General features: G+C 39.1%; 2 protein-coding genes across 3 annotated transcripts; both read left to right on the forward strand.

Moving 5' to 3' along the window:
* The first annotated feature begins 423 nt into the window (after positions 1-423).
* On the forward strand, positions 424-169,394 carry LOC120573270 (phospholipid-transporting ATPase ABCA1-like). The gene is made up of 50 exons (XM_039822907.1): positions 424-556; positions 10,125-10,254; positions 14,512-14,605; positions 14,884-15,025; positions 16,347-16,474; positions 19,294-19,421; positions 20,382-20,579; positions 24,188-24,274; positions 24,391-24,565; positions 38,039-38,178; positions 38,930-39,046; positions 42,867-43,064; positions 46,299-46,504; positions 48,001-48,177; positions 58,350-58,572; positions 59,287-59,508; positions 64,070-64,274; positions 64,589-64,705; positions 65,358-65,529; positions 66,628-66,759; positions 67,468-67,607; positions 68,369-68,506; positions 73,142-73,356; positions 74,456-74,534; positions 76,354-76,556; positions 80,515-80,563; positions 81,109-81,216; positions 81,395-81,427; positions 82,060-82,199; positions 87,801-87,928; positions 93,101-93,199; positions 93,875-94,073; positions 106,263-106,357; positions 106,674-106,779; positions 111,081-111,155; positions 113,618-113,787; positions 118,728-118,905; positions 119,971-120,086; positions 121,203-121,347; positions 128,717-128,840; positions 130,087-130,216; positions 130,644-130,764; positions 136,026-136,088; positions 137,545-137,651; positions 147,250-147,391; positions 148,435-148,569; positions 150,362-150,465; positions 151,938-152,030; positions 161,717-161,960; positions 167,274-169,394. Exons 2-50 carry the CDS (start codon positions 10,189-10,191, stop codon positions 167,400-167,402), a joined length of 6,735 nt encoding a protein of 2,244 aa, XP_039678841.1. The 5' UTR covers positions 424-556; positions 10,125-10,188; the 3' UTR covers positions 167,403-169,394.
* A 37,572-nt stretch (positions 169,395-206,966) lies between these two features.
* Positions 206,967-210,868, forward strand: LOC120573711 (caspase activity and apoptosis inhibitor 1). 2 transcript variants are annotated; one of them, XM_039823626.1, is made up of 6 exons: positions 206,967-207,229; positions 208,480-208,674; positions 209,542-209,626; positions 209,730-209,787; positions 209,911-209,978; positions 210,106-210,868. In XM_039823626.1, exons 1-6 carry the CDS (start codon positions 207,125-207,127, stop codon positions 210,597-210,599), a joined length of 1,005 nt encoding a protein of 334 aa, XP_039679560.1. In that variant the 5' UTR covers positions 206,967-207,124; the 3' UTR covers positions 210,600-210,868. The 2 variants fall into 2 exon arrangements, with proteins under 2 accessions (XP_039679560.1, XP_039679561.1); XM_039823627.1 differs by having other exon boundaries at positions 206,969-207,229; positions 208,483-208,674.
* The last annotated feature ends 77,490 nt before the right edge of the window (positions 210,869-288,358 follow it).

Consider the following 288,358-nt stretch of genomic DNA (forward strand, 5'->3'; position numbering starts at 1 on the left):
CAACTGACGCTTCGCTTATATAAAAGAAAAAGGACTAATTAGCTCATGAATAATTTGTACTAAGTCAACAGGTGACTCAATTTCGAAGTTTAATGTAAGAGACCCTGGGAGACAAACTTACACGGCCCATGAATGCAAAAACAAGGCCTGCGAAATGTAGAGCAATGCTCCTGTTCACCCTCCTCGTCTCATCAGGTGACTCAGACAAGACTACCAGAAGCAGACATATGTGCTCTGCTACAGGGCTAAGCTTAAGGGAACATGCCGTGCAATGCACACCACCTGTGTGCTTCTTGGCTGTGGTATTACTGTGGCGACAACTCAGCAGAGGTCATTTGCATACTTTATGACTCTAGGGTAAAAGAGGGTAGCAACATGAGAGGTAGACAGGGTGTGGATGTGTGTGAGGGGGAGAGAGAGCGAGAGAGAGAGAGAGGAAAAGAGATGATAAAAGTGTGGCTTTTTGCGTGACTCATAAGAGCCAGCAGTTAAAACTGGTCAAATCCATTTTTAGTCCCTAAGATGTGCTGATGGGTGAGATCCAAACTGCTTGGAGGTAGGTTGTTTTTGACAGTTTGTTTTCTCTAACAGGACACATGTTTTGTGTTGAAACCTCCTGTGATGCTGCCTCGCTTCTGTTGTTGTTGTTGTTGTTATCGGAGCTTGCTCTCTACTCCTGAGGCTAGCTAAGGCTCAGGCCCGGGTCTCTATACACTTGTCTCTGTTTTCCTCCGTCTGTCTTGTCAGTAGTGGATCAAATATAGTGCCGTGAGAACTGCTTATCTTATTTGAAGTTAAACTGGCCTCCAGGCCGTCTGCTTTTGAAATAGAAATAAAGAAGGTAAGACGGAATTAAATGATTCCAGTGGATACCTTTCACGATAATAAGGAGAACACAGAGTTCCCAATTGTTATTGTTTTGTAATAGTTGACTACATATCATGAATTTTGTACATGCTCATATTCTACCAGCTGCGTCAGTTTGCTGAGTCACAAGGGGAAGGATGGTGGACTTTAGCCCATGCTGAGCAACATTACGCCAATGCTAATGATTTACACTGAGCCTTGACTGATATAAAAAGTTGTAAAGAGGTAGAGCCACCTTTGTACCGTATACTGTGTGTGCAAGATGATTTCTTCTTGAATGACATGTCTTAATGATTCATTAAGTGCTAACATGTATCCTATAATTTTTTTATTTCTCATTTTCATTTGTTTCTAATGAATGAGTAATTAGCTGCTAAAAGTGATTGACAGGTTGCCACATGAAACACAGTTGCCAGAGCTTAGGTATATTACTTCTCTTAAAACTAATTACCTGTACTGACTGACTTAATATCAGCAATATCATTTTGACAGACTCCAATATCACAGCTTAAAGTCTCTGTGATTAAAGGGATTTGGTGCAAAAAGGTTGAATTAGTGACAGAAGTCGAAACACACTTGTTTTTGCTTTAACAAGCTACATTTTAGCGATGCTAATTCTAGATACTGGTTGCCACTACCTGAATTTAACCACAGTTATGTTTTTTTGGTTTGTGCTTCAATACAGTATGTGGCATACACATACTTGACTCATTATGTACTTACAGCGGGGAAAATAAGTATTGAACGCGTCAACGTTTTTCCCAGTAAATATTTTTCCGATGGGGCTATTGGAATGAAATCAAAACATGTATGTCCATGACAAAAGTTATCTGTATTAAAGTGGAATGATAATGGGAATACATATTGAACACATGAAGAAAAAAGGGGTGTAATAAGACATTGGAAGCCAATAAACCAGCTGAAATCTGTCAGTATTTAGGAAGCAATCCTGCCCCCTATTAGTGCAAATTAATATCAACTGGATTAGTCTTAATTGATGGCCTATAAAAAGGATTCCCATTACCAAGGTGTCACTCAAGAAGCATTTCATGATGGGTAAAAGCAAAGAGCTGTCCCAAGACCTTTGCAAGCTTATTGTAGAAAAGCATACGGATGGCATTGGTTACAGACGAATATCTAAACTTCTGAAAGTTCCAGTGAGCACTGTTGGGGCCATTATCCGGAAGTGGAAAGAACATCATTTCACCATTAACTGGCCACGACCGGGTGCTCCTCGCTAGATTTCTGACAGATGAGTCCATAGAATACTTAGAAGAGTTGTCGAAGAACCAAGGACCACTCGCGGAGATCTTCAGAAAGACCTGGAAGAAGCAGGTACAGTTGTTTTAAAGAAAATAATTAGTAATGCACTCAACCGCCATGGCCTCTATGCACACACACCACGCAAGACCCCACTGCTCAAGAAAAGGCATGTGGAAGCTCGCTTAAAGTTTGCTGCACAACATCTGGACAAGCCAATGACATACTGGGAGAACATAATCTGGTCAGATGAGACTCTTTGGCTGTCATGGCATACACCATGTTTGGAGGAGAAATGGCACTGCACATCACCCTAAAAACACCATATCAACAGTTAAGTTTGGAGGTGGGAGCATCGTGGTGTGGGGCTGTTTTTCAGCATCTGGCACTGGCAGACTTCATATAATTGAAGGAAGGATGAATGGAGAAATGTGCCATGACATTCTTGATAAGAATCTGCTGCCATCCACCAGGATGCTGAAGATGAAACGAGGGTGGACATTTCAGCAAGACAATGATCCCAAACACACGGCCAAGGAAACTCGATTGGTTTCAGAGAAAGAAAAATAGAATAGCCCAGTCAATCACCAGACTTAAAATCCAATTGAAAACCTCTGGAAAGAACTGAAGATTAGAGTTCATAGAATATGCCCCCGAAACCTTCAAGATTTAAAGACAGTTTGTTTGGAAGAATGGGCAAAAATCTGAGCAATGTGTGCGACTAGTTTCGTCATACAGGAGGCGTCTTGAAGCTGTCATTGCCAACAAAGGCTTTTCTACTTGAAGCGTTCAATACTTATTTTCCCTGCTGTATGTCTTTCACTCAAGGTAAACAAAACGATACATATTTTTAAAGGGCTGTTAAAAGAAAGTGTTTAGGAAGTGAATCACAAACTAGCTGTTATCAACCAACCTGATTAGTCTACTCATTAAAGTGGCTGTGATATATTTAATAAGGAAGCAATTAAACAGTTTTTAAGGAAAACGGCATACTCACTTTTCACTCATGCTCTGAAAAAAACATGGATAAAGATCCTTCATTGAATAATTTATTTGTTATCCTTAAAACTAACACAAGTGCACCAAGTGTCAGGGATTCTAACACCAGTGTGCAGCAGCATATTCCCCACAGTGTTCTCTTAAAGCTATAGTGCGCAACTATTTCGTGAACGTCCATTACATTCAAGTAGGGCTGGGATGATTCCGTAATCGATTACGTAAATGTGTCGACACAAATTGTTCTGCTCACCTTATTGTCCCTTTCCCTCCCAAGTAGAGTTTTTAGATTCTCTGCCCGAGCCTGAACTTGACCCACTTGAACAGTGCAGTGTTAAACAATTTTAATAAATAGAGATTTGAACCTTTTGTGTAAATTGTTAATAATTGAGCAATTGGAAAATAATCGCTAATTGAAAAATGAATCGTTAGATTAGTCGACTAATCGAAAAAATAAACGCTAGATTAATCAGTCCTTCCAGAAAAATGCAGAGTTTTTTTTGTGATTGTTGCGGGCAAAAATCCTTGATTATGCGGCACGTTTTCTTAAAAAATGCGATGGAATATGCGGGATATTTATGCAACTTTATGCGATGAAATTGCGGGAACTTGCAAAAAATAAGGGAACTTGCAAAAATTGTGGGAACTTGCAAAAACTGCGGTTTGATGAAAAAGAGAAGAAAAAGTGATACCCCCAACACCCTGCTTTTTAAAAACTTAATTTCCAAAAATAATTTACAGATATTCAGTCATTGCAATAAGTAAACAAATAAGATACAAAAATATATACAAATAATATAATATTGAAGTAAAAATAAAAGTAATAGTCTAAACAGAGGGAAATAAAAGATACAAAAGAGACAGACTTTTAAAAATCGTTAATAATATAGACAGTAGGAGCACTTAAACAAAGAGATTTGAGTAGACATCAGATATTAAGATAGCTTTCTTATTGGATACCAACTTAAGAGACTCAAAGTACATGTCAAATTCAACCTCCAACACCTGATGATGTTCACGTCGCCTAATTACGTCACTTCATAACGTTCCCATGGCAACAGGGGAAAATGGCTGCTCTTGTGTGAAGTAAGTACGCAACATTTTTTTCAATTTTCTGCTAAGATATATGTGACTTTTTTGCAACGAAAATGCAGGGATTATGAAATCATGCAAGCACCGCATATTTTGCACGTAAATCGGCAATTTATGCGGCGAAAGTGCGGTATATTTGAAAAAATGTGGCCCCCGCATGAAAATGCGGACTTTGGCTGATTATGCATTGAATTATGCAATCGCATAATCGCGTTTTTCTGGAGGGACTGATTAATTGTTTAAAAAATAATCGTTTGGGACAGCCCTACATTCAAGTCATTGCCAAATGAGTTGATACAAAGGTAGTTAAGCCTATCTGCTCCACAAAACTCTCTCTGTATTTCTCAGTATGGCTATGTTTACAAAATGGTGCCGTCTGGTGACTTTCACGCGCAGAAGCTTGAGTGATGCGTTATACGTCACCGCTGAGAAAGGACAACCACAGCGTTCAGCTTTGGAGACAAAGAGGACATAACAATTACAAGATAATTACCTCTTCTGAAGAATCCATCATGTTTTTTAATCCTCCGTATCGTCCTTGGCTACTAGCAACTGTGCGGAGAAGGGGTGGGGGTGGTGCATGATCACTGAAGGCTTGCATCATGTGGATGCACCCACAGAGTTGTTGTCAATACTTAGGTCTATGTGTCAGTGTACGTAAGTAAATAAATAGGTGTGTAATATTTGTTTTCACAATGCACAACACTAAACTGCTTTTAATGTGCGTTTGTTTATTTGTTGATGTGGACACTGATGAGTTTAAAATGTGCAATAAAAAAACATTTTAAAATAATAAATATTTAAGTTGGGCACAATTGAGAAATACTACACCACAATCTCTAATTATTGTAAGATCTCAATATGCTCTCCCATGAGGAAGTTCAGCATAAGAGCAAAGGTCTGGAGGGGATTTTTATTTACGTCTGATGTCAGCTCATTAGATAATTCATCATATTTAACATTGTGTAAGCAGACTGGCCATTTTAAATGCTTGCATTGCTGCTGTGTAAGCCTGTGGATAGTGGGAATAAGGCTGAGATATGAGATGAACTTCCTCCAAAACAAAGTACTGTATTCCAGAAGGACTTCACAGTTTATTGCTAAGAATTCATTGTCAGGGTCTAAAAGGTGACCAAGATCCATCTGTGGGTCAGTAAACTCTTCCCTGTCAGCTTGGCAGAGCTGGCACAGGGCCAGGGAAGAGAGATGCCCCAGAGAGAACAACGTGCTGATAGACAATATAAGTAAGTTTTAGTCGCAGTCACGTAAAGTCATATAGAGCTGCAAAGGAGATTAGTGCAGCTACTACTGGCTGTTGATAGTGCAGATTAGGACTGGGCGATATGGCAAAAATGTGATCACGATATATTTTTCCATTTCGATCGATATTTATCACAATATAAATTTTGTTGTTGATACTGCCCGTTCGAAGTGCATCCTGACTAAAGACGGAAGAAACCAGAGGTTTAATCACACTTTAGAATATAGTTTATTACCATATAAAAAAACATTCCTTTACAATATTCAGCACAATGTTTTTGTTGAAGACTCGCATTCACATTATGAGATGTCCCACTAGTTAACATTGCAGGTAGAGTTACATCACCATTCTTGAACTAGAGACGTCAGTACTGGAGAAATGTGCAGCTTGGGTATCCAGGGCCAATGGGTCTGTGATTCTCATACTCTCAATGCAATAAACGGAAGCTGTGCACTTAGCCACATTTTTCTTGTATACATTTTTTTAAAAAGATAATTTAAAGGCTTTTATGGCCTTTAATCGACAGGATAGCTTGAAGACAGGAAAGGGGAGAGAGAGGAGGGACGACACGCAGCAAAGGGCCACAGGTCGAATCCCGTGGCCGCTGCCAAGGCCTCAGCCTACAGGGGGCGCACACTCTACTAGGTGAGGTAGAGGTCGCCCCAGCCACATTCTTTTAAGAATCGATGGAGAGAGAGAAGTGGATTTAAACATTTCTATAGATGTTTAGATATTTGATTTAGCCATGAAACTGGGTTAGAATTGATTGTAACCGCCTTGAATTTATTCATGTAGCCTTCCTATATCAATCAAAAATATTTTCATTATATCTTTGTGTTCTATATTTATATAATTTCTGTTGCTATTAAAAGTGAACTGACAGTGGGCTATAGTGAGCTGCTGTGTTTCATACGATAGCTACAGAAAATCAATTTTTATCATTGAAACAATGTTGTAGACATTGTTTTTCTCTTTGTTTCCTCTGCACACCAAATTTTCTTGAAAGTTATAAATTTTTTTGCGATTTTCTAATTTAAACCAACTAAAGGTATCAGTTTTAAGGCTCGTTTGCACGCTATTATATAATTCACAATACCTCAGTTAAGGCTAATTATTCTTTTTTGAAAATGTAATTAGTTCTGATTATTGTTGAACAATGAACTAAAGCTGCATGATCAGCTCATGGTGATGATTAAGTTGCCAAAAAAAAACAAGTGCTCACTTGTAAAACAATAACTTCATCATAACGTTTTACCTGTAATTAAAACTAGAGATGTTCCGATACCGATACCAGTATCGGTATCGGCTCCGATACTGCCTAAAACGCTGGTATCGGTATCGGGAAGTACTGGAGTTTATGCACCGATCCGATACCACGTAATGAAGCCCTAAAGAAAATCTACGTTAAAGTAGTTTATTTATGTTCTTTTTCATTATAACTATAAAAGAAAGTTCTGGGGCATTCCTTGTTTGCGTTTGTTCATGTTTCACAAAGAGTTTAACCTGAGCCAGACCGACAACAAAGAAAGAAATCATATCACATCCATACAGAGATAGTAGTATACAGATGTTAAAACATAATGAAATATATGACTCACTGGTATCGGATCGGTACTCGGTATCGGCCGATACGCAAGTTCAGGTATCGGAATCGGTATCGGGAAGCAAAAAAGTGGTATCGGACCATCTCTAATTAAAACAAATACCATAAGTATCTCCTTGACCCTACTTTCTCACAGAGTACAGTATGACTTCCTGGTGTTGTGTGGTTGTACAGCAGTGTGTGGTAGAGAATAGATGGAGAAAAAAAGACAGATTAAATGAAGGAGCACAGGGACAGTTATACACTTCAGAAGGCTATAGCTGCCCCCTTGTAACTGATGTCTCAGACACACTCTGCCGTCCTCTGCTCTCATGCTGTATGACAAATATCTGTGTGCTCTTTCGATCATCCTAGGGGCTGAAATAATGCACTTTGCTGCCCCTGGTCCCCAAACGCCAGGCATGCATTAGCACTTATATCCTCTCAATTCTTTGCTTTCCTTTTTTTGTATCACTACAATCCCTCCCTTTCTCCCTTCCATGCTCCTATTTTGGGGCTTTCTTTGGAACTAATGATATCGTGAAAAGCTGATGCCAGCGCCTGATGGCCACACTCTTGTGGAAAACAAGTCCAAAAAGTGGCGAAATGAACCTACTTCAATTGTTCTTTGTGCTCCTAGTTGTAGATTAAAATGATGATCTGGAAAGCACTCTTCACAGGTATGGTTTTTATTCTCTGGAGTATTGTGTTCATTGTGTTATGTTGTAATACTGCGGCTGCAATTCAAATTCCAATCATACCCTCTCTTGTTACTTGTTATCTGTTCTTTAGATGTGGAATTGAAAAAGCCCCACACACACACACACACACACACACACACACACACACACACACACACACACACACACACACACACACACACACACACACACACACACACACACACACACACACACACACACCTCTTTTTTCCCCTTACCAACACAACTCATGCACACACATTTTTGACGTATGGGTTGAGTATATCCTTAGAGATGTTGTTTACCCTTCATGCTTGACGTGATTTCAGAGTGGAGGTGGTACCAAGCAGTCCGTCTCTTGCGCATTACATGTTTCAAAAGACAAGCCTTGAAAGCTGTGCAAAGCAATGCAGCACATACTCAATTATACAAGCATTTCATGGAGTTGAGTGTTCATGCATTTACTAGTGTATAGTACACTACAAGAAAAACTACTGTGTTGGAGGTGGTGTATTCACAGTACATTCAACCTACAGCAATTTCTGGTAAATGTCAAAAACGTGGAATTTGATATCTTGACATCATATTTGATGAACAGTAAATTAGCATTGCCAATAAAAAAAGATGTATTCAGCAAAGTCTATGTTTCAGCAGTTACATCTCAACATTCTGTAATAGATTATTGAATTGCCTTGAGCATCCATTAGAGCGCTTATTTTGCCATTTGTAGGTGAGGTAGCCTCAACTTTCCCATGACAGTAAATAAAACCTCCATGAAGTAGCAGTAAATAATGTAAACACACAGAGGGAAGATGGAACCTGTACAGAAAGAGGAAATGGAGCGTTAAAAGGTAGCACATTTGTCAGGACTACCCTTGGGCTAAAAAGCCCATCCCCACCTGACCCCCCTAGTACACATCCTCTAATCTTAAAAGTCTCCACAGAGAATCGGCTGAAGTGCTCTGCAACATGAAACACAGTTAGGTAATAATAACAATAACTATTCTTTGAATGTTTTTAAGAATTAAAAGCCCTCCTTGCATTTGTAATTGTTTATAATCAAACTTGTGTTCATACACGTGCTCTCACAATGTAACTTTCACTCCACAACAAGCAAGGAAAAAAAGAATATATATATATATATATATATTTCAATATCAAGATACATTAAATAACATATTTTAAGTTAATGATATAATGTAGCAAATTACATATTTGCTTGCAAGTTAGTAACAATTGATATATCCTGAACTAGTGTATGTTGTTAGGCGTTACCATACCATATATAATTGTTTCCATATGCTTAAAAAATCAGTCAAGTCCTCCCTTACATTACATACATACATAGATACAAGTGTATCTTTTTACATATTACACATTTATATTTGCATATAGAGTATTATATTCAGTGTAAGTTATGTATGTCAAACTGCAACTACCCCCAACTATCTGTACTAATTTAACAAAATGTAACATTTTATCAATTACTAACACATTTTTTGAAAATGCACTTACATTACGTTATATACAGTAGATTATTTGGCGTTGAGTTAAATACATGGACTTAACATAGAATACATCACATGCATGTATGGATGGTCCTAACCATGGATACAACTTTTATTTACAGAGAGGATATTTTTACTGGAGCGCATTTTAAATGGAAACTATAAATTGGTAAAACTCTTAATTGGATAATTGGACTTAAAAGCAACTAACATTGTTGTAGTAATAAAAGGGACCTCCCGGCGGTCCATTGAATGAACTGTAGTCAAAGCAGAGACTGTCAGTTGTGGAGGTTTAAATAAAGGTCATACTTGATGTAGCAGCGTAAAAATGCCACGGCAGATCTATTTGTTTATTATCTGTGTAATCAGTGTTCAGTGGCTTGTAAAACCTGCAGTGAAATATTTAACAGCAATCTTTTGTCCACATGAAAAGTGAGGCAGTTTTCCATGACGTTTTTTGTCTTTTATTTTGCTCTGGTCACCAAAAAAAGACTAATTGACAGAATTTGTAGCACAGTGGTGTTTAATGAGACACAGTTTACATAGCCTCATCCCCCTTTGGGGAGACTTTTTCTTTGGGTGGGGGGGTTTTGACCTAATAGTTTTATAGGCAGTACATTACTATAACAACCACATGGTCTTTAATAAAGATTCTTATACTGTAGATGCAAACTGCACAACCTCCACGTGAGACATTGCCCCGTCCTGAGATTTGCTGAGTGTAGGTGATAATAATTCTTCGAACAGGTGCTGCACCATAAGCCCCAAGGCCTGGGGAAGTGAATGATTAGTGGCACTCCCCCAAGATGCATTGCTCCTCTGTATTAAAACCAAACTCTGCCTTTTATTCCCTCCAGGGTTTATTAAGTGGGCCAGTTGCCATAGCGACGCTTTGGCAGGATATTGCCAGGATAAGCCGTAATGGGTCTCCTGACACAGTTCACTCTGCTCCTGTGGAAGAACTTCACTCTCCGGAAGAGACAAAAGGTACACTTCTGCTCACCAACCCCCTTTACAAATCAACACATACTTGCTAAAATTGGTCAGCAATGGAGGGAAAGTGGGGATATGGTCCCAGGCTTGTGTTATCAAGGGCAACTAAGTTATTCAGGAGAGGGGAAGGTAATAGGAGGGATTTACTGTGAAAATTGTCTCCTATAGAAGTAAGCCGCCTTTAACTCTCCCACTAGAGAACAAGAACAATCTTACCTTAATGACGACCAATTCAAAGTGTCACCTTCAATTTTTGGAGATCTATCTCTTGTGCACATTATGTCACATTGCCTGTGTGTTCTAACAAAGCCAGTTTTTGGCCTAATAGAACGGGATAGGGAGTGACGAATGTTAAATGCTTTGTTTGAAGGGCAAACACTCTTTTAGGCTCTTCTTACAAACCCACTGTCACAGCCTGTCCTCAGCAATGTGTTCCAAAGGTATAGTGTCATTGCAGTTTACAAAACTGTTACCAGCAATTAAAGGTTATTAATGTTTGCTCTTCAACTGCAAATTATGCAACTGAGATTCCAACAGCTGTCACTCCTTGCATACCAACACACACTTTAACTTTTTACAGTGTGCTTAAAGTATCTCTGCCAATTTTACCTAGTTTCATCGTTCACAGTTCAACTGCTTTAGGGCAAACAATTAAGATTTCTAGATATTTTATTAAACTATTTGCAGTGTTTGCACCTGTGATTTTCAGCGTAAGCAAGTAGGACTGGGACGGTATGGATTTTTTTCTTACCGCTGTTGAAAAGCAAGAAATTCCTGCGGTATCACGGTATACCACAACCCCCTTAGGAGAGTAGCGTAACTTAGAGCGAGAATGGCAGGGTGCCTTAAGTCAGCGCCCGTGTGGTCGCGCAAGGAGAGCAAGCGGGAACGGAGAGTAGCTCAAGACACGGTGGCTTTATCTGTTGTCAATACTGCCGGTAAAGTGGCGTTACCCCCGAAAAAACATCTGCTTAAACCTTACAACATATGTTGCAGCCATAGACTGTGTAAAAGATTGCAGCACAGTGTTTCCATTTCAGCTCAAGGTGAGAGTCTTTACTGAGTTGTCATTTAGGGCCACAATGGTTTCTCTCCTCTCCGTTGATCCATTCCACAGACAGTTCAGAAAGCTCTTTTGTCAATAACGTAAAATATAAATAAAATAGTTTGCCGACAATGCCGAGGGCAGCCCGTCTAGCAGCTGAGCAGACAGAGAGCAGAGAGGGCGACTCAACAGTTTGCTAACCTGTTGCTCTCTCTACCAATATAAGCCGCTCTGTTTTAGGCTACAAAACGTGCATGTAGGCTGAAATTCAACCATGCCGTTTTATCGGGATAAAGCTATAAACAGAAGGAAACTCTGCTAGCTGCTAGGCTAATGTGCAATGGTTAACAATGCAACTGTAACGTCAATGTGTCCACCTCAGCTGAGAACGGAGAAATGTCCATTACACAGGTGCTCTCGCATATAGGCCTAATAGTCAACACGAATGGAATGTTATTATGTGTCATGGAACAATATTGTGCTCCCCAACTCGTGAAAGGTCGGATTTGCTCCATCTTTTGATGATAAGTTCAGAAAGCCTTAAATCCAATGTAAGACACAATTTCATCAGACACAATCCATGTCATTAGAATCAATGAATCCATGTCATTAGATGCAACGTGCACACGTGCAGGCCAATGTTTCTTTGCGGTGATGACGGTGACAAGCTCAGACCCGCAGTAGGCGTCACGTGACCGCGGTAATGCGGTAACCGTCCCAGCACTATAAGCAAGCGCATTTATATTTTCTTAAGATAGCCTTTTATGGTTTCTACTATGGTCTCATCTCTAGATTATGTGAAACTCTTTTGATTTGTGTACACTAAACATGGAGATAGGTCTAACGAAATACAAATGCTTGCTGAATATAAAAGATTCACAGGTAATTCTCCAAACTATGTCAATTTAAATCTAGATTTTTGAACATAAATATTGGCTATTGCCTTTATATGAATGCAAGCCTGTGCAAAGCTCATATATATATATATATATATATATATATATATATATATAACCTTGCTGTTGAGGCATTCCCTTTGCCCTGGCTCGTTCCCTTAACCCAAGTCGTTACTTCCTCATTCTTGTAACAGACACTAGCCTACACATGATCAGCCAGTGATATATGGTGGATTTTATTGCCTCTGATGTCTCCCACACTGCCCAAGAGGTCACATGCTGCAGGAAGATAACTGTTACAATGTGTCGCAACTGCATTTCAAGGGTCAGAGAACAAGTTGCCATGGAATCTAGTTAGCATTATGAGTAATTTTGAAGCACATATAGCTGTTACAAAGAGCTGCAGTGTGTTCTTTGATTTATACCCTTGCACTGATGATAGGAGTCACATCCACCCACTTGTTTTGTCAGGGGTTCGAGCACAGCGGTGTGCCTGTTGCCAGAGTAGAACAAAAGAAATCTTCACAAAAAAAAATCTGCTTTCATCAAAGTTCATACTTTCTTAGAATAACTCAAGGCAAAGTCATTTGCAATTTTATAACTTTGTATCTGGGAAACATTCCCCTTGTTAATTTTATCAATGAGCAGAAAGAACAGGGTGGTATCCTTTTGTACCAGGGAGAAATATGCGCCTACTTTTCTCCTATAACATGTAAGGCGACAGTGGTGATTTTGTGCGTGGAATGCAGGATATTTGGCCAATGTCAACGTGAAATATTGGTATTAGACAAAACCAGTGGGAGTTAGCAAGGACAATGGTGCTTCTGGAGGGCTTGTGGAGGTTAATGACCAATTATATGAATGCCTCACCAAGCATTTTAAGATTTTATAACAGGCATGAAACTGATTTTATGGTCCAGTATTTCACATAATTTCATAGGACGAGATTATCTTTTCACAAAGACGCTGGTGTCCGATGGCAAATGCCTGGGGAGCCAGACATTGAGAAAGTCCCCATGATCTCTGTGTTCCCTCTCCATGCCTTTTCTTTGGAATACATTATGATAATTCACCCTCTCAGCAGAACTACATCCTCTCTGACACGCAGACTGGTGGGAATTAAAAGACTGAATTTAAAAATTCTATCTTGTGAATATGTGATATTCTGCAGTTTTCTCATCTGTAATTCATTGACAAAAATATAAACAGATTCACCATATGCCTATATACCTAACTGAACAAAATAAAATGTGTTCAGGCCCCCCCCCCCGACTCATACCTATTCTACTGCAGAAACCTTATTTTAATATACTGTATAAGGTTACCATGGCGCTGGGCATTACAGGCAATATTTATTATTGTATTTTCCTCACCTCTGCCTGCCCTGCAGTTTAATTATGAAGACACCAACCTCAATATAGATGTCTTCTGTTATTATTTGTGCTAATGTGCGTCATCAGATACAATGTCAGAACAGGTTACCAATAGCAGGAGCAGGGGCTTGGTTGAGTGGAGCTTTTCAGCTGATTACTCTAAGCAGGTCACTCCAGCAGAGATGTTGAGAGGACTGAGCGTGCAGGCAGACCAGGTCAGCTGAGGTGAGAAGAGAGGGCTCAGTGGGTGAGTGCACGGCTGGGTGGGTGGGGGTTGTTGAGCAATGGTGTGTCTAGGGACACGTAAAAGCCTAGAAGATGGCAGAAGGTGTGGGGTTGAAGAGTCAAAAAAAGGATGACCTGCAGCATTGTAATATCTAATTGGAAGTCATCTGCTGTTGGATATTACTTCCTGCTGAATTACGAAATACAATCCACCGTAACTTGGCCACCAGCTTTCAGAGGTGCGCGTTACATTAACTTATGTACAAAGAAACTTTAAAAGTGTGGTTGAATTAAAGCAAGGAAGTGGTTTGTACTCTTCATCCAGAAGAGGATTAAATGTGTCGTGGAGATGATAGGGAGCGGGTGATGGCTTCGGCGAGGAGGAATCACAAGCAGAGGTTTCTTTATCAATCCAGGAAGTGCTTAGAGTAAAAGCAAGACTAACCGCAAAACAAATGGACTATGGAATGTGCAGCCACATTGTAAGCTCAATCACATCAATACACAGCCTCATGAGGTCATTTTAGTCGCTCATAAACAGTATAATTAATAGTCCAGGCACCTTTGCTTTGAGATTTGCTTTTACGAGTGATCATAAGTCACATTTTTAACTTATGAGAAAACAATGCAAATGATGTGAGCCATAATATGTTCCGAAGATGTATTTCATAAACAAATTATGAAAATAAGACCACTTTATCCTTTTGTGCAGGTGCGGCTGGTCGTTGAAGTGATATGGCCTCTGTTTCTCTTCTTCATACTGGTGTGGGTGCGGTCCACCACTCAGCCACTTTATAAAGGAGAATGTAAGTACAAGCCCAGCTGTAATGTTGAACTCTATTTCGCAAGTCATTTAAAACTGCAGAACAACTCCTCAGGTTTAAACGGGGGTTTCAAAAATTAACTAAGAAATCAAAGCTTATGTATATTTCAAAATCTTGAGGAAAATTTGATGATCTAGAAAGAACAAAAAAAATACTTACCCATGTTACTTACTGCATCTATACAGTTTATCCAAACAACGATTTGTTAGCAATGCAGCTGAGTTCATGGATACTGTACGTATTCACCTGTATTCCTGTAGGCCACTACCCAAACAAAGCCATGCCATCGGCTGGCGTGCTGCCCTGGCTTCAAGGTATGATCTGTAACGTCAACAATCCCTGTTTAAACTATTCAACACCGGGGGAGACACCAGGCCAAGTCAACAACTTCAACAACTCCATGTACGTACTGGGATGTGCCCTTCTCTTCTCTGTCTTCTAAGACCAAGGTGTGGTGTGGACTCGAGTCACATGATTGGACTCGAGTCAGACTCGAGACACAAATTTGATGACTTTAACACCAATGACTCGTGACTTCACTTGGACTTGAGCCTTTTGGCTTAAAAAGACGTGATACCTTTCCCCAAACTCAAAGATTAAAAAGTATGTTATTTAAAACATGTTTTTTTACAGATAAATTCATTTCCGCTCATTTTCGGAGTCAACTAATGCTAGTAATTCCCCAGCAAGTCTACAGTATACTTCATGAATGCATCATTTCCCAGATCCACTTTAACTAATCTGAAAAACCGTGGACCGGAGAGCATGAACAAGTGAAGTTATGTCTCTGAGTGCAAGTTGGAAATGATGACACTAAAGATATTTTTGCGTATAAAGACTATGTGGTGGTCAACAAAAAAAACAGATTGCAATATGCAAAACATGTGGGTTGAAAATTACTTATGGAGATGTAACAACTTCCAACATTGTTGGACATTTGAAGCTGCACAAAGAACGATAACGTACAGTCGAGGCTAAATCATTTCATTAACAGAGGCGCCGTGTCGGCCAAGTGTGGGTTCCCTCCCTAACTAGTATTTTTATGTTTACCTGAAACAAGATGACAAATCGGCTAAAAAAGTAAAAGGCTACGCGCTGCAATCTGCTAACGTTAAAGCAGCGAAAATGTGGGGTGACCCTGAGTAACAGAAAAAACACAACCTTGTGGGAAAGCTGTTAATGTGTATGTTTTTGTTTTATGCAAACTGTGACGTTCTCTCTCTCACACACATGCACACACAGATTATTTATCCATTAAGTGAGTTTATTTCTTTTTGTCTTTTTATTTCATTTAGACCTAAAACACTGTGAAAGTGTAGTGTCAGTGTTATTAAGTTCAGTAGCACTTGATAAAACTATATATATATATATATATATATATATATATATATACACACACACATTTGAAAAGGCAGTCGTGATTTGTGTAAATGTAATTTATTACTCTGTTTTGGTGAATATTGCATTATGACTTGTTTAGGACTCGAAAAACAAAGTTTAGGACTTTGGACATGAGTTGGGACTTGTTTGTCTTGACTTGGGACTTGATTTTGGACTTCAGTGCAATGATTTGAGACTTACTTGTGACTTGCAAAGCAGTTTCTTGGTCCCACCTCTGTCTAAGACATTATACATCAGGATAAAACAGAATCTTTTTGGTTATAATTTCAGATTATATCTAAGACAACAGTTAATGATCTTTCTTATCTTTCTGGTAAACCAGAATTGCTGGGATGTTGATAGAGCTGCAAACCCTCCTGGTCAACAGATCTATTCTCAGCAAGGCACAGTTGCTGGCAGATGACCTCGAACAGTGGGATTCAGTCCTCTCACAGTCTAACCTTGGTAATGGTAAGAGAATTTGAATGGAAATTATTGATGCACTGACCTTAAAACAATAGCACTATGCATTCAAAGGACCTTGTTTTAAGGTTATTATCAAACACAATCTTCAAAATTGGTGAAAAGCAACAGAGTCAAAGTGCAGATAGTTTTTTCTTGATATACACGTTTTATTGCTAATGAGTAATTGTTTAAAAAGTAATAAGTAGAGAAGATTCACAGCAACAATCACTCTCCTATGTCTTTGTTAAGTACTCTCCATCAAGGAAAGTATCCCCTTCATGTGGATGACAAGTTGGAGGATTTGTTATTCCCCTTTATCCCTTAAAAACAATGGCGCGTGATTATTTATGATGCAATTTGCTGTGCAGACTGACAGATCGTTTGTCTTGATAAGTTGCTGCTTTGCATTAGGCTCATTTAGCCTGATGATATTCAGATTTTCATACGGCACCTAATTTGCAAAGAGACAAAGGGGGAGGGGGGGGGTGTACTGCTGTTCAACAAACGGCTCGTTGGCCATTTGCATTTTGGGGTCGCTGGCTTGTAATATACAAGATTAAATCCATCAAAGATCTAAGCCTGGGCATAATTAATGGGATTCACTGTCGGAGGCGAGCGCACAAAAGGTCATTAACAAGAAGGGGGAATGGAGTACTATCAAAAGACTATGATGGCAAAGGTGATTGTGTTGTCCTTTTTTTGTTTTTACCAAAGGTTGATTAAAAGACTCGGGTGGTCACTTCAATCAGAAATGCAACCGTGTTCAGGAAGAGCCCAGAGCATGTTCTTTTTCCCCATAATCGAACCCTTTCCATCCCCCTGATGCTCCTGCAGTCATGCGGGGCATAATAATGTGTTTAGTAGGAATCAGGAAGTGTTGTATAGAGTGTGCTGCAAACAGCATAATTAATTCCGGACAATACAGAATGATGTTATTTTTACCCAACATTTATCTTAATTGAACCTTGAATAACCCAGTATAACTCACTTCCTCCCCTCATCTTGATAATTGACTGACTTGCATGTATTACACTTGCAAAAGGGCTAATCTAATTAAATTATGTAACCCCTTTATCATCTCAACAGCACATGCTGGAGTCCCAGAGAGAAGAAAACGCATGTTGAATAGATACCGTATGTGCATGGGTGTGTGTATATACTTCAGTAGGATGCCTGCTATTCGGCATTGTGAGGGGGTACGAGTGAACAGTCGATTGGTTGTGAAGCTGTCTGTCTTAAATCCTGGCTATCTGTGGGGAGCTAATCAGGGGGAAATGGCTGATTAACAGTCTGGTACATGTTTAGCAACAAATCGCTCCTCTCCCACACTCATTCAACTCAAGTGTTCAACGTATACTTACGCCAATGAAGGATTTAATTGCAACTGTCATCTAGAAAGCATAATTTAAAGTCAAATTCATCAGACTGTAAAGCCACTCCAAGCAACATGTAAAACAAAACCAAATCAGAATGCTTTGAAGAATTTGGAATTCTTGATTGTTTTTACAGTAACATGCACACATTAAAAGTAAATTATTTAGTTTCACTGTAGGTTTTATTTTCACGAGTTTGCCAATTGTTTTTTATCAGTTAGGATAATATTATTCTCAGCAGCTGCACTGCAGTGATTTTAAAGTCATGGACTGTAGCTTTAACCTTTTCATTTCAACAACAGAATCCTCTAGTGCTTTGGTTAGACGAATGGAAAGGCTGCTGTCCTATTAGTTACACAACAGGCTCCCCTCCATGGTTGGCATAGTTGTCAATTAGGGCAAATGACACAAGTCACACATGTCTCTTCATGCACCCATATTTGTCAAAGGTAGTGTGGAAATTAGGGCTGCAGCTATCAATTATTTTAGTAATTGATTAGTAATAATTCTACTGATTATTCCATTAATTACTTGAGTCGGATGAGAAATACTTTTGTTTTATTGAAGAGCAATACTATACAATAGTTTGTTTTAATTTTTGGGAAAAAGCAAGATTTTTATTGCATACATTGCTTACAATATCATCTCTCAGGAACAAAATCAAGTGTTTAATCAGTTTATTCTGTGAAGTTGTATTTTTTTTTTTTTTTTTTTGGTGTAGTTTCATCGTCCATACAACTCTGTCATTTACTTTTGTCGGGTCTGTTTCGTGGAATGGATGATTAAGTTAGACTCAGTGTTTTCTTATTGTGGTAAGCTAGTTTGATTTAGCAGTAGACACTACACACTGTACAGAGTTTTCGTTTTAATTACGTTTGAACTGATTCCAAACTTTGGACACTTTCTGTCGTGTTCTCCAGCCTGTCTCTTCTCTTAGCCCCTCACTATTTACGCTCTTTCTTCATTTTGTAATCTGCACTGTCAGTCTTCATGGCATGTGTCGCCAGCAACGTGTGCAACAGTAATAATCATCTGTGCGGAAACACCGTGAGCGATACAACGTTGGTAACATTGATTAAATGAAGCTTTGAGGCAAAATTATTTTTTAGTAATCGAATTATTCGAGTTACTCGAGGAATCATTTAGCCCTAGTGGAAATCAAATGCAGGATTTCAGATAGACAACGAAGGGAGGCTGAGACAGAAATGCTGTAAAATATCTGCAGTGCAGATGGCAAGTAAGGAAGATTTATGGCTAAAACTATGAAAATAAGACTCTGCTTAAAAACAAGCACATATATTTCACTTTAAGTTTCCCATATCTGAACAGTTGTCAGCATCACACATGTAAACATCAACTACACTACTGCACACGGTATTTCAGATTGTGTGTCCCTGCTGTGTATAAACTGCTGTTCTGCAAAAGTAATGATTCTCAATCTTTATGTTTAAGCTCAACCAGTGATCCTAAGGAGTATTCTCAGAGACAATGAAACTTTCTCCACTTACCTGAAAGGGAATTTGTCGGTTCCACCATCGGTGGTCCAAAGTCTCATGAATGCTGGGATTAAACTCAATCCAGTGAGTATCCTTTTGCTACTCTGCTTGCATGTTGAAAACAGTCTCCAGTAAGAATCCCAGCTGCTTCGAAACATGGTTTTCCACCTCTTTCTGTAAATAAAAGAATTGAAATTTTATCAAAATGTTCAAAAGACCGAATGTGCCAAGAGCGTTGTGCTTGAGTATTTGAAATGTACAAATGTCCTGGCTGTAAACTGCCTCTGGGATCCCTTCTCTTTACAGTCATAATCACATCAAACTCTAGCATTTGCTTGATTTAAAAAAAAAAAGTAGTTTGAAGCTGTCTAAAGTAGGTAATTTGGAGTGAAATGAACTTGCAACAGCAATAAGGATGTCTTAGTCTCTAAATGCTTCCCAATTGATACCATGGTACTGTATGTTATGTACCAAGTAATAGTAGATGAGCTGCAATAAGTTAATTATCTTTCACTGACATTGGCAAAGGTGCTTAAATACAATGTGCACGGATTAAAATATCCCTACTGTGTATGAGGCATTCTCAAGAAAGTGCAGTTCATGAGCCATTCTCTGTCTTGTGGCCATCTATCCTGTCTTGCTTCTTAGTGTCACTGTGTAATGTCTGGTATAATAAAACACTTTCTGTGTGTATGGATCTGGTATGTGTGGGTGTTGATGTTAATGTGTCTGTCACATTTCTACTGTTATTTTAAGTTTAAAGTTTTTTATTATCAGATGCAACAATTTTTTTGCATCTGATTTTTTTTTTTGTGAGTGTGCACACACACACAGAATGTCAGTGTTTATTTGAGGGTGATCGAAGAAAAATAGACCTTAAATAAAATGAAAACGCTAAGTCACACTTTATTTTGAAACGGGATATAGCATACTATATGCCTGCACAACAACCCAAAGGACACAACACATGTATAAATAAAATATGGTCCGATGCAAAGTTCTTTTCTTTGTCAACTTCTACCAAAGTCTGTATTTATTTTTCAGATGATGGGCATCTCGAGTCCGGACAACCTGAAGAGCATCTTGTGTGAGGGGACAAATCTGGATGAATATATCCAATTTAACAGCAGAGCTGAAAAGGTGGCTTTTCAAAATGTCAGCTGCTCCCGCACTCCACAGCAGCTGATTAACGGCCAACAAGTACTTCTGCAAAACCTGGATGCGAGTAAAGTGCTTTCTAAGGTAAGCTTTTCTTGCTGTCGCCCCCGCACCACAAAACAAATCTCACAAATCGTCTGATTTGAGAATGGTGAGACCTGTATAGTACCTTGGACCCAATTTTCCCATTTTTACAAAAGTTGGAGAGTGAATGCATTTGGAAGCTGTGTTTATATTAATTGGCCTGACGGGGACACTGTACTGTAATAACACAGGCCATAATGTCTCATTCCTGCTAGGCAAGGTCACCCACATCTAGCATCCTTACAAATTACACTGTCTGGGCTAATGAAGGTGGTATTAAAATGTAAATTTGAAACTCTTGTGATGTCTCAGCCTCCACATTTCCCATGACTTACATTTGGAGTAGAGCATGTCAGTTGAACTGGAGCATGTCCTAGCCCTGTATAGCCTCCGAACATTGAATTATTTAACATAGCTGTAGTTATGTACCGATTTAAACTGTTTTAACGATTTTAAACCATTTGCTATGACCCATTGTACAGTTACAATTCTATTCCACTAGGAAAGTGGAACCCAGCAAGCTAGGCTAATGAGCCTCCACTATGAGTAAGTGGAAGCCTAGCTTTCTAATATTTGCACTGACTCGTCAGTGTTAGATCTCCTACCTGAACAGCTCAGTGCTGTGCTTGTTCCACACTATACAAAAGAGTTGGTCTCGCTAGCGTTGACGGTCTCTCATTCATGGGTCCACATGTGGTGATGGTAAATGACCAGACTGTTAAAACTCACATCAACAAGTACTCCTGTAACTTTAGCACTCTGTACTTTACCTAGTGATTGATGATGATTTTTTTGGTGCAAAAATGGTTTTTAATTTCAGTTTGGATTTAACTTGGCTTAAAAAACAATCAAATCATTTGCATTAAAAACATTTACCACACATTGTTCAAATCTAACAGTGATAGAAAAATGTATTTTGTTTTGCAAAACCTTGTATACCTTAACATCATTATTACACTATTTGCAGAGACAATGTGATTTCTAAACTACTGAGTGTAGTTGAGGTTGTTGATAGAAATGTGTTGTTTTTTTTAATGCCAAAATTGTTGAGCCTTCTTGTGGCATTTCATAGTTACGGGAGTTATGATAGATTCAACCTAAATTGAGAGATAAATAAGAAAAAGCAAACATGGCTGCTCAAGTTAATTTTCTGCATGGATATTCTATCAATCACGTACTGTTAGATGAAACTCCACAGCTTAATACAGTTTAAAAGTAGTTGGGGAACATTGTCTGTTCTATCTATAATTCTCGCATGGCTTGCAGTAAATTGAATTCAAAGACAATGAATTTCGGTCCCAGACAATTGAGTAACCAATTTAAAAGTTAAACTTTATGCTTTCTGGCTCTGTGACTTAGAGAGATGAAGAAATAGCTTTTCAAGTTAAAACTTGCTAATGCATCCACTTTATGGCAAAACCTATCGGCAGCATGCTGTTACTGCACCATTATCTTAAAGTGCTCATATTATGCTCATTTTCAGGTTCATAATTGTATTTAGAGGTTGTACCAGAATAGGTATATGTAGTTTAATTTTCAGAAAACACCATATATTTGTTGTCCTGCACATTGCTGTAGCTCCTCTTTTCACCCTGTGTGTTGAGCTCTCTGTTTTAGCTACAGAGTGAGACATCTCACTTCTGTTCCATCTTTGTTCGGAATCACACATGCGCAGTAAGTACTGCTAGCTAGTCTGAGGGCGTGCCATGTTATGTTAGCAGCTAGGCGAGCATTATAACGTGTGTTACAAAGTGACGCACGTTCGTCACAGAAGTAAAGGCTGGACTACAATAGAGCTGTTTGGAGCAGTTTGTGAACAGTGTTTTCTGTTGGAGATGGTAAGTCCCTTTGGGGTGGACTTTGGGCTTTTTCACTTTGTAAACCTATAACGTGCACAAAAAAGATATATAACACAATAAAGGAAAGGGGAAAAGCCAAAAAGCATAATATGAGCACTTTGATGTATTTGAATTTCTTCCATTTTGAGTGAGAAAACAGTTCATGTCCCGTGTCTAAGCTTTTAACATTACCATTGTCATATGCACCTCTCTGTCTTCTGGTGATTTGACTAGAATACATGCAGTCAGGTGGGAATTATTTATTAGAACCAATGTTTTGTTGAATTATTTTAAATCTCTGACTTCCCTTTGGGATGCTAGAAGCCTGCACTTTCCTTTTGATTTTATCTTTGAGAGAAAATATATGGGACAGCAAATCCAATAAATAAGTAATAAGGCAGGAAGTTCGTAGGAGAGAGCATTTGAACATTTTAAGCCCACAGGCATTTTGAGACACAGGAAGAAGAGAAAGCCTAGACAAGATATAGTGGAAAGGCTCTTCAGTGCCGCAAGCAAATAGATGGAAAAGAACATCAAGCCTTCACAATTAAAGCTTGACATTGCTGAATGATTGTGATAGCAACAACAACATAAAGAAAAGGACAAGGGAAGAAGTCAGGGTTTATTACTTAGCAGTAGGGGTGATTTAGACAGTGGCTCCACAAGTTTGTTTGGGTTTCTGGAAATAGTTTCAGAACACAAGGAATAGGGAAGAGTGGTCTTTTAAATGTCAAAGTTTGTCTTTATTTAGTCTATCTTTGATAGCATAATGCCCTTTGAAAGTTAATTAACTCAGCAAATCTTAACTTTTTGTACCATTCAAAAATATGTATGGTTATATCATTCTTGTAGCATTATATTTCTAATCAGCGTACCTGGTTACCATTGAAGTCTTCAAGTGGAACAAAGTGCAGTAAAAATTGAGTTTAACAAATGAGCTTGAGAAATCGTTTTTGTGCCATGGTTCACGTTATCTCCCTCCTTAATGTGACATTGCTGAAATCTCTCCTTCCATTGATTGGTGATTTTCAGCTGTTTTGCTCAAAATTGTATGAGACTTCTGTGCTTTTTGACTAAGTCTCCTCCTTAGTGTCTGAGAGTAAAGTGATCCTAAATGAATGTATGCACGACTCAATCAATAGCCAGGCTGTTGTCCCAAATGTGCTTGAATGGGCTTCTAATTGTGAATACTAATGCAGGATTACCCTTCTTTATACATCTCTCAGCCTTCTGATCTGCCCACTCTTAGTCTTTCTCGACCTATGTCTTGCATATGTCTCTAAGCTTTGTAATTGTATTTGCTGAAAGATAATACAGACACTCCTAGTACAGCTTTTACTTGACACTTGATGCATGAAAATGACAATGGTTAAAAGGGCATGCAATTTTGTTCTTGTAATTGGATTCATACTGTGTACCTTCAGAATGTTACTGTAACACACAGTAACACTTGTCATTTTAATGCAACTTTTATTAACCAGTGCCAGGGAGGATGATTTTAGGATACAATTTACAGGTCGAGATGTACAAATGAGTGAGTTTATATAGTATCTTGAGTGGAAAGGCTGATATGGAACTGGTATTTTCAGCGCAGATGTGGACACATAATTGTAGCTACTGGCTTTGCAGTACAATAACATACATATTATATTTCTTTTAGGACATAGTAACACATAAGGCATAATAATACGTTGGATTGTTTCCTTGTTTGCCATTCATGTAGTAGCTACAGTATTGTTCTGTAAATCATCTGTTCATGCCCAACTTTAGGTACCTTCAGCTTTGAATCTAAATGCAGCAGACACAGTGACACTGATGGGGAAAACCACTCAAGATGCGTTACCAGTGATTGAGGAGGTTAGTGTTGCCACTGTGTCATGTACACTAGACAGGAATCCATAATTATACTCTATGATGATATGGCTTTTTTTCAGTTTTTTCTAAATTCCTGACTTTTACATTGTTGTATCCAGATGACCAGGTTGCAGAACTCCATGATCCTTAAAGCTGCTAGTTCATTGGATTTCCAAAAGAACATGATTGGCAGTATCAATATGCTACTGTGTGAAAAGCAGCCCAACATCAATTTAAGCTTACAAGGACAGATGGGTAACAACACGTCAGTCTTCATTACGGGCAACAGTTCCGGTAAGTGCTGTAGCAAACTCCTTATTAAGCAAAGTTGTCACTCAGTACTTATGTCTTCGTCATTTATCTACATTTTAGCTTGTACAGTATGTAGCCAGCAAATAGACAAAATTGGGTTCCTTTTTTTTTCTTCTTTTTTGCAACCAGTGATTTACAGTATCACAGGTAACATATTTATGTTAATTTCGCAGCCAGAGGCATATAGCATAACTTTGTTGCATTTGGAAAAATGGGAAGGACTGGGAATTATGCTTGGTCAGTAGGTTGCAGAGGATGGCATGAATCATGAACAAATTAAAGTCAATTTAAAGTTTTTTTTTCTGCTTTAAAAACTGTATCTTGTCAGACTTTATGGAGCAAACAGTGTGGCGCTACTGTAGACTTGGTAGTGCAGCACATAAATGTCAGTCCATCAAGATATCTTTGGTCCAGCAAGGCTCAGTAGGCATATTTGGGGGTTAGATGTGTTTCTTATGGACAAAGAATGAAAGTATTTTTATAAGGTCAAGTATTCTGCAAAGACAGATTCAAAGCAAACCCCAGTGTTCTCTGTTATCAAAATATGCATGCAGGGGTGAAAAAAAAACCAATTGTTCCTATTTTGATGAATTAGTGGTGCATGGTACACAGTGCAGTCAACTGTGCAGGGTGCACAGGATGTGACTATTTGTGCACATGCAGGAACAGGCACCTGTGGCACAGTTGGCACCTGTGCCAGAGCTGGAAACTGGGTTTGATTAGGAATACATTATCGGTGACTGTGTCGGGTGCTGGCATCAATCGTAGCCAATCAAATCAGCTCTTCTCATTCCATTTAAAAGCTCTGCACTCACTTTCCACCCTGACATAATGATGTTTTCTTAATGAAGAGGAAAGTCCAGAGCAACTTATCACTAGTGGAAATTGATGTTGTTGTCTGGGTGGTGCAGAGTCACAAGGCCCAAATGTGTAACATCCTAAATAAGAACATATGGCAACTCAAACTTCCCACAGAGGACAGATGGTGTCATTAAAATGCTTTTTTGAGTTCTAAATTGGTATTTTGTACTATCTTAGCCAGGGAATACAACCAAGGCAGCCATAATGTCAGCATGTGTACTCATATCCCCCAGTGCTGTATTGATCTCACTAAAACCTTGCTCACTTTGTAAAGATTTTTGACCAGAGGCCCTGATAGAGTTCAGTAATGCCTTTAAAATGTCCTGAAGCTGTCTTCAGTCCATCTTCAGGATGTCATTGTCCCCCATACTTCTGATCTCATGCAGGGTATAAACATAGAGTTTTGTGCTTAATAAAGATATATGCCAGGTAGTAGGCCTGCACGTTTTGAGGAAAAATATGAATCACGATTTTTTAGCTTAGAATTTGATATCACGATTCTCTGCCACGATTTTTTTCTCACGAAGTGTAATGTTTATTACAAACGTGAACCATGAAAAACAAAACAAATTGGCAGTACAAAACATAGATTTTTTTTGGGACCTATCGCACACAAACTTGTAAACATAGAGGCTTCAATGAATAAAGAAAAAAAAGTACATACTGGCCATTTAAGTACAGTAGGCTACCAAAAATAGTTACATATAACACATTGAACTAAATATGGCCCTGATACAGGCTCTATATGTACTCCTTGAACATTTATTTACATAATTTTAACATGTCAATCAACATGCTTCAGCTACAGCTTCAGTCTCTAGAGAAATGGAGTTTGTCACTTGCCAGTTTAAGTACAGTATCAAAAACCTAATTATTCGGGGGCCTGGGTAGCTCAGTTGGTAGAGCGGGCGCCCATATATAGAGGTTTACTCCTCGACGCAGCGGGCCCGGGTTCGACTCCGACCTGCGGCCCTTTGCTGCATGTCATTCCTCCTCTCTCTCTCCACTTTCATGTCTTCTGCTGTCCTATCAAAATAAAGGCTGAAAAATGCCCCCAAAAAATTATTTCTTAGCACACTCTTCAACTGGCAATTCAAGTAGGTTACCAAAAATAGAAGTTTAATGCACTGCGCTGAATATGACCCTGAACATGGCTGTAAATAGGCTAATTGAAATGTATTTCGGACCTCTTGCCTCTTACGGCTTCATCGTATTGCACTTTATGGTGACATTTGAGGTGCTGGTAAAGATTGGTGGTGTTACCTTGCGGTGCTGCAACGAGGGCAAAGCATGCCTTGCAAATCACATCAGACTGACCCTTGTCATCTTGCTTGAATCCAAAATACTTCCACACCACCGAATGCGAGCCTTTTTACGGAACGAGTTTGGTTTGAGACTGAGTGGTTGGCTGATTCTCGTCACTAGTACCTTGGTTTTCATCTATATCCATTTGGTTTATTTCCGAACTACAGCGCTCGCTCGACGAGTGAAACACTCCAATGACAGGCGCTTTGTCATTGGCTGACGCTGAAGCCCTGAACTTTGTGAGAGCTGTCCTACCAAAATAAATTAGAATAATCTCACACTGTATTCACACTGCTTTGAAAATCTGGACTGCACCACCAACCTTCAGTAAGGTTGTAAGTGAATGAGCTTTTTCATGGCTGCAAGGATTCAATTAATAAAACCGAGAAGATTAATTCTTCATTCAAGCATTTGTGGATGGCAGATCGTCGAGTACTGATATGAGTCACCCTTTGATCTAATACAGTACACACTTAGATGCAGTAATGCCAGCAAAGCAAAGTGTTTTTCTGATGTGTAAATTTGTCCAGTGGTTAAAGGTGGGGTCTGCTATTCTGGAAAAAGATAGTTGATTTTTTGTTGTTTGTCTTGGTTCGAGCCACTTTTGGCGCTTACCCACTGCTAGTACCAGCTCTACTCGGCTCGGCCTCGACTTGGCTGCGGTGCCCCGTCTTCCATTTTCCATAGCGGATTTAGTACCGCTTCATGCAGGATGCTGCCGTGACCTAACGCGACACACACAGAGACCGTCGAAGGTGTGTTGTTTTTGATTCTCGGCATGTGGCTGTTTGCCAGAAGACAAATTTAGTTTCAAAAGAAGCTGGAGGCAGCAAAAAAAACCACAGCTGGCTAAACTATTAAAAAATGGCGGGTTTGTTCAGCCCCGCCCACAAAATTCGAGGTCGGGAAGTTTGGTCTGGAGTCGCTCCGTTGAGAAGCAATTATTGCCAGACCAGGATCTGTTCGGACCAATCAGATTGTCGGACAGATGATCAACAGAAACAGAATCAACCACGTCACCAAAGAACGCTTGGGTTGAATTTGTTGAGATGTGTAGATTCCACCATCGCGTCTGTTACAGAAGATATCGACAGCGCATTCATTTTAAAATCCTCAGCGGAGGAGCCTCAACAACTGCCCGAAAGCATGGTAGCGTTATATGGTGGAGCGAGATAGAGAGAGACTGAAGAGAGAGAGAGCATTATATGGTGGAGAGAGATAGAGAGAGACTGAAGAGAGAGAGCATTATATGGTGGAGCGAGATAGAGAGAGACTGAAGAGAGAGAGAGCATTATATGGTGGAGAGAGATAGAGAGAGACTGAAGAGAGAGAGAGCGTTATATGGTGGAGAGAGATAGAGAGAGACTGAAGAGAGAGAGAGCGTTATATGGTGGAGAGAGATAGAGAGAGACTGAAGAGAGAGAGCGTTATATGGTGGAGAGACATAGAGAGAGACTGAAGAGAGGGACAGCGTTATATGGTGGAGAGAGATAGAGAGAGACTGAAGAGAGAGAGCGTTATATGGTGGAGAGACGTAGAGAGAGACTGAAGAGAGGGACAGCCGGCGCTAGAACAAAGCCGTGAATCAGAGAAAACGTGTTTTCGCCAATTCATCTCTAGAAATGCGACTGTAGCGAGCATGTCACTATCATTAACGTTATCCACATTTATATTTACAAGAAACAAATGATATATCCTGCTTCAAAAAAGTCTAAAAGTCGGAAGTTAGAACGAATGCATTGTGCAAAGAGTGGTTGCTATGGAGACGATATACAGTGTTGAGTTCTGTTGACGGTTGAGTTGAGTTCTGTTGCTCTGATTGGTTGGAGGTCTATCCAATGAATGCAGAGGCATTTTTTTTTCCTGGTTCGGTTGGAACACGCCCCATAATCACAGCCCAATGGAGCGGTTTCAGACTCACATTCTGACTAGAATCTGAGTATGACCATGTCAGGCTAGACACCCACGTCTGTCGCTAGCAACCAATCAGACCAATCCGTAGTCTGAAGGTTTTCACGTCACCTTTTGGTATCGCCTCAGCTCGCTTGGAACCTCGACGGAGGTGATACTAAAAAAAGTACCTGGGACCAGGGACTTTTTTTCATAATGGAAAACCAACAAAGTAGAGTAGAGTAGAGTCGAGTCGAGGCGAGGCGAGTCGAGCCGGTACCATGTAATGGAAAAACGCCATTTGTTTCTTTCCTATTTACAGAGCCAGGGCTGTGTTTTTCATAGCACACACACACAGCAGACCGTGAGTAGATATTTGCTGAATTTGACAAAAAGTGTATTGGATTAGAACCACAGAGTCCACCTTTTAAGGACTTTCAAGTAGATCAAAGTAGAACAGGCACACTGTACATACATTAAAGATTTATGTGACTCAGTTCTGTAACAGACAAAAGGTTACTTGTTGACCATGTTGCTTGTAGTGTAAACTCATGGTAAGGGTCAGGTACAGTATACTGGATACGTTGATGCTTACTACTTTTTTCCATCAAAATTAGAAACTATAATGCTTCAGAAATGATTAAGCCTGATCTTTTCAAAGGCAATGTTTTGGTTTACTAAACACCTGACTTAGTACAGAATGCGTTGTTATAGTAGTGTTGTTCTTCACCTAGGCAAACCTTCCTGAGCTACCATGTGGATCGAATGTGTGTTATAGTTGGTACTTTGACAGTAACTGTGGATAGAGGTACCTGTCCATCATTAAGTGTTACTCTGGTTTTCCTAGAACTTGTTGAAGCATTTTAAAACGGGTTGAGATTGTGAGTTTGACCTCTTCTAAACACACTGGCAGCAGCCTGAGATTCTCTATATCTGTGAATATCTGTTTTTTTGTTAGATTTTTAGCTCTGTGACGAGCTGACAGGATTATAACAAACCTGAACGTTTAAAACGAGTCGTGACCATATCTCTGATCTTGATATACAGGTGGACCTTCTAGACTAAAACACTTTTTATCATTTGCACCTTCAGAGTGCACCTGATTCTATTTTTAGTCATTAAAGGGATGGCCACTTTTTGCACATGGGGATCAACTTTTTTGTTTGTTTTACTACATAAATAACTAATGCTCAAGTAAAGTTCTCTGCTATAATTCCTCAAATTTAATAATCTATTGTTAAAATAAAGGTTAATTTAGTAACACATTGTATTAAAAAAGGAACCCTGATAGAACAATCATTTATTATACCTATATATATTTAAATATATTGAAAGATTGTCCAATACATGTTAATGCCATACTTGATGCACATAATAAGTAATTGGGAAATACATAGTCAAGCAAAAAGAATTGAGGAAAATACATTTTCCAAAAATGATTATATGCACTTTTTCTTGCTGGGGCTGTGCCACTCACTATTAAAAAGGAAAAATAAACAAAATTAGCACAACCATTTAGGTGCTGGTGGGGACAGTTCCATAAAATCCTTGAAAATTAAATCTTCAGTGTAACTTCTTGCAGCCTCATGCTCATTAGAGACCATGCATTCTTGTTTCATTAAATGCCTGTTCTTTGGAGACAACTGCACAAAATTAGATTTTAATAAGAAGCCTCCATTCCTTGGGAATAAAATTATGCTGCAAGTGGAATTGCATGCTTGTGCCAGCGCAAATTAGCGAAAAAACATTGTATCATCCATATAACATAAGCCCTAACATCTCTTAGCATGCTAATGGCTGTTTTGGATTTGCTTTGGCATTTTTTTCTTTTGGTCTATGTACATTAAATGAATCTGGAATATGCAGCGTGTCTGCATAATGGCCAATTACAACTCCTTTATACCTGTAAAAGTACACTCAAAGGAATAGTAAAATGGCAACAATAAAGGCTAACACTGAGCTTTTGTTAATGGCTTAGCAACATTTTCTTCCCAATTAATCGTTGACAGCAAAGAAAAACATCTGAGTCATTATACAGAATAGTTGTGGCGGTAACTGTTCTTCCACAACAGTAATTTTAAGTTGTTATTATTTTCCAAATTTGCTCAGTAGATTACTGTACATGGCTCTGCAATGGCATATACTTAAATTTATACGTTTGTTGGAGAAATTTGTTAAAATATACTTTGCATTTGTAAGCTCTTTGTATGGCTCATTTTAGAGGTTTCCTTGCTGTTGTTAAATTGGACATTATTTGGTATCATATGGAGCATTAGAATTGGTTTCTGTGCAAATGGAAATAGGCAAAAACTGTTAAAGCACTATAGCCATGCCTGTAAAATTGGTGATTTGACTTGACCTTAACTGTTACTTTAACTGTTTGCTACAGAGTTCTTGATTTGAATGTGTGTGTTTTTGTACCCAAACATCAACCTTTCAAATGAACGCATCTCTGTTGATCCGTCATAATAAGCTTTTTCTCTTTTCTGGTGTGATTTTTTTTTTCTGACATTGTTCATAACATTTCCTAATTATCTCGAGACTCATACTGTCATCCTTTGAGTATTTTGCCCATGTGCGTTTTTTTGAATTATTAGTAATTGTTACCCTTTAATTCCCGTTTTAAGCACTTCCCTTTAATATATACTGGAGTGAGAGAGGCTCTTCTACTGAATGTCAAAGCGGCCTCTTTCTGTCTCTTGTGAGAGAGTGACTTCAATGACATTTGTTCAACCTGATTTAACTTTCTGTTGGAATGCTTCAAGACAGCACTTAATTTGCACTGCTTGTAAAACATATAGTAGGTGCTAGTTCACTGATGCACGGGGTAGGTCACTTTAGACTGACATGTCATGTTCAGGTGCATATATGTGTACCTGCTTGTGTGCTTCTGATTGGGCATTGCATGAACTACCTGAAATATGAGTATTGTGAACCTAGAGTCATATCATTCTCTCTTGTTTTCTGTTTTCATCCATGTGATTGCATATGCGAAGCACAAGCATTTGTAGTGTGTCTATTGCACTGTCTCGCCGTAGTGCTAAATCAAGCCCATCTCCAGGGTGCAACTGAAATTGATTAAATTTGCCAGGTAAGTTGAGGCGCTGTCTTGAGGCTCAATGCAATTATTTGACTTTGGCTAAACCTGGTGTAAAGAACAGATTCTCTTTTTCCTTTTTTTCACAAAACAGCAGTTTAAAAGAAGAACAGTAAAGATCTGTTGTCAAAAAGAATGTATAACCTCTGTATTCTGATGCTCCCTTTAGCACACAAAATATCTGATCAATCTTTCCCATGATACAAATGTTTGACTGTTATGCATTTGTCACTGCTACCTATATCCATGCTCAATTGTTGACTAGAATTCTTTGTGTATTGTAATTGGCCCGAACAAGTTTGGTCAAGGTCCCTTTGCATTGCTGTCTATTCTCATAGTCCCATTCATAATCAGAACCTATTTTTAAATTAAAGTAGATGACTGCCTTCTCTCCCAGTATAATGGAACTAGGATTCAGTTTAACATTCTAAAGCTTACAGTACATACAGAGCATTGCACAGTCAGACTCCTGCATATTTGGCTGAGCTACACAGGTGGACAAAGTACTAAAATATTGTACTTAAGTAAAAGTACCAATACTTTGATGAAATATTACTCAAATCAAGTAAAAATACCTATCTGAAAAATTACTCAAGTAAAAGTAATAAGTAGTTAATTTAAAATGTACTTACATTTTCTTACGTTACATTTAAAAAAAACTGTAAAACAGGGCGTGGGTATCTCTCCCATGTAGTGAAAATAGGACAAGTGGTCATAAATCCAAAACTATTTTGTTTTTAATTAAAGAAAAATGGCTTACTGTTTTTGGCAATTTTGTGGGATATCACAAAGCTGGTCTTGACGCTTGGTAAAAAAGTCTTTTAACTTGTAACTAGCAAAGCTTCAGATGTCAAGTTGATCAGTCAAGTTGTATTTCTCTGCGTGTTTAGTGTAGTGGCGATTCAAATTATAATCCTTTACACAGCGATCTGTTCTCCGCAAACTAAGCACACGGCTTTACCTTTGACGTCAGTAAATAAATACTTAGAAGTCCATGTTTGGTTAAAAACTCGGCACTCTGTATCAACCTTTCTTTCTTTCCCATGAGCTGACATTTTTGAGGGATAACCGCTTATTCACGTCTCCCGCTCAGTTCGCGGCTCGCGGACACAGGGGTCCGACCGGACCATGGATGTATAAAAGATGTATGAAAATGTCACTTTATGAGGTTTTTTAACATTAATATTAGTTCCCCCAGCCTGCCTATGGTCCCCCAGTGGCTAGAAATGGCGATAGGTGTAAACCGAGCCCTGGGTATCCTGCTCTGCCTTTGAGAAAATGAAAGCTCAAATGGACCGATCTGGAATCTTCTCCTTACGAGGTCATAAGGAGCAAGGTTACCTCCCCTTTCTCTGCTTTGCCCGCCCAGAGAATTTGGCCCACCCATGAGAGAGAAACATCATGTCTTTCAAACGAGCAAAGTGTCAGTTGGTCAAGGCCACACCCCCATCCTCCACCTTGCCCCGCCCTCTCTCCTCCTCAATAGCTACAGACACAGAAATGGCACATACTAAGGAAAGCTCATTGTGGGACTGGCTCTAGTGGCTGTAATTCTGCACCAAGGCTGAATTTCGGGAAAGAGACTTCAGATACAGTATTAGGGGACCACTAAGGTCTATATAAAAGCATCCGAAGAGCACCATGTCATGGGACCCTTAAGAGAACGGGTCCGACACATTGCAGTTCTTCTACTTCTTTTTAATTGAGACTTGCAACCAGAGAAGAAGAAGCTGCATACATTCACACAAAAAAAATAAGAATGCCCAGGTCTGGTGTAGTGGTTCTGGGAGCAACTTTTTTTTTTTTTCTTCCTTTCTGTTTTCGTTAGTCAACGTTTTTTTTTTTTTTTTACTCAGTAACGGATAGGATTTGTAATGTAGTGAAATACAATACTTCACTCAAAACGTAATCAAGTACATTTTAAAATACGATTTTAAAAACTACTTGAAAAATACAAAATACACAATACAGTAACGTGAGTAAATGTATTTCGTTGCTGAGCTACTTCACACATATTTGTCAGCTTGTTCACTTGGGTCTAATATACTAAATTTACTGTCTGATCACTTTCCGCTGCCTCAAGATAGCAATACGCCAAGAATGCACCTGAACACACCTCCCTGTGAGACCAGCACGCCCATGGGCGCAAAGATGGGCGCAGGTGTATTTGCTATTTAAACGACGTGGTTAGCTGGTCCTGTGTCTTTTTGCATGTTACCGCCAATTGCCAATCAGTGGAATAAGAATGAAACTGGCATCAGGAATAGACCCACTCCCTAGCACCACTAGTGGTCAAAAACTTGTCAGGCTACCTGCCTATGTGAATGTGAGTTATAAGCAATTTTAACCAAGAGGGATTTTTTTTTTTTTTTTTTTTTTAGATTGTTTCAAGGATTTGTAGATAACAGTGTCCTGTATTACACCTGCAAAAGAGCAAAAAATTCAGAGAAGCTGTAAAAAAAACCACATCATTTTGTAACATAAATATATAAATGGTTCTTTCTTAGCTATTTATTTATTTTGTGGCCCCTCAGATTTGTTTGGGTACCCCATCACGGGTCCAGACCTCCAGAATGGGAACTACTGCTTTAAGATCATCAGTCTACTCTGCCCTCTCGTGTTCATTGTCTCTCAGTCCCTTGATAAGTTTATTTTGGCATTTTATTCCATTAAAAATCAAAGCCCTTTCCTTCCTTACTTTTATTGACATGCACAATATAAAATGATCTACAGTATAATTAACTATAAGTATACTTTTTTTTCTCTTAAATACAAAATGTTTTATAGTTTGGAGTGACAAGAAGCTCCTAACAGCAAAGTGCTACTGAGCTGTGTCACACTCATTTTCTTTCAAGTGTTTGCAGGAAGTGGCATCTGTGCAGTCCGTGGAGAGAACAGCTGGCCAGACTCAGACTAAGGGTTGGCCATTAGCTGCCCGCACACAGAGCTCCCAGGAGCACCTGGGGAAGATGGCCGGGAGGCAGAAAGGCTAACATTTAATTGCATTGAAAATGGCTTCTAAAATCTCCCTGATGGGGGAAATGGTCACCCTGGTGAGATGAGAAGAAGTGGAGGATTGAGATTGTGGTCGTGACGGGGGACGTGAAAAAGGACAGATTACATGACAGGTGTCTGAACAAAAGGGACACTTAACAACAGATCAAGAAGAAGACAGTTGTATTGACTGGCAGACGAAAAACCGGATTGATCATTTGTCTGATGAACTACTGCACTGCAAGAATCCCATATATTCTGTCACAACAAGGGGCAGGCGTAAGCTAAGCACAAGCTACTTCAGTCTCCATTCCTTGCAGTGCAGGTCCTTATGTAACCTATTCAGCACTCTCCAAACCTGGCAATATTCACGTTGGCAGATAAGTTAAATTAGTAATGATTGTACTGCTGCTGAGCATATTGACTTTTCCCCTGTGCTCCACAGAAGATTTTCCTTATGTACTCAGGTCTAAACTTTTGGGTTTTGTTTTCCTCTGCCTGTTTGTGTGTTCCAAAACGTCTAGTATATATGTCCACTTTGGAACTCTCTGGTTGTTGATATATAAAAAAACAGTAACAGACACAATGTCTACCTAATGGGAGTTTTTTTATTTCAGTAACTCAGGTAGGTAATACCCAGAAAAAAAAATCTTGCTAGTGTTTGTAAGACACACCAATTGTGTGTTTTAACAGATATAATTAGATTGTAGTCTGGATTCACGTCTAAACAATGATAATATTTAACTTTATTTATATAGTTAACATATTCCAAAATAAGGGAATAATAACAAAAGGCAAAGTAAAACAACAAAAATTGAAACAATAAAAACACAGGACACCCAGAGGACAAACAAAATGTATAGAAGTAAAATAAAGCCTTAGAAAGCCTTTGTGAATAGTTAATGCATAACTATTTACAAAGGCTTTCCATAAGTTTAAGAAGAAAAACAAGTCTAGATGTTGGGTGTCAGAATTCATCATGTCAGTTTGTCAGTACTCTAACTTAAAGTGATGGTTCAGAGTAATTTCACCCTAGGGTCCTTTGCACCATGACCTCGAGCCAAACACCCCCCCAGAAGCTTTTTTCACCTGGGTCTAACATTGGGAGAGTTAGCGTAGAGTAGCGTTATCAGCTGAATAGCTTAGCGCAGGGGCTAATGGATCCGAAGTGTCTCTTAACATTACCCCACTAATAATGCCCGAAATGATACCAAACATCTACAGTAGTACAAATAGGTTATGCACTCATAAAACGATGGATTGTAAAGTTTGTAAGTACACCAGAAGTGTATGTAAATAAAACTTGCCTGCTGGTTTCTGCTCTCTGCTGCTGCTGCTGCTGCTGCTGTTACTACCGGGCAGTAAGAGTGCTTAGGGCCATCTACAAATTACAACACAGAAAAGAGATGCAACAAAAATATTTATTAATTTAATGATTAAATAAGGTAATGTCTCCAAACTTACCTCAATTATTACTTGTCTCCTGCTAGTTATTCTACAGCACTTACTTTAAAAAATAAGTTAAATTAAAAAATATTTTTGTTGCATCTCTTTTCGGTGTTGTAATTTGAACAGCAGAGAGCAGAAGCCAGCAGGCAAGTGTTATTTACATAAACTTCTGGTGTACTTACAAAGTTTACAATCCATCGTTTTATGAGAGCATAACCTATATGTACTACTGTAGACGTTTGGTATCATTTCGGGCATTATTAGTGGGGTCATTTTAAGAGACACTTCGGATCCATTAGCCCCTGCGCTAAGCTATTCAGCTGATAACGCTACTCTACGCTAACTCTCCCAATGTTAGACCCAGGTGAAAAAAGCTTCTGGGGGGGTGTTTGGCTCGAGGTCATGGGGCAAAGGACCCTAGGGTGAAATTACTCCGAACCATCACTTTAAGAAATACAAAAACTAGTAATTACATGGCTTTCCTAACAATATGTTGCAATAAACACTTTTAACAAACAATTCTACTCCTAAACCTTGTATCAGAGCGACAGGAGCTGCTGCCTGTCCTGTTGGGACAGAGTACTTCTTCAAAGTACAAATGAGTGTACAAAAGAAGTCATTAGTAGCAGTTATAAATAATAGCTATCTGTTCTGAAGTAATCAGACATTAGCGTCATGGAATTATGGCAGTGCGCTACTCACCGGCCCGTTATGAGAGCTAATCAGCACATATCTGCGTTGTAAAGCGTTCTGCATGTGGTGTCTGCGTGTGATGTGCAAGCCCCGAAACACGGACACACATACATACAGATATGTCTCGGTTTATTAGATAGATGATATTTCTTTTTTAAGATTATTTTTGGGTAGGCCTTTATTTGGATAGGACAGCTTAGACTTGAAAGGGAAGAGAGAAGGGGAATGACCTGCAGCAAAGGACCGTAGGTCGGAGTTGAACCTGCGGCTGCTGCATCGAGGAGTAAACCTCTATATATGGGCACCCGCTCTACCAGGTGAGCTAAGCAGGGGCCTAGATAAATGATATTTCTAAGACCGATATATCTGTCGAAAGATATAGGTTTTCTAAATTATAAAAAAATAGGAATGAATGAATGAACTTTATTTATTAAGCACCTTTCATGTGCAGAATGCAGCACAAAGTGCTTTACAATTCAGCAGCAAAAACAAAAGCACTGAAAACGTAAGTTTAAAGCCATATACATATACAAGGAGGAAGGGAGGAAATGAATGTTACTATTATCTTAAAATTAGAGAAAATCATAAAAGATTATAACAGACAGCTGCTAGCTATAGGCTATATGAAAAAGATAAGTTTTGAGGTTTTGTTTAAAAGTAGCATCCCCAAAAGTTTTTGTGGCGACCTTGGGAAGAGTTAATAGAGCAGCTGTGGAGGATCTTAGGGTTCGTGGAGGATCATAAAATGATATGGAGTCCGTGATATAAAAGGGGCATAGGCCATTTAGTGCCTGGAAAACTAAGAGAAAGACTTTAAAATAAATTCTAAAAGATAGGAAAGATGTCTGGTTAAGTGATAAAAATGCAATTAAATAGTTAAGCTGTATGCCTAATTGCATACTGTGTTCATATTTGCTCACTCTGGATTGAGAAAAAGTATTGTGAGGATTGTTATGGTAGCCACAAATGAATTTCAAGCTCATGTGCAGTATTTATCATGTTTGCTTCTTGGGTGCTGCAAATTCGATGATTTCGTATAGATGAAACGGCTTGTTTCTACTCTTGGAGCATACGTACATTAGCACGGGATTCTGAAATTTAAAAGTATTTTCTTGTTCTTGGCTTGACTTTCCCTCTCTTCTCTCCTCTTTTCTTCTCTTATATAGATGGTTTTTGTCAGACTCTTGTCGACACCCTGGAGGGCACACCTGGTCTGAGCCTTATTTGGAGCACCTTGAAGCCGTTATTGCGAGGCAAAGTCCTCTACACACCTGATACACCCGCTGTTCGCCTCATTGTGAAAGAGGTAAGAGAAATGAAAAACATTTACATGGACACTGACTTTTTCTGAACTTAAAAAGTAGCTGAATATCTTGCTAATATCAGTGTATGGTATGAGCAAGTTTAGTGAAAGCCAAAAACACCCATTGTCTTTGTTTTGTTGACATACAGTATTTGAATATATTCCATGCACAGGATCAGGCCAGTTGCATGTATCAGTATTGTGGAGTAGTGAAGAAGCCTCCAGTGGGGGAATGAAAAACACTGCATGTGACACAAAGTTACCACCTGGGGAATAAAAACAAAAATAATACAATAGTTAGTCAGGAGGCTGAATGAAATGCATTTTCATGACATGACATTTCTCCAAGATATTAGCATCATTTTGATAACTGCGTGAGCAAAACAAACAACAGGCAGGCAGTGTGGATTTTGCATTGAGAATACATAATGAGAATGAGCAAAATCTGCCGACTTCACAGCAAGCGGCCCGGTGCTGAAGCAGGGGGCCCTTTTCACACCAGACATAGTCAGATTGTTTACAAGTCAATGTTCAGGGGTAAATAACCCCATTTACATTTGTCACCGTGGGGGGTGGCAGTGTTACAATGTGATGAGTTCCTCTAGGGATTAGCTGAAATGTGCAGATGTGGAGTACTTTCATATCTGGATTGGCTCACAGCGAGTAGAAAAGTCTCTCAGTCACGGAAAGGTGTGATAACTATATACTGTACATATGTTTTTTTTTTAAATATTGTTCTTCTTTTTTGTTTCAGGCAAATAGCACATTCAATGCCTTGGCTATGCTTAAAGAGCTCGCTGATTCGTGGGATGAACTCGGGCCACGTGTCTGGAATTTCCTTCAAAATAGCCGTCAAGTCAATTCATTACGGGTAAGACTCTGCACTGAGAAGCACTACAACAAAAAGACTGGAGCCCACATTATTTATTTTTTCTTAGGTATTCAGAAAAGTTTAGTATCTAGTTTCTCAACAGATAACAAGTGACAAGTTTCAGAGAATACTGAAAAATAATATTTTTGCAGAAATCTTAAGAAGTCACACTTCAAATTCAACATGTCAAATTTCACCTGCAGTCCTTTTGGCTTCAGTTGGATAGTCTCAAAAAGCAGCTTTTGTATGATACCGTTTCACATTTAACCTGTACAGTACAAACTTGTGCCAAAAGAATTGTCTAACATGTTGTGAAATATGCTTTTGTTGCTTTCTTGCCCAGAGTTGCATTGATACCACTCTCATATCTATACAATAAATGGGAAGAAACATCCAGGAGACCATTAGCTTAGCATAAAAACTAGAAACAGGGAAACAGCTAGTCACCCACCTGTACCCCTAAAGCTCACTAATTAACTATAATGTATTCCTTAGTGTGTCGTTTCTTTTGTTAATAAAAAAATACAGAACAACTATGTGGTTTTCCGGAGGGTTATGTGCTGGACAGCTTATCTACTGGTTGCCTGAAAACATTACGGTGATGGCAAAACTCATCCTTTTCAGTTTCTTTTCTTTTTTAATTACTTAGACGGTCTCTGGCACATGATCAGTGGCTCATTTACACATTTTTTCTTCATTTAACTGCATTTTTATCAAGCTGGACTAGCTGTAGAAAAAAACCTCGCTGTGTGTTTTTTCAGCAGAAAATGCAACCACTTGTAAATAAAAATGTATGTTACTTATTTTAAATATGTTTAAAATCCTGGAATTTCTCTATAAAAATCATTAAAAACTGAAATGATGAGCCTTATATATACTGCAGGTGAGAATATACATGTCGTGTATATCAATTTGTTGCACCTTCTGCTAGATATGGAAACCAAGGGAGGAAAGTAATTATGGATAAGTGCAGGATAATTTTCATACTGGCTGAAAGGATTATCTATAGAAGTAGAGGACATGGACTCTTTGCCACCACTTCTCTCCCTCCCTTTTTCTCTCCTTCCCTCTCTCTTTGCCTCTCGCCGTATTTCCTTGACACTGACATTACTCCAGTGTCACTCCAAATGAGCTTATAGGCAGCTAGAGGGGAGCAGACATTGGGAGCTCCATATAGCCAGGGTATTCATTACCCTAGCCCTAACCTTTACACAAATGGGCCGGCACTCGTCCTTTGTCTTCATTTTCTCCCAGCCTGGCTCTCTCTCCCCGTCTCCACATCGCGCTCCGGAGCCGGTGGCTTCGGAGGTTTGTCATCTTCAGAGGTTCTTCAAGGTCGCAGACACGTTTTTACGTTGATGGACCAATTACCATCACCACCACAACTACACATGAGATAGACGATCTAGCGTGCAGAGCCGGATTGAAGGACATACAGAGACATACAGGACTGTACAGAGATGGCTTACGGATAAAAGTGGTCGAAAAGAATGTTTGACATAACTACCCATGGCTTTACATAGTGTTTACACATTAAAGTTGTAATCCTTAAATTGATTTGGCGACACCCATGGTTACCGTGGTAACAGCAAGTGCAGTTTAATTCTGCGGATCCCAGAATTCTGGAGCAGCTTCTTCGTCAAAAATTCAATACAGTGCAGCCAAACAGACTCACTTTGTTTTAATAAAGAAGTCAGCGATCGGCCTTTTTCCATGATGCCATGAGCAACTGCCATCTGATTTCGTGCTGCACTTGGCACAAGTAGTTTTCCACACAACAGAGCACAGAACTTGAAGAACTTGAAGAACTCTTTATCAAACAGTTCACTGTAGCTGGTCCTTTTTTATTTCATTCCCCCCTGTAATATTTAACAGTGATCTGCTGTCCAGACATGCAGAAAATGTCTTCAATGTCACATTTTTGGTGAACGATTAGGCTAACTGCAATGACAAATACACTGCTTTAATGCTTGTGAAGCATTCAGCAGCACTAGGACGTTCCTTTGCATTAGATGTAACTTAATACAGTTCTGACATGGTGTAAAGAAAGCAAAGTGTAAACAGCCAAGCTGTTATCAAGAAGATACAATTACACTGGTTACATGCATGCCATTTCCTGTGAATCATTTGTGTGTTAGAAGGCAACTTGAATCCGGTGTGGGAATGGCAGACGCCACCGCTAACAATCAAAACTACTATATAGAGAGGTAATAACTTAATATAACAGGACCAATAGTCTTTGTAGAAAACAACTTTTGTATTCTGGAAATTTAAATTAAACACTTGTGCACTATCATGTAACTGTCACCTATGTAAACATTTTTAAAACATAGTATGCATTTCAGTGAGTTCTCATTGGCCATTTGCCACAAGGTTCTGACTATTTATAAAGGCAAGCAAATACATTTCACTTCCTCGCTAGGAGCTCCAAAAATTATTCATGACCAACAAGTTTAAACAGCATATCTGCAAATGCCACATGGGACTACTATTTTAAAATGACTCACAGACTTTAAAATACACTAATTCTTGATGGCTTATGTCATTAATGTAGCACCCACTAAGATGGATGTACTGATTTTTAAAAGGTCACATGCAGCATAGAGATTACTTAATTTGACACGTTGTCCTAAGGTTAAGCAGAATATCATCAAAAGTGTTGACACTGAAATGCCACAGAGCACACTGGCCAGAATATATATAAATCTCAACTCAGAATTTCTTTTCTTTTTTAGAAGCCCAATTCTCGGCAGACGTACGGTGCCCTTTCCTCTCCAAAAGTCAGAGTCCACATTTTCCACTTTCAAATAAGAACCATACACAATCAACTACTGGAATGAGTGGTTTAGAAAGAGTAGTTGTGTTTTTTTCCCTTAAAATTATAAGTGCTTGGGTCAGCGGGTTTATGTTCCTTTTCAGTTTTCCCTGTGTACAATATGGCAGGTAAATTATCACTGTTATGTTTAGTTTGTGTAGTAACACTGTCATTACAGGAACAGTTTCATATTAATAATTGAGCGTTAATTTTACAGCAGGCTAAAACTATGACCACACTGGGTGGGAGTGAGGGGAATGGTTATGGCTACTAAATAGAGGGCAACACATTAAAACTAATAGGTGGGAGTAAAAATATCTTATTATGCGAGAGCTATTTGAGGAGCTCATAACCATTTCTTTCTCACAACAAAAATACGTATACATATTCATGTATTGTATTCACAGTGTGTAGGGTTTAAGTACTTGTAGCAAGGTTAGGTTTGCTCCCAGATCAGCATATTGCTTTTATTAATTCATTGCATGATAAGAGCAATTACAGCTTGATCCATGACCTAAAGAGGCTTCATATACATTTTATCATTTTAGTGAAGGATTCAGAGGAGGGGGAATTAGCATTAACCCTTACCTCTGTTTTGTGTACTTGATTTTTGTTTGTGTGTACATATGATGTATGTATGTTTGTGCATAGTTTTAGTTTGCATTTATTTACACTGCTTATAATGTGTGTCCATTCAAATGTGCATATGCTACTGTATGTGTATGTATACTTTGGGCTGTATATGAGCACTTCTTGGCCAGGAGAATATTTGATGTGTATCCCAGAGTCTGAAGTACAATAGTGCCATCTATCTTAACGCTCCTAATTAATGCTGCAGAAAAATGAATGTCACTGCCACCAAAGCACAAAGCTGACCTCCCATGCTTTCCCTTCTAAAATAATACACTGTGGTCTAAAATGCTTTGGTCCTCATTCAAATTCCATTCCAATCTCTAGTAACCAGAGTAACTATAATTAAACCTATATCCTTGCCTTTGAAATCAGGCTTTGCTGGCGAATCCAGTGTTTGCTGCTCTCCTCAACCAGCGTCTCAACGGCACACAATGGACAGCCGACCTGCTGGCCAACTTCCTGTACAACGGGCCGCCAGAGTATCGTCCACCAGGCATGCCACCCTATGACTGGCGAGGTGCTTACAACTCCACTACAGGGATCCTGAAGCTTCTCTCCAACTTTCTCGGTGTATGTAATTCTTTTGTCTGTGCTTTTATGAAACATGTGGCAACTCACAAACCCGACTTTGAGCTCACTCATGCACCGGAGGTTTGTGTGACCTCTTCAGTAAAGTGAGAGATTTGATTTAAAAACATGGGCTGTTCTCTGACATTTAAGATTTTCTAAAGTATAATTCTCACTGTTGAGGAAATTGGCAATACATATTTCTTCTGCCTTCCACTTTCTCTTTTAGCCTCTCCTTTCTGTGTTATTTATCCAGTTCACCCAATATTACCTATGTGATTTCCTTGGTTGGAGTTAGCGTTAAAGCCAAGTGCTATATGACCTTTAAAGTGCTTAAACAAAACTGTCTTTCAGTAAAAAATAAGTTGTTAAATTCTAATGTATAAGCTTTCTTTTCTGGGTTGTTTGTTTGCTAAAAACATGATCCAGATGAGCTATCTTAAGCCATGCCAAGCAAATGCAGCAGCATCTTACTATCCACATTAAATATAGGTTACTTTATTTTACAGTGTCAATGGTCATTTTCCAGGGGATATGTAAACAATTTCCAGTGCCAGCTATTCAATTACCACACATGCTTTTACTTACATACATAAGACAGTGATCTGTAAACAGTCCTGTATCCTTGACGTAATTGCTGCACTTTAATTTACCCTTGTAAATTTCTGTTCACAACTGTAACAGAGCTCTGGCACAACAGCAGGGGTGCTACAGTGCGTAAGCATGGCGCTAAGCATCTAGCACACAATGTGGGCATGTTTAGCACAGTGATTTATGTGTCTCAGCTGTTTTGTTGCAAATTTTCAAACCAAAATCAAGGCTTTTAAAATGACATGTAGTTTATTTTATTTTTTTATCTTGCGCACTCTGTCACCTTTTGTGTGTTTTGGAGAACAAGGAAAAAAGACTTTGGTCTTTTGTTCATTAAAGTGTAATGTCCTTGACTTAGCAAACTGTAAAACACACAGGAAGATCTGTCACGACATTGCCTCCATGATAATCATAAAAAACATTGTTATTGGCCTGACTATAGTGAATCTGTTTTGGCATCAAACAAAGTGGTGTCTCTTAGTAGGAACATACACGCAGTTGACAGTAATATATCGATCCGTGGCACACTGTGCAGCAAAACCCTTCTTTCACTGTGTGTGATCAAACACACATACTAAGCCTCCCCCCACACCCCCTACCGCACTCATACACAAACATAATATAAATCCACAGGCAGGTAAGATGGCAGGTTGGGCCCTTGGGCTTAGCCATACGTGGGCAATGAAATTCCAACATAATGCAATCTATTTTCTGCCCTAATGGTAATTGCATTGCTCAAAATTTATCCCAGGATAGGGACAGTTATTGGACAACCTTTACTGTGGTGTCCTCTTGTCTGAGTGAATACATCTGTAGGAAAGTAGAGAGATCCTTTAGTATACAGCTGAATAGTATATTTTTTCAGCATTGACAATGCAGTGGCCAGGTGCAATAGCCATAAGGCAAATACATTAAAATAGTAACGCAAATTAGGCTAACAATGACACTACAGTATATATAATCTAATTTACTGCTGGAAAAGGAAAAGTCGGAATGTTTGCATCATGACCAATCAGACAGAAATCCCTCTTAAGTGTAAACTGATTTCTTTAACCTGGAGAGAAAATGTGCTGTATCTGTATCTGCACATTTCTTCCACTTGTGAGCTTGTTGATAATATGTGCTCACAAATTAATAATGTGTATCTTTGAAATAATAATCTGTTCGAGCAAATGTATAACTGAAGATCAATTCCCAACAATTTGTGGTCAATGTATAATTGGCATGTCTCTCTCACTATGTTGCCACCACCAGCATAAACACTGAGGAATCAGGCTGCATCTCTTTAATAGCACCAGCCCAAATTAGGGCCACTAATATCTGCTGCCCTGTGTCTTTATGAACTGCCCGACAATTTAATAGGATCAAGATACTAATGGTGGAATTTATTTAAAAAAGAATAATGAGAGCAATAGTCATGTAAACTGCATAACAGGTCATTATGAAGGTGTTCCTGGCAGCAGTAACAGTGATAAACATCACCATTGCATCATCTTCATAATCCTGGGAATAACACTTCATTACTAGCTTCAGACGGCACTGGTCTGTTGCTTATTGAAAATGTTGCATTGCTGTATAGTAATGTTTGGCTTAAACATTAAGGATGCATACTTTAACTCATTTAGTCTTTTTTTTTGTTTGTGTAGTAGATATTCTACAAGCATGATGCAACCAGAACAACTCATCGTGTTGCCCTGCATGTTCCTCTGAATTAGGCCAGGATGGGATTGGCGAGCTATCAGCGGGGCCAGTTTCTCAGTCCATAGCTGGAGTCAGATTGTTGATAACAGACAGCGTAGCCTTAGCTGCTGGCCCAGCGGTCAAAGACGAAAGATAACCCAAAATGCATAAACAATCTTGCTCTATCTCTTATGGAAACATCATGGTTGGTAAGGCTTGTCGTGACAGAGAATAGTACTGATATTTAAAGATTAAATAGAGATAAGAAAAGGCTCTAAAGGCCATTTGTAAATGCAGTAGACTGTGATATGTTTAGTTAATTTAAATATACATGCAAGAACAGCAATCTTCTGATTTAATGCAAATCTGATTTAATGTAGAAGTTAACATAGGTCCTATCAATTTCTTCCATATGTTAAACTCAGCACTTAAGTCCAAACTTAACCATTCAACTGCTGTGATATCCTCGCCAGTAAATACTGAACAAATGCTGTTGCTGTGACATTTTGTTTACCACCATAGCTTGATATAGAATACAGAATAGAGAATCCTGGGCGAGAAATGATAAAACTATTGCAGCACCAGGATGTGTGGACAGCTGTCAGGTGTGACTGCCTCCCAGGATGCCTAGCTCATTATCGTTTCATGAAACAGGGGGACAAGGCTACAGAACAGGGAGTGCTAGTGAGGCTGTATCTCATTTGCTTGTCTCTGCTGAAGCCCAAAACATTTCCCACCCCCTGGCAGCTCCAGATAATTTGGAACTACACTGCACGGTTTAGTCAATAGCTGAGTGATACTTTTCGCTGAATATCCATCTGCCATTCTGTCAGTGAGTTCATGCCTGTCTCTCTTTTATTCCCTATTTTGTGGATACTAATGATTCATATGCAACAGGAATGATTTACTGTAAGAAGATTATGTAGAAATAAGACATTTTTGTTATACCTCTGTATTTGTTGACAGTGTTTAGACCTGAATAAGTTTGAGGCAGCCCCCACTGAAAGCCATCTGGTGGACCGAGCACTGGAGCTTCTGAACAATGGTACATACTGGGCTGGTGTTGTCTTTCTAAACCTCCAGCCAAACTCCAGCCAACCCCCTCCTTATGTCAAATACAAAATACGCATGGCGATTGATGATGTTGAGGTTACCAACAAAGTGAAAAGCAGGTGAGACCTATTAAAATACTACATATACTTTCTTAAAAACTGCAACCTTTTTTTCCTTATGACTTTTTTATGTAACAGGTTGCTTGGATTAAAAGAATAAGTACATTTTGGGAAATGTACTTATTTGCTTTCGCCAAGTTGGATGAGAAGATTGATATAAGACTTATATTCGTATGCTTCGTAAAGAGCCAAGAGATGGTTAGCTTGGCTTAGCATAAATACTGGTAACGGGGAAACCGCTAGCCTGGCTTGTCCAAAGGTAAATGTTGGTAACTAAACTAGAGATGGTCCGATACCGATACTGGTATCGGTATCGATACTGCCTAAAACGCTGGTATCGGGAAGTACTGGAGTTTATGCACCGATCCGATACCACGTAATAAAGCCCTAAAGAAAATCTACGTTAAAGTAGTTTATTTATGTTCTTTTTCCGTTATAACTGACTGTCAAACTGGATAATAAAAGAAAGTTCTGTGGCATTCATTGTTTGTGTTTGTTCATGTTTCACAAAGAGTTTAACCTGAGCCAGACAGACAACAAAGATATAAATAATATCACATCCATACAGGGATAGTAGTATACCGTTGTTAAAACATAATATATGATAATAAAATATATGACACACTGGTATCGGATCGGTACTCGGTATCGGCTGATACGCAAGTTCAGGTATCGGAATCGGTATCGGGAAGCAAAAAATGGTATCGGGCCATATCTAAACTTAACTAACAAGAAATTATTTGTTCATTAGTCAGCTTTACAGGTGCTGGTATGCAGATTGTGGGTACCATTGGACATTGCTAGGGACGTTTCCCCTTCTACCAGTATTTATGCTCAATTAAGCTTAAGCTAAACTGTCTCCTTGCTCTTCCTTGAAGACCAAGCTCTGTCCAAAGGTAAAAAGACAATTTGCCTGCCAGTACTACCAACCTAACCATTAGACAGAACCAGGCTAGCTGTTTCCCCCCTGCTTTCAGTTTTCAGTATTCTTGCTAAGGAGGTAGAGAGGGTGTCTTTCAAAATCAAGGTCGGCGGTTCGATCCCCAACTCCTCTCTTCCGCATGTCGCAGTGTCCTTGACAAACACTGAACCCCGAGTTGCTGCCCAGGTGCTTTTTAGCAGCCCACTGCGTCTTAGGATGGGTTAAATGCGGACATCAAATTTCACTACGTTGTGCTAATGATTGTATTTGACCATTGACCAATACGTTTTCCTGCTGGCGTCTTCGCTTCTAACTCTCTGCAAGAGAGCTAAAAAACATAATTTCCAAAAATGTCAAAGTATTCCTTTAAGCCCAAAGATGAAGAACATGCTGGATTTTATTGTCTTTTCTGTTTACTGTGTTTTATTTTTTTTGTCTTTCAAAGTTTACTGTCAAAACATACTGTATAACCTCTATAAACAGTCATGATACTTTGACAGTATTTCTGACCATTCTGGTTGTAGTTTACTTGCCCTTTGCTAAGACGGATCATGATGTGTCTGCTTTTAATAAGGTTATGGTCTCCCGGAGCTCGAGACAACTCCTTTAACAACCTGCGCTATATATGGGGAGGCTTCGCCTACCTGCAGGATATGATGGACCATGGCATTATACAAGCGCAAACGTCAAAGACACAACCCCTGGGTGTTTTTGTCCAGCAAATGCCATACCCTTGCTACGTGAATGACTCGTGAGTACAAAAGCTTTTATCTGTCAGCATGTGATTAGTGGAAGAGGAAGGAGGTATAACACCAATAAAATTTGGCTCACTCTGGGGAGTTGCCACTCACTACCACAACATAGTTGAGTTATGGTCTTAGCAGTCACTTAGGCCTTCCAGATTACCCTTTGGAAACTTCAAGATGTTCCGTTATTTGTCTAACTTACCCTTTTTTTCTGTCCGTGTTGCTCGTCTGCTGCTGTCTTATGCTATCGCTGCTCACAGGTGAAGGGACAAAGGTTGGGAACTCCTCTAATAATGTCAATGTAAAAAGTCAACCTAGCATCCTTAAGGATGAATTTAATCATGAATCAAGGGTCAGCAATGTAAAATAAATGAATGAAGGCAGCAAGAGGGAATGAGTGGGCCAAAACTATTGATTTTAGTCAAACCACAGGAAATTCCTGAATAGTTTATGGATGCTAAATTATTTAAGCAACCACCATGACTCCCTTACTTGTATTTCCGAGGCATTTAATTCTCAGCAAAGTGAGTGTAACGTACTTTACGTCTCACATACGTAGCTTCATCATGAGCAACGATTGATAACAGGACTCCATCTGTGTTGTGTATGTTTCCATTGATAGCACTGGCTTCTACCATGTTAAATCATTCACCTAGGGACAGAAATGATGTGGTATCACTCTTAATCTTCCACAGCAAAGATTTCCTCAGAGTCTGGGAAATAACTCCCATCCACAAAACATTATGATCTTCATTAATAAAGGAAAAGCCCAGCGATGCCATCAAGAGAAAAGATAATTACCAGGGAGATTTAAGTCCAACAACACAATACGCCCCTTTCAGTAGACACTCCTCGTGGGAAAACGCAGTTCCACAGATTAGGGATCTAATTTTAAAATTGTATGTGCTTTGGATAGCACAGCATTTACAGTCAAGCAACCGTCAGAGAGTGTTTGGATCAACATATTTAAAGAAGCCAAAGCAAGAAGAAGCATGACAATTCTGACTTCATATTGAAGATGCATTTGGGCTGCTAATGTTTACATGTTTTGAGTAATAATAAGTAAGTAATAATGCCCCATTCTGTACCACATGTTTGTCTTGGAGACATTGGAAACAAAGAAGACCTAGTGCTATGAAATCCATATTCAAAGTAATTGCTTTATTGATATGGCTTTCATCATTTGGGGTTTCTATTGGTTCTTTATTAAGTGCTTTCCTTCAGATTTATATTCTCATTGTAGCTTTAACATTAACTGGAGCTTCACTGCTTTGCACTTTATTTTGTAGCTGCTTTAGTAAAGTTGGTTGAAGAGACACATTTCATATTTGTTTTAACTGCCTGAGTGGATGCACTTGGTTTGGCATGCCAGACAATAGGAAAGTTTCAGAAGAACTAATTGGAGGGATGTTGAACTAAATATTGCACCCAGTGGAGATAATCTTTTGCATTTTGAATTAACTAAAGCGCAAAATCAAACCCCTCTATACATTAGCGAGGACACACACTGCAGTTGGAAGAAGAGTGACATCCCCACTGTTGCCTTGTTGTGCATTTTCTTCCTTTACCTGTTTATTCCTGTACAATAACAACCAAAACGTAGCACCAGATTCCTCCATTTTCTAGTAATACACAGCACTATCAGAGGTTGAATGCTAAATATGGAGCATTTCTGACAGGTTTTCAAATAAAAACCAGCAATTTTTGCCTCATCATTTGCAGCTCATTGTTGTGATAATGATCTGTCATGGTACAGTATTTGCTAATGCAGATGCTATTGCCTCAGTTTCATCTTCCTAACACAAAGGATTAATAATAACAGGAAATTGGAGCCATAAAGCACTGCAATAGTCCCTCCTTCATTTACTCTTTTGCCTGCCTAGCCATTTGACCATTTCTATAAATTATTAACACTTGAAAACTGCTATTTCATTCATAAATAATTGAGAGTGAAATAACACAAAGAAGGACACTCAGGAAACTGTTGCAAACTGCATCATTAGTTTCTGTAAGGTATATAATCACTTTGTTTTTTTTAAATCTTTCTTTCAATTAAGATTTATTGATCCCGCAAGGAGAAATTACATTTTTCACTCTGTTGTTAGTTATAACACACATTACACACAGGCCCGAAATAACACACACATGCCAGGACCTTCATATGCACTAATGGAGAGATGTCAGAGTGAGGGATGTTGCCCACGTACCTCGAAAAAACAACATTTCTACTTCACTGATAAACTTCAACTAGCAAGGTAGTATTATCTGCACTGACCTCAACACTGCTCAACACTCCTAACATCAGACCTGCCTTTGAAATAATATAATTTTTCCGTTCTTCATTTCCTCACTATAATGCACCCAATCAACTACCAGCAATCCGGGCTACCATAGCTGACCCTGTTGGCATTTCAAACTTGAGATAACCAAACCATATTAGCCTCCACTGTCTTCGTATTCACATTGTGCACAGGCCTGATGACGGTGTGGGATAAAGCCTGACCCTTGCAGGGCCTGATAGCACATAAACTGGCCCTTTATCAGCGACCTGTGCTCCATTGCACGCTGCTGAATCAGAGGCATCTCTTGTTTGGATAATGATTATGGCTGTGCTCCCCATCAGTAGGTCTTTCACATTCACAAGGGCTTGATGTGAGATCTAAGGCTGCTTTCAGCAATACAGAACAGGGCCGCAGTAGGTGTGAGGACTATTCAACTTAAGGATGTGAGAGGAATGTGGTCTTGTCCATTTACACCAGCTAATTAACCTAATGTGGGCACTGTTTGTACTGAGAGTGGGCGAACAAGTTGAGCATATTTGGGACATCTGAAGCTCATAACAAGGGAAATAAGCTGTCAATGTTTTGTTTCATGTTTATAGTGCCTCTGCTCTCTGCAAAAGAGACATGCTGTAGTGAAAATATTCCCTGTATGACTGGCCACACGTTGAAAGACCCCTTTGTAGCCATGGCCGAAAAAAGGGCTTATAATATATTGTAGATACTGTATTTTATTTATGCTACATGGATGCTAAATGGTCACAATACAAAGCCTGACTGTGTAGCAAATCAGTATGATTTGTGCTAAAGCAGAGTGCACATTTAAATAGTTTCACAATTGTTTTTTTTTTTCCCTTTTCAAACTGAATGGCCTTCAAGAATCATTTGGATGTATATAAGACATTCAGTTTGCCTTTTCATTTTAATTTAATTTAAAAAAAATTTAATTTACATTTTTAAACTTGGGGTTGCGGTTACTGAAAAACAAATGCACACTGTAGGCACTTATGTCGGGCCATTTTTTTAGGCTAATCTTAAAAACAATATTTTTGTTAAATGTAAAGAAATAAAATGTCTTAGCTTGCTGAAGGATAGCTGAAAGTCTACACATCTTCTTCTGACTTCACCTTAGCTAAGAAGATGATGGTACAAAACACAAACAAATTTGCACTCACATGTTGCACTTAAATGTGGCTCTTTGTAGTTGCCTTATTTGAAGCTAATGTACTTGTACATGATTCTTGCTGTTTGGAGTTTGTAACTTCATGGTTGAATGCACTTGTTGGTCGCTTTGGATAAAAGCGTCAGCTAAATGAAATGTAATGTAATGCTTGTTTTCATCTCTCACAGGTCTTGACCCCATTTTGGTATAACTCCATGAACAAATAATGTGTTCAATTTCTTAATATGTATCCGGTTATTAATATTTATAGAATTATTTAAAGAAAGGACTAATGGAAGCAGTGCATCACTATCAATGGTTAACAGTTATTATGTTTCACTTCTTGTAAATATATAGCTGAGATATGAATTTTGCAATTGTTTCTCAAAATGTTGCTACACTGTTGGTTCATGGAATCATACTTCTTTGTATGGATGTGATCTTGCTGTTCCAAAAAAAAAAAAACACAGAATATGGGTTCCTAGGTACTCTTTATGTCATAACCGCAGGCACATTTTTCCTGAAGCAATAATTTGTACCAGCAATGAGAGGATCCACATTGAATAATAGCGTCTGTTCCCTTCAATGAAATGCTCATTTTTAGCCAGCTAAGGAACTCAACGATATATTTGCTCAGTATGACACAAGAAGTATAAAATAGTAACTTCTTTCCCTAAAATTTAGGTCTTTCAGGCTGCCAATGTAACTGGAGCTCCGTAACAGAGACCTGCCGGGAGTTTTATTACTTAAGCACCCTTGATCGATCAGCGAATGTATAATTCAAGAGCATCTGGTGGCAAGGTTGTCAGTGTCAGACACGGTGTGCATGACTGATCTCTCCCCCTCCAGGGCTAGAAGTCACAGAAGGAGTTAACTCACACAGGCTGTCAGCTGTTACAGAGATGTAAGGGTAGAATCGGGAGCAGATAATACCAGAATTAGTATTCAACCTGATGCTCTTGCAACTTGAGGCTGCTTACCTCCCTAAAAAAAGGTGCTAATGTAGGAGTTAGCTTTATTTGTTGAAGTGTATCGATTTCAAGCTCTTAAAGTTTGAATTCCGAGTCTCAAAGAGGTTTTGTTTATTTATGTAATCTTGTAAAAGATTTAGGTTGCTCTCGTTCTGAGCTTTTAGAAACTCTGTGTCATCCAATCCTTTCTTGCTGGTTATCAAGGCCTCGTTAGAAAGTGATCCATCCCACGAGGACAGGGGAAGTGTCCTCGAAAACAAGTATGTCCCCCTCTCATTCAAGTTCTCATATAACTGAAGTCCCTCTAAGGTCTCACTGGAACTAACTTAATCTGTTTGTTGTGTTTGCAAGACCATCCACTACTTTCATCCTCAGTTGATTTATTGACAAAACTCTTCATGCTAAACATTATTTTGCATACACTGAAACTTAAAATGAACGCACTTGGTACCATTCAAGTCATTCACTTAGATGAAAGCTGTCACAGTTCGATAATGGGAAGAAATTTGAAAGAAAATGCGTTTGAAAAGAAGTAAGATTAATAAAAAACAACTTACCGATTTAAAATCACCTTCTGATAAAAGCACTTATGCAAGCCTAGCTAGCAATTAAGGAAAGTAGATGTTTGAATGAACTGTTCTCATTTGGCAGGGATTTAAAAAGGGCTTTATTTCCAGAATTAAAGGACCAATTAATTTTATGAAAATGTGCTGGCAGTGTAATTTGGTCAGTTGTGTATGTTAAATACCTTGAAAGAAAAGCATCATTCCAATTACTGCAAGTTCACTTAACTTTATACGTCCGTGCTGAACAGTGCTTTGCTTGCAATATATCCACGGTATTTATGGAATGCACGCATATGTGGTATGTGAAATCTATACTTTGTCAAAATCCTTTTGATATCTCTCCTTCACTGTCTAATAAAGCAAAGGAAGCACTTTGTTATATTGGCGGAGGAGAAGATATTGACATGGCATTTTGGTGGCATTATGAAGCCAGTTTAATATCTCCTTATTGTGTTGTAACAGCGTCACATCATACATCATCTGTGGCATGAGGTGGAGCACTAAATGGCTTGTTTGAGCTGATGCACCAGGTTTAAGAAGGTTAGCTGCATGTGAAAATAAAAAACTCCTCAGTGGCATTGAGTCCATGAATATAACTCAGATTGTCTTGATTGTCCCTCGTGCTTATAACGTTTTCAGTATCTGCAAAACGGTTTCCATTTTCTTTTACTTCGCTGGAGCAAGTGTAAGTAGAGATTGCAAAAGGCAACCTTTAAAATAGAGTAGGCATGTAAAAAGCTCATGCTCTGTTTGTCTCTTTATTATCAATTAATCTTCATTTCTCTCACAAGTCAAAATAAAGTGAAAAATGTTCATCGCACTCTCCAGAAGCCCAAGGTGATGTCAGCAATTTGACAGTTTTGTTCGAACCGCAGTCCCAAAGCCAAAGATTTTCAATTTACTGTCACATAAGACTCACACTGAATGTCTTTCGAAAAATGACTTAAATGTAATAACCTCTTACCAAAATAGTATTATTTTTTATTTTTGTACAATCATGTGAAGAAGAGAGGGACATACTGCAAACTCTTCAACAGTTGTTGGAGCATACTGGAAAAATCCAGGGGGAAAAAATGGTAGAATCCACACAGTTTCTTTGCTCCCACATTGTTCTTATTCACAGTGCAACATTTTGAGCAGTCGTACAGTAGATCTTCATGACGCACCTCAAGTCATTCTACAATAATGAAATATCTTAAAACATACATATATAGACCTTAATCACAGAATACCCAACATCTATATACACATATACACATGAGGAGTACGCAGCAGATTAAAAGCACACCCATCTGGCAGTGTTAACTTCGTATCAAAGACAGCCATGTCCATATATTCTCCCTTTGTCAATGTGCAATCCTGACATCTTGTGATTGTTTTTTTTTTTTTTTTTTTTTTTACAACCAGTTTCATTCAGAGTATTGGAAACATCCTCCCCATGTTCCTGGTGCTGGCCTTTATGTACACTGTGTGCATGACCATCAAAAGCCTTGTGCTGGAGAAGGAACTCCGGCTCAAGGAAGTGCTGCGTGTTGTTGGCATTCAAAACGGTGCGCTTTGGTCTGCAAGGTTCACAGAGAACATTGTTCTGCTCGCAGTTCCCTGTGTGCTCATAAGTGTCATGCTTAAGGTCAGTGGAAAAAAAAGTCACTCAATGGAAAGTATCAAAACACAAAGCATACAATATGAATATAATGCGTGTATGAAATGCTTTTTCAGTCATATTTTGTCCCCAAATAGGATTTATTTTGCATAAAAAGTTGTGGTTAAAGTCCACTTTTTTGTTTGGTTTTCCATCGGTGTGGGAGAATTGCAGCATCCTCAATGTGGCTGCATCTTCTTGTATTAAAATAATTTTAATTTAAACTCTAGCCCTAGTTTCAGCTTAAAAAAAAAAAGATAAACATGACAAAGATTACATTACCGCTCATCAAATACAGCAGGTCATACAGGTCAGAGAATTGTTCATGCTTTGTGTTTTGGTATTTTTGCCTTCTATTAATTATCACCCAATTAATGAGCACAGAACCAAATTATTATCCGTGATTCTTCATCTAATTAATTGAGCATGCAACCAAATCTGCAATTTAGTCAAATTAAAATCATGGCAGTAGTATTGGCCCTTTATTTCCTGTTATTGCATCACCTCTTCTTTTGTGTCTTAACAATAAGGAAGGCTTCTGTTATGTAATTTGAGAAGTGAATTATTGATACTGTATATTTCCATGATTGCAATGAACATGTATTATCTTTGGCCACTCTGCACTTTGTTGCAGTATTTTAAAACGAATTTGCTGAGCGATTCAAATTAATAACCGTAAGTGGGAGAAATAGTGGTACACCAAAGACCTCAGGTTAAGAGAGGGGCACTAGTGTGTGGGCTGAACTGCCTTTTGCAGCCCTGCAGTTTTTTTAATCCACGGCTCTGATTTGTATGAAAAAGTACGATAATTTAACTTGTGTGTTATGTAAGACAAATATCACAAAACAAGATCAATATATGGCTTGTTTTTTCCTGTGCTGACTAAAACAAAAGTTAACCCTTCATGAGTAATTCAAAGCACCATGTTTCGATTTATCGTATCCGAAATGTCACCTGACTTTGAACTCATGCATAATGTACACAGGTTAGAACAGTAAGAACAATACTTTAGACAAGCAAAGCCTATACCTTCCCATCACGCTCATGATGTATAACGCACTGTAAGTACAATCGTCTAAGCTGGTTTTATTCCCAGATAAGAGGTCAAAGAAAATGTGAACAACATTTGTTGTGTGCAGTGTGTGTTTTTTTTTTTTCTTTTTTAGCAGATGTCTACATACTGGAAATATCGCATAGGTTGTGAATGTTTTTTAGTTGTTTATATACTGATCCCTCTGTTAAATCAATGATTTGGTGGGATATTATGGACTTGCTTATCTGTTGGAATGATCCTGCTGAAGGATCAATGAGAAAAGATGCACAAAGCTCTGCTTTCACAAATGGGAGACCCGTACAAGATGTAGCATCATTTTTATTGGTGTCCTTTGAGTAGACCACATCTTTCAACAGTCCCTTGTTTTGTAGGCGATGTTAATGAAATAAAAAGGATGGTTATTTTAGATCTGCCTAATCAATTTTTGCAGTTTAATTGGGAAATGCGGCTGGTAAATAAAAACTGATAATTGAACACCTGGGTGAAATGTAATTTCCCATCAGCCTAATATGTTTACAATTTGTTGATAGCTTGCAAACATTAATAACAATAAATTGAGTTAGTTGAGTGCCTTGGAGGAGCAACTGCAAACACAATGTGTATTCAGATCACAGGCCCATTCTAAATGATAATTTCACAGCCATTTTCAGCAGATTAATAATAATAATAATAATAATAGCAAATCAAATGGTAATTATCATAAGGCTGTATCTGGATTAGGTTTGACAAAAAACAGTTGTGTCATCTGCACCCGAGTCCTCCATCATTTTACATGTGTCTTCTATTCCATTATGGAGGAGGTAATGCATTTATTATTGGGCATCCAGATTGATGACATTTCACTGTTCCCACATTTGGTTCCAGTCTCAAACCAGCTCAATCAAGGTGTTTGTTTTTATGAAAACAACACAAATCAGCGATGATCGATACACATTTGCTCTCCCAAACAGTATGTCCTTGTTTTGAGAACGTGAGACCACCTCAAATGCTTTGTCAATCTGATTAATTTGTTGTGCAAATGACCGCGTCAGAGACCACCTTCACAGTTAGAAGACAGCTATTGACATGTCATCAATCACTCACGTACACAGGACTAAAATAAATTAGACACTATTGATCCATAAATGGATAGTGGTGAAACGTTACAATTACCTTAGTACTAAAGTCTGATTTTGAAGTACTTGTACTACACTTTATAGTTCAACATTTATTTGGCAGCTATAGCTAATTGTGTAAAATATGATACATTGTTCATTGTAATTAAGACCGCCCTCATTAGATACATTAAAATGCTGCTTACGTTTACATATTAAACGTAAGCAGCTTAAATACTTTCATTGAAGTAAAATTTTGAGGCAGGACTTTTATATGTAGATTTACATTCTGAAATTACTACTTTTACTGTTATTTCTTTCTCTGAGTGCTTCTTCCACCACTGACAGTGGTTCACACAGTGCTGTTGAGAATGTTCAACAGCACTGTCACGTGCAAGTGCTTTTTTTTTTTTTTTTTTTTTTATCACCATTATAATGAGAAGTCTGACAGTTACCGACAGACTTATCCCCATTTACTCCTGGTAATAACAAGAAATATGTATCCGAAAGTCTCCTCTGGAAAAAGAAAAAGGCACGATAATCAAAGTGTAAATGCATGCAGAGAGCATTGCAATCAGAATGCTTATAGATTGCAGTGTGATAAGATCTCAGCCAGGTGTAAATGCATTCTGCACAGTTTGGTTACATTTTGAAATAAAAAAAATGATATTAACTGGCCCTGTGTATGGGAAAAAAGGTTGCTTATACCTGTAGTGATGAACCCACAAATAGTCATCAGCCTTCCCTCAGCTCTACAGAGCGCTCGAGCATCTTCCAACTCATTATTTGGGTTTATGGCCCACAACGTTACTGTTTAGGTTCAGTCTCACCGCTGCCATCAGCGCCGTCTCCAGCAGCAGGCAGCTGTTTTTAGTAAGAAAGCTCTGAAAACCCACTGTATGCTACCTGCTTGGAACCAAACAGCAGACAGACAAAGTTAGCAACTAGCTGGTGATCACAGTAACAAAGGTCAAATGAATGCTGACGTTGCTCCGTATATGTTAGCAAACGTTGGCTAACATATCAACTTTATAAGTTGATAATATGTCAGTGTTGTTTTTACAACTTTTTCCACTGCCCCCATTTGGCTAAATGATTAGGTAAAGCTAAGCTTAGAAGTCACCCAATCTTGCCTAGTCCTGCTACCTAAAAGGAAAAGTAAGTAGACCCCATGTAGCAACATAGTTTTCATTGACCTGATATGTTTGATGACAAGATTGCCCACCTAGTTTGCATATTGAGATCTAATCATAATGCTGGCAGAATTGCGTTATCAGTAATTCTGATTAAAATCGGTATAAATGTAAAGGTCTGTGATCAGATGTTATTATCCAGATACAGATTGTATGTTACTACCAGATGTATGTGGGGTTATTGTCTTGTCTGGTCTGGGCTCCTCCACCTTTCAGGTTCCTCCAGTCTCTGGCCAGCTCCCTCCCCTTATTCATGACTTTAGCCTGGATCTACTCAGTGGCCATGATCGTTAAGGGCATCGTCGCAGAGAAAGAGGCGAGGCTTAAGGAGACAGTGAGGATTATGGGCCTGAGAAGTTCCATCTATTGGCTGAGCTGGGCAGTATCAAGTGTGCTGCCGCTGGCCATCAGCGCCCTCCTCCTTGCCCTTTTACTGAAGGTGATTTAAAAAATGATTTAACAATGATTCAAGGAGGACCCAGCACTACTTTTGGAGAGTTTGGACTATCAAGTCTCATGGAGTAATGAGACTTTTGTTTAAAATAATGAAGATGTTAATCTGAGGAGAAAGCAAAGCACTAGAAGGAGATAATTGTACTTGGTGCTAGCACAGTTGTACTTGAGAGTTCATTTAGTCTGTGGAAATTTGGAAGAATTTCTAAAATGAACATTCATACAGCTCCATGTAACAGTGCCCTCTATAAGGTTTTTAATCATAATTGTATCCAGTACAATAGCACCATTATCCCAACTGTTCAAGTACCTCTTTGAATTTGGCTCAGAGAAGACATCATGGTGTAATGGATGGATTCACGAGTAGCTCACTAAAATTAGAGAAGGGTCCTCCTTCAAACTGGCAGTAAAAGAGTGACATATTTAACGACTTTCAGATTATGTAATAGAATATCAATCAACTGGAAAATGTTCAGGTGTCTCAGAAATATTGATACACTAGATATTTGAACCCTTTCAAAACTTTTACTCTGGCTACTGTGTTGTAAAAAAAATCTGCTATAATAATCATGCTTTCTGAATCTCTTTGTTTTCCTGATAAATAATCTGCAAGATAACCTCCTCTACCAAAACTCACATTTTTAACATAAAATTCACATTTCTGTTTTTCTCCCGTCTTTTATTTGTTCTTCTGACACAGTATGGCAAGGTGCTACAATACAGCGACCCATCAGTAATCTTTGTCTTCCTGCTGGTGTTCTGCCTGGCCACCATCAGCCAGTGCTTCCTCATTAGCGTCTTCTTCTCTAAGGCCAATTTAGCAGCGGCGTGCGGCGGCCTCCTCTACTTTGTCCTCTACCTGCCGTACATCCTCTGCAACGCCTGGAGCGACGTCATAGGTTTTCAGGCCAAGGTTGTCGTGGTAAGTCTGTCTTTAGCTCTGACATGGTTTTTAATATCTTCCCCTGCTGTTATCATACATGAGGGCTGACCGTATTTTGAGTTTAATTCTTGTTATGTTTTTGCCACTATAATCACCCTTTGGCAATCCAAATTTCCATTTATATCCAAACAGGCACAAGTCTGATTTGATTTGGTGCTGGTTGTTATGAAAGCAAATAAATTGACTCCCAGAGTCAACAATACCTGTGAGAGGTTTGCCTTTATTGTACCTGCATAATTCCCCTGATAATGAGGTGTGTCTGCATGATGAATTTAGAGGTACCGTGAAATTTAAACTCAAAATCATTTAGGAATTGTTTTAAATATTAATACTGCTACTACGCATTGGTTCCCATTTGTTCTGACGTATTTGTACACAACCCTGCGTCTGTCTAGTCTCTTTTTTTTATGTAAATAAAAGTAAGGAAGTTGGGGATTTTCTCCTATCCTCTAAGGAATAAAGATAAATTGTACACCATTGCTCAAGTTTCAGTGTAGCCTTTTTACGTGACCTTTATGCCGGTGCCGGTATCATTTGTCCTCAAGCTGTCCTTTCTGCAGACATAGACACACAAAATCTTGGATCTTCATTGCCGTGTGTGCGAGTGCATTTTCCCAGAATTTCAATCGGGTCGGGTTTTCTTATTTGTATATTCCAACAATGCGGTATCAGGTGTGGGTGGCCAAGGCGAACAGTCTTATGTGTCTTATTTAACAAATTGAACTATTGACAGTCAATAATACACCTAACAGAAGTAACTACTGCTTTCATCTGCGGACACTTGGTAAACCTTGCTTTTGCCAACAAGCAGTGCCGACAAACCAGGTAAAATTGCTTGTCTTTGAGTTTGTCCTTAAAAACTATGTCATTCTTTTCCTTTGAAAAACTTTTTTCAGTCCATTTCCTTTTACAGACTGCATGCAGGTTAGGTAGGCATTTTACATATAAAGCACTGCAAACCTTATTTAATCTCTACACAAAGTGCCATTGCTCGATCCTCCCCCAGAGCTGAGATTTTTCTCCCCTGCTCCAACTAGATGGATAGCCCTCTAATTAGCATGAGCAATGATTCTCTGACCAAACCACTATCGTGTTCATCCTTACACGTGTGTGTGTGTGTGTGTGTGTGTGTGAGTGTGCGCCAACTCCAATGAAACTACATCGTGCCAAGGCATACAAATTCTCCCCCACATTGTCCTTGATAATGAAGTCTTTAATCGGAACAGAATTTCAAAAGATCACCTGAACAGTTTTTGATTGCAGCCGTGTGCCAAAGGAGACCTAAAGGTTTATCAGAGGGCCACTAGAAGATGGGTCCTAGTCACAATCCAACTACCTATCTACTCTATTTTGACTATTTTCTCCCTCTTTTACATCCCATTTCTAATGAGGTAGAAACAAGAAAGAGCCCAGAGTTTCTTTATGTTTTGGAAAACCTGAAATATTTTCAATTAACCTTAAGTACTGGAAAAATCCTGAGTCAAATGGTAATTCCTGCAAACTCATTTCAAACTTCTCAGATTTTCCTTTGCTGAAATCAATTAATTGATCTGTGATTTTGATTTTTGGCAGCTCACTTGAGCATATGGCTTTTGTTTGAACTTTTTTTTGCAGTAATGGGACTCTTCTGACATTTCTAATATATAACATATTGTGTATATATACACTCCCCTAAAGGATTATTAGGAACACCATACTAATACTGTGTTTGACCCTATCCTATCAATATGGGCCAACATTTCTAAAGAATGCTTCCAGCACCTTGTTGAATCAATGACACAAAGAATTAAGGCAGTTCTGAAGGCGAAAGGGATCCCCCACACCATTACACCACCAGCACCACCAGCCTGCCCAGTGGTAACAAGGCATGACGGATCCCTGTTCTCATTCGGTTTACGCCAAATTCTGACTACCATCTGAATGGCTCAACAGAAATTTAGACTCATCAGACCAGGCAACATTTTTCCAGTCTTCAACTGTCCAATTTTGGTGACCTCGTGCAAATTGTTGCTTTTTCAGACCATTCTTTGTAAACCCTAGAAATGGTTGTGGGTGAAAATCCCAGTAATTGAGCAGATTGTGAAATACTCAGACCGGCCCGTCTGGCACCAACAACAATGTGACGCTCAAAGTTGCTTAGATCACCTTTCTTTCCCATTCTGACATTCAGTTTGGAGTTCAGGAGATTGTCTAGACCTGGATCACACCCCTTAATGCATTGAAGCAGCTGCTATGTGATTGTTTGATTAGATAATTGCATTAGAAATGAAATTTAACAGGTGTTCCTAATAATCCTTTAGGTGAGTGTATATATATACACTACATTTATTCAACTGCAGACAGAAAAGAAGGGAAATGAATAGCAACAAAGGCCCACAGCTGGAATCGAACCCAGGGGCTTTGAAGTTATATAGTATCAGCCTTGACCAATCAGATATCTCAATGCCCTACTAATTATTCTCTGAATTAATTGATGAATTCTTTGGTCTGTAAAATGAAAAGAATGGTCATAAAATTGTGAAAAATGCCTGTGCAGTTTCTTAAAGTCAAGATGATGTTTTCAAATTGCTTGATTTGTCTGACCATCAGGCCAAACCCCAAAGATATTTAAGGTGCTAATCATCACGTTGGAGAAGCTAAAACAGGATCATCTTAAAAAATTACTTAAACAATTACACGCTTATTAAGATTGCCAATTTTCCCTCACTTTACTAATTGATTAATGGCATGATTATTGCAGCTCTTGCCCCCTCTTTGTCTTTAAAAATCAAATTAATTCTGAGAAACGCTTAAAACACACGCACGTTGTATTCTGACATTTTCATGTACGACAAAGAACAGATTATTACAGCTTTTAATGGACGCTTCTTCAGACACAAACTCAATTGTCTCTGTTGTGATCCCATCCCTCATCCCAGATTTAGTTGTCATAAATGTCCTGGAAAATGACTTCCTAGAAAGAGCTGGAACGCTGATTTCTATTCCTCTCAACAATGCTCCTTGTCTGCAGCGAGCTGAATGGTGGCTGAATCTGCAGTGTCGACATGTGTTCAATAGAGGGGGCTTGTTTTGTCTGCTTCCCAACTCCTGCCCATTTCTCAAGAGCCAAATAAGTGGCTCCTGTGGTTTTGTCAGCCGTTCATACAGAGGTCAAGGATGGATGCCCCCTAGCCCTGCTGTCACCCCTCATCTACTGACTCTCTGTTGATTGCTTGTCAGTAGATGGGCACAGGAGGTTGCCAGCAGTGTTAGCAGCCAGGATAGAGGTTTGGGTGTCACTGCAGGGCTTTCCAGATTCTCTGCCTGGTAATGTAACGTCGGGTAGACAGTATCCATGATTGTTTGTCTCTGAAGCTTCAGCAAATGCTGCTGCTTCTGCCGGAGTGAAAATGCTGTGAGCAAATGAGGCGTGGTAAAACAGCTGGCGGGCAACATGGCAATGCAGAGTGATAGGCCATGGCAGATGATGTCTCACGGGCAAAGTATCATTTGCAATTTCCTACAGTATGAAGGCTCCAACAAATCTTTCATTTTCAGCACACTTTTTTTAGCCTCCATCTTTGTTCTTGTCTAAAATGAAGTCCTTTTAAGATGTTCACAAAGGCAAAAACAGTGTAGAAATGTTTGCCATAACAGTTTATTGATCAATTTATTGTGACCTTGGGTGGTAAGATTAAGTCATCACCTGAATGATTTAATAAAACATTCTGTGACTGGGTCAACCTCTAGCTCCCCCAGTAAGAGCGTGCGCCCCATGTAGGGTGAGTCCTTTGCAGCTTCCCGGGTTCGAACCAGCCCTTTGCTGTGTGTCCTTTACTGTGTGTCGGCCCCCATCTCTCTTCCACCTTTCTTGTATATCCCATGTCACCTTCAAATAAAGGGAAAAAGCCCTAAAAAACAATCTAAACGTTCTCTGACGGGGTTTACTCTACCTCACCTGGTAGAATTTGCACAGGTCCTTGGCACTGACCCAGGTTCAAATCTGACCCATGGCCCTTTGCTGCGTTTTATCCCCTCTCTTTCCTGCCTGTCTGTACTAACTAATAAAAAAATTATAACAGAACTTTATAGATTTTGAATTACATTTTGGAAAATACACATATCTGGTTTCTACTAAGAATTAGATGAGAGAGAGAGAGAGACACCATTCTCATGTCAGTATGTTAAATATGTAACTAACTTAGCTTAGCATGAAGACTGGAAACAGGGCAACAGCAAGCACATGTTATATTTCGTTTGTTAAATCCGTACAAAAACTGGAATGTAAAAATGACAATTCACTGTTACACAGGGGGTTATGTGACTGACTGCGGTGCACCAGGTTCTGGACGAAAACAGTGCTTAGATTCCACGCAAGTTGGACAGTGCCACGCTAGCTTGATTACCGCCGCTGGTCCTACATCTGCACATGACAAAGGAAGTGGTGTAATTCCAAGAGAAATCTATCTCTCAGCGTAAAAGAAAATGAGCATATTTCCCAAAATGTCTAACTGCTCCTTTAACTATGGATGTTTTTATTTGCACATCTTTTATTCTCCAGAGTTTGTTGTCATGTGTGGCCTTTGGCTATGGCTGTGACAACTTTGCCAAGTATGAGCAGCAAGGGATCGGTATTCAGTGGTACAACATCAGAAAGAGTCCAGAGGATGGAGAACGCTACAGCTTCATCGTGTCCATCATCATCATGCTCTTTGATGCTGCTTTTTACTGGGTGCTCACCTGGTACATTGAAAATGTCTTTCCAGGTATTCATTTTTAAGCAGATTTATTAAAGTATTTTGTTATTTGTAACACTGCCATATCTAAAAAAAGATGGAAAAATGCAAAGATTTGGTGTTATACAGAATTTTCCCCTTTTGCATAAGATGCCTTCCCTTAGCCCAGCTTAAATCAATAGGCCATGTAGTCCTCCTAACAGGCTAGTCTTAATGCTTTTCTCATCAACCGTAATTAAAAGAGGGATTTGTGCCAGGCTGTCAAGAGGAAACATACACTGTTAAGTGCAATATTTCCTCAAGCAAAGCTGTTGAATGTGATTGTTCTCCACGCTTGATCCCAGGACAATATGGAATCCCGAAGCCATGGTACTTCCCTTTTACTGCATCTTACTGGTGTGGGACAGCCTCGGTGACTGGCGTTGACCACAGCTTGCTGAAGGACTCCCCTGTACATAACGGTAAACGGCCAAATCATTTTCAATTTTCAGCTGTGGTGTGTATCCGTAGTGTAATCTACGCAGTTATTATGTATGTGTCACATTCTCAACAGCTCAGCCATGTACAGTACTAGAGGGAACATAGTTCTAATAAGAAGTGTTAAGAAGTTAATTGGGATGGGTCGCAAACAAACATTAGCACCTTATTTGTCACTTAGGGTGATAATGGAGCTTGACGCTTTGTGTGGAGTTTCAAGTCTGGAACTTAATAAAAAAACTATTTCCAATTAACATCCAGGGGAGTGAGCTACGGTTGTTGTTTTTTTTGTCTTTTAGTGCTCAGCAGTGTTTTCTTTTTACCCTTGCCTAATCAGTAGTGTTGACAATAAGAATTAAATGAATAATAACATACTTAATTTTAAAAAGGCACGTTTTTTTCAGTGTGTACAAATGTTACCAATGTAAACAAACATTTTGGGGCATTAATAAATATTACTTAGTTTAATTGTGTTATTATCTTGTGTTGGTCTTTAAATTTCTGGAAGAAGGGCTACTTTGTTTACATTAGGATAATTGTTTGTGTCTTTAAAAGTCCTATCTTTAACGGATTTTACCTGCTTTTATGCTTGTTTTCTTTATGTATATGTGCATGTTTATGAATGTGTTTCTAAAGAGTATCTGGAGAAACCACCACCTGGTATAAAAGCAGGGGTCTCAATCCGCAATCTTGTTAAAATCTACAAGACTGGAAAGAAGCTCGCTGTGGATGGACTGAGTATGGACTTCTTCGAGAATCAGATCACATCTTTTCTTGGCCACAATGGAGCCGGAAAAACAACCACAATGTGAGTTGCATTATCTATTAGTCCCGTGCTTTGCCACTTGGCTCAATGTTCATGTATTTTCACAGGGTGCAACTAATCTAACTTGTACACAATGCCGACTGTGCTTTTGCTACATTAATTCAGTGGTTGCTGCTTGCAAAAAGTGACATCTTCTGAGAGGACATTTATCACACAGACTGATGTTGTGTTGATAGCGGGACTTATCTAATTGCTGTTAAAAAAAAAGTGTGGAAAGGTTGGAAGGGCTTTAGGATGACAGGAAATAACTGAAACCCAGTAGCCCAGAAAGAATGAGCGAGGGAGAGAGCAATTGATGCAAGACTAAGGGCTGAAGAGAAGACATCCGCTCTGAGCATCTGTGACGAAACATAACAGAGAGGACAGAGGAAGGACTCTGTCAGACACCGAAGCTCTGTGTGGATGCATCTCCACAGCAAAGTTTCTATTTATGTATGAGATGCAGTGTTAGAATTGAGTTTGTGCTCATATAAAAATAAGACATCAAGTAGAGTTTTTGGAGATATGCAAAACCAACCAAAACACTCAATATTGAATATTGTTGAAGTGTTTGTTTTGTCTAAATTGTTAATATTATACTTTCACTATTTTATGATCTTTTGTTTGGTGTTTGGAAATTGTCTTCCCAGGCTATAATTAATTATACATAATTAATGGCCTGAGACCGAATACAAGTTAATGGTGATGATACTGTATGGATAGTCATTGCTCCAAATGCTCTGACAGCAATACAGCACTGGTTCCATTATTCTGTACTTATTTTTTTGTAAAAGTATCTTTTATTTTCCTTTACCTTTCCTCTTTCTCTTTATGAACATTCCATTAGAATATGTCGATAATTTAGGATATGATGACTATTGACATGTCTATTGTTTAAATGGAGCTGGGAATAAATCTAATTTACCATTATAATAACCAGCTGCTTCTAAGTTGAAGTAACTCTCCTTTTGAGTGCTTTGGCAGCTCTATAATTATAAATGAGTTATCATGAGGTTAAAATCAACAGCCTTGATTAATCTCTAAGCTTTGTAATAAGGATATTTGTGTCTTATTTATGTCTTTTTTTTATTGTCTCTGTAGGTCAATTCTGACAGGACTGTTCCCACCGACATCAGGAACAGCGCTCATCAACGGATATGACATCCACACGGACATGGACAGCATCCGAAAGTACTTGGGAATGTGCCCACAGCACAATGTCTTATTCAATGAGTGAGTAAATTTAGCAGATCCATCCATGTTCTCCCCTGGTTATTGGTATAATCATCTTGTTTAGCTTCTGGTGTATTTTTAAAAAAAAAAAGGAAGAAAGGGAGAAAAGGTCATTACGCTGCAATTTAATAATATGGATAACGAGGGCTCAGTCTTGGCTTATGTTTCACATCTACAATTATCCCTTTCCATTTTTCTCTTTAAAAATGAAATGAACTTTGCTCAATCCGTCCACTAAATTTCTTCTAATGGCTTCATTCCCAACCATTATTCAGTTTTTTATTTCACCTTTAGAGTCCCCCTCTATTTCTCTCTCCACACAAACTGATTACCTGCAACTCGACACAAGTCCTACATCATAATTATGGCTAAGCACCTGCAAATTACTTTCATTAATATTAATCCCAGACAGTCAAAGCATCTATATTAAGTAGGGTAAAATATTCATGCAAACATAGAGATAGATATTGCGTCATATTATTATCCCACCTGTGAGGCAGTTATGATGAAGCTCAAGACTTTTCTTCACGTCGGTTCACAAAAATGCACTTAGAGTGGAGCCAGATCATCTCGCAAGATGCATAAATGTGACATTTTGTACATTCCAAACACTTACATGTGAATAAGTGGCAGCTGATGGCTTCTATTGTCACCCGTGCCGCCTGACATGTCAGTCAAATGGGCGTTATATTATTTTCACCTTTACAGGTTGACAGTGGAGGAGCATATCTACTTCTACGCCAGGCTGAAAGGATGCAGCCACGATGAGGTGAAACATGAGATGGACCAGATGATAGAGGACGTCGGTTTACCACATAAGCGGAAGGATCTTGCTAAGAACTTGTCAGGTGTGTCTGTATGTGTGACGTGTTTTGGATGTGTGTATTTCTGTGTCTGAATGAAATTATGCAGAGATCTAAATTTCGTTTTTTTATGTATTCATCAGTTCCTGTGCTCGGTGCATTAATTTCCCCTGAGGAGGAATATCATCTGTAGATTATCCTTTTTATTCAGGATAAAGCTGCCCTGTTATGCCCTTCCACTGCCAGCACGTGTGCATGCAGCTGTCTCAACGTACACATGCACTGTACCTGTGTGTCACAGCTTGTAATTCATTGTCTGGGGGGCATGAGCAAGTCCTGCTTGATAAATTGTCCTCAGTCACGGATTGCTTGTGAGCAAAATCACTGAAATATGACTGTCAAGGTTGATCTATGCTGACATTTCCACTACATTAGCACTACATTGGATGCATTTTGAAGAGCTCACTATGAGAGTGGAGACTGGAATAACCTGAGGAAGGTGTATCTACCTCACTGCCATCAATCATTTTACACCATGCAAAAGACAATAAAACCTGAAGAAGTCTATCTTGACACATTTAGTCCATAATCAGTTCCCAATATTGTGTCCATTTTACATCTGAAACCTAACATTGACAGATATTTGTGTAGGATTTGTCACTGATTATAGGCAGAATTCCCAGGACAAAGATGAGGATCCATTTCATGTCAGCTGCAGTTTTCTAAAAATAACAAAATAAAAAAAATAAAAATCACAAAGACAATATATATTACTAGGATAACTTACTTATTGTTCTGTGTTCTAGGTGGGATGCAGAGGAAGCTGTCTGTGGCTATAGCATTTGTCGGCGGCTCAAAAATCGTCATCTTAGATGAACCTACAGCGGGAGTGGACCCCTATGCACGCAGGGGTATCTGGGAACTGCTGTTAAAATACAAACAAGGTATGGAATTAGTAGTAAGAACCAAATCTCCACTAAAGGCTTTAAAATCCTTCATGTTTGTAATTGACAGAGCTTGACGTGTTTGACCTGTTTCAAACTGAGAAAGTTTCCAAAACTGAGCTGAGCTCAAGGTTAACTTGTAACTGTAATGTCTCAAATGAATCCACTATTAAAGCTGTTAAGGTAATTAACCATCTAGAGTAGCCAGCAGAAGTTATTTTCTTTGTTTGCCTTGCTCTCTGTGACACTCAACTGTGGGTGGTGAGAAATTGTAATTTGTACTGGAACAAATGGAAATAGAAGTGAAGACAAGTGAATCCAAGAAGCTTTAATTGGCATTGCTATTTAACAGTGTCCCTAATTGTCTGCCCTATCAATCAGCTTGTCACACTTCGGCCTTATATACTTTGTGGTTGCTAGTGGCTTTAAGCAGGACATGGACATTATCGTAACGCATAACTCTCAACAGAAGTCTAAATGTTTAATGTGCATTGAGTGACATTCCGCCCTCACTGTGTCATTAGCTTCTCTAATCATGTCCTTTCACTCGAATTGGGAGGCGGAGATAAGTCTGTTATAGTCTGTTATAATGAGAACACCCACATCCTGGCTGGTTGAATGAGTCCTGTTTTGTGCCTCTCCAGTCTTATTTGCACTTCAGTGTTACTAAGGTTTGTCATTAAGGAAAAGCTGCAGGCAGTCTATTTATATGAAAAAGCTGAAGGCTATAATGGGGCTTAATATTGTGCTTCTTCATAGCTAATTAAGTTTGCAGGTTTTTTCACACTGGCTGGATGACCATATTGCTCTAAGTGTGTATTGTTTTCATTCAATTCAGGCTTATTTGCTACGAGGAACATGGGCATTGGGTACTCTGTTAAATGAAACTCTCAATGTACATTTAAGATGTTTACGATTTAAAAAAGAATGCTTAATCTGTCTTGTAATAAATAAGGAATGTTATTTAAGCTAATATGGTGGCATGTTGGTATTTTATTCTTCCTTAGATCTTTGCATTTAAGGTGGCTTTAATGTATCTTCTGTCGTGTGTCTTTAGATTTAAAGTACAAATTTTAAAAAGCAAATACAATTTTTTTTTTTGCCATTACTGTAAATCGGTTACATTTAAATTACCCTACACATTATGTTATAAAATGGGCCTTTAGGATGATATTTATATTATGGAATTTATACATGCTGCGACTGCATCATTTAATATCACCTGATTTATTGGTTGTAATTGATAACTTTACAAATTTACAAGCCTTTTCTGGTGCCTTAAAATGCCTGGTGCCTTTCCCTTATATAGCTCTTTACTGCCACATAAATATGACATTTTATTTTACAGAGATGCACATGATACACAACCTAACATTTTAGATTACATAGCTAATAAACTTGTTATCCAAGGATTTCTCCCACTGACTTTCTCATTTTAACAGCTTGTCTCAGCAGCCATGTAATCACTGGAAGTTAATACAATAGCACCCCTGAAGTTAAGTTAAGATTGAATTAGTAGTGCAGTGAAATAACAAAGCAGCTCCTTTCAAAATACCATAAACAGTATATTACAGTAGTATATTACAGCATTGAGCATCTTAAATCCCACATTGAATACTGACAGCATGAATGTTGTATGTAGTCTGAGATTAGACCTGACACATATAGGAAGGTGATTTCATTTGTGAGAAACTAGGGGTGCAAGAAAATGTGGGAAACAGTTCATATTTTCCGAGCACTCAAACTTAATATAGTTTGTAGCGATTCTATTTACTGTAGACTCTGTTTGCACTTGCACGCATTTTTACAGTTTTATCTGGCATTTGTGAAAAGTTGAAATACCATGCATGATGCATTTATTTTAGGATTACAAATTAATGTGGGGTTGAAGCCAATGTTGCAGTGCAAAACTATTTTTTTTCTTGTATGTGATCTTACTTAAGTCGTTTTCAGGATATAGAAAAAAAGTGGTTCTGAAAATGTGTTGTGTTAAAATCTTCAATAAAATATGTTGCAGAGGGTGGAGGGGAAGACTGGAGTGGGCTATAAACTTTTAACCATAGTATTCAGAACATCATGTAACATTTAACACACTATTCACACAAAATATGCTTTCAACCTGTGTAACCTTCAGCAAATACTCACAGATTCCTTGCATTAACCACAATCTCTGAGTTTCAATTTTTAAATTCTAACAGTGAATAAAACATATTGAGCATGCAGCTGCATTTCTACCAGTCAGTTTTTATTATATTTGACTGGTTTTAATTGAAACAACAGGCCCATCTGTTTCTTTGAACTCCATGAGTGTTTAGGTCATTTTTAAATATATTGACCTAAATTGATTGCCTTCCCCACACCTGGGTAGCTTTTGCTCGGATTTCCTCCCACAGTTTAAAAACATGCAGGTTAGGTTAAAAGGCAACTTTAGATTGGCCGAATGTGAGCGTGACTGATTGTCTGTTGGCACCTTGGACAGGTTGTACCCACCTCTCGCCCAATGCCAGCTCGGATCGCCTCCAGCCCCCCGCTAACTTTCAAAGTATAAGCCGATATGGCTAATGGATGGATGATTGCCACAAACAGCAGTTAATACAGTTTTGTCCAATAATTCATCTTACTGCCGATGTACATAATATCTGTCCAGGCTTACTCACCCACTGTGAAATCCATTTCTATCAACTTGATTTAGTGGGAAGGAAGCTAAATAACAGAAACCAGATGTCCAGGCTCACTTTACTGTACGTAGTGCGAGTACTACCAATTTACCTGAACACAGAACTCTATTTGATATATCACTTTGTGCTGTAATGCACCACAACACACTATAAATCAGAATACCTTTGTGGGCCATCTGCAGTCCAAACACATTTATATTACTCCCAACTCACACATTTTTTTTTTTACCTTGTAAAGCACAGCAAATCTCCAGGAAAATTGTCTGAGTTCGAGCATCCCATGCAAAATGAGCTAGCTCAGTCAAACTAAAACTCAAGCAATCTCCTCAACCCACCCCCTTTATAAGAATAGATTCCCCTCCCCCTTATCTTAAATTGACTGGATTGTGGGCATTCATTCAAGTTGGCGTTTTGTTGGAGTTTGTATGTAGAGGGATCCAGACTTGCTTGGCATAGCATGAGGCAGCAATACTTATTGAGAAGGGATGGATTTAACAGCTCAGCTGGTGGCAGGGCACACAAAGTGGGGGAGATAGGAGGAGGGGAGACGCAGTGGATATAGTTGGCCAAGCAAAATGGCTGCATTGGGCTGCAGATAATGACCTCTGAGTGTGTCCTTGTCCCTGGGATAATGTGACCTGTGAGGATACACATTTAACTAGCTCAGTGCAAAAAAAAAAGCCGCCAAGCTCAGCTGAGCACCTGACCTTTTGCTTTAACACCAAATTCACTAAAGAAAGTATTAAAGAAAACCTCCATCCAGTCAGCTACTTACTGTGAGTGCATCTCTTTGCCATGTTTTGAGATTTATATTCTTGATATGGCACACCTGTTGATGTGATCTCAAACTTGCTTTTAAAATGATGTCTTAACAAGAGTCTACAGCTATGCTATTGACACTGTGAGGCTGAGCCTAAGCACAGCAGTGATTTGAGCTAAATGCTAATGTCAGCATGCTCGTAATGACACTGTTAACATGCTGATGCTTAAGCCTCATATTAGCCTCACTTTTTTTTTTACATATCTTTGCGCAAAACGAGGGCTGTAAATTTTGCCCATGAAAGTACATTAAGAAGGAATATTTTAATGGCCAGTATGAACAGAAAGTTGTTTGCTGTAGCCGTTAAAAAAACACTGTTTTTTCAAAGTTACCGACTTCTAAGCAGGTTTCTTTCTTTTCCAGTTAATGATAAAGGTATCGGGTTACATGTTTTCTCATTAAAAATGACTGGATCAAAGGTTACCAAGTACTCTGTGATTCTGCTTTCATGCCGACTGCAGAGACATGACGATGCTGTGACTTAATCACAGATCTAGTCCTTTTTTCTGATTTCTGGGGTATGTGATAGTTAATGTGTTATCTGATACAGCATGATATTAGAGGATTACAACACCTGTGAATAACCTTGCAATGCATGCTGTAGCTGTCATTGCGATTGTGCTCAGTTTGATGCCTCTCAAATCGCAGAACCAAAGAAGAGAGAGCTGAAATAAAATGTGGTATGATAGAAATGCTGGAAAGTAGGCTTAGGGTGGCCTTTATCATAATTTTAATTTTGTCCCAGATTCACGCCCACACACTCTTCTGGAGTTTGCTTTGTTGCCATGTGGAGAAGCATGGGTAAAACACACTGTGGAACTGGCAATAAAGAGATAAGTGACTACCATGCAGAGACAGATTGAGATATTGGCTTGATTTGAACACTTTTGATCTGTGGCATCTTTTCTTGTCAGGCTTCTTTTTCATAACAAAAGTTGTCAAAACAAACAAGCTCTAGAGAGAAAAGTGCTTCAGAAATGCTTTTTTTTTCAGTCAGTGACTTAACTTTTTTTTTTTTATATTTGCAATCCACAGTTTTTATTCTTCACTCCATGACTGTGACTCACACAGAAACCTAGACACCAAGCACTTTGCCATTCAGGTGACGATTGAGTCTCTCTTTCCGTCTCTTTTCAGGTCGCACCATCATTTTGTCTACACACCACATGGATGAGGCAGACATCTTAGGTGATCGCATTGCTATCATCTCCCACGGCAAGATGCGTTGCTGTGGCTCCTCACTCTTTCTAAAGAAATATTTTGGCAGCGGCTACTACCTCACTCTGGTCCGAGACGAGGCTGAAAAGATGACGGTTCAGCGTAATGGTATCAAACACAGTCAGGACAAAGAGGTACTAAAAGAAAGCATATGTGGTTTTTGGTTACGGATTAGCTTTTAAATCTGGAACCTAAATTAAAACAAAAGGTTGAAAATGTTAATATTCGCTCATGGCTTGCGACAGTCACAACATTGGCTGTGTGATCCTATTATGTTCAGATAACCACAAATGTGGTGATTAGGGCCCTTGCCTAACCATGCAATTACCCTTTTGTTTTATCGTAATTCAAATAATTTTACATAAAACTGCTGTAATTGAAGGGGGTTACTATTTTTGACTTCATGTATCGAGAAAAGAACTTCAGCTGCAAGCCCCTTTGACACAACAGTAACCTCTATCTAGTCAGTTATTGAACATGGCTCCCTCTGACTTTCCTGCATGTTCTCTTTCTCTCTTGCCACCCTCCCCCTATAATGATCTGTGTTTAGTTGCTCCCAGCATGAGAATTGGCAAACGCCTACGTGCTGGATGATACTTATTGTCACCGGGGAGAGGGGTGAATCTCGCTTTTGCTCGCCAATGGTGCCTCGCACACTTACTTTTAATCAATAGGAGCAAATGAACAAGATGCACTCATGCCAGCAGGGCTAGAGCAATTACCATTACTCTGCAGGCTCTTTGAGGTGAGCAGAGGCATTTGTTTGAAATAAATAAACATGCTAACACCTTTGTGGGCAAGGTAGAGGCGTAACCCCTCTCCGAGATGACGACTTTGTAATTCAGTGGAAGATTTTGCAATTACACAGCCAATATAGCTTGGAAACCGAGCTGGACTAAGTTTGATTGTGCTGATCTCATTTAGTGTTATTAAACTCCATTTAATACATGTCATAAAGTTCTTGCTGTGAAGTTTATTCAACCTTTGTTGGAATTAAAAATGTAATTTTCGTTTGTGTGTATTGTCTTCGGCTGAAATATTGTGACTTGATGTTACATTACAGGTCGCCCACATTGTCTCATGCATACATTTTGTTTAGAGCAATTAAATAGAAATGTGTGGATAGCATTGATTATTACATTAATGTAAGACAAGAGTTGTCAAGGAGGCACTGTTTATCATTCTAAGTGGCAATGCATGTTAAGGCCTTTCTAATCCAATTCTGATTAACAGGACAAAGAGTGTCCTTCCAGGGACAGCAGCCCGGATGATGGCATCGGCAGCCAAAGCTGGGGCAACTCTGATCTTTCAGGTAGAAACTGCATCTCTGTTACTACCAGTCGTATATTAGGATTAGCATCTAACCTAACCTGTAAGCCTATGCTATATCAAAATGTTAAATAGTTGGTACAGCATACATTTGAACAACAAACTGTGTGAATATTTGTGTAAACATTTAATCCAAAACTGAAAATGTTGTATCTATTCAGACCCCATATTAAACCTCAAGTAAAATGTGTAAGTTACTACAACACACACCGAGTTAGGTACTATAGCTCAACCCCATGTCAGCCATCATCCCAAAACAGGCAAACAATAACCATAAAACGTCTCAAAATAGCATCGTCCAATGGTGCTGAAGATCCATTTGCTGGTAGATTTTTTCACCTTTTCCATACCAAAACCAACAGACACCGCAGGAAAAAAAGTAAAGTAGTTTGCGCCTTTACTGTAGATGCTGTTGAAATGTTCTAAATACTGGTAGAGTGCACTTTAATGTCCCAGTAAAATGGATCACATTTTATTTTATTTTAGTCTCTCCTTTTTGAAATAAAGTTTTATTTTAATTTCCCAAATATATATTGACCCACGCCATACATGTATATACACTTCTGCTATAAAAAACAAAAACGCCACTCATTTACCAATCACACAACACGACTCTTACCCTAATAATACAACACTATTATCTTAATATTGTATTAGCTTAATTGATGTACATGAAACAATGTTGTATTTTTTTCTCCTTTAGCTGTCTTTTCCACATTCAAATATTGACACTTTTCCTTTGTTCCAGTGTTGTACAGTAATGTTGAATGGTAAATATAATTTTTACTGTTGAGGATGTTGCATACCATTTCAAAACTGTCACTAGCCAAAATCCTCGTACAAGATATCAACCAATTATTCATTGAGCTTACAGTAGAGTGTGTTAGACAAATGATCAAATCTTATTTTCTCTGACCTTACTTTTTACTTTTTTTGCATTTTCTGAATGGAATTATATTAGAATAAAGAAATGCAGAGACACTGCAGAAGCAGAAAAGATCGCACAACTAAATGGCATGTGATGGTGGCGATTTGATTTGTTTTGATCATTCCCAGCCTTGATCAGGTAAACAAAAGTATTCATGCAAGACAATATCAGAAGAAAAATCTTAGGTAGGCTCCAGTTTATTATGCATGTAAAATCAATCAATGCTCACACCTTCAAAATGATTATACACATGATGGTTAAATATAAGATAGAAAATGACATAAAAGTAATCATATTTCCACAAGTGACAGCACATTTCTCTTTATTACCACACACACCAGCAAACAGACAGAAACACACACATTTTCACAAATAATTCAGTCTGATGTGTGAGGCAGATCCATTTACTTCTTCATAAAGCACCAAGCCGTTGGTTGTTAAGCTGCAGTAATTATGTATGAGAGGTTCGGGATCAATAATGGATGCAATGCGTTCTGCAACACTGTCCTGATTGATTCTCACTAAGACCCAGCTTCAGAATGGATGAGGCAGGAGAATTATGTCCACTGATCTGTTTCAGTATGTTTAAAGGTCACAGCATCAGGTATGTTGTAATCTCCGTGCATTACACAATGGTTTTTCATTGTTTACTTCAAAATATAGTTGGTTAAATTTTTCTTTTCTTCTTTACTGTATTATTTTGCAGCCAATAGTGGTGGTTGCTCTTGAATCCTCTGTCCGTTACGTCACTCTAACTTACAACTTCATCAAAAAGGAGACATGAAAGGACATAAAGAAATTTCTGTTTGTGCATGCAATTTTACTATTCTTTGGTTTTGTGTTCTGAGTTCTTTTGCGGCTATTCATCCAACAGAATTGACAGCTGTGGGTCAAATTGTGCAGCGCCACGTCCCTGAGGCAGTCTTCTTGGAGAGCATTGGTCAAGAGATCACTTACATACTGCCTTATGGTGGAGCCAGAGATGGGACCTTTGCACTGCTGTTCCAAGAGCTTGACCTAGCCATGGCTGACCTTGGTCTGACTAGCTACGGCATCTCTGACACCACGCTGGAGGAGGTATACTAAGCGTTGGATTGACAACCTAGCTGAAGATACAAGCATGCACACATATTAAGGCATGGATATGGTTTGGACAGATATTTAGAAATTATGGTCTGGTTCGGGTCGGGCTCGGTCACATCAGCTCGATAAGGCATTTGTTGTAAAATGGTGCTGCGGCTCCTTTAAGAGAGCTCAGTGTGTGTGTGTGTGTGTGTGTGTGTGTGTGTGTGTGTGTGTGTGTGTGTGTGTGTGTGTGTGTGTGTGTGTGTGTGTGTGTGTGTGTGTGTGTGTGTGGGGTAGGTGGGCAGAAGAGAGATAGAGAAAGAGGAAGCGGACGTGTAGATGCGAACGGAGCAGAGTTGGTGGAATAAGTTTAAGTTTTGTACACAGTGTGTGGTGTCCGAAATAAACCCCAGACTGAAAGCCAAGTTCATTCATTTGCTCACCAGAAACGGCATTTTAACCCCAACGTTATTCATTTTATAACGTCGGCCCTGGAGGTAACGAGTCTCCCCTGGTTTTCTGATCACGGGCGGAAACGAAGCAATCAGGAAAGGTTAACACGTTGAACATTTTAAATTAAGCAGCTTATTAACGTGCGCTCGTTGCCCCGTGTGTGTTGATGCGCTCATCTGTTGACATTTCCGAATGCCTTCCTACAGTTGCTTAATAAAAGCGGGCTTTAGCCTACTTGTTTGTTAGTATGAGAAAAAATTTGTCGGGCTCGGGCCGGGTTCGGTCACGGCTCTGTTGAATGCAGGCCGGGCTCGGACAAAAAAAATTGGCCCGATCCGGACTCATATACAGTAGAGAGACTGCCTACATACACACAGGAACAGAAAAGTACACATACTGACAATGTTGCCCTTGTTTTACTTTTTTTCCCCTTCTTTTTTTTTTATTGCTGCAATTACACTTTATACCATACTATTTTTTTCTTCTCCTTCCCCCATTATTCTTTCTTTTTTTTCTTTCTGCTCAGAGTCTTTAAATTAGCAATCAAAATTTTGATTGACCGTTTTCAAATCCCTCCTGCAGAGTGACAAGCAACTTTACATTTAAGCCAATAACTTCACAAACAATCAAGTCTGGGATATTTCTTTTGATTCAGTCTAAGTGCCAAGTAATTGCAAGTATTGTTGAAGCAGGTTTTTCTGCGTAATGTTCAGCAGCATACAGGTAAATCAGGTGCCTCTCAGCTCAAGGACAGCAAACTTCCAAAGGAAAAGAAGGGACTGGAGAACACTGATTCATTTGCAGCCTTTAATTGTGCAAACAGACTAATGTTTCAACATCCCTGTGTCTTCATCAGAGTCAAAATGGACAAAGACAAAATGGCAAACACATCTTGGGCCCTATTTTAACGATCTGAAACGCAAGAATCAAACGCCAAACGCAAGTAGCTTTGTGGGCGGATCTCGGGAGCTGTTGCTAGTATACCGGCGGGATAAATGACTCTTGCGTCCGACGCAAATCTAAAATGGGTTGGTCTGAAGTAGCTACATTACTCATAGGTGTGGTTTGGGTGTAACGTGCAATAAACCAATCAGAGCGTTATCTCACATTCCCTTTAAAAGCAGGCACGCTTGTTCCATGGCGGATAGCTATTATAATGGCGGATTTGCTAGGTGCACGCTCTTAATACATCCATGGGCGCACGCCAGGAGCGCTTCACAGCCGAGGAGACTGACGTTTGCTATTGATTTTTATTTTTTTTATTTTTACAAAATGTAAATAAATAAATGTCACAAAAACATACTTTCCGATGTTTTGGGCTCACTCTCACTGAATTACGAGGTTATGAATGCATGGTGATATTTTTGCAATGTAGTCTAACATTAGACTGGGATTACCTCACTATAGACGAATCAGCTCTTCTGTCTCTCCTCTCCCGTGCTGCTGCTGGGGCATTTGGGTCAAGTGGCATCGGCACATGCAGTTCAACATCACATCTCCTTAAGTCCTCTTAATATTTCCTCATTTATGTCATCAACACATCCATTATTCATGGAAATGTTGTGTAAAACAAGGTCATATTTGTCCTTGTATTTATGTATTGTTTGCAAAAATGGGAACTGCTGGGTCCGTGAGATGAGAGAAGCAAAGTGTATGCGCGGTGTGCACACTCTACATTACGGCCAAGCATGCGCCCTTAAAATAGCATCTGAATAATGCTCCACTGACTTTAGACTAGCGCCACTAACTTTAGACTAGGTTTTTTAGGTCAGTGGTGGAATTGTTTTCTGAAACTGCAAAATAGCACCAGGGAACGTTTGCGCCGGAACTTGCAGCCTCTTTTTGCTGAACCGCCCCCGGGAGCGCAAGTTCATTCCCTAATTTACCGACGTGAGTCTGTACAAAGTCAATTGCGCTGGGTGCAAGATAGGGCCCATATAGTCAACCTACACAGGTGTGCAATTTGCATTAGAAAATTGGTTGAACAAGATTTCAAATCTATTGGATAGTGGATCCAAAGGTGGCAGTTGCCATAGTCGATGTCCAAGTGCCATACCCCATGCACCACAATCCCATCAGGAACAAAAAACACAGATAGCTCTTAAAGTTACAAAGATAAAAATACAAAATGTAAAAGTACTGAATCTATCACCTGTAACACATTAACAAGTTCAGTTCGTCTTTCAGGACAAAGGGCTCAACTGTGTTAGGAGTATGATTCCAATATGCCTCTCTGCAGAGCAGTGAGTTGATTATTGATCATAATCATGCTCAAAGAGTATTGGTTTTCATTCCAATTTAAAATAGAAATTTGAATGTTTGGTTTTTTCTTAAAAGTTGTTTCACTTTCAAATGAATGTTACAAACAGCATCTACAGGCTTTACAAATATGATGCACATCTTGAAAATCCACATTCCTTGCCATTGTACACAACTTGTGTTGAAAGGTTTATAGCTAGAGCATCCAAACGTACGTACACACGTTTTTAAAGTTCCTCAGTCTGTTTAAGACCATACTTGGTCATACACACAGAATAGCGTTAGCATGACATATTTTTGAAAAAGGCACAAGTCAAGTAGCATTTTACTTGTGGTCTCATAATCATTTACCCAATGTAATGTAACTTGATATCATTACACATACAGTTCACAGTCATATATCTTCTGAACAAATGACTAACGCAGTATTTGACATCCGGACTGGTTTTGGATCATAAAGCTGAGTGACTGTTGGTTAATACTCTTCGTGTAACTCAGACATGGATCAGATACTCATGGCCTGCAGGCAATGTAAATTATTCCTTTTGAATTTCTCAAATTCAGACACGACAAGGTTATTTCATCTTTCCATTCGTTTTTCTTTTCAAGTCAGACTACACTTCAATTGAAATATGCAGTGATTTTCAATATACGGCACTAATAAACAAGGTCTGATAGATGGGATGTCATCGAAGTTGGTCATATAATAACATTTACCCTGTTTATTGTCATGAATGGCCCTGTTATGTACTTTCTGACTGTTTTATGATTTCAGTAGTTCTATTTTATGTTTTTGGCTGATATAATTTACCACATAAAATCACATTCAGTCCAAAGTATGAATTTTGTAGGCTTTGCCAGAAGTGTGCAGAGACTTTTTAGAGGGCAGATGTCGAAACAGGGCTTAACATGCACAGGAGACTGAAATTAAGGAAGGTCACTTGGAAATTTATCGCAAATATGGAGATATATTTATTTAGACATGTGGCCTGAATTAATAAATGAAGCAAAGGAGGGCCAATTGGCATGTACTCAAGTAAAGGTTAGGGTCTCTGTGGATGCACAACACTGATCTTATTCTAAGCAAAACTTGACAGGGATAACTGGTATCTGCCAAAAAATGCTATAACCGCTTAGTATACCCTCCTCCATTGTTAGTTTGCATTTATCCTGTTTTGTGCATGCTTATACGGTGACATGAAACATACTGTGGCTCCTGTAAGATACTATATTAATAGATAATTTGTTCATTTCACAGATATTTCTTAAAGTGGCAGAAGATACCGGAGTGGATGCAGAAATACCAAGTAAGGTGGCAATATGTATGCTAACACATGTTAGGGGGATGAAAAGTATAATGCATAATATCTCTTAGGAGAACGGAACACTGTTAATATTCATAACTGTATAAAACATTGTACCTTATTTCTGTCATGAGAAAATACATTTATATAACTTTTACAGAAGAAGGGTGGACCGCCACAGCTGAGTGTACAGTAATAGACTAAGATGCACAAAGTTAACACATCTACAAGCTAATTCCACCTTAAGCCTTTACCATCTTCTTCAACAATGTTGCCACCATTGCTGACATAACTATCGACATCCTTACTGTATTGCAGCTATTGCTCATTGATCACTTTCAGTGGATAAATCTTCCATCCATCAACTAGCAACTTCACTTATCAGTTTAATCTGAGTATCCCATTACCTCACTTTCCTAAACCACCTGGGTTTGTGCTTTTACAGGGAATAGTAAAGTGTTTTGCAGGGCAGGTAGCGATTCTGATTGTTATTTATAACCCTAAATTGGGTCAGGCCAAAACAACATATCTTATTTGTATTCCCACAGCAACAAAGGAGGTGTTGGTGAGAGACTGCAAAAGAGGCTCCCGCACATCCAAGCGGAACAGCATTGCCAGCGTCCACTTGAAAACAGAGCAAGTCTCTGGAATGAGAGGCAAGTCTCTCTGTATTTATTTATCATATGAAGGCAGCTCAATTAAACATTTGTGAATCTATATCTAATGCAGAAAGTTGACTGATTGCTGATATTTAAGGGTGTTGTTTCAAATAGAAACTGATAGATTGAACTGTAATTCCTGCTTGAAGCTTATTTCTTTTGGTTTCTCATGCAGAATTGAAGGAAAAGTTCAAAAGTAAAGTGGAAGGTATGTACTGTCTTTTGTCCTTCCTACAGACGATCCTGGTTTTATTATACCAGCATATGTCTGTTTTTCCACACACGTTCATTCTTCAATTATTCCCTTGATTTAGTTTGGCTTTAATTTGACTGTTTCACCTCAGTGGCCATTTTCAAAAGAGGGCATAAACAAGAGCTCTATCTTCAGAATAAGTCATTTTCCGACAGAATTTCCCTCCAGTCCATACGGCATTATCTAACCTGTCTCTTCAGCTTTTCAATTTTGCCCTAATGAAAAACAATTCACTTTTCATCATGAAAATGTTTTTCCATCAGAAAATGCTTTATTCTCTTAATGGCTGCTGTGACTTCATTTTTTAGTAAAGATATTCTTGGCAAGTGTGAGACATAAAACAAAGTAATATACAAAGCCCTTGTTTACCACCTTTTCCTTTCTGAGTCACACCCAAATACTATTTCAAAATGAATGATATAATAATTAAAATGGTTGCTACACTGTGGAATGAGTTAGTGCAGCTGGCAGGTTCAACACTTAAGTTATATTTGATCAGCCCATTAGCTACGCTGGAAAGTGTGCTCAGCAGGTCTTTTACATATGCATAGATGATAAATAACACGGTGGGTTAATGTCCACTCCAGACTCAAAGATGATTGCTAGTGTCAGTGGGAAGGGATCCACGGTCATCACTGGATGGGAGCTGATCAGGAGGCAGTTCCTTGCGCTTTTCATCAAGCGCTTCCACCACGCCCGAAGGAGCCGCAAGGGACTCATTGCCCAGGTAATGGCCTCAGTCTGTCATATTGATGAATTGAAGGGTTATACAAGGAGGGCTGCATGGGAGGATCAAGGTGGGATTGTATGAAATACATGTTGGCTTTCAAAATCAGTTAATGACAAATATGATCGAGTAAGCTAATTTAAAATCTGGAGGGAAAAGTCATGTCATCCATCTTGATTTAGTCAGTAGTTGTAGAATTTAAGTTGTTGGAGAATAAATTGACACAGAGGGTAGTGTATATATATAAAAGGAAAAAGTTTGAAAAATATGAAGAGCAGCACCACAAGTAGTAAACTGCATGTACAATAATCATTATTACTCCCAAAGGAATACTGGAGGGACTACAGAGGCTGAAGATGTCATGAACAGAGTGGTTTTTGCTGCTGTGGAGGAGATTTCCCTCTTTAGTTTTGATAAATCACTTTCTGTGAGCAGAAAAGTGTCGATACCTGGTAGCAAAGTTGTTTCAAAGTAAATAGGGCTGATTTCTTAGGTCTCGCCTTTGTATTTTGATACAAAATCATGCCTAGTGTGGCCAGGAAGCTGTTAATACATTTGTGACTGTGGGCAAAGTGAGTCGATGGAAGGTGTTTTTGCTGGCTTCAGTTAGAGTAACATCAGCGTCACCTGATTGCTTTGATTGTCACTAGAAAGGCAAAGTGACACCCATGATTTGTTTTTCCTCCATTTTACTGTATGCTAATCATGTGTTTTCGTTAGCTATGTATTAAAAGTGATCGCATAACAATTACAGAGATGACAGACTGCTATTAGCCTATTAAGGGTATGTCTATATCATTTTGTTTCTCATAAACACAATTTCAAAAGTCAAACCCAATGAACAGGTGTAATTTAAACAAGTCAAAACCAATTTCGCAATTTCCGAGGTACTTCTAAAAAGTGCGTTGTGACTTAAATTGTATTGACACACCGCTCATCTAGATTCATAGTGTGCTTGGGAATATCATGTAATGCCGTCAGTTACGACAGCTGCCATGATGCTGAAATTATCACAACTGAAAAAGCTCATGCAGCTTACTCCTTTGTGCGTCCGCCCGTGCGTGTGTGCGAGCAAGCGAGTGAGATAAAGAGAGAGAGAGCGAGAGAGAGAACGGTATTTCACCTTTGTGAGGTGTACGGGTTCTTGTAATTTGCTACAGTACCAATCCCCATTAGTCACTGTCAATCTTGGGCGTCCCTCTTTAGTGAGGACGCAGCGCAGGATGGAAGAATAGGTGTGTGAGTGTGTGTGTGTACAAAGGTGCACGTTGTCTGCAAGGGCATACCTCTCCTCCCTTTTTATTCATTTGGCTAAAGGTTTATTCCCCCATCATGTCAACGGCTCCCATTGTCAGCAGATATGATTGTGTGGTGAGGTAATCTCCTCGAATACAAGCGGTTAGGGGAATATAAAGGAGATCATGGCATGTAACACAAAAGCAGTGATTTATGGGGATGAAAGTTGGGGACAGGCGAGTGTTGGCAATGTCAGAATCAGGGAGAAGCAGTTAGTGTGTATGGTGGATGAGTTGAAGGGTTCTGGTGTTTGGAGCTCAAACTGAACTGGCTACAACAAGCCTTTCCAGCTGCAGCAACCTTGCTGTTCAGCAGGAGATGATTTACGTTGTGTCATTTAGAATCTTTCTGTTGGTTTTTAATTTAATTATCGCTACAGCATGGTACACGAGGTGTGCTCATTTGTTGCATAGATGTTTCTGTGTTCCTTTTGTTTACCATTGTGGACAGAACACAATCAGTTTACTTATTGTTATGTTTTGTCTGAACGCTGTGAAAAAGAAAAGACCACATTACCACATCAGTAAAAAATATCCGAGGTGATGCTATTATCCACTTTAACGCAAGCTGCAGCAATAAATTCACAAATGATATAGGCTAGACATAAGTGTATGTTGAGGAAACAAACTCAATCTAATGAGCCATTTAGCTTTGCAGGAAATAAAACACATCGTAATTGTGTTTTGGTGTTTATACCCAGTTTGCTTATAATCTCGTCCTCCTCTTTAAATCCCCACTAAACCTGAGAATGCGCTTAACTTATGCATTGTTCATGGGAGTGCCTTGGCTTTGTGAGCATAATGACTTCTCCCCATTTTTTTGCAGATCTCTCTCAATGGAAGAAGTACAAGCTGTCACCTGCAATTACTGTTGAGAGCGAGCGAGAGAGAGAGAGCGAGAACAGAAAAAGAATAGTTCTTTCTTTTGCGGTCTGCCATTAAGCTTTTCAGTCTCATTGCTGCTGTTTATCTTTCTTCCAAGCACATTTCCACAGCCATAACTCCATGCAGTAAATTTAGGATTTTCAATTGTAGCATCTTGAATTGGCCTGGCAAATTGCATGCCCTGCAATTAATCAAGTGTATGCAAACCTCCCCCTGCTGCCGAGTGCGCTCCAACCTACGAGTGATTAAACATTAAAGATAGCATGCATTTTTCCCACTGACCTTTTTGTCAGCTCTAACAATGAAATGAAAAGAGAATTACATGATGGAGAAAAGAGGATTGGATGGGGGTGGGCGGGTGGGGGTGGGATATGGGAAGTGTGGCAGTGTCTGGTTTTAAAAACATAACACAAAAGACAAGAGAATGTTGAGAAACTAATTATATCTGAGTGGCCAGATGATGGTGGCAGTGTTGGAAGTGTTTAATCAAACTCATAAAGCATGCAGAACAGCCCAAACAAGTTGGTGGGGTGCATATTAATGTTGCCACGTTATCGCTGCGGTCCCGCATTATTGTTGATTGCATCAGTCATTTTGTGTCACGTAATGACAGTAAGGGGGCATGGGGAGGGGAATGATGAAATAGATCTTGTATTGAATCATGTGCTGTTGTTCAGTAGAGGGCACCTATAATTTTAGAATTGTGTCATTTTTTTGTTGTACAGTTATTACATAGGTCATAGGACAACCTGTTCTCACATTTAAAATGACATAGATACTGGTGTCGCAGTGTTTCCTTTAGGATTTTTTTTAGCAGTGGGTGCAGGTCTGTCCTAACAGCAAGACCCCCCCGCTGTGTTTGTGTAAACAGCGTGGTAGATGAGAGTGGACTGCCAGACAGATCAGATTGAAATATATTGCTTCCTGATTGGATACGTATTTACTTTTAGGTTTTATTGTTGCCTACTTACAGTAACGAGCGTAGCGGTATCTTTCCCAGTCTTGTGTGTGTTTGTGTGTGTGTGTGTGTGTGTGTGTGTCTGTGTGTGTCTGTGTGTGTGTGTGTGTGTGTGTGTGTGTGCGCGCGCGCGCGTGCGTGGGCATTGCTGTTCAGAATTCCGTCTATCTTCCAAAATGTAACGCTTGTATCCAAACAAATTGTGCTGGAAGCTGCAGGCCATCCAATTGTAATGACCTCATCCACATTGTCGAAATCATATAGATATTGAGCCATTACATTGAAATTCTTTTAGATACCAGGAGCCTATATGATTTACTGTAGCCATCCTACCAACACACTACCTTAACGCTTTTTTCTAGTCTCCCGTTTCACTCTCTACAACGCTGTCTTCGGCCAAAAAGTCACGTCATGAGATCGATAACAGTTAGCTAGCTAGCCTGTTTATGTTTCTTGTAATGTTAGCCTTAGTTATTTATTTCTTACCTTGATTTTGGTGTCTGCGTTTCAAAGCCATTTCCCGTGGTGACATTTTTGGTGGAGCCGTTCGTTTAATAGTCGACTCGGAAGAAAGCGAACGTTTTGTCAATAAACTACATCAACACAACAGTATGTGGAGTTAAACTAGACGGGCCCAATAACCTCTGAATAGTTCTACTTGTTGTTAAATTGCAATGTGAGCGGCAGCCAACGGGGAGTGCATTATGTCGGCAGGATAATTTAAAAGGCAACTGCCCTATTTCTGCGTGGCAGAAATCTTTTTGCCGTGATGGAAGAAATTTTGCCATGGCGCACTGCTACAATAAAATCAACATAGAGGAAACACTGGGGGCCTGATTTACTAACACTAGCGCAGTTTGCGCTGCGTCTGTTTATGCGAGTTCGGTAATAGCGCACGCTATGCTTCCACAGTTTGCGTAGTATTTATCAACCCTGACACCCATCAGGCAATCAGCGTCTTTCTCCGCCCACTAGACCGTAAATTGCGCTGTAGCAAAGCGGTACTGGTGCTATGATACGGCTGAGTGCAGACTGCGATATTCCCACTGCTGATGCTATGACTGTTTGAAATGATCCTGATGCCAATATTTGTAATGTAGCGAGGAGTTTAACAACTGCTGGAATGGGATGTGAACGCTGAGTGGGAGATTCAATTTCATCTTTGATTTCTTCCAGTATTGCATGGCTGCTTGATCTGTAACGCTAAATGATGTTGTGTTCACTGACAAAGTGCGATTCTCGTGTTAAAAATATTTTCAGCCTCGCCTATGTCTTCGTCTTGCTCAAATTGCTGTTGCCATTTCACCAGCGGCATAAAGGTCTACGAGGAAACTCGATTGCGGCTGGTTTAAAGAGGCGGAGAATTTCCCCCACAGAATAGAGGCGCGCTCTTACTGACAGTCTTTATAAATACCACGGAATATATAATTAGGGGCACTTTGCGCTTATCCTCCCACCTTTTGGGTGGAACTCCCACTTTCCCCACGACCCTCCCACGAACGCATATTGAAAGCGCAACTCGTCTCTTCTCGCTCATGTGGCAGACAATCTGCGATTTTACCCAAGTGCGCTTTGTTTGTAAATAGCCCGCATCGGTTACGTCCGTTTTTGCGACCAATTAGCGCCTGGAAACAGGCGCAAACGGCTTGATAAATCTAGCCCTGGGTGTCTTGTGAACGGTACAATGATTAAAGGTCCTATGACATGCTGCTTTTTGAATGCTTTTATATAGGCCTTAGTGGTCCCCTAATACTGTATCTGAAGTCTCTTTCCCGAAATTCAGCCTTGGTGCAGAATTACAGCCACTAGAGCCAGTTCCACAATGAGCTTTCCTTAGTATGTGTCATTTCTGTGTCTGTAGCTATTGAGGAGGAGAGAGGGCGGGGCAAGGTGGAGGGTGGGGGTGTGGCCTTGACCAACTGCCACTTTTCTCGTTTGAAAGCCATGATGTCTCTCTCTCATGGGTGGGCCAAATTCTCTGGGCGGGCAAAGCAGAGAAAGGGGAGGTAACCTCGCTCCTTATGACCTCATAAGGAGCAAGATTCCAGATCGGTCCATCTGAGCTTTCATTTTCTCAAAGGCAGAGCAGGATACCCAGGGCTTGGTTTACATCTATCGCCATTTCTAGCCACTGGGGGACCATTAGGCAGGCTGGAGGAACTTATATTAATATTAAAAACCTCATAAAGTGAAATTTTCATGCCATGGGACCTTTAAATGAAGCTTTCAGGCAGAGGCTTTCAAGGATTCCTCGAGTAGTCGTTGTAGCTGTAGTGGCAGATAGCACATCATTAAACTGAAAGTATTTCATTTGAAATCGACCTGTCTGCGAATTACTTGAAAAATACACATGATATTATTTTGTCTTGCGTGTTTAATGATTTCACATTTTACTTCAAGTGAGTTCCGATGTAGCAGGATAAATGTCTTAAGTGGGTTTTGACTTTGTCAACATCCTCCTAGGTGGTCTTGCCTGCTGCGTTTGTGTGCCTGTCTCTGATCTTCTCCCTCATCGTTCCACCATTCACTGAATATCCGAGTCTGGAGCTGCATCCCTGGATGTATGGTCTGCCTCAATACACCTTTTACAGGTAACCACATAATGATATAGCACAGAAAGAATTGTCAGTTTTGTTTTTTAGTAGTTATTATGGCATTTTAACCCAGTTCACCACACATTTACATTTTTTATTTTGAATGGTAACCGTCTGTGATGAGTTCCTTTTAAGTTTAATAACTACCCTAAATGATGTAATGCATCCAATAATATAATTACGGTGAGGAAACCAGATTTTTCCAGGGAATAATCATCTACCAAATGATGTTCACTGTTATCCGAGGCAGAGTGTGTGTGAATAGTTCGAAAAGAACTGGTAGAAGAAAGACTTAGGGGGACGTATTTGGCAGGGGGTTTAGGGGTCCTCCCTCAAGAAACTGTTACCATTTTTAAATTTTAAAAAAATCACAATTTTGAACCATTATTATTACTATACTGTATCTATGTCTAAAACGTTGGAAAAGCTAGAGCAGATCATGAATAAATAACACTCAAAAAGCTTAAAGGTGCCTTGCCACACGTATTTCATTACTCTGTGGTGATGTCTGAAGTTCTACCATGGACTCTGTAAAATTTTTTGTGGAAAAAATGCCTTGGTTACCTTGTTTCAAGCCATTCTAGTTTGGTATAGAAAGCCTGCAGGAAGCCTCAGCTCAATTTCTGCCAGTTAGTGTTAATTTTGTCACCTATTTTTAATTTAGTCTTAGTCTCGTGCCAAATGTCCTTGTTAGTTTTAGTCATATTTAGTCATTCACATATCTTTTTTTGTTAGTCAAGTTTTAGTCGACTAAAAGTCTCGTCATTTTAGTCAAGTTTTAGTCAAAACATTTTAGTCTTTTTTAAATAAATTATTTCTGAGATTATTTCTGATAACCATTTCAGTCAAATAGTTATATAAAAATAAATTATATAATATTATATAAATATCGAGCCTCTTCCTTATTTCACCAGTAAATTCCTGTTAAACGACAAAAACAATCACTGCATGGGAAAAGGATATTTTACAATAACTTTGAATGCAGCATGAAGCTGGCGAGGCGTATTTCAAGTGAACGCAACATATGTGTTGTTTTTCAGACAACGGCAGCTGCAGACTGTCGTACGTCCCCCTGTTGGAATCCTACACGGTGAAATACAGACAAACCTTTACACCGTTTAGCTGTCAGCATTTTATCCGTGTTTACTCCAGCTGCTAGCTAACGGTAGGCTAACGTTACCTGCTGCCAAGTATAGTGTTAACTAGCGTCCCGTGCAGCGATGTTTCGGTTGCCTCTAACGTCCGTTTAGGAGCATCAGAGAGAAGCTCAGGCATTTAAGTGGCACCGAAATCCGCGTTGCTATTCAGTCCGGTGGATAACGGTTGTTAAGGCACCTGTCGGTGCCGTAGCACCAGGTCTCGGTACCCAACCCTAGTAACAGCTGAATATTCTATCTCATGATGAAAAAGTAGAGACGATTATAGACGAAAATGAAGAGAGATTTTATCTTAGTTTTTATTTTATGCAAAACATTTTAGTCTCGTCTTTTTTCGTCAACAATAATGCATGTTAATTTAGTCTTAGTCAGCGTTTTTGGACATTGGCGCAGTCTCGTCATGGAAAAAAAAGGTTGTTGACGCACATATTTAGTCTCGTCCCGTCTGACAAAATTAACACTACTGCCAGTTCTCATTAATATTCAACAAGCTAAGCTGTTTGAATCTGATTGGCTAACAGCTAGCCAATGAGCGCCTGGCTGTCAGCATCCTTTACCAAGCTTTGTGAGCTAATGAATAGTAATGAGCTCAGGCAATATGATGTCAGACTGACCAGCTTTTGTAATTGGCCTGGTTTGTCTGCTTATTTCTTTTCAGTGGCTAGAGCTGACAGAGGAGGTAGCAGTTAATTTTCACATTCACCACATAACACAAACACATATGGACCTAACATATTTAAAAAAAATACAAGGAAAAACGGTTTTGTGTGGCAGGGCACCTTTAAAGACACAACTTTCTAAAGAAGTCCACTGGACCAACTACAATCATTAGGTCTGAGAAAAGTTTATTTAGTTAGTTTTGATGCTCACATTGATTTTACATTAATTTGGCTTAGGTGGTTTTTAAGAATCTCAACTTATGAAGCATAGTTCTTAATAATAAACACCTAAAAAACATATATGCTTATATTCATGTGAACACTTACTGTACAGGATATAGTATGATCTTTAAGTTCCAATAAGGTTTCTCTTCCACTGTCTTTTAATTGCTACATATTCACACCAGTGAGCTCAAAACTGCTGCAACATGATCCTTTTCTGTAACAACAAAAGTGCTGTAAAGGTTTAAATCTAATATGCATCACTGGTTACAGCATCTGTCCAAACCATCTAACTAATCTTGTCACTGTATTCATACTGTGTTCCTTTGACATGAAGCTGTTGTTGCTTATCTATCCTGCAGGTGTTTCATTTCCCCTGGCAGCATTTTGTATAGAATTCACTTTGAAGATGTCAAGACACAATTAAGTGCAACTTAATTAAGTGCATACCATGATAGTATCATAAATAGACAAGTGGTTTATTTATGATACTATCTTAACACTTGGTCAGAGTGAGATGCTGCTCTTTTTTTCTTTTTGTTGACGTATTTATACACTTTTGCCTTTAACATAGTGGTAAATATTTTTTGTACTTTGCTTTGTTTGACCGTAGAATTGTCGAGTCATGATAGTTAATGCAAATGATAAACACTTCTTGAATATTTAATTCATGTGTTTGGTTATATCCACATAGTATCAGTGCTCTACATTAATAACTGACAGTGTGCTTGCTGGGTGACTCACACTACTACTACTGGCATATTTTTTGTATGCTACTTCTTTCGCTTGTCATCTCTCAGTTTTGGCATCACATATACATACCAACAACACTTACAACACATATCAACATGCAGCTAACTGAGTACACTGGCACTATTACCTTTGGTAGTGATCCATTCACAAAAAAATTATTAAAGCATTACTCTTTTGAAGTTGAAACTAGAATCTTGGAACTTAATTCGACAAAGAAACTTTTCAGTACCTTTTTCTTCTTGAAAATGTACATAGTTTCACTTTTTGCTTTTCTTTCTGACTATTACTTATGCCAAAAATGCAACTGAAACATTTAATTGCAATTATTTGTCACCGTCTACAGTGCTAAAACATTTAAAATTGTCTTTTTATCCCTCCATGGTGCTGAAACAGTCAAACCCAGTTTATTTACTGTTAATACTTCTACCACTATTATTACTTCCTCTATGACCACTGCATAGTGTACATGGAGTTGTCGTTAGCACTTAGACACTTACACAACATCCATACACTACCAAAAACCCAGAAAACCACTAGCAACACTCCGAGATACTAAGTTTTCTTTAGCAACACCTTGGAAAACCCACATCTATCCATAAAAGATAATTTCTTTGTAGTGTCACAAGGTTGCTGGGTGTTTTTTATAAGACGGACAAGACCTTTACATGATATGGTGATAATATGTCTCAGTGTACGTTCAACAGCACGTGACAAGTGGGAATACAATCCTGGCTCACATCATTCGTGGGATTTCAGAGCCTGCTTCGCCTTATCTGTCACATAGTCTCTTGTGACGAAACTTGGAACTGCACATTCAGTTTTTTGGGGAATTCCTGGTAGCAGTTTTTGTATATGACATTATAAAGCTGGAGTTGTTCTTAATTTTTCTGGCCAATTCCTAAATATTGTCATGATCTCTTAAGTGACTTTAAAACATCCTGCCTGATGATGACAGTGTGAATAAAAGTATTGTGTCTTTTCAGATCATTATCAACAGTTGATAATGATTTATCTAATTTAGAAATTGAAGGGGCTTTGAATCCTGCTCACTAGTGAACACTGTATACCTGTGGCAATAAGTGGATTTATTATGCTCTGTATTTCTAGTTTTTGGTTACTGAGTGTTCTATCCGAATATGGAAAGTAATATTTACACTCAACAACACTCTTTGGTTTATCATCCGAAACGGTTATTCCTCTTATATAATGGCCTTCATTTGACTTTCTTCTAATATTGTCTTAGTTTTTACTTCTATGATGTTTCATTTTGACTAGATGAACTATTCATTAGTTCCGCTGTTTCTGTGTATATGCACAAGTCTTCATTTTGGAACTGTCCAATAGTTTTATTATCTCGAATAACGTGGTAACCCAGCCATTGTTAATTGCAAAACAGATGGCTGCACATAATCCATTTTAACAATCGGATCACTTCAATTGCGCTCGCTGGTGGCCAAGGAAATGACCGAATGACCTTCATGGAGACGCCTCTAAATGAGACAATGAACACTGTATTAATCCAAATGGTTGGCTGGGCTGTGGCCACTGCTGGCAGAAAGCCATCACGATGGTCTTTATGAAACACTGTGTTTTAACTCCCACGATACCCATAAGATAAAGGGCAGAGTGTGTGTGGTTAGTAATGAGAATGAAATTGGAATGGGAAGATTGTTTAACTGAGACACGGCGTAGATATGCACAGGACACTTAGATAAAAATGCAAGGCTGTGAAGAGCCTAAACTGTACACAGAATCTGGAACAGGCTCATATCAATATGTGCTTGCACAAACATCAGGACGGAACTATACTTTAGAGAAAAAGTATGCAACACAATGGTGTTTGGGGAATTTATGTTTTGACTCTTTGGCCCAAACAAATGAGTTTGTGACCTCAATGATTTCTCTCTATCTCTTGATTAAGATAGCCCCAGTTGCATGCAGCATGCTGTCAAGTATTTACTTAAAATGCACCACATCTGATTCCCTGGTGTACATGTCTCATTTCCTTGCAGGCCTTCTTTGATGTCAAGATACGTTCAAGATTAATGATGATCTAAACTCCTGTGCTTTGCCAATGTGGAAGACCGATTAGATGATTTGTGAAATCTTAATCAATTGTGACGGAAGACAGATTATAAAATGTGTAAAATCCTAACCACTTGTAATGACAGTGAGCACAGTTATACCATGGCTCCACCAAAAGGGACGCTTACGACTTTGACATAAAACCTAAATTACTTGTTGGTCTGTTTTATTGACATTGTGACTCGTGGATTTAAGTGACATGGACCTGCTGTGAGATATACAATTGAAAACCTTATTGCACACTGAAACAATTGAATGTGTATATGTATTGATTATATTCCCAATATTCGCAGCAAAGATGTGCCTGACAATGTGGAGGTGTCTAACGTGGTGGAAACCTTGGTAAACAATCCTGGCTTTGGAACTCGCTGCATGAATGGAAACCCAATACCGTAAGTGTTAATGCACAAGAAGCCAAAATAATAGCATTAGTGTGTGCACATGCATTAATGACAAATGGTACTTATAAAGTGTTGTGCTTTGAAAGCTGTGTATGTGTCATGCATGTCCGAGCATGTGTCTCTGCCTCCTTCAAGAAATTCTGCTGCAGAAATAGAGCAAGCTGAAACAAAGCCAAGTTACCAAGAGCATTGGAAAGGAATTATCTGCATGATTTTGAAGATCAGTTCCTAAGAATAAATTTGATCAATAAATAATTTGCTTTGCACACGCTCTTCTTGTCATCCTGATCAGAATAACTTCACAGTTCACAGTTCAAGTGCTTGTGCATCTTACTCAGCTGAAGTTCTTCAAACACAAACCACACATGTTTTAATTCAGAGGTATTATTCTGCAGTCTAAAATATATATTACTTTTGACTCATTTAACAAGTATTCCATCCATCTGATGGCATACAATATGCAGTGAATGTAATGTAATATCTCAATTCACTCTCCTTATTCTGATTCTCCTCACCCTCTCATTTCCTTCACTATTTTTTTTTTTTTTTGACCATACATATCAGTTACAATTATGGTTAAAATAAGAAAGCATATTGTGTATGTTTTTCAGCAGATGCATTTGGCATTATTACACTCCTATTTCCACCATTTTTTTTTTCTCTTAGGAAGTTACCATGTTCAGCTAGTGGCTCTGAATGGTTCACTCCATCTGTGGATCAGTCCGTCACTGACATCTTCCTCAACGGTAATTGGAACATGTCCAACCCTTCCCCCTCCTGTCAGTGCAGCACGCCTAAACGGACGATCATGTTACCTGACTGTCCACCTGGTGCAGGAGGGGGGGGGGGGGGCCCCCCGGGGTTTGTTTTTTTTGGGTGGTTGTTGTTTTTTTTTTTTGGGGTGTGGTGTTTGTTGAACCCCCCCTTTTTTTTTTTTTTTTTTTTTTTTTTTTTATTTTTTTTTTATAATAAAAAAAAAACAAGAGTTATCTCGAGATACTTTACAGATAGAGTAGGTCTAGACCACACTCTGTAATTTCCAAAGCCCCAACAATTCCAGTAATTCCCCCAAGAGCAAGCAATAGCAGTGGCTATTGCGACAGTGGCGAGGAAAAACTCCCTTTTAGGAAGAAACCTCGGCAGACCCAGACTCTTGGTAGGTGGTGTCTGACGGTGCCGGTTGGGGGTGTGATGAACAGTGGCAATAATAGTCACATTAAAGATAATGGAACAGTGACTACAATGGTAGTCGTAGTAGTTCATGTCATAGCAGGGCACGGCAGGGCGTTATGGGATGTAGCGCGGCACAGCAGAGCATGGGTGGATGCAGTGGACGCGGCAGGACGCAGCAGGACTTTAGGGGCATACATTAGATGCCCTGCAACAGCCAGTGTGTCGGTCTCTCTCGCTGAGGTGCCTCGAGCAAGCCAGTTAAACCCTGCCTGAAACAGTAGCATGCTCATGGCTTTCTGTGCACTTCCTGTGCAAGCTGAACTCTGTATCTATGTCACAGTGGGATATACTGCAGCAAGCGAGCAAAACGGACTAAGTGTAAAAAATAAAAAATAAATCAATGACACAACAGTACAATAAAAATGCTTATCATGGAAGCTTTTGCCTTGCAGTCTGAAAGTCGCAGTCAGCATCATTTTTGATTTGAAATGTAAAGGTACTTACTAACAAGGAATTTGTTTGCATTGCAATATGTAAATCAGCCTTTTGTGCTGCCTCCCTTTTGTGAGCTACCATGCATGCATGAAAGTAGGGCCAAAATTGATTTAACTAAAAAATATATCCATAGTGTGTCCTTTTACTCCTTCAGCTATATGCCAACCTTTCACCTTGTTGCACCTTTTAGGACATTGTATTGCATGCGCTGCCAGTACAGACTTTGCAAAGGACCTCACATTTTCTGCTCACATCACGAGTCCTGGGAGGTTTGCGTGTGTCATCCTCCAGATGTCAATACCAATCCTATATAGGCCATTACTTTACCAATATATACATGGCCAAATGCAGCTAAGGTAAATGTTGCACGGTCTGATGTGAAGGGACTTGATCCAGGCCTGGATTAATGGGCAAGTTAGTGACCCTGCATACCTGCCTATCAACCACCACCTACTGACTAAACCAATCACAATACAGAGAAGGAAGAAGAGAAAGAAGCTCATTTGGAGCTAAATGGTTTGCACTGCTGTCTCCCAATGATAATGAGAAATCTAAGCTTGAGAGAGAATAAAGGGAGAAGCTGCCACCTCCACTGCGATGTCATTTTATTAGAGATGGCTTGTCTGTTTACTCAGGCTTTTTTGTTGTTGCATGCATTTTAGGAGATTTTAATTTAAATGTCTCATTTCTAACCCCACGTAAATCTGCCAATATTTTTATCCTTGTCTTGTCATCTTATGATGGTTGAGAATTTGTTTGTGGTAGTTTACCCCAGAGGAAGGGATGAAAGGAACGGGGGAGTTCTGGTGTCTGATACCAGAGATTTGGCTGCCAAACGGCATTGCATTTACAAGATAGCTAATCATTCATTTTCATACAAACTAGCTGTCTCTGCCGGTTGGTCCTGTAGGACCTCCAGCTGATGTTGGTGGCATGCGGGAGCATAGGTCGTCCTGTGATAATTCACATGTCATGTCATGGTGCAGGTTGGATAGATTTCTGTTCACATGGAATAGCATTCCAAACAAAATGCTATTTTGCAACAGTTTGCAAATCATAAATAGCATTTTTGAATTATTATGGTAACACTTTACTTGAAGGTATCGACACAATCGTGACATGACACTGTCATAACTATGACATGACACTGTCATGGACGTGTCATAAACGTTATATACAAGTCAAACGTTTATGACTTCTGTCATTAAGTGTCATTCGGTTTTTGTCATGACAAATTGACATTGTTTGGGTTGTCTTGATTATGACAACTTGACATTAAATAAAAGTGACATTACCAGAAGTTGTCTTGGTCATGATAAGTTTACATTAAATTTGTTTGGGATGTCTTTGTAATGACAACTTGACATTAACCAGGATGACATTACCAGAAGATGTCTTTGTCATGACAACTTGACATTACATTTCTTTGGAGTGTCCTTATTAAGACAACTGACATTAAAGTGATGGTTCAGAGTAATTTCACCCTAGGGTCCTTTGCACCATGACCTCGAGCCAAACAACCCCCCAGAAGCTTTTTTCACCTGGGTCTAACATTGGGAGAGTTAGTTTAGAGTAGCGTTATCAGCTGAATAGCTTAGCTCAGGGGCTGATGGATCCAGTGATGTATCTTGTAAATGATCCCACTAATAATGCCCGAAATGATACCAAACTTCTACACTAGTACAAATAGGTTATGTACTCATAAAACAATGGATTGGAAAGTTTGTAAGTACACCAGAAGTGTATGTAAATAACTGTTGGCTTCTCTTCTCTGCTGCTGCTGCTAGAGTGCTTAGGGCCGTCTACAAATTACAACACCGAAAAGAGATGCAACAAAAATATTTATTAATTTAATGATTAAATAAGGTAATGTCTCCAAACTTACCTCAGTAATTACTTGTCTACTGCTAGTTATACTACAGCACTTACTTTAAAAAAAAGTTAAATTAAATATTTTTGTTGCATCTCTTTTTGGTGTTGTCATTTGTAGACGGCCCTAAGCACTCGTCTAACTGCCGGCAGCAGCAACAACAACAGCAGCAGAGAGCAGAAGCCAGCAGACAAGTGTTATTTACATAAACTTCTGGTGTAGTTACAAACTTTACAATCCATCGTTTTATGAGTAAATAACCTATTTGTACTAGTGTAGAAGTTTGGTATCATTCGGGCATTATTAGTGGGGTCATTTACGAGATACATCACTGGATCCATTTGCCCCTGCGCTAAGCTATTCAGCTGATAACACTACTCTACGCTAACTCTCCCAATGTTCGACCCAGGTGAAAAAAGCTTCTGGGGGGGGTGTTTGGCTCGAGGTCATGGTGCAATAGGGTGAAATTACTCCGAACCATCACTTTAAACAGGATGACATTATGTCAAGTTGTCATGACAAAGACATTCCAAACAAATTTAATGTAATCTTGTCATGACCAAGACAACTTCTGGTAATGTCACTTTGATTAATGTCAAGTTGTCATAATCAAGACAAAAACCGAATGACACTTAATGACAGAACTCATAAATATTTATGACTTGTTTATAACATTTATGACACATTCATGACAGTGTCATGTCATAGTTATGACAGTGTCATGTCACGGTTATGTTGATACCTTCAAGTAAAGTTTTACCATTATTATAAGAAATTTCAATCATCACGCATTTGGGGGACATGAGGCGATAACTTAAACAGACTGGATTGGACGGCTTTGCTGTGTGTACAACCCTGGTACAGTATAATCAGAATGCAGAAGTGGGAAGGTTTGACAGCAAGTGTGTGCAGGTAGGTGTAAAACCGAAACAAAATATGAGAAACAGTGTATGATGCCATAAACTTGTTGGTATTGTTTAATAGCATGGGTGAAAAGAGTAATGTCTGTAGCTCCTTTGTCCCCATATCTACCCGTAGCCAATGTCCATGTCTTCCTTATCAAGCCCATGCCCTCACCTAGCGAGCCAACCCGAAAGACTACATAGAATGTACACATACACAAACAGTCATTTCCACACAGAGTTGCAATGTTAAAGTAAATGTACAATAGCCACACACACAAATATCAACTGAAACATTACATGCCATGTATCTCCAGATATAATACAACAGATCTGTTTTATGTGTGTATACATGCGCTCAGACAAGGGTGTATGTAGAAACCAAAATTTTACTTCGATATGTTAGAAATGTTCACAGTTGGATCTTCATTAGGTCAAAGTCTTATCATCAAGGCTGCTTTTCACTAGCATCGCCCCTACATGTAGAGCTGTAACACTTCCAAATGTTGCTGTACAATTGATTGTCTCAGAAATAATTGCGATTAACAATATAATTGTCTCATTCGTATATTTACAAATATTTTTTTTTTTTAACATACAGAACAGACTTAACCAAATATTTACAAAAAAAAAAAAAAAAAAAAAAAACCCCCCCCCGGGGAAAAAAAATATTTTTATTTTTTAAACAAATGAAACTTTTGAATGAATCCCAGGATCTTTTGGTTATATCACTGGTATGTGACCCAGATAATGTAACAACAAAGCCTATGAATTAAAACATGCCTCTTTATTATCATAAAACATTGCATATTTTCTTAAACTAACTTAAAGTAGAACATTTATCATCATCAATAAGAAACAAAGCACCAATAATCACTTATATAATAACAATTTGGCATATCTACACAAAATCAATTACCAACAACAGTCACCCTGAGGACTACGCTAATGTTAGCAATTAATTGCAATTAAACAAAGAAATGGCGAATACATAAACAAAATTGCGATTAGACAATTATGTAATTGTTACAGGCATGCCTACATGTCATATGCGGCATAACTACGCTCTTTCTAGTGTGTTGTAACGTGCCCATTCACAGAAGTGCTTGATATGTATTCATCAACTTTTGAAAGGCTATTATTTCCTATAATTAGAAAAAGAAAAATGGCATACATCTTCCACTTTTAAATCCAAATACAACTATCACAGTAGTTACCTTTTATTTTGAGAAAAATATAAATTCCTGTTGTCCGATTATGGTTTGCTCTACAGCTTGCAGTTGTCATCCTGAGCACTTAGTATAGTATATTCATGAAGTTGAACATTTATCACTCAATCGCAAATCAAGAGCAGACTGCCTTATCAACGCTTGCTACTCCCATTTAACCTACACATAATGCCACTGCTTAGTACATCTGCTTCACATCTAACATCATAATAATATGATTCACACAAATTACAGCCTTTATTGCACACTTGCATTTCTTATATAGTAGCTATTATATACGTTGCAGCCTGCCTTTCTTGTGACTGTAGCTCTTCACTCTCTTGAGCTACTTTAGATTATACAGTAAAATTTGCACTTGAACACGCACACTCACACATCTAAGAGCAGGGGGAAATGTGTTAGTTAGTTAGTTAATAAGTCTGAACCACACAAGGGTAGGAAAGTGCTTTACATTTCCCAGTAAGGGTAATTAATTCAACATAATTAAAATTATAATACAGCAGGATGACCTAAAGCCTTTTGAGTTATTATAGTTTGTTTTAGTTATAAAATGCCATATATCAATTGAATGTGCCACTTAATGGAATAAAGACAAAACGTTATGGGTGAAATCTAATGACACAATAGACAGTTGTAAAAATGTGCTTTGCTGTAGTATATATATATATATATATATATATATATATATATATATATATATATATATATATATATATATATATATATATAATGTTAAAGGTGCAATATGTAATATTGTGTGTAATACTGGCAGCTAGTGGTTAAAATAGTTACTGCAGTACAAATTCAAAATACTGGAGAGTCGTTTCCCCCGCCCCCTCCTGCCCAGACTCGAAGTTCACGGGGGTTGCCAGGCTGAGACCGCAGCATTCACAACAATGTTGCTAGACGCTTTTCTCACATAGCCAGACATTACTCCACAGCACAGCAGAGTAGCTAACGTTAGATGCTAGTCTCACATAGCCAGACATTACTCCACAGCACAGCGTAGCTAACGTTAGATTCTGGCTATATTGACAGTCATAAAAGCCCGTGCTCATTCGGGGCTCTGTAACCAACTGACAGACACACTTTTTCGGTTTAAAATTACAGTATGAACCGCTTAAAACACAACAACCTCACGTCCGCTCACACCGCCAGTCAGGCACACTTCCTCGGCTTAGAATTACAATACGAACGCTAAATATACCACTACCTTGCCGACGGAACACACTTCATTGGCTTAGAATTACGCGGCAACAATCGCTAAACACACTGCAAACTCACAGTCCTCTCTTTCGCATTTACAGCCCCCCCTCCGTGGTTTAAAATAACTCACCGTTGTCGGCTCCAGCCGCTGAAGAGGCTACATGCTGTAAACAGCCATGGGCTTGCCTGGTCCCCCGGGTAACGTTAGCAGTAAGCAGGGTTAGCAAGGCAGCGTTAGCCAGGACCAGTCGGGATCACTTTACTGGCTGTGTCTCAATTGTTGCGCAAGTAACCAACTCGGGAACTCTAGCTATATAATTCAATGTGAGTACACAAATGTTGAAATGACAAAAATGCCCCTAGTAGCTGTGATAAATTAGCCTGAAGCTAATGCTTACCGGTTCAGGAGGAAATAAGCCAATTCTGCGTCCTTTTGCGGCTAGCTAAGCTGTCTCCATCTTTCAAATACATCTCCAATATTTACCAGGGGTTGTTACGTCTCTTGTCACGCAACTGTTAGAAAAATGCTGTTTTCTTTTTTTAGGTCGGGTAGAATCTATCTCTGTTGATCCTGTTCGTTTGTTTGCTGCTTTCGTGGCTGTACTACCACGTATAGCTGTAGCGTGCTGGGTTTACGTTTTTACAGGTATATCTGGCAACCCAGCCTGGCTGTCAAACTGGGCCGTTGATAACAACACACAGATCAAAACATAAACATAAATTCCGTCACGGAATGTAAATTTCAAAAAGAAAAATACTGAAATTAGCATTGTTGTCAGAAAAGATAGTATTTCAGTTTAACATGTTTCCTTAATATCTGATGAGGCATTGGTGTCATTTTTGGATTTATTACAGTACAAATATTACATATTGGACCTTTAAGAAATGTTAAAAATAGATATTCTGGCCCAGTTAAGAAAACATTCACAGTCACTTACAGATATATTATATCTAAAATGATTTTGTCTCATAATGTCCATCACATTTTCCCCCTCAATATTTGGCCTACTCGGGAGATGTCATCTTGGAAGGACAAATGAGACCATCCATTAATAAGAGAGATTCTGCAATGTCATTGCCTTCCAACAAGCACAACATGAAATGACAGTTTGAAACCGCTCTGCTCATCTGCCAATCCTTTATTTTCCTTTCAACCCCCTATACCTCCCTATATAATATCCCACGCTATGTGATGTGCCATTTCACACTCTCCACAGATTTGTAATGCCTCGTTGAACTTGTGTGAGTCTTGCTGTGTGCTCCTTCCTGTGACAAGGCCATCCAGGGCCACTTTAAAGGAGCAACTGTCCAGGTATCATGTTATAGGATGATTGTTGAGACAGTCAAACAAGAGAAGTGCCCTTTGTGTAACCTTTTCTTTTCCCTGACGTCCGGCCCTAGCTCATGACAGCACTGTCAAGGAGTCCCCCATTTGTTGAGGCCCTATTTGTATCTTTGTGTCTTCCTGGTACCCTCTTCGGCCATCAAGGTCTTTCTTTCCAATCCTCTTTTTTTATTTTGCTCTCTTCTCTCCACCTGCTTCTCCACTTTAGCCTCACTCATTCTTTAATTTAGGTGCTTCTCAGCCCTCTGAATATATATACATAAATATATTTCTGTTATTTTATGAATTGCTACTATTTTGCCATGTATCTGGATTTGAACTAAAGAAGATGTTGTAAATAAAGGAGAAATCCAGTAGATTTCTGCTTTATTGTGTCATTTTGTATGTAGCTGGTACTTTTAGTACACATGGCTCTAATAAAAAGACCATTTCAAAAGGCTAATTCTTGCTTACATCATTGTACATTCACTTCATCATTTATCGTTTATTTACAACATCTTATTTAGTTCCAATCAAGATCCTGTAAAAGGTTATTAAATGTACTCTCATTTTTGCATGGAAACAACCTTGAGGACATTGGGTTATTACCAGTCATCTCCCACTGTGCGCTAAAGGAACTTTAAATTTAGAATAAAAGAGATTTACAAGAGGAGAATTTGACAGAGGAAAGCATTTGTACGCGATACATGTGCTGTTAACAGTCACGTTTCTCTGTTCATCACCTTCTTCGTGTATAATGAAACACTTTATTTATTTGGCAGGGATCAGTCTTTGTAACACAGTAAGCCAGCAAGATCTGCAGCCTTTATTTCATCATCTGAAAGATTTATACCGATGGGGTATTGTGTGAGTTCATGTGGTAGAAAGATACAGTGCGATTATGGGGTGTATGTTCATTGTGGTCTTTTTTTCAATGTTAGTGAAAAGACCCCAGTGTTCTAGACTAGTTAATAACTGACAAAGTGTGTAATTTTATACTACAACTCTCCACCCTTCTCCAACTTTCTTTGCCTTCCTGCTTTTAACTGCAATCCACCAGTGGGCCATAACCCATAGTTTACAGTTTGACATATAGTGCATAAGGTCATTAGATAGAAACTGTCATCTTAAATACACAGTATGGAGTCTGTGAGGTAGGATGAATATGGTGACAGATATGAATACATGAATGTGACATGCTGCTAAACATACATATGCACTATGTGTATGTATGTACATGTGCATGGGAACATATGCACTTCATCATTTCTGCTTTGCTTACCTGTAGACTGTGGTTCTTCGCAGGGGCTCATAAATGAATTCAAGTCCAAAGCAGAGACCACCCACAGTAGCTGAGCACATTGTGAGGATGTATTCCCTTTGACCTGAAAGCTTCGCCTGCTGAATAAATCATGACAAAGTGTACCAGCTTCACTCTAGTTTTCTTTTTTTATCTTTTATCCTGCCCATCCTCCCAATATGCCCTTGAGAAACTACAGAAAAGAGAGAGAGAGAGAACAAACATGGACACACCACCACAGGAGGTAGTGTGAAATCATTGTTTATTTAACCTTCATAGATGAATAGGCCGCCATGCGTGCAGAGGAATTGATAATGGCGCCACGTTCACCGAATTACGATTTATGTCTTTATCATTTGGAGACCGGCCTAACTACAGCCTGCTTGCAAATTACTCTGCTTGGTCTCATCTATCAGGGTATTGAAGTTGGGCATTGGCTTACCATTTGTGTGCAAAAAAAAAGAGAAGTTCTGCACTTTGGTTTGAGAAAAAAAAATTGCCTTAAAAGTGATTCTTTTCAGTAAGAGTATTTGTTGTACTTTTAGAAAAGAAAGGTATGATTGTATACTGCAGCATAATCCCAAAGCTGTTTTATGCATCTCTGTGTGGCCAATTTATTTAAATTCAAAACATAAAATCAGCAGGCCTGACATTTTATTGCTATTTTATGTAATCATTTATACATTTAAACCATAACGAATCTGTAAACTTTACATCTGAGGGCAGTTTTTTTCTTCAATAACAGCTGTGGCAAAGAAAAAACCCAACTAACCGCAGATTAGCTCCAAACCTCTGCCAAAACCTCCGCCAGCCCATACTCACACACATCTTTTCTCTGCTGGGCCCTGTTTATTTGTCACTTTGACTCCCAACACCCGCAGATCCATTTTAGTGTAAACCTGTCCAGAGCCACCCTCTCAACAGAAGGCAAGAGATGCTTGAAAACAAAAGAAGAATTGTCATTGAATTGTGAGGTGAGGCAAATGATGAGGCAGCGCTTTGCCTTTGTTGTAGCTAAACAGAACAGAAGGGAGTCTGGATGAAAATCTGTCATCGGGCGTGGATGTGTGCAACTCAATCTCTCATGATCTGGGACAGAATAGCCAGAGCAGCTTTCTGTTGTGGTTAATAACTGCATGCTTGTGACCGAGCAAGTGCCTCCCAAACTACTGAAGCTATGTATTGTTTGGCTCACTCTACAAAATGGTAGTTGTGATGTGATCATATTTGGCATGATCGCACAACACAATGGAATGCGCTGACCTGAAGAGCAGATCCTGAAATACACGTGGTGACAAACATACAGCCAATTACACAATGGGCCACCTGTCACTTCCACGACAAACACATCATGTTATAATGAGTTAAAATGCAGTCACAACTTCACATATACAGAAACGTATTGCTTTGCGTGAAAAAACCAATTAACCAGATTCATCACTTGCAAAACTTCAAGACAGAGGACAAGTGACCATACGCATTGACATAACATGTTTAATTATAGAAGATTGTGCTTTCCTATGATTGCTTTTTTTTGTGCACACCGAATGAAGGTAAAGTACAATATAAACAGTGCCAATATGAACACAGCACAGTCTCTTATCTTCCCAGTGCTCAAGTATGCCAGCTCATTCAACAGACATTACTCCTTAGTTTACATTTCCCTCAACCGTGTTTGCTTCCCCAGCTATCAAGCTACCACTGTGTTGTGGAGAGCTGATGTTATGTACAGAATGCCAAGCACTCTGAAGCTGTTCCCAGGTAATGAACAAGAGATGCAGGCCCAGGTATTGCACAATCACGTAATTTTCCCATTTTAGTCTTTTTGATGGGGGATATGGACCAAGGCCAAAGTAATTAGACCCACACTGACTGTATGCTCGTGTATAAACTCATTGTACACACAGTGGAGTTGAGAAGCTCTTATTTTTGGTTTTGTTTGTTTCCTAGTTCCTGTGGCTTTTTGAAAGAGAAGCATGTTTGTTCAGAGATAAGCCAAGGTTGCCATGCAGTTCGTCCTCCTTATCTGTGATTCGTAAGCCAGATGGGTCTTTTCCTCATTTGCTTTTTCCTATTTTTTGTTCTTTGCCTTGTGATTCAGGTATCTCCTCCTTTTCTTTACACTTCCCTCCTGCGTTAACTTGTGTTTCTATCCTCTATCCATTCCTGCTCTGCTTTCTTATTTATCCTATTTGTTTTTAACTTGGCTTCTAATTTCTCTTTACTCATCACTTCCTTCTTGTTTTGCCCCCCATGTATCCTCATCTCCTCTTTATTTTAATGCTACTTCTATACCCCATGGAACAGTACTGCCATGTGAAACCCAACCAAATAGTGATTTATCTCTAAAGGAAGTTTTGGACCCAGGAATAGAATGATGATGCAGATGCACAAAAACAGTCCTTCCGACTGATACCCTGTCATCTACTCCTTTTAATAGACATCTACTGTAAGTGATAAAGAATGGATATACACACAAAGGTTACCGTTTAATCAACAAACCAAAAGCTTGCACATCAAGCTGTTTGCACAGAAGGATAGATAACCACCGTAACTGTGGGGTACGTTGGTAAATTGTGTTGCAGTCGGGGGTCTCAATTGCACTTTTATCAAGGATCACTCTGCTAATTAACATAGTGTTACCTCTCTAAATAAGCAAGGCTAAAGCAGCTTGGTGTCGGCGGGAGTGTGTGTGTGTGTGTGTGTGTGTGTGTGTGTGTGTGTGTGTGTGTGTGTGTGTGTGTGTGTGTGTGTGTGTGTGTGTGTGTGTGTGTGTGTGTGTGTGTGTGTGTGTGTGTGTGTGTGTGTGTGTGCTACGGGAAGTATCAGTCTACGCTTCGTGGAGTGCATTCATGGTGGTGTGTCGCACCCTCCCTTAATTGGATGTTTGAATGTACCCATTTATCCACAGAAGGGCATCTAATTAGGGTTCTTTGACATTAGACACAGCTTTCGCAGATTTGGCAGGGGGCTAGATTTTAGCCAGGCTTCCCATAGCCAGGCTTAATTGACTATTATGATTAGGGTTGAGAGACTGTGTTCCACGGTGCTGTAAACAGATATCACCTGCAAAATGTTTTTGCTCTTAAGTTTTGTTGATTTTGCATCTACTTGACGAGTTTTTATGGGTGGCTGAGCAGTTGCGCCTGCAAGGGTCTGGCTGCGGTCAGCCTTTCTGCTCATGATGCTACAATACACACAGTTAAGTGCTAAATGCAAAAGTTGTATATCCTTTCATAAGTAAAAGAAAAAGTGCTGCACCTCTTTTGTATCTCCAAACATTATCTGCAGATTGGCCTTGTATTTTGAGAATTACTGAAAAAAAATTTGAAAAAAGTATGAATATGTCAGCCCATGCTGACATATTCACTTTATCAACTTAAGAAGGTGATAATATGTGTTTACAGCATGTTGTGCTTCACCCAAGTACCCCCAAAAAACCTGTTATGCAGGTTTAAGCTCAACGTCACTCTAACAACATAACAAATGGCGAACTAATAATGTATATTTATGTTTCGAGTTCTAACATTTCAACTCTTTTGTTTTTTTCAACAGAGGATCCAGAACACAACAGACACCTTGTTGGATTTAACTGGACGTAACATGACAGACTTTTTGATCAAGACTTTTGGAAGCTCGGGTAAAACAAGGTAATGCATGTCAATGTTGAATATTGATGTTTCTCTAGAGATTTTAGAATATGCTGCAGAATTGAAGGGTTATTTGAATCAGGGTAGTTCAAGTGATATTTTTTTAAACAAAGAGAGCCAAAGTACTACCCAATCATGTTTGTTCATGTCCATATTTCCACTGTAATATCTGCTTTTCTTGAATGTCTGTATCTCATGTGTCTTAATCTATATACAGAGCGAAGTGTGAGAATCCACTGGTGTATTTATCCTTGATATGACTCACATGCTCTTACCACCACTTGAACCTCTCTCTGCTTTTTTTCTGCCACTCCAGGTACGGGGGCATCTCTGTCGGAGCGGTCAACTCTCAAGTCCTTCTGACTGAGGCAGCAATCGAAGCTTCATTCATGGATCTAAAAAACCTATTCAGTTCATTTCAGGTATGTAAGAAATATTGACATTCACAAAGTCAAACCTGTTGATACCACTAGAGGTGTGACGAGACTTCTCGTTGAGGAGTGATATCGGTCACAAGTTTATTTTTTATTTTTTATTTTTTTATTTACTTTCGCTTACTTTTTTTTTTTTACATCTTTATTTAGATCACAAATTAAGATTATTACAGTGTGTGGCCCAGGTTAGCTCAGCTGGTAGAGCAGGCGCACACACACACACACACACAGACACACACACACACACACACACACACACACACACACACACACACACACACACACACACACACACACACACATTCAATTCTTTCACAAATACAGTCACACCTCCTAAACAGAATATTTTCATTTTAACCATATTCATTCAAGTATCAACTATAGGAAATAGCATGTCAGCTGCACCCGACACACGGACTGCAGCATGCAGTTCAGTGGGGCGCTGACTCGCACAGATCGCTCTCTTTCTCTGTCTTTTTTTAAATGAGTCAGAAGCATAAAGCAAAACCTAACTTCACTTTTAATGATATGAAACAAAGACAAATGTTCTCCTCTCGTCTTAAAATGGTCATAAATCAATACAGAGAGCAGCCTACCTCCTTGTTTTCTGCTGCAATGAAACGCTTGGTTCTCTGAGTAAAGGGGCAGGACCTAATTCTGCTTGCTCCTTCTCGAACTTTTCTCGAAATTCTTTTTGGTCTTTGGTAAATTCAGTTTTAATTTGTTTAGTTTTCTTTTGCAACATTGTTGATTGTTCCAGATCAATAATAAATCAAATCAAATCAGTCATATTTGTGTGACGGTGTCATCCTTATTAAAGCAAAAAGGCTGCATTCTCTGCCAATGCCTGGCCTGTTGGGCTACGAATATGGACATTGCCTCTGTAGAACTTGAATGGAAATAGTGTTAAAAGCTTGTCTTTTCAGGCGGCCCGTAGCTCACCCATTAAGAGCGTTTGCTCCATGTTGGCTGAGTCCTGCAGTGGTGCAGGGTTTGAATCTGACCTGCTGCCCTTTGCTGCGTGTCATCCTCCATCTCTCTCCCCCTTTCATGTCTATCCTCTTTCAAATAAAGGGAAAAGCCCCCAAAAATTATAATAAATTTCTCATCTTGTTCTTGTGAACCCAATCTCGTGTCTCGTCTCGTCTTGTGAGCTGAGTGTCTCGTCACACCCCTAGATAGCACAGCGTAGAACTTGTTTACCTGCAACACGGGACAAAAACACATCCTTCGAATCACCATCTAGAAATGTGGCCTTTTTTTTTTAAAAGTGTGGTCAAATCTAAAAATCAAAAAGTTCTTGAGTGTCATATATTAAAAATAAATCCACATTTTAACCAATTGTTATTTCTCAAACAAGATAATACTTTTTAAGTATCAAGTTTTTTTAAAATTTGTATTTAGATTTTAGTATCTCAGCCATTCTAGCAGCATCTAGGGATGGCAATGTCGGTTAGTCGTGCTGTTACGTTGTAACTCTTTCTCCAACTAAATGCTTGAGACTAGTTTTGTGACTGAAGAAGTGGTTCAGAAACTGATTTTCTCCTCCACGGCTGCAGTTTGCCAGGGGCCTTGTGAGGGAGCCGCTCCTAATTGGAGCATGGTGTTCTTTGTCTAGTTAGCTCTGTATCTTGGGTACAGGTCATGTTATTTGTAGTGGACTTTTGGATCGCGCTGTATATTTGAACGACTGAGAAAGAAGAATAACGGCAAAGAAGAGTGGAGGTTTGGATTCTTGAAATCCATTCTGTTGAGTGTCCATGGCAACAAGCTATGATTGTCTGTGCATTGCTTTGAATAAATCAAGGAATCTGGGTCTTCACTGCACGAAAACACACACATTCACACACAATCCTGCAAACCTTTTTCCTCTCACATTTATTTAACTATACCGACTTTCACTATACATTCACATACTTTTTCTTGTTTTTCTTGTTTCTTGAACTAAATACCAACTCACTTGTCCCCTTGTATCTATCTCTCCGCCTCTGTCTTGCATACACACAGTCTCTCATTAACATTTCAAATTTTTGGATGTTCAAACTACTTTGAGAGCAGCACATTGCTTTGCCCTCAGGCGTCTCCGGTCTCAGCCCTACCCAGGCTCCCTTCTCTGTCTCCCGGATCTCAACGCTAATGTGACTTTAATTCGTGCAGCAGCGATGATGTAACCTTAATGGCTGGGCATTAGCCATCCCAGCTCTGCATTCCGTGTTATTAAAGTGCTACACTGTCCTTGGGAAATGTCTGGCTCTCTTCTGCTCGGCAGGCATTGTGATACGAGACGCTAACGGGAAGTAGCATGTTTTGGCACTCTAAGCCACCTGCGCAGGCTGGGAAGTGGGCTCTGAACTTTCAGTTTAATTGCATTTCCTGTGTCTAGCAGGTAGAAATAGGGTTAGGTATCACACGTGGTGAACGTGGAGAACAAGAAAGCCTGTGTGCTGGGAATTGTATAATTAAGCCCAAAAAAATGGCACAGTGTGTTACGTAGATAGTATTAATGTTACTACTTTCCCTGAAATGTATTAACTTCTCCAACTATTTTTTTTTATCATTTATATTCAGAGAAATAAGGCCCTAATTTAACAAACCATGAACTCCTTCCTGGCAAGTTGTCAATACACACACATCGCAGACACATATTAGCACACTGTCCCACAGACCATATGACCACTCTGTCACACAGAGCACTTGACCACTGAACTGTGCAGGCCGTTTTGGAATACAAGCCAAGAAAGTCAGCGCACACTCGAGTGGCTTTATTGCTGCGTCGTTAGCTGTGGCACGGGCAGGTCCGCTGGCCAAAGCCGGGCTTGTCATTGTCCTTGACTGGGGAGGAGTTTGTCAAGGATTAGGCCCAGGCAGCTGCTGGCCCACTTCTCATCTGGTTTAAGCCACCGCTAATCCTCAGCAAGGCCGCCTAATGGCGCTGCCCGTTGCTGCTTGGCACAATGCAAACCTGAGCAAAGTAAAAATACAAAATGTTTTGAAGATGTTTTTGCTTTTGCTGGAGGAAGCATTTCAAACAAGAGTAAGAGGCTTATTCTGTGCCCGGTGTATAAATAGGTAATGTCCTGTATGCTCCTGATGGGGGCATTTTTATTTTTTTTCTTCCTTCCGATATGGAAAGAGATGAAGAGTTCATGCTGCGTTACTGAAACGTGTAAACATTTTGTTATGCCAAAAGAGCAGATTTATTAGATGGATTTATGGCAGGGCAGAAAACAAAAAATGTTCTGAATACATTCTTGAAATGTTTCAACATTTTTGAGTTTGTCAAAGATGTGGTATAGGATTGGCTGAGTGAAGGATAGGAAAAGTGAGAACAGAAGTGGTATGATCTCCTTTGTCACTTGGCCTTGGGTAACTGTCTTGGGAGCTTGAGTTATCATTTGTGTCTATTCCTTTCCACTATATCTCTTTCATAGCAGACAAGCACTTGCACCTGAGCACACTCCTGCATTCTTACAATGTCTTTCTTGATTTTTCTCCTCTTATTTTGTCTACCCCCCACCTCTTTCCCCAGTTGTCACCTGCACTTTTCTTCCACCGACCTCTCTTCACTCCATGCCACATCCACTCTCCCCCTTTTTCCCTCCTATCCTCTGCAATAGCCCGATGAAGGCAGGGTCCAACAGGAGGTCTATTTGCATTTATATCACACATGTAATGTGCTCAGTGCTCTTATGGTCAGGCTGAACAGCATGGTATCAACATGACACTTTGGGAATCCGCGTGCCTGTCATCTCAAGCTCTCATTCCAAGGCTCATTTCACATGAAACATGAGTGGAGTAGAGCATATTTTTTATGCAACTTGTCCATTCTACCATCTCTCTGCCATTTTCATCTCTTCACCACCTAGCAGACACTTTGTACTCTGTGGAAAATACTGTTTTGCTGTTATATTGTATATGAACACTTGGGGACTTAGAATCCAGCCATAGTACTTAAATATGATTGGTATATTAGGTAGTGAGGCAATTGCTGTTACTTGTGAACCTTTGTTTCATGTTCTCTTTCTCCTCATGATTTTAATTATTTCACCCTATTTAATAAAACAGAAATGTTAAAAGAGGAAAGAACTCGCAGGCAGCCAAAATAACGGGGGACACATTTTTTTCCAAGACTGTGGGAAATAAGTGTCTCAGCTCCCCGGAAGTCTTAATTCTTGTCTCCCTCTGCCTTATGTTTTGCATTTCAAAGAGCAGTGGTGGTTTTCCAAGTGTATCCAATTAAGTCTCCAACTAAATTTTTTTTTTTGTCTTGTTTTCCTCATCGTCATTAGGATAATTTGACTGATCAGATCTTCCAGAACGCTGAGACGCTACTAAAGAAGCTGGGAACCAGGGACAACGTAAAGGTATTTTATTAATTGCTGTGTGCCCCTTTGCTCTACTGTTCAATTTGATCCAATGAGATAAAAGTTTAATGATCTCTGAGGTAAAATTATGCAGGTGCAGTTTACATTTTTGGGGAGGAATGCTGGTGATCAAGAGAAACAGGACGTGAGCAGAGACAGTGAAGGGGCAAACCCACCTAAAACTGGTCTACTCACCTTTTTACTTGTGCAATTTACTTAATTATAAATTAAGATGCCTATATAATTACTTTCCCATAAAAGTCAGGAGAGAGAGAGAGGTTAATATTGACACCTTGGATTATGAGTAGATTGCTATAAAGTTAGGATATTGCATGATGGTTCAGTATATTAATGCGAATACTCTTTACTGTACCTTTTGCAGGTATTGCAAAAGGGTGTGCAGTGACTTAAAATGCAGTGTCAAGCTTACGATATAATTAACGTTGACTACATCAGTGGTGGAAGAAGTGCACAGATCCTTTATAGTACTTAAGTAAAGGTACCAGTACAATAATCTAAAAATATTCCATTACAAGTAGAAGTCCTGTGTTTAGTAAAAATACAGAAATATTTTCAGCAATATTGTTAATACTGACACAGTTATTTTAAAAGAGCATTTTACTGTTGTAGCTGCTCAAGCTGACTCTAACAAGGCAGACATCTGAAACGAGGCACAGGGCCCCAACGAGACACTGTTTTTTGTAAGGTTGGGAACCACTGGTTTAATCTTTAACAATGGGTTATTATAATCACTTTTTTTATTTTTATAAAATCTTTATCTGAGGAGTAACTAACGCTAACGAGTAACTATAGCTGTTGAATAAAAATAGTGGGCACCTCAGAATTATATTTAAGTATATAACGTGTAATTGTATTTAGTTACTTTCCTCCATTTGTATTAAATGTTAAAGTTAATATCAATACAAATATCTCAGGCTCATATATCTCATATTGAGAATAGAGTTCTGCTCCTCCCCAAAACAAGTTGATGTTTAAAGTAGTTTCCAAAGTGGAAATGCAAATGTTGCTTGCCATCATAGCTACTCATTTTTTGTTCCCTCTATACCACCCCCTTATGCATTTAGCAGCCAACCTTGTGCTCTTTATTCTCTACCTATCTTGAATACATCCAAGGATATTTTAGCTGAAGACCTTACAGAAACTACGGGCTGAAGAAAAAATAAGAGGGAAAATCATATCAATTTTGGTCGATCTGTCTATCTGAGATACAGCGAGAACAGAAAGAGAAAGAGACAAATGTATCTCTGTGTGTGTGTGCACATCTGTCTGTGTACTTGAGTTTCTCCATATCCTTCTCGTTGATGCAGTGTTGTGTTAGCCTGACACTCAAACGCCATCCACTCTTAATTAGCGCTGCACTATCAGCGGGGAGTCCTCTCTCACTCCCACTCTCTTTCATCCATTATTTTTCTTTTACACCCTAGCAGCCACAGACTCAGAGAGTCTCTTGCATTAAAAGTCTTTGCAGCTCACGTGCTACGCCACATAGGGATTTGGCATTCATTGTAGGCCTTCTTCTGTTAAATGAAAAAGCAATGTTGGTCGGCTCTATCTACAAAATGTTTGAGAGATTATTTGACCCCTCTCTCTTCAGAGCGCCTTTTGTGCACTAGGTGGACAAAAATCAATAGTATCTTTCACTCTAATCATCACAAGACAGAGACACACACACACACACACACACACAAAAATACAGAATAAAAAAATTAATGGGACCATGCACAGTAGCCCAACAGTAGTCCATCTCCTCTTGGTGTCTCGACTATCGGTGCTTGGCGCCGCCCAGGACAGTTGTGATTGGTTTAAAAAAAAATACAAACAAGTCAGTGTTTTTTTCTCCAATCCCAAAATAGATAGGTGCTGTAGCCAGACCATACTCCTACACTGACACAGTGCTGTAGAGATAGGTCTGGCAATGCAAGACTAGCCCAACAGTTACACTGTATGTGCGTCTTCAAATGGCAACAGCATTTCATCACTGCCCAAGCTTTCTCCATTTCTTCAGCTGTGGAAAAAACAAGGTTTTATAAGTGATTTGACTACTTTTTGGTGGCCTTATTGGTGGTACACAGCTCTTAAGAGCTCTTCGCAACAGCTGTTTGTAACAACCCAGCTGTTAGAACTAGCGTACAGATTCTGTCCAATCATTCTTTTTTACCTTTCTGTGCTTCTTTTCCTGTGATATAGATGCGAACAAAGCCAGAAAAACTCAGTAGTTCAGGTCCAACTGTCTTGGTTAACCTTATGAAAAAAGACATTCATCTCAGAATTTATCTTTTTGAAAAGTGTTTTCTTTCATAACCTGCATGTTAAATCTTTCTCCATTATCTGTCCACAGCCAACTGAATCAGTGACAGATGTAGTTGCTACGTGACATCTAAAGCAAACGCAAAGCCCCTAAATGCTGTTCTCAGTGTTGATGCTTTTCTCAACCTTTGCAGGTGTGGTTCTACAACCAGGCATGGCACGGCATGGTGTCCTTCCTTAGTGTGGCCAACAACGCCATCCTGAGGGGAAATCTGCCGGCAGGACAGGATCCCCGGCAGTATGGCATCTCTGTGTCCAATCACCCCCTCAACCTCACCAAGGAGCAGCTCACCTCTATAGCCATGTGAGTCATCAGACCAAAAAAAAGGGGTTAAAGGGAAGATGCTGCTGTGCTTTAGCTTTGTGGAGCAAAGGAGCAACTTGAAAATTCCTTGCTGTTAGTCATTATTACTGTATATCCCATGTGCCTCATAATGGTCCAGGTCAGAGAAAACAGGGTAGGAACACAGACTTTAAATGTCACATATAATGCTATTTATAAATGTTACCAAGATAGTTAGCGTAAAATGCTGACAACATGCAGTATGGTGTTAGCATAAAATGCTGACTACATTCAGTATTTTGTATAACACCTGTACGGTAAAAGAAATGTTCTATAGTGGTTACACTAAAAAGTATATTATGCTGCAATTATTTCAGAAAACTGCATCTCCACTTTCCTCCTCCTCTACTTTCTGGAATACGACATTACATTTTTCTCTTGCTTGCTGATTTTCTGACCATGCATCATGAGATGCAGAGGAGAGAGACTGATGTTGACTGGGGAACTGAGATAATTAAAGCAGAGTGAGAGGGACAGAGCAATGGAGTGGGAGAAAGAAAAGCAGAGACAGCAAAGACAAAGGGAGAACAGATGAGTAAGAGACAATACAATGGAAAGCGTAAGACAGATAGATAGATGAGGGATTTGTATGAGTATGCACAGATTCATAGACCCATGGGAGCCCCTTATGAGGCTATACCATTTTTTCTCTCATGCTTTATCCCAGGGCTAGCAGAGAGCAGCTCCCCATGAGAGTCAGAGATTAATCACGTGCTAAATCACAACATACGGATCTAACTGCTCTGTGTGTACTGTGTACTGTTTTGTTTTTTGTGATTATGTGGTTATTTTGAGCTGGTGTGTACTCCCCAACAGTATCTGTTGTTGATGGCGTGCATTTAGTCTGTTCAGAGATTGTCATCAGCCGGGATCAACACTTTTAATGGAAGAAGTTGAAATACATCCCACTGCAGCAAATTGCGTTACAGCGTCATAACCACAACTCAACAGTGGCTGCTACCAATCCTCACATAGTAGCGGTTTACTTCCATATTCTACAGTTGCTCCGATCCTCAGTCAGGTATTTATGTAGTGACCAGGTGCTGAAGACAGCCCTGAGTTAGAGAGGGAGACTGCACCAGGGTTAGGAGATAATTACGATGGCCTTCCTATGGTAGATTCAGGATGAGCCTATTGTGTGACTACTTTAATTTATGAACTCTGATTTCCAGATTAGCTTGCACGCTTCTTCATTGTTGAATAAGTCTGCAGGTTGGAGACAAGAATGGGGGAAAAAAATGGGCGGCAGAGACTTCTTGAGCAGATGGAATAAGGTTGCTTAAAGAGGCTGTACTCGAAACACGGAAAAAAAGGGGGCTGGGATATCCTTCACACGGCTCTACAGACCGTTCCCCAATTTGTGAGATATCAAAGATATAAAGAAGCTTGGATTACAACACACAGAGGGAGTGTGTCTTCATTCTCTGCTCAGGGCGCCATTACTCCACTATATCTTTACGTAGCAAATATTTGTTTGCTGCTATATTAATGTCCTGAATTGAGTACAAAATCTTTTAAAGCGCCACAATATTTTTCATATGAACAATGAATCAAATGACAATGTGTAAGATGAAAAATGTTAAGCACATAAAGAATTGTCACAAACTCTGCCCTTCCTCTCAGCCTTTTAGCTTATTGTTTTGGTTTAAGACCTGCAAATTATATACCTATCAACACATCTGTCAGCAGTAGTATCAGTCAGCTTTTTTTCTTGTGAAAAACCTCTGATAAAACACTTCTATGCTACTTGTCCAGCTCCTACAGATGAAGTTAATGACCAGCTAGTGAATAAAGTCAAACATCAAGCAGCTAAAGACCCAGATCTTTTTAACAGAAGTTTGTGAAGATTCCTATGTATCTCTGGAACTGCTAGATGTGCAATTAGGACAATTTTTGCTAACAAGTTTGCTATAACAATGTTATAAAGCGATTACATGATGCTGTTTTTTCACTTGTTCTGCTTCCCCCAGGTGGCCAACAAAACTCCAGTGCTATTTTAAGTAGTTTGCATAATTCATGAATTGTTGTTTGAAGGGGATAATTTGCTTGCCAACATCCCAAGTAAAGTCCCTGAATTACAGAGAGCGAAGGAAGCCACTGACTTCCACCAATTCCAAAAAGTGTCTCCCTGTCCTGCAGAAATCGAAAATCTAAAATATTAAGGGAAAATCTGCCTTAAAAATTAATTTATATTTCTGAATTGATACTTCCTTCACGTCATGGAGAGACACTTGCCGTTCTATGAATAATAACTCATCACCAATGACTTGTTCCCTCACCAGATTTTTGACACCAAAATTGCACTGCACCATCTAATTTGAAGTGACACTCCCCTCTAGTGCTCTTCACAACTAATTTCAATGCAAGTGATGTCATGAGCCACAAAATTGTGAAAGTATGCCGATGAAAAGAAAGGTGATGCATACACCCATCGAAATTACCCCTTCACTCCTGCGAGGTCTCTGTGCTTCATCTGCATTAAAAAGAGGGCCTTCCAATTTTCTCTATCATCTTCAGAAATGTCAGACTATATGTATATTTTGTTAATTGCTCAGGGATATCAATTTGGCAACTGACAAAATACTTCTGCTCTTCCACCCTGTTGAATGTGATGTGTAATTTGGTTACAATCAGCAAATTAATATTGTTTCCGATTTGTGCACGCTATCTGTAAAAATATCCCATTTAAAAGTCATATACGGTTGAGCTATTAAATTAATTGCAACAAGCTTCTATCCTAATTGAAATGGTTCTCTACTTTATCTACATAATACAAATGACAACCCGAATGTTGTGCCAGGAGCTTCAGATTCGATAATTATCTCCTGCTTTCAGCCCCCCTACACTTCAACATTTAAGGCTGTGCCCTGCAGCCCTCGTCATTAAAAAAACTTAAAGGAAAGCAATACATCCTGTAAAGCTGTACTCCCACTGCTCAGCTTTCTTGCTCTTTCATTATTAGTTAATTAGCAGATTGCTTGTCCTCTTCTTCACAGCAATTAGCCAGCTTCAAGCATTCAGGGTTAGATCATTCACAGCTTTGTCCCCTACATTATCTTTCCACCCAACAGAGCACACAGCCCTTTAAAACCTGTTGAAATGTAAGCTAACACCCACTGCGGTAAATTATTTTATATTTATGTGTTCTAATTGCATCTGGTTGGCGATGATAAATACAGCCTTGTAGCCACGCAGGGTAACTTATTTAATATGCTAATTACACAGCAGGAAGTCATGTGAGAGATTATCGTGGGCTGAGGGTGAGGATGATGGTGGGGGTTAAAAGAATACACCCCAGTTTTATCCAATGCTAATTGAGCAGACACGGCGGAGGGCATTTTCAGTGCTAGGATGGCATAAAATGAAGATATACGACAGTGAAACGAAGGTCAGCATGTCGGAGGAGAAAGGGACAATTTGTTTCTAACATAAATTAAGGAGACTTATAGTTATAAATGAGAAATCTGGTCAAGATTTTAAAATGTTCTCCTCTAATTCGTCACTACCTGTTGACTGTTGACTCTGTTAGTTATACAGATAATTTTTGTAGGTGTAACAAAATTAGTTTAAATGCTTCCTTACATTGCAAAGGAATACATGTAGTGTGTTTGTTGCAGTACTAGAAATTAGCCAAATACCTTAGAACACGTGTCAAACTCGAGGCCCGTGGCCCCCTCACAAGTTTTTATCCGGCTCGCATATCAATTTAGGTTCACAATAAATGTTGACCTGCCTAGTTGTGCGCCAAACCAAAAAAGACGGGAAACAGTTTTTTCAAACTGTAATCACACTCAGAGCAGAATTTGGCAGATTTGCTGACTTTGAGACCTGTTGTTGTGAGTCGGCTGTGTGGTAGCCTGCTTTTAAAAAATATTTTATAATTATTTTGCTTGATTTGCTAAACTCTGTGTTGGCTAAGTAACTTTTTTGCTGACTTTTTTAGGGCTTTATGTCGACAAAATGTCGGGGAAAGCAAAAAAAAAAAAGGCAAAAACTTTGGAGAAAGCCACAAAAAAGTTGTAAAAATCAACAAAAATGTTAAAAAATGCGACAAAAATTCCGAAAAATTTCACACAAAAAAAGCAACATGCAGTAATACAGACAAAAATATTTTACTTTTTCAGTGAAATAAAAGCATCTCAATAAACCATTTATTATTTGGCCCTTGATGTGATTCTTATTTTCCAGTTTGGCCCTTAGCGAAACTGAGTTTGACACACCTGCCTTAGAATCTCTTCACATTTATTTAGTCAACACTTTTTCCACAGCGCATTGTTCAGTCTGCCATCTCCAAACTTTTCTATTGTTCTCATGGACGCCGGTGTGATGATTATTAATACCTTTTGGCCTTGTGAATGTTGGCGAAGGAAGTAAATGTAAATACTGTGGTATACTGTACAGTGATAACTAGTGCCCTCTGAAATTGAAAATGAAGTGAGCCAGTATTACATTCAAATGCAGTGAATATCACATTCCAGCTTTAATCAACTTCATTTGAAGCATTAGACCATGTAATTTAGATTTCATTTTAGTTCTGTATTTCATAAAGATATCTCATATTCCAATTCATGTTCACAGTTTGATCCAAAGCACCTTACAGTACCCTGAGGTAAGGGCTTACATTTAGCTTATGTAAACGTAGTGGAAACGGTAAAATAATCCAAATTAACTGTGTTTTAATTAAAGAATTTCCTTCTTTGTGGCAATGTTTTGTTCAAATATAATCAATAAGGATATTTTGAAACCCAAAATGCATCATCTACATCTGAGTCTTAAACATTTTGTACAGAGTTTCATGGAAACTCCTATTTTCACATATCCGTGTTTCTTTTTCAATATCCTCGTACACACTAATAGCTCTCCAGTCAACTTCCTGTTTGCTGTGCTCCATTCAATCATAGGGCCACAACCTCCACCGACTTGGTGGTGTCCATCTGCGTTATCTTTGCCATGTCCTTCATCCCTGCCAGTTTTGTCCTCTTCCTCATCCAAGAGAGGGTAAACAAAGCCAAGCATCTACAATTTGTCAGTGGAGTTAACCCAACGGTCTACTGGTTGGCCAATTTTGCCTGGGACATGGTAAGTACCTGCTTCATCAGGATGCTGCATCACCTCATAATTGGTCATAATTTCTTACAATTTAGCATGGCCACTTATTTGCATGCTGAATAAAATCTAGGTAAAAACTATAAGACATGTATTATAATGTGACTCCTCCAACTCAACTTTCAGTGCCAAAGGCCTCATTTTAACCTACTTTGATGATCTTCTCCTGTGCTATCCTGAATATTTTTTCCCACCTAAGGCTGTATGTAAAAAAAAAAACATCCACTGTAATTGATAATGTAGCTTTGACACTGCTGGCTTCTGGGAAAAAGCTTCACCGGAGCAATGGTTATTTTCTGAGGCGTAATTATTGACACCGGCTGCCCCCCCTGGTTACACTCAACAGGCTTACCGGCAGTTTCCCTGAGGCAGAATGGAAGTAAACATTTTATCAGGAAGCTTTTGTAAAGACAAGGCATCAGGACGCTCATCATTATGGTGCTGTGTGAGTGGAAGACAAATGTACCTAAGGAGCCACTCTAATGATTCTAGCCTGAAGCTCTCTGCATTAGTATACATGCCCTATCAACAGTAGATATTAAAAGGAATCCAGGTTGAAAAAAACCTTAATATTTCAGTGTCAACTTTGTATTTTAATATATTATATTAATTTGATCTATAGTATATCTTTTATTCACCCGTTGGAAAGCAGTGGATTTGTTTTTAAAGAGCTCTGCAGCCAAAGGGAATATTACACCTACAAGTAAAAAAAATGTTCAGCCTTCTTTTGATATTGGCTGGATTTAAACAAATATTAAATAATCATTGCTCAATTCAATGTATCATTGAGCGACCACTTGCCTCAAACACAAGAAACTCAGTTGTGTCTGTTATTCACCGAATTAATTTGAACATTAAAGAGGGATGTATCTGAGTGCTAATTATGTTACAGATTTCATCGTTTTACGTCCTTTCAGTCTGAAAAAAAATGACAAAATTATGCCTTGAAGTATTAATTTCTTAATCATACACTGACCATTTACTTTTAATGGAGATAGCTGCTTATTTTTGTCTTGCATGTTTTGTTTTTTCTGACAGTGTAACTACATCATCCCATGCTTGATTGTGATTGTGATCTTCCTCTGCTTCCAACAAAAAGCTTATGTTTCACCTCCTAACCTGCCTGCTTTGATTCTGCTGCTTATTTTGTATGGGTAAGTACATTCTCAATACTTCCAATAGCACCTTAACTATCTTCTTCAAAGTATAATTTTCAGTCAGTTTAGGAATTATAGCAGGTTCCTATTCTTTGGTTTTAGTTGTTGGGTTACCCTTTTTGACACTTGGATCATGAATTGTTCCTTTTTAGATACTATTTAGATTGTCCTTTTTTCCACACTGTTCAACATCATCACATAATATACTGTATAATGTATTCTGCATTTGCTAGTTTTAGCACTGAATATAGGCTACAGTCCGACCACACTTACAGTATATTTAATGAAAAATGTAAATGCAGATAGGAAGAAATGATCATACTTTACCAGACATAAGTTCTAAGTTGAGAAAATTAGATCTTCATGGTACATCATCTATAGTAGATAAAATAAAATGTATGGGTATCTGCTACTGTGCACTATTCCAAGCAAAATGTGCAGCACATTCATTGAAGCTGATTCATTTTAAGTAGGTAGCGTGCCATGGTGGTGATCAGAGCATGAGTGCAATGTACTGGCTGTGTGCATCATTATCTGTCTAAGTTAATGATGTGTATGAAGTAGATAGTTATGGGTCGCACAATGTCAAAAAAGTAAAAGAATATATTTATAATATAAAATATTTTTATTTTTTGCCTGCATGCCAAATGATTATACTGAACTAATATATAAAATGTTATTTGAGGTTGTTTTACTGCTTCAGTGACACTTAGAGCAGGACCTTGCTTCTACTACCTCTAATACAGAACTTGAACTACTGCAGGCCAAAGCGTAGGTGGTATTTATTGTTCAGCAGTGTTTTATGGGTCACTTACTGAGCATTCAAATGATCAGAAGAGTCTGGTGGGTGATGCCATGAAACAGTACAACTGACTTGGTAATCTGCATTTATGAATTGAAAACGGCATTCATTCTCCTAACGTTAAATTGGCCACAGATTTCACATAAACCCTGGTGTTGAGTGTAATGAGTGATTGTCCTCACGCTGTGTTTTTCTAAGTACTTTTGTTTTATTTTGGACTTTGTCTATTTCAGTGGTATTGCTAAATGTGGTCAGGGGATCCTTGTTTGCCCTCCCGCACTGTTCGTGTGACAGTGTCTTGTTTTCTGTAGGTGGTCCATCACCCCCATGATGTACCCCGCCTCCTTTATCTTCAGCGTGCCCAGCACAGCCTACGTAGTGCTGACCTGCATCAACCTCTTCATTGGTATTAACGGCAGCATAGCCACCTTTGTTATGGAGCTCATTAATGATGATGTAAGTGGCAGACACACACACACACACACACACATATACTGTACATGTATTCTGGAATGGATGAGAAAAACAAATGACTCAAATACATGTATGCACAATTCTAACACCGTGGAAGACACACTTCCTTTGAAACAGCAGACACAGACATTCACGCTCCCATAGAGTAGCTTTATAAAAAATATATTTGGACGCTATAGCAGTGGATGGCTAATTGACTTGAATCCTTGATAAATGCTCTATTTTTCGAAGCAAAGGCTTCCTTATGCATGTGAGTGGAGTGTGTACCCACCTGGTATAAATGTTAATGTATTTTCTTTATCCTCTCAAGGATTTTTCAAAGAAGCTATTTTCACTATTCTCTTTTAATGTTTAAACGATTGGTGAGTATTGAGTATTCTGAGGACTTTCCTCATCAATCTTTCAGCATGTGTTCATTTTCACTGCAAGCTGCTACAGACTCGGTGGAATCATAAGACAAACACACCAAAAAAGACCTGTATAAGAAATGGAAAGCGAAGGATGTTGACTGTCAGTCATTTCACTTTTGATTAGAATTTAAATTACATTTCATTAAAAGAAAAAGAAGAGAGAAATAGGCCTTTTCTGACTGTACAATTTATGTCACAGCCAGAGCTCTCAACAGGACCTTGGTGCCTTAGAGGTGGTGGTGATTGAGAAAAGTATCTACTGTACTTTACTTGTCTTGGTGTCTTTTTCATTTGTTCTCTGAACTAAACGTGTCTAATTTCACTTGTCGACTTAATTTTTATTTGCATGATTAGCATTAATCACCTACTTTGGGATATTTTTTCATTTTATATTTTTAGCCTTGTGCCGATCAGTCATTCCTCGTCGACAGATGCAATGTCCTTTCGCTCTATGACGAGTTGCTCATCCATCTGATGCTTCGTCAGAATGTCTCCCACAGCTCTGAGCCGACACTTCAGATGGAGCGTAATGTTGTCTGAAAGACTTTGCCTCTGCGCACTCTGTCCTCTCCGACGTGCCTGTTTCTGATTTGATGTTTCCTCTGGCGCCGCTCGGCTATGGCATGGGATGTTTCCGGTCTCCTAACGAGGTTGCCTCATTTGCATTGTGATTCCATTATCTACAACATTCATTATTAGTTTGTATTTCTCGGCTGGCGAGTCTACTCTCAAACAATGTCATTGTTGCCATTTAGTTGTCTCTGCATTCACTTTATTTATAGACACAGTGTTAGAGCAGCATATTACTCATAAATGGTGCCATTGGTAATAATTTAATGAATAGCATGGTGCCCACTGGCAGTGTAAAGGGACGGATTTATTGCGCTCTTCTCTTCTCCAAAGCATTAGGGAGAGAGATAGTGTTTCTCTGAGACTTGACAGGCTAAGAGGTCCATGGTAATTCTGCTAATCTGACTTGATTTAACAGCTGATAAGGGGACCTGATGGGTCGACATCAATCAACAAATGTTACAACTCTCTAGGTTTCCATGTGTCCCCAGTTCAGAGCAGATATCTCTAGGGAACAGACTCTTCACAAAATAGCTAGCGTAGATACAACAGTGCCCCAGTGTGCCCCACTTAGGCAGAAAGGGTAGATCTCACACATGACAGCTCAATCCAGTCTTCCCCTATTGCGACTTCTACAGTTTCAAAGCTTTGTCTCATCATTTGTAGACTCGTCAGCGGTGGCATTACTTAAACAATGGCGCTCAAAAGTAAAGCTACAGGCTTCAATCTGTTCTCTGTTTTCAAGCACGGGGTGAACCTAGATCCCTTTTGGGCATAGTACTATTTTTCCAAGAGTGGAAACAGAGCTGCAGTGTTACAGGCTCGGTGCCCCAGTTTTGTCTCGAGACCAATGGGAGATTTTCTTCCCCTCAGGACTGTCCAGCTCCCTGTGGATTGCATCAATCCCAGCCTGCCTTGTATGCTTGAAGCAGTGTCTGAGTCAATGCCTCCACCACGTGCCACTCAGAGATAACCACGGGCACAGATAGATTTTTCAGGATAAACATAGTGTGGCCAGGTCCTACCTACCTCATGTAGTGTAATTGGAGTGAACTGTGTGAAGTCCAGCATCCTTTATTGGCAGGGTGTTTAAGACAGGACACTAAAGGTGAATACGGTACACACACACACATATATATATATATATATATATATATATATAAATGTGCAAATGAGGTATTATCTAATTAAATATGCACTCATTTGCAATGCATACATTTCCAGAACAGAACATTAGATAAAGCCAGGTTCATATATCAGAAAATATTTTCAACAGCCATAGAAAAATCCATTTTCACCATGTTTTTTAGGAATAAGATGTTCTTTAAATCTAGCTATGAATGATATATGAATATACCCCTCTGTACAAACCATCAGAATACAGATAGAATGGAGGAAGACAAGATTTGGAAGCCAAATAGTCCAAAATCTCAAAATTGGCCAGTGCATTTAAAAAACAATGTTCTTGCCTGCCGTGTTTGGCCTTAAAATAGCCATTAAAGACACATACATACATAACAGAAGCATCGGGTCCTGCTGACTCAGTCTAGTTTTTTTTCCACCCTTTTTTTTAAAATAACAAATTTAGCTAGTGTTGTCCCAGACGAAGAATTTACATTGTCGAATCAGATTCATCAAGTCTTGCCTATCGAACACTGCTGTGCTCCTGTGTCTTACTTTGGATCATCCTTTACTATTTCAAAGTGCACCCACATTGAAAAGATTTTCTTTTCCCAGATATTTTCAGTTAAAGGTTTGAATCCCTGCCGCCAAGATTCTCCTCCATGGGTCACGGATCATAGAGAGTGAAACTTAAATCAGTCATGGGGCGGTTGGATTTTTTCACGCACAAAGATTTATTAAAAGCTTCTTTCTTTGCACATAGTTATTTACAGCATTATATGTTGATATTTATATCATAAAAAACCTTAATCTCTCACATTTGGTTGTGATAATGTTATAGGTAATGTTCCTGATAAATAAACAATAAATAAATAATATGCTGTATATTAACTTATTGGGTAGTTAAACATATGTAAAATCCGACATTGAGCACCCCCATTTAGCCAACATGGCATGATCCTCATTTCATACCGCCTCTGCAAAGATTCGACTGTGAGATTGGCAGTTGAATCAGGCTCCTTCGATCGAAGCATCAAATATTCGACTATTCAGGGTCACCCCTAAATTTAGCTGCAACTTCCATAACAATTCTTGAACTTGGTGGTTGAAAGCGCTCCTGCCTTTTCACAAGAACTATGTAAAGTAGCTTAAAAAAACATGAGTATCGTCTGCAAAAAAAAAATCTAACTCGACTGTTTGAGCCATATATTGTCTCTGTCTGCTCTCATTGTGATTCCCAGCATTATGAATGAAGCCGCGCTGTGGGAATAAGCACAAGTAGCCATATGGGTCAGATATGCGCCTCGCAGACTGTACCACCTTCAAAACAATTAGAAAATGATTTATGGGCATATAGCACAAACTTAAGGAGGAAAATTGTCCAGCTTTTCATCATCTCCGACTAGGAGCCTCTTAGACCTTCTTGATGAAGACCCAGTCAGAAGGAGATGTGTGATTTCATGTATTGATCTCAAATTAGGTCTCTTTCTTCACACTCCTTTGCTAGATAGATGGGCAGCATTCAGCCAAGGTCATAGCTGTTTGTTTATTCAACTTTCTTTATCTCATTCAAAAAATCCCAAGATGTGTGTATGTATGTGTGTGTGTGTGTGTGTGTGTGTGTGTGTGTGTGTGTGTGTGTGTATTATTATTATTGTTATTATTTTTTTTATGTGTGTGTGTGTGTGAGTGTGTGTGTGTGTGTGAATGTGTTGTAGAAATACAATTAAAACTGTTACTGGAGCTGTAAATTAATGTTCCTAAACACATCTCAGCTCCCCTTAGTATGAGCTGTTATAATAATTGGACATAATAAATTGCATGATCTGAAACAAATTATTCTGATTTGATGAATGGAATACATTTTTTAAATGCTCTCCCTTATTTCATTCTTAGCTATGAATTGTGATTGCAGTTCTTTTTATCCTTTATCTTAAAGCAAACATGTAAATATAGATTAAAAGGAGTGATGAATTATTGTTGGAGATATTGGCGAACATCAAGTTTGATTAGACATTATGATCTATAAGGCCTTTTCATCACGCTCTGATATCTGCCATAGAAAAACTAGGCCAGTGACTACCTACTCATTTAAAGAAAATCATCTCACCATATGCATGTGCTTACTTTTGATCTTGAACAATACTGTATGTTGATTGCTTTCTTCTTTATGACATAGAAGCACTCGTATGATGTCTTTCTCCCACATAAAACTGATTGCATTATGAATGAAGCCGCGCTGTGGGAATAAGCACAAGTAGCCATATGGGTCAGATATGCGCCTCGCAGACTGTACCACCTTCAAAACAATTAGAAAATGATTTATGGGCATATAGCACAAACTTAAGGAGGAAAATTGTCCAGCTTTTCATCATCTCCGACTAAGAGCCTCTTAGACCTTCTTGATGAAGACCCAGTCAGAAGGAGATGTGTGATTTCATGTATTGATCTCAAATTAGGTCTCTTTCTTCACACTCCTTTGCTAGATAGATGGGCAGCATTCAGCCAAGGTCATAGCTGTTTGTTTATTCTACTTTCTTTATCTCATTCAACAAATCCCAAGGTGTGTGTGTGTGTGTGTGTGTGTGTGTGTGTGTGTGTGTGTGTGTGTGTGTGTGTGTGTGTGTGTGTGTGTGTGTGTGTGTGTGTGTGTGTGTGTGTGTGTAGACATTTACATATGGGTTAATGTCATGCTCTTGTTTCAAAAAAATCTTTTTTTTAATCTAGCTAGCTTACTGTAATGGCAAACACATCAGGCAGAAGTCAACCTAATAAACTGGTTCTAGAAATACAATTAAAACTGTTACTGGAGCTGTAAATTAATGTTCCTAAACACATCTCAGCTCCCCTTAGTATGAGCTGTTATAATAATTGGACATAATAAATTGCATGATCTGAAACAAATTATTCTGATTTGATGAATGGAATACATTTTTTAAATGCTCTCCCTTATTTCATTCTTAGCTATGAATTGTGATTGCAGTTCTTTTTATCCTTTATCTTAAAGCAAACATGTAAATATAGATTAAAAGGAGTGATGAATTATTGTTGGAGACATTGGCGAACATCAAGTTTGATTAGACATTATGATCTATAAGGCCTTTTCATCACGCTCTGATATCTGCCATAGAAAAACTAGGCCAGTGACTACCTACTCATTTAAAGAAAATCATCTCACCATATGCATGTGCTTACTTTTGATCTTGAACAATACTGTATGTTGATTGCTTTCTTCTTTATGACATAGAAGCACTCGTATGATGTCTTTCTCCCACATAAAACTGATTGGTTTTTATTGTTTCGCTGCATAAATGTTTATTTTAGACTATCCAAGATTGGGTTGAGCCAAAGGGACTTGGCATTCAAGATATCCGCATACTGTAGCTCTTCAGCTTTAATTTGGAGCTACTGTACAGTTGTAGCTTTGTCACCTTTCTGATCAGATTTGGGCATGCCTTCTCTTCAAGGATCATGTGGAAGAAGCGATCAAACAAAGTGTGACAGGTTAAAGGAATAGTTCAACATTTTGGGAACTACGAGTTAGATGAGAAGATCAATAACACTTTTATGTCTGCCTGCTAAATATGGAACCGGTAGGGGATTAGCTTAGCATAGCATTAAGACTGGAAACAGTTAACCTGGCTCTGTCTAAAGATAACTCACACTCACTAGTTACTATTATCTTTTTTTTCTGTACAAAAACGGAAGGGTAAAATAGACAATTTAGACCCAGCCGGATTATTTCTTGGACCAGTTTCTAGGCACCCGGCAGAAACTCCAGAAAGTTACTAACACAAGATAAAACATATTAAGTAGTGGACTTTAGGGGTGCTGGTTGGTGGATTGTATTACCTTTAGACAGAGCCAGCCAGATGTTTCCACCCGTTTGCAGTCTTTATGCTAAACTAAGCTAACCGGGTGCTGGCTCTGACATGGTAGTGGTATCAATCTTCTCAGTTAACTTTCTGCAAGAAAGCAAATGAGCATATTTTCCCAAATGTTGAACTATTTATTTAAAAAGTAATCAAAGATCCAGTAAAGTTACTTATATCTTTAAATCTGGCATTTGGATTGTTGGTGGGGTTTTTTTGTTTGTTTTTTAAAGCTGACAGGCCTCATGCACTCATCCTCAACTGCTAATTGAATGCCTACTCAGTGAAACTCATAAATCACAGAGCACCCATGAATAAATTCTGCAACAACAATGGCCATCATCTGGAAATCTTGCACACAGCTTTTACAAAATGCACTGCCACCCCCGCCTCGTGTATTCTATGCTCGGGCTCGCCCAAAAACAGAAATGATGAATTTATGGTCTTCCTGCTTGTATGCAAGAGCTTTGAAGACTATGCTACAATGAAGCAGAATGCATAATGCATGAACTTGCTTCTGAACGCCATGCAGTGCCAAACGTCATATTTTCTCTTCCCTCGTGCCTTTTCTATCCCATCCTTTCCTTCCTCCCTCCCTTACTGTACTTCCTTCCTTATTTGAGCGAGTTTGTTATAGCCCGGTCCATTGTGTCTCATTTTAATTAACTATTTATTTTGTGCTCTACTAGGCCACCATTGAATTGTGGCCTCAGGGAGGAGGAAAGTGATAAAGAGAAAGTACAATTTTAGAGAGAAAGACAAGTTGTAGCCAGGAAATGCCCTGTCAAGATGGCTTTGTGTTTGTGTGTATCTGTCTGTTTTTTCTTGTATACAGTATCAGAAGAAAGAACAGAGGCAGACACACAGAGAGTGTCTGTAGGTGTTTTCACAGTTTGAGCTTTTTTGTCAGCTGTATCTTTTTGGTCTCTTGGTGCTCCTACCCATAGTTCGGATTTTAAGGATGAACATCTGCTTACCTGAGCACCACCTTATCAATTTGTGTTTACACATACTGTATGTGTGCTACCTCATGGATCACACGGTATGTTCCCTAACGTATGCTGAATTCCAATATCAAGAAAGCAGATGAACTCAGATGCTCTGTGCTTTGTCAGCGTGCCATTTAGAGCCCCGCAGCACAGCAGCGCTCAGCATGCAAATGGAGTTCAGGATGTTTGTTAATTATCCACGCTTGCGTCAGGACACTGCGCACTGTCTTTCAAACCTCTTACGCCGCTGGCCCTGCTGATTCAAGGCGGCAAGTAAACATATTAGATTTGTGCTGGCTAATTTCTAGTCAGGGCTTGAATATTCAAAGCTTTAACTTGCCACTAATTTGTATCTTGTTTGTGTGATTGTGTGCATTTTCCCCAACAGAATATCACCCACATCAACAACATAGTGAAGCAGGTGCTGCTGATATTCCCACATTTCTGTCTCGGCAGAGGGCTAATTGACATGGCCAAGAACCAGGCAACAGCCACCCTGTACAGCAGTTTTGGTAAGTGGCCACCACAACTATGACAGCATAACTAATCCTTGAGAAAGGTAATAATTACGGAGGTCGTCTGTGATCTTAATCTTGTGCGAAACTGCCATGTCTGTAATTTGTTTTGTTTTTTTACCGCAAATGACCTACCATATTTTGCCAAACACTGAGGTTGTGTGATAATATTAGTCCCTTGCAAATTGGCATTTCTGTGATTTGGGGTCGTTTTGGCTGCGTTTGCAATTATAAATTAAAGTTTTAGCAGAGCCTTGACATCATATGTGAGGTATAATAATGTCAAGTAAAATAAAGACTTGGGCCCCAACAAACACGGGGGGGGGGGGGTCAAAAACGTGTCAAGTTGATGAGATAATGTTTTGTAATACAGTACACATATTGACTAAAGTGACTACATATTGATTTGATCATTCCTTACCCATGTATTAGACCCTTAAATAACATTCAGACAGGGAGAAGAGGGGAACAGGGCTGTAGAGGTGGAGCCGGTTGAGGAGGCCATCAAGAGACAAAGAAGCACATGAAAGCAGAAGAGAGGTGTTATCTCTAGAGAGATGGAGCAGGAAATAGTGGCTTGAGGAATCATTTGCGACGGTGGCGGAGAGTAGGAAGAGAAAAGCAATCAGAACATAAAAGGGCTAGTGTGGAGAGGGGCTATTTACCAGAGAACGAGACTGAAAGCGCTTTCGTTTTTCTTGTCTACTTACTCTGCCCCCTCGGGCTCAAGGGTTGTTGAGTCTGAGAGAGGGAGGAAAGAGAGAGAGCAGAATGATTAGAGTGGGGGGGCTGTCACCGGTTTACTTAAAGTGTTCATTAGCCAAAAAAGGCTTCGACATGAAAAGTACAGGATATCATTGATTTTCTCACATGACATAGGTGACAGCGTTTTTTTACATTTTATTTTTTAAGGCTAAGTGGCATTTTAAACTGTTGGCTTTCACCAATGAATATGTCTCAAAAACACTTCAAAGAGCTGTCAAATTGCAGCTCTCCTCTAACTTTTCACAAAGACACATTTGGCTGTCCATGAAAGAATACATACATCAGCTATTTCCATTTTTTTTTAATGATGTTTCTACTAAATCATACTCTGAGCTTGTAGATAAGGGCTGGATATTAACATGAAATGACACAGTAATAATGCATTTAATTACTTACCCTTTCTGTGTTTATGGACTTTGTTTACTATCATATTTCATGATGTTTTTCACTCTTTTTTTTCTTTTTTTTTCTTTATCAGGGCAAGACCGTTTCATAGACCCACTCAGCTGGGACATGGTGGGAAAGAACCTCTGTGCCATGTCCATCCAGGGAGCTGTCATGTTTGCCATCACAATCCTCATCCAGTATAAATTTTTCTGCAAGCCAAGGTAAAAGTGGCTATCAACAACTGTTATTTCAGAGTTAATTACAGTAACGTGTAACTCAAAATTGGCCCAAAAAAAGTTCCTCGCACGTTTCTACGTATTTCCATCCAGTATTTGTTTCGGTCAGGTAAACCATTGATTCTCCGTCATTTAAATTACTAATGTACTGGCATATTAATGTTATATAAAACATCTGTGGCACTGTGAATCTGTTTGGCAAATACTGCCCGATTTCTTTTATTTTTTGTGTTTACTTACTCCAAAAGCAAGGTTGCCATGGAAACTACTGCCTGTGCCTTCTACTATTTATGAAAATTACCGAGATTGTTTCACTGAGCTTAAACTTTGACCAAGATAATTTGTCACGCGAGTTCATGTTAATTTTACTGAAGAGTGTTGTGCCAACATCGGTTTGACTTCTCTCTGCCAGGCTTATTTCAGGGAAGCCATTATCTGCAGAGGAAGAGGATGTCGATGTTGCTCGGGAACGTGAACGGATTTATGAAGGCAAGGCCCAGAACGACCTTCTGAGGATCTATGATCTCACTAAGGTATTGTGCAGTGCATTGTTTGCCTCTTGTGCATTGTATTGCTCTGATAGAAGTTCATTCCCACTTTGTTATTCAGTGGTTTATTTTTTATCAGAGGTTGACTAATTGCTTTATTTTATTTTATTTGCTTTTTGAAAATGTGAGATTGTTTTTGATTGTGTGTCCAATGTATAGACTCAGAAAGCTTCTTCCCTCAGGCCAGCAGGATGGTGAACTCTGTCATTTAACCTCTGCCCTGCACATTTTCATATTTGCACTCAAGCGTGTACAATGTGTTGTGATATATGTACATTTAGCATTTTCATATACCAGAAACTTCCACAGCACACATACACACACACCTTTTTGTCTGTCTCTTACTGCTTTAGCCTTTATTTATTTTTATTCTTATTTTTACTTGTATTCTAATTATTAGTCTGTATCACACGCTAGCCATTCTTTGCTCAGTATGCCACTTTGCTAGCCTAGAAGTCTAGCGGCAGCAAATTTATTTTGTAGCCAGGGGGGTCTAGACACTCTCTGTTGACTTGCGAGCTGGAAAATCTCTGGTCAGGCCAATCACATCACGTATAGAGTCGGTGGGCGGGCTTATGGCTGCTGCTGGGAACAGCGGTCTTCTGGAAGACTTGGAGTTAAGCTTTTCTTTGAGAAAAGAACAAAGAACGGCACTGAAATCATTCTTAAAAAAGGAAGATGTGTTTGGAGTTTTGCCGACCAGATACGGCAAAAGTTTAATCTATCAATTAGCTCCGCTACCTTCTTCGTTGCTCTGCCTGGTTGTAGCGCTATCCTATTGCGTGCAGAGGGAATTTGAAAGACAACAGTTTATCGCACCCCTCGGATTGAGCCCTGTTCCCAGACCCAACATCTTGATGTGGACCTGGCTTGTCAGGCTACCACTTTGCATTTCACTGCACAAATGTTATGAGCAGGACAAGTAACTTTGAACTTTGAAGAAAAAAGTAAAGACAAACAACACAGTTGTTTTTTTCTCTGGTCAGATCTAATCTTAATATTTTCTATTTAGAACTTAGACACTTTTTAAATGGCAGTAATCCACTTGATCTATGGATGTGTGTGAGTGGGTGGGAGGAGTTTTTGAAGTTCTTTTTCTTCCACTTGCACCTGCATTATTCAGTTTGCAAGGCAAATGGGAAAGACAGGTTGCGAGTGAGCAGCTGTAAACATTCACAAACATAAGTGGGCATGAGAACCAAACAGTTGCGTTTTAGGGGTGTAAAGGTCTGTGCTCCTATACAGCTCTGGCCCTTCCTCCCCCTGCAGTAGGTGAACTCGAGCGTGCTGTGACGGTTCGTGCCTCAACACCGCCGAGATTACGGTTCATCCATCGGCAGATGTTCCCTCCCTGCGGGCGGCGTGGCAGCAGGAAGTGTCACCACAGCAGCCTGCTTTGCAGCTCCAGTGCCGACAGCTGGACGATCTAACAGCCTATTGCTTCTTACCACCCTTCTTCACTCCTTTACTCCCTCAGTCTTTGCAGTCTCACTATACTTAATCTTTCACTCATTGCTCACGGACACAGACGGGCGCCACACTCCATAGGGTAATTACTGAACAAGCGCTGGGTAAAACAGTTGGATGGGTAATGTCTTACAAATCATCTCACAAGGTGAAAGGTGTGGAGAGGAATTTTCATTTTTCAGCTAAAACTTGTTAACTGTAAACTTGTGAAAACACTTCATCTCTACTGTAAATACAGCTTTAAAACAGTGCCAAAAATGTGAAGATATTAGATTAGATTTGATTGAGCTTGTCTGCTGTTGACGAGAAGCCATTGTTCATACACACCTTGATGGCGGACAATATTTCTCTGAGATGAGAAACAGTGGCCCGTCACCACACAAAAACAGCAGTGCAGTGGCAGAAGGCATCAGGATTCTTCCTGCAGTGCCCTCATTGAATCGCACCACAGCTGTGCCCCATCCATTTGAGGTGTAGATAACAAATTGATCAATGAGCGCATGGCTTCGGTGGCCATGCGCCACAAGCTGAGCCCTGTCATAAATCTAAGAATGCCTCTGAAGCGATTGACAGGCCATCAATCATATGTCGGATTCCTGCTCCTCCCTTTCCTTTTCCTGCTGCTCTAAACAGGAGCATTTTGCTATGTGCCCCACCTGCTAGCCTCCACTTAGCTGCTGCATTAGTGTCGGCACTGTAATCGATGGAGACCGTAATCGAAGTGTGTCCGTCTGTGAGTATTTTCCAGGCCCAGTGCTGTCAGTTTAACCTTCCAGTCACTCACTAAGTTGACAGAGAAAGTTTTAAAGAACCTTGTGACAGCTGTTTGAATTTAGGAGAGTAATAAGTGATGAGTGGCACCTTGGCATACTAGACAAGTATGTCCATGTGTACTCTGTACTTTTACCCACTTTATAAGTGGGTAAAATAAGACTCGTTTGACTTGCTTTGAGTGGTTTCTGACCTTGGCTTTCTTTCTTCTTTTTTATGTATTCAGTTTTTTCCAGAAATTATATATTTTCTTTTTTTTTGATTTGTATTATTTTGCATTCTTTCGTTTCATTCCCTTCCCCAGAATTTTATAAATGAATCAGTCAGGGGGTTCTTCTGCATTTGACTGGTGTTTTTGGAGAGATTGTGCCCCGCTCAGTTAATTTCAAATAGTAGAAACTGTGTTATTTTGTGAAAGATTAAAAAATATCTGTATATTTATATATAAATAGTTTGTGGAAAAGAAACCCAGGATTACAAATTGGTGTGAAGTACTACAGTCGATATGCTGACTGCACAGGTACCACCACCAATCTGAGTCAATAGTAACAACTCAAGACAATGTCATTTAATTAGGAGTGTGTTAAAACTAGTTGGCAAGTGAACAGAGCAGTTAGAATAAATACTTAAGGAATGGATAAAAAGGTTGAAAGATCCAACCTCTGCCACTCCAAGTGGAACTCGTGAAACAATGAGACAATTCAAGTATCACTTTGTTTTGTATAAAAAAAAAAACAACCACTTTAATACAATTACCTGTGTTAAATTGCATTCACTTCAAAACGTTAACCAACCAAAAAAACGTTTGGATCATGATGGGTGTTGATGAAAAAGGGGTTCTTGAGCTAATCTGATAGGGCTGTAGGGCTACATCAGACAAAAAAGGTTAGGAACTGATGCTTTTAGGTACCTCAGGATAGCACCTCATACTGCTGTGAGCCATTTGTAGAATGAATGGACCATTCGTTTTAGATTTTAGCAGTGTCAGTGTCATGGAGCTGAAGCTTGTGATTTTCTAACCTAAATCTATATTTTAGGTTTGTACAACTGCCGCCATCACATTCGCTCAACTGTCTCATCTGATTAGACGTCTGCCTGCTTATCATGACAGCTGCTGTGGTGCGCGAGTCGGAGGGGAATTATCCTTTAATTGCCTTCCTCCATACATGTATCAGCTGCTTTGATGTGACTTTAGCACGGCAAACTATCACTAAAAAGTAGTATGTGTGATCCAGGTTAATAAGCACGGAGTGCAGCTGCCAGATGCCACTGAAAGAATGATGGATCTACGCAACTCTGCTTTAATCAAGTGCTTTTGATGTGCCAACTGTGTCATAAATGCAATTCCATTGTTTGTCAGGCTTGAAGTGGCAGTTCTAAATTTACATTTGCCTGGTAGCATTCTGAATGCGGCTGGGACAGCTGAGTCTTTTTAATGTTGGATTTTTGGTTTAGGGATTCTATACAGGAAATGTATCCTTCACACTGAGAAACGAATGCTGTCACTTTTCTGTTTTAAGGAACATTCACTGTTGAAGTCTCTGACACTTATATACTGTACAGGCAACTATGTTGCAACTATGTTTTCAACTTTTAAACCCCCAAAAAAACTAAAAAAACTGTAGTCACTCTTTCATAACTCAAAGGGACACAGTGCTGTCCTTGATTTAGAATTTTAAATGTCTTAACTGTCACATTCAGCAACAACAACAAAGGCCTTGCCTCGTCTTTTGGTGCTCGAGCAAGACAGCGCTGCTTTCAAACCACTTTAAAACATATCAAACCCTAACATAGTCTTGGATGTGGAAAAACACCTCATGCACTAAATACCTCATTTTGTTGAATGTTCGCCTGCAGTATTTATTATTTTTTTTTTTTTAAATTGTAAAAAATTTTGTTCACTTCAAGTGGGAGCTTCTTTACCTCCTCTGGTGAGATTTTCAGATGATGCAGACTTGGATGCAAAATGTGCATGGATGAGACTGGTCAGCGGGGGAGGATGTGAGTGCAGCATAGAACGTTTTCAAGTGAGATGTGGGAAAAACATCAACCACCTTCTCATTTTCCACTGTCCCTACATGATCTTAGTGGGATACTGACTCAAATCTTCTTTGTCCTGAGAGATGGGATTCTGCATCTCATGTGGTGTAGTTTTCTTTTTTATCAATGGTAGGAGTTTTAGGGATGACAATGTTGGCTCGTCCAATGGTCTGTCAGTCAATATTTTTATATAAATAATGGGAGCAATGTGAAAGGGGTCAGTTCAGTTCCCCTCTGACCTCCAGAGTGTTTTAGCTTCTTTCAACTCATTGTTTTGGGTTTTACTGCCCGTGAATGTTTTGAATCAGTCTTACCGCTCTTATTGGTGTCATTTCCAGCAGCCGCAGGCAGCTGTTTAAGTTGAATGAGCATCACATTCTTACACTCCCTGCTGTGGTTATAGATTTTTGCATTTAATAGAAAGTACTTTTTCAAATTAAGGACAGCATGCTTTTGCACTAGAGACATCTCTGTATATTGACACCACTAAATGCAGCTGCTGTAAAGCTGGTGTCCATACATAGAATATTAGGTGACTTTTGAGTGTGTTGAAGGTTATTGAAGGTATTGAAGTGGCACTCGAAGTGGAGACAGATTTCCTCATGAATATTGTCACTGCAGTCACAAATACTAATGTCCTCCTCTTCTCCCCCCCGTGCAAGTGTCTAACTTTTTTTTTTTACTACCTTTTACCATCTGGCTGGCTCTAAATGTAGCAAATTATCCCTTCTTGATAATTTCTTTTCCTTCACTTTCTCTGTCTCTCTCCCTCCTTTTTCCACCTGCTTCTTCCATCTCTACTCTTCCCCGCTGCTCTGGCCTATCGCTCCATATTTTGTCATGCTATCCTGTGTGTTATCTTCCTCACTGTCTGCTCCCCACCCTTCCCTGCCTACAGCCTCCTCGCCCTCTTTTTCTCTCTTTCTCTGGCTGGCTGGTTGATTCATTTTACTGTCTGCTCCCTGCAGGTCTACTCTCGGAAGAGCACCCCTGCCGTGGACAGGCTATGTGTGGGAGTACCTGCTGCAGAGGTGAGCCAAATGCTGCTGAATCACACAAGCACCTCTACAATCCTATAGTGTGTGTTGCTTTTGTCCATGTTAGATGACTTTCTTACATTTACACATTTCATCACTTTTTTTAAATTCACCAGCAACACCCTTGTGTGAGAAATGATTTAATTCGCTGTTGCCTGTGAACAAAAACAATGGATATGACTAAACTATGGAATAATAATGATAATATTTACAAAATATTGACACATGAGAGCAGGGAGCAATGAGCAGAAATTGTCTTTGTGGGCTTTGATTTACAGTTTCTAGTTATTTCTCGAAGATTTGAATTGGTGTTTGGCTTCCAAACGCTGCTCACAGAAGGCGTTGGGAGGAACACTAATCTCCTTATCGGGCTTGTTTTCCGCCATAATGCTACTGCCAAGCATGTGTGTGCTAAAAACACACAAGCAGGAAAGTAGAAGATCATTGCTAGAGCAACGGGGTCTGTGAGACCCAGTGATGTTTAGTTCAGTACACTGCCAAATTAGCAGTTGGAAACTACATCAACCAAATACAAAAAAGTAAACTTTTATAGAGTTTTTGACTTAGGAACCTTTGTGTAAAATGTATTACTCATTATAACATGTTATACACCACCATACACACACTCACGGTCACACACACTGTAGCGCTGGAAGCTTGTTTTAAACATAATCTCAAATGCTGACAGGCAGTCGTGCTCGATGGGCTTTCCGGTGGTATCCATCCTCCCTGCCACTGTTTACTCAAAGCCCAATGTAAATGCCACTGGAATATTATGATTCACAGGGCTCGACTGATCACACACTGCATTTCCATGCATTATTTACATCAAGCTTAGCACTCTTCTATGCATTCACAAGCACAGGTCACAAACAAGCAGGGATCAATGAGTGACAGAAATCAAATATTTATGCCACAGCCAGAGCACCTAAGGCCGGTCACGTGACCGCGGGGCTCTGCAGAGACGACTTCCTGCCGCATTCCCTCCAGAGGGAAGTAAGATCAGCAGCATCAGGGAGATTAGACAAAGAAAGAGAGGATAGTGTTTGTTGTAGAAATGTACAGAGGCAGGAAGAAATGCAGTCGGGAATGGTCAGGTGTTTACTGTATTTGTTCCTGTGTGCCTGGCGTGTTGATTTAGAGTCAGTTGTTTTGTTTGTGCACAGAAATACATCAATTTGTTATTTTGCTAAACACTGAACCGAACCTCATGCATACTCTATAAATTGTAGTTTCAATTACACTGTATGTGGTGAACAAATATTTAGAGAGTCTGTAGATAAACTTCATTAAAGGGGTTAATGGAAAGTGTTTATTCAAAAGACAACTCATCTACATACAGAATATTTGAAATGCCATGCATCACCACTGTCTGCTTTCTGTTTTCCAATGAGGCTTGTATCTACAAAACCCACTTTACCTAATGGAGCCTCCCCATTGTCTCCCTCAGTGTTTCGGCTTGCTTGGAATCAACGGGGCTGGGAAAACCACCACGTTCAAGATGCTGACAGGAGACATCCCAGTCTCCGGTGGAGAGGCCTTCCTAAATGGATACAGGTGAGCCTCTAACTCCCACTAGTGCACCAAGTAAGTCATCATAATTAGCCACCCAAGATGGCTGCTCATATGGGGATCGAGCTGAGGTGTTTTTTTTTTTTTTTTTTTTTTTAGCTCACACCCTTTCTCTGCTTCTCTTCTTCTGTGTAACTCAGCTTTCTATTTCTCTTTCTCTCTCACTCTCACGCTTTGTTTTTTTCTTGGCTAGGTAGTTTTGATGTCTCTTATACATTCTGCCATATCTGCCTTTTCAACTTTGGTTCTCTCATGTCTCCTTACTGCGATATTCTCAGTAATGCTGAAAACTCTGCTCTCGCTTTCTTTCTGCCTCTTGCACAGCTTGCACATATTTCATTCCTTTTCACATCCTCGCCCTGTACATTGCTGGTTTTTTTTTTTGTCTCTGCCTTAAAAGAATCAGTCATAAGAAATCTTTTTACATGCCAAAAAAAAAAATACCTTGACACCAGTAATATGAGACTCGGGCACATGAGCATAGGTAGGCTTGCTCTTCCTTATTTTTAGGAACAAACAACTGCGTTTCTTTGCCTTGGCATGCGTCTCTGAGGAAGCACATCCGAGCATGGTTGTGTGTAAGCTACGGTTGGTTTCGCGTCACAATGGTTGCTATAGTGGTTCATTTCTACATCTAGTAATTGACTTTGTGTTCAACAAAGAAAGATTGCTGAATAGAGCAATGCCTAACACAACAGTGTTAATGTTGATTAATGTGGGTAACGGAGATCAAAGAACAATCCCAGAGACCTTTAGGGGAAACAAAAACGATGTAGAAGAGAGAAAAACAGATGTGAGTACACCCACTCTTCTGTTTTCAGCTCATCACGCTTTCTGTGCATTGGCAAGAAAAATGATCGGCAGAAGAGGGGAAGCAGCATCTCTTCAATGGAAGTTCTTGCTCTCCTGACTGTCTTCTCTTATCTGTGATTATGTGCTCACAGGGAATAGCTGTTCATACCTGTATTTGGCATCTGAGCTGCCTGGTGGATACTGTCTGCTAACAGCCAGTAGTGGCTAATTGGCGGCGTTAGGAAATTCTAAAAGACGTGTTCGTTTGATTTCTGAGGAGGAAGGAGAGGCTGGGGTCGAATTGAAAGTTAAACAAAAAGGTTTAATAAAACAACACGATGAAAACGACATGACAAAAACAAATGATACACTGAGGCTGACAGCGGACTGAAATGACATGCCTCCTCTTCAGGAATTACATCAATCAGTCCTGAGACATGACAAAACAAATACACTGTAAAACAGCAGTCTGCTAACATGCTTCCCCTTGCGGGGTCACAGTTGCAGCGCTGGGATCATCTCAGGATCCGAATTATATTCCTGTCTCTCAGGATAAGGACACTGAATTTCAGGTCACAGGCTAAGGTTGTTTATCATGGTAGTGTCGATTCTACAGAGATATGCATTTCCTTTGTTCTAACCCAGTCTGGCCCCGCAGGTAGTGGCTTCCCAAAAGTTCTTTAAACAATCTTCTTCTAGAGCATCTACATTCATGCTAAATAACAGACATGACCTAATCAATTCTTTAGAAGCTTGAGAAGGTGTGAGCCAGACAAATGCTGATTAGGCTTAATCAGTATTGAAACATTCCTTCACTCAGTCACACAACAGTTTACATTTTTTAAGTTACATTTTTTACCTAAAAGTATATTGTACTAAAACATAAGCATGGTTTTAACTTTTTTATCTTCAACAGTGGTCTCTTCACCTCTTTTGCCTGATTTTCGCCTATTTCTCGTTCCCAAAGGGAAAAAACTTATAACAGAAGAACTGAAAGGCCAAAATGCATGTATGAGGCTTCATTTGAAACCTAAATTCTTCTACTTTATGGACATGTGCTTGATTAGCATGTGATTAAAACACAACATGCACTACAGCAGTTCAAACATGGTTCAAAATAGTTATTTTGGTCCTGTCTAAAAATGTAATTTTTGAAAATAAATAACTTAAAAATACTTTGTGCCACACTATGCAGGAAACAACACATACCTTCTACACCTTGTCAAGAATACATCTATAACGTTTCAGAATTCTAGTCCTAACCTAATGGGAGCTAGGGAGTTCTCAGTATTTGCTATAACAAGTGTCACCGGTGTGCCAAAACCTCTCCAAAACTTCTCTAAGTAACCAAATGTTGCTAAATGCTTTTACTCACTTCTATGCTATTAGAAAAAACATACGAAATACTTCAAATGACTTACATTCATTCAAACACTGTTGAACATATTTTTTCTCATAAATCAGATGTATGCGCTTGCTGGCTCTGGGAGGCAGGGCTTAGGTCTGTTACCCATTCATTTGGACTGGTTCCCATTGGATATTCCTATCATGCTATATACCGTTGGAAAAGGAATGTGATAGGCTACAACTGCTATGATTGACGTGTTGATAGCCAAGGACAGCTTTTTCTAAAATGGCTGCTCAGAGAGATGACACAGCATATTGACGCTCCACAGTGGGAGCGCTTGCTGGATGTCGGGGGCTGTCCCGGGGTGAAAACTAAACAGAAAAAAGTGGGGATAGTTTCATTGTGTAGGCAGCAACCTGAGGAAAACAAACATATCCAGCAACACGGTGCAGGGCAAGGAGAAATATAATAGGCTCGTTCGAGATGAGCCAGATCTGCGCAGAATCGATCACCGACGATCGGCGCCCGATGCATGCCGGTTAGATTTGTGTCCGACTTGATGTCAGTACCCGATCCGTTCCACCTGCACAATCAAAAAAAAAAAAAGTTCCACCTGCACAATCCGTTCTGCGCATGTGCAAGATGACACGTATGCCATGACGTAGGCGCAGATGATAATGCTGCGTTCATGCCACCTCGAAATAACAGGCACCGCCCCACTGGTTACGTTGTTTCTGCAGCTAGATTCAGTCTAAAATAACGTTAAGTCAAACTTAATGGGAAAAGCAGGCTACAGCTAAATTAAGACATTACAGTAGTAACAATAAAGACAAGTATTGAGTGATTGTATTTTAAATGAGCACAAGTAAAGTAGAACTGACGTAACAGCTGTTATATATGTTAACGTTTATTTTCAAGTTTTATTTTGAGGGTCTTTTAAAGTTAGCCGAATTAGCTGTTAGCTAAACTAACGTTAGCTTAACTGTGGAGGCTAACGGCAGACCGCTGCAATCAGCTAGCGCTTAGCCAAATTAACCGTTAGCTAAACTAACGTTAGCTTCCCGGTGGAGGCTAACGGCAGACCGCTATAATCACCTAGCGGTCCGCCGAATTAACCGTTAGCTAAACTAACGTTAGCTTCCCGGGGGAGGCTAACGGCAGACCGCTATAATCACCTAGCGGTCCGCCGAATTAACCGTTAGCTACCGCTATAATCACCTAGCGGTCCGCCGAATTAGCTATTAGCTAACTAACGTTAGCTGGAGGCTAGCGTGTGAACATCTTGCGCATGCGCAGAACGGATCGTGCAGGTGGAAGCGGTGCCGTTATTCCAAGGTGGTGGTGGAATTTTTTATTTTTTTATAAACTTTATTGAAGAATGTGGACATACAGTAGGAAGGAACGTCTTCTGTACATCTTAACAGTCTATGTTCTAAACGAGCCAGGGGGTTACTAAGGAAAACAAAAAGAAAACAAAGCAAAAAAAAATAAAAAATTCATACAAATATTTTGTAAAGCTTACAAAGATCATATGATCTGACAGCTTTTTTGTTTGTACAGGTAGAAATGGAAAAAATGTATTGTTTAATATTGGCAGCCAGCTCAAAAAAGCTTGGCTTCTTTTTCAAAAACTTTGATTTATGTAAATAAAATTTTGTTAAAATAATTATCAAATTTATCACATAATACTCACAGTAAAGCTTTTTATCATATTGAATGAATCCAAACAATACATTTTCCCAAAGTAATGTGAATTGAGGGTAAATGTGAACAGCAATGAAATGTGATAATCTGCTCCAAAGTCTCTTGGTATATTGGCAAGACCAAAATAAATGTACAAGAGTTTCATTTAGTTCTCCACAAAAAGAACAGCTGATATCAATGTCCTTTTTCATTTTCTGCAGATAATGGTTAGTTGGGTAAAATCTGTGGAGCATTTTGAAAGAGATCTCTTTAACTTTGTTGGTTAAGAAGAACTTGTGTGGCAATAGCCAAACCTTTTCCCAACAAATATCCTCAACATATAAAGACCAGTATGATAAAGCAGCAGGCGTACTCTTAACGTCTTGTTGAAAGAGTTGACGAGTCGCCTTATTCTTACTTTTAGCTTGTAGTGAAAAACAGATATTTCCAACAGTTGTTTCTTTCACATTTAACAGTATAGGGTGATCACCAACTCCATTAAAACCTTTAAAGAGTGCAACGATAGCTGAAGGTATTGCATCAAAAACAATAGCAAACTCCTTCGGAGAGACAGGGATGCCGTAGTGATGAATAAACTCAACATAATTATAAAGCTGACCATGCTGGTTGAGTAATTGGCTTAGAAGCAATATGTTGTTGTCAACCCATTGCTGAAAGAAAATGGATTTATTTTTATACAAAATATATCTGTTGTTCCAAATATAAAACCTATGAGGAGAGAAATTATGCTTGTAAATCAAAGACCAAGCCAGCAGCATTTGTTTATGAAATGAAGAAAGTTTCAGAGGAATTTTGTCAATATTATAGGTACATACCAATAAAAATTGGAGTCCACCAACTGAGGAAAAGACAAAATGGGGAATAAAATTCCACAATGAAGTTGGACACTTTAAGTAACGCTTAATCCAATTAATTTTGAATGTGTTATTTAAAGTATTAAAGTCCAGGAAATTGAGACCACCTTTATTGTACTCATTCATTAAAACAGACTTTCTCAGATAGTGAGTGCGGTTTTTCCACACAAAATCATATAGAACTTTGTCTATAATTTTACACATTTGTTGATCTACATATAAAGATAGAGCAGCGTATGTTAATCTTGATATTCCTTCAGCCTTCGAAAGTAGAATCCTGCCTTTTAATGATAAGTCACGTAAAAGCCAAAGGTTGAATTTCTTTCTTGTTTTTTCAACAATATAGGAGTGAAATTATTCTTGCATCTTTGGAGTTCATTTTTATCAATTTTTAATAAGCCCTAAATAATTAATACTATTTTTCACAGGAATATTAGAGATCACATCCACATCACAATCCTTAAGTGCTAGTAATTCACATTTTTTAAGATTTAAACGGAGACCAGAGGCTTTACTAAAGACTTCTATTATAGAAATTGCTAGAGGAACCTGGGAGCTGTCTTAGAAACAGCGTTGTGTCATCTGCCAGTTGACTTAAAACAATTGTCTTATCAGCGATGGAAATACCCTGTAAATGACTACATTTAATGTGTTCACATAAAAGTTGGGCTGCAAGCAAAAAAAGGTAAGGAGATATAGGGCATCCCTGCCGAATTCCACGTTTGATTTCAAATCTGGGCGAGGACCCATTTTTAAGTTTAAGGGAGCAATTTGCATTATTGTAGAGAGTTTGGATCGTATTACAAAAGAAATCCCCAAAGCCAAACTTCTTAAGTGAATGATAGAGAAAATGATGCTCGACAGTATCAAAAGCCTTGAAAAAGTCTAAGAAAAACACAAAAATGTCATCTGAAATTAAATATGAATAGTCAACTAGATCTAAGACTAGTCTAATGTTGTTGGAGATATGCCTATTGGGCATAAAACCTGATTGTGTTTCATCAATTATAGAGTTTAACACTTTTTTTATTCTTCTGGCAAAGATTAAGGCCAAAATTTTATAATCATTATTTAAAAGACAAATTGGACGCCAGTTATCAATATAAAGTAAATCCTTGTGTGGTTTAGGGATTAAAGTGATCAAACCTTGAGTCATACTCCAAGGTAAGGTATTGGTTGATAAGCTTTCATTAAATACCTGCAATAAGAAGGGCGCCATCTGCTGTGAAAACAATTTATAAAATTCTGACGATAAACCGTCTGTCCCCGGGGACTTGTTGTCTTTTAAAAGTTCCAAACACTCACTGATCTCTGCCAGGGTTAAAGGGAGATAAGGTGGTGGTGGAATGAACGCAGCATTATCATCTGCGCCTACGTCATGGCATACGTGTCATCTTGCACATGCGCAGAACGGATTGTGCAGGTGGAACGGATCGGGTACTGACACTAGGCTCGTTCGAGATGAGCCAGATCTGCGCAGAATCGATCACCGGCGATCGGCGCCCAATGCATGCCGGTTAGATTTGTGTCCGACTTGATCCCGACTTGCTCTGACGTCATGCACACGTGGGCAACGATAATCTCACGAGACCAAGGCAGCCGCAGTTCTGAGACACAGGCAGCGCAGTTGCTTTTCACCAACTGCAAGAGCCAGACGCAGGCAGACCCAGTGCATGCTGGGAAACGCCGGCCTCTCAGCTGATCGAACAGCTGATTGGTTCAGAATCGACTCAACATGATGACGTTTTATATAAACTTTTTATTGATTTTCAATCGGAGGGATTTTAACTGTGATTTGTCTGATTTAAAAGCTTATTCTGTACAGAACACATGTTGTGAGGTTGATAGTTATGTTTAGAAGTCAGAGAGACTAAATCTGTTCAGATTACGGATCATCTACAGTCTGTTGGTGATTAAAATCAGCAACAGGTCGCATGTAGAGGATTTTGACAGCTACTCTGTCATAATAAAATCAACTGGAGACTGTGTAGGAGCAGATATATGGGTCTGATAACATTTTATTAAATCGGAATCGGACCCGAACGGTCTATGAACGGACCACAGTGTTTGTGTCACTTCCTGTTCAGCCTGAAGGCTGCTGGAGTCAGCTGGAAAACTGTCCGACTTGAGAGCGGACTTTTGTCACCGCCCCCGGCTGCTGCCGCCTGCTCTCGTCTACTTTACAGGCGAGGCGCAGGTCATCTCGAACGAGCCTATTATTTCAGACGGAACGAGATCGGCTAATGAAGTTAGCAGACAGTTAGCGGACAATTAGCATGGATTCTACAGGACAATATTAATAACCTGGATTAATTCTTTGGAAAAAACCTTGTTATCATTTTGATCTGTGGACACTTACGGACTAGAGGAATATAAATAAGCCAGGAATGGACGAGGATTGAGCGTTTAGGACAGCCTATAGGTAGGGAAGCATCATCATTATTATTATTATTTTTTTTTTTTTTCCCCAATAGCATGAGCAATAAGATCAATAATAATGCTTTGGTGCTTATGATTTCAGTAAAATGAATTGAATGATTGAATTGCAGAGAATTTTACCAGTCAAACAATGTACAGCATGTCCATATTGACAAAAGTTTTGAACTTTTGTGGTTAAATACTATTATGTAACATGTCAGAACATGTCCGTTAACACCCACCGGGTCGCCGGCGGGTGGGTGGGTGTAAACAGGTTGACAAACTAACAGTAGCAGTGGACTACGATTGTGTTTGATTTTTGACCAACTTTTTATTCATTTTTCACGTTATCCTCACAAGGTGGCATAAACATAAAAAAGTATACTGTACATACTAGGGGTGTGCATTGGCACTGCCCTCACAATTCAATTCGATTACGATTCACCAGGTAACGATTCGATTCAATTCGATTCTACGATGCATTGCGATGCATCAAAATTCTACTGCACACAACAAGGCAAATTTTTCATCAGTCATGAGGCAATCAGTCAGATATCCTGTTAAGATTTGGCTGAAATTTCATGCTTTTTGGTCTAAACGACATACCCAAATTAAAAGTGGTACAGCTCCCACATACTTTGACACTCTGGGGTGTGCCTGACATCATTGGAAAGGAAACACTCAATTTTTTTGTTACAAGTGTCAGGGTGATTCTAGGCCTTACTGACACAGAGTTACAGAGGCTAGAATGGAGGTTTTTTATTTCCGTCCAAGTCATACATCTTTAAAATGATCAAAATAAAATACTGTAAACACATCTGGTGATATACAGATACACCCAGGCCATAGCAACATGTCTCAGGTTATTATAGAAAAAATCCAGATGCCAAAAGACTCAAAAATTGATTTTTCTACAGAAATGTCTGTCCGTTTTGCTGTCATTGGCTTGTCCGCTTTCATTGGCCATATCAGAGGCAAACCTGAACGGATTGGCTCATATGAGATGTCTATCAAAAGCTTAGAAGCTAGGGCTAGTAGAAATGGAAAATTGTTTCGCGTTTTTCCCTTGTGATTCGGCCAGAAGCTTGGATATTACATTTTCTTGGACTCTTGGGGATTTATGAAAATCAAGTTTTGGGCAACATACCACTTTGTTGCTGAAAGGACAACGAAAACAGGTATGGATGCACTCTCGACAGCTGCGCAGATTATGGCTGAATTGTTTTAGAGGCTAAGCTTTCAATTGGTATGTATATTTGGAAGATTTAATGCTTTAAAGTTATAAAAACGCTCATGAGTGGAAGTTTTATCGAGGTTACAGCGACGCAGTGTCCCTTCAACGGGACAGTGATCCTTGAGAGGATATTGAACAACAGATTTTATTGGCTGCTATGTGTGTATTATCACTCTCCTGTATCTTTGATACAGAAGTAATTGAAACTTTACAACTTTATTGTCCACTCAAGGCCAGAAAATGATATAATTTGATTGACATAATCGATTATGGCACTTTGCCGCATCGATGCTGAATCGTGCATGCCCCGCATTGCAATGCATCGCCGAATCAATTATTGTTGACACCACTAGTACATACATAAGTACAAAAAACAAAGCGAAGCAGGAGCCATCCCCTTGCCCACCAGCTGGTGCTAACAATCTAAAAAGGTGGAGCTACTTAAAAAGCTTTGGTGAGACAGGGACAACCTAAACCAGCTAAAGACTCTACCACCTTTTGTTATATTGATCCTTTATCAAAGCTAAAACAAAACATAATATTAAATCAGTAAAGCTTTCAGTTCACTATGGCCTTGTTGAGATCCTGTAGCCAATCACTCCAGTAGATCAAATCACTCCTGGAAAATAACATTGGAGGGAAAAAAATGGGTCCAATATTATCTCTCTTTTTTTTAAACGAGGTAGCTGTAAAATGAAGAAAGAAAATCCGCTGTAACATTTGTCGCCTGTAGGCGGTGAAGGTATTCATATTGTAGACTGCAAAAAGGGCACGTCTGCATACAGAACTGCTGCTGCCATGGTTTTACTTGCCTCTAGTCGGTGCATAATGGTATGCCTGGAACTGCAAAACATTTTTTTTGTTAGTTTGTTTGCGTTTTCGTTTTGGGGACACTCAAGACCACGAGTACAGAATGTGAGATGAACCACTCTGCTGCTCTATATATGTTTGGAAGAGTTTCAAAGAGAAACGCAGGCCTTGACACTCTCCGCTCCGAGGTATTGGGGAAAATGTAATGAATCCTTCCAAACAAATCAGTTTCAATCTCATTTCTCTTTAAAATACAATAGGCAACATAAATGGTGTGTGTGCTTCTTGGCCTTCTAACTGTTCTCATTGTATGTTTGATATAAAAACTCTGTCTTGCTAAGGCATTACCTTTAAATCTGTGATCTCAATAATTATTGACCTCCATTGTCAAATCTCTAATCTCTAATATGTTCTCTTTCCCAGCATAAGAACAGAAATGAGGGACGTGCACCAGAACCTGGGCTATTGTCCCCAGTTTGATGCTATTAATGAGCTGCTGACTGGTCGAGAGCATCTGGAGTTTTACGCCAGGTTACGAGGGGTACCAGAAAAAGAGATCACCATGGTAACCGTTATATCCTTCCATACTTTTTTTGTCCTTGTGCATTTTAAAACTGGGTTAACTTGTTTTACTCATGAGTGATGTTGTGAAGCACTATATCTTTAACATAAATAGCTTAAATGTGGATTAGTTGTCAACCTCTCGTAATTGGGGTATTAAAAAAAATATGAAGAAACTGAAATGTTGGACTACTCCAAGGCATGTTTATTTGCTCTCAGAATGTTGTATTTGTATTTTTACCATCAAAATACTTCAAGTGGAATGCATGTAGGGCAAGCTGAGGTACATGTCAAAGTGATAGATAACCTCAATGGGAGAAGCCATACATAATGAAAAATGGCCGGTGGTGGAAAAGCAGCAGCTGTGGGTTATGGCTCTACATTATTCACCATGCCCAGTGGTGTGTCCGGCCCTATGCAGCCTCCCCGCACTCATCTCGCACCGCCTGCTTCTACAACAAGAAGATCAAAAGAGGAAGAGGCTGGCAGCGACCATAGGCCTCGGACCCGGCGCCAGGGCTTTGATCTTTTAGCTACAGTGTGAAGGGACCCTGTTCCGCGCTGCTAGCATAACTCTTAATTTTGCTGTGGCCCATTGCGTCTTTTTTGGTGACAATTCTCGATCCAAATTGAGCCCTCGTGTAGTCATATTTGCATAATCGGTAAATAGAAATGTCCTCATGTACAGTATGTTCAAGAAATGTACTGGAAGTTAAATCCAGGTGCCACAGCCTGCATGTTATTGTGATACTTAAACTTGTCCTTTGAGACTTGGCAATATTGTGAACTTTGGCGATGTTCCTGATTGCTGGTGTTTGACGAGAAGTTATTAAAACAGCAAAGAGAAACGTATCTTAGCAGCCTGTGATTAAGGTCTTACAGTGATGCCAGCTGTCATGACTTGTCCTTGAAAATCACATAGCTTAAATACATTGGAGAGCCAAGTCAAAATATCATCCATCATGGAAAATCTGATGATGAGGTTTTTGTGAACATTCTTCTTGACACCATAATTGGTTTGGTCACTTATATTTCTCTATTCAAAAGGTGGCCGAGTGGGGGATCCAAAAATTGGGCCTGGTCAAATATTCCAACAAGTCAGCAGGAACCTACAGCGGTGGGAACAAACGCAAACTTTCTACAGCGATGGCCCTGATCGGTTGTCCTCCAGTGATTTTCCTGGTGAGATACATCCTTATTGATGTAATGTACATGGTGAAATGTGATACGCTGCTGTTTTATTAAGACTTAAGAGTGTAATACTTTAAATCAATATTGATGCTGTGCAGATGGATTACAGCAGATCAGTTCTTTTTCTCTTAACAAGCACACAGAGACTTGGCTGTAGTAAGAATATGGGATAACTCATGCTTTCAGAAGTTAGTAGAAAAAAAGGTTTTGGATCAATCTGGAAAATCCTCCCTGAATAAGAGAAGGGTGTATTTTTCAGGAGTGACTCACTGGTCATGTTTAAATTCATGTTTTTTCAAGAAAGAACCAATTCCTTTTGGAAAACGTTGAGCACACATAACTGTGTTTGCACATATTAAATTCCTATTCATCAGGACTTAAAACTGAGGGCAAAAGCATTTTTTCACTGATGGAAGATTAATGAAGGCATGACTCAAAATGCACTGCATCGCATGCTTTCAATTAAGCGGCTTTAATGTGCATTAGGAAGTTGTGTCCGTGTTATTATGTGGGACAAACTTTAATGACCTTAAATCACTCTGGGGGCTCCCTGTGGGGGCTCACCAAAATATGGATTGACATTAAGATTATTGCAAATTTAACTTGTTATTCCATGTCCCAGCCACCACATCACATGGTCTAATAAAGCAGTAATATACAGTAATATTATATAAATAGATTTAAATGTCAGTTCATACCCACAAATGTCATAAAATATGCAACCTAATTGATGTTTGATTTACTGCCTGTAAACTGTTATAAATGCATTACTTTGCATGATTTAAAGCAACCCATGAGATTATGCTGCTAAGAACAATTTGAGTCAGGTAATGGCTCAGTGCTGCTTAGCCTATCAAGCTGCACTATTCCAAACCTACTTATTTACGCGCCTGAGCCAGGCTAGCCTTTACTTTGAGGCAGTGGGATAATGGGTTGTCTGTGTCAGTTTCACTATTGTGTGCTAGCCCAGGGAGTTGCACAGGGACACATTGGGCACAGTGATGGAAATACCCCATGGTATTTGTAGGATTCTGCTAGTGAGTGAGAACCAGCCCTGGAACGAAACCAGCCAATGGACTGAGTACTGTCACTCTCTAATCATGCACGAACAGACTAGCCCTGAGGAAAAAGAAACAGCAAGTCACTGAGACTCTGTGTGTGTTGTGCTATGTTGGAGAGTGCTACAGTATGTGTCTCCATTATGTGTACATGCAGGTTTACTCAGATTTCTCCCAGTCTTTACCTATGTATGTTTAATATGTCTCCTCACACTTCTATCTCTCCCACATGTGTACAGTATGTAAACACACACATAAGGGTGACAAAACAAGTGTCTTAATAAAGAGTTTGGTGAGCACGAGCTGCCAAAACAGCTTCAATGCACCTTGGCTTACATTGGACAAGTCTCTGGTCCTTTACTGGACAGATTGGAACACCATTATTCAAAAAATGTTCCTTTTTTATGTTTTTGTTGATGGTGTTGGAGAGCGCCGTCTTACACGTCTGTCCAAAAATTTATAATTGTTCAGTTGGGTTGAGATGTAAGAACTGCTTTATGTGGCTTATTGCTGCTCCTTATGTTTCTCCACTCATCTACCGTTATTCAGGTGTTTCCTTTTATTTGTCACTCATCTGTATGTCTATTTAAACACATATATCATTAAGTTATCTGTTTAAAGTAAATTGTTGCTCTAAATTGTATATAATGACATCCTGCTTTCTTAAATTATGTGTTGAGGCAGAATATAATGGAAATGTTTTAAAGAGATGACATTTATTGCAGGATGAGCCAACCACTGGGATGGACCCCAAAGCCCGGCGCTTCCTGTGGGACTGCATCCTGAGTGTCATCAAAGAGGGACGCTCAGTCATCCTCACATCACACAGGTGCAACATCACTCTTTATCTATTGATTTTCACTAATGAATTCACGCTTCACCCGATAAGATGAATGTCAAAATAGTTGGACTCTTCACCAGGGATAGCAGAGCAACCAAACCATGAAATGAGCAGAAAATATTGTAGCTATAATTGGTTAGAGGTACACTTTAGTTGTAATGTATTGTTTCCTGCGTGGCAGTTAATATTGGCTGCCAGAAACAAACTGGCTGCTATAAAGCTTTCATGCATGAGGGCATATTGACTGACTGGTGCTTTTTTTCCTCCATGAAAAGGGAAACTGTCAATATCAGTGCTGGAGTCTTTTCATTATCCAAGACTTCCTGGAGCAAAGTTATTCCCAACTTTTTCTTCTGTAGTGTTGGCCTGTTAGGGCATGGTTTTGAGTGAGTAGACAAATATTAAATGCCTAATTTCTTCCAAAACCTCAAACTTGATGGCCCAAGTCGATATGGAACATTTAACAATTTGCATGGCTATTCATTTTACCATTTCCCAAATTGCTTGGGTTTTTGAATCATTTGTGCCCCTGGCAGTGCATGTGAATAATATGTGCTGTTGTCTCATTTGGAATATATTAACCTCATTACATGTTTTCCCTTCATGGAGAAATAAAAGCATTTGTTGTTGTCCAAGGCAGTGTGGCTAAGCTGCATCCAATCGTCCATGGCATGACCAGGTGGTTGTGTTTTGTTAAGTGGCAGATTCACCAGGTTTTACAAAGTCATAATCCTAATTGAACCATTCCTCAGAAAGGCTTCACAGGTTTTGCCTCAACTACAAATGACTCCTGCTCCAGCCCAACGCCGAAAGAGAAAAAATGAGAAAATAAGAACTACAGATGGTCTCTTCCTCTCTCTCTAATTACCAAATTTTCGTCCATTTAAGGTGTCAAAGTAGACATGTAAAAATGCTCTAATTCAAACTTTAACTATAATTGAGAAAAGAAGTCTCTGTAAATAAGTAGAGCTCTTCCACAGCAAAATAATGTGACTTGGCACGGTCTAAAATTGAGTTCTACCCTTTATAAAAAAAAAAAAAAACATCTGTGATAAATGGTTTAGCCTTGAATACAGAATATTTTAGCATTTGAATGAGGCCATACGTTACAAAAATCATTATACTAAAAAGACATGCTTTAAGATGTCATTGTCTTTTATCTGGTGAGGATGTAGTCTTGCATCTCAGCAGCGCTGTGTCGGTGATGGAGTATGGTCTGGCTACACCACCTATCTATTCTGGGGTAGCGCTCTGGCTTGTTTTTAATTCTTTAAAACAATAGCAACCATCCTGGGCGGCGTTAAGCCCCGATAGCAGAGATAGCTAGAGGGGATGGACATCACACGGCATATCAGGCTTTATCCCAGCTATGAACATCCGTTGAGCCAGACTAGTAGGTAAGAGACCCTGGTATTATTGCTGCTTCTTATTTTTGCAAACCCCCCTCTTTGTTTCGATAGTATGGAGGAGTGTGAAGCACTGTGCACGCGCATGGCCATCATGGTCAACGGTCGCTTCAAGTGCCTCGGGAGCATTCAGCATCTGAAGAGCCGGTAAGTGTCCTTCTTTTACAACTGGGTTCGTTACACCATGAGTAGAATAAAAAAAAAAATATATATATATATATCTTTGAAGCTCCTTGGATTGAGATGGAAGAAATCTCTGTCTCCCACTGAGGTGTTCTGTTATTTATACTGTATATATAAATAACATAAGACCCTGTGTATTGGCAATAAGAAAATTATTCAGGTTTTTCAAGAAAGAAAAGAGGAAGAATGCATTTACCTCTTTTATCATGTGTTGCTGCAGCTAAGAGAGACTATGGGAGATACACAGAGAGGAAAATAATTTATCAAAAAGTTTCCAGTTTTAGTGGAACCTTTGGAATTCTCTTTATTGCCAAGAGGCTACAGCAGACGCCAGTTAGCTTAGCTTTGCATAAAGACTGGAAACGGGGAAACAGCTAGCCTGGCATGCTTTTACACTTTTGTTTTGTATGGATAAAACACACAAGGTATAATGTGTTCATCTGAGTGCTTTAGAGGTGCTGGTAGGTGATGACAGAGGCAGGCTAGCTGCTTTGCCTTGTTTCCAGTGTTCATGCAAAGCTATGTTAACCAGCTGCTTGCTTTAGCTTCATATTTAGTGCACATCGTAATGGCATCAATGTTCTCATCTCACTCTTAGCAAGAAAACAGATATAGGGCCCCATTTTAACGATCTAAGCGCATAGCGTGAAGCGCACAGCGTGAAGCGCAATGGCGCAGGTGTGTTTAGGGCATTTCCAAATCCACTTTTGCTAGTTTGACGGTGGAAAAAAGGGTCCGTGCGCTGGGCGCATGGTTCAAAAGGGTTGTACTTAGTGTCTTCATTAATTCATAGGTGTGTTTTGGGCGTAACATGCAATAAACCAATCAAAGTATCATCTCCCATTCCTTTTAAAAGCCAGGCGCGTTTGTACCTTGGCGCATTGCTATTATGATGGTGGATTTGCAGCGTGATATTTTTATTTGTAATCTTTTTTTTTTTTTTTTTTGGGGCATTTTGGACAGCTGAGTCCAGCTGTGTGTATGTGTGTGTGTGTGTGTGTGTGTGTGTGTGTGTGTGTGTGTGTGTGTGTGTGTGTGTGTGTGTGTGTGTGTGTGTAAGCCTAAGCGCATTTTACTAATTTGCTGTTAAAATAAATAATGAAATGCTGCACTCTTGACTTTAGACCAGGTTTTTGTTGGTCAATGGCGCAATCACTTCTCGCTGCCTCAAGATAGCAATACACCAAGAATTCACCTGAGCACACCTCCCTGTAAGACCAGCACACCCACGGGCGCAACAACTGCGTCGGTCTTAAACCGCAAAATGGCCTGACGTAAATACACTTGCGTCGGGCTTTGCGCTGCGCTGGGTGCAAGATAGGGCTCAAAGTGTGTATCCCAAAATGTACGACTATGGCTTTAATATGATTTGCACCTCTCCTATCTATATGCTTTCATGTTTCAGAGGCTATGTAATGATAATGTATTCATTTGTTTTGCTTACCAGGAAGCTTCTTGTCTTAATACACCCACATATATGCCCCATATATGTTGGTGCACATTTAGTGTAGACATCGACATCATCCATATGATTTTATTGATTTCACATTAAAAGGTCTTTATATGAGGCAAATGTGCAGACGGTCAGGTTAGTGTCCCAAGTCTTTCACCATTATCTCGATTTCCCATTTGTTTCTCTACAGACCCATAAATTCTATTTCCACCATCCCTGTCATTATGCACACCCTTAATAGGCTTTGTGCATGTCTCTTAATGTTTTTTGCTATGTCTCCATAACCGATACAGTATTCCATGACCCTAACTCTTAGCACTCAGACCTGCTCTCTGATATTCATCTGACATTTCCCGGCACTTATGCCCCGAGCCCTGCATGTAACCGTGAGACCGATCCATTACCTTAGGTACAGTCCGATGACATTATTACCACTCCATTTTGTGATCTTGTAAGAGGAAGGACATTCCATACGCACGAAAAGAGCTACACACACGACAGGAATATGTGGTGGAGAGAAAGATCAATACACCTGGGATGAGGGGAGGAGCAGACCATTTTTAAAGTTGTGACGGGGATTAGGGGATTCGCCTGGAACTGCAAGGAGGAGGCAATATTGTCAAGGGTATTTCACATCAAGAGCGTTAATGTCACATCATTGGCCATTGTCTCATTGTGGAGAGAAAGGTAGCTTGTAGATGGGGCTTAGAAAGAGTGAGATCGAGGGACAGTTGAGAGGCGTACGGCTAAAGTGGGAGAGTGATTTACCAATCAGACCCCTCCCAGATGTTAGGGTAATTGACAGATTCTCTGTGTCATTTACCACCTGTCTGTAGGGGAAAGAGCTTGTGGTGTAAATGATTTATGAACCACGCAAAAGGTATAGGATAGGAAAGAGCCATGGAAGCGATAGGGGAGGAGGGAAGAAGCAGCAAACCAGGGAGGAGAACAGAGGGTTAACACATGTCCTACTTCACTCAACATGCTATCAGGTAAAAGGGAATCACACATCACAAGACAGTCAACTGAGAGAAAGCCAGATAAGCATGACGTCTACACCGATTTTTGCCGTGCTTATTTTAGATCTCACACGGACAATTTACATGCTGCTGAAATGCTATCTCTCAGTTCTTGCCACACAGTGAATAATTTCTAATTAAGCGTCCCTATCTCCTCAGCGCTTGGTGTAATTAATGTTTCATGAGGTGTGGGACCCTGGTAATGACTGAAAAGGCAATTAAGGACTGTCTTCTCTGTTTTCTTTTCTCGTCACTATCCAGCCACATGTTTGTGCTGCCATGTTGCTTCCGCCCCTCCACACACACACTCCCACTCTTGGCTTAGCATGTTATCCACCACCATTTAAGTTGTTGTGATGATCCAGCGTTGCAGAGTAACATTTAGTATTTTGTTTGTTTGTCTCCACATCTGAGTGCATAATGTGGAAATGAGGGGCTGATTCTCACAAATGCACAAGCTGTTACCAGTTTGCAGATGGGAAGAGTTCCATCAGACAGCAGGGGTTGAAGTAGCAGGGGGAAGCATGCCGATAGAGGCAGGTGGTGTACGCCATCGTCACACGGTGTGAGCGGCTGACCTGTAAGGCTGGGGCTGCCGCTTCTTCCCCCTGTCTCCACAGCCAACGTCTCCCATCTCTTTTTCATCACAAGCCCATGAAAGGAGTGCAGAATCTCGCCGTGGGGGCAGCTCTCACATTTTGACCCCCTATTGCTCACCCTCCCACATTTGCAGCCCTCACTCCCCCCATCGCCTCCTCTCCTTCAAAAACCTCTCACCATATTACCCTTATTTATTCTTCCCTCTGCTACTGTCAGGTGGCAAGGCTTCCAACGCAGCTATCCAAGTGCTTGTTAGTGCTGCCCCCTTTAGTTCAGTGGTGACCCTGTCTTTATCACTCAGATGCCCTTTTGCTACTTTAACAACCCGCCTCTATATATCAATCAAGCCCCAAATGAGCCAAAATAGCCCATTTAAACTGCTAGAAAGTTAGTCAGTAGTGTGAGACGGGCTGAAGAATTGGTTTGGGCGGTGAATTCTGAACAGTCGGGCGGCCATTTTGAGAAGCCCCTTTATTATCGTCCTCCATGGCTGTGAAAAACATCCTCCCTACCTTACCTGATTTTGAGACCCTCAAATCAATCACACTTCCAGGAATTTATGAAAGGCTGACAGAGAAGAGGGGAAATAAATAAGTTTTAAAAAAAATGTGCAAGAGGCTGTAAATAGTGCTTTAGTACAGCAGTGTGCTGGTGTGAAAGCTCCCAGGTGTTAAGTAAACCAAAATGAAGTGGAGGAACCAATAAAAGAAGCTTCAAAGCTCCCCTATAATCTTGTCAGTTAGAGAGGACACCCGCTAGCCGATGCAGGATTTTTCACTGATTGATATCATTCATATCCCCTCTTCATAGAGTACCTGCAGTAAGTACATACCACAGCCTGGAGTCTTATTTTCTCCTTGCTTAAAGCACGTCATGATATAAAAGTGGAGGGTAAAGTGCCTTTAATGCATTAAGATAATGCGGTGTGGGCGCTGGAGAGTTTTTACAAGAGTGGTGTCTAAAAGTTTGGCTCAATCCCCTAAAGTTGACGTTGAGAAGTCCAATAAACTCCTTCCCACTCACTCTGCGTCAGCTCTGCAGGTGTGCCATTAACTAAATAGTTTACGGCATTTAAGTGTGTGTCACCGGCGGAGATGGATGACAAAATAATTCTCTTTACGGTTTACGATGCATGAGAAATGTAGGTGTAATTAAGACTGCTAGAACATTGACAGACAGATGGTGTACTATATATGTAATATACATATTGAGGGAGCTGTCTGCACTCAAAATATACAAACTCTTACCTAATACCCTTGATACCTGGTGAGAATCTTTTATGCAGGAATTTATATTAGTTTTATCAGAGCTTATTTTTGTGCTTACAGTCAAGGCAAGCATCTGCATCGAAATTTGATCCTTCAAGGTCTGCACAAATTGGTATGTGGCTCAAAGGCTTTTTATTATGTGAACTATGCATGTTTGAAAATCGAGTAGTAATAATTTTACAGGCCAGATGATGGCCTTCTTGTGAGATTACTTTTGAAGCACAATATTGCATGCAAACTCCTTGTAAATATGTCTTGACATAGAAGCAAACTGCCAATACTTATCGCTTAAAACTCACTAAGGACAGGTTTAATATTTTTATTTGTACACAATAATCTTCAGTCAAGGTTCAATTGCTACCTTTTATCTTAAGCTTCCATTTGCATTTAACTGCTAATGCTAAACTACTATTTCCAAGGTAAAGAATGAACTTCATGCTTAAGTTTTATTATATTTATTAAGTTACTTTAACTGCTCATAATCTCACTTTGAAACTTCATTATTACTTGAAGTCCCTTGATTTACAGCACACTTTCAACTCTAACCATAACTCACACTGAAAACTGAAAAAGAGACTAGCTTATTTTCAGAAATAAATTTTAAGCAAACTAAAATACAGTTTAATACATCAATTTTCTTTACGTCTTTTCTGGTTGGACAAAGATCCCCTATCTATTCCTCTATCCCTTCATCTATCCTCACACTGCCTATGGAGCCTCTGCCTAGAGCTCTGTGAGCTCCCCCTCCAGGAACTAAAGGCGCTTTTTGGATAACTTCCTGCCTGATCAAAGCGTCAGACCACCCAAGCAACACTGTGACCTCATGCCCCGCGTCCGCCCTCCCCCCTGCGGACACAAATACAAGGTTTGGCAATGACGAGGGTGACCTTTCTAGACTCCCTCAGATGAAGGAAGGCAGCAGAATTATTTTCTGCCTGTCATGCCCTTATCTGTGTCTGGCTGTTGTTTGTTTTAAATTACATGGAAGAACGACTTTCCAGCAGATTCGGGTGGAGAAGAGGATTGAGGCAGAATAACGAAAATGTAGAAAAGAGAACTGCAGCACAGACATTACAGTGTCTCTGCCACGCTGTGTTGAGCTGCTGTATCCTATCTCTAATGTAAAATATTATGAAAAGGATTAGTTGTGACAATGTGGTGCAGTCATGACTTTACATAATCCATTCATTATATTTTCTATGCCATATTCAACCCTAAATTGCAAAGATCTTGCTTTTAGCTTTAAAATCACCATTCGGCAGTTAAAAGCTAGTTAATTGTTTTAAGCTTGCTGCGCTTTTATGTTCTGCTTAGATATGGATATCTAAAGGCCAGTTTGTACTTCTGCATTGAATAGCCTGACGTGCACCTCCCCAGAAATGTATCTACATGTTGCACCGACAAGAGTTCTGGTAGCATTGCATTTCAGACAAGCACAGAAAATTCACCCTCCTTCTGCCTTACTGTAATTTGTTCAATGGTCGTACAGACCATCTACATCTTCTACTGTATTTTTTCTGCTGTAATTTCAGTAAAAGAAACTGTTCAACATTTGTTAGCTCCAACGTGATCTGCTTGGTTTCAGTCACCATTGTTTGAAGTACATGATGAAACTCAACACAGTGGCATGGAAACCCCACTGCCAACTAGCGGTTTTGGCGATGTAATTGTGGAGTGACGCAGACACACCAGAGCACAAGTATAAATGCTCACAACGGCGTAGGCTACAGTGCAGAGCCTATGTACAACTATATATATATACACTTTATTTATTTGAGGAGAGCCAAAACATACAGTGTATCAAAAATAAAATAACTTCTTTTTTTTTAAATAACTAATTTTTTTTTGTGAATATGTGAGGCAGAGTAAAAAATTATGAACATAAAAGAAAGATATTTTTTTCCCAAAGTGCTGCCTGAAGCATATGTGTAGCTGCAGACAGAAAGGAAATAAAAGTAAGCTAGGCAGGGAGATAGAATGAGGGGAAGCTAATTGATAAGCCCTTTTACTGTCACTGACAAGCAGCATTTCATTACCTACGTATGCCCCAAACCATTTCACCAAACCCTTTAGCCACAATACCTCCTGGCCTTATTGGATTTTTGCAAAAATATTTTTGCATCTTGGCTGAGCTTGGCAGTCTTTGGACAGCACATTTCCTGAGCCTGCAGCTATAATAAACATAGGGGGATTATGGTCATAGTCTTGTTTGGATGATAAATTAAGCTTGATGTGTGAGGATGGCTGTGGTGTTATGGTGGTGGTGGCGTCTGATTACAAACTGTGTCGTCTGTTCATCAGAAATTGATGCATCCATACACAATGAGAGATGTACTTTGGCTATACTTTATAAAATGGGTTACTCATAGAAGATTTTAATTGGAGATTTGAGAGATAATTTCAGAACTACAGTCTTTTGGACAGAGCACCTTACCAAGGTAGATGTGCATTTGTTTTCCCACGGAAAATGATCAAAAGAGAATATTACATTGACAAGTACCAGGTCCTACTGTATAATATCCCTGTTTATGCCTAATTGCAGTGGCACAAATGAATCGTAATTATATTAGGATGGAATGTAGTCATGAAAATAACAAATTAGTTTGGATACTAACTAAAGGGAGCCTCTTAAATAAGGGCAAAGCACTGCTACAATTTCGTTTGCGCTATAATACCAGAGTCGTTGAGACCCCTGTTCCTCTAAAGATCGTGATAATCCTGCTTTGCCATTTGCACTTTGAGCTGGTCAGTGTGGAGTATAATTTGAAATGGTTGAAGGTCTGTCCAAAGGGCTGCTGCTTAATGACGCGCTATCATGCAGGGCACCCATAGTTTAATCCACATGATGTGTACTACATAAAATGTTTTAGAGGTTCATGGGGATGCTTTTGATCACCCGTGGTGCGCAGCCCCTGAGGAGATCACAGTGTAGGCACAGTTCTCAGATCATCCCTCTATAGTAGGCTTGATGCAGTTGTGGTCGTGGATAGCATGCTATTCGCTCAATTGCATCATAAAATGGGAAATCATTCTGTCGTTGCTGCATTCTTGTGTGTCATTTTGATGTTTTATTCCCATTGTAAAATTGTAATTTAAATGTGTGAAGATTTAAACATTGTTAATTTTCTTCTGAACATTTTCATACACTGTGGTATCGGACCACAATGCTAACAAACACCAAAATCCTAGCAAGGCTTCCTAATTTTTCCACCTCAATCTTGGTAGTCTCTGTTGTACACCATGTGGCAGGAGACAGCGATCCTGGAGCAACATTAGAATGATAAAGCAGATCACTGGTTCACATGCCAGCTCCTGTAGATTTATGTCCATATACTTCTGACATCTGATCACGAGATGTATCCTGGCATGTCCAATCATAATGCAAGAAAATTCCAGTTAAGCAGGGTTCAGAACTGCCAGTCGATGTGCCTAAGCATGATTCTAAAGGTAGCATTAAAAAGACACTTATGCATTTCTAATGGATATGAATATAAGATGAGCATTCCCATAAACTGTACAATTTATGCAAAGTTACACTATTCTTGCACTGTGGCTCTTCAACTTCAAGCAGTCGTGTTTTAACTAAAGGGACTCTGCTACCCATGGGGTCCATTCATTGTGCTTCTCAGTAGCAGCACAGAGCTTCACTTCCTCTCTCACTCCCTTTGGGATTGTGTAGGCTTGCAATTTATTCACCATATCTCTAATTGCCACTAAGGGAGACTCTGACTCTCGTTGCATGTTGCTCTGTACTAGCCCACAATGGACATTTCCATGAGTAAATCCAACATTAGGGAATTAATTAGGCAGAAAACAATGGGTCATAAGAGTGCTAACGACAGAATAACAAGGCACAGAGTCTTATTTGGTGCTCACAAGACGTAGCATACAACTGGGAAGATGCAGAATGCTAATTAGCTTTAGAGCTTAGCTGTGGTGTATTTTCATCTGTGACAATATGTCATGACTAGGAATATCGTTCATGTTGTAAAGCTATACCAGTATGTCAACTTTTTAAAACTGTGGCTGTTTAAGCAGTTATATCCTATCTGCATTACTTATCATATGCTACCAATAACGTAGGAGTTTTTGTAAAAGATTCTTCAGACAGAGCTTTTATGTTCAGATTGTTAAGGCAGCAACAATTGTTTTTTTTTTTGCAGCTTGATGGCAACAGAACAAGCTGTAAATACAACATTGACATATTACACCTTTTCATTGTTAGCAAACAGTCGGCTGTTTACACATCTAGCAGACCCTGAGGAACAGCACAACATTGATTTGGAGTCGTCTTTTTGGCGTCTCGTCAATATAAATCCAGTATTCACTCTCCTTTTGGCTTTGTTTTGGTTTCCACCAACTTTTGGGGGAAATGTCTGGCTCGTCAGCTAATGCTCCAACCTGTTCACCAGCTACTGTAGTGGCTTTAGTTAACTTTGTCTGTCTGCTGTTTGATGCTGGTCTGGTAGCATATAGCAGCTGTAGAGCTTAAACACCACATAGAGCTGAGGGGATCTGCAGAGTTGGGTGCTAAATGTTCAAAATGGAGTCTCCAGCACAAATCTGTCTCTGTTTAGTGATGGTTGTGATGGTGCAGTGGATATGACACATGCCTTTGGTGTGGGAGACCTGGGTTTGATCCAGAGGTGTGTGACCTCTGAAATATATAGCAATTTGTAAATTGCTTTGGATAAAAGCGTCAGCTAAATGACATGTAATGTAATCCCATGTGATTTATTGGTTGTCAGATAAAACTAAGTGGCTAGCGTGCCTAATTAATTATTACATTACCTATCCAAAACAAGGTACGTTGTATTTTTAATCCGTTTTTTCCTTTAGTTGATATAACCATGCAAAGGCTTCTTAACTAATATCCACCCTTCTCGAAAAAAGCAATTTCTGTTTCACCTGTTTTTTGCTTGACTCAAAATGATGCATTCTCTTACATTTGGTGCAGGAGAGTGTGTTGAAACCTACTATTACTTGAAGAAGTTTATCCATCAGCTGGTGACATTGTTGCAATGTTGTTGAAGTCTAAGCTGCTTTTGCTTCCAATTGCTTGTGACTCACCTGCTCCTCTTGCTCACCACATCCGGGAAGCTTGAAATGGTGGGGAATATGAGACCAATTATATTTTGTCATTTCTTTTGCTTCCCATCTAGTCGCTTTCTTTCATTGCACTATGCCATGACCACAGGAGAAAATAAAAGTTAATTATTTAGGTGACCAGCCGTGAGCAATTTGGCACAGACATGCTTGTTTGCACTTCTGTTTTTGTACTAAAAGCTTAATTGTGGCCTTTTATTCTAGATTTGGAGATGGCTACACAGTAATTGTGAGGGTTGGTGGCTCTCCTCCTGCATTGAAGCCAGTTGAGGACTTCGTCCAGCAGTCCTTCCCAGGCAGTATCCTGAAGGAGAAGCATCACAACACACTGCAGTATCAGCTCCCGTACATACAGGGAGCTTTGGCCAACATATTCAGCCAGTTCACCAGCCATCAGCAGAGACTGGGTGTGGAAGACTATGCTGTGTCCCAGACCACCCTGGATCAGGTAAGGCCCAAACAATTTGATAATAGCTTAGCTTCTACCCATATACTTGCATAACATTTGCCCTCAATTGACAAATGTAAGTGAAACAATGATAGACAGCACTTTGATTAATGTAAATATTCAGGGTATGATAAGATACTGTATATTTCTGCTTATTGCATGAAGTTGGTAATTAGCCCCAGGTCTACATTCTGTCTGCATCAGATTACTTTTCTAGAGGTGAACATAGTGTCCCTTTGATCCTCTCTATAGTATCATTCTCCAAAGTTAGGGTAAAATCAATCAACGGAAATCTCTACATCTCTATCCATTGTAACTACTACACCAGCCAGCAATGCAGTTATTCCAATATTCTGATCTTCATCTCTACCATCAGAAATGGTAGCAATATATTTGCAAAACTTGTTCACAAGTCTTTACCCCCAGGGTCCATGCTTTTTTTTACTTGTCCACATGATTTGCCCAGTGGCGGCTCTGCAGTGGGAACCTGGCAGGCTCACAGACACAGACACACATGCTCTATAATGTGTTTAACATGTCAGCTTTGCCTTTGGTCTTAGTAGCCTAAATTGTGGAAATGTGATTATTTCCAAAGGTTTGTTTAAGGCATAGAGTTGGTGGTGATGGAGTGCCTGTGAATCTAGTTGGGAAAGTTGTTTTGCATTTTGACAAAAAGTGGCATTGAGCATAGAAGTGGAGTTAATAATACATTCTTGAGAGCACAACATCAGTTTTCGCTGATTTCAGCTTGTACAGTAGCATGGGATGCACAATTTGACTCCAAATTTTACCTCTGACATGGGCAAAATTTAGGCTGACTGTAGAGTATCCCGGGGCCATGTTCTATTGTCCAACTGTAATTCTGTGGAGTGCCAGCTCAGTTTAACAGATCATTAGGTCATCAGTTAATGCATTCAGGATTCTAAGTGCTCTCAGTTAATGCACGTCTGCGCAGTCCAGGATAAGATTTAAAGATATATCATTGCCCACACGTTGTCCTCTCCCATTTAGGCTGTCAGACTGACCAATGAGGACTACACTTGGTTTGTGTAGCCAAGATAGTTCAGCCGCCAGGTCCCAGTATTGATCAAGAATCTGGACTGAGGTTTTCTTTTATATAAAAAGCTCCACCAGCCATTTTTTTTTTTTTCCAGCACAAGAGCATTAGCTAGACCCCCTGATTGGTGAGATAAACTGAGCCCTGCATGTTATGCACTGGCTTCACCTTGTGTTTTCCAAATGGCCCCAGGGACCTGATGCAATCAGGCGCTCAGAGGTGAGTGTGAGTGTGTCTGGTCTTAGCCATTAGCTCAGCAGCAGGTGGGGGGTAAGGATGACCTCTGAGGGGTCCAGACAGGTCATCGGTCCACTCCACCATGGGGGCGCCTCTTCTTGGATTTAAAAAGAAAATGTCCTGACAGATGTGAATATGGCCCTGATGTGAATGTGGCCCTGTTTTTCTTTAAATCAAATTATGTGATATAAAGAATACCAAGAATGTTAAGCATTTCATTATCAACATGATCCCCCTGTGGATAACCCCTAATTTAAGATAAAACCATCACATTTTGTGGCATTATTTAAGTAGAATATGCCCTTTAGGCAATTACCCCACCACGAAGACAGGAAAGGAATTTATTAAAAGCTAAATGATTTAACCTAGTGTGGTTTACAGTCAGATTGGTTTGTAAGGATTTTTATCAGAACCCTGTTTCTACTTCACAGATCATTGGCGTCAGCCAATACTTCTACCTCCAACTTTGCGTAATGTCTGTTTTAACTTTTTCGTCAACTCGCCCCACATTCAGCACTGGTCAATATTTACCAGATAGGAGTCAGTAAATAAATCATACTTGGATCAGGAGGTCACAGTATTAAAACACAGAGGGGAGGACTGGAGAACCTGTGGAGACCCAGACTGTCACCTTTCAGCTTGTGATTTATAGAGAGTAGCCTTGACCTATAGTATAACACCAGTCTTGCACTACAATTAATATTGATCCACACAGCCTGGAGCTCACGCGTTAGCGCTGATGGCCAAGACTGCAGAGCAGATGGAGCATTTGGAAAGTGTGACTTTCTAAACTGTCTTTTTGATCTATATTGTGTCGAAGGAATGTAACGTGCTTGCTACTTTATGTGTGGACAATGGTCCACATTCAACCTTGCCTCTACTGCACTACTGAAGCAGACAACCGTTTAGTTACTTATTATATGAGGTCTTAACTATCAACTACACTTCCCTGTATTCTTATATCCAATTTTTTTTACTTCAATATATTTTGCAAACATTTTAGTTTCATTACACACTATGATTAAAAATAATGTAAAGTAATTTGACCTCTGAAGAAATACTTAGGGTATAACCCTTTTCGGAGTTAATGTAACACAAACCCTTCCTGTCTATTATTGTATTAAATACTTCTTCGCTTTTCCAGCTAGAGAACAGTCCTATTTTTAATTCCTTCCCCCTATTATAAGCTAACATGCTCTCACACACTGTGACTATTGTATTGGTAATTTACAGTCCATCCAATTACCTCCTAATTATTGTAAAATTAGATGCATAATATAGATGCCTAAATAATATATTTCCCAGAAAAAGATGAATTATAAAAATATCAATTAGGGGTAAATGATAATGTGTAATGATGCTTACAAGCGAATGTAAATGTCTATTGATGCTTTAATTATTTATATATATGTAGTGTGCATTAGTTGCTTTTTATTTTAAGCAATATGTGAATTATTTAGTATTTTACTGTAAAATAATACTGTGATGCCATTCAAGGCATGTACTCATGGCTTATAATGCATAGTGCAGTTGTTTTTTTCCACTTTTAGACCAACAGACAGCCGTTCTTCCGCTGCTAAACAACATTTCAAAGTTGTTGTCGTATTAAACGCAGAGCATGACCATGTGGGTGACATGTATGTAAAAATAGCCGTTTTACATTTAGCAAGAACTCTTTTGGTATACAGGAGAGGTTAATTGGGTGATTCACGTCCTTTCCCTCCTCTGTTCTGCCTCAGCGGGCATCAAATAAACACCCAAATGTACCCTCTGCAATGTAATTAATGCCTTTATCCATCTGTTATTAAAAATGCCACTCAACAGCACTGGTGCATGACGTTCAGGTCATGAATGGATGGTTGGCTAAATACAGAAAGTGTACATTATGAGGAAAGTCACATCACAAAGCAGGGGATGAATTTACCGTGGTCATCTCAGTCACAACATGTAATACCATTACCATTCTAGGATTCTTACAGAAAGTGAAATACAAACAGTACTTCTACACTACTTCTACTTCTATTGCAAAACTATACAGCCGTAACTATCAATATGAAATGCTGTGCATACCTCAGCACATCAAGCCAACATCAGCCAGTGGCAGGGTCAGAGGCCGAGAGAAATGGGTGGAGGCTGTATTTGTTGCTACTGTCATTCTTATCCTCTTTTTCATTCTCCCCTGATAAGATGCTTTGACAACTGACCTTGACACACACTGGTGATGGTCTGACATCACACACACAGAAGCATACTTTAGCCTCAGGCATTCTGCAGGCATAGCTAGCTCCTTAGTTACAAGATAGTCTGCTGCTTTACTTTTTCTACACCCACCTAGCCCCCAGCTCCACAAGCTTTAAGGTCAGGCAGCTTTACATATGTAGGTACTAAATTCCAATAAAATTATAGTTTTATTGTAGGATAATACATTTTGCTAATGCTTTGGAAATACAGTATATGAAGTGGCAAGATCCTGTTTTACCATGTAGTAAACAAAGAACTATAATCCACTCGTGTAGAATCACACATTCTTACTGAAAGCATAACAATTTGATTTTGTGAAATCCTGTGTTTAAATAATCTGACGCCTTAGTTTAAACTGGGTCGGAATAGTGAAAGAGCAGAATTTGCCACCGCTCATTACTACCGCCAAGCAGCCCTTGAGCATGCATTTAACTCTAGCTTCAGCTGTTCAGCTGCTTGAGGCCAACAAATAAAGTAGGGCTGTATTTGTGCTGGGTTGCTCCCAAAAGTGACTTTAAAACAGTGTTTTCCAGGAAACAAGTATTTGTGCCCACTAAGTGTATCCTAGGTAAAGAAAAAAGTTAAATTAGTTAGTTAAATTTAGGAATCTTCAGTTGTAATAATACTTTCCTGAACGGACTTGAACCGTAACATCAAGGTTGCGTCTTATGATCCGTCCTTAACATAGTAACACTGAGACCAATGCACTTTAGATGTGCTCTGTTTTTTAAAAAGTTTCAATGTATATAACTTAATATAGCCTATTACAAGAGCAATAGAAAATGCCTCCTGTCCACACTTTCGCTACCAGACGACAAGATATTACCCAGTAGTGACAAAGTTAATACATAAGAGGAAAAACCTCCTTCCTTTGTTCAAAAAACTGAATTTACTATTGTTAGACTTTTTCTCTTTATCATTAACATAAAACTATAAGGCAACAGATTATATAAATTGGCTAATTAAAAACAGAAGCTTCAAAGGCCGGCAGGATAGGTCTTTATTACTCTCACTTCATTATATAAGGTTCTTAAAAACAAAAGCTCGAAGGACAATATTATTTATTTCTGTTCATTTATGCTCTTTACTGTCTGTCCCATTTAATTTATTGGCGATGTAGCTATGAAAAATGATGTAATTCATAGGGAGTCTGAGTATTTTCTAATGGAATTGGTCTGGGTGACTTCTTTATTTATTTTTCTTTCATTGAGTTTTTAAACACAATCACGTTATTCACATATCCTTTTATATTCACACAGCCACTGAGAATGTTTGAATGAAAAAGCAATGCTCTTATCATTTTATATGAGTCTCTTTGTTGCTTTTTCCTGTGGAGTAAAAACTGTGTAGCTTTATTACAACAGATAGCTAATGCTAAGAGAATAAAAAGCCTGGACTACAGCGATGTTTACAGCACAATGAAATACACACAGCCTTTTATGAACGCCATAGGATTGATTTCTTCTGACATTAAACGGGCATCACAGAGAGAAGAATGATTGTTTTATTCTCTTTCTCAGCTGGTCAAAGATGTCAAACTGACATTCACTGTGTGAGCCTAGACGCTTACTTGATGCTTCATAGCCCTTGTCTGGCAACTCATTCACATGTGCCCCTTGTCTGTATTGCTATTTCTGTTTGTTTTAGAGGCAGAGAGTGGCAAAAAACGAGATGGGTAGAGATATGTCCACAGGCCCTTCAGTACTCTGTTCAGTATACTTTCTTTTTTTATCTTGCATTTGCCTTTAATAAGGACCTTCTTCTCCTTGGTATTCCAGGTCTTTGTGAACTTTGCGAGACACCAGCATGGAGAGGAGGACTCTAAGGCCTATTACAACGCAGTGGACACTTCAGATGAGCTGCCACTGCAGTCTCTGAAGACCTCCCAAGAAGCAGAGAAGGTGTAACGCCCATAAGACACGATGCACTTACAGTGGGCCAGCACTATATCTTAAACAACTTTGAATGGGTGTTTTTTGCTCAGCCTTATTCAGTCTCCAAGCCCAGCAATGCCTGGTATTGGTCAACAATGGCATGCAATTGTTTGTGTTGTCTTTTTCTATAATCATTTATACCTAAGCTTAACCAACTAATCTAAATATTTACAGTTTACAGTGAGTGAACACTGCAAAAAACTTTCCAGCTCATTAAGTTATCTCTTGCCTGTAATTAAATCCTAAAACCTTGTTTTCTTAAAAAAAGAATATTTTAATTTGTCTACACAACCATGTGGTTGGAATACTATATTTCACAAAGGCTCAACAAATGAGACAACGCCAGTTTGATTTTGTTTCGAGTATAACGCTTACCTTATCATAGTGTAGGAGAATTTCATGACCAAATGATCATCTGAAAGCATACATTGCACAGCATTTGCGATACCTCAGGATTGAACTTCAAATTGTATTACATTTGAGATTTGTTTACGTTTTCTGTTGGTTATAATGTTGATATGTTGCACTGTAAAACTATATAAAAGAGAGGAGCTTGCCCTGATTGGTGGGTGTGATCAGGTCAGATATTGGGCACACATACATATTTATAGACACATCACTAAATATCAACAGGCAACTAATGTCACACAGAATATGTTGTCCCAAAACACATTAAACCTCAGTTAGTTCCTACCTCACATTGTGATTTGCTGACAGGTACTTTAATGATTGCCCCTAAATAGAAATGATAACAACTCTGTCAGATGTGCTGGCTTTGAATGTCTGAAAGAGCCTCTAATCAGCTGTAGATGGTGTTTAATTAAAGTGATTGAGGTTACAGCCGTGGGACAATGCAGAGTCAACCAACTGTCAAACATGTTAGGTCTGCAAGAAAGACAACACCTCCCATGTGTGCACCAACCACCGACAACTGCTATTCAGAGCCTTTGTGAATGTAACTACACATATCAGAATCATTTCTCAAGAATATCTAATGAATGTATGAACAACAACAGATTTGTATTTTATGTAAATGTTAATGCATTGTTGTGAAATCTATTTTAATCTATCACTTATTAGCAGAATCTAAATAAACTATCCCTGAGATTATTTATTTTGTTTTGTCATAGGGCATGGTGGTGTTACCACCAATATCAGAGAATATAGCACTCCCCCTCATACAGGTACAGTGATTTGACACAACGTGCCTTGTAAACAATCAATGGACCCTGGAGAGCAGCACGCTTTATTTACAATGTTAACACGTTTAAACTATGTTATATTATGCTAGTATATAGACCATTTTTGATTGTAATTGTTGCTAAGCCCTGCCCCTTAAGTTAATATAGCTACGCCTATTAAGTTTACCATTTAGATATATGCAGTTTACAATGATAACCACTCAGAAACAAAACAAAGAATGTTTTTAAACTGTAAAATGACCTGTGTGCCATTCTTTTCTTTTTTTTTATTAAATTACACAACATAGAGTAGCTGTAATATGTACAGATATTATATTGCAAAATTGGACAAACAAAATCCAAAACTGTCAAATGGTCTATACTGCATATGTCAGACAAAATATCACTCAGGAATGTGCAATTTGGACTCAGGAATATCTACATCTACATGTAAATGAAAATAATTATTCATAGCTGCATTCTTATTCTTTTCAACATTCTGTTCTGTACTGTACAACACTGAGAGATTGTAATTGTCCTAACAATTAAAAACCTGAAAGCTCTTATGCAGCTTACATTACTTGGCACTTACTTCAGAATGTAAATACTTCTTTACTTCATCCATCACAGACGCTCTGGTTTACTTTTCGACCTCCACATAATTAGTATGCTGTGCTAAGTCCTCACATTACTATCATGCCCGCTGCAAAAAATAATGAATCCTATTTGTACTGAATATTGCTTCACGCCAAGACAAATTATTAAACATTTGCACAAATTGTAATGCGATTGACTTTAATGTTTGCACATTTTTGTATTTGTCCACTGATTCATTGGATCCCAGTAACTTTCTACATGCTGTCTTATTGTCATGTCCTCCTTTTCACTCCTTCATGTCTTTCCATTTGAGTGTAGCTTTCAGTTGCAGGCTGACAGTTGTTGAGTCTCTCATACGTCCATCCTTTACCTGAGACGATGGGATGCTAGAATTCAGACTGCACCAGAGTGGTTAAGGCAATTTATTTCACATTTAGTAGAGTGGAAGAGACATTTTGTCTGCCAGATGCCTGACAATGAATATATTTTCTTGTCAAACTATCACAAAGACTTTTAGTGTTTCTTTTTAATTTATTTTCCTTTTTTTCTCCTGCAAATTCAAATATAGTATGCCTTAAGCCAGTATAACCAATTGTTTTCTCAATTTCATTTCAATATGACAATATGTAGCTCTTGTTTTGGGACAGCCTGCCCTCCAATAATTCATTAAGATGTCTCATTTTTATGTAATTCTAAAAAACATACAAATTTCCTGTTTTTTTCCCCTCAGGATAAGACAGTCAAACCTCGACTGATCTATTTAAGTGTCTGCTCTACTTTCAGTCTAAATTATAGAGATGCATGAATATGAATTTTCTGTTTCCTCTCTCAGCTGCAAATGTATTTGTTAGTTTTTGCTTGTGAGTGGCAGTCAGATGAAGATGAGGACAGCTGCAATCCTCTAAGTCTTTCACCTGACTAAAGTATTTATTATGTCTTTATTTTCTTGGCCTGCAGACACATCTCAAAAAAAAGATCTTTAATGACTTGCAGCCTTTGATTTGTGTGTGTGTGTGTGTGCGTGTGTGTGTGTGTGTGTGTGTGTGTGTGTGTGTGTGTGTGTGTTAATGACCAGTCATTAAAACTTCCTGAATGGAAAAACTCATGTGTACTATGGATTGTGTGATATAAATACACTTAATTACATATGTAATGGGCTATATATAAAATATAGTTACACTATATGCAGTATAATTAATAAGTTTGAGATTATTTTAGTGACAAGCTGAATTATAAGTGGGTCATTAACTGTATAAGAAATACCATATATGTATGTATGTATATACATGGTTTAACTTGAGTTTAGTTTGAGAGTTTATGTTTGGGCTCTTTGCATGTATCACACCTCTCGTCTTTCTTTGCTCATTAGAACTCCGAGCTCTGGGGCACAGAGGCAATCAGTCAGCTGGGAACTTCACGGATGCGATAAACCTTGTGTCTTAAGGTAAGATTACTTGTCACATTCCACCATTATTCCCTCGCATTATTCGTCCCAGCGTAATACTGAGAAGGTTTATGAGCAGAGGTTCCATTACAGAGCAGGAGAGTTGGGTGTGCAGGACTGAGCGTGCATGCTATTAATTCATATGAGCCATTCTGTCACTGTGGTTTTTTGTTTAGTATACTGTATATTTTCAAACGTGCACAGCCAGGCCTGGTTTTTCCCATGCAGACCAAACTATTAGAGGCCTTTCATTAAATAAATAAAAAAATATATATATATATATCTATATATATATATATATATATATATATAATTTTGTTGTCCTCAACCACTTAAAAGAAAATGCCCTTTTTCTGGGCAGTAGTAAGCATTATTATTTGGCATGAAATGATAGAGAGTGGGAAAATACACCCAGGAACATACATAAAAGGTATTTTCCATTTCAATGAATTGAATGCTGCACCAGTTTTTTTTAATTTTGGATGAAGTTTGTTATTGTTTCTCTGGCAGTGTATCCTCATTTCTTCATTAAATTATTCGGCTTTAGTTTAGTTCACAAGTTTGCAAACAGCCACATATTACACCGATAATATGATTTTATAGCTCTGACATACAGTGTGCTGCTCTTTTCCATGACTCAGCATTTTGCCGATCTCAATGTCAAGTTACAAGAATACAATAAAAGGCATTGTCAACTGAAATGGGAAGATTACAGGAGTTAGAGGAGATTCAATGATCTGCTCGGCAGGCGTGCTTTACAGAACTCTCCTGTTACCCTTTCAGAATGTAATCACCCTTTGCTGTTCTTGCTTGGGGCTACCTGTTATATAGGCTGCCTAGAATAGGTAGTAATCGGCTCAATGTCTCTGTGTATCTCACTGTAGTTAAACTACTGGAGACACTTTGGAACAACTTGTACTTTCCGCTGTCAAGTGATCTTTTGTATCTTATATTTTAGTATGTTTTAGTTTTCATGTTGTTTTTATTACCTTTCTCTGTCGTAGTCTCAACTAAACTCATTAGAAAGATGTGGCATCATTTTTCAGAATGTTTGATCTTGCATAATGTTGAAATGCTTTGTTGTACTTGGAATATGAAGTTCCAAAGTACCCTAAATGTTAAATATTAATTAAACAAATTAGACCTTATGGGCACATGGGTTGCTCATCCGGTAGAGCATGCGCCCATATAGCGTGTCATTCCCCCTCTCTCTCTCCCCTTTCATGTCTTCAGCTGTCCTGTCAAATAAAGGCCTAAAATGGCCAAAAAAAAATAAACAAGTTAGACATGAAATAAGAAATGGGGTGAACAAATGGAGACAAAATATATAATATAGCCATGAAATTGTGGGAAAATGTAATGTTTTTAAAACTCAAGTAATTATGTTAAACTATTCACATTAAGAAACATTTTTATATCATATCATCTTGAAAGTCTTCATCTGTCATTCATGATGAACAGGGCTCATTTAGACCAAAGCTAATCACATAGAAACAATGTATTGACTTACTTATAAAATGGCGGCACTGCCCATCATTTGGTAACTTTATATTCCTCCACATTGTAATCATTTTTCAACAGGCATAATGCTGCTACAGACTAAGGTGTTCAGCAGACTTGTAACATTTTAATATTAACCTTGCTGATGCTGTTGGAGACAACCTTTGACAAATACATTACATCTCACTAATGTAGCCAAACTGAAAAACAGGTTTGACTCAGACTTTTAAAGTAGCATACTTAATACAATATCAAGATGCAAAATCTTTGCAGGCTACAATACTAAACCAACAATTTATATTTTTACTGAATTAAAACATAAAACACATAATATTCACATGGCCTGTGGCTATAACAATGTGCCGCCTGAAGCTGTTCCTCACTTAAAAGTAAAGAAGTTGACATGTGGGGATAGCAAGTGTCCCAAATCTTGAAAAAGTGCCCTTTTTAAAGCCTTTGTTGTGATCGGAAAGCTATTTTGACACCTAATTATGGTTCTGAGTTACTTTATGTTTTTAACTATGAACTTTCTTTAACCACTTTTTGATTAATGTTTTGTTATTTATGTATGAAATAATTTATATACCTATTTATCTCCATAAAAGTGTCTAGACTGTTTTCTGCAAAAGGGACATTCAAACAATGTAATTAGTAAATGATAGTACTGGTTAACATAGCTTCATGAAATCTTTCAACGTTGGGATTTCTTTCTGTGATTTGATGTTTTTTAGACATGAAACAGGATGCATGGATGAAATTAGACACCAAAGGGGATTTGATTTGAATATTAAATATATTACAATTTAGATTTTAGTTAGAAGAAGTACATTTTAACTGCTGCTTTTTAAAGCTTGAAAGATAGAGCTGCAGGTTGGTGGGGGGGGGGGGAGACTGGAACAGCCCCAAATGTGATCACATTTTATTGGGAGAGAAAGGCATTTGATTTTCATTAGGAAAACCACAATCGTGCATTTTGTTATACATTTATAACAATATATTTTTTACACATCCAAACACACAAGGTAACATCACAGGAAATACGTATGAAGATATGCATATCTAAGGTAGATAACATTTCAGTAACAGACCTATTAAGTTATGCACCACAGTCAAGGCTATTTTCTAAGCTGTTGCTCCAAACATTACATTTGCAGAGAGAAAGAAAAGTCACGGTTCCCTCCCTGCAGTCAGCCTAGATAAAACATTCTATCACTCAACCATCACACATTTTCTATCCACCATAATATGAAAAGTATTTGAAAAGAATGAAAACAATTGATTGACATAGAGAAAAATGAAAATAGTTCCGAAACAACTGTAGACCTTTTTCACAGAAGACATTTTTTTTAGACATGCCTCAGCAGGAAATCAAATTAATAATGGCTGAATTCAATTTAGCTGCTTTATCTTCACGGTCCTGGTACTGGGCATGCTGGCTCACTGTCACACTGTCACGACTGACTGGGACCCTTTTATAGAACAGAGCCTTCGTTACTCTTATAAGTAACACTTACTGCTGTAACCACTATGAGTGTAGTAATTGCTCATCAGATTGTTACGGCTAGTGAATGCTGTGTATGCAGTCGCTCAAAGCTGAATTGAATGCACATTTCTTCTCACTTTTGTCTAATTTAATAATGTCCAATAATATATAATTTGTGAGAATTTTTTAATCATAATTGCATAAAACAAAACAGGCTGAGATGTCATGCTCTGTCTTTTGCATAGGTCATTTTCATTATGACTGATGTTTTCCTGTATCAACTAAACTTAATGAAAATCTGGCATATAAATAAATGAGCAAGTCCAGTCTGTGTGCAGGTGGTATTTATGCTGTGGAAATGAATGTCAGCAGCTTCTTGCAGACAAAAGAAAAGAGAAAAATAAATGCTGCGTTGACTTTGGACTTTTGGTACCCTGCATTTCACACAGGGCAGACTCCAGTGTGGGCTGTGCTGTAAAATATCACATGTTGGCTTTTGTTCTCCTCTCCTCTTTCAGTTAATTGCCTTTTTTGACATTTGTATGCATGCATGCCACGCTAAACTCTCCATCTTGTCTCCTGGTTTTATTTAAAGGATGAAAATACCATCTTGTCTTTCTTCTTTCTGTGCCCTTTTCTCCCAGTTTAAGATAGGACATAACAGCTTCCAAAACATATTTCTTTAACAGCCTCTGTTTTATTGCAGCCATTATAGTATTTGTTACTGATAGTTCTGGTTTTATTAAGTTATAGTTCTTTAATCCCCGTGCACTCCTCTGACGTGTTCTAGACGCAGCAAAGTTGGTATTCAGTCGTTTGTATGCAGCGCTGCGTTGAGACTATTTTGAGTCTGAGCTCCATACTGCCTACAACTATATGTGGCTGACTGACCCTTGTGGAAGCTTGTGTTGAGGCACCAGAGGGGTTTTGATGGCACACTCTGTGACAGGATTCAGTTTAATCAAATCTCTAATCTTTAACAAGGCAAGACTGTGTCAGAAATAGCCGTGATGACCAAATATGGTCACACTTTTAGTCCAGGGCTATTTAACTTATAACAAACGCATTTTTTTCTCAACAGCCACCCACCTCTCTGGGGCTTCACGCTGAGGGATGATGAGGGTTCGAGCTCGCTGTGTGGGCCTGGACTCCCTTTTGATTGGTGTTCATTTAGGATCTCCTGCGGCGATGAATGCTGCAACACCGCTGCGAAGTCATTTCTCAGCACCCTCCAGCGATTCTTTTCCTGTCCGGCTGCCTCCTCCAAACTGCTGCTTGTCTTTGAAGGTGGGGTTTCCTGTCACAGCACCGTCAGGCTTTAACTGCCTGGTGCGCTAACTGATTATGGCCATTTTCATAATTTAGTTTTCTTTAAGTCACCTTGATTATTACCCTTCCACGATTACATTGATGGAAAATGAATCATCCACAGAAACACTGAGGACAAACCTGATCAGACGTTGAATCAAGCCAAGTACTTTACATTACATACATTTTAGCAAGAACAAAAACCCAGTTAATATGACTCAGTAATATGTTTACCTCCATTTTCTTTCACTCAAGAAAAAAAAGCAAGTAGTTGGGCAACATAAAATGGACCGTACATACATTATTATAAGCGTAATTGAATGTTGAAGGCCATTTTGTTCTTACATTACAAGCTTGTAGTCTTCACATATATTAGATTTATCTAAGAAGAGCTGTTGGCGAAAGCCTTTTCAGTTATTTATAAAACGTTGTTGAGGATGTTACATGACATTCTCATCTTATTCTTAGTTGATAACCTAACATGCTGGTTGCGGGATTTGGAGATCACTTATGTCAACCTCCTCAAGACTTCTGTGTAAGAATGTAACACGTCATGGTGTGGAAAAAATGTTGCCATTTCACATAATCCAGGTAGAACTTACATTTCCTTTAAAACATATTTGGCAAAAGAATTTGGTAGTATATCAACATAATTTCTTTAGGAGACAGACTAGAATTATCTTGATTAATTTAGTTCATGCAGTTTGTTTCTGTTTGTTTCAGTTCACAGTGCCAAGCGAACCAGGGCTGAGCAACAAAGCTCACATAATTAAATCATTTGCTGGACAGAGATTGTGTAGCTTGTCTTCCAGAAAGGTTAGAGGGTCTGACAATCGGCTAAGTCAAAACAAATCTGATGTCACGGTAGTCCCTGTAACATTAGAAATGCATGTTGTACCATTGTATGCTGATGTCTAAATTTCAGTACATTTATATACAGTAGAAAGAAAAAACATTCTACCTTCCAATCAGGCAGTTTGTGGATTTGAACAGTATTTTAAGCATGCAAACATGTGCTCGGAAGAGACTTCTGACAGCCATATCCTAGTTTTTCCTTCCAGAATCCTCCTCTTGCATCTAGTTGGGCATGTTTTATCGTTTTGTCTTGTCTACTCTAGGGTGCCTTGAAGTCTCGGTAGTGGTCTTGACTTTGTATGTGCTCTTGTCTGGAAAGTGATGCGCTCGCTTGAAAGGGCACCAGTAATGTCGTTGACAATAGAGGCAAAATAACGAGCAGGCTCTTACTGCATCTATCCACTTCAAATCCTCACTGTCTAATGGGTTGGTGAAGAGGCTCGGTTTACCTACAAGTTTGCTGGAGGAGGATAAGGGGTAGGGGAGTAAAAGAGAGGGAAAAGAAAACTGAAGGAGAGTTCACAGCCCAGACACTCTCATGCCCGGCTGTTTTTCTTCTCCCTCTTCCTAAAGCCTCCCAGCGCTTTCCAATCTGTTTTGTACCCAGGCATGCAACTCCACTCCCAGTGTTTATCTGACATCATGAAGGGTTTCAGCTTCCCTCGATCCGCTGACAGCCCAAACCCTTCAGTGTGCACACATAAGCCAACTCGGCAGATGACAAAGCGCTGCTGAGCCTGTCGGCAGAACCACGCGGCTCCCAGCATGCTTTGCCCTCAGCACGTCACCTACCTGGTCTGGCACAGACTCAGCCATGGAGACCACCTCATTATTCACTTTGACAGGGTTGTATGACCCAGCAGCTACGCCCAGGCTTGTTGTGAGAGCACGAGCAGATGCTTGAATCTGTAGCCGTGGCACTGTTTTCAAACTGCAACTGAGTAAGGAAGCCTCTCGTACTAAACTTCTACAGTAAATAAACTGAAAGACAAATTGTCTAGTTAGGGTAGTGATTTATGTTTATTTTAACAGAATCGTAATTGGTGGGATGCCACAATAGTCGAGCTAGAATTATAAAAACCAGTCTGACAAAAACACAAAGTTTAATTTTTATTTGAATTGTTATGCAGTGCAGAGTTAGGGGTTAAAAAGAAAGCCAGGGAAAAACCTATTAATGCACCACACACATCTGCCTGCAGGTGCATACTGATCAGCAAAGCGTCATTGAGCTCAGTATGATTTACCCAGACCTTTATTTTGATGGAGTGATTCAGGGCCGCACTTGAAGAGCCCCTTGGTCTCCCTTTTTTTGCGAGTCTCCTCATGAAATACCAGGTAGCAGCCTGTTTCTAAGGCCTGTGGCAATATGAGCAACACATTTTCCACAGACGGGGGATTTTTTTGGCATATATATATATATATATAATATTTTCTTTCCTCCCTTAAATCAAACAAAGGTTTGACCTTACTGTCGTTGGAATACAAATTAGGCGAGACAGAAGGCCCCTGTTTAAAGCCAGATCTGAATAGGGTGCCACAGCTTGGAAACTAACAGTATCAGCACCCTGCACTCTCACAGATAAGCGCAGTCTGCTAAAAAAGAAAGAGATACATATGTTTACCATCACTTTACTTTGCTGCATCAGGGAAAAACATTTTTTAAGGACTCAATATGGCTGACCTTCAAAATGCTGCAGCAGCTGGACAAATAATCCTTATTTTCTTATGAAAAGGCATAATCTGACAAAAGCAAGCATTGATATTTTAAAAAAGACATCAAGCCATTATATTGCTGTATCAAAACCCCACTGTGACTTTAGTGGTCACCTCTAAAGGGTACATAGATTTTTTTTTTCTGGCTTCTAGTTTAAAAGGCAAAAAAAGAAGTTATGATGATAAATGTGCCATGCTTGTCAACATATGTCTTGTATGTCTCCTGTGTAGTGTAGGCCTTTATTTCAATATAAAATGTAATGTAACCGTAACCTAGTGAGCAAACTTGGATTTTAATTCCAGTATCAAGAGTTTTTTCTGTGTCGATTAAAAATAAATAGACCTATTTTAGACATTCCTGCCACGCCAACACCTTTCTTGCTCAGTATCAAACAGGAAAGAGGAAGTAATCAAGCTGTGTGGACTTACTGTATATGACACATTTGTTCCTTGTGAAATTGATCTACAAATCATGCTGGTTCCCTCCTGATGAGCAACTCTACAGAACGTAGGAATGAATTGTGAATATGTTAACCATTAGGCTACATACCGTACATTAGTATCATTTGCTGTTACTTTGTTACCACTACACAGTGTTCATCAACGACGGTGTTGCATTGTATCCATAGCAACAAGTGTAATTGGCCTTGATCCATTAGTAAAGCAGGTGGTGTGTGTGTGTGTGTGTGTGTGTGTGTGTGTGTGTGTGTGTGTGTGTGTGTGTGTGTGTGTGTGTGTGTGTGTGTGTGTGTGTGTGTGTGTGTGTGTGTGTGTGTGTGTGTGTGTGTGCTTGCATCTGGGTTTGTTCATGCATGTACAGGCAAGAGAGAACAATGTCCTACTGTGTGTGTGTGTGTGTATGTGTGTGTGTGTGTGTGTGTGCGTGCGCGTGTGCGCGTGTGCGTGTGCGCGTGGTGCCAGTAAAAGGCCAGGCCAATCGATCAGCAGAGGCTTAACAGCTTTAGTCAAAGAGCACATTTCGGCTTGCCGCTTTACGCTCTGTGGGCTTCCTGTGCCGTGGTTGTTCTATTGCTGAATTCAAATGTCCAGACTCCGGATGGGCGGACTGAGATTTTAGGGAGTCTGACAATGATTGAAGTGCTCACCATGAATACGTGAGTTTGCAGGGATGCAAAGCTGCTCTGGAAGGCTGGATGGGACAGATGTAGCCTTGATGACGGTCAAGAGTTTATATAGGAGTTAAAGGATTTCCTCTCTGGTGTGTTTGCATTCCAAGATAAATACGGAGTTAAAGTTAACACATTTCAAAAGAATCGTTTTTTTTTCATTGTGAACTCCAACTTTTCACCAGAAATTGAAGACCTTGTTTCAGACCTTATTCCAAAGACAAGAACAAGCCCCCATTATCTGATGTCTTCATGATCATATCAACAGAGCAGTGAACTGTGTGAAATCCTAGTACAGTCTACAGGCTAGTAGACTGTGTGGAAGTCCACGCAGAGCCTACACCAAATATTCGCATGAGAGCCCTTGCAGACTAAATTAATGTTGGCAAAGGCCTGCCCCAACCCCTCTGAAAGCCCACAAGTCAGCACGTCTGGGCGAGTGTGGACTTTTGGATTCAGCACATCTTCTCTCTTCACCCCCTCGAGTTGTCTTACTGCATCTGAAGCCTGTAGGGAAACAAGAGGCCATAGCAGAAATGCACAGCTCGAGTATGTGACTTTAGCTTAGAGTGACAAGCCTGATGTTTGTGTTGACACCTTGATTCATTTATAGAAGTTACATTTTCCTATATACTTAAAAACTCACTCTACCACCTGATTGTGATGTATTTTAAAAGACTATATAGGTAAAGAAAATCTCACATCTCATGAACTGTTTCAGTGTGTTTAGGGGCAGCAAGTTGGTTATTTGCAACAGAAAATACTTTGTTCTACTATTGTAGGTGCACACAAATAGAAGAAATAAGCTAAAATGTAACTTAGCAACAAATTGCTTTTCAATTATCATCAGTAATTGATTTGTTCTCAGAGTCAGGTCATTCATTATCAACCGAAGCCACATTTCTGGAGTCATTAACCGAGTGTTACAACCTGCACATGTTCTTATCTTCACCTCGCTGTTAGACAGTTAATCAAACCACTTTACTCATCAAATGGACCGCCTAAAACCGAGCACAATGGCTCTTGGCTCTGAGGGGAGAGAGCTCTGCAACGTGTGCATGTGTTTGGTCTCGGCCTCGCAGCTGGTTGTTTGTGTTTCCAGCAGCTTTGATTACCGTGCTCCAGCCCACTTGGCGTCCCACATCACTGGAATACATTGACAGTAGAGAGGAGGAGGCAATGCTCCTCTGCACACAGTCGTCTCTGAGGATAGGGCCCACTGAAGAGGAATATGTACCATTTATACTATGGTCTAAAAATAAACTTGCTGGTAGCAAAGGCAACCTGACTTCTCAATAAGCGGTTCAACCAATCCATGTCCAATCTGTGTAAATATTAATTTTTAATATTTATTTTAATTCTCTAAATGTCGTATCAGGGTACTGTATGTTTTGCAGATAATTAAATCTGAGTCTTACTGTGAATGAATAGGAAGCATAATCATGGATTTGGAACAGTTCTGCCAGCCAAATCTTTCCAATGTTTTCTCAAAAAAAAAAAAAAAAAGAAGTTTGTTTGTACTATTTCAGTGAAAAATGTTTGTGCAAATGTATGTGTATTTGCGTTCTTCATACCGTCCACAATGTGAAAGCAGCATTAGAAGGATAAGAGAAGACAAATGAGACTCATTAGAGGATATATACAGCTGAAAAATAGGACTGACAAAGCAAAAGCCTCTTGAGAGCAAGAAGTCAGTCAGCATAGGTCAATCTGACCAGTGGAGTCATTATGTCAGATGGGCTTGAATCGTGCTTCACTAGATAGAGATGTTCCCATTTTGCTTATTGTGATTGTAAAAGGAAAGAAAAATCCACCAAAAAGCAAAAACAACAACAACAACAAAATGCCAGGACATTTCCTGTACATTATTAACAGCCTTGAGCTAGTATCACAAACAGGAACCACTCTTTTTCTCTCAGAAGAAGAAAAAAATGTAAGACTGATTTGCTTATGGTTCTACATTAAACATTTACCTGTTGAAGGTCTGAGACCGAAACGTTGCATTTTTCTAATAAATTATTGCTTGCGTAATGGTCAGTGTGCGGGATTTTCTCTAAACATTAATGGATGGAAAAATAGATGCTTAGACATTATGGAAGTTGATAAAGTCTCCACTAAAGTAAATAAGACAAAGAATGTTACACTGACATGAATAATAATTGCGTAATAAACCCAATGTTTAGTAGATGCTCTATAGCGTGATCATCCTAAAACTCACTTGTGTCACTTAGCAACCGTTTAATGAATCAAATAATAAAGACACTAAAGTTACAACTCTTAAAAGAGACATATGCTCATTTTAAGGTTCATACTTATATTTTGGGGTTTCTACTGAAACGTGTGCATGCTTTAATGTCAAAAAACGTTTTTTTATACAGTCTGTCTGAATATAACTGTTAGGGATGGGAAAAGTCACCCATTTGCATTGGTGCGCGGACATAAAAGTGTGCTCCGGATGCAACTTGGGATGTACTATCATTAAAATAAGATTTTTTTTTGTGTGTGGATGTTAAGCGCATATCTCTCGAAACGTTAGTCCGATGGATTTCAAACTTGACAGGTGTCTTGCTATGGTCACGAGTAAGTGGAGTGCCAAGTTTGACGTTGTTTGGATAAGAAACGCAAAAGATATCGTCGGTCAAAGAAGCACACGTTGGCTTTTGCTGCTCTAGCCGCTGGCCACTCCCCATCTCACACTGAGTGAGCAGTGAGCAGGACCAGAGACAGATCCGTTCTGGTGGTTGATGAACACAGATATGTGTTGATTAGCTCTCATAACGGGCAAGGTGGGTAACGCATTGCCATGAGTCCATGACGCTAATGTCTGATTACTCCACATTGTCATTGTGATATTTTGTGATTACATTCTGATTCTGTCAGGTAAATATAGTAGTACAATGTTTTCCTCTATACAGGGGAGCTGCATATGAAGTGGTTTGGGGTCCTTCTGTAAGTAATTTTGGGGTACAATTTGGTTTTGAAGAATTCTACAAGCAGCAATACCACAGGCCAAGCAATCGACCCGTTCCAAACAGGCACATTTTCAACGGGCACTGCACTAGTAATGATAATAATAATAATAATGACTTTATTCAGGACACAAATGGAAGGTCCATAGTACATTAAAAAAGGACATTTACAAAAATATAGCAATAAATATATAGTACAATTCATATAAATTAATAAAAGGTCATCAACCTTCACCTGTAATATAGAAACAGGAGTGCCAATGTCTCCACAGCCTAGATGTATACCTGACCGAGCTAAAATCAATGATGGCTAAAGCTTGTATAATTCTGTTTTCTGAGACTGACATTCTACACATATATTGATGAATAAGATTAAATAAAATACTCAGATGGTGGGGCGGTATATCCTAATGAGCGTGCATGTGATATAAGACTGGGAGCCAAATCTGAATGGCTTGTTGAAACCCATGTTTTCTGATCTAGGCAGTCCATAAAAACATGATAGGGTTGTTTTCTTTCACAGTTTGTGGGTTGGTAGGCAGTCCACATACTCAAATGGATGTGCACAAGCACTGAAAAAGTGAGTTTTTCATAATATGTCCCCTTTAAAGTGATGGTTCAGAGTAATTTCACCCTAGGGTCCTTTGCACCATGACCTCGAGCCAAACACCCCCCCAGAAGCTTTTTTCAACTGGGTCGAACATTGGGTGAGTTAGCGTAGAGTAGCGTTAGCCGCTGAATAGCTTAGCGCAGAGGCTAATGGATCCGAAGTGTCTCTTAACATTACCCCACTAATAATGCCCGAAATGATACCAAAGGTCTACACTAGTATATATAGGTTATGCACTCATAAAACGATGGATTGTAAAGTTTGTAAGTGCACCAGAAGGTTATGTAAATAACACTTGCCTTCTGGCTTCTGCTCTGTTGTTGTTGCTGCTGTAAGGCGAAGTGTTAGGGACATCTACAAATTACAACACCGAAAGAGATGCAACAAAAATATTTTTAATTTAACTTATTTTTTAAAGTAAGTGCTGTAGTATAACTAGCAGGAGACAAGTAATAATTGAGGTAAGTTTGGAGACATTACCTTATTTAATCATTAAATTAATAAATATTTTTGTTGCATCTCTTTTCGGTGTTGTAATTTGTAGATGTCCCTAAGCACTCTTACTGCCCGGTAGTAACAGCAGCAGCAGCAGCAGAGAGCAGAAGCCAGCAGGCAAGTGTTATTTACATAAACTTCTGGTGTACTACATCGTTTTATGAGTGCATAACCTATTTGTACTACTGTAGACGTTTGGTATCATTTCGGGCATTATTAGTGGGGTAATGTTAAGAGACACTTCGGATCCATTAGCCCCTGCGCTAAGCAATTCAGCTGATAACCCTACGCTACGCTAACGCTCCCAATGTTCGACCCAGGTGAAAAAAGCTTCTGGGGGGGTGTTTGGCTCGAGATCATGGTGCAAAGGACCCTAGGGTGAAATTACTCCGAACCATCACTTTAATAGAAGTAAAGCTGTATCATCAAGTGTAAAGATACAGATAACATTATTATGACTATTCACTGTCTGAACTGTTATGTGAACCATGCCTTCACATGACTTAATTATCCAGACTATTTTATGTGTAGGAATAGTTCTACATTTTGAGAAGCACACTTTTTCCCTTGCTTGCCGAGAGTTAAAAGACAAGATTGATACCACTCATTTTTATGAGTTACAGCGTGTCTACATATGAGGTGCTTCTATTTTAATTAATCCAGCTTTCTACACAGGCTGCCTAAATGTGCCCAAACGCGGGTGACCTACGCTCAGTACTGTGCCTGAACACATCCTGTGAAGACACACAGAGATGCTGCTCTGCTAACATGCTGCTTTTGCTGTGTGCGCTGTAAAGACACTCTGTTAACTATGAAGCTGGAGGCAATTAACTTAGCTTAGCATAAAGACTGCCGGTCACAGTTACTTCTCAGAGTCTTGTTATCAGTGCAGGTCACCAGGCAACCAGCAGAGACGCTGCATAGATCTTCTCATCTGACTCTCTGCTGGAACGCAAAAAATAACTTTTTTAACAAGGGTTATTGTTGGCAGTTTGCTTTATAAAAAGAACACATGAAAATGTTTGATTTATTTTCTAGGAAAGATTTTGTCTGAGTGAAACTTCTACAAAGTTGGGCAGGAGGAAGATGAGTTGCCATTGCAAAGCAGTTAAAGTTTGTAATTGCATGTATACCTGCAAGATACAGGGGTCTCATGTTGTCGACCAGTCTTCAAATCAATATCAGTTTTAATCTTCTCTGTAGGTGACAGCGTTATTGGTTAAGTTCTGTGCCATCGACTTACCTTCATTGGGGTTATTTTCTGATTGCAGAACCCACGTAAAAAATGATTGTCACAAAGATGGACACTTTAATATTTAATAAAGGGTGAAAAGTTCACTATGACTTGCACCCTCAGTACCATTCAGAAGCTTCCAGTCACCCCTCGGTGGCCTCACATAGCGATTATCCAGCTCTGCACGTTGCTCATTCTCCTGCTCTTGCCGGACAGAAGGGGACATCTGGGATGACATTTTGAAGCAGATGCAAAGAGTCCATTACGGTTGCCCCCCAGCTCCGCAGCCATATTTCCTCTGTCAGCGTAACCACTGCAATGAGATTCTAAGGGAGGTGACCAAGAGCTTGGCCTCGTCTCCAGTGCAATCTGCTTTCAGGACGGCTGTGCAGACGCGGGCATACGTGCTCACACACACACACATACACACACACACACACACACATACACAGAGCGCTGTGCCATATGGTCACGCCATATAATGAGGGTCATTAATGTGGCGGTGAAACGTGTGATTGACAGGTTGCGGGGTGCGCTGAGTGGCAGGTCCATCCACAATCGAAAAAGATAGAGATGGCGGTGTCACGGCCACACAGGCAGAAGCACATCCGCACAGTTTTTATTATGATGTGCCGGTGGCAATGTCAAAGCTTTTACCTGGCATGACCGAGCCGACCGAATAAGACTCGTGATGAAATTGTTTGGATATTTATGTAAAAGTCTAAGAAGCTTTCCTGTCCTCCTTGCGCTGAAATATTATTGATGCCATTTTAGGCTGGTCTGTTCTGCTTGGTTTGAAGTACTGTCATGGCTCAATATGATTATATTAGCCGTTTCTTTCCAGGCAAAGCAGAGAGCACTCTCTGAAGGCAGATACCTATAAAAAAATAGAAGACCTTCAAGGGACTTCGCTCTATGTACGCAAACTGTTAGGACATGAGACCAATCATGAAGAGGAATGGCAAAGCTATCCTCCTTCTGAACTACAGCTTTTACTAATTGGAGTTCTTTGACAGCAGCCCATACATTATGAATACTGTTCTTACATGAGTAAACAGGTAGAGTAACACAGCATAAATATATTGACTTTTGAATCAACCTCAAAGCAAACGTTTAAACAAAGTAACAATGAAAGTTCATTTAGTCTTCCCAGACAAACTGGAATCCATTCATTGTCGACTAGGAAAGCTTTTTGCCATTAAGGCGACAGTTTCTTTGTTTCTTTCCTGACTCTAAGGACAAAAGAGCAATAGCAATTTATGAGTTGGCTAAAATATATTTGTCGGAAAGCAGAAAAAGCTTTTTGATGGCAAGATTACATGCAATTGGTGATGTGGGTATGAACCTTTGTTCGTAGAAAGTAAGTGTTAAAAAAACAAAGAAATACTTGGGTTGGAAGCCTTGAGCAGAATGGGTTTAGCTTAAAGGAACAAATGAAACAGCCTCTCTATTGTTGAATAAAAGTGTTGAAAAATTAAATGTCTGTTAGTATCATCTAAAAGTTCATTCTTTTGTTGTGGAAGATGTTGGCTTGTCCACAGTCCAGTCCTTGGTCAACATTTCTATTACTTATAGAGCATTTCCCTGGTTAATCCACCAATATTAAAAATTCATTTCTAATATTGGACTGCTTGCATTTCCAGCTTTCAGCATACCAAGCAGTAATAACTTTTGCATAAACATTTAGCCTGGCTGTTTATTAGAACTGCGAATCAATGTCTATGTGAGTGTCTGGCTGCTCTACCTGAACTTATTAGGTTGCATCTATTATGTCAAGTGGTAGACTGATGTTTTAAAATGTTTACAGACGTAGATAAAATGATTGAGCTGTAATAAATTATATTACTTTAGGCTATATATGGGAAAACAAATAGATGCTTCAGTGATTATACAAAGCCAAATTCATGTTGCTTCTTGTCAATTTGCAGGAAAATTGGAAAGCTCATAAAAATAAACAGCAGGGCAAAATCAATAACACAGCAAATACTGGCCTGGATTTGGATCATTGGACAATATTTGGCAGCCACTTTTCTCTTGTTTTACTATGTTTTTAAGTTTATGGCAGAGGTTTGAAAGCACTTACTTCTTTCTTTAAAAATGTGTGTAGTTAAAGGACGGGGTTTCCTTGTAATTTTCTAATAATCTCCTTGGAGGTTTTCCGGAAAAAACTTGGTACTAATTTGGTACTAATTATGGAGAACATAGAAATACGTTTCTACATGAGTTTATTCAAAGACTCAAGTCGAAACTGTCCCTATTTTGTTTATAATTATTGCCAAAGGAAATAGTTCATTTCCGGAAACTTGCTTTGAAAGTATTAAGAAATGACAGATTGTGAAATAAACCGTAATCACCGTTTTCTTTCTTTCTCCTGATGATTAATGCAGACACATTTTGTATTTATTTCAAAGGAATAGTTCAACATTTTGGGAAATGCACACCCAAAGTTAGATGATAAGATTTAGAGTTGTAACAATCTTCTCAGTTAATCTTCTAAATCTCTGCAAGGAAGTAAATGTCTGGCAACTCCTTTAAGAACTGTACTTGAAGAATCAGCATAGTCTTGACGGTTACCCTTCAAAATGGCCAGGATTTAAAAAAAACTACAATGTCACTGGTAGGTCACTTCATCAGGGTGACAGGTTTACAAGATTACTATAAGATTAAATTATTATTATAATTTAACATAAAAAGCTAATTGCCCACTAGAAGAGGTGGCCTATTTAGGTGTTTTTGATTGCAAGAGAATTGCAGGGCAGAGGTAAGCTGGAAAGCCCCAGGTCCCAGCATGTGGGTCCAAGGACACATGATTGACATTTCCAAAGACCTCTGGAGCCACAGCCAGAGTCTAAAAGTTGCCGGATTTCCAGCCGTGTGAGCGGCCCCCTCGAATGCCCATCAATGCAGAGGCTGTGTGTGTGTTCCACCCACATTAGGCATCTCCCGCTGTCAGGGAGACATTAACAAGGCAGGTTGTGCCCTGTCCTCTGCACTCAAACTCCTGTTCTTTCCCTGTTGACGGTTTACTGCGTCCTATCCTTGCACTTCCTGAGGAGAAGAGTTGATGGTATTGTTGCCTTGAGGCGCCTACATTAACAAATAATAACACACGTTTACCAATCTTGCAGTCATCACTGACATTGCTTTTCTGCTGTGATGTTTAAAAGTAAAAAAAAAAAATAAAATAAAAAAAATTATATTTTGCCACTTGGTGAGTAGTTGTCTTGCTCGTCATTGATCGAAAATATCTCACACTCTGATTCATTTAGCAGATTAAACATTGAGTAGAAGTGCAGAGGCAAGAAGCAGATCTCACCCCCGCAGACTCAACCTGATGCCCAAAGTGTTTTTTGTTTTTCTCCCTTTTATCAGACAGCCTATAGGGACATCAACTGATGAGACCATGCTAGCAACAGGGTTGCTATAGAAACTTCACATATAAGACTTAGGCTGGAGTTTGTCACCAGAGAGAAAACAGGAGAGAGCGATATAGAGACAAAGGGGTGGCTGTGTTGAATGCTCACTGGCGAGGCATCAAAGGTGGAGTCATTTGCAACACAACATTAAAGCCATGTTTTATTTCTTCTCTTCTATACTGCATCCGAGCTGCAGCGTCCCCATCAAATCCTCACATCCTGATGCAGGCCTGATACCTGAGAGGAAGGTTTCCTTTATGTTCCACTATAGCACGTCATAAATAGCAAGGTAGACTGCGTCATTTTTTTGTTATGACATTATGAACAGAATTGGACAATGCATTTTACGTCTTACCCATCAGCAAAACTGTCCTTTGTAAATTTCAGATAATCACTTTGGAAATAGCATGTTTTTGGTGAATTGTCCACCCGTGTTACATACTGTATTCTTGAAATGTTATGTACATATTGTTCATATGTTCTGTTACTGGCCCATTGTGGTTCAGGTCAGGCATAAGATTGTAGCATCACAAGTGTGGATGTAGTATGTCATCTTTCTACTGGACAGTAGGCTATATATAGTGTGTACGGTAAGATTATGTGAAACTATGAAAGTGGTAGCAGTTATCTTTTACCTGTCCAGCTAAGGGAATGTACACTTTTATTCTGCAGGGAAATCTGCACAGCAATTCTGCTACATAACTAATACATTAAGCTGTATGTGAAACTCTTTAATGTAGTTTATATTGCTGATGATTTAGCAGAACATGATGTACTTAGTGCACATGCCAACAAAGAAAGAAAAATACTTTCTATACGGACAAATTGTTCTTCTCCCTACTTTTTTTTTTTTTAAACAGACAGTGACATTCACATCTTTCATCACTGTGATTAAAAACAAATGGATAACAATCACATCTAATGGAGTGATGAAAAGAAATTGGACTTAACTGACAATCTTTATAACAATCTATTTTCAGTTTAAGACCAGTTGTGAAAAGATGTACCTGTAGAGATGGAAGATTAAAAGTGATTAAATGGGGAAATTCATTTATAGTCGCAACAGTTGCAAAGGCTCTGCCCCTGATTTATGACTGTCAAAGCCCATCTTAATTTCAGTCTGGGTGACACATGAGATGAGCGTCAGCGTTAGTCAGGCTTCAGGCTCTGACAGGAGAGTTGCAGCACTGTCTCCCATCTCTCACTCTTGCCTCCCACCACTCCTCTTCCTCCTCTTCCTATACCTCCCCTCTGTCTTTCTGTGTGACATTTAGAGGAGTGGAGTGAGCGTTGTTATGCCGAGCTAGACGTGCACATCTCTATCAAGTATCAATGCCCTGGAAAGTGTTTTGGGAAAAGGAGAGATGTTTTGAACATCTTTCTGCCCATTCTCATCTCCCCCTGAACACACTGCCAATGGGTACAAGTGAATGTGCACGGGGAGTGCATGTTCACAGAAACAGTAAGACTATCAAAGCCACATGCTGCTGATTTGAGACTCTCATGGAGACGCACTCTCCCCTGCTCCTTCTTCAACAAACACACCAAACCACACCTCTTTTTGTAGTCAGTGTTGGCAGTGCAGTGCCTCACTTGGATCCAAGCTTTCTCAGAATAAAGCTTAATCAGAGTTGGCTGGAGTTGGAGTTGAGTGAGACACAGAACGTTGGAATGTCACCTTCTGCTCTTTGGCATCTCGAGTTGGAGGGCCAGGAAGAGTGCAATGGGGCACAGTGGGAGCCCCTCTGAACCTTAGCCTCGGGACAGATGGCAGGTTTGGACCCTTGGACTTAATAATGAGCAGGTCGTGCCAAGCGGTGTAGGACACAGGGACATAGTTTAGGTTGCTTCATCAAAGCCATGATCTGCCATGTCAGTAGGGTGATGCCACACCCATCTGCTTATCTGATGATAACATACAGTACATTAAATACAAAAATTGGTCAGCATTGCTGCTTGGCTGCTTTCAGCATTTCTGTGTTTTTTTGTCCTTGCCTAGCCTAGTTTTGGGGTTGTTTACTTATGCTGCCATACCACTGTCACTGGTATTTTTGTATGACCACCCGTCCACTGCAGCTTAGCAAGTGTCATGACCTGGCTCAAAGGTATGAAAAGAAGAACACACATTTGCTTAATTAATTAAATTAAATTAATTTAAATAAACAAAGTAAAACCTGCTATCAGTTTATCATAAATTTGTGTAGTGTATGGATGTGTGAAGGTGTAGTGATGTAAGATAGCAAAAGAGAGAGAGAGAGAGAGAGAGAGAGACTGCTCAGGCACTCCTATTTATAGACATGTGAGCAATCCGCTAATCCAGGTGTCTATCATCAGTTCTTGTTAGCCAATCATCAGATCCCAGCAACCAAAGGAACTTGAAATAGGTCTTGAGGCCTAGGAGCCGTCACACAAGGAAACACTGTCCAAGGATACACAATCATTTTTATTTACATAGTTTTACTGAGCAGTTTGGTTAAATACATACTTGATTTGTCTAACTCAACTGCTAAAGCCACAAATTTGTAATATTTGCATATTTCAACAAAATGTATAATACATTTTTTGCATGTGGATTTTGTCCCCTATCTGTTAAAGAGGCTATATGTAACTTTCAGTTTGTGTTGATTCTAGCGGCTGCTTTGGACAAAAGCGGTAGTGTTTTTACCACACCTGCCTTCGTAAAGGTCTTTTTTTTTGGCGTGCTATATTGCTCACTGTAGATTACAGAGTTAGCGTTACTGGGAGGTCATATATTTGTGATTAATGTTTTGCTCAGACAGAAAATCATTCATTTACAATACAAGAATAAGTTACAGATGCATCGTTGCATTTCAAGTGTTGCATACGGTAACTTAGCCTACTCTGGCTGTATCGTGAGCTAAACCGGGTAATGTTATCACTGTCACTGTGTCACGAGCCAAAGCATTAAGAGTTTGTTGTAGCAACCAACGTAATTATAACTTAGATTCATACAGCGCATTTCATGAAACCCAAGGAAGCTTTACACAACTAGAGGGGGACAAGGGAAAAGAAAATAGTAAGCCAACACAAACAAAAATCATTTACAATCCCGTAATTGTCTCCATCTCTGGAAAGCCAGACCGAAATTGACTCATGTTTGCGCCTGTCATCTTTCTCTTTCCCTTTCCCTTTTATCTTTTAGTTGTTCATCGTTTAATTTCCTTCTTTTCTGTGATGGTCTTGCCCCAGTATCAGCCATAACTACGACAGATAACTTCTAAAATAACATTAAAATACAATTAGGCCTATATAAAGAAATCTCCTGCTACCTTTTACCTGGATGGATACACTAACACAGGCTTTTCCGGTGTTACAAAGAAATCTGTAAATACTTGTATACCTGCCGGAAATCATTCTGTGACTTTGCGGGAAAAATCGGACCTGAGCAACAGCACAAATAAAACCACGTAAAAATAGCGTTCTTTTCACTGTTAGTCTCGTTTGCTGTTACAGGTCATTTAAGATCATTATATGAAAAATTAGTGTGTGCGTCGATCTCTTAGCAGGGCCGGCATGTGTGTGTGTGTGTGGGGAGTGTGTGGTAGAGCGAGTGAGAGAGTGACAGCGATTAGTTTCAGAGCGAGTAGAGACTCTAAAGTGATAGTGAGAAAAACAGTGTCTCCTCTGTGTTTTCTGACCACGGTAGGAAATCTGTAGCAGGAAAAGTTAACCCTCTCCTTGATTTCATGTTGTTTATGGAGAAGGAGAACCAGGAAAAGAGTCGGGGGGAAATGCAACGCTACCAAGGCACGGCCGAGCGTTGTGCATCGCCACGACATGTAGTTACATTTTTTGAGGGGTGCACGTCAGGCTACGGCGTAGGGTCCAGCGTAGGGTACGTGTCTCCACGTACCTACCAGGGGCGTAGGCAGTAATGGGCCAGGGCGGCACTGGCCCGCCTACTTTACTCGCTGGCCCGTCCAGCCAAGTTTGATCAAAATACGTTTTGTTATGAAAAATATTCAAATGTATGCAAAAAAAGAAATAATAACAGGACTAGCTAGTTGTGTGTGTTTAATGTGTATTTTCTTCTCATTAAAACAAAACTGTTTAAACCAAACAATCAAACAATTAGACAAACGTCGAACGTAGTTTTGGTTGCTATGGTAACAACAGGCAGATCTCCGGGGCTGCCTTCAGCAGCTGACGTTAGCTAGCTGGCTGTTTAGACAACGTAGCTAGCTACCACGGATGTGTTAAGCAATGCACTGTTAAAAGTTACCGCGACAACAATGGCTTCTCTTTAAACTGGTATGGACAGTTTTCTTGGATGGAATCCAGTGGAAATAAGGAGAAGCTTTTCTGCAGTATGTACAGACATTTCCCCAGCGGAGCTGACAGCCCATCAGCCAGAGAGGAGGCCCTCACACAGGTAACATTAAGTCAAACGTCTTTCACGCTTCTTGTGTTATTAATTAAGTAACCTAGCTAACCTAGTAACCTTCCTGTTTTAGTAAGAAATGGTGAATACTGATGATGGCTTCTAGCTGAAATGCGTTTGTTTGTGTTTTGCCCACATTAAATAAGAAGATAACTTCTCTGTGAGTGACCTAGTTTTGAGTTTTCTTTGACCCTGTCACTGCCTTGGACTTAATACACTGTCTAAGATTTGGCACCTTGCTGGCCACTTTTCATTATATCTTTAATAATTTAGCTAAACAATGCTTGGCTGGAAGTTTTCATTCTTTGATTTTCTTTTACTGCTGGTAGCCATTTGCTGCTCATGATCTGACCATAGTCCTGAAGCAACAATGCTGTTGCATTGTTACATGTGTGATTTCTGTCTGATGTAGGCTATTCTATGTCCTGCAGTATGTAAATGCCTTCTCTGCTGTGTGGGTTCATGTTTAGTTGCCACTTTGTGCAATAAAAGGGTTAATTTTATAACAGTGCTGTGCACAGCCAATGCTGCTGTTTCTGCCGGCGCAAATATATTTTAGCCTGAATATGTTACAATCTACAGGTTTTTGTCTATATTGTTGCGTACAAACTTTTTAGACGGAGCTTTGTTGGTTGAGCATGTTGTAGACAGTACTGTTATTGCCGTTGTAATGCAGTATGTTGGAAGGTAAAATTGTTGCTGTTTTTTTCAGTTAGTCCTTTTTGCTACTTCGTCTTTTTGAAAATGGCCCACCCACTTTTGTACTGGCCTGCCCAAAATACTATTTCTGCCTACGCCCCTGGTACCTACGTACGTAGCCACAGTGTAGATTTAACGCAGAAGCATAAATCATGCTTAACTCTTTAAAGGTCCCATGGCATGAAAATTTCACTTTTTGAGTTTTTTTTAACATTAATATTAGTTCCCCTAGCCTATGGTGGCTAGAAATCTGGAATCTTGCTCCTTATGAGGTCATGAGGTTATGAGGTCTTTCTCTGCTTTGTCTGCCCAGAGAATTTGGCCCGCCCATGAGAAAGAGAGAGACATCATGGCTTGAAAACAAGCAAAGTGGCAGTTGGTCAAGGCCACACCCCCACCCTCCACCTTGCCCCCCCGCTCTCCTCCTCAATAGCATTTAAAGCTACAGACACAGAAATGGCACATACTAAGGAAAGCTCAATGTGGGACTGGCTCTAGTGGCTGTAATTCTGCACCAAGGCTGAATTTCGGGAAAGAGACTTCAGATACAGTATTAGGGGACCACTAAGGCCTATATAAAAGCATCCAAAAAGCAGCATGTCATAGGACCTTTAATAAACATTTTAGCCTATGAGTATTGTATCAACATGGACTTAGAGAAAACACAACCTATTCTCTAAAGCACTGAAACCTAAGCAGGAAAATCCCAGCCAATACATGTTTTCTTTGAAAAGCTTTACAGTATGCAATCCCTAAATGGACAGTAAGAAGAACACTATAGTGTGTGTTAGAATTTGAAAGAAGACGAGTAACATTCAGAAATGGAAGCACCAGTACACACCTCAGAACTTAACCTCAGTTGATCTGGATATATACTTGATTTTGGGAATTGGCACCATTTCTGCGTGTGAAAAACAGAAAAACACAGCAGGGAAACATTTTCACACCTAAGACATCTTTATTTTACACTTTAGATGGGTCTCCAAATTGGTCACTACAGCAGATTGAAACTCTGATTGGCTCCATGTAGGCGTAGAAACACATGAGGTTGTATGTATTATCAGATTCCTAATAACCTTATCTTTAACCCTTGTAATCTGCTCATATGTAAAATGTATATAACTGTTAATATGCATATTTCTTGTGTGTGTTTCTCTTAGATAAATGTGCAAATTTCTAATCTGCAATTCTGATTGGAAAAAAATCAAGACTATTTGACTATTTCAGGTCCAGCTATAGCCAACACGCTCTTTGTTTGCCTTCCTTTGTGAAGCCTTTCTTTTACACAGCGGAGCAAAATCATGATCTGCATTCATATCCGCCCCAGTTATCGATCTGACTGTTGGGCTCAGATGTAGAGAGCTAACACTTCAGCTCCACTGTGAAGAATAGTAACGGCTGATATTGGTGGGATAGACAGGCTGCATCCTGGGAGCTTATTTGTTAAAAGTACAGGTGTAAGGAGAAAAAGAAGAGACAGGTTGGAACTTGTGATGGATGATGAGGATACACAGTGGACCAGTGACAGGACAACATCAATAGTTAAAGCATCAGTGATGCATTGCATTTTGTAGTTTTGCAGCACTCAGTTGAAGTTGAAAGTATTTTGGGGATTGCAGCAGCCCACACCCAGCGCTTGTCATATTTTGGAGGCGTGATGCTTTTGAAACGTTATTGTCAGGCATAATCAGTCATCAGCCTGCTCACTGGAGGCCTTTTTGTTCCTCCAACCAAAGAGCTGAAGGGCGGCTGATTGACAGTGCATGACAGTCCCAGGTCCCTCCTATTTGATTTTGCCCTATTGTGTGTGTGTATGTGTGTGTGTGTGTGTGTGTGTGTGTGTGTGTTTTTCTAAGCATGCAAACTCCTTCAGCACTAATGCCCTGCTCTACCTTCACACACATTTCCAGGCTTAAGCTGCCTAGATCCAACAGAGCCTCCTATAGAGCAGGTGACCCTGATGCCTTGCTCAAGGGCTCCTTAGCAGCCAATGTTGTTGGGTGGGAAAAACTCGGGGCCCCTGTCCACTTCCGTTGCATTTGAGCATTATGTAGTTGTTTCCTTTTTGAGCGACAAAATCACCTCTATACGTGAAATTAGTTATTTTAGGTGCTACTATAGAATGTAAAAATAATGGATGTAGCAGCAGTTAAGTCACCTATTGGTGCAGCCATGGCCTAAAGCATCCCCTGCTTCATCGTTTATTTTAAAATAAATGGGACGATAATTTACAAAATGAACATCATGCTGTATTGAAGAAGTCTTGAAACTAGCGATTGAGACCATAAACTTGTTTGGAAAATGTTTACTGAGGTAATAAATCAAGTGAGAGGTAGGGTCGTTTTCTCATTGACTTCTATACAAGGCCACTTCTTTTTGCAACCCATGGAGTCGCCACCTGCTGGAAATTAGATAGAATGCAGATTTAGGTTTAAGGCACATTCTGCATTGGCTTCACTTTTTAGGCCTGGAAGCTCCGTCTATTATTATTTACAGTCTTTGGGTGCTACCCTGATTGTGCCAACTGCCTGTCATAACTATTCATGCACAAATAGTACATTTTCAAATTAGGGAGGCTGTTGTGTTTTTCTCTACATATATACGAAAATGAATAAAATATTTTTTGTTAAAGAAGAAGAAAAGAAACAAACAAAACAAGCCTAATTTAATTACCGCTTGTAGTGTTTGTGTCGAATTTGAATTTAATTACTTGTGTTACCAACTGAATATTTAATGACAGGTTGCAAAAGACCACTACTACTACCACTACATACACCAGAGAGATGGGCTACAGCCACGCTAACGGCATTCTGAGGCTACACTTAGATGGTGCTTTGAGCTACATGCTAATGTCAGCCTTCTGCTCACAATGACAATGGCAACATGTCTACTGCGTTAACCCGCTTAGTTTAGCATGTTAGCAACATTTTCTAATTAGCACTTAACACAAACTAGCCTACAGCTGAAACTGATGGCTAAAGACATCCATGATGCAATGGAACAAATATATAACTGCTTTCTTTGCAAAATATTTCAGTTAAAACTACAATGGGCCAAAGTGCTTTTTAAAATATCTTCTGTACATCAGGCTTGATATTTATGAAGTATAGCAAATCAGTCACCTGTGAGGTTCCTTCTTGTCATAAGTCAGTCCTGCACAGTTTACACCAAATTGTACTCAGCCACAGTCAACACATAAAGTAAATTAATTATACCATGATTAAAATTGTTCTGTAGCCATTCTGTGCAATCAAAATTTAATTGTGAATGATACGCTGAAGTTAATATTCAGCAGAGAGGGTCTTTAATACACACTTGAGACTAACAAAAGACATTTTGTCCAGACACTGTCCAGACTCCTGAGTAGGCACTCCCCCTTACATCTACAGAGCCTGATGGAAGAAAAATAATTATTCTCTTCCACTACCGATATACCTCTGGCATGTAAATATTCTTGAATAGGAATCATATACAGGGGGAAGCTAAATTATGCACTAAAATACTTTTTATATACAAAACACCTTCCCCCCCCCATTTTAAATTCATTTAAACAACATCTATCATGGCCCACCAAAAATTTTGGTTCGATGCTTGTCACATCATGACATCATACTCATGTTGAACTAAAAGTCTGCTGCTGCTTCATTGTTTCTGGGCAGCAAAAGCCAGGCCCTCTCTTCTGCGATGAAACAGTGCCCTCTATGGTAATACTGAGTGAAAGACCTGTATTTAATGCAGTACTGCAGTACTCTTAAGCTTTATTACATTTCCTCCTATATAGAAATACAGTGTGCAGCAATTTCTATATGTTTACACATGTTTAAAAAGCATGCTCTTTAAGGTAGCTTTCCATATATATTTTTTATCTGACCTGATTCAGATTTCCTTTTAGAAAGTCTTTAAGAGATAAAGTAAGGGGAGAAATTGCTCCAAAAATTAGTCATGGATAAACCCAGGGCTTATGTGACTGTAAATATCCATCTGACAGTTGGAAATGGCACTAATATGTCAGGCTTGGCTGCTGTCAGTCACACTTAGAGGTTGCTGCTGAGGCCCATCCCTTCAAAGCTACCTTGGAATGCATCAAACTTTTCTATGTTTTTGCCAGCATTCCTCCACTGAATTTGTAGGGTATACATTATATTTTATATGGTGAATCCTAAAGTTTGATTTGATTGCATGTTGTTATTTTTAAGCAGATATAGCCCATTTTAAAAGAAAAGATAATTGTGAACTGTGAAATATCTTCTTTTTTGCCATTAACCATCATAGCAAGGATGTACAGAGCATTTTTATTTGTATTATTTTGACTCGGAGATTAACTGTTGAAGATAATAAGAGAAAAACATAATTTTGTCTGCTTGCTACGTAATTTTAATTTACCGTGACCATGCCAAGTTATATAGAAAAACTAATCAATATTCTTTTTACAGTTTATTGATACATCCTGCATGAAATATATAATGAAATGAACGCAGTTTCTGGCTAAATCACAGTATAGTTATGCTGTGGAAGGATGAATATCTTAGCAATGTTGTTGTTTTTAAAAGCCATTCACTAAACTCTGTAAAACTAATGACATTCCCATCAGCCTCAGCTGTCCTTGGTGTTTAATGCTAATTACTAAATGTTAGCATGCTTACCCGCTAAACTGAGATGTTGGACATGGTACCCATTAGCTGATTAACATCAGCATGCTGTACTGTTTATTAGCATTCTCATTGTGAGCGTGTTAGCATGCAGCTATGGCTGTAGACTAATTCTTTTGCAGTTGCACTCGCCTGTGTATGTGTGCCATATTGGTGAGCACTGTCCACATATAAGTTTAGCATGCCAATATAACAAAGAAATGTCCTCATGTTGAGTGGATGTGATTTAAAATTTTTGCAAGTGGTGAAACAGGGATTTGTGTTTTCATTTGCTGGTGTCTCTACTCTCAAATCAGTTTTGTCCTTTACTTTAGGTCACCTTACCTTTGTTCCGGGAAAGTTGCTCTGATTTTGGCTGAAGAAGACGGCCAGGTGGTAAGTATAGCCTCAGACAATCAGATAACAATGAACTCATCTCCCCCCGTTTCTGTTCTCTATTAAATGAGAAATGTATGGGCCCAACCTAGACTGAGTGTCCTGGGAATGAACCAGTGCCCGAGGATTCTGGAAGGCTAGGGGTTAGCCCTTGGGTTCTAAAAGCCTGTCCGTTTCTCTCCCAATCTTAGCCCTCAATTACTGAATCAGAGGCGAAAGGAAGACCAGATGTCATCATCTGCCTGGTCCTCATCTCACCCTGCTAGACCCGACAGGCTATCTCTCCCTGCTTGTTCACTCTTTCTGACTTGAACGCACACGGAACAGAGCTCCTGGGATTCTTGCAAGTGAGCTGCTGGTTGTGCTCCAAAGAAGCTTCAAAGTTCATTGCTCTTTCTCAGCAGGAGTGCAGATAGGGTGACTTCCCGATATCTGTTTACCTTTTTCCCCACACACTCCTTGTGTTGCTCATTCCTGAGCTCCTCCCACATGAATGTGTGTAGATGAGACATGTCAGTGTTGTTTCATCCCTCTTCCACTACCTTATCTCCCTGCCTGTCCTATGAAGAAATGCTTTTTTTTATCTTATTATTTAGTAAACAATTTCGAGGCTTAGAGCATAAGTAGTGAGAGGCTTATCCCAGTAGAAAAACTACTGACAGCTGCAATATGAGTATGACTGACATCACTTGACTGGTTTATGTGAAATGCACACCGGCTGTTTTTTATTTTCCTTGGGTACACTGTAGATTTAAGATGGATCTCCTCCTATTCAGATGGTTTCTGCAAGAAATGGGGGGGGTAAGTAATTTGCTCCAACTCTGAGAGCAAAAATAAAAGACCAGTCTCACTTTTAACATTACATTTTAGAAAGTAAAAGCAATAACATATATGGAAAGCCAGTACATACAAAGAATGCCTATAACGCCCTACTTATCTGTCAGTTATTGCTAACTTACTTGTCCTGGAACTTTCAACCATAAGTTACTGCCTGGCTCAAGGCCGGCAACAAAAGGGAGGTCACACACAGATATATCAGTCAAAAAGTAGTTTATTTAAACTAACTAAACATATTAACACAACCTAACTAAACATAAGCTTAATGGTGGGGGGTGTAAATGTGAAAGACGTCAGTGGTGTTTGAAGTGTGTGGATGGGTGAATATATGGTGTGTTGTTGATGGATGCAGTAGGCCCGTACTACGAAGCAAGATTTTGCGTTAACAAAGTAACTTCAGATTCAACCCAGGGTTTTCTGTATCACGACGGTGGATCACTTGTTACCGGGTTGAATCGGCGTGGTAATTTATGCTGAATACCTAACCTGCTCGGGAGCAGGTTAGGTATTCAGCATAAATGTGTTGGAGCATAAATATGTTGGAGATTAGAGATCAGCTGGTGTAAAAGCACCGCCTCCGGACCAATCAATACTCGATTGATAACGGCGTTCTTTGAAGATAGGCTATTTGTCAGCTTTTTGAGCCGTGTGTTGCCAATGCCACACATCAGTTTGAATTATGTTTTTATGTTTATTTTCTCTCACGATCGCTTACCATTGCCAGGGTTGCAACTGATAATATAATAGGCTAAAGCAACGACAGATTATGGAAAGCAAAAGTGTAATTATGGTCAGATCTTGATCCTGACTGATGGGGAAGTGACATCGATAAGCGTTGTGATTTACGCATAACCGCATCGGCTTTTTGTTTTGCCAGCTTTTCTTCCTGCGTTTTGCCTGTAAAACCGTTACGATTACGATTGGTCATGCTGTGCAAACACCGCCTCTTTTATGTGAATGCGTGCGTCGCTGTATTGGGAAACCCTGGGTTGATTGAACCAGTTGTTAACCACCGTCATGACACAGCTTAAGCGAGGGTTATACCCGCCGTTCCCGACCTGTCGCATGACAGTATTTTTCCTCGCGCGTGGTGGTCGCGACACAAGTTGCAGTCTTCTCCTGAACAGAGGTGGCGCAACTACGACTTTGCTATTTCTACGGACTAGAAGAAGAAGAAAAAGGTAAACAATGGCGAAGAGAAGAAGAGAAGCACTTTGCCCAACGATTCGATGACCTACTTCGTCGGATCAAGCCTTTCATTCACCATAAAAGAACTCATCTTAACCCAGGAAGTTTACAAGAGAGACTTGCAGTCACTCTGAGAGTCCTGGCATCCGCTTGCCCTCAAACTCGTCCATGCTTCCTGTTTCCGCTTTGTCGTGCACCACTGAAAAAAATACACATTGGCCCGCGACAGGTTGGGAACGGCGACTATAAAGAGGCCTTTATGCGGGAACGCGGTTGTTAGGTTAGGTGAAGCCGGGTAACCAAAATAATTCCAGGGCATGTTGATCTTGATTCGTAGTACAGGAGAGAGAGTAAGACTCCCAGGAGGGCAGTCCTTTATGCCTTCTGTAAGCCACGCCCAGATGGCCAGGTACAGACGCCCACTCCCAGTACCTGCAGAACAAAGGAGCAAAACAGGACTGGCAGGCAGAGTGGGAGATGTCGTCACACATACCACACATTCCTCCTCAGCAGATTAAGTTTGATCAGTTGCCATTGACATTTAGATGTGGAAACTTTCCATGATCCTGAGCATCGCTCATGCGTGTGAACTTCCAAGTTGAGTTGTGCATTGGCAGACAATTTCAATCAAGTGCAGGAATGGTGGACTCTGCCATAAACAATAAGAACTTATATATAAAGAAGTAATTACAAAATGTGAATACATTTGATGGTTATTGCTGAGAAAATGGCAACCATAAACAGTATAAAAACCTGTGTTTGCTTTCATGAAAATCTTAAAGTGCTCATATTATGCTTTTGGGCTTTTTTTTTCTTTCCTTTATTGTGTTGTATATCTTTTTTTTGTGTGCATATAATAGGTTTACAAAGTGAAAAAGCCCAAAGTCCACCCCAAAGGGACTTACCATCTCCAACAGAAAACACTGTTCACAAACTGCTCCAAACAGCTCTATTGTAGTCCAGCCTTTACTTCTGTGACGAATACACACGTAACACACGTTATAATGCTAAGTTTGAACAGTTACATTTCATTGTTTTGTCAACTGATTAAATATTCTTTTTGTTTTTTATTGTACATTAATAACATAGTTTATAATATTATTTTATACTTTCTTAAAGACACCAGAGCATCATTTCTTCATTCATTTATCTGTTGCAGATGGGTACTTCATCAAAGAAGGGCGAGGTCGAAGTGGCTTGAACTACTTTAGTTATATACTCTTCATTTACTCTAATTGCAACTATATCTAGGAAACTTCTCCTAAATGTCTTTTAGGCAGTAACGACTGACAACATTTTAATCATGATGATCCCTCAAAGCTCCCACTTATTTGTCTTATTCCAACAAGGCTGTACACTTGGCGCACTTGAACATGTCTAATTCAAACCTCAGTGGGCCCATGAATATTTTAAAGAATCCTCTGCTATAGTGTACACTGACTAATATAAGCCAAGAGGTATCAGTGTAAAAGTGTTTCCCTTTTTCTGTTTTGCTTGTTTTGAATCCCACCTAGAAGTCAGTTTGTGACAATTAATAGATTTTAATAGGAATAGACATCTCTGGCTATCCTTACTCAAGGCAACAACTGTGTACACACTGCCCTTTTTTTAAGTCCTCCAACAAGCTGCCTAGCAGCACCGTGGAGAAAAGCTGCTGCTTAAGTGAGAACAATTGATATTTAAATTAACAACATGCTGAATGAGGGAAGCAAGAGAGCTGTTGTATTGTGATCCTGAGCCAGTAAGAGAGTGATTAGTTCTTTAGTGCCATTATTGAGTGTTTTCATGTGGTGTTGTTTTTAAGGAGAAGACTTACTGTTGAATGTGACTATTTAGCCAATATGTGCAACATGTGTTGTGGTCTTCTGTAAGTGTTCATGATATCAGGGTTATGTCCAACCATGTAATCTTATTAATGCAACACAGGCTCCTTCGTCATCCCTGTAAATGTCAGCAAACACAGGTGTTAAAGCATTTAGCTTTGTGTAGTTGATTTACCTCGTTGTTTGTATATAGTGAAAATAATGTAATAAAGAGAATATAAATATTTCATTTCTGAATTGATTAAGTATGACAATGTCAAGTGTGATCCAATCATTATTGCCTCACCTGCCTCAAACGTTACAATGTTGGAGCCTCCAACTATAACAAGCTTGTTTTAACAAGGTAAGATAATGGTTGATACATTGCTTCCTATGCCATTAAAAGAAGCACTTCTAAAATGTGAAGAAGAGTAGTTATTAAGACAAAATGTTATTCACTATTCATTTTACAACTACTGACTAACTCATACGTTACATTTAATTGGTGACAAGTGTTAGCCTGCTGCACAAAGCTGTGTATGATTGAACCTTATTAAGGAAACTGTAATCAGGGATGACAGCTGAGGATACATACTGAAAGCATAGTTAGGGCCACTAGACAGCCATTAAAATGACCTGGATATTTTTTTTCACTTTTGCTGGGGAGCTGTTGTGACTCTTTGGTCATATGAATAGATATCTGGAAGACCCATCTCCAAACCCTTCAGTGATGGGCCATTATCTGTATACAGTAGCTACATCTTTGGACAAGTGCCATGATATTAAGGCGTCTCAATGTCTATATTCTAGAGAGACTCAATCTCAAAGGACTATATATGTGATGTTCTTAAATCGGTCTAGACATGGCTTTGGTTAGATTTTTCTGCCACTTTTAGTGTAGAGATGTGTGTTAGGTTGGTCAATCGACTTCCAGTTGTACTGCTGTACTACTGCATCACTATAAGTGGCTTGCTTTTAAAGACACCGTGAAACAGACCACATATGTCGATCCCATGTTGTCTTAGCAACCAGGAGTGCCAGTGGATCAAGTGGGATGCCTACCAAAGATCTTTGGATTGCATTGGAGAGATATGTTTTAAAGTACCACAATCCAAAGTAGTATTTTTAATTACAATGTTGTATTACTATTTGTCCTATCTTCAAATCTTGAATTCAACTACTCAGCTGTAGTTACTTAACAAATTGTTCTGACCTCACAGTGGTAAAGCGTTTTTGGTATTTAAGTGGAATAATTGGCCAAAAAGACAAAGCTTTAAAGCACAGCTTAATCTGATGCTAATGGTCTCAGGTAGTGAATCGGGGTAAAAATGCACAGCTCTGCTCTGACTATCTCAGTTGGCAGAGAAGTTGTTATTCTACACTTAACAATTCGGCTGCCAAATTGTTGATTTGTTAACAGAGTTGTCTGTTCACGCATAGAACTTACATTTACTTTCAAGAAAGGTGTTCAGAAGTGCTGAAATGAGTAAATGTGATGGGTGTGGATTTAAATAAGTACACAAAATGTCTCACTCTTTAGGCAATCTGTATGATGATACACATGATGCTGTAGATATAAAGTGCAATTTTCAAACAAAAGAATGTTGGCAAATAATGTTATGTACTTGCAATTTTGCTTTTCAAGCTGTAAAATCATAAAAATGTATCATGGCCTGAAAACAATGTAGATTCTCCCATGAAACTACATACACAGAAACATACCCACCACTGTTGTACTGTAACTTTCAACTTCATTGTTTTTCCTGCATCAGATAAAACTGAATTTATTTTGTGTTTTATACCATTTCCTTTATGTTGGGTTTGTTTTCATTTAGGTTCTTATCCACTTCCGTTCTTGTTTTTTTCTTTTTCCTTTGGAGTGAGTTCCTCCAGCTTTTTAATCGTCCTTTTAGTAATTCAAATTGTCGCTTATTTCTGTGATTCATCACTTTACTTGCATTATTTGACTAAACTAAATCAAATGAGGAAAAACAGCAAGAACACTGAACTCACTGCAATAAAGTACATCTCTTGAATAGCCACATTTCCTCATTAGACATGTGCATTCAACAGATATATTTGAAGACAAAGTGAGAATCATAAAATACCATTTCTATGAGCAGCCTCTAATTTAAAGCTCCATTGTGTAATTTTTTTAGCTGACTCTTAGTAAAAAAAACTTTGTTCTTTCACAAATATGTACTCATTCATGTGTAATTACTTCTACCAACTAATCAAAGTATTCTCGTACGCGTAGAATCTGCCAGAATCTGCCATTCAGAATCATTCAGAATACATACGAATGTATTCTACCATGTTGCGCCTCCATCTTTAAAATACATTAGCCAAAGAGGGACATACCTTTGCGTTTCGCGCTTTTACACTCAGTGGCGCCGTGACGAATGCCACGGAGGAGGGAGAAGATTACTCAGCGACTGCCGGGAGATTTGAAAGCCGGTTGAAGATGGAGCACATATACACATATATATATTAACATAGTTAATATTGGAGTGGCTTTTCCAAGATGGAAAGAGCTCATAAGGAGCAAGGATTTTAAAAGGGACGCCGAAGTTGCCTGCTTTCTTCTCAAAAGGTAATTCTGCCTATTTGTGTCAATTTGAAGTTTTATAGTTGCTACTTGCTTGGCTAACTATAGCATGGTTGTGCATAACGCTAGAACGACGTCTAGGATACTTTTCCTTGCGTCAGTGATGAAAAAGGATTGTCTACCTTGTAACCTTGTAATCATATGTGTCGTGATTTCTCTGGCAGACAACTCTCGTCATGTGCAGTTGTAACACAGAGCTCATTTCGGTTTCATTGACATTGTTCATACTGCTCAGAGAAATATTAAAGTGCCCATATTATGAAAACAATTTTGGGGGATTTGGGGTGTTATTTTGTGTCTCTGGTGCTTCCACACGCATACAAACTTTGAAAAAAAAATCCATCCATGCTGTTTTGAGTGAGATACGGTTTCTGAATGTGTCCTGCCTTCAGTCTCCGGGTGAGCTGGTCAAAATCTGCACAACTTTCTACGTCACAAGCCGAAATGAGCTGGCTAACCGCAACCGTTAGCATGCTAGCGCTAGCATGTTACCTCGTTCTCAATAGCAAAGCACTGCTACAACACACAAATTCACCATAATCTACAAAGAACTACTTACATGTGCGCCCTCATTTAGAAGTCTCCCAGCTAATCCTGCCTTGTAACTGACCGAAGTTGGAGAAATAACCTTTCTTTTACTGTCTATGGAGCTAGCTGACATGATCTACATCTGAGCTACTGCGCATGTGCGAGTGCAATCAAAGATAGTACAGAAGAAGAAGAAGAAAAGAGGTTTCACTCTGTAGCTAAAACAGAAACCAGGTGAAAAGAGGATCTGCAGCAGTGAGAGAGAGCTGCAGTACAACAAAAATATGGTGTTTTTTGAAAATTAAACCATGTAAACCTATTCTGGTACAACCTTAAAATACAATTATGAACCTGAAAATTAGCATAATATGGGCGCTTTAAACACACAAACTTGCTTCTCTCCTACGCTGTTAACATCGCCTTACACTATTAATCTTGCAATATACAGAATAACGATAGCACTGATACTTTACTAACATTAGCTTGCATATGTTTGGCAACCTGATAGCTGATGTTAGCAATGAAATGGTACTAAAATAACGTTAAACTATTATTACACTGGAAAGAACACTCACAGAGGAAATCGTACTTCTTGGAATAATAAGGCCACCGTAGAAGTAGAAGAATGGGAGGGGTTAGAAAGTAATATTCAGTTGGTTGTCATATACAATTTCACCGCTAGATGGGAGAAATTCTTACACAATGTAGCTTTAAGATTGCAACAATGTGCTATTGTCTCCAACAAGTCCTGCAAACCATACAACAATGTAGATTGTTTATTACTATCCTCTAATACGACCCATAGGAACGTTTCATACCCCCCCACCACCACCACCACCCACACACACACACACACACATACACAGACACACACGAGTGTGGTTGTTTTTCTGATCCTTTTCATGGCTCTCAAATACAATGTCCCCTTCCACAGTGCCAGCTCCATTATTGCCCTTTTAACAAGGTGATATCCAGACACATGGGAGCAGATGTTGCAAAGAAAACACATTGTGACGTGATTGGTATCGATGCACACCTCCCACCATATCCACTGCATAATTTGGTGGATGGCAACAGGATAACAACCTGCATTATGAGGAGACAGCTGTCGTCATGGCGCCAAAGCAGCCATTGCATTGCCCCCCCCAATTCTAGGCAGAGGCGGGCAAGCCAATTAGAGTGATGTACAACTTGCTTGTGTCGTCACCACCCTGAAACCCGTGTCTCGGTCCAGCTAAAGATAATGCATGGCTACCTGGGTGGTAATAAGGAGGGCATACTGAAGACAGTTTTTTTATTAGTGAAATAATTCTGCTATCTTTTTAATTGTTTGCTTGTTCTTTAAGTAAAGTTAATGGATTTCTTAGGGGATATACATATTATGTTACTCTCTGCCATGGATTATACTGTAGGAAAATAAGTTTATGATATTGGAAAATGTACCTGTCTGAGAAATAAGGATCTAATTCAGTCTTGAATGCAGTATTTTGTGATCATGTCAGAGAATGTGATTTTGAACATATAAGGGAACATATCTTCTTATAACAATGCATACATCTGCATCCTACATCACATTTTACCTATATAAAATAATAATTTTTTTTATGTCACATATTTTCTATGGGCCATGCATAACGCAATACATTTCATAAAGTCTCTTTGTGTTGCATACTTATTAGTGTAGCCTAAGTTCTGCAAACATTTGTTACATGTGTCATTATTATGCAACCCAAGATTCCTTTGTAAATTCCTTTGAAACAAACCAATGAGGATAGTGCTGTCTGATTTAAATGTGAAAACCTGTACGATGTAAATGAGCAGTGGTTGGCAGGTTTGAAGGTTTTTGCATTAATGAATCCGATGCACAGTATTTGATGAAACCGTAAGGCAGATGGAAACTGGGAGATGGCAAGACCGTGTGAAATACAGGAAGAGCACTTGTGATTGACTGTCACTAGTAATCCCAGCAAGCTTTAACGTGTAAAATGATGATGGGATACAGTTTGAATGTATTTGCACTTCCATCAACAGCTTCAGATGTCACAGACACGACATATCAAGGTTCAAAATAGCTACAGACGGTTGTGCATGCACCATAAGATTAACAGAATATGATAGAGTCTTTGTTGTTGTGGCCAGAAGACGACTTGTTAGAATGTGGGGACTTGGCTACAGTCACCAAGTAAGGGCATATGGAGTATTAAGTCTGGTAGTAAATGCAGTAAATTATAAAAGCAATCTTTACCACGTTTTAAAACAATTCTGGATTGGTGTATAGTGGAAACTAAGTAGGGTGTCACAACACTGCTAAGCTTGTGGGATCATTAGTAAACAATGTTTATTTTACACTAATTAACAAGGCCGAAGTTGCGGAATATATGTAAGGATTTAGCCCTTTTCCTTGGTAAATAATGATAGACAAGCAGCAACGCCCCAGCCCAGTAGGTGGCGATAAGAAAGAAAATGGCAGTTTTTTCACCGACACTAAAAGAAGAAGTCCAACAACAACAACAACAAAAATGAAGAAGAAGTCGTCGCTTGCTCATGACATATTTTACCCGCGACATTCAACTTAGCTAAGCAAGTGAGCTCTCGACCTTTTATATATGTCAATGCTCTCGACGAGTAAATATAAATAGCTTTCTGGAGAAGGACCGTGTATTTACCTTAAAAAAATGCTCAAAAAGAAATCGAGTAGCACTGAAAAGAAACGAAAACACTCGCAGTCTGAAGAAAGACACGAAAACAATAAACGCAGAAGTGCGGAATCCAACTTGGAGGTAAGATCTTCAAGCTAGCTAGCTAGTGTTATGCTACTATCGTGTTTTGTTTAACGCTAGATGTTATCTAAACGTCACATTAACGTTATATCTGCGCTGCTGTTGTATTGTCTTTGTCGATAGACCCATAGGAGACGGAATTCAGGAGTTTAACGTTACCCGACGTTGTTTTCCAAATCAGTCATGTTTGAGTCTTATGCTTAACTTTAGGCGAGCTGTGGTCGTTCATATGTTTGACTAAATCACGTAACGTTTTTAGCTTGAACAGTGTCATTTAAAGCCTCAACATTTTAGCTGTGTTTTCGTAATTTACTATTCATTTACGTACTACTATACACGCTTAAACTGTAACGTTTTTTTTTTTTTTTATGTTATAGCGATTTTATTTGTTTGGCTTTGTGACTAATTTATTCCCAAAGCTTACATGGATTGTCCTCACCGTGTAGTTGGTTCTGATACTGTCAGTGCAGAAAACATTACATTAATACATAGTATTGTTATACTTTTGGCTTTGGCAGCCTGTTGTCAAAGAGATCTTGGATAGGGCTGGGCGATATGGAGAAAATCAAATATCACGATATTTTTGACCAAATACCCCGATATCGATACTGCAACGATATTGTAGTTTTGACTATTGGTGCTTTCACAAAATATTTACACAATGAGATTTTTGATAAATAATCATCTGTAATGTGGATATAATGACTAAGTGGGTAAAGGCAAATAATAGAACAGTTACAACAGTCTGGTAAGTTCAGAAAATGACATCACTTTACTGTAATGCAGCCTTTAAAACCAGGAAAAGGCAACACGTATGCCATATTACAATATCCATAATCTAAGATGATCTCTAGTCTCATATCATGATATTGATATAATATTGATATTTTGCCCAGCTCTAATCTTCGATAGGCTATGCCAAACATGGAGCAGAGAAATTAATGAGACTTTGATACAGTTATCCCTGTTAAATCGGGGTGTGGAAAAATGTAAAAAAAACAAAAAAAAAACAACAAAAAACACCACAGTGTGGTCATACTTTTTTATTTATATTTTTTTTTTATTTTTTTGGATCATTCATGTAAAAGTAACTCACCGAAAAGAATCAGAATCTTTAAAACCTTCAATACTGAATATAAACTTCTTTTTAACAGTGTTCAAAACCTTTATTCCTTAATTTTTAGTTACTTTTTAGACTTTTTCCAAGACCTCCAGACACTGTGTCTCAGTAACATGTTGGTTTCCTATAGCAGGACTCTAAGGATGAACTCGCTGATGCAGAGCTGGACAGGATTGGCAGTGACATTGAGGAGGGCGGACTAAACCTCACCCTGCCGTTCCAGCCCATCACTGCTTATGTCACTGACAAGCGGGAGATGCTGGAGCAGTGTCTCCATGTGCTGGGGGAGAAGAAGCTACGGAAAATGCTGCCTGATGAACTCAAGGTGAATGTGTGATTATTTTTTATAATTGCAAACTCATAATCTTTGTATGCCTGGAATAAGACAGGCTGAATGTAAATTATATCAGTGTTTGAAACTCATGTTTTTCATGACTTTATTAGAAATTATTTTGACTGACGATTGATCAAGGGGCATTTGTGGATCAAAGGACATACATTGGCCTCATTTCTCATCAGATGCAACATGGACTTTCTTAAATGTTGTCTTCAAGAAGTCTGTCCACCACAAACTTAAATAAATCTCTTTTGCCGTCACTCTTTATTGTTACTGAGAAAAGTTTGTGGTTTTAAGGATTGTGCTTTGGCAAGTGTTGTCTTCCAACATATATGGCCACATTTTGTATTGTTGGTTACATTCCATTTCTGGCAAAGCAACAACACATTGAGCAATAGTGATCATTTCATAAAAAAAGGTTTGTTCCATCTTTTTGTAGGCATACAGTATACTGTATTATATTGCATATAATTGTTATATTTCATTTCATTGTAACCTATTGAAAGTCACCTTATCCACATTTTATTTTTCCAAATCACTTCAAAGATCACTTTAAGTTAGATAGAGAATTGCAGCTTTTAGTTATTTGACATACTGTGTGTTTAGTTGCTGGTAAGATTTCTATCTATAGCTACAACTTAGCTATGGAGCTTTATAGTAAAATGGAAAAGTAAAGTTAAAAACATAACTATGTTTGTGTCAACTCTAGAAAGCGTATGAAATGTTTGATTAAACATTGCTAATGCATATCTAATACAGATGAAGAACTAATGCCATAGGCTTCTGCTGTTTGCTTGGGAGTCTATTAAAGCAACCCATCGTCCAAGATACTATTAAACACATTATCATTTACAGGACTGTAGTTTGGAGGAAATCAAAAAGATGTGCTGGGAGCAACTGGAGCCAGTCTCAGAGAAAAATCTCTTACAGATCTTAGCAGGTAAGACTTTTTTTTTTTTTTCACAACTACAAACTTTCTGGAACAAAACAGTCTTAAAACAATCTAGTATGGCAAACATTAACTTAAAGCTGTTTATTTCTAGGGGAGGAACTGACATCTGGAAATGGTGATGAAAACACAGAAGAGACCCTGGAAAGCCAGTGAGGGAACAGTTTGATAACTTATACAGGGTACATTCTTACTCATTCAGAATGAAAGTAGAGTGTGTTCTCATGCTTTTCTCATACTTTTATGTGTTTATTACATTTTTCGTCCCCATCAAGGCAAGACAATAACGTGGACTCTACATCTTGCCTCAAAGAAATTGCAAAAACTGAGGACACTAAGCAAGGTAATTAATATGGAATGTGCTGAAAGAACATATCCCAGGCACTCAATCAAAGACAGAAAAAAGCTGTAAAAAGGACCATTTTACATTTAAAATCTTGGTTTAATTTAATTTTTATTTATTTTTACAGAGGGTGGTGGTTCAGGTGAGGAGAGTGACGTCCTAAGCATAAACGCAGACACTTACGATAGTGATATAGAGGGACCCAAAGAGGAGCAGACTGTTAAAGCTGTGGACGGGGCAGTGAAAGTAGTGGACAGCAGCAGGGAGAGCGCTGGCCCGGTTGTAAACCCTGACCCACCAAACCCTGAACCTTCCACAGGCCCTCAACAAACCGAAGCAAAGAAAGACATCCAAAACGACATCGACAAAAGTGTCAGTGAGATATTAGCACTTTCATCCTCTTCAAGCAAAGAGGAAGCTAAAGAACCGAGTGTACCTCCACAGTCCACAGATGTTAGTTTACCTGCTCAAGGCGCACCTGTTTCAAGTCGTTCAGCTGCAGCAGGTCAGCCGTCAATTCAGCAACTGGAGCTTCTGGAGTTGGAAATGAGGGCGAGGGCCATCAAGGCCCTGATGAAAGCAAGTGATGGGAAAAAATTGTCTGTAACCAAAAATGTGTAGCATGTTTTATTTATTGTTGGTTGATACAGCATAGGGCATCTTTTTAACCCCTGATTTATTGTTCTGAGTGTACAATTCAAACCGTGTTTTGCTATTACTCCATATTGGAATGATATTACAGACTTATTTTTCTTTTTTTTTTTTTCTTCAATCTCTCTGTTTTTTCCAAGTTAGCGACATTTGCATATACAAAGTGTTGTACAGAAAAGTGATAACAATATTACAGACTAATGCAAAATTAAATGCATCTGGGCCTGTCCTACACTGAATGAATGTCTCTTATGATTAACCTACTGGTATTTCCAAATGTATTTTTCGCTCTGGTCACTAGATGGCAGTGTTAACCTGCCGCCGTCCATTCATAGCAATGTCTTTAATATGTGCAGAGGAGAGCAAGAGATCTGTTCACATTACAGTCAAAATGGTCAAGACAGCACGGAAGGCAAGTTTTCTTAATAAGGTTATTTAGTTACACACTTGGGGTAAAAATGTTACAATATTAGAGGATGTGAGAATATCAGAAAGATCATTTTGTATGTAGGCCAAGCTTTGCCAGCCAAAGTAGGTTGCAGCAGTGTGCTGTCATTTACACACCTGTGGTATTTCTTCACTGAACACCTGTTTGACGAGCCAGGTTGAAGTATGAATAGTAATACCATGCACTGCCCTCTTTTCCACCTCTCGTTTCATCTTCTAAATGTTAAGGCTGGTTTTCTAAGAACAGGTTTGGCAAAAACAACAAAAAATAGTTCCCATGGCATTACAGACAACATACATACAACCCAAAAGTGAAATACATCTGAAATAGTTCAAATCAAGTAAAAGAACCTGCCACTTTTATCCACCAGAGTAACCTTAAAATGTTTGCTTTGTTTACGTCTATGTAGCGGTTGTAATTAATCGTCTTCTCGCCTTATATAGTAGCGTTTTTGCTGGTAATTCATTCGGAGCCTTCTTTGTTCCTGTATCAATGTATGTGTGCAATTACATGCAGATGCAGAGCGAAACAGCTCTCTACCCCAAAGGAGACAATGAAATTTATGATAAAAAGTCACTTGCCTCCTGGGTATCTGCATTTCAAAGGGTTATTTCATGGGAGGCATGAGGGTTAAATGAGTCTTTCTATTATGCATGTATGTGCAGGTTTCTTTGTACTCATTGATGATGTGAAGAGGAAAAGGTCCACTTTAGTAAAAAGGGATAAAATGATTCTAAAGTGCTTGTAGTGGCTATGATTGGTGAGTATTTATCTGTCATTTTACTGCTATTAGAATGCCAATTATGTTTTGGTATGAGCCGATAAATTGCTTTTTAAGCAGATCTCTAAATGAGTGGCGGTAACGTGATACTGTTTTGAGTGAGAGTTTTATTTTTATTTGAAATGAACCTTATGATCCATGGTAAAGTATTGAGGTATGATGCTTCCATGAATGGTGCTGTGATAAGTGTCAAAAACAAGGTATTGCAAAAAGTTTTTGTGCTCATCGTTCCATCTGTTTAATAGCCGCTAGGGCTGGGACGGTTACCGCAATACTGCGGTCACGTGACGTCTACCGCGGGTCTGAGCCAAGGGGGTAAGCTTCGCTTCAGAACTTGAGCCATCATGGCGCCATTTTGTTGCTAACTGGCCATCACCTCCTGTTAGCATTCCGCTGACCGCCATTTTTTTTTTACGTCAATTGACTGAGAATAACTTTACATCCGAAGCGTTTTAAAGACTCGATTTGTCCATTGTTTAGTTCTAAAGAAACTCGACAATGTATAAAAGGCTCCATTACCTTGTATCTCACGTTATGACTCCGTAGCAGACATTTTTGTAAAATAGGCTAACGATTGTGTCATAACCAAGTGACTTACTGTCGCACAGTAGAGGAATTCCGGTATAGTACAGGGAAGCTCGCAGGCAGTTTCGACTTACATTAGCTGTTTAGGTTTAATTACTAATGTTAACTAGCATTTTAGTTAGCAATAATTAGCCTGTGCTTATGTTATCTCCTTACATATACCTACACTCTCCGTCTCTGTAAGATTGGGAATGATTGAGATTTCTCTTGGCACAGCTACCAGAACACTTACAACTTTCAGACACGTTGCTCATGTCACATTTACGCTGTCTCTCTCAGTTGGAGGCTGCGCAGTAAAGCTGGCCATCACCGGAAAAGTGCTTCTAATAGCCTTCACTGGTCTCCGTCCAGAGCAACGGGCTCTGTTGGTCCATTATATATATGTCAATGGTCTGAGCTCATCACCGTCATCACCGCAAAGAAACATTGGCCTGCACGTTGTGTCTAATGACATAGATTCATTGATTCTAATGGCACGGTTGAATTTCAGCCTGCATGCACGTTTCGTAGCCTAAAACAGAGCGGCTTATATTGGTAGAGAGAGCAAAGGTTAGCAAACTGCCGAGTCGCCCTCTCTGTCTGCTCAGCTCAAAGACAGTATATAAACTGGACCAACAGATCCCGTTGCTCTCATTGCTCTAGAAGGAGACCAGTGAAGGATCTTAGAAGCACTTTTCCGGTGAGCGCTGAGCGTTACTGCGCAGCCTCCAACTGAGAGATACGACGTAAATGTGACGTGAGCAACCTGTCTGAAAGTTGTAAGTCTTCTGGTAGCTGTGCCAAGAGAAATCTCAATCATTCCCAATCTTGCAGAGACGGAGGGCATAGGTATATGTAACAGCGGAAATATGTAGGCACAGGCTATATTAACTATAAGTTAACTATTAGTAATTAAACCTAAACAGCTCGTAAGTTGAAACTGCCTGTAGCTTCTCTTGTTAACTACACTACTATGAGACAGTAAATTAAACACTATGTTTATCGTTCGCAATTTTAACAAAAAGCGTCGCTCACGGAGCTATAACGTGAGATACAAGGTAAGCTGTAGCTTTATAGATTGTGTTCTTTAGAAATAAACAATGGACAAACGGAGTCTTTAAACGCTTCAGATGTAAAGTTATTCGCTGTCAAAGTGACGTCAAAATGAATGGGAGTCAATGGAATGCTAACGGGAGGTGATCGCTTTGTAGGATCAAAATAGCGCCATAGGAGGTTCGAGTTCTGAAGCGAAGCTTACCCCCTTGGCTCAGCTGCTAGACGGGCTGCCCTCGGCATTGTCGGCAAACTATTTTATTTATATTTTACTTTATTGACAAAAGAGCTTTCTGAACAGTCTGTGGAATGGATCAACGGAGATGAGAGAAACCATTGTGGCCCTAAATGACAACTCAGTAAAGACTCTCACCTTGAGCTGAAATGGAAACACTGTGCTGCAATCTTTTACAGTCTATGGCTGCAACATATGTTGTAAGGTTTAAGCAGATGTTTTTTCGGGGGTAACTCCATTCACTTTACCGGCAGTATTGACAATAGATAAAGCCACCGTGTCTTGAGAAGCTCTAGCTTGTTGTTTTATTGTTCACTTTTAACTCACTTTACATCGACTTTGCTAACTCTTTTTCCTCTCTCTTTTCCTCACAGCGGAACTCATACGCTACTCTCCGTTACTGCTCGAACAAATGGCACCCTGCCATTCTTGCTCTAACTTATGCTACTCTCATAAGGGGGTTGCGGTATACCGCGGGAATTTCTTGCTTTTCAATCGTGGTATGAAAAAATCCGTACCATCCCAGCCCGAAGAAACAATGATCATAATATAATGCCTCTTTTTTTTGAGAGGTGCAAGTGCTAGATACTATGTGCTAGTTAGCAGTAGAAATGGAAATGTTTGGTGCACGGGTCTTGATATATGTCTGCTATCACCTTCTCTCCCTGAAAGACATCATGAATTTCAACTGCTGTAGCCTACTGAAAAGTCAAGTCTTAACAAAGTTTTCTAGATGGACCTCCTAAAATGTACAGTGGAACGACTTGTGTGCAGAGTCCAATTTGAAAGATAGGAGAGGTTGTGCATTTATTGTACTATAAGAGTTTTCTACATTTGGATAGTTTGAAGATATTTGTTGCAATGCCCCTATGGACAAAACATGTAGAGGAGTAACATTGGAATGTGCTCCAATCCGGACTTGCTACAAATTAGGGACGCACCCATCAGATACTGATATCTGATATTGGACCGATACTGTCTCAAATAGCTGGATTGGGTATCGGTGACAATTGGAACAATGTTCAATTACATTTTTTACATTTTGGTCAATGTGTTGCTGCATTTAAAAGATTGGTTTACACTTTAAAATTAATAGGAATTATAATTAAAGAATTCTTACCAAGTTGCTGGTTCACAATGTATTATTTTAAGAACAATTTACTACATTTATATCTATGTAGTTTATTTGTTACATTTTGTTTTATAATGTAAAGGAAAGCAATGTTTAAGTCAAGTGTGATGCCTTACACATAAAATAATGATACAGCTTAATAATTAAACACTAGTAGTGGATCGGTACTCCGTATCGGTTGATACACAAAGCCCAGGTAGCTATCGGGACTGAAAGTCCTATCGGACGGTGCATCCCTACTACAAATACCAAAATATGTACAAAAATCAAAAGCACATTAAGGAAAGCCTAATAATGTAGCATGCTTGATGTGCTAATGTGTTAAATGTTGGCATGCACATGCATTAACATTTAAAATGACATGCTAACTGTAGTATCTAGCCACATTGATGCACACGTGCAACCGTACAGGTGAGTAAAGTACATCTGGATGCTGAGGAATGACCGCTGAGGCTGTTGGATGTTTCCACTCAGCTTGTCAGGCTCAGCTCTACGTTATCTGAGGCTGTTGGCCACTGTTGAATTACAACATGGCACCACACATCTTTCTGATTTTTATTAAACAATTTACTTTTCTTGTGTGCAGTCAAAATTATAGCCTTGAGCCTATGTAGGAAAGCTTCACTCTCTTCCCTGTTGCTATGGCAAGAATGGACCTACCACGTGTTTGTTTTGGTGCACATTTACAAAGTATTTTTGGTTTGTTTGGAGCATATTTTCACTGCTTTTACTCTTGTATGTATTTTAGTGCTGTATTTTTAGATTTGGGTTGCATTTCTCTTAATCTTTGTGCTTTCCGTGTGTTTTGTTCTTAGTAGCTACAGGGAATTGTAAAAGTAGCACTAGAAGCACAAGCATGTTTGAGAAAAAAAAGACTTCAATGCAAAACTAGATGTTACCAAGGTAGCAAGAGAAATACTGTAGGGACAAAAAGGTATTGAAAATTCATTTAAAATACATAGCCTGTTTGCATAAATAAAGTAATTCTCTTCAAATTTCCTCTGTAGCGTCTCTGTTCTTTATGCAGCAAGAAATTAAATTGAACTAAAGGCTCATGCTGACAGGCAATAAATAACTTAGCACCTCTGTATGACTAAATTAATTGATTTCCCCAAGCAATGACTCATCAGACACATTTCATTTTCTTCAAGTTTTAGACAGCATTTTCCTAAAGCTAATGAAGAGATGTTAAATGTAAGATGTAGTTTGTTTTGTTTAAATATCCAATTCTGTAATAGTGCTAATTGCTGTTGCATTGGCGATAATCATGATTGTCATCTCATGGAGACTCTTACTCTTTTTTTATTTTTAAAGATTACTTTTTTGGGCATTTTAGGCCTTTATTTGACAGGACAGCTGAAGACATGAAAGGGGAGAGAGAGAGAGAGAGAGAGGGGGAATGACATGCAGCAAAGGGCCGCAGGTCGGAGTCGAACCAGGGCCCGCTGCGTCGAGGAGTAAACCTCTGGAGATCCTTACTCTTGAAATAGTGGCTAGATAACTTCTACATAAAATTTCCTTCGGGATAAATAAATCATCTATCTATCTATATATCTATCTATCTACATGATAGATTTTTTTGACAAGATGTGGAATGTAATTTGAATAGTGGCTTCCTGTAGGCATTGTGGTCCTGTTGAATCCTGTCATTGAATGGAACAGAATGACAATTGTGGTAGTTTCATCTCAGGTGTGCTGCACATCTGTTCACTATTCACTTCATTTGCGCGCATAAATTCTTCGTTAAAAAAAGACGGATAAGCTTTAAGATGGGCAGAGCCCATTTTGAAAACTGTGAAGTGGGTGATTGTAAGATGTTGCTATTTGAAAGGGAAGAGCTCCCTTGTTTTTAGTCACACTCCAAAATCCCTGAAAGAGATTTGAACATTTGATATTCCACTCCTGTGTAGTATCTACATTTTGAGAAAATTCCTCCCCTCCACTGACTCCTCTGACATCTGACTTTCAGATTCCATGCATGCTCTCTCTGCATCGGGGTCTGCATTTAAATGGTGCATTAATACCATCAAACAAGCATTGAAATTCTGTCGGGTAAACCAGCAAGCCAATAAAGCAAAATGCTTTTGAAGGATATCAGAGACATCAGGCAGGATGGATGACCTCACACAATCAAATCAGCATAATCAAATGAAATATCACAATATTACATCAAAGCCAACTCCTACCGCTACAGCAACTGCAACACAATCAACAAGGATCAACAAGTTCAATCCTAAGGGTATCATTGCATTCTCACGGAAATATTGTGGTTGATGGCCTCAAGTGAATATATATTTTACAACTAATAGAGTAGGCTCAGTGAAAATCTTTGGTATTGTGTGGCTTTTAAATGTTGTGACTGTGTAAGATTAACCATGCAATCTATGGTTAATCTTCAATCCAATTGATTCCCACTGAAATGAGTATGCAGACTGCAACGCTAATCTACAGTTTAGTAGTGTGCAAATATTTAGCACTCCTTTGAGAATTAAGGGTGATAGCATCCAAATTAATTATTTGAGCATCAGATTGTTTCTTTCTACATCAATAACACAAAACGCACTGAAGCTCATTTGGGTATAATAACTGAGCTTTAATGTAAAGCAGAAGACATTCTTTTATAACATTCTGTCACCACACCCAATAAAAATAAATCATAAAGGACTGAGGTAATGCAGCCATTTAACTTTGATGAAACATTACCAATATATATTTTACCATGTGGATGTATAGTAATTGGGAATGATATTAAAGGAGACATAAAAAAAAAAAACTCACTTCCAGTGCTTGTGCATAAACATTTGAGGATCTGGGGTGCCTACCAACCCATACAATGTAAAATGAGACAACCCAGTCATTTCTTTTTTTATATGCTGCCTAGATCAGAAAACATGGGATTCAACAATCCATTCAGATTTGCCTCCCCTTCCTCTGTCACATGCAGCCTTAATAGAATATACCGCCCTCCATCTGAGTATCTCCACCCATGGCTTGAGAACTACCTTTGCAAAGGTGTGCTATGTTTTTCCTGCAAGCCAGTCAGAGTAGACTGGGCTATTTCGAGAGGGGCGGGGCTTAAAGAGACAGGCGCTCAAACAGAGCCTTTCAGACAGAGGGTGAATAAAGGTATATTCAGACAGTATGAGAAAAATAATGCAAACGTGTTCTAGTAGAAACCCAAAATACATATGAGCCTAAAAATTATCATGATATTTAATATATTAATTATAGCCTCATTTTCTGTTTCAGTTTATACAGTTTATTGAATTTCACAGATGTTTACAGTGTTTCATATTGTACCGATACTGTTATGCCATGAGAGTAATTTAAATTTAGCTAGTATCCCATGCAAGGAAAAACAAAACAAAATCAACAACATAGAACTACACAAACATTTAAACTTAGCCAAGGTTGGCCTGATCTCTTGTAAATATATTATTACTGGATTTGTCAAAATACTGTACTGTAAGAACAATGAACCCTAAAATATACTGTACATTATGAAATATCCTCAGTATACGGTCGTGGAACTGATCCTAACTTAACGTGGCACTGAATAAAGACCTAGATATGTGAAGAATAAAGTCTAAAGCCATTCTATATCCAGTTTCTTTAAACTAATCACACTTTATGTGAAGCTAAGCTTTAAACAGCTGCATGGATAAAGTCCCAGCTGTCCTATGAACAGCAATGGACCCCCAAAGCGTCCCCCAGACAGATGATGGATCACAGCACACAGCCCTGGTAACTCACACTTTTATGATTCTTGGTTCAGACTACACCATTTGTGCATCAGTTGGAAGACATTGAACTGTCAAATCCTGGTGGGGTGCCATTTATTTATTTTTATTTTGACGATTTATTTCCCACAGAAGCACAAAAGGACTCAGCCAAGTAAATTACTTTTGTCAAAGTTGTGATTAAACTGTCAAATTTCTTCCCACCACCAGCTGGCAAGCAATTGTATTACATAAGTAATTGTCAAAAGGATTGTCAAGAGAGGAGTATATTGCTTCATGGGTTTCTGTCTTTCCATCAGGGTTTTACATTCCTTGCCTTAGTTTAATGGCCTTGTGTGTTTTAACTACATTGCAGCATTTAACTCTCTGGGTTAAAGTCATACAGATAGATAGTTCCTCAAATAGGCAGATACACAAATACAAATTAATCTTAACTTATTTATTCATTGTCATTTTGTGTCTGACACCAACAGTTTTGAACACAGGTTTTATATGTCTCTTTTGGTTTCGGTTTCTGTGACACCGCTCTGTTACACCTTCTTTTTATGGTTCACAATAACAAATGGGGCATATGTCATTTGTCACTTTTGATTGATAGCTGATAACCTTTCTGATTAGAACTCAACAACATTTAGATTCCTATAAGTGCAAAAGTTATGGAAGATATTAAGTCTACACATGTGAAATGACACATGGAAAGACATGCGTAACTATTATACAATATCGGCATGAGTCATACCACCAATAAACTGAGTAACACAAAAGCTTACCCCCACACCACCACTTCAAGCCCCAACATCCATACGCTCCTCTTTTTCATCACATCGTATGAATGCAGTGCTATTTCAGTTGCACTTCTTGACAGCTAATTAAGCAGCCAGTGTCTGCTTCCCCAAAGTGATTGCTTAGCCCTTGCTATGATTGTGTGGGGTTATATAGAAACGATACTTTTAAAACATGAATGGTATTTTCATTTATAAACAATGTGAAGAATTGGTTTTACTGGTGAAAGTGACATTCCAAGTGTTTCACTGAGTAGAAGAAAGAAAAGAAATGCCCAAAGTTTATTCTCCATAAAGTTCTTTTTCCCTCATCTCAGACTTATATTCCATATACAGTACCTAGCTAACTTAGATGTTTAATTTGTGAATAGTTCCGTTTGTCACATCATAAATAAAATATACACATTTTCTATATCATGAGGTTGCACATTGAATAATTACTAACATATCGTCCAGTTTTTAACGTGGTAAAATGCGTGATAGTTCCTGTGTAATAATTGTGATTAGAGATTTTGCGCTGTAGGTGGATAATGACCCTTAATTAATGAACCTCTCAAGTTTTGCCTTTGAAAGTGAGGTCATCATACCTGTAATGTTAAAGTGAGCACAGATTCAATGAGGGATTTGGGAACAGATTAAAATGTCATTCCTCATACGTTCCTCAGCCGGAACAGGTGTTACTGGGCCTGCTGGTAAATGGAGCCTGCATGCTGGGAGGAGAAGAGGTGGCTGTTCATTTCCGTGACCGAATGCCTAAATCTTCGGGACCGGCTCCAACTCCTCAGGACCTGCACAGCCTGCCTGAAGCCGTAAGTTTGCACAATGTGTGACTGCACATTGTCTTTCATTTGTCGATGCTCTGCAAATAACTCACTGCTGAACATTGTTGGCATGTGCATTCATTACAAATGAGAACGCAAACATTTGGTTCAATGTTAAGCAAAAATGTCATTGTCATATGAATTTGTGCTGTATGCGTGGTAGTAATAATAAATAATAATAATAATAATAATAATGCATTTTATTTATATAGTGCTTTTTACAACACTCAGAGACACTTTACAGAGTTAAAAAAAATGAAATCCACACAATAAAAATCCACATTAATCAAACATTAAAAGCAGCTCTAAAAAAGTGAGTTTTGACTTGTGATTCGAACATGGACAGATTGGTGCAGTCCCGGATGTGTTTGGGGAGGGAGTTCCAGAGGGAGGGGGCAGCTATGGAGAAGGCTCTGTCACCCCAGGTCCGATGCTTGGTCCTGAGTGGCGGAGACATGAGGTTGAGTTTAGGAAATTAAGTATTTGTTTGTCAGAGGGTAAAATAGTTCGGCACACGAATAACGATTTGCTGTGAAATTAATCAAGGGGAGTTTGAAGTGGCTCCAACATTAATCAACATTTCCTCGCCATTCAGTTTAATCTGGTCCAACCCAAGCTAATCAGTAGCAGGCAATGCAGTCCCCTTAAGACTTCACACCTAAGCTTTTATGCCATTTTTGAAAGATGAATTAACTTATCACTTCGCAATTAAAGGTCATGTGAAAGTGATGACTCACTTCAAAAATCAACATCCTGAAACCAAAAGATCCATCATGAGTCATCCTGTATTCACGGCAAAGGTCCACCTATGATTGTGCTTCTCAATATTGATAACCTCACCTCAACCTATTCCTACGTGACTCATTAGTCACACAAGTAATGGTATGTCATAATAGAGCAATCAATGTTGTGGATGTGAGTGATGACTGTGGCTTAAGACATGCAAGCTGTGATGTAGTACATGTCTGAGCGGAGAAGGGTTGGTATTTGCAGTAGAGGCCAAAAAGATGCCCACCACCCTATCTCTGTTTTCTTTGTTCCCCCAATGAAAACAAACAACATCCTGCCACCGAGAGTTAGACACAGCATTCACCAAAGCCTTTTTAAAATTTATTTTAGATGGCTGAGAAGTCATAACAGCCACGTTGGATGTTCTATCAAAGGTTTATCATCCTTACGCCAGGCTCATTACACTGGTGCAGAGACTACAAAATAAAACGTGACTTAATCAAAACCAAGCAGGCCTCCAGAATAATGGCTCCCCACAGCTGAATATGTGAAACAGTCAGGCAGGGGCTACAGTTGTACTTAACCTCATCAAAGACCATTTAGGTGATGGAGGACACCGATGCTGAGGCGAGGGGCTGCTAGGGGGTTGTTTGTTATTTTCAATTCACGCTTGATGAAATGAATCAGCAGTTTAGAGGTAATTACAGTAGTACATTTTATTATATGATGCATTCTTTATCCATATTAAAAGAAGAGTTGTGTGCCATTTGTTTTCAACATTTTGGGATGCCTAGATTTCTTTAGAGGTTTTGGCCAGCAGCCAAAAATAAAAACACCCCCCAACTAATTAATTTTATAAAAAATCTGGAAAGCCTTCAACGTTGCACAGAAATCCTAAAAAAAAAAGCTTCAACAAAGTCTCCCACATATCCTTGCACAGGTAATGCAAGATTCAGGTTTAAGGTTTGAGCAAAAGACAATTGCAGTGTTTTTTGCACTGGGGTGGAAATCTTCTCCCGAAAGCTTTTCCAAAGTGATGTGTAAGTGTCTGTTTCTTTAATGGGCTATGCCATGGGAATGTTTCCATGGTAACATGGCAAAGGCGCTAGTACAGCTCAATGTCACTCTCTGGGGAGCTTCTGCTTAGTGGGAAATGATGATAATAGCGCAGAGTGTTGGATAAAACTCAACTGGGGAAGACTAACCCCTTCATATTGCATGGAAAGGAGACAACGTTCATTCTTCTTCTGCACAATCTTTTGCTGGCATTTTTTTTTTTTTAAAACCAGTTCCCCTAGTTACAATACTAAAGTGTGTTCTGTATCCATTGCTTACATTTTTTAATTTCATACATCTTACTTTGACAGATAGTAAAATTACCTCTTCAAGGATAAGGAGCACAGAGAGACACAGTGGTGCTGGTCAAACCTCTTTTATTTTAATATTTTCTGAGTTTGTACTATCAGATTTGTGAATAGTGCTGTTTTAGACCTTGTAGTGCCCTCTATACAGGCCTTTGGAGCTTCACCTGTTCTAAAATACGGTACTATACTATATGTGTTATATTCTAATTGTGTAAGCCATCATTGCAATTGAAAATCCTAATGCAATTTAAAAATATCAGTGCACAATTGCTCACATAGTGGTCTGAGAAAGTAGCAGCCACAGCCTGGGAAACTATTCGACCTGGTGACTCGGCTTGCAGTGAGAAATCTCTGCTCAAATCAGATACCTGTTTACACCCCACCGGCACTCTGTTGCTCTTTTCCCAGCGCTGATATCCGCGCATATGTGTGTGTTGTTCAGTGTTAGATGTCGGATTCCGGCAGCTTAGAAAACACAGCGTTGTATTAGATCACAACTGTGCATAAATTACATGCACAGCGAGTATTAGGCGAGGAGAAATAACTGAAGACTTTGGAGTTGAAAATGTCATATTAATTTCAAACACATTACCCCCTGCCGAAAGACTTAATGAAGAAGCCCATTAGAATGTCATACCTGCTTACTTGTGAATTTTGTAGAAAGTTTATTTGATATGTCTGAGTCAATCACCCAAGTCTTTGTGATAAGGTACTGCTCAGTGAGCCTGAACCCTCAGTTCTACTCTGGGAGCACTTGGATATTTTATACACGGCTGTGCTTTGAATAATTTCCAGGCAGAAATTCTTCTTTGGCAAGGCACTCTATTTTCCCTTTGTCAGCTTAAAGGTTTTGTCCTTGACGTCACTTTGCAAAGTGTGAGCAACTGATATGAAATAAAGACTTGAATATGTGTTTTAAGTGGAGCCTGAGATGCTTTTTCTAGACCCTGCACAAAAAAAGACTGACCGGGTGAGGCAGAAAATGCAGCCAAGTAATACTCTCATAACTTTTAAACAGAACACAAAGCATTTTTTTTTTACTTTTCTTATAAGTTTCCTTTTCTGTTGAATACGAATGTTATTCTATGGTGCCATGCTATGGAATTAGCCTTTGTGTTTAAAGGGGTATTCCTGCAATTTAGCATTGCACTTACTTTAAGATGGAAGACATGCAACAGATTTAGGGGGGGGTGGGGGCAGGGATGGTTAAAGTTTATGCAGCATAGACCACCATATCCCGATTTTTAGTCCATATTAAGGGTCAAACTCAACAAACACTGCATCTATATGGATTTCCCATAATGCAACTGGAGCTCCTGTAACTGTTTTGCATTACACCTAATGCCAAATTTACATGTGAAATTGGTGGAGGGCCCCTTTAATAAAGTGCTACATTTTATGATATTACAAAAGATGAATTCATTTATTCATCCATTCATTTGTATATAAGTGTGTGTAAGAGGAGTGTGCCAGTGGGCAGCTTGAAACATACTGTATAATGAACATTTTTGTACAATATTTGTGTTGAGCTGTTGACACAACTGGCCTACTTGTATTTAAACTCGATCAGAATTATTTTTTTATTGTCAGCATTCTTTCGGTTTGTCTCTGTACACGCGGAGCATTTCATGTCCTCCTCTGACACATTGCGGGAGCGCTGGGACAAACACCGGATGAGTGACTAAGAAAACAATTCCCCTGGATATGCCTGTTGTCTCGCTCTTCCTCTCTCGTACACGCTCTTTCTGTGTCTCTTCGGGGTTGAATCACATTTCTCTTGCTTCCTCCAATGTGTCTCTGTCATATATAGGTGCATAGGCACATGCACACAGACATACGCTCACTTCTCTGACACACAGAGACACACACACACACACAGTCTGACAAATCCCCCCTTCTGCCAAAAAGTCGATAAATAAATGCATTGTCTCTTCACTTTCTGCTGTTGGCATCAGCCTGTCTAAATTGTCTGAGAAGGCAGTGGAGTGTGAAATTGAGTTCAGAACTGTACGCTGTGTAAAGGGGCACAAGATGAGCGTATGTTTGCTTATTTATTCATATTGCAGCAGCATTCAGTAGCAGTTATGCAAGAAAGGGTCAGTTAAACACGTTGAGGTGTTGTTGGTGGAAATTAAAGAGAGTTTAAAGGAAGTCTTAGGCAGTGGCATTTTGCCCTTGCAAGGGGAGCAATAGGTTATTCATCTCAGGGGTAAATGAAGCTTTAAAGTGAAATTGTGCAGTTACAGTGAGTCCTGTAAGTTTCTTATTTCTCCAGTCCCTGGGTGCTGTGAACCAGGACGACTTCTTTTTGACAGTCCCTATCATTGTTCTAAATGCCATCTACGCCGAAGCTTTGTAGTTGCATACAAAGAAAAAGGGTAATTTTACTTGAATCACTAGGTAGTGATTGAATAACTTCACAGTGATTTGCTCTCTCCTATTTCTGAAAAGATTAATTTCTTTCCCAAAGCCAAAGAGTTCATGCGAGAATAATAGCACCTGCCCACACTCATTTGCCAAGAACAAATGATTTTGCTTGAGAATGTAACTTTTGTGCCGCTTTCCCAAGATTTAATCAGAGGTATTACGCAAACCTTCCCTTTCTCAGCTCTTTTCTTGCCATTCTGTGATGAATGTGTTGTTACCGGATGATGTATGTTTATAGATTGCGGTGGATAACTGCTGTTTTGAAGAGTTATAGCTTCCTCTCACATCACAGAGAGTGCCTCTATGCGAAAATCATTCAGGGATTTCAGGTTTGTCTCTCAATTGAGCACAACAAATGATAAATGTGCATTTATTGAAAAAATAAATAAAAATATCCATCCCTAAACTTTGTTTCCAGACTTTTTGACAAGGCTTTTTGAATGTCAGTCCCCACTACAGAGTCTGGCAGTCAGTGGAAAAACGATTCACGTATTACATTTTTTTTTTTTTTATATTAGCAGTGGTTGAAGTGTCCTTCACTGTCACCAGAATCTCTAGTATGGAGGTCGTCCTCTTCAACTTTTTTATTTTAGAGTGACAGAAATTGTAATGGCAGCATAAATCCTTCAAAGTCTTTGCATTCTCAGCATTACCTGTAAGAACTGTCCAGAGGTCAACTGATAGTAGAGCCTCCATTTTAGCTCATCCATCCATCTGTAACACGAATGCGTTTCATTTAGAAATGTAGGAAATACAACAGTAGGTGACCACTTTATTTGACTTGTGACCCTTCTTCTATGTTGAAATATATAGTGTCTAAATGAAATATATATATATATATATATATATATATATGTGTATATATATATACACACACAGTATCTCACAAAAGTGAGTACACCCCTCACATTTTAGTAAATATTTCATTATATCTTTTAATGGGACAACACTGAAGAAATGACACTTTGCTACAATGTAAAGTATTAAGTTTACAGCTTGTATAACAGTGTAAATGTGCAGTCCCCTCAAAATAACTCAACATACAGCCATTAATGTCTAAACCGCTGGCAACAAAAGTCAGTACACCCAAGTCAGATGTGGGGAATTAAAATAGCCCCACATCATCACATGCCCTTCACCATACCTAGATATTGGCATGGAGTGCTTTCCATAAAATCATGTCTCAATGCAAATCAAACTAGCTATTAGGCTAACTGACATAAAACCATGCCAATCTCTAGGTATGGTGAAGGGCATGTGATGATGTGGGGCTATTTTAATTCCAAAGGCCAAGGGAACTTTATCAGGATGAATAGTATCCTGGATCCATCAAATAACTGGCCTTTAAAAATAAAAATCTGCCTGCCTCTATGGGAATTTAACATAGGGGTGTACTGACTTTTGTTGCCAGCGGTTTAGACATTAATGGCTGTATGTTAAGTTCCCCCTTTGGCGTTTTCTTGTTACAAACTTTAAGTTTCATTATCAGTTTTTGCTATTAAATGTTATGTTTACTCTACATTCCTCTTCTTCAAAAGGCATCGTGTGTCCTTGAGGTCTAACAAATGTTTTGAATGGATTTTCCTCCTCATAAAACACTTTTTTAAATTGTGCAAAGTTTACATCCATATAGCTGGCAGTCTTCTTCCTTGCCTTTGTTGGAAACTTTTACAATTCTTTGCATGCACCTATCTCCCTTTCTGAGCATGGCAATATCAGGATTGCTTTCAAGCATGTGAACACCAAAAAGCAGCGGGGCCAGTCAGTATCAGTGGGCGGGTCATCAAACTATGTGCTGACCAATCAGTGGTTCAGACTGTCATAAATGCATGCTTTAAGAAGTCCACCATCATTCCTGTGCCACAGAAAACACCAGCCTGCCTGAATGATTACCGCCCAGTGGTACTCACCTCTGTAGTGATGAAATGCTTTAAACACTGTTCAAGGATTCCATCAGCTCCCCACAACCCGACACAGTGGACCCATTACAATTTGTCTGCTGTCCTAACCAACCAACATAAGACTCCATAGCACACATTTGTCACAGACATTGATGTTACCGCCACTGACTGTCAATCAGGAATGTTTATCGTGTTGCCCGTGTGCACAAAACAGGGACCCACTCTTAAAAGCATTGCTTCATAGTGTTAAACTCCACAGGATATCTAATACTAATAGTAGTGTAATATGAATGTATCTATACCATTGCATTTAGATTGATATGTAGTCCTTTGAAGTGTGTCTTCTCACATGTGTACAGTGTGTAACTAAATATGGCTACAGGTTTCCATTCCTCAGCTTCACTCAACATATATTTAATTTATTAATATAACATTGAACGCAATGTATTAGATCACCATTGATACTCATGAACCTCGATAAGAAGTGTGACCATGCCTGACTGGAAAAATAAATCTAATTTTATATTAATCACAGTAGCTTAAGGTCAGATTGGCCATTATCTACTTTTAAGCATTTACACTCATTAACTGAGTAAATATACAATTAATGCGTCATTTGGCCTCGTCTTAAATTTTTACAGAGCTACCATCTCCTATTACCACGTTACAATTACACATGCAAACTAGATTTCATTTTATGCTATAGAAGTCGTTTTAATGTGGTTAATGATGTAATTAGTTGTTCTTGAAAAGAAAAAAAAAGAAAAACGCTACGTCCAGGGATCTAATGCCGTCACATTGAATGGAGAATGTATTCATCATGACTGGCTTGAGGCTTGTTTTTGAGGCGTGAACTCGAAAAGTGCAAAGCACATAATGAACACAATTACGAAGAGCTGCTGTTGGGGGATGCTCTTTAAACATATTATAAACTTTGATTGATCTGATCTGTTTACCGACCATGCTGTGCTGTTATTTGTAAGAAAATGGCATCAGTTTGACAGCAAATCACTGCCTGTAAATGTCACACTCTCCAAAGCGATTGTCAATGTTCACTTTAACCCTTTGTTTTTTGTTTAAACTTGACTACATTCTTCAGTTAGACATAACTGTGCAGAGTAGTGATGAATGAGTGTCAATAGGCAATTATGCGTACATTCTTTTCAACCACTTCAGTTTCAGCTTTTCACCTAGCTGCTAAATTTAAAGTCTAGTCTGTCTGTATTCTTTCTTATTTCTTTGAGTCTCTGAGACACTGCCATTATACTAGTTACAGCCAGCAACTCCCTTGAAGTTTACTGGAATCAATATTTCAGTGCTGAATGGCAAGCTTGTCCTTAAACAAAAATAATTTTCCTTGACAACTTGAACAAGCGTTAAGCCAGTTAGAGGTTTGCCCTCCTCAGAGCCCATTAAAAGGGTTTTAATGAGGGGAGAGTGGCAGGCAGCAGCAAGACCCCCCACTAGCTTTTGATACAATGCACTGTCACCTCATTAAATCTTGATGACGTTCAGAGGTATTCCAGGACAGTTGTGAGACCCATGTGTTACTCTGCGGACGCTCAGTCGCCATGGGGGGCACTGCCCGGGGGCTGCGGGTACCAGCTGGACTTGGCACCACAGCTTGGCCGAGACAGTGATAATGGCCTCCCTGCTTCTTGTTCCCATCACATGCTTTGTCATTTTAAACTTCTCTTTAATGGCCTTTATGGTCTGCCATGAATTGTGCAATAAAGAGAGGCGTGGAGGCAACCCAAATACAATAGTAAGCAAGCTGGGAAGTTTGCTAGGGAGGCATACCTAGTTGTTGAAAGGTTGCTGTTTTGATGTGCTATACTAAGGTCCGTTTTACAGTCGCCGCAGCCGAGCTGGCGTGCGCGAATGTGACGTCAAAATGACGTACAGCTCACTGGTGCGCCAGAATTTTGAGTGCGCGACCAGAGGGCGAGAAATGGCAAAGTCGGTAGCCTTTGCTCATTAGCGACACCTCTGTTCAGGAGAAGACTGCAGCTAGTGTCGCGACCACCACGCGCGAGTATAAATAAATACCGCGCTCCCATGACGTCACATTTGCATGCGACAGGTCGGCTGCGGCTAGTATACCCCACATTTAACAGCGGCTAATGCTTCCATACCTGTTTCCATAAACAGTAAATGCTTATTAACCCACTGTAATTAAATGTATTTTGAACTAACTCTGTTAGTTCAAATCCACTGCACCTAACTAGTTAAGCCAACGTTGGCTCCATGAGTTTGTTAAAAATGCTTTCTGTTGCGGACTTAATGTTTGCAGCTGACTCTTTTGTAGAATTTTGTAAAAGTCATCTTGAATATGAACTTGATGGCTCCATACATAATATTGTCCTAAAAGACTGAAGATAAAGCTAATGCTAATGTCCCAGGCAAGAGGTCAGCATTCTCACTAGTTGGTGATTTATCCAATTTATTCCTTGTATTGCGGTGTAGAGCTAGTTAGTGTTTGTATTCTAAGAACACATGTAAGATTGCCAGTTTCATATATCATTTCCAGTGTTTCCCCTATTCATTCTCAGCAGCGCACCATCTTGGCTCCATGAACAAGATAAGTGTCTGCGGTTAGTTCGCATGTCTGTAATAAAAGCAGGACAGTCGTGTTCTATCTGGTAAAGTCAGTTAAACCATGGATGTATTTGAAGAACTGGATACAGCGTTCAAGGCAGAGCCCCGTAAATTCCTGTTAGAGTTGTAAAGTGCCGCATTAAGCCATCATGGAGCCAAAAAATACCCGGGTGGTCGGTGCTGCTTCCACATTGTGCGGCTCATAAAGCAGGCGCACTAGAGACCTCCGCCAGCCGAGCCAGCTACTTCCGGTTTAGTGCTTCACTAACTCACATGGGGATTAAATGATTTAATCGTGCAGCTCTTCTAGACTTTCCAAATGCTATCGAACCATAGGGATCAAATTCTTAGTTGTGACGCTCAAATAACGCTGCTCTCTTTAGCTGGTTTCTGTAGCATGTTTAATTTGCTTCAAAGCCCAGTGCACTTCCTGTGGGCCTGAGTTAAACAGGTGAAGATCACATTGTCAGTAGCCTACCGTTTACAAGCAGGCTTGGTAGTGAACATGCATATCTGGTGTTTTTAGCTGAGCTAGACAGAGAATATTCAGTTAAAACAGATTGGCGATACTTGCAGTCATTGTTCTCCGTGAAGTTAGCTGGAAGTGAATGTTTTATGTGGAGTAACTGCGTCGTTGTCAGCAACTGGTCATATGGTAACTTAGGAGGCAATTTGGCCTTGTTTACGCTGATTAATTTGGCATGCAGTCAACATAGCAGTCATAATTTTGTTTTAATGAATTCTGAACTCCTGGCGAATGCTCCTGTGTTCTTCCCTGTTTTGGAAGAAGGATATAACGAGAGTAAAACTAGCTTTAAAAGTACGTTTTGGTCAAGTGCTGTGTAGTGGATAGAGAATTTAAAGTGGCTATACTTTATGTAACTTTCAGTTTGTGTTGATTCTATCGGCCACTTTGGACAAAAGCGGTAGTGTTTTTACCACACCTGCTGTCGTAAAGGTCTTTTCTTTACGGTGTTGTATTGTCCACTGTTTTACCGAGTTAGCGTTACGGGTAGGGATGCAACGATTATAGATTTTGTTCGTACGATTATAGTCTAAAAAATAATCACAGTTTCACAATTATCACGATTATTATGCATTAATTAATTTCACTGCTAATGTATGAAATCACATGAACACTAGATTTTAATGTGTTATTTATTGCTGCCTATTGAAACAGAATTAACACAGTAACAGTTTTGAATATTTTGAAAATGATTATATGATCAATCATCAACATTTTTATTTAAATTCATCTGGAAAGGTTAGAGACTAGAGTTGAATCAGTCACACCACAAACAAAGGCCAAGTTGGCAACAGCAGTGCTGTCCTTAAGAAGAAGTTGCTAGCTGGTGTGTCTAAAAGTTGGAGGAGCTGCTAGACAAGGTGCGCCTGTCACAGAGAGATGCGCAGCATGTTGCCAAGGAATACATGCGATGGAGAGATCTCTTTGCAGCCTTATGTCCCACAGGGGATGAACAGGAGTAAGTAAGTAATGTTAAGTGGTAACGTCAGTGACACGTTTGAGTTGTTGTGCAGTTTTGACTCGTACAAACGTAACACTGTCGTCAGCTCGCTCACTGTAAATGCAAACGTCGGCTTCTGACTTGTTAACGCTGGCTGTTAACTCTAACGTTACTGTTAACATTAAACAGGATAACGTTGGCTAACTGGTAACGTTAACAAGCTAATAAACGCAACAATAAAGCCGCTAGCAACTTGGGTTGAATTCCCCGTTGCAGCTGCAGCCGTCCTGTGTTTTCTTGGTGTTTGCTAACTTTGTGTAACGTGAAACGTGAAAAACGTCTGATGTGCCGTGTGTGCGCACACGCGAACGTTTATGTCGTCAGGAAGGTTTAATAAGGACTGCACACACTGCTACACATAACTTGCAGTCAGTTGACACTCGGTGTAGCGGAGCCTTTACGATTAATTAACCGTGACGTTTTAAAGCGCGGTTAATTGTCAAATCGGTTAACACGCTGCATCCCTAGTTACGTGGAGATCATTTAGTTGCGATGAATGTTTTGCTCAGACAGAAAATCATTCATTTACAATGAGAATAAGTTACAGATGCATCGTTACAGATGCAAGTGTTGCATACGGTAACTTAACCTGGATGTATTGTCGGCTAAACCGGGTAACGTTATCACTGTCACTGTGTCACGAGCCAAAGCATTAAGAGTTTGTTGCAGCAACCAACATAAAAATAACTAAGGTTAATAAAGCGCATTTCGGGCAAAGGCGCTAATAAAAGCTGCATAAAAATAGCGTTCTTTTAGTCTCGTTTAAGGTCATTATATGAAAAATTACACCATCTCAGAAACATTTACATTTTTTACATATAGTAACTTTAAAGGAGTAAGAAAATTCAAAATGTTTTGAGAATGGAATTTAGTATGGTGTTAGCACCAGTTATCATGAGTTCCAAAATTAAAAAATTAAAGGCAATATAAATTGCACGTTAGATAAACTACTTCAACATAAACTACAAGTGAACCTCAGCTTAAAAAAAACTGATTTCTTTCTAAATATGACTGATTGACAAATTAATCTCTATTTTGTCTTGCTTTCCTCTGAATACATAATTTCCAGCAGAAAGGCATTTGATAAGTTGTCTGGGGAAAGAAAGCATTTTAGTCTGCTTGCTTTGTATTTAGGTTTAGTAAACAATATAATGTTGTTTTTGTTTGAAATATGTAAAGTGCCCTAGCTCCACGAATTAAGACATTCTCAGCTCTAAGCAAAGCCATCGCTGAAAACAAGCATGAGCAAATCATGTCACCGTTCTGAGCCTATATTGTTTTTCAATTTGAATTAGTGCCTAAATGAAGCATTATAATACATGCACACAACCTCTTGGTTTATTATCCAACCCTTTTCTACAGTTGCTGTTATTTTAGTCACATTGAAGCATGGTTTAAGCAGAATAATAAAAGAAAGGGGGAGACTAATTTTTAACAGCTTTCATTTTTCATTTGACTCAACCAGGAGGTATATTTGAGGGCTGTTTGTATTTCGTATTCATGCTGAATATTATGCCAATGAATGTCTTGAGACACTCGAGACTTAGCAGCGCCATACTATAGACATGATAGAGATGAAATGCAATCTGTCTTCAACCCTCACACTATGAATTTTTCAATACAGCAATAACATATCAGCACTGTTTGTCTTTGTAGTTTTACACAGCCCCAGGTTGTATACTTGAGAATATCATAATGAGATATTGAGTAATGGAAACACAAGGCAATATATTGCTTGAATATTATTTACTTGGCAAGGTAAAGGGCCACCCTTTGCCTTCAGAGCAGCTTCATTCTTCCTTGTAGTGTTAAACTGTAGTGGGAAGTTGAAGCATCTCTCAGGAAGGAAAACCTCCAGTTCTTTTAGTGATGAAGGAGGCGGAAATCTACACTGCACAGTGCTCCAAAATTCCCATAAAGGAATATTCCGGTGTGATTGGACTGGGCTTATTTCCTGCTTATACTGGTTTACATCACTCACTTTACAACTTGTATCATGTTATATAAGCGCTGTTTTACTGTTCTTGATTTTTTCTTTTTTTTTTAAGTGAAATAGTCAATAGGCATTCCCAGTTCAGATTTATATTTTCTTGCAAATTGTATGCACTGCAGCTGGACAACGTGGGTCTGTCTGTGTGCTTGTTTGTGCTGTGAATGATAGACACCAGGTCTTAATGACACTACAGATCATTCAAAGTCTGATTTCCAAGTTATCTTTTACTGTTCCTCAACCTGTGCATTAGTATATAAAAAGGTTTATGTTGATATACACAGATGGTGGAACTTTGCACTTGTATTATGATGCACAATACACATAATATATTATTGAGACGATATCACAGAGGTGGAGAGATTTCTGAGGTGTTTTACAAACTAAAGGGATAGCAGACAAGAAACCCTCTTTTTTATCTTACACATAGGTACATCATGGTTATAATATCACACTGCTGCAACATTAAATATGCATTCATTGATTTCCGACTGCTGGAGGGGAGCCTATATGCTGTTAAGATGAGAAAACAATCCCCACTCAAAGCTAAGCCATTCTCCACCTTCCGTCTCTTCCTCTCCCAAGGTGAAACATATGCCCCTCAGAAGACAAAGTAGGGCAAGCTTTGTAAAGTACTGAGGCATCACAGATGAAGCTGAGGTAACAGAGAAGGCAGTGTACTATTACATGGAATGTGTGACTGTCAGTAATAATTTTTTTTTGCATTTATGGTCTTAAGTTGATCCTTTAAAGTCAACATGATCTTAAGTTTGAGTGTGTACTATTTTCCCTAAATACATGGCATGCTGGTAAAGGACAATTCCGGCGCAAAATGAACCTAGGGGTTAATAACACATGTGTACCGAGTCGACCGTTATCTGGGATATGTTTTCATGCTAATCGAATGTGTCTCTAGCTTGAAACAAGATAGCGTAAACCGCTGATTAGCTTATAATGCTAGTAGTCAGGGCATGGGTAAAGTAAAAAAGAAAATTGCTATTTCTATACCACACTTCCACTGTAGCATAATGAGGGTCCCTACATGGAAACCAAAGCATTACGTTCACATATACAAGCAGGCGCCATCTTGGGAAAACAGGAAAGCCGTGGAAGAGTGGTGCTATTTTGAGCCTTGTTAGTGGTATAGAAATAGTGATTTCTTTTGACTTTACCCATGCCCTGACTACTAGCTTTATAAGCTAATCAGCGGTTTGCGCTATCTTGTTTCAAGCTAAAGACACATTTGATTAGCATGAAAACATATCCCAGAGAACAGTCGACTCGGTACACATGTTTTATTAACCCCTAGGTTAATTTTGCGCTGGAGTTGTCCTTTAAGGCAGGAGTTGCATGCAGAGGCTTTTATAAAGAGAAAGATGGTCAAAACTGAGAAGGTGAGAGGTGCGAGGAATAGGTGGAGTTTGTCAGCATTGCGGCAAATTTATTTGTATAGCACCTTTCAAACACAGAGGCAATTTGAAGGACATTGCATAAGGTAAATCAATTAATTAAAAAAAAGGTGACATATCATGATAAAATATTTTTAGTGCTTGTGCACATACATTTAAGGGTTCTGGAGTGCCTACCAACCCACACAAACTGTGAAATAAGACAACCAGTTTTTTTATGAGTTTAGATTTGGCTCCCCTTCTTATATCACATGCCGGCTTGTTAGAATATAACCTACTGGCCCCTGTCTGAGTATCTCCACCCACGGCTTGAGAATTACCTTTGCAAAGGTGCGCCATATTTTTCTCGTGAGCCAAAAAAAGCAGACTGGGCTTTTCAGGAGGGGGGCTTAAAGAGACAGGTGCTAAAACAGAGCATTTCAGACAGAGGGTGAATACAGGTATATTCAGACATTCAGACAGTATGAGAAAAACATTGTGTTTCTTGAACATTAAAGCACGTAAACATGTTCTAATAGAAACCCAAAATACTAGTATAAACCTGAGAAGGATATTTATTTATATTTTATAAAGCTTTATTGCAGACACATGTCCATATAACACATCATACAGTATACATAGTATAAAAAGGAGATACAAAAATACATAAAAATTACATATTAGCATATAGGATATACAGGTTATTGCACCAATGCCGTCTTAACCTAGAAGTGTATCTATAACAGCTTTTCAGAGGGCTGACTAAAGCTTCAATTATCAACATCAGTTGTCTTAAGAGGCCTCACAGGTTGGCACTCTAGTGGACACAAACAAATGACTGGCACTATGCCACCTAGGGACACGAAGCAGCAGCCTCATTGCATCATTGTATGTCTCTGACTGGCTAGCTAATTACTTATCAAGACGGATGTATGTATATATATATATATATATATATATATATATATATATATATATATATATATATGCGGGTTATTTTATAGCAGGTAAATAATACTATTTATTATTAATGCTCCTTTATACCTACAATAACTCATATTTTGGCCACTTTGGGACAGCACAAACAAGCTGTTGACACAACCCTGACCTTTTATCGCATTTTAACTTGACATGGTAAACTTGTTATTATACAGACGTTGAGGCTTCATTTGGAGTCATGTTTGAGTCCACCGGATGAATGTTTGTTGAAAATTCACTCTTCTTTTAGCTCCGTTTTTGCTCTCCACCAACATCTGAGGTTAAAATGTGGCTCTTTAGCTGATAAATGATCCACTATGTTCACCAGCTAGTTCCTAACTTTGTCTGTCTGTTGTTTGGTGCTGGCCAGGTAGTGTTCAGTGGCTTTTTTGCAACAACAAAAAATTGACTGACTGACTTCTGTAACTGAAAATGACACCGGTGAGAGGGAACCAAAGCATAAAGTTGCAGGTTGTAAAACCACAACAACGAACTGAAAGACGCTTTTTTTGAGCTGAGGAAAACTGCAACTTCTCTCTGCATTCATCATTATGAGCGACCCCTTTTACATTATATGTAGTCATGCGATCCATTTTTAGTATAGAAATAATTATTATACTTTTAATAACTTTCACTTTTTGTGGGTAATATACTTCAGACACTAATCTATCACTTTGAAAGTCTATGCCTGATGTGTATTGAAAACAGACGTATTTTGTTTGTTTAGTGCTCTTAGAAAGCTAAAGAGCAATATTCACCTGGTTAGCAGCCTTCAGAAATGTTATTGACTTAATTTGAAGCCTTTTCCACATAGTGTTTGTTATTTTGTCCTTCATGTGTAACAGAAGTGAAATGCATATGTTTGTGTATTGGCTCAGTTTGTAAGGATTTTTCAATGACCATGAATTGTATTAAGCGCGCATACAGCTTTCACAAGAGAGTTGAGTCTATGAGTTGTCCTCTGCCGAATTTCCCCGTTTACGTGTATAAAACTGTCTCCATTTGACAGCCACTTTGGCATTTGTTTTAGCATTTACATATGACTCTCCTTTTTTTTTATTCTTATTGCTTTTCAGTCATCTGGACAAAGACAGAAGGAGCAATTGTTCAAAGCATTCTGCATGCCCACTTACTCACTGACAGATTAGACTACTATTACTGTCTGCCAAAAATACTGGTTGTTTTTCCTTCAGAAGCTCCAAACCACCATATGCCTATATTTGCCAGTGAGAAACTAAAATCGCTTTGTCCATACTAGGAGAGACCCATAATTAATATTGTGAATTTCATTTGATATCTGCAACTTGGCTGAGAACCTGTTCCTGGCTGCTGGAGATTTGATAAGCCTCCTGCCCTCTTGTCAAGTTGAACAGACTGTAAAGGCAGAGAGATGTACCCCAGGGACCAATGAACAGCTAAACAGATGACATGAATCCGAGCAAGAGTTCCAATGAACTTTCCTTGAACTAGAGAGGACCGGTGATCCATGGCCATATCTCTCTCCTCTCTCTCTTCTTTCTCTCCTTTTCTCCCCTCGACTATAACTTCTCTTTCTGCTCCTGCACACAATTTTTCTCTTTATTCACATTCCCAGCTCTCTTCCCTCTCAGAAGGAGCCAAATGCAGTAGTAGTTCTTAAACTAAAGTCACTAACAAGACGCTGTCACAGTGTAGTGCCACTTCGCTGCATTCCCATCATGTGGGATTTTGGTTTGAAAACCAGCAGTTCATTTTCCAGTGTGTGGGCTTTCACTCCTACCATCCCCTCCTAGGTCATTGGTTTGATTTATCCACTCTGCTTAGGCAGTAAGCAACAATAGACCACATAAAATGAAAATTCCCCAACCTCTTAAGATACGGTTTGGGTTTTTGCCTGGAGTTTCAGATTTGCAGGTATTACACAATGTCTTTGAGTCCTATATTTTCAACAAAGCCTGTAAATGTTTGTAATACTCTCTAAAGGGCAAGCACACATATTGTTGCTTTTAAGTGAGAGCTGAGTAGCCAGTCATGCAATGTTTGATTTAAAGGTGAGACTCTATGTGCACAGACATGTTAAAACCCTGAATAACAGTAACTGCATCGCAGCGGTACAACATTTACAGTGGTCTGAATATCTTTCTATTTTTTATTTTTTAAAGGGCATTATCCTCATCCGGTCAGCCAGCCATTTTCTATAAGCGCTTAAGCAATTCAGATTTATCTATGCCTCATTGTGCACGTCTGTGTATCCCCAACAGGGGGCAGTGTAGGAGTTTATAACGATGCCGCCTCTTTCTTTCTAGAGACAGCCACAGCCTGTCTGGCACACAAAGGAGTGAAGAGGCATTGATTTACATACATCAGCTGTGTCTTTAAAATACTTTTCAAACACTTAATCTTGTGGTTTCTTTCTCTGTATGTCTGTGTGTGTGCTTTAATTTCAGTTGCCTTCTTTATAGGAAAGAGCCAGAAATAGGTTTTTCTGCTGTTGAAATATAGGACATACCTGTTGTTGTAATGGAATGAGTGCAGACTAAGACTCACTAAAATGAACCAAATATTCCCCCAAATTGGTTTTAAAACATACTGCCCAAATCCACCATCTGAACACAATGACACTGACACTCCTGTATTGATTTCTTATGTTAAAGTGAAGCACGTTGCAGCATCGTACTTAATTCCCAAGTCGTAAGGCATTTGCTTGTATTGTTTTATTTTTTGAGGACAGATCATGTATTGCCTACTGATTTTAATGTAGCAAAAATGGCGATTGGGCATTTTGGAGTGAAACGTTCTATACGTGTTGTTGTAGTCACTTGTCTTGCCTATTTTGACTTTTGCATCAGCTACAATGGGTCTCAACCTTTTCCTAAAAGAGCTTCACATATCTATGTTCTGCTCCACCTCTGTTTATTTTCTTCCCAGCAATATAAACAATTTACAGAGTGCATTGAGTAATTTATAACTTTCATCAACCTCTGTTGGCAACCAAGGAATTGGCAACAATATTGACATGCCTCTGGCACAGCTTTATGTAGGTTAAAGATGGGCAGTAATATAAAAGTGACACTTTAACAATGGAACAAAGAAGCTAGCTAATTCGAGCAGAGATCCAATCGAAACATTTAGTCAATATAGTAATATTACTTTGTCACTATTTAGGAGTATATGATATAGTACATGAAGCAATTTGAAATTTGTTGGTACTGATCAATAACCCAAAGCCCTGTTTTTTTGCCTGTTTAAGCTTGACTGATATTCACATTTCTGTGGTCTCTCTGGTCTCACTTTTGACTGATCTTGATGCCCTCTGGATGTGGTCTTGATTTGGTATCAATTGGACCTGGTCTAGGTGACTTGCACATGACTTAGGCAGATGTCTTGGCTGCAGCCCTGGATGATTTGTTGGCATGAGAGATCTACACCTGTCGGTGCTAATACTTAATGTAAGCAGTCCCTCAGGGTGGAAATGTCATACTTGTTTGCAAGTCCCCAAGTGCTGCACAATTTTCTGAATCCACAGAGCAAAACCCAAGAGAAATGTTGGACTGGTGCAATATTTGCTCATAATACTGCCTTACAGGCCCAAACAGTGTATTAAGTGAGATACTATAATGCTTAATGATGAGTAATGAATAGATAATGAAGTATTACCTTAGCGCCTGGCAATGCATTCAGCCTTGCATGTAGCGGAAGCTCACTGCAAATATTAATCTAACATAATCGTAATATTATGGACTGAGTATTGAGTCAAGTTTTTAGAATGCCACAGCAGGCAGATTATCCATTACCTGCCCATTTCAGATGTAATTGTTCTTATTTGTTGTCAAGTAATTTTAATTATCTACAAATAAGCCATTGCACACAACCCAAGAGGAGTCTTTTAACATTTGAAGGCTTTTTCATTGTCACACTGAGATTTTTTTACTTTTTAAACCTACACACTCAGAATTCATAGAGCAGGAGTACATTTTTGTATTGAAAGTTTTTTTTTATTCCCCACAGATGTACAATAACAGGTGCATAATAGGCCCCTGATAGTTAGAAACTGTTCTAAAAGAAAAAAAGCTTTGGTTATTGTTCAGACACTTAAAAGAACCAGCATTATTACCTTTCCTTGACAAGGACCTCTTGTGGGTCTGGCTACTCCCAAATTTCAAAACGACCATCACGGCGGCTCGTTGAGAATACGATTTCGTATTTTACGAAAATAGTTCACCGAAACGTGTTTCTGAAAACATTTTAAGCGAGAAATAGGCCATGCAGTTGCTGAATCTGTCTTCATTTCAGATCGACAAAGGTCAGTTTGAAAGATTTTAGATAGAGATTAGATTTCATAGATAGTCGCATTGCGTTCAACGGATAAATTTGCATAAAGATGGGCATCGGTTTTCTTTTTTGACGCGCAGCATTTTTTCAAATGCAGCGTCACCTTCCTGGGATGCTTTGCGGGCGCATTAAAGTCGCTTGACGTCACCCATAGGAATAAAGTGGAGCGCGGTGCGACAGAAATGTTGCACGGCCAGGTGGAGCTGCACGGTCAGAAGCGGAGTGTCTTGCTGCTGGACTTGCAGATTATATTGTCTATATTGTACTTTACAGAACCATTATGTTTTAATTAACTAGTATCTACCTTCCACTCCAGGCACTCCTACAGTTAAACTCCATGGCTTCTCTTTTCTGGCGTTGTCCTTATAAAAATGGATTTGTGATGTCGGTTATGTTTTTCCACCTCCAAGATGAATCTCTCGTCGTTCAAGGTGTTGTAGAGGAGACGTATACCTTATTGGGAGGTGTCTTTTGGTAAACTGACTGGATGCTCTTGCTATTTCATAGACCTGGCGTGCATCTTTAACGGTACGGAGCAGAGAGCTGGTGGAATATCAAGCATTGACTTGAATGGCTGCAATTGCTTGCGGGGTCATGGCGCATCCGGAACGCAGTGCAGACGCGCCCAGTGGAATATAGGGGTTAGACATAGGTGACCGCTGTTCACATCCCATTTCCTACCAATATTCAACATTGGCTTATTTTAGCCATGACCAGTTATGACCTAGTTAGCAAGACAGGAAACCATAATGTTGCTGTATAGGATTCTGTGTATAGGATACCCAGTGATAAGCTTTGTATTTAGTACAATTCTGATGTACCTTTTTCTGTGAGGGTATGAGTAACAAGAAACAACTGTGATCTTATGCAATTAGAGAAACTTCTAAATTTAGACAAGGGACACATGCTGTATAAAATTGGTGTTATGTCTAGACCAAACTTCATAGATAAAATAGTGTAATGTAACAATATAATATCGCTAAAAATAAAAAGTGTATTACGTGTGATGTAAATATATTCCATGGAAATTAATTAGCTGTTGGCAAGGAAAAGAAGTGACTTCTTAAGGGGAATTATTTTTAAAAGATCCCCTCAACACTGATGCCCAGCCCAGCTTTTTTTATTTGAAATCATTACTGGTCTGTTTTGAATAGTCACCAGTAAGCAATTACAGTATACTCTGTAATTGTGATTAGACCTGTAGCTTTCTCCAAGCATTTTGTTTACATAACTTTTCGTCAGGCATTTACTGGCAAAATGCCTCATATAAAAATGTATCTACAGCAGTGATACTGTAGGGAGGGAGTATTGGATATGGACAGACTGGCTGGAGCAGTTCTGACATCCTGAGGCCACAGGAAGCTTCATTTGGGGGATTAAGGCCATACTATTCCTTATCTGTAGTGCCGCGTCCCCCCTTCAGCCAGCTGGTACTTACAGATGAGATCTGGACCTTGCTGCCTCCGACAGCTAGATTGGCAGTCTATATCCCTCTACTCCATACCTCTTACCCTGGGTCTTCTCATAATAGAATAGAAAGCAACAAACGGGACATACAGAAGAAATCCCCAATCTGTTATCACTCCGACATGGCTAAGAATTACAATTATTGCTTTCTCAAGTATGGGTGGGCAACATTGTGAAAAGAAAAATAGTTGCAGGACTTGAGGCAAATCAAGATTTAACAAAATTAACTTCTGTCTTTCCTTTAACCTTAGAATTGTTTGGAAGCGCTGCCATCAATTCTTGCTGGATCAGGATATGGGAAGCATTGGGGCTCTTTGAATGTACATTAAAAGAGGCATCATTAAACAAACAAAAAAAAGCAATATTCATTTTTCCACAGATCTGTATGTCCTGGCTCATTAAAACAGCGTTTTATACAATGCACAATTAAAGCATTTAATTCATTTTGCAAGCCATTAATGCAAATGAACGTATTTAAACCAACACTAAAAAGAAACTGCAAAGTAGGAATCTGGAAAAACAAGGCGATACTTTCTACCAGTGTTGCTTTAGTATGGAAGTAAATGATGGGTCTCCCATCTAGAAATGTTAATGACCATTTGTATAACAATTACTGAGTGTTGCCTTGAATTTATGTAGAAAAAATTGTTTTTGTCGCATGCCTCCGTTGTGAACGGAGAATCTAAACACTGAGGTAAGCGCGGCTTTATAACTAACATTTTAATCATAGCTTTGGCACTTCCTATGTATTGTTACTTATGACATATATGCTATACATTGCTATATCACAATAAGCTACTTTAGGCCAATATATCCATATGGCTCTACTGGTCACACATTTTTGCCCTTTGATAAAACTTTAGAATGTACGTTATTCAACTTATATAGCTTTTTTTATTTCATATCTCTAGATATTGATAGATGAGAGATGACAGGAAATGACGGGAAAGAGAAATCCCAGGCAGGATTCTACCTGAGGACGTTGTGATTTATGGTTGCCATCTTAACCCCTAAGCCTTGAGGGTGCCCCCAAATGAGCTATTTCTACAGTTTTACAGTTAATGTGTCATCACAATGCTTTTGTCATTTTCATTTGGAAGCATTGGAGCATAGAAACCTGTGAAACAATTAAAGCAATTACAGTATATGAGAAATTTGTTGTATAGCTCCCCACTTCAGCTACTATAGTTATTTATAAATGTTCTTTATGAATCCCTGTCTTAGTCATGAGATGAATTTATACTTGAGAGAGTATCTTCCCTTTTTCAACTGTACTGGTTGGTCCTCTCAGCTGCTTTGGAATTTACCTTTTGCGACCAAGCTGGGATGCGAGGACGTCTGTGACTCCCTGTATGAACAGGTGGTGGATATAGATGCTGAATTTTCCTGGCACTGTCTTCCACAGGGCCGTCCCTGGGTTTTCAGCCTCACTGCTGAGCCTCAGATGTTACTCTGTTGTATGTGTGTTTCATTTGTATAGATGACATTTCTCTGGTATTATGCTAGTGCTGACAGTTTTCTTTTTTCTTCCAGCCAGCAGTATCTGTTCTCTGCATCTCTCTGTTCACACTTTTTATTCTCAATATTTCTGTTGTGCTTCATCAGTAATTACTTTCTGACTTGTTCTTTTTCATGTGAAAAGTCAGTTTGATGCACAACAAGGTCTTCTTCTAATCTTAAGAATTTGCCTCTGTTTACATCAAAACTGTTGCTGCAGGGCGCCCGGGTAGCTTAGTTGGTAGAGCGCACGTCCATACATAGAGGTTTACTCCTCGACACAGAGGCTGCGGGTTCGACTCTGATGTATGGCCCTTTGCTGCATGTCGTCCACCTCTCTCTCCCCTTTCATGTCTTCAACTCTCCTGTCAAAATAAAGGCCTAAAATGCCCCAAAAAATAGTCTTAAAAAATCTGTTGCTGCAGAACATTTTACTTTTGCCTTGGTAAAAGTCTGACATCCTGACAAGAAGTAAATATGTTTAGACAAGAATAAAAGTTCTGTTGTTACAGCACTATAGTTTTAGCCGATAGCTCCAATAAAATGGTCTTCCCTCTTTTTTATCTTTAAAACATCTCTTAGATTGTTTATGTTTATATCCAGTAAATAAAAACTACCAAGGTTATTGCTGATTTATCATCCCTTAGCCAAGATATTTTATAGAAGGCTGTGGCATACAGTCAAACTGCAGTTAAATACATATTCATAAATACATAATCTTTAAATGCATTCGACTTGATCAACCAAGACATTGGTTGTGTATTACATAAAACCACTTATTATATTTTGAAAAGGAGTTCTTTACTACTTTACCTAATTCCCAATATCCATTGTATCATGCTATGAGAACTAACATAACTTAAGAGTTCCACTAAGAGATATAATGGGGATTATCTAACTGCCCCTTTGTGGTTTCTGTATTTAAAGCTGTGCGGACAAGTTCATAAATCACTCACGTAGCTAATGTGGATATCCGTTTTGGAGAAAATGACTATGGATTTGGAGGTGATGGTGATTGCGGAATGAAAGCAAGCACATTTGTCATTGTTATCATTTAGACTGGTGTTGGCTGCGGAGGAAGCTATTCAGGAAATGATGACACCGGGGGACCTAAATAGGCTGGGGGAGCTGAGGATAAATGGGAAATGCACTTAAATGTGGCCATTACATGTGTTAGCTCTTCTTTTTAGGTGTCTTCAATGTGGCTGGATAAATGGTTCTATAATAGAAACATGTGAAGAAAAAGTCAATAAATAATTTGAAGTGCTCTGTATCCATAGGTGACGGCATCACAGATATCAACAAACCGTCCTGAGGTTAAACATTTCAAAGAGCCACTGGCTTCAGTCGGCGCTGTATCACCCTTCACACTGTCGACCACTTCTAAGAAGCTTTTAAATTTCCTGCTTGAAAGAGGCTTGTTGGAATTAATGTATTTGACAGTTGCATCATTTAAAAACTGGAAAGGGTCGGCTGCTTAAAACAAATCCACTGTCAGCGCTTTTAAACACTTACTTCTGTTGCCTGTGGCGAGAAAAGATAATGCAAACTTTACCAAGCGCTCTCATTTGTGGTATCAGATTGATAAAGCTCCATTACCCGTAAAGAGGACACAGGATGATTTTCTGCAGTAATGGGTAAATATTTGAATGCTACATCAGCAACCGTAGAAGACGCTCATCGTTCTAATCAGTTTCTCATTCCTTGGCAAAACAATCTCACCTTAAGGTCCATTTCATAACTGTTGTGGTGCTCTCTATCATGTCACATTATTTTTTATCAGCGGATGGAGTTTGCTCAGCTGTAATAGAATTGTAGATCTTGAAATTTCTATATTTTAAGACTACACAGTACTTTATATATTTCATCTATTTTAGTTTAGTAGGTGAGGTTTAAACTGCATTTTTTTTTTAAACATGCTTTCTTATTCAAGATGAAATCCAGAGCATCATAATTTTAAACATTCAAACACCTCAAATTAAACATTAAACTAGGTAATTTGTAATTGCCCCCACTATTGAGACGTATAATTGTTTTCTGATCGGACACCCTTGTCTGCAAGGCGACATCATTCGTCAGTGCCTTCCAATGCCGTTACAAATTACCGGTACAATCGCCTCCATGGATGAAGGAAACCAGCTTTCAGTTGACTTGTCCATCCACCCTGACCTCCTCTCTCTAACAGCTGTCCTTAACTCTTCAGCTCTTTATCAATATAAAACTACTTCCTCCTTTGCTCCCGACAGATGTCGGGCAGTAATTCTTTTGATCGCTAAGAGCTTTCTCTCTTTGTCTGCTGTTTTTCTTGGGTAGGCTGTCTGAAAAAATAATGCAATCTTTAATTTATCAATATTCCCTGAAACGCCGAAAGAGATCTTATTATCTCTTGTACACAGCACAAATGAAACCTACTTTTAATAAGGAAGGTAAATATTATTTTTTATTGGAAATAATTAAATTCATTAAGCACACTTCAATGTGAACATTTGTAATGATTTTACAATTCAATTTTCATAATATAACTTGTCTTGTTTACTTGTCTTCCCATTTGTCTTCTCCAGACTAGATCAGGGTAACAAAACAGAACAAGATATTGCTCTTTTACTGTACAATGATAATGACAGTGAATGCCCACTCTCTGTCGTCCTGTATGAAAAACAACTACAAGTACACACTTTAAGCCATTCCCATGGGCTATTGGAGGAAGGAGAAAAAAGTTTTGACAAAATCAAATTTGATACAAATTGCATTTGCTCCCAAGGAGGAGACATTGAAACCTTTTTCGCAAGAATAAGCTGACAGTGATTTCATTTGTCTAAGTAGATAAATCATACATATTGAACTTGTCTCTCACGGCGTGTCACTGCTCAGACCTGATTTAATTTGCCTTTTTCTGCTGGAGCAAGACACCAGGCTTAGACATAGAAACTCTGAAGGGTACACCATTTCAGCATTTTAATTAGTTGCATAGTTCCCCTCCTTTTCCCCATGCTTCAACCAGATGAGTTACAGCCCAGTGAAATTTGTCTTTTGAGTTTATTGTCTACTTTTTGAATTATAGATCCCAAACATGAATGCGTCTTTCAAAACACAACATATTCTAGTCATTGACCTTTTGAGAGTTTTGACATCTGTGGTGTCTTTGTGCATCTACTGCTCACTATAAAGGCATTGCATAAAATCAAATGAGAGAATTCAAATAGCGCCCGAGCAAATGCTCCGTAAATTGGTTGGGGTTGGAAGGGTTCAAGTGTACCTGATGTGAGATCAATTGTATTGGAGTGCAGCAGTAACACTTAGGATGCTCTTTGCAACGTGGTGGGGGCAGAGGGTGCGGGTGCCATGTGTGACAAGAGGACAGAGGCAGTCACAGGAAAAAGCAGCGATGAAAGACAAACCATTTGTGCCCACGACTGAATACTGAAAGCTATATTTTACGGCTGCTATTCTACCAAATTGCTTTTGTGCGTTGGGGTGGCTTTTTAAATAATGCAATCGGTTAAAAGCTCTCTGTAAAGGCTATGCTTGTATGGCGTGGGAAGCTGGAATGGAATTGAGTGCATTTTTACGAGAGAGGGTTATAATTCATGCACCATTGAAATATGGCCACTTTGTGTTTTTCTTTGCCACTTTGATTCAACAGGGTTCAACATGTACACAATCTGTTTCAAGATGAGTTCAGAGACCCTTTGGTCCAATGTCTTTAATGACAGTCATTCAGACAAGTCTGGACTGTTTTGATAGTAGGGTTTTAAGAGTATTATGATATGATGATGGCAACATGTGGCCTTTGCTTCATTTTGCCTTTTCAAACAAATTATTAAAAGTCACACTACTGGTAGAGCACCATTACCCACACAACAGTGTTTTGTTCAGTGGTAATACTGGGCAGCATGCTTCTCCGTCACCGTCACCTCTGCCTTCTCCTCTGATGTAATTAAAAGCTCCAAGTGACGTTAGCATGGTCACGCATTCACAATGGAGGCGTAGTTTGTTGACCCTCCCCAACGCCACCGCCGCTGCTGCTGATGCGTCTCATCGGCAAAACACATGGTTCACCCTCTGGACTCTGGACAATGGCTGACAAAATGATGGATCAGTTCTTCCATATTGGCTTGTTGATCCATAGTCACCCCTCCCTTAGCCACCGGCGACAGAGTGGATATTGGCATTTGCCACTCAGGCGGCTGTGCCCCCAAGTCCCGTAACTGCTGATTAGGCAAATGAGTCCCGACCTGCGGAATAATTAATGTTTAACATTGGGGTCTTTACTCAGTGGATGATCGAACGGCACCGAGGTGAGAGTGGTAGTGTAGATTGGACAGCAGGGGCCCGGCACCCTGTGAGGAGAGGGACCGCAGCTGGATCAATGTTAATGTGAGCCTGGATTAACCTTAGCATGCTCGTGAGCGGCTGCGTGTTGAGGGCAAGGGAGGGATTGGTGTCGGACATTGGACCTTGTACAAAGTATTTAATTGTGTCTTAATTAATTTGTTTATTGCTTATTGGATCAAGGGGACTCTTATAGCAGCAGAAAGGGAGAGGGGGCATGAGTGTTTGTCTTTCATAATCACTCTCAAATGACGTTTTGCCTTTAGATGTTTGCTGTGATAGTTGCACTGCAAAGCAGCATGACTCTGAGGACATTATCGACCTGTGGGTCTGTCCACCATTTTGGTCCAGGCTGAAATATCTCAACAACTACTGGATGGATTCCCATGTCATATGCACAGCCATTCATGTTATTCATTCTTACATTTGTGGTTTGGAGTGACATTTCTCTAAAGCTGTCGGATGGATTATCATGCACTTTGGTGATCCCTGACTTTTCAGGTCAAAATTTTAATTTGTCCACTACCTTTGTTTATTCACAGTTTGGTTGTCTTTACAATAAACATTAGAGCCTCAGAGCTACCACTGTGGCTATAGACTGTTATGCATGTTTGATTTTAGTCCATTGTATCTAATGCAAAAGTGCCAGAAGGTTTTGTTGTTTTATTGGTAGGCAAAACAAGCAACCAAACATTCATTTCCTAATCCATAACATCGTATAATATAATCATTAGTTGCATACATATAATGCATGCAGAATTTTTACCTTATGCCCTGTTCTTACTAATCAAATTCATTGATTCAGTATACAACCTGTAAACATGTACCAGAGTAATCTTAATGTGATTCATTCATTTCAGACATTACTGATGACTCCCCTCTAATGCGAGGGTTATAGAGGAGAACAAATGAGCACAATGATAAAAAAAGAGAAAAAACTAAACCCTGCTTATATTGTAAACACCACATCTGAAAGCCCTTCTGAATGACTTGCAGGTGTGTTTGAATTGGATGTACTATTTTTCATTTTGAACTAATAAAATATTTAAGGAGCAGACAAAAGTCTTTGCGGCATGCTTGACCTTCAAAGCAGAAAGTCTGCCCTGTTATTACAGTATTTATATGGCTGTTCCCACCCGCGCAAGCAGGGATATAAAAATATTTAATTACTCAATTAACTGGGGCGGAATATACTGTAACCCTGTAGGAAACAGGTGAGAGAATAGGGCACACATGACCAAATTCAACAATAGGGAAAGGCAAAAAGGAACACAGATTAACAGTGCAAATGAGAATATTCGCTTTCTTTTATAAAGTTAATTTACATGGTGGCAAATGAGTTGAGTCGAGATGAGGTGACATTAAAGAAACAGTTAGATTTCAGTCATCATCCTGAGACAGTTCCACATTGAGATGACACCTCTGAATGACATTGATGGAGGAATAATAGTGGGCTCAGTAGATGGATACCAATGGATTCCAAAACAGTTGAGAGTGCTGTATTGTTTTCAGTTTAAAAAAAAAGAAAAAAAAAGAAAAAGCTCTGTGCACTGAGAGCATATTCTCTCATTAGCTCTGTCACTGTGTTTCACCCGTGATGTTATGGATTTATGGGGGGAAGAGAACATTCATATCCCAGGTGGGGGCTCTAATGTGGCCGGATTCAGTTCATTATCGATTTTTCCTCTTTTAACTGCACCGAAAGCGTTCAAAGGAGTGATGAGAAAGGGATTACCGTCAGCAGGTCGGAATAAAACTTTCATAGGAGCAGTTTGCTATTCCTTAATGCTCAAAGCTACTTTGAAAGTAAAATTCCGAATTTACATTTTACGTCGCTCCACTAACCGGTCTGAAACTGCCCAGTTCAGTGGGTAGGAGCTTGACTGAGAACTCAGAGATGGAATATAGATATTTATATTTTCTGATGAAATAGTATACATGTTTTTATTTTATGGACAAAGCAGTTGCATACTAGATCAACTGGAAATAATTGCAAAAATGCATGCTTTGTTAAAATTATGTCAATATACAGTACTGCAAAACCATTAAGAGCCAGTCTTTGCAAATCAGATTGGTTTTCTGAGTCTTGCAAGTGAATACAATCACACTGCCTAATCTGCTTAGATTATTTGTTGTTAATTAATTAAACAGACACTTTATTCAGGCAGCTTCAAAGTTTTGTAGCTTTTTGTAATGTGATGTCATACACTGGATTACTAAGTGAAAATTATATTGTAATTCACATTGTATTTCACAATATTTGTCAAGTAATGATGGTGAATACAAAGGCAGAAGAAAATATATTTAAAAAAAGCCTCAATTGTAAATTGACTGATGTAAATTTCTTTTCGTGTCTTCAGCAGACATTGATTAATCATCTCTTGAGGAGTTTGAAGGTCCATTCATAAAAAAGGAGGCTCCATTCCACAGACTTTATGGGAGAGATTAATCATGTTTTGATCTGTTAAAAGACTGCTGACTTGAAGTTGTCATAGAAACCTTTTTGAAAGACCTTTTTTTTCAGTTAACCGTTGTCTGTAGACAAATTCAACCACAGAATTAAATCTTTATTTTTTTTTTTTACCTTGAGTTAAGATAATACTGCTTAGGAATAAGGCATAAGGACTAAAAAACCAAAGTACCATGAATACATTGGAGACATTTTTGCTATACCCAACACATTTTACATATTGGATGTGTAAAAACAACATACTGATGATTTTTGCCATTCACAGAGTCTTACCAGTAGTAGCTAAAATAGTGGCATTATAGGAGCTTGAATGTTTCCATGGAAAGCCTGTCATTGGTTTTCGATATGTTTGGTACAAAGTTGAAACTGAAAACTAAGTGATCAGTCAAACTGATCAGAATTTGGAATGCTTGGTAGTTTTATGGTTATCTTCACATTACATATTTCTTGTACCTTGTCTTCTGTGTGTCTGATGCATTTGATGTAAGCCTCATCTTAAGGGGACTATGATTATCCACAGCAAATTTCATGGAAAATTCCCCCTTGAAGTTGTAATTCTTAAGATTTCAGTTGATTTGGTGCTTTTTATGTGAAGCAGTGGCAGTAGAATGTTCCACCTACATTAGCCGTAACCTTGATACAGCTCTGACACGGTGTAAAGTGAGCAAACTGCGAGGCTGTTATCAATGAAACAAAATTTCACACAATTTTCACACACATGACATTTTAATCATTTTCTAGTGAATCCCTTGTGTATGTGAAGACAATCTGAGTCCAGAATAACCAAGGCGGACTCCGCCATTAACAATAATATGTAATATATAAAGTGATAATTACTATTTTTAAACAATATTTTTATTGGGGTTTTTCAGTTATAACAAATAACAACTGTCAATCTTGGCAGCAAACACAGTTGGCCATCAAATGAATAGGCAAGTAAATAAACACGGTAATTAAAACAGAGGTGAATATACAGATGTTACAGTAATTACAATGTGCAGAAATCTTGAAGATCACATGGGCTAGTACACTTTATAATCTTATTCCAGTTGCCCCGCCCCCACCCCAGTTTTTTGCTTTATTGTTTATTATTTTGTTTCAAAAACCCAGAGAATCTCCCCCAGAAACTTTCAAAAACTGCCAGCTTTCTTTTAGTAATGAACGTTAATTTTCCATAGCAACGCATGGTGATCCTTAATATATTGATTCATACTTGGTTTGTTCACATTTTTCCATCCCTTAGCTATTGCTCTCTTTGCTTGTAAGAGACTCAAGCCTATTAGTGCACGGTTACTCTTAGTTGTAAAATCACTTGGATAATTAACCAGGAGAGAGATATTTACTGAATTTAAATGCATTGAATCGGCTATTGCAGAAGAACATTTAGACCATATATCAAAATCAAAAATGGGGTTGGATTTCATGAAAATCTTAGGAATCATAACTTAATTAAAAATGTTGGCGATGGAGTCAGTGGAGTCACCAAAATTATTGTGATTCATCGTCCAAGGCCCATGAATATCCATACCACATTTCATTGATAATTGGCTCATAGGCACCTACATGTCTTGCTCTGGACCAAAGGGAGTTTTTCCTCCCCACTGTCGCAATAGCCACTGCTAATGCTTGCTCTTGAGGGAATTACTGTAATTGTTGGGGTTTTGGAATTTATAGAGTGTGGTCTAGACCTACTCTATCTGTAAAGTGTCTCGAGATAACTCTGTTATGATTTGATACTATAAATAAAATTGAATTGAATTGAAAGTGTTGGATAGACTTTCAGATGGATCAGCTAGCTACCCGTTAACCCTGCTGCTCAGTCTGAAAAAGCTACACGGTCACACAACGTGTTACAATGCAAACAACACATGCATTAATGCATGAAGTGCTTCCAGTGCTTTTATTTGTGTAGCTCCAGGGTTTTTAACAACTTTATTAGCTTGCATTAGCTAAGACATACATTCCCAACAGATCATACAGGAAGGGCACTGCGTCACTTACAGGGAACACACTATCCCTACCTCTTTATCATGTAACCCTGGGCTTTGTATGGGATGTCTGACATGACATTTCATGAGCATGTATCACACCATGAAGCGTGAAATCCCAAGGAGATCCTATGACAGAGGCATGATCGGGAATAGATTAACACGGTCACCCCCCACATCCCAGTAGACCTTAGCACATGTAACACCTAAACTCATGTAAAGCCAACATCTTATTGATATGCTTCCAAGAGTGTCACTCATTCATCATCACCTTGTCCAACTTGACATGCAGTCAACACTTTTTTGAGAAAAAAAGAGTGTAAAATATTTTAATAATACAATACAATAATAATATGTAATGTAAGATATCTGCAAGTTATGGCATTGATAGTCATTGTCAAAAGCTTGAAGCAAACGAAAAGGAGATTTGGTAACACTTCTGTGTCATGACAGTGTCATGACACAGTCATGACACATGATCCCTAACCCTGACTCTAACCCTAACCCTAACCATAACGTGTCATGACAAAAACCGAATGACACTTACTAAAAGAAGCGTTATATCATAAACGTTTATGACTTGTTTATATTCATGTCACTCTTATGTAGATACCTTCAAGTAAAGTGTAACCGGAGATTTTGTGCGCATCATACAGTATCCTCACTGGTAGATTTTGGAAAGCAGTCTTCCCCAAGCCAATTTGTTTGGGAGGACTAATGCCAGACAGCTGCGCAATTATAGCTCAGCACAAAGCTAAGCCAATCTACTATAGACAGTAATGGCTCTCATTGATATGCCTGTGTCTGTCTGAACAGTACCCACACACTGAATTGTCAACATAATGTCACACTCACATCTCAGGTTGAGCAGTGGAGCAGCGTCTTTTTTTTTCTTTTTTTTCTTTTTTCTTCTTCTCCAGTGCTTGTTACTTACTACGCGAGATGATGGCAGCGAAATGCACCCATATTAATCTCTCAGCATTTTCCACCATGACAGCACAATTTTCAGTGCCTCTACGAATGATCAGCCGCCTCAGTGTATATGTCTCTCAGAGCAGAAGCAGATTCTGCTTGCATCTCCAGATCCAATTTGGATATAATGTTTAATGTCTGTCATTGTGAAAAGGAGATGGACAGAGGGAAGAGAGTCTGTTGACATGAAACAAACTTTAAACATTTAAGATTTCTGGATGTTTCTGTAGTCATATTGCACAATTTTGATTATTGTTGCTATAGTGTTATGAATATGTACTTTCAATACATTGACAGTGGATATAACTGTGACATTGGATATAAACACACACCAGGAGGGGAATCGCTGAGGATTTAACCTGCTCAAAAAAAAGAAAAAAAATTTCATTTCCTGGTCTGTTCTGATTACTTGCAGCTTCATTATGTGCCTCTACAAAATTAAATGCAGTACAAAGTACTGCTCCTCTCTTGCTGCAATGTTCATCTTTTCCCTTTTTTAGATTGCAGGCTTTCTTCAGATTGAATTCTTACTGGTGGCTGTATGTTTTTCTGCACTGTAGTAAACAATTATAAAATCACACTTTTGCTATTCCTTCTACGTAGTGTAACACACATTTCCAGGGTGCTAAGCATTAGAGTTTATGTTTTAAGTCTAGTCTCACAATAAGACTACAGAAAGGCAACAGCATATTTGACTGAGTAGACAAACTACCCTGGCTGTTAAGACAAGTGATATGATGATATTCTATATTTTTCTTATTGTCAACAGCTCTTATAAAAAATACCCATATTAATGACAAAATGTATCCTAGTAACAGGTATTTTTTGCACAGCCTGATATAGATTATTCCTCTGTGCAATAGAGCTTACTGTTATCCAAAAATGATAAACAAAAATACAGTCGGTCCAACATAACACCGGAAATACTCAATGGAGCAGCAAATGTGTACTAATCCACGCCTGAAAATAGTCTCCCAACAAATGCACAATTTACTCCTGTTTGAGTCATGTTTGCGAATAACTACAGTGCACAGCTGTTTAATGAGATTGTTGAACCTTTAAAAAAAAAAAAAAAAAAATATATATATATATATATATATATATATATATATTTGTTACTTGTTTTTAAAGATTTACATCCAACTCTTGAGGGAAATATCTGGCTATGCTCCACTACATTCACCAGCTAGTAGCTAACTTTCTCTGTTGACTGTTTGCTGCTGGAGGCAGCATGCAGTGGGTTAATCAGAGCTTTTTCTTAGCCTGCTATGGCCTGAAATGACTGCAGAGTCAGGTGATAATTATCTGTCGGTTGTCACAACACGTTACACCTTTCACATATAATTTTTTTCCATTGGTAATATCAAAACATTGATTAGTTCATCTTTAAGAATGTAAACTAAGATTAAGTTTGTTTTGCTCGATTATGTCTAAATGATATTTCCGATTATTTTTTTATTAGTTTGCAGTAGACATCATAATATACATTGAAATTTCTACCTGGTGGTTTATTGTCATGCAGTCTTGCAGACTTTTACTATAGTGCAACAGGAAACATCATTATATCGGCTAGTGAGATACAGTAAGTGGCTTGCAAGCACACAAGGAAGTTTGTGTGCTTTCTGAGGTAGTTTGCTATCATTAGGAATGTTAGGTTTTTCACATTTGCTTGCTTGCTTTCTGTGGATTAATTTCTTCTCCAATCGTTGCCTTTGTGACGTGTTGAATGGACTGAATGCAGAATTTCGAATGCAAGCCAAACTAATTACAGAAAGCTTCCTCCCTACATAGGTACCAGAAAGAAATGTTTGACAGGCACGAAACCAATTATGTAAAACCACACAGCAAACATATGCACCCAGTCGTCAGAATACAAAATTATAAATACACACGATAATGGTATATAAGTATGCAAACAGTTTAGGGAATACAGAATCAATGTATGTCAAAATGGATAAAAGTCATAATCAGGCACTAAATGTTTTCTCTTTAAAATTCTGGCCAAGTGACATGAAGGGACAATTCTTTGTTTCAGTTTTTAAACATTTGTCTTCACAGTCTAACTTGACATTGGATTTAAAAAAACTAGAAACAACTGAGGCCTTATTCACAGCCAAGCTTTCTTTGTGACAATCAAAAGTAGCAACAGGCTAAGGAGGCACTTTACAGCTTTGTCAGTTTGGATTGACAGGGATGCCGTGTATAGAGTAATAGCCGGCCATGGCGTCTCCTTGAAAAGCAACACTTAAGTAGCAGCAGCGGAATTATAATGCCTTTCTGTTTGCTTCTTCTGTCTCCTTCCTCCAACTTTTCAAAGAATCAATAGGAATAAGCCATTTTGGACTAACAGCCTCTCAAATAATGTTGCTTTGCTCTGGTGTGCACATACACTTCGAGGTTCCGTGATTGGCTTTCTGTCTTACTCACAGGCATCGAAAAAAATGGAATGAGACTGCAAATATAAGGGGAAGGCAGGGGAAGCATCAACAATAAATCTGCTGTGCTTTTGACTTTGGGTAAAGACTGGACTGTGATATTTTCCATAAAGGTTGTCTGGTTTCCTCTGTAATCTCCTCTTCTTCTCACTCAGTCTCTTATTCGCACTTTAGCTTTCTCTCCCACACCCTGTTTCCCGGGACCATTTTCTGACAGGAAACATTACAGCCATTACAAATCACTAGATATTGTTCTGTAGATGTCAAAAGAATCAGATTGATCACATGGCACGACAGAAGTGTTGCACTGTGGCAGAGGGGACAGTCAAATGGCAGAAAATAATAGGGTGCTTGCCAGGCCTGACAGATAACTTGGAGGCAGCCATACAATAGGCGAGCAACATGGCTGAGCTCCACAATGGAACAAGCAGGAAATGGCTTTGCATTTCAGCCTTCCTCTCATTTCAGCTGACATCCCAGATAGCATATGTCACACGATAAAAAAAATAAATAAAAAATCTATGCAAGGGATCTGGTGAATCACAGCTGCAGGCAGCATGCAAACTACTATTACAGCCCAACCTGCAAAGTGTGCAGATATAAGAAAAACCCAATGGTTATTTTTGGTAGCTTCCAATACAAGACGATTTTCTGATTTATACTTAATTAGCTTTTAATTAGAAATCAATCTCATTTACATGAAAACATCAATCCTCATTCAAAATAAGCAATTTATCCGCAATTACAAAACCCATTAAAACATAATTAGACTTTCACACTAAAAATCACATCAAGATAAAAGGGAGCATTTCTCAGAGTATCTCTTTAATGCAGAGTAGTGTGTTGTTTTCTCCAGTGATTAGTCGATTAATTGATTAGTCGATTGAGAGAATATTAATCGGCATTAGTGATTAGTCCTTTAGGTTATTTTTAGGGATGGCAATGTTGATCTGGCGGTCCACATCTTCGGTCCTGATGGATAAAATGAACCAGGCAAAACAACCACACTGGGGAAAGCGATTTTAATTTTATATTAAATTTGGTGCTAATAGAAACCTGATGTTAGAGGCAACAGAAGCGTCACTGCATGTCACGCTAGTTCACACAAATGTTAACGTTACACTTGGCTGTAGTGATGGTTGGACAAAATAAGCATTCTGAAGATGTCAACTTGGACTTAAAGAATTTGTGATGCAATTTTATTTTTTACTTTTTGTGACATTTTGTAGACCAAATGATTAATAGAGACCGTAATGAATAGATTAATTGTAATTAAATTATTATTGCGTTGCAGCCCTAACCGTCATATTAATTTCTTTATATTTATATATGATTGACAGATGTTTGACTCATAAGATGATTAACAACATCACCAATTGTGAGGACAACATTGCATAAACAGTTGCCAAACCAAGCAGAAAAATAAAGAAAACAATTATTAGCTGGTAAAAAGTAATGACCATTGATTTCCATTGAAAGTCTGATGGTAAAACAAACGGATTGTGAAATGCTTCATGTGGTGAGCACAGTCAATTCAACGCAGGGAATGAGATTGATCAGACTGTACATTCCATCTTCTGAATGTGTCAGCCATAGCATCTGTCTGTAAAGCTCCTTTTGCTGTGTATTAGTATTAGTAGCAGCAGCTATCCCCCCCCCACACACACACACACACACACCCATACACACATCCACACACCCCAACCCCTGTCATAAAGAACACACTGCTAGCGCCGTTTAACCTTGAGCTGTTGCGACTCGGGCACATATCACCTTTGCAGCCCCCTTGGCTACTGCTATCAATCAAAATGTCAGTCGCCATTTTAGGATGAATCAGCAGTTTTGAGGGATTGATTGAATTTTATCTTGATTTCATAAAACATTTAGACAAACCAATTAAAGAGGTGGCTGACTGCAGCCACCAGCACTTAATCCATCATGCTGTCAAGGGGATAAAATCAGATTGAAATGAATCTAGTCGATATGTTGGTGCATTTGCAATCTGGTACAATAAAGTGGAAGTTAATTAGAATAACCAGAGGAAAGAGTCATGATTGGTATGAAAATGGCTGCACATTTGACAACAAGCTTGGATTATTTTAAAGCATGAGGTGTACATTTTTAACAATGTTGGTTTATCGCGCGCAACTTTGCCTTCTCATTTGACTCCATTCATTTAATTTCCGATGTATTCCACCTCACATTCACAATGCAGCAAATCCATTGCTGGCCAATGGTATTATACTGCACTGCGGTCCAAATATTATAATAAGATGGATGGCTACTGCAAATTTTCCTGGAGGACTGGCTTTCTTGGTTGTGTCTACCAACTGCAGGTGAAATACAGCAAGCCCATTACCATGCAGTGGTTCTCCCCGGAGTTAACGGCATACTCCCACAGAACTCCTTCCTTTGTTTTAAGGCAGGCTTCTTAATTACTAGCTGTCCCATTCAGGTTGTAAATGGCCCTTTATTGTCATTCTGCAATCAGAATAAATCCTCAAGCTTATTCACTGGCCTGATGCCCCTCCATTGATTTACAAATGACCCATGCATTATTAATCCAATGTTTCCCCCCCTTTTTACCTCATTATAAGCCCTATCAGCGAGTAAGGGGCACCACACTGCAGCGCTATCGCACATGACGGTGTTTCTTGAAAATTCTCTCCAAGGTTTGTGTTTCGATATGATACTGTGTTGTGTTGATAACAAAGAAGAGGCAAAGGAGTGTGGTGATATCAATGCTTCTTGCTGAAGTTAATATGGAGCATATCACTTTTATCTGCAATGTTGCTTTGTGTATTTTCTCTTATTCTCTAATCTTTGTAGAAAAGACAAGTACAGGGTGATATGGAAAAGCTGGATACAATGTACTTAGCCAGGAAATTAAAGTTGCGGATCTGTGGCGGATGTGGGTTTTTTTAATTTATTTTTTTATAGAGAAAACAAACAAAAATAGACTTTTGCGGCTTTGATGAATGATGTTGGACCTAAAAGCTTGATATAGTGTAATCTTATAAGATATGTTATGACAAGATCTTTTGATAATGGCTATACATCTTCATGCCAAATGATACTCCTTATGTCACTATATATTTTCTATGGCAGGTGGAAAATATTCAGCAATATAAAGTAAACTGTTATCGTGTTTTACAGTGTTTACTACATATATATATATATATATATATATATATATATATATATATATATATATAAACACTAATAAATAAAAAAAAATAAAATAAAAGGACACTATGCCAAGAGAGTGGTGAAAAAGTACTATAACACAAGACAAAAACTAGGGAAATCCAAAGGGACTTGTCATTTGAAACTAAGCAAACATATCACTGCAACACAGCCCGGGGTAGCAGCTATCACACGCTCTTAAATGAAACTGAAGATGCTTATCGATGCACATTTTCAGTTTCTTGAACCACTGAACCGACCAAACATGGGAATTAAATAAGATGTCTTTATTGACCCTTTTAGTTTCACATTACAGCCTGAAATGAGCTCATCGGAATGATAGAAGCTCTGATCAATGCCTCAGTGGAGCGCTGGTATTAATAAAAGTCATGGCTGTATTCATACGGCCTTTGGCAGCAAAGCAAAGACTGTCTCGGAGAGAATCATAGTAAATATAATTCATACAGTCAAAGTTTTTTTTTTTTTCACCAAGCTTCCTCTCAGCCTGTGCAACATTTTCGCAGAGCAACATGCACTGACTTGACTGAAGTATTTTGCTTGTATTTAGATAGTTGACAGACTGAGGGTGTAACTGGGAAAGACGTTTAATAGTGGTAAGAGTACAGACCAGCAGGAGTTGCAGTACTGCCTAATACCACAGTCGGCTTTCTTTGCAACACACCATTAGCTATCTTATCTTGTTAGATCACAGTAACAAGGTGGTATAGGAAAATTTCAATTGAAGCTATGCTAAATTAGAAGATTGTCCTCAGAGCTTCTATAGAAAATTACCCTGACATCATAAGGCCATTGTCTAAAATGTATGTAATATGGAGAGGATAAATGCTCATGCAATAGGATTAAAACCAGACTTTAAAGGTGCAATATGTAATATTGTATGTAATACTGGCAGCTAGCGGTTAAAATAGTTACTGCACTACCAATTCAAAATACTGGAGAGTCGTTTCCCCCGCCCCCTCCTGCCCAGACTCGAAGTTCACGGAGGTTGCCAGGCTGAGACCGCAGCATTCACAACAATGTTCCTAGACGCTTTTCTCACATAGCCAGACATTACTCCACAGCACAGCAGAGTAGCTAACGTTAGATGCTAGTCTCACATAGCCAGACATTACTTCACAGCACAGCAGAGTAGCTAACGTTAGATGCTAGTCTCACATAGCCAGACATTACTTCACAGCACAGCAGAGTAGCTAACGTTAGATGCTAGTCTCACATAGCCAGACATTACTTCACAGCACAGCAGAGTAGCTAACGTTAGATGCTGGCTATATTGACATTCATAAAAGCCCGTGCTCACGCAGAGCTCTGTAACCAACTGACAGACACACTTTTTCGGCTTAAAATTACAGTATGAACCGCTAAAAATACCACTACCTTGCCGACGGAACACACTTCATTGGCTTAGAATTACGGCAACAATCGCTAAACACACTGCAAACTCACAGTCCTCTCTTCCCGATTTACAGCCCCCCTCTCGTGGCTTAAAATAATTCACCGTTGTCGGCTCCAGCTGCTGAACTAGCTTACACGTTGTAAACAGCCATGGCCTGCTTGCCTGGTCCTCCCGGTAACGTTAGCAGTTAACAGGGTTAGCATGGCGGCGTTAGCCAGGACCAGTCGGGATCACTTTACTGGCTGTGTCTCAATTGTTTTTGCGAGTAACCAACTCGGGTACTCTAGCTATATAATTCAATGTGAGTACACAAATGTTGAAATGACATAAAATGCCCATCCCTAGTGGCTGTGATAAATTAGCCTGAAGCTATGCTTACCTGTTCAGGAGGAAATAAGCCAATTCTGCGTCCTTTTGGGATCTAAGCTGTCTCCATCTTTCAAATACATCTCCAATATTTACCAGGGGGTTGTTACGTCTCTGGTCACGCAACTGTTAGAAACATGCGGTTTTCTTTTTTTTTAGGTCGGGTAGACTCTATCTCCGTTGATCCTGTTAGTTTGTTTGCTGCTTTTCATGGCTGTACTAACGTTACAGCTGTAGCGCGCTGGGTTTATGTTTTTCCAGGTATATCTGGCAACCCGGCCTGGCTGTCAAACTGGGCAGTTGATAACAACACACAGGCCAACACATAAACAGAAACTCCGTCACGGAATGTAAATTTCAAAAAGAAAAAATACTGACATTAGCATTGTTGTCAGAAAAGATAGTATTTCAGTTTAACATGTTTCCTTAATATCTGATGAGGCATTGGTGTCATTTTTGGATTTATTACAGTACAAATATTACATATTGGACCTTTCTTTCTTTCTTCTTTATTCACAATACCACTTGAGACATTACAATAATACAGCTGGGGGGGTACAAGTTTAATTGGGTAGAGTGAATGGGTCCCCCAAAGAAGCTAGAAAAGCTTATAGGTGGGGGCCCATGATTCAATAAAAAGTAGTGGTACAAACTATAGAATACACAATTACCACAAATAATGATGACTAGTTGTACGCGAGAGGCGCACCATTACATACATAACATTACATACACATACAATCATACATATACATCCCAGTAGTCCATGAAAAAAAAACAGTTTTATATTAGATGTAGGTTAATAAGAAATATTTTTTTAGTTGTCTTTTAAAGTTGGAGATAAAGGGCAACACCTTGAGGCCATCATCAATCCCGTTCCAAATCTGCGGCCCCCTACAGACAACACTCATACTGGCGCACACATGGCTGCGACATTTTCCTGATATAAGTGGTTTGATTCTCGTTTGGTAGGTATGCTGGGGGCTGGAGATAGGAACAAGACTACTCAATCTAGAGTTCAGCCTGTTGACAATTTGGAACATAAGGCAGGCATTATGGTATTCATTTAGCTCAGTCAGTCTTAGTAACTCAAAACGGTGAAATAGAGGTTTGGTGGGGGAAATTTATCTCTGACCAGGACAGAGCCCGTATGACTTTCTTTTGCAAAGATATAAGTTTTTTAAGATGGCTGGCGAAAGTGTTACACCATATCACATTGCAATAGTTAAGGTGCGGTTCAAAAAGAGTTTTATACAATGTGAGAAGGGCAGACAGAGGAAGAAAATGTCTGATCTTATAAAACAAGCCAACATACTTGGACAGTTTATTTACAAGATAGACAATATGACATTTAAAGCTGAGAGAGTCGTCAATGAGGACCCCCAGGAATTTAGTGGAATACACTCTTTTTATCTCCTGCCCATTTATTTTAATCAGGCAGTGATCAGTCTTTTTAAATTTTTTACATGATTTAAATAAAATGTAATTAGTTTTGCTCACATTTAATGACAGTTTATTACATTTAAACCAGGAGTCCCTTTAAGGAACATAAACATTCACTTTTTCACCGTCTTTGACATAACAGGCGTTTCATTGCACAAGAAATGTAAAGACACTGAATGCAGTCATCAATTCTAATCAACATGCTGCCTCAAGTCCATTGTGCTCACAGTTTCATCTCCTTCAATTACAACGGCAAATTGGCTTTGAAGCCTGAGAGTCAACTGAAGCAGTTCATTTTTAATCACTATTATGAAAGTGGGTGCGGTATGCATTGGTCACATTACCTTATTATCTTTCATTATATTGTATTTGAAGGGGAAATGTTTCTGTTTAATATTACCTGCAGTAGATTTATTCTTTAGGCGTCTATGCGTTTAAGAGGGGGAGTGTTTTTTAACAATGCACGCCACGTCTTGTTGTTGTTCAAACAATGAATAACAAAGAGGGCTCAAGGAATGTTTCCGTACGAAGAGCAAACAGGGCAAAGAGAGCAACGGCGCTTTGCATATCCACGGTCTGTCAGAGAAATAAATAAATTACCCCAGCGCTTCTTCAAAAACAAACAGCTGTCAAAAAGTCACTCAGGGGCGCCTCACACACACACCTCTTTCCCCCCGGAAATCAAATCCCAACAAAGAGGATTCTTTTATTGTATTCCACTTTTTTATTGCTCCATTCCTTTGTATGTTTCCATCTATGAAACAAATCAAGCAAATAAGATCCCCAGAGGTGTCTGTGTTTTAATGTGATGTCTGCTTTGCCGGTGTCTCAATACATAGTAATCCTTCTTTAGCCTGAGGATGTGTCTATGATCTCCACTTTGAGAGAGCCAAAGAGACTTAGCAATAAAAATGTCATTATTATCATGTAGTACCTCACAGTAAATGCAAATAACATAAATTAAGGGGGAGGGAGCAGTTTGTAAACAAATGGAACCGTCAAAGATGAAAGCATACAAATGTTTTTCCCTCTTGTTTTCTGAATAGTGACACAGGTTGTTGTGCATGTCCCCTGCTTCTGAATGTAGCGACTGTATGACTGAAACAGGAAGAGTTCTTGCTGGCTTTTGTTGCCTGTGAATCACGTGCACGTTGTTGATTTCATGATGAGCTAAACGTGCAGCTTTTTCATTTTTAAGCAGTTTCATGGAGCTAACATTCCTGTAGCTGAAGACATACATTTCTACGTAACATTACATATTACATGTATGCATTGTTTAACTTCTTCTTTACTTTATATATTTCATATTATACTTTATTCTTTATTTTCTCAACATTGTAATTCTTTGGCACATATTGTGATTCTGTTTTGTTCTTTCTGTCCTCAGTGCCAAAAGTAAGTATTTTTGTGTGTGTTAATTTAACCAAACCTGATCTATATCAATGGTACAGCACAAAACAGCCATATGAATCATTTTTATCTGATAAATGTGTTTGGGGGGGGGGGGGGGGGGGGGGGGGGGGGGGTGGGGGGGGGGGTTTTTTTGGTTTAAAAAAAAAAAAATATTTTGGGGGGGGGGGGGGAGAAACAAAAAGGGGGAGGAGGGGACCCGGGGGGGGGGGGGGGGGGGGGGGGGGGGGGGTTTTTTTCCACAACGGGGGTTTTTTAGAGGGGGGTTGTTTTTTTTTCCTTTTTTTTTTTTTTCTGACTAGCAGTCCAACAATGGTTTCTTTTAACCATGACTACAATTATTCTACAACCTTGAACAACTGCAGTCTTTCCCTAAACCTAACGAGGGCTGGGTGATATTTGTTTGTTTTATTTGGATCCCCATTAGCTTCAGCATAAGCTAAAAGCTATTCTTCCTGGGGTCCTACAATCTGTCGTGTGACAATACAATTTACAACATCACATTACACACAGACATTACTTCACATTACACATTTCATAGTATTTGGGAGAGAGTTCCATTCACACATTTCTCTGTACCTAACTGAAGGTTGAATTGATTTGGTTTTCAGGTAAAATAAAACTACCTCCTACTGCATGCCTCGTTGGAGAATGATGTGTATCAGTACTAAAGGATAGTTTTTTATATAAAGTAAAAGGTGTTTGGTTTGTTATAACATTATGTAAAAAAAACGTTAGTGAATACACAAATCTAATTTTAACTTTAAACCATGAGAGGCTTTCATGCATTTTATCGACATTTGATCTAAACCCACATGAGAGAGCCACACGTGCAGCTTTATTCTGAATCACTTGTAGTTTTTTAATATTAATTGTTGAAGTGCTGGACCAAACCACAGAGCAGTAATCCAGGTGTGAAAAAAACAAAGCCTGAAGTACTTGTTTAATGGTCTGTGGTGTTAAGTTTTTGCACACCTTTTAAGGTGTTGCCCATTTTAGTTACCAGTTTCTGAACATGTTTGACCCAACACAATCTATTGTCAATCATCACTCCCAAAAGTTTAGCCTCTTCTCCTTGCTCTACAGAAGTTTGATCTACACTGAGTTCAAGTTTCGGTTTGGAACATAAAGAAAAATGAGTTCCAACCACTAAATAGTAGTAGTTTTAGATACATTGAGAATCAGTTTGTTACTACTGATCCAGTCCACCACTGACTGTAACTCTCTCTGTATTTTTGTATTTAGATCACCAATATCAGTTCCTGATAAATATATATACCGGTAGTGGAATCATCGGCACACATTGGAATGCTTGCTTTATCTAAAACAGATGGTAGATCATTGGTAAAGGTTGTGTAGAGGAGCGTCCCAAGACAACTTCCTTGAGGCACGCCATGTTCTGCAAGCTTTACCTTTGAAAAGATTCCATTAAAGTAAACTAATTGTCTTCTGTCAGTCAAATAACTTTTCATCCATAATAATGCGGTTCGTGAAAAAACATAATATTCCAGTTTTTTTAACAGTAAGTCGTGATCAGTTATATCAAATGCTGCAGTGAAATCAAGCATTACAACACCTATTATTTCCTCTCCTCCATATCCTTGAACCAGTCATCAACCATCTGAGTAAGGGCAGTCTATTGTATATATTTTTCTATATTGTTTCTATCACAATGTGGAAAAACCAGCGGCTGATTTGCATTACAGCAATACTTAAATAATTTGGATGACGCTTTGCAGTCTGAATCTTGCACATTATGTTCATTTTGCACTAAAGTTCTTAATAAAAAGAGGAAATATTCAGTACTTTACATTGTTACATTAATTCACACAGGATAAACACACATAAAGAATGTGGTTATTTCATATAGACTATTTATTTATTGAATTACCAGAAAACAGCTATATGGTGATAAATATTGTTATCCAGATATTAAATTACCTTTATTGAGATAGAAGATTTTGGCCATATCGCACAGCCCTTAACCTAGCCAAGTCATTTTTGTGGCAAACTCACCATTAATCAATGTGGTGTAACAGACAACGGCTTTATGGTTGATACTGTTTTGGAAGGCACAGATAAACAATGTTGTCCTGTCAATAGGGAGCGCCATATCCGACAATTCTTAAAAGTTCTTCTGAAAAGCAGGGACAAATAGCATACTTTCTTGTTTAGGTTGGAAGACATGTTGTGCTGTTGTTTTTTTTTCATTTATAGCTATGAGTTTTATGAATTATGTGAAATTAATGGCATGTCTAAAACCATGAGTGTTCTGACCTGGTCATCTTGAAAATATTAGTTAAAGGTCCCATGAGGTGGAGGGTGGGGGTGTGGCCTTGACCGACTGCCACTTTGCTCGTTTGAAAGCCATGATGTCTCTCTCATGGGTGGACCAAATTCTCTGGGCCGGCAAAGCAGAGAAAGGGGAGGTAACCTTGCTCCTTATGACCTCATAAGGAGCAAGATTCCAGATCGGCCCATCTGAGCTTTCATTTTCTCATACCCAGGGCTCGGTTTACACATATCGCCATTTCTAGCCACTGGGGGACCATAGGCAGGCTGGGGGAACGCATATTAATGCTAAAAAACCTCATAAAGTAAATTTTCATGCCATGGGACCTTTAAGTTAAAGTTTAGGTAAATCAAAGAAAAAGAAAAGTGGATTTAGTGTCAAGTGACTCAGGGTATATAGACCATGTACTGTGTTCACACAAACTAATGAGCTAAAAAGACAGAATTGAGCCGATTACACATCTCCATTTAAATGTAATATGTTTGTTCAGGTTTACATAATTGTATCCATTTTGTAAATGTGTTCATATCTGAAAGGTCACAAAGGCTGAGTTGACTACACCATGCTGCCTTGCAGTAAGTTGCTCTGTAAATATCTCAATCCAGTCTGACAACATCATTTTCATCTGACATCAAGATGACTCCCGGCTTTCAGCGCGCCACACCTTCACTTAATGAAGTCACCTACCCATATAAATCTAGGTTATATAGAGAAGTCGTACATTTTTAAACCTCTGACAGAAGGTGCATGAAAACATGTCTATCTAGAAAAATATAAATCATTATGAAAGTTGGATTGAATAAGCAGAGAGGTCAAACTGCAAATTAAATCTAGTAATAAACCCAGGGCTGTATCATTTTTAGCTACAGAGTACTTTCATTACTTTATTTCTACAGTTATTTATTCATGTACTTGATCATTTTCAGAATTACAACAGCAAGGAATGAAGATGGCTCCTTATAGTGGAGAAAGTCTTACTGTTAATAGTATTTGGACATGTCAGTTTTGAGCTATTTCTATAGGGAATGGTGTTGTAGCTGTAAGTATTGAGCAAATTAAAGGGATAAGTCACCGATTTAACATTGTTTGGCTGTTTTCTTCTCCTAAAGGTTAAATACAAGTGACAGAATACAGATAGCAGATATTTAAGCCCTGGGCATTTGGAAAGCATCGGACTCTTGTGTCAACAAATGCATCTATTGTTTTTGGAAAACCTGAGGCGTTGGCGCATCCCAGGATGCTTCCTGTCAAGGGTTTTTAAGGGTAAATGACCACTGAATTTAAGCAGGTGTTCTCCATCAGCTGTCAGAGGCGGAACACCTGCTTTGACATATGATTGGGGAGAAAGATGCAACATGCTGGAAAGTTTTGCCGCCTACAGAGCATGGCAGCAGCAGTTTTCTGTCCATTGTGATTCTATGTTGATGCACTATTTATAGCCATTTGGTGGTAAGCAATAGGGTGGATGCTGTCCGTGAGTTTTATTTGATAAGTTTAGCTGAATAGGACACATAACACAATTTAGCAGCTTAAATATAATTTGTAGGTGAAAATACATTCTATAGAGAAGGCCAGTGTACATGGTTTATGTTAATATGAGCAGTGTTTTCTAATTAAAAGAGACAGCTATTGTTATGTTGATGTTAATAATTGAAACCCTAACCCTGTAAATGAATCACTCTGAATGCTGGACCACAATAGAAGATTATTAACTAAGAGTGATGCCAATTTTCCTCCTAGCTGAATCCCTTTAAATTTCCACACATTTTTATATCTCCTAAAACCGGCTCCATTTGCAATTCAAATGAGACTCAATTAACTGCACAAGCTATTTCACATATTGAGATAAATATGAGCTAACTTCGTTCAAAACACCCAGTGACAAAAGCTTGACCTCTTTTGTAACTAGTTAGTTAATTTAAGCTATGTTAATAGGAATGGTGTAATTACCAAATCCAATTACCGGTGCACATTCACTCTCTTCATTCTGATTGAACTCCCATTTTTACCTTGAGATGCAGCTCAGCATGCAATGCAAAGCATTTCAAGTGTCACTCAGTCATGCTGTTTTCCTTGCTGTGTGTTCAGAGTGTCCCCCGAAATCTAGATTTCTTGGGACTGGTGGGCTGGTTGTAGAGGCAGGCATCTTGAATGATGGACCCCCCCTGATTTGTGCCTATTTCATGAGTTTAGGCAATCTAGAGGCCTTGTTTGCATTTCAATTTTAGTCAAAAGTAGGTGGTTGGCAGCACCGTTGGCAAGCTCCCTTGGGGGTTGCACACCATTTCACCCGGTATAACCACCCCTGCAGAGCAACAATGATTACCAAATCACCAATGAGGCTTAAATGACAGCAATGCATCAATCCAACTGCGTTTTCCAATGAAATTCTATGCTCTACTACCGCATTAATTATGTTGATCGTGAACCCGAGATGAGTATCACATTTTCTGCACTCTGCCTTGGTTTAAGATATACAAAACACAAGAAATACAATATATACCTTTTCTTACCATTTTAATTGCAAACATGGATTACTCTTGGTTTGAGAACTATTTTATTCTACATGGACCAAGAAAGTGTGGTGTCTGTACTGCCAATAGATAGATCGATCAGTGTCGAAGCTTACCTACCTACCTACTAGAGTATTAATTGTGATCATGATTTTGGCTTCTCACATTTAAATGAACATGATTGACTGCGATATTGGCTTTAAAATTTGAGCTCCGCTCAAAAAAAACTTCCGCTTTACTGTATATCAAATCAATTGCTTCCTAAACTTACAGCATGACTCGGGAGGACTTAGCCAGTCAGTCCCGCACCAGCAGTGACATTATGCACAGCCGTTCACTGTTAAATTGCCTGAAAACGACACCAGGCTGCTACAGTGTAACAACACAGACCTTTACACACATCAGACTGGTATGTTATAACTCGACTCAGCCAGACATTTCCCGTTGACTGAGATGGACAGCATAGTGCTGCAGTGTTTCAGTGTTTACACTCACTGTGTAAATTAGCCTAGCAACTAGTGGACGTTTATCTAGATGCTTATTCCCGACAGAACAATATTAAACAGTTATCCTTCTTTAAATATTCATGCACATGCTTGTATTTTCTCCAACAAGTTGTCTTGATTTAAGGGCATTAAATAGTTGAATCTTTCTCTTTTTTATCTTTTCTGTTGCTCTGCGCACTGAAAGGGTGTTCCATACCACAATGCAACATTATACCCACTTAGGGCCCTTATTTGATTTATCAGAAAAATTGTCACCAGACATTACAACATGTAAAAATGTTAATACTTCTGAATGGGAGGGTGTGAGAGACAACAACATGCAGTATAGGGTTAAGAGATACAGTATACTGTAATTTAATAAAGTTGCACCTTAAAACAATTGTATAAATAATGATCCTGTCCGTTCGATGGTGTTGTGCTTCTTACCACTGCTGCTTTCTTTCCATCATTTTAGCATTATGTCTTGCAGCTAACAAAGCACTTGGCAATGTGAACGCATGACCCTGCATATGGAGTGGCCTCTGAATTGACTTGCGGGGATATAGTGATACATACTTGAACATATGGGTCACAGAACAGTAATAAGATTCATTTTCTGACATGTTGCACTTCTTAAACTAGTCATACGGAATGCCAATTATGGCATCACAGTCCATCCTTGTATTCATGACATATGATTTTTCCAAACCAATGCCATGAGTCTGTGTTACAAATGGGCATGGGCAAAAATGTAATTTTCAGTGTTGTGAAATGGATGGGAGTAAAAAATTGATGGAGAAAGACAAAGTGCAGGGAAGGAAAATTCAAATAAAGTAAAAAAAGTTGTGGCACATAAATCCTCTCGACCAGCTGTCGGAGGTGACATTTCATTAGTACACTTTGTCAATAGAGAAATCGTCTGCAGAGAGAGCGGTTGGGTGCGAGTAACAAGGAAGGACAGAGACACATTGAGATAGAGAAAGCCTATGAAGATGAGGAAAAGAGCACAGTCCTTTTTCATTAGGCCGATCCTGATTCCAGCTGCTGGAAATTACGGACACTGTGGCTTTAGGCGTGATGAGAAAGAAGGTGGGTGCCCCCCTCCCCTCCATGTTAAGTCTCTATCAATCATCCACCCTTTTGCTTTTTACCCCCTGCCGACTTGGCATCGCCGGCCCACGTGTCTTTCTGCCTGTTTAGATTCCAAGAGAGTTGTCCATCTTTTCCTCCACCAGCCAACTGGCAGATACATTTGAAGGAAAATCACAGGCATAAAGACTGCTGCCATTTCCCATAAAATCCTCATCCATCAATTAAGAGGTTTCCTGTAAGTGGGAGATGGATATGGCAGAATAAGGCCAGACTTTTTGATGACTAGGACAAGGGGAGTCAAGGGCCCCACTGTTACCCCTGTGTAGGCCTATAATCACAGCAGTGGCTGGGTTGAAGCAAGAGGGGCACTGTGGATCACAAAACTAGACTGCACATAAACTGTGAAAATAATAGACGTAGCAGAAGTAACATCACCTATTGCTTTGTGGACTACCGTTTTGAAGCCTTGAGTTTGGCAATTTGGCTGTCACCATCTTGGTTTTTTGAAAACGTGATGATTTTTGGATGAGAGGGTATTGCTAGGGAGGATGACGCAGCCAAGCCAGTGTTGTCTATGGTTGCAGTGGCACTGAGCTAACCTAAAAGCTAAAGAGGTAAAGTTGCTGATTTTCAACTGGCTGAAGCGAGTCATCCAGTGGATTTTTTATCAGCAGCCAAACACGTACCTCAAACAAACAAACGGACAAATTGAACCGCAAACATAATCTCCTCGGCAGAGTTGACGAGCTGAAAGACACTATAACGCACCAAACTGCATTTAACAAGTGTAAATTGCAAACATTTGCTCATTTCAACTTTCCAAATGTACGGATTTGACTACTTTCATTGTTTCATCTTTGCGCAAGTTGATTATCTTTGGGTTGTGTACTGCTAGTGTTTGCCAGCTGTTTGTGACTGTAAATTAAGCCCTTAATCATATACAAAGACAAGACTTAGTTTTATAATCTTTGATTAAGTATACAGTTCAATATAACTGACTGTAATACTCTGAATGACTCCATCTTTCATACATTTATAACCATCCAGATATGTAAATAGCAGTGTCAACCTGCCAGATTCTACTTCCAAGTGTTCCAACCCTTCACAGCCCACTTAGCCCATATTCCCCCAGCACTTCAGCACAGCCTTTGCTGTTACTAGTTCAACAGCGATCCATCGGGCTTATCGTTGACTTCTTCTAAACTGCCTGCACTTAGAAGCTTGCAAAGATGCACATCATAGGCAGCAAAAGGGGAGAAGTCGTCAGTTTTCAGTCTTTTCAAGTGCAGAGCAGAATACCTTGAGGGTCCCACCATGTGAGACGACGTTTCCAGACCGAGACATTCCTCCTCACTCCTCGCCTTTCATGTTGGTCCAAGATGTTTTTCTCTACTTTTTTTTTGCCCATCATGCTTCACAGGGCCTGCAACATGCTGGGACACACAACATAACTGATAGCAGAAAGTCAAAATAAAAATAAAAAGGTGTTTTGAAAGCGTTAGTTTGATTGTTTAAGGTTTGGGGCTGCGGGAAGGGGGCTGAGTACAGAGTCTGCAGATAATTAGACCTTTCGGCGTAAACAAACAGCACGCTGTTTTAGAGCAATTGGTGCTGTCCATTTTGTGAATTTGCATCATTTGACAGTAGATAAATTATAATTAAGTGGCGATAATCAGGAAGAGTGTGGGAAATTTGTGTTGTCACAAAAGGACCCCCTACTAATATTTATGTCCATTGGCAAAAGCTCTTTAGTCATGCTTGTTGCGTCTTACTAGACAACTGGCTGTTCTTTTACTGTTGAGAGAGAAAATGCAAGCAACAGCAGGTAGGTACAGCATGTCAAGTTGTCAACATTTTTTCGCTTTAAATTAATACCGCAACACAGTGTTATGTTGTTCTCCAGCAATTAATTTGACAGTTGACAGAGAAAGAAGACTGTCTTCAATTATTAAAACTGAATGTTCTTTGATTGTTATAATAATAATAATAATAGTCTCATCAAATTATTTAATAGCAACGTTAAAAACAAAATAGCTGCCAGGCCTTTTATGACACTGCTTCGGTACATTTATAGTAAAGGTATAAATCCCTTTCAACTGAAAAGAAAAGGCAGCTTAAAGTGAGCTACTCTATTCATTTCGTTAATGAAAGTTGTCAGGAAAGGGCTCTGATTCAAAAGGATAATATATTGTGTTTTTGCAATGCTAATAAGATACTGAAATGCGACTCTTTTAACAAGTCAAGAAAAATGTACTTGAGCATCATCTACTAACAAATGAAGTTCATCACTGCTCTACAATACAGCCTGTCAATTAGGGTTCACCATTAAACCACTGTGATGACTTGAGTAATCGCTCGAAATCCTCAGATGTTATCTGCTCTCTCGCACAGAAGGGAAATCAGAAGACTGGGCAATGTGGGATTTTTAGTTGCCAATATGGAACTTTGTTTTAGGGGTCTGCCATTGGCAGAATTCTTAATTGAAGTTATGATAAATGGTTTTCTTTCACAAGACTTTAGTGAGTTGTTGCTATGACATAAGTTAGAACCCTCTTTGTTTTGTTATCACATTTGCCTTGATTGTCCAGATAAACACGTTTTTTCTCTAACAATGCAGAGGAATGGCCTGACAGAGCCCATTTTCAAGCTTGGACAGTGAAAAAAAGCAGCTTGTGTGATTATCATGGCGCTAAGCCCATAATGAGATGACAATGACCTTCCAAAATAGTGCTGAGGGAAAGTGTGTGTGTGTGTGTGTGAGAGAGAGAGAGAGAGAGAGAGAGAGAGAGAGAGAGAGACAGAGTTAGAGAGAGAGAGAGACAGAGTGAGAAGGACTGTTTTAAGGTGATATTAAAATTTATGAAACAGTCTAGGTTTATTACACCTTGGGTCTTTTGGACTTTGATACTTTTCACCATTTCAGTTTTTAAAACTGAAAGTGATTGCAACTGTAATGTAGGTAGTAAGTTGTCATGATTCCTAATACTGTAATTGCACAGAAAATGATAGTGTGTCCAGAATGTAATTAGCACAAAGTACAGCTGAGACTGGGAATCTCATTAGTTTTGCAGTCATTTGGTCCTACACTTAAGTATTGGACAAAATTGGATGGAATTTTGACCCTTGATGGTGATGCTACATGGAAAATGAAGGGTTATAGCTGTATCATATTTCATGGCAATCCATCCAATAGTTGGGAGGACATCTGACTAAAAGCCAAAAACATCAACCTCACGACGCAGCTACAGCAGAAGAAAAAGTACAAGATGAGTATGGCATTAGGACACAGCAGGTTTGTCACAACTATGGCAAATACGGTTCAGTTTGGTCAACCTGGGGGTTTATATACAACTAGTCTTATCGTCTGACAACGTGTTTGTTGTCCGTTCGTTTCTTTTTAATGATTTTTCCGCGTTTTTAGATCAGTGTGATTAACATGTCCATGTGATAAACTGGAATGATCCTTTAAATGCTTCCCAAAAGTTTTTAATCAAGCTTTTCCTTCACAGTAGCATTCTGCTAGCTGGACTACTAGCTAAATTGTTGTTACAGAATATCTAAGCAGCCAGTGTCCAATAAGCTAGATCTCAAATGTCTGCTGCCTCATTTTGATCCTTGACACAGACATGTCATCGTCCTTGATTTAGTAAATTCTGGATGATGCATGTATGATAACAGCCACCCAGTGCTCAGTGAAGCCGTTTATTTCCAAACACGACATAAAGAACGGATTTAGATTAACTTTCCCTTTAAATCTCACTCCATTTATGCCCACAGCCCTCAGCAGAGAACTTCACTCTCCTGAATGAATAGGCTTTGTCTTTGAAACAAATGTGCAACAGGATAATGGGGGAACTGTGTAAAATATTTCCAGAGTTTGCATATTGTGTTAAGCCACCATTTAAAGTCCTGTCAATGCCTGCAGCGAAGTATCGATCTCCTGAGTCTTCTTTAGGTCCCAAGCTTTACAGCGTATTGATAGATTATGTAGATTCACTTTGCGGTGTTTGGATGAGCTAGGCTTGGATGATATAAGACCATGACAACAATCTTATCTATTTACATGACTTGAGTTGTTGTGAATTTCAAAATGGGCCTCCGGGTTGCCATAGGCAAACTGCAAATACATAGTGATTTTGTAGAAATGGCTGATTAGGAAGACATTGTATACAGTCCATATTCCTATTTAGACTTTAATTTAAAGTCATAAACCAAAATATCAGTTTTGGCACTGAAAGCTTTTAAAGTTACTGATAACACTTTCTCCCCTCCCTTTAAGTAATGCAGGTGTCAATGCTTCTTTGAGGGAGAAAACAGGAATATGGAGTAAAGTAAATTGCCCTGTCACTCTGTGATGGGTACTGAGGCTGTATTTCCCTGTGACACCACTGCTACACAGACTGACTTAGACACAGATGACAAGGTGTTGCTATGGAGACCTTAGCGAGGAACCTGCAGCAGTCTATCCATGGACAGTTTATGCTATAGCACTGTTTTGTGGAAAACATCAAAGGCAGCCAGATTAAACACTGTCTCAGCAACATTGGGTATTTCAATTAAAAGAAAGGAGCAATGAGACAAATTCTTGTTCATAAAATATATACAGACAACACTGAATACCATTCACAGGTGAACACATAGAATTTCACATGATAAAAATACTATTTGAACGTGTCGTATCCCTTTCAGTGTCAAGAGGTCAAATCCATGTGGACATCTCGAAGCAAATAATGACATTGCTTTAGTACTTTGATTTTAGTGCTAATAAACACGTTAGTATGATAACTAGGGATGTAACGGTACACAAAAGTCACGGTTCGGTTGATATCCCGGTTTAGGAGTCACGGTTCGGTGTCATTTCGGTACAGCAGGTAAAAACAAATGCACAAAGTTAGCACGTTGGATGTGTTTCCATCCACCTACAACGGTGGAGCAACGGCGACACACCGTCCCTCGTTTTATACACAACTGTCTCCGGTGTTGTTGTAGCTGACCTGGAACCCGCAAGCGGGTCTACCAGCTCTGGCGTTTCATTTTCGCTCCCTATAGTATGACTGACTTGCACGGCAATCAGCTTGTTGTGCTAACCTCTGCATATGTTGCTAACAGCATACAGCTGAAAGTTTCCAGAACTCGCAACTTTGGTTTCACATTACGTGCATGAATCTACATACCATGTATTTCACATGCATTATTCTGCGTGCACTAGACCGTGACCCCCGTACCGTGACAGTTCGAGAGAATACACAAACCGTTTCAGCCCTATTGATAATACACTAAATTAAAAAGTTAAGCATGGTGATCATTACCTGCTAAACATCAGGATGTTATAATTTTCATTGTGAGCATGGTGACATTAGCATTTAGCTCAAAGCACCACTCTGTCTAAAATAGCCTCATGGAGCTTCTTGTGTGGCCGAAATATTCTGTTATCTTGGTCACAATCATTTAATAACTAAATTCAAGGGATCCTTATAAAAAAGGTTTGTTTTATTTAAAATAACAAATATCTACCTGTATCATGTAGTTTCTTAACCCTCAAAATCTTCTATTGGACTCAAATCCAGTACTGGTTGGGCTCTAGTTGTAACATTCTTAGAAATAATTTTATTTCTGTAGTTCAGTAAATTTGCATTGCAATTAATGGATGCCTATAAGCCTGTAATTTGAGATAATCTTGAATCCCTTAACCCCTTTGTGGAGAAATACTAGCATTGAGAGGAAACAGTGTGGTTGTAAGTGAACGCTCATTGATATTCTTTATATCACCGAAGTTGCAAGGTAACCCTAGCAAGGATGATAACTCTCACCAGCTTCCAATAGGGCCAATTGTGTGTTTCCCATTAAACTAATAGTTTGTAGTCACAAAAAACTATGCATACATTAAAGCAATTTTAATTAGCTTGCATTAGAATTTGAAGCCATTGTTTATACAAATATGCCATTGTCAAGTCAGGAACACATTTAAAACCCAGTTATAGGCAGAATTTGGTCATGATGTTTTAATTTCTAAGTTTGTAGAGAGTCTGCGATAGGTCGATGACAAAAGGGCAGATCAAGGTGGACAGTTGGAGCATGTTGATGTCTTGTAGTTTGTGGAGGTTAGACTCAAAATGTAATCTGACTGTGCAGTAATCAAAAACAGTTTGCAATTTTCATATCCTGCAAATGTCACTTAATTACGTTTGATGCGGTTTATTTTCTGTGTGGTGTGTTCACTGCTTTAGGTGCGCTACAGCAAGTGGTAGTTTGTGACACACAATCGTGACCCACATAAAAAGTTTGTCTTCATTTCACTATGTTCATAAAATGACCTAAAAATTGAATAATTCTAGGAACTATTCAAATAGGCAAAGCAAATGACCATTATGATTATGCATCATTGAAATTCAGATGAAAAAGATGAAGCCCCTATTTTGTAACATCCATCAATATGGTAATTTTAACATTTACTCCCCCTGTTCTTCATTTCTTTGGTTCTGTACTTTCTACTCTGAGACTTCGAAAACCACACACAGAGTCACACATACTTAGGCACACACATTGCACACATTTGTGTGATCTATAAAACGCCTTTTTTCTCCTTACCTACACTACAGGCCAAAAGTTTGGACACACCTTCTCATTCAATGTGTTTCTTTATTTTCATGACTATTTACATTGTAGATTCTCACTGAAGGCAAAACTATGAATGAACACATATGGAATTATGTACTTAACAAAAAAGTGTGAAATAACTGAAAACGTCTTATATTTTAGATTCTTCAAAGTAGCCACCCTTTGCTTTTTTTGATAACTCTGCAAACCCTTGGTGTTCTCTCAATGAGCTTCATGAGGTAGTCACCTGAAATGGTTTTCACTTCACAGGTGTGCTTTGTCAGGGTTAATTAGTGGAATTTTTTCCCTTATTAATAAAAAAGCAAAGGGTGGCTACTTTGAAGAATCTAAAATATAACACAATATGTTTTCAGTTATTTCACACTGTTGATACAATTCACAAGATGTGTCATTCATAGTTTTGATGCCTTCAGTGAGAATCTACAATGTAAATAGTCATGAAAATAAAAAGGAAACGCATTGAATTAGAAAGTGTGTCCATAGTACTGTACATATTCTGATATTAACATTCCAAAATACGGCGCATAGTTTCATTTAATTTACTCCAGGGGCTCTGATCTCAAGACAAATCCTGATGCTGAGCCAAAGTATGCAATTAGCCGAGTTTTGGTTCTAATTAAAGAATAAAACAAAAAAAGCTAAATACGCCAAATCCATTAACACAGTGATTTTTTTAAGCATGTTGTCATCTAAAGGGAACTGAGGAGATTTAATGTAATCAAAGACAAAAACAGATGATTTTTTCATTCTTTGGGACAGGGGGATTTGGTTTAATGGATATCTACTTCTGTTGTTGCAGATACTAATCAGTTTGAAAATGAATGTGTCCACAATTGAGGAGATTGAATTTTTTTTGGGCTTATTTGAATGATGTTCATTCAAGGGGGAAAATGTGTGTGTCCAAGACAGATGCATCCATACTTAGAGCGGTGAATATGTTAACTAAGTGATTGATAGAATTGTCATATCATGCAGTATTTGATGTTAATGCACTGCTGATTTTAGGATTGGGCAATATGATAATGTATGCTGTATATCGTTTATCTCTTCCTTTAATGCCTGCTTGTATTACACTATTGTGGGCAGTGTGGCAAATCAATGAGTAGGTATGCTTCATGGCATTATTAAATTCACATACAGTATATTGTGTATGTGCTCAAGAACCTTGACTTTTGTATTTAATTCACTGTGGTAACCAAAACAGACACCGCTGCCTGGCTATTTTAGCTATAAACTATTGCATTTCCACACTTGCACTTTACCATTGTTTATCCTGTAAAAGTACATATACTGTGATAAAATCTTTTACATGATGGACTTATATAGTAGTATAGAATAGAAGTTGAAAGAATTGAAACATTACACAATGTTAAAGGGGGGTTGACAAAATAAGACAGTCGGATGTAAAACACTCTGACTAAACCTAATCACAGTTATAAATACTATAATAGTCGTACTGTATTATGATTATGATCACAGCTCTATTGTGAAGTCTATACAAATACTTGTTGGGCTCTGAACATCATCCCTCAACTTGATTCTAGGCCAACTAGAGTTGTAGTAAAGTAATATTAAGTTGCATGCAGCATTAACATTGAGTTAAGAGGTCTGATAATTAGATTGACATGTGATGACTAACATTACTCCAAATAAGCCAAATTATTTGTGTCTAAAACAGCTAGGCTCTGTAGATTTTAGCATATGTTGCTAAAACAGGAATAAATTGTGCTTTTATTGGAGATTATTTTCAGCCACAGATTAATACACATTTGGTTCACAGCGTGGCTCATTGATTACCTTTGCAGCGAAGTAAACTGTGTACCGTAAATCCTTTTTTTTATAAGCATTCTTGTTATTTATGTTATTTTGTCTACCCCCAGTATGTGTATAAACAGGGCTGTAAATTAACTTCTTTCACAACTGTCCCAAACCATCCAAAAATACAATTTAAACTGCCCTGAACTAAATGCTGGCCATCCCAATTATAATATATATAGTTTATCCATAATTAAATGATTTCCATAAATAACAAGGGATTTTATATACATGTATTTATTTAGATTTTTTTAATTGTAATATCTGTAAACTTTGTGTTACCATTTTTTATTTTTACATTTGTAAACACTGTGGGTGCGCTCTCTTGTGGGAAGGCCACCTGTCTGGCGTGCTCCAATGAGACAGAGAGACAGACAGAGAGCATGGTTGGAGTTGCACTGTATGTTTTGCCGGTAAGGTCACCAGTGACACTAGAACGTAAAATCCCACCATCGCTTTGGGACACCGGTGGAACTGCCTGACAGCCGTGGTTCATCTTCTCCCTGTGTTTGCGTGTGTCAGTGTGTGTGTGTGTGTGTGTGTGTGTGTGTGTGTGTGTGTCAATTTGTGTAACGGAGCTCACACAATCGTAAATTGTGCATTCTCTCGATTCTACATTGACAGCTTTGTCAGATGGTAACGTTTTGGTTAAATCACAGTTTGTATTTAAATTTTTTTGGCAAGATCCACCTTCCGTGCTGTGACCTTCCCAGAATGTATTGTTATCATCCTGATCTTTTGTTATCTCCCTTTTTTTTCCTTAAGGTAGAACCCTGATAAAGATATCCATGCACTGTGATAGGGGGCTGGGAGTCATTTTGATTCTTAAAGAGAGTTAACGTTTATGCTCCAAGAAACAAAATAAGTAGTTTCTTTCCATTTATAAAAGGTGGAGCGCTAGTGGGAACGTTCGGTTACATGGTAACCTTGGTTCTCTGAGTGAGGGCAAGGCCACTCGGTGAACCCATGCCCACCTGGGCCACGTCGTGGTATGTCTTGAAGCGATATCCACGTCAACTGCCCCAGTCCCCCGTACATATGGAATATGTAACTCTGTGGAGAGATAGTCTCGATACGATATCTGCATCAACAACACACATTTAGGTTTCTCCCTTTCAGCCTGACTAAAAATAAAGCTGAATTGCAGCAAGGGAAGGTCAGTATGGATTATAGAGCACTGCGCTCCCTGTGGAAAAGAGTTGTTTGTTGTCCGTCCCAATGTCAGATCGAGAATCAGGAGGGGAAAGTGCCTCTCTCAGCAGGTCCAGACTTCCTGTCAATGATAATCCGATGGAATGGCTGATCTGCGCTGGATGGACCAAGGCCAGCATGGAAGAGACGAGCCAGAGAGTGTGGATGAAGCTTGTATAGTATTCAGAAACTGTCCAGGCTGACAAAGAAAGTAGAAAAATATTTTTTTTTTAAACACAGAATTTATGCTGGATATGTTTTAGTTTTTTTAAAGTATTTTTTAATAATGCAGTTAAGCTACGGAACATTCATTTGATTCAACGTCCATTTAGTGCTTTAATTAGGCCTTAAATCCGGTTTGCCCGGAGAGTGTGAGAGAGATGCAAACACAAGCACGGCTTTATGGAAGAAATAAGTTATGTAACGCAACATTAAACTATATCCATATAGACGGTATTGTCTCATCCCATATCTCCTTTGAAAATATATCAATATACCGTACAAAGTCAATATACCGCCCAGCCCTAGAAAGTAACACTTCAGTCACTGGAGCACTGGAGCACATCACAGCTCTATTGTGAAGTCTATACCAATACTTGTTGGGCTCTGAACATCATCCCTCAACTTGATTCTAGGCCAACCAGAGTTGTAGTAAAGTTATATTAAGTTGCATGAATTGGGGATAAAGAGAAAAAAATTCACTCGGGGACATCAAATAACATCAATGCGAGCTTGGCAGAGATGGAGACCACACCTGCGTTTGCTGACAGGACAGCATGTTCCACACTCAAGGCCATCACATCCAGATGGTGAAACCTCACAGAGCTATGAGGTGAGGTCCAATTATTGGAGCTGCAGAGTAAATATACTACACCCAATATGTTTTTTGGAGTCCAAGATCTGCCTGTGTGTTTCGTGGAATGGGCACAAACAACACTTGGCAGCTCAAACCTCTTTGCTTTAAAGATTATCTGCAAACAAATAATCTCGCTTGCGGTGCCAACTAGTGGTGGCTGTGCTCTCTCAACATCCTATGCAGCAGCACACAACCGGTTGTTGTCACAAGTTCAACCACACCTTACTGTGACCAGGGATGTGGTTAAAAGTTCAACAGACTATAGTTTTTAAACCCACATCAATGAGTGCAGCAATGCAGGACTGCAACTAACAAATATCATTATTGATTAATCTGTTGATTCTTTTTTAAAGCTGTAGTGGATACTAGAAAGCAACAACCCATGATTTGAAGTAGAGTGAGACCTTATCCTGCAGCTCTCCCTCTCTGTCGCTCAGGCATATGCATGCGCAGAACAGCCAATAGAAATGCGCTCCCTCTTCTGACCTGTGATTGGCCAAAGTCTCCTGTCATGTCTAGATTGTTTTAAGCTTGAAAACAGAACCAATGCAGAAGTCTTGTTTTCTCTCAGACAACTTAAATTACAATATGCTGAAAAAATATGGAATTTTTGCCCAACAATAAATTGCCTACCACAGCTTTAAATCAATTAAAAAAGTTCTGAGAATCCCAAGTGATGTTTTTATGTCTTGTTTTGTCAGACCCAAACATGTTCAATTAAGAGTACAATGATATGAAACACAGAAAGCAGCACATCTTCACATTTGAGATGCTGAAACCAGTAAATATTTGGCATTTTTTTCTTGACTATAGAAGTGAAATGATATTTTGATCAAAATTGTTGTGCCAATTCATTTCTTTTAATAGACTTATTGTTCCAGCTCTAAAATAGAGCAATGCTTTACCTTCATACAGGATCAGTGCCAGAATCCCTTTGTGCTGTTATAAGCCATTGTTTCCTATGGAGCACAAAGATTCAATGCTACCTTCTGCATTGTGTGCCACTCAGATTTTAAGTCCTAACTCAGCACCCAAAACTTGTACAACCACTGAGATGACTCAGCTGTCTGTAACCAGAAAGCAAATGTGATGGACGTATAAGAAGAAAAGTTTGTCCCACCCAAACCGTCTCCTCTGCTCTGCGCCCCACCTTGCTTTGATCATGGCTCATAGTGCTGATCATGTGTAGAGGGTGTCTACACATCATGAGCTAGAATGGCAAAGCAGCTGATGACAAGCTGCAGAACTCGTCAAAAAGCTGAGGTTTAGGTAGATGACCTTATGTGGAAAGAGCCCTCAACCCACAATGGGATAAATTGTCGTTTTCAGTAACCCTGCTTCAGGAAACTAGGTTTATATTCTTATAATAGAAAATTCACTGTGTTGATGCTGAGAATGGAGACTCATATAATTGTGCAGAATCTAAGCAGTACAAGTGAGTCACTGACTAAATTATGTGCTGAACACCCATCACTCAACCAAATGAACACACACACACACACACACACACACACACACACACACACACATACAATTATCAAACTAACCTCATTTTGAAGATCATTGCTCCTCCTCGTCTTTATCTCTTATGTTGAATTACTTGACTTCTCAGCATGACAAAGCATTAATGTCCAACGTTACTGACAGTGACGCCTAAGGTGACGCTGCCCATTTGTGTTCACCTCTGTGGGATTTGTCCTCTTAAGCAGCTGCAGCCTATGGTCTTGCGGGGGAATGAGAGAGGGTGTGATTGCATCCTTGACTAATGCTAATGTGTGATTGATTGATGCTCTAAGTAGAACTCGATAAGTATGCCTTTTCAGAAGTATGTGCCTTTAGTTTATTTGCACTGTATATTAGTTTGCAGCATAGCTGCTTGATTTGTTGATGTTTGTGAGCAGAATTGTTAAAGAGGTTTACCACGGTCATAGTACCACTAGAGAGCAGAAAATGGTTAGTTACCTAATGTCCAGGGCCATTTTTTCCACTTTCTTCATGTGCTCCATCTTCCCTGCATTGCGTGAACAGCTTCAGCAGTGATTAATGCTAGCGTACTAGTCTGTTTACCAGTTGAAACATAAGACATAAGCTGTGTCTTAATTTGTTCATTTTCTCAACTCCTCTTAGATTCTGTCGTGCTGTAAGTTCAGGTGTCTTAGAAATGTAAATCGACCTACCATTTTAATTACTGTATCTGCATTGTCTTTGCTTTAAATCACTGCACGGTTTTTACACCACTGTCAAGTTTTAATTGAATCTGAGGTTAATTGAATCTCTGAATATTAACAAAAATGCGTCATAGAATAATAAATGTAACTCAGTTGAGGCAATGAATGAATAAATTGTGATTAGTCTAAAACTAAAGGATTCAGGCGAATATTCATAGGTTTTTCGATCATATTGGATGATTCCACACCTCACTATTTACGTACAATACCAATGTTCAGTGCCAGTGCAGGAAGTATTGTACCCCTTATGTAGTGTGTGGCATGACTTTCATGCAAGAGAAGGTTGGTGTCCAGTCACAGACTCGCCATTAACTTTAACTTTAAGTGTTTAAGTTGCCTAATCCCAACCCCTAACCATACTGTAGTTGCGAGTCCCTGGCAGTAGATGTAACAGAATGTTGTCACTGAACGTAATTTGGTGTTTCCTGTAAGATCGATGTTTTTGTCTGAAAATAGTGTTGAAATGTAATTGAGTAATCAAAAAATGTGTTTACCAATGACCATTTTTGTCATTTATCAATTGGAAATGGCAAATATATGTCTTTTTCAGCTTTTTAAATAAGAATATTTGCTTAATGTCTGTTTTATATCATTGCATGCTGAGTACTTATGACTCGCTTGGTCAGTACGTAAGAATCTTACATTACATTTGTCTAAACAAAGAATTTAGCTGACTTGATAATTAAAATATAGCATTTGTTTACAGAAAGTAGTATTGTGAAGTATAATAATGTAGCTACAATTGGAATGTCTGAGGCTAATTAACATTTTGTTTCTCTATTGAGACATTCAGCATCAAAACATAAGCAGTTAAACCATATTTTTCTATGGTTTTATTGGTGTTATGACAGCCTTTGTTTTTTACTTCAATATAGTTGTTCTGTAATATCAATGTAGTGCATGATGGCAAAGAGGTTACATTATGACAGCCAGCCTAATTCCACAGGACAGCCTTTACGTTAATACCCTTCACCTGTGATGACTATTGAGATTACACTGACCCATGATGACCAATCCTTTACGTCTGTTGTAATTGTGCGTTCGCATTTCCTCATGTGGCAGCTTTAATTGTAGACCAAGAAATAAACCTGTGAAAGGACAAAAGTTGAATCATCTCCGGAAAGCAGGCCATTAATTATGATGTGCTGTAATTGCAGATCTTTGGGGCAGGCCAATTATCAGATTGAAGTGAAAGCTGGCAGCCCAGCTCCCTTGTGTTTTGGAAATACCCGACACGACTAACTGCTAGATTGCCACTGCTGCGACTGCGTCAGATCAGATCAGATCATATTTACCATAAATAGAGCCGGGGTCATGAGGAGGTACGAAGTTTGGAAATGAACACATGGCATGTTAGGACATTCCAGGAAATTCTGTGATGATAATTTCAATAGTTTATTTCTCTTTGTCTCTTTTAATAATAACTTTAATGATCATTGTACAGGGTTGATTATGCATCCATCTTTGTTACAAGTGTGAAAAAAGTTCAAAGTTGGAACTTTCTGGAAGTGGAAGGTTTCAGATATAGTTTAAAACAGGGGTCTTCAATGTTTTTTAGGCCAGGGACCCCTTAGCTGAAAGAGAGACCGAGTAGGGACCCCCTACTGTATATATTGTTTAAAATTGAGTTGCATATTCAACTGGGGCGAATGGATGAAAGTAAATGGATATTATTTATACATCATGTTATAATGTAAAACATACATTTAAAAAGGCACAGTGAATCCTTAAGCTTAACTCTATGGCTACCATAGTAACCTATAATAAGCTTATCTTCAATGTGTAACATTTTTTTCACAAATAGGCCAATTTGTCTTTGCTGTTAATATGTTGGATTCATGTTAATGTACTGTATATTTTCAGACATATTTCAATTTTTGAACAAATAAACTCTCAACAAACATAACTTAACATAATTTGGCAGCCCCCCTGCACTAACTCTGAGGACCCCCTTAGGGGTCACAGACCCCCTGTTGAAGCCGACATTTGATATTTGAAATTAATTAGCACAATCTTAAACAAATATCTTTTAGAAGGATGTTACAGACATATAGTGAGTTACTACTTTTACAATTATGTGAAATAGTATGCACTATAAAAATCAAATGATCCTGCTTTATAGCTAGCTAAAATGATCTTGCCAGCTAGCGTTACTGTAGTTGTGGATGAACTGTTGCCCTCAGTAGCTTTGCTAATTTAGTAGCTAAGTAGCATAACTTAAAGACTAATATTTAAGTTTGATAAAGTTTGATAATCTGATGGTGAAAATAACAGTAAGAAAGAAACATGACAAACTTTTTCATAATGCTGGTGTAGCGTTCAAATGATTATTCTGAGCCGAAATAAGCACATAGCATTTATAGATATATTTATTATGAACAAAACGATTGACTCTAATTTGTGTCATTTGCATATTGATGATGTTAAAGGCATAACAACAATACACATCCCATATATTTCTATTTCTATATTTTTTCATTCACAAAAGACATTTTTTAGAAAGCAGATGGCTGGTTGTGCTTTGGCTGTTGTTAAATGAAAGGTTGTTGCGTAACGTACCCAATTCTTTTTGCAATTCTCAGTGATTTGCTTTTTAAAAACCAAACAAGCAATCTCTTAAAAACATAGAGACCTTGGGATGAATCTTTTTCGTTTGTTACATAAGCTTCAGCCCTTGAACTGTTTCTTGTCTGTGTAAAAAGAAAAAAGGTTTATAAAAGCACACACTTGGAGATGATAAATGTTAGGCGCTGGAACGAAGAACATGTGAAAGACAGAAAAATAGAGTTGGCACACTAATGCTCCCATGAACATATATTTAATTACCACCAAGTGACGTTGCGAGCATTAAGCTCTTCTTCAGAAGAATGTTTATCTAGTGTGCATTCTCTTTTTCTGTCCTTTCTGTTCTCCCCCAAGCTTCCCAATTACAATTCCTGTGTGCATCTCATCTGTTTTAATTTAGCTATGCATAAGCCTTTTCAACCTCCATGTGACCTAACTTGGGGTCTGCCACACTGTCCATAATGGAAATCAATTGTCCTGAGTCACTAAAGAATTTATGCCACCTATTTAAAAATGTGTATATGTTCAAGTAAAAAAAGGGCTGTGTTACTTGGCTGATTAATTTGCCATTTGTCTTGGATTTCCTTTCGAATGCATTAGTTAACGCTCATGGATCCCTTATGGGGGTCGTTGCCATCGAACGCTGCCACAGGCCCTCCTGTCGTTTACCGTTCCGATAGTGGACTCACATCGGTGACAGGGTGATGAGAGGGAGGCATGACTGCCCTTTTCTCTACATCTTTGTGACCTTTTTAAAATTTGGAAATAGTGCTTTGGGCTTTCAGTTGCCAGATATGGGCCCGTGGTGCTGAAAAATGAGCTAGTCTCAGAAAATTATACAGCACTTAAAAAGGCCCTGGAACTGCTTTTGGTCAAGGAAATGATGAAACTGCTTGGAAAACAAACCACTTGAAAAAACCCTGAACCAAAGTTTGTATTGTCCTTCTCTTCCCTTTTTCATCTAAAGGAAATGAACTGAAAACTGCTATAAAACTGCCGATATTGTTCACGTTTACATTGTTCAAAAAGGACAAAACTTTTTTTTTGGTCATCTGTGTTTAAGCCTCAGACCTCTAGATGAGCGTTTTCCCATGACAGCAGTTGACATTTAGGGGTGAGCCAGTGTTGCTAGGTAACGCGCCAATGAGTTCTGAGGTACGCCAATGACTGGAGAACGGCATATTAAAAAGGTTCCGTCCAAAATTCCATACTAACATGCTATTTAGTAAGTGATATGTGTTAGTATGTGCAAAACCTTAATATGCAACCTATAGTATGTGAATTGCAGATCATTTCCGGTGAAATATTACAGTATGCTCATCTTCAGCTCAACAGATTTATACAAGACGCTACTTGTTATTTATGTTACACCTGTACATCAGAGTCACAGTTTTGTTAGTCTAGCTCAAAACAGCAGGTAGTCCTTTAACCTCAGCCTTCAGTACGTTGCCCCGAGACCTGAATCACGCCACAGAGTAACGATATAAGCCAAAACAAACAATATGGCCGTAGATATGGATTTCCTAGCAAAAATGAATTTTAATTTTCATTTAATCCTGTCATGTTGGCCAGGGTCTTATATTTGATTTGACCCTGTGCACTGTGGCTGTAAAGACACCATCACAAGCTAATCTCAATGCTGATGTTCAATGTTAGTGATGGAAAGCATGCTTTCCCTGGTGGCTCACTTAAACATACTTGCCCTTTCAACCCCACTTACCTAATAGCTGTCGGCACATTGATCAACCCCCTAGCTGTCTGTCACCTCCCATGTGCCCACTCTGAGCACTGATGAGCACGGACAGACAGCACCTCTCGCGTGGCATTCCTAGCAAGGTACCGGGATCCGTGACCTTTATAAGTTTGGACCACAATTTACCAAAGAAAATTAGCCAAGTCCAACATGTAAATTATCCGGAGAAAGGGCAGTAGAATCAATTTCTCTTTAGATATTACTGTGTCTTCTGGGAGGAGAGGCAGTGGGACAGAAAAGAAAACAATTGAGAAGATTTAAAAGCAAAATGAGGAGGGAGATTAGCAAAACTGAAATAGAGAGACATGACCTTTTTAGTTTGAAAAATAAAGTGTTGGGATCCTTTTAAGAACTGTGCACTTACGAGTGATCATTATATACCATTGTTCAGAGCCTCTGGTCAGGGACATCTGCAGGCTGATAGGCTGTGGTTCAATATATTAGTTTAAGTTTTTCTCACTTTTTTCACTACATTGCATTTTCTCACATTTAGCTTAGTTGAATATTCCGCTATGAACACAGAAATGGTTTCATGTCTATATATGCATCATGTCAACTCAGTGTTCTCCTCTCATTGGGCCTTGCTCTTTAAATCCTCCGTTTAGGTCTGGATATCAGGCATTGATATGCTCCCGCCGATGGCACAATACTTTTTAAACCAATTAGGTGGGCCTACCCCCCTAGACATCACCATTGACAACTAGCCAATGCAATTTCCATAACAGAGCGATTGGCACCCTCAAGGCCAGTCCCACAACATTGGGGAAGGCGCTGCCATGCATCTTAGTGTTGTTCTCCATTTACTTGTCTGGAAAGTCACATCATCAACAAGCCAAAGACTTAAATGTCTCAAAAGATTAGAGTCAGCAAAGTTTTGAGCTTTAATTGCCGGTTTGTAATAATGTCGTCACTGTAACTCATGACTGGCTTGATGCGCATTACTCTACCAGTGGTGTTTCTCAAGGACAATTACCAGTTTTCCTTCCTCTCCCAGCATCTGAGACCACTGTGACCCCATATTACAGCAAGCACGCAGTGAATCAGCTTTATTGGATTACCTCCCAGCCTTGACCCCTCCTGTCTGAGGAGGAGGAGGAGGAGGAGACCATCTCAATGTAGGAACTCATCTCCCACTAACCTGCTTCAACCTGACTCCATTCTCTAGTAATGTATTAGATCATTTTGACTCTCTGGGGGTTGTTTATGTTGACCTCTGATCAGGCTGAGTTGAGATAATGGATGTGGAAAAACCTCCAAATGAATGGACGTGGAAGAAATACACATGTATAATCATTAGAGAGGATTAGCTATTGATAATATTCACCAGTAACAGGCTGGTTTGAGCTTTAATAATTGTATATATTGATGCTTTAAGCTTGTCTGCATGTCCTAAAGCTTTGAGACATTTTTTTTTTTGTATTTTTAATTAAGATGACTAGAAAATGCTGCGCTATAAAGCAAAGACACCTAATAGATCATCAGATACATATTTGAGGTCATGAGATGATTAACAGAATGCAAGAAAGAATAAGCATTTTCTCTGCAAAAAAAACAGATTAATGTTTTCCTGACATAGTTTTACCTCTTCAAGTCTCTAAAATTATTCAAACCAAACAGTCAAAGAAAGAAACGCAATTTACAGTACATGCAGAAGGCAGCAGGGGATGGGGGGTTGCAAGTTGATGTTGCTTTTAATGTGTTGCATTCATCTTGCACACGGGATGGCTACCCCAAATGTCCTGTATTGTATTTCTTTGGAGCATTGATCATGCACATTAAATTAAAGGTGAATGTCCGCAAGATGCAATTAAGACCAATCTCATCTGGATTTTATCCGGAATGACAAGTAAAAATATGGCTTTAATGTCACACATTAGCAAAGTCTATTCTAGATTGAGTTAAACAGGAAATTATTGAATTCACAGAGAATATCAATGGAAGTGCTGTTTTCTCAGCACAAACATCTACTAAAGCTTTCCCTTTTGTCATGGAATGAAATGTCATGATTCAAACATGCCTCTCTTCATGGTCACCGCTGCCCTTTAGAAATCCTGCAACACAGTGCATTCCCAGACTCAGGCCACCACATGAAAAGATGTCAAGAGATGTTATCACAAACATTTCAACCTTTTTGAAGTATCAAAAGCCTGCCAAAACATGTCTGAACATGCGGCTGAATTACTTAAGCCTGCCAGGACCCCACTGATGTCCTTGATGCGATGTGATATCCATGTAATCAATCCCGAATGGATGCCTCATGCTTCGAATGTTTCTTGCATCGTAATTTTTTATAGATATATAATCAGTGCGACACAGACAGCGGGACAATCGGGGAGATGAATGTGCAGCATATGACATTTTACATGCTTTGTCCTTTTTTAAACATCTGCTCTGTGATAAAACCCTATCATTGGTGGTTGGTGTGATAACAGGGTACTATGTTAAATCAGTCTATTGGTAAAACACTATTGGGACTTTTTTGGCAGCTGTTCTGCAAATGATGTGAAAGACCTAAAGAGGCAGAGGAGGTATATTATTTTGACTGAAAGCAATCCATAAGCCAGGGGTGTGA

Source organism: Perca fluviatilis, chromosome 14 (genome assembly GCF_010015445.1).
Source record: "Perca fluviatilis chromosome 14, GENO_Pfluv_1.0, whole genome shotgun sequence".
Lineage (NCBI taxonomy): Eukaryota > Metazoa > Chordata > Actinopteri > Perciformes > Percidae > Perca > Perca fluviatilis.

What these genes read in the sequence shown, in the direction of transcription:
- LOC120573711 (XM_039823626.1), top strand. Translation starts at nt 207,125, where the DNA reads ATGCTCAAAAAGAAATCGAGTAGCACTGAAAAGAAACGAAAACACTCG. An exon ending in GAAGAGACCCTGGAAAGCCA is followed by an intron (nt 209,788 to 209,910) that starts GTGAGGGAACAG and finishes GTCCCCATCAAG; the next exon opens with GCAAGACAATAACGTGGACT. An exon ending in AACTGAGGACACTAAGCAAG is followed by an intron (nt 209,979 to 210,105) that starts GTAATTAATATG and finishes TTATTTTTACAG; the next exon opens with AGGGTGGTGGTTCAGGTGAG.
- LOC120573270 (XM_039822907.1), top strand. Translation starts at nt 10,189, where the DNA reads ATGGGTCTCCTGACACAGTTCACTCTGCTCCTGTGGAAGAACTTCACT. An exon ending in CATTACGGGCAACAGTTCCG is followed by an intron (nt 24,566 to 38,038) that starts GTAAGTGCTGTA and finishes TCTCTTATATAG; the next exon opens with ATGGTTTTTGTCAGACTCTT. An exon ending in CCAATTTTGCCTGGGACATG is followed by an intron (nt 118,906 to 119,970) that starts GTAAGTACCTGC and finishes TTTTTCTGACAG; the next exon opens with TGTAACTACATCATCCCATG.